This window comes from Dendrobates tinctorius, unplaced genomic scaffold (genome assembly GCF_039654945.1).
Source record: "Dendrobates tinctorius isolate UK_male_01 unplaced genomic scaffold, ASM3965494v1 ptg000005l, whole genome shotgun sequence".
Taxonomy (NCBI): Eukaryota; Metazoa; Chordata; class Amphibia; order Anura; family Dendrobatidae; genus Dendrobates; species Dendrobates tinctorius.
In genome coordinates this window covers 29,709,873-29,998,230 of record NW_027361673.1, presented here as the reverse complement: position 1 = coordinate 29,998,230, position 288,358 = coordinate 29,709,873, and the positions used below count along the sequence as shown (strand labels likewise).

At 44.4% G+C, this 288,358-nt stretch overlaps 1 protein-coding gene and 1 long non-coding RNA gene across 2 annotated transcripts; one reads left to right on the top strand and one right to left on the bottom strand.

Annotated features, from left to right (window-relative positions):
* Nucleotides 1–16,782: 16,782 nt before the first annotated feature.
* LOC141083572 (uncharacterized) lies at nt 16,783–19,689 on the bottom strand. The gene is made up of 3 exons (XR_012230754.1): nt 19,265–19,689; nt 18,999–19,119; nt 16,783–18,771 (listed from the first exon to the last, which is right to left on the bottom strand). It is a non-coding gene; the product is annotated as an uncharacterized lncRNA (long non-coding RNA).
* A 107,980-nt stretch (nt 19,690–127,669) lies between these two features.
* ZNRF2 (zinc and ring finger 2) lies at nt 127,670–278,617 on the top strand. Its single transcript, XM_073569164.1, has 5 exons — nt 127,670–128,566; nt 231,165–231,260; nt 266,113–266,218; nt 270,546–270,625; nt 273,946–278,617. Exons 1-4 carry the CDS (start codon nt 128,152–128,154, stop codon nt 270,601–270,603), a joined length of 675 nt encoding a protein of 224 aa, XP_073425265.1. The 5' UTR covers nt 127,670–128,151; the 3' UTR covers nt 270,604–270,625; nt 273,946–278,617.
* Nucleotides 278,618–288,358: the final 9,741 nt, after the last annotated feature.

The window sequence follows — 288,358 nt, the reverse complement described above, 5'->3', positions numbered from 1 at the left end:
TAGCGTTCTTATGTCCTGCTCGGTACTTGATGGTAAACTCGTAGTTGGACAGCCGGGCCATCCATCGCTGCTCAAGTGCCCCTAGCTTTGCCTTTTCAAGGTGGGTTAGCGGATTATTGTCCATGTAGATGGTGAACTTTGCTGAAGCCAAGTAGTGCTTGAAGCGCTCTGTTACCACCCAGACTATGGCGAGGAACTCCAGTTTAAAGGAACTGTAGTTGTCGGGGTTCCTCTCAGTGGGACGTAGCTTCCTACTGGCGTAGGCAATCACTCTCTCTCTGCCTTTCTGCACTTGTGACAGCACTGCTCCCAATCCCACATTGCTGACATCAGTGTAAAGTACAAATGGTTGGTCATAGACAGGGTAGGCCAGGACCTCATCTCCCGTGAGGGCGAATTTCAACCAGATGAAGGACTCTTCTATCCTTTTGTTCCACTCGAACAGAAGACTCTTGTTCTTGGCTTTCTTGGATTGGCCCACTAGAAGATCTTGCAGGGGTGCAGCTATTTTGGTGAAGTCCTTGATAAATCTTCGGTAGTAGCCTACTAACCCAAGAAACTGCCTTACTTCATGAATAGTGCTGGGTCTTTGCCAGTCCCAGATAACGGTGACTTTGTCAGGGTCGGGTGTCACACCTTCCGCGCTCACCATATGGCCTAGGTACTGCACCTTGGGTTTCAAAAGGTGACATTTGGACGGCTTTACTTTCAAGCCAAAGTTAGACAGGGCTTCGAATACCTCGGCTAGGTGCTTCAAATGGTCTTCGTAGGTTTTGGAGAAGACGATGATATCATCCAGGTACAGCAGAATGGTTTCAAAGTTTTTATGTCCAAGACAGCATTCCATTAACCACTGAAATGTTCCTGGCGCATTGGTGTTGTAAACGCTGTTTTCTCTTTGTCTGCCTCTGCCACAGGAACCTGTCAATACCCACTGGTGAGATCTAAGGTAGAGAAATAGTTAGCGGTTCTCAGTGCAGCTAGTGATTCCTCAATTCTAGGTAATGGGTAAGCGTCCTTATGTGTAATGCTGTTAATCTGCCTGTAGTCTACACACATTCTCATAGTACCATCTTTCTTTTTAACGAGGACTAATGGAGCTGCCCATGGGTTACAACTATCTCTGATTACCCCAGCCTCCTTCATCTCCCGTAACATACCCTTGGCACATTGATAGTGTGCTGGGGGTACAAGCCGGTACCTCTCTTTAATGGGTGGATGATCTCCGGTGGGGATATGGTGTTGGACCCCTTTTGCCAGCCCAAAGTCTAGAGGATGTTTGCTGAAGACCCGTTCAAATTCTCGAGCCACTCGGTAAGCCCCATGTTTTGGTGCGAAGGGGTTGAGTCAGTGCCTACGTGTAGCTGCTGACACCATTCCTCCTGCTGTCCTTTAGAGCCATTCTCTTCCACCTTGTCGGATGGAAGCAAGGGTTCTAGTGCCTCTATTGCATTGTTAGTGACAGTGAACAGCTTAGCAAGGGTGGCATACCGGGGTAAATGGACCTCTCTCTCCCCACAATTTAAGATGCGTATTGGTACTCTCCCCTTGCGGACATCAACTACCCCTCTGGCTGTCAGGATAGTGGGCCTACTATCAGAGTACATGGTTTCCACCAGGGCTTGGTAATCTTGACCCCTGAGGCCTATTGCTGCCCGACACCAAATTAACATTTCACTTCTGGGAGGTACTGCAATGAGGAAAGGATCACTTACTCTGACACTGCCGATTTCTCCACCAGACAGCTTTAACTGTTGTCTCTGCATCAGGGCTCTGATCTCCTTTTGCAGGACCCGATGACTGGAGCTGGCGGTCTCGGCTACCTGTTGTAGCAAAACAATAATTTCTCCAAGACAATTTTCAATTACATTAGTGCCTAAAGTGATCATAGGATGGCATTCTCATTTGTCAATATCAACTATAATCAAACCTTGCGATTGCAATTCTACTCGGCCAATCTTGATGGTCACCTCTTTATATCCCAGCTGAGGCAAGGGCTGACCATTGCTGGCAAGGATGGCAAGGTTTTTATCTGGACTGTGAGTAATGTCTGAATCAGCCCAGTACTGCTTAAAGAGAACATATGGCATCGTTGTCAACTGGGAGCCGGTGTCCAGTAAAGCGTCTCGCCAATTTGGTGGGCCTGGTCTTCTTACTCCTGAGGGTTGGCCCTTTGCCCCAGGGGTTGCTTGTTTAAATAACAGAATCTTGCTATGTGTCCCGCCTTGTTGCAGCGGCGACAGATGGGCTGTCTGTCCTCTTTGTAACAATCGCTATCTCTCCCTCTGGTCAGTGGGATTCTCCTCTGCTGTCGCCACGGGACATCATCTGAACTGGAGGCCAGCTGGATCTTTTTCTTTGGAGCCACTTGTAGGGACTGCACAGTTTTTGTGAATGCAGCCACACTTTTGGTTAGTTCCTTGACTTGGAGAGATAAGTCTGTAGCAGAGTCATCATCTTGGGACGGCGTGTCATTCTCAATATGGGTCTGGGGAAAGGATGCTGCCTCTTGCTGGTATGTAATTGCTGGATGCCTAGAGGGCTCTGTGCCGCTAGGATTTGGTTCACGCAGCACCCGGTTGGCTCTATCCTTAAAGTGTGCAAAGTCCAATTAAGGATTTTGTAGGGCCATTATGCGCAGCTGTGTCCTTTGATTGTTAGACTGGAGTCCCTCTATAAACTGCTCCGTTAGTAATCTATCCTCATCTTGCACGCTCTCTGGGTCAACCTGCTTTACGGCCCGTAGCGCCTCCTGAAGGTTAAGGGCATAGTCCTGTATACTGTCCTGCACCCTTTGTTTGCACCCAAAGAATCTCATTTTTATCTCTGCTGCAGTGCGTGTGTCAAAAGTGTCCTTCAGTCTGGCCAAGATTTGTTTGACAGTTCCTTTAACAGTGTCCGGCCAGGACTTTACTTCCCTCTGGGCCGCACCAGTTAACTGGCCAATGAGGATACTGACTTTTTGACTCTCAGACAGGGGGTACACTTTGAACAAACTACATAGTCTTTTCTTAAAATCGCTCAGGGCGTGTGACTCCCCTGAGTACTGTGGTAACCAGGTCGCTCCTGGTATATATGGCATTGATAGCGGCATTATGGAGGCTGCGGCTGCGACCGCCGCTGAATCTCCACCCGAGTTGGGCATTTTCTTCCTCCCTCAGTGAACCTCAGCCAAGCTACGTTTACCTTTACTGTTGTCAACAGCTGCTCTCTGACAGGCTGGATTGAGCTCCTCATGGTCTCCAAATCGGATCTTCCTGCTTTTCACTTGCTCAGAATAGAGCGCAGCTCCAGCTTCACTTTGCCCACTGACATCAGAGCGTGGGCGTGGCTTCGCGTCGTGCTCTATTTCTGACTCCGCCCACAATGGCACGCCCCTCTGCTTGCACAAACTGTGTGACGCAGTTATGGCGGTTATTTGAAAGCTCATTAAAGTCTCTAGCTCTCAATTTAATGAAGTCTATGGCACACAGTACCCAGCTTTGCCAGGCTCCTTGCACCCAGCTTTTCTAGGCTTGATACATCCTGTTCGAGACGCCAGTTGGAGCGCCCCGCAGGGCCTTAGGTTACTAGGTACCGAGCCGGTCAGGCTCTTAGAAGGAGATGTCATGGTGGCAGTGACCCAGTCCGTGGCCCTGGGCATCCAGTAATTAAATAGAGGAAAGTTGTGTGATGTTTAATTGTGACGCCACCCGTGGTGTTCGGCAATGAGTGGCCGACGCTGCGGTTTTGGTCCTCTGGGGCTGATGGTGACGCAGCAAAGATGGTTCAGCTCCCCACAGGTAGAGCAGGGGCCCCAGGGCAAATATATTTGATTGATTGTTCAGATGGTGGTGAACGTTGGGGTGCAGAGAATAAGCGAAGGACACAGAGAGGTGCAGTTTTCTTTACCTTTTACTTACAAGTGGTTGCAATCCGGGGTACCACATACAGATGATGGATTGAGTCCGGCTCACGTGGAAGCATTCAGGGGATCCACCCTGCCAGGTGGGGTTTGGAACCTTCCTTCTGCGCTCTGTTTTCGGGTCCCTGCTGCTTGTAACTAAGCTGCGACCCTCTCCTGCGTGATGGTTTCTAACCTGTATGGCTGACAACGTGAGCCTATATCATGGGTACTGTCCTTTTCACTGTCAGCCCCGGGCTCTTGATCTGCTGCCGTGCCTTCAGGTGTTCGGTGTCGCCAAGGAACTTGCAGTCCCCTGAACTCCAGATTCGGCTGTCAGGGCATACCGCTCCTGCCCAACCAAGGACTCTGGCATCCTTTTTTATATCAGCCCTTCACTCTGGGGTCTCCTATATGCAATTTTAGTTCCCTCAGAGCCTCTTGTCTCCGCTCCTGTCCTTTCCCTCTTCACAGATCAACTTCAACCGTTTAACTGTCTTGTCATCAGCTCAAGCTGCTCCCGTTTCCATGACAACTCTCTTGTTTACTCTCGCAGCTGAATCCTTACTGACTCACTAACCCCATCTGCTGGACATAATTTATAAGGAAGCTCCCCTTTCTGACCTGCAGCAGGAATTGTCATGTAATCTGTGTTACCTGGCATGGGGGCCCCCTCCTGCCTCCAGGTCTGACTTCACCCCTTAGAGGGAGGCAATGTCACTGTGACAACTGGACTCTGGGGCGTCACATATGTACGGTATGTGTATGTACGGTATATGTACGGTGTATGTGTGATCCATCAGATAGGGGATAACTTGCTGATCACTGGAGATTCAACCACTTGGCCCCCAGAGATTCTGAGAACAGGGCTCTGCAGTCTCGTCCTAAATGGAGCAGATGCTCGGCCTCTGCTCTATTCATTATCTATAGAGCTGCTGAGTGCTGCACTGAGGTATTTCAATCAGTTCCATAGACAATGAATAGAGCAGATACCAGATGATACACATACCAGAAATATAACGTAATATATGCATGGTCGGACTCTATTGGTTCCATCAGTTATCACGTAACCACAAGGAGGCGCTTTGCACACTTGCTGTCATGTGCTATACTAGAGCATCAGACGCGTCTGCAGTGTTCTATTCACTGACATTGCTGACACTATACGGTAGTTGTCACCTGACTGCAAGTATGACTGCGCTGGAACCAGCAGAACAGAATGCTAACAGATATATATATTTATATTTATTAACCATACAGTATATACTGTATATATCTCCATCTTAGTGAAAAAATATAAATAAATATACAGTGTGTCCGTAAAGTCATGGTGCACTTTTGACCAGTCACAGGAAAGCAATAAAAGACGTTAGAAATGTGAAATCTGCTCCAAGTTTCTGTAGGATGATGTGGCAGCATGTACACATGCGCAGATGATGACGTAACACCGAAAACAGTGAATCACAGACGTTATTCACTCAGTTACACCAGACGTTCTTACCCGTGTGTGGCAAGAACTTCACTATCATTTGGATGTGTGTAGGGCAACAAATGGAGCCCACATCGAACTGCACTGAATAGGTATGAAACTGGGAGAGTTTTTATTTTATTTGAAGCAAATATCAAATTTCTATAGTTTTTTGTTGCTTTCCAGTGACTGGGCAAAAGTGCACCATGACTTTACGGACACTGTATTTCTTAGACGTGTGGGGGCTCAAATAGGACTTTTGCTATGGGGCCCCATGATTACTATGTATGTCCCTGCTTGCATGGACCTCGAGGCTCCAGGGTCCCATTGCCAGATTGCCCTCATCACAAGCAGCATCCCCGGCAGGGAGGGGGCCAGACACATTTCTTGCACAGGGGCCCCAAGCTGTCAGTGTCCGCCCCTGGCGTTCACTATCTGTTCTCGGCGATAGTTCAGGCAGAGAGATGCACAGAAATGCACAGAAAATGTTGTCTGTTTCCCTCTCACAATTCTCTGATTTCCTCTCTGGGCAGTATGATGAGGCTTGCTCACAGTAGGTGATAGGTGCTCCTCAGTCTGAGCACACATAACCCCCTTACTGCAGAATAAACATCTGCGCATGCTCGACCACAGGAGGAGAATCCTGCTTACTAGACGGCCTTGATCAATAACCGACTGTAATAGGAAAATAATGCAATTTTGAAAATGAACTGTATTTGCAAAGTTTATTGTTTTTCTAAGATTATTCGCAAAGAGTGCATTTACTATCAAACATAAAATAAAACCACAATTCTAAGAAAGAATTCCTAGGGATAACTGCTTCCAAAAATATCAAAATCATCAAAAGAAGAAAAAGAAGCTATGTCTAAAATATAACAAATTTTATTAAATTCATTTTAAAATACAACTAAATGAAAAATAGGAGGTCAGGTAATATAAGAGGTGCAGATACTATGACAATGCAAGCCAGACCCTGACAGTAAAGTGCAAAATTGATGAAAAAATGCCTATGAAGCGAACATCAAATAAAGGTGCATATCAGCATACATAGAGGAGGGCATACATGGGGTTAATAAATAACCTCCTATTAAGTGCCCAAATTTAAGAGAATCATGAATTTACAAATAAATTTGTATCATAAAGTGAATAAATAAATAACATTCGTGTTAAAATACATATAACTGGTCATAAATTAGTGCAAAGCTTATGCAAAAAGTGCAATTAGTAGGTAGCAAAGATGAAGCCGTCTGCAAGTGCAAGACAGCGAATATGCCCAGGGTGCAGGCAGGGGATGGTGGTATTCCATAAAGAGAAAATGTCGTTCATTACATAAAAAGGCAGGTGAGTAGATGGAAGCACATTACCTTGGGGTGCAGACTGGGAACCCCGACGCGCGTTTTGCGTTGGCTTTCTCGAGGGGTATGTCTGGAGGGGTGAGAGGACTGGGTTTATATGCTCATGTAAGTAGCAGCTAATTGACAGCGCTTCCAGCCAGGATGCCCGCCCCGCGTCACCATGGACCGGCGTCATGTGAGACCGTGCCTCCTCCCAGCCCAACGCGTCAGGATAGGGAGGAGGAAGCAGCCGCATAGAGACGCGTTGCCATGGCAGCGCTTACACAGGCTCCGGGACTGAGCGCTTATCGCTGCATTGTAAGTGTGGAGTCGGCTGAGCAAAGGGCGGGAATAGGGGAGAATAAAACCACTTTAATTCCAGACACATGTTTTCCAATATGATAACTAATATAGCTTGTATAATGTGCAAGAAATGGCGCATTGGACAAAGTGGTAGTATTGGGACTCAACTAGTACGTGTAACAATATTTGCTGAGCCATTGGTCACGTTAAAGAGCACTTACAACCTGTCTACCTTTTTAATTACAAAAATCACTACTTATTCCTCAGCCTAAATATTTTTTAGATATATGTGATTAACTGCATGTTAGAGCTGGTCGGAATGCACCAAACAATATAGAGATGGTAATAAGGTGCGTTCGCAGCCCGGGGTCCACCGTGCACATATGTTAACTGCTGCTCGGTAAAGGTGGACACTAAATGGCGGTATCGCACTAGACACACGTGGGTTAAATGCCACCCAGTATGTAGTAGCAACGGGTTCTGTTGCTTCACAGAGCCACGGAACCGCATAACACAAATGCCGTACCCTGTTAACTGTCACAGGGCACAGTTGAATCAGCGCTAGTGTACAGTCACAAGACTCTGCCCCAAGGACGCAGGGTAAGAGCCTCTCTAGACCCATGAGGCGCACGGTGTCGCACCTCCGAACACCACTAATAGATGGTGGCTACTATGGAGTGCAGACCCAGTGCACAGTGGCGTACAGGCAAAGCCACTACTTGGTGCTGAAACTAGGCCCTGACTCTGCATCCTACCTGCACTATCAGCCTAGGCACTACCTGGCAAGGCTGAACAACGCATGCGTACCAAGGGTAGGGGTTTCATAATGAATCAGTCACCAGAGACATTCATACGTGCATACAACACTCACTCCACATTGTGTACAGTCATGGCCAAAAGTTTTGAGAATGACACAAATATTAATTTTTACAAAGTCTACTGCTTCATTTTTTCTAATGGCAATTTGCATATACTCCAGAATGTTATAAAGAGTGATCAGCTTAACAGCAATTACTGGCAAAGTCAATATTTGCCTAGAAAATGAACTTTATCCCCCAAAACACATTTCAACATCATTGCAGCCCTGCCTTAAAAGGACCAGCTAACATAGTTTCAGTGATTGCTCCATTAACACAGGTGTGGGTGTTGATGAGGACAGGGCTGGAGATCAATCTGTCATGATTAAGTAAGAATGACACCACTGGACACTTTAAAAGGAGGCTGGTGCTTGGCATCATTGTTTCTCTTCTGTTAACCATGGTTATCTCTAAAGAAACACGTGCAGTCATCATTGCACTGCACAAAAATGACCTAACAGGGAAGAGTATCGCAGCTAGAAAGATTGCACCTCAGTCAACAATCTATCGCATCATCAAGAACTTCAAGGAGAGAGGTTCCCTTGTTGCCAAAAAGGCTCCAGGGCGCCAAAGAAAGACCAGCAAGCGCCAGGACCGTCTCTTAAAAGTGTTTCAGCTACGGGATCGGGCTACCAGCAGTGCAGAGCTTGCTCAGGAATGGCAGTAGGCAGGTGTGAGTGCATCTGCACGCACTGTGAGGCGGAGACTCTTGGAGCAAGGCCTGGTCTCAAGGAGGGCAGCAAAGAAGCCACTTCTCTCCAGGAAAAACATCATGGACAGACTGATATTCTACAAGAGGTACAGGGAGTGGACTGCTGAGGACTGGGGTAAAGTCATTTTCTGTAATGAATCCCCTTTTCGATTGTTTGGGACATCTGGAAAACGGCTTATTCTGAGAAGACCAGGTGAGCGCTACCACCAGTCTTGTCTCATGCCAACTGTCAAGCATCCTGAAACCATTCATGTGTGGGGTTGCTTCTCAGCCAAGGGAATGGGCTCTCTCTCAGTCTTGCCTAAAAACACAGCCATGAATAAAGAATGGTACCAGAATGTCCTCCAAGAGCAACTTCTCCCAACCGTCCAAGAGCAATTTGGCGATCAACAATGCTTTTTTCAACATGATGGAGCACCTTGCCATAAAGCAAAAGTGATAACTAAATGGCTCAGGGAACAAAACATAGAGATTTTGGGACCATGGCCTGGAAACTCCCCAGATCTTAATCCCATTGAGAACTTGTGGTCAATCATCAAGAGACGGGTGGACAAACAAAAACCTTCAAATTCAGACAAAATAAAAGCATTGATTTTGCAAGAATGGACTGCTATCAGTCAGGATTTGATCCAGAAGTTGATTGAGAGCATGCCAGGGAGAATTGCTGAGGTCCTGAAGAAGAAGGGTCAACACTGCAAATATTGACTTGCTGCATTATCTCATTCTAACTGTCAATATAACCTTTTGCTACTCATAATATGATTGCAATTATATTTCTGTATGTGATAAAAACATTTGACAAACACACATAAAAACCAGAGGCCAGCAGATTATGTGAAAATATAATATTTATGTCATTCTCAAAACTTTTGGCCATGACTGTATACTAGACTTTTAACACCGCAGCCTTCCGGGACCTTCCTGATGGCCCAATCTGAGCTGCTTGAGGATCTGAGCATGTGACCTCCGACCACCAATGAGCAGTCGCCTCACGGGCATGCTCAGATGGAGAAAAGCAGGACTTAGTCCGAGGAGTGTCTTCTCGCCGCTGACTAATGCTGAATGCTATAGCTGAAACTGGGGCGGCAGCAGCAGCAACCAGACACATAGCATTATCCTGAGCAAGATGCTGGGACTGGCATATCTCCTCTGCTGAGCAGGAACATCTGTGGCTGCAGAAGAATGGGAGACCGCAGAGGACATGGCTTGAGATTCCCTGTGCAGTGGCAGGAACTCAACGCCTAATACCCCATCACAACCTTGTGATTTTCTGTTTTTGCTCTTTTGCTCCCCTTCTTCCTAGAGCCATAACTTTTTTATTTTTCAGTCAATATGGCCATGTGAGGGCTTAGTTTTTACGGGACAAGTTGTACTTTTGAAGGACACCATTGATTTTACCATGTAGCGTACTGGAAAACAGGAAACAAAATTCCAAGTGTGGTAAAATTGCAAAAAAAAGTGCAATTACACCATATTTTATTTCACTAAATGCTAAAACTGACCTGCCATTCTTATTCTCCAGGTCATTACGAGTCCGTAGACATCAAACTTGTACAGTGAAGGAAATAATTATTTGATCCCTTGTTGATTTTGTAAGTTTGCCCACTGATAAAGACATGAACAGTTTATAATTTTAAGAGTAGGTTAATTTTAACATTGAGAGATAGAATATCAAAAATAAAATCCAGAAAATCACATTGTATAAATTTATATAAATTTATTTGCATTTTGCAGTGAGAAATAAGCAATTGATCCCCTACCAACCAGGGTTCTGGCTCCTACAGACCAGTTAGACGCTCCTAAACAACTCATTACCAGCATTAAAGACAGCTGTCTTACATAGTCACCTTTATAAAAGACTCCTGTCCACAGACTCAATTAATCAGTCAGACTTTAACCCCTACAACCTGGGCAAGACCAAAGAGCTGTCAGGGACAAGATCATAGACCTGCACAAAACTGGAATTGGCTGCAAAACCATAAGTAAGACACTGGGTGAGAACGAGACAACTGTTGGTGCAATAGTAAGAAAATGGAAGAAATACAAAATGACTGTCAATCAATATCAATTTGGGGATAATGCAAAATCTTACCTTGTGGGGGTATCCTTGATCATGAGGAAAGTGAGAGATCAGCCTAAAACTTGTTAATGATCTCAAGGCAGCTGGGACCACAGTCATCAAGAAAACCATTGGTAACACATTGCACCATAAAGGTTTAAAATCCTGTAGCGCCCGCAAGGTCCCCCTGCTCAAGAAGGCACATGTGCAGGCCTATCTGAAGTTTGCCAATGAACACCTGGATGATTCTGTGAGTGAATGGGAGGAGGTGCTGTGGTCAGATGAGACAAAAATTGAGCTCTTTAGCATTAACGCAAATTGCCGTGTTTGGAGGAAGAGAAATGCTGCATATGAGCCAAAGAACACCATCCCCACTATCAAGCAAGGAGGTGGACACATTATGTTTTGGGGGTGTTTCTCTGCTAAGGGCACAGGTCTACTTCACCCCATCCATGGAAGAATGGATGAAGCCATGTACCGTAAAATCCTGAAAGACAACCTCCTTCCCTCCACCAAGACATTAAAAATGGTTCATTGCCAAGGCAACAAAGGAGTGGCTCAAAAAGAAGCACATTAAGATCATGGAGTGGCCTAGCCAGTCTCCAGACCTCAATCCCATAGAAAACATATGGAGGGAGTTGAAGCTCCGAGTTGCCAAGCGGCAGCCTCAAAATCTTAATGATGATCTGCAAAGAGGAGTGGACCAAAATTCCTCCTGACATGTACGTAAAACTCATCATCAACTACAAAAAAAAATCTGACTGCTATGCTTGCCAACAAGGGTTTTTCCACCAAGTATTAAGTCTTGTTTGCCAGAGGTATCAAATACTTATTTCTCACTGCAAAATGCAAGTAAATTAATATAATTTATACAATGTGATTTTCTGGATTTTATTTTTGATATTCTATGTCTCAATGTTAAAATTAACATATCCTTAAAATTATAGACTGTTCATGTCTTTGTCAGTGGGCAAACTTACAAAATCAGCAAAGGATCAAACACTTATTGCCTTCACTAGTGTGTAGGTTCTTTTTTATTTAAGTGGTGAAAAAAAAACAGACTTTGTAATAAAAAAGGCGCCATTTTCCGAGACCCGTAGCATCTCCATTTTTCGTGACCTGGGGCTGGGTGAGGGCTTATATTTTTGCGCGACGAGCTGATGTTTTTATTGGTACCATTTTGGGGTAGATACAATTTTTTGATCTCCCGTTATTGCATTTTATTGCAATGCTGCGGCGACCAAAACAATGTAATTCTGGCAATTTGATTTTTTTTCAGACCCATCTGCTACTGGAGGGTCAAGTCCTTCATAGCCTGGAAAAAGTTTTACTAGTTTTTTTTTTTTATCACATTCACTTAGAAAGAAAACCCTTTAGGCTAGGCCCAGGTAATGATTTTAGTAATAAAAACAGCAGTTATAGGAAGATGATAGGTGCTCCCTAAATTGCCTCTTTTTACAAAGGTATTCCTGTTGTGTGTAGTTTGAAAGGCAGAGGGTCTGCACTGACTGTTATTCTGTTAAATTGCTTCTAGGTCTCTGACTGTTGCCTTGATGGTAAGTGGTATATAAATTGTATTACTAATATCTTTATGCCACTGCTTTTGAGTTACATGACATGGTTTTATCTTCCATGTTATAAACTTAGGCAATTTTTCAGTTTTATCTAATTAAAGCTTAATTACTGTACGGAGAAAATACATGCACAGTTTACTTCCAAGCACATATTGTTAAAAATGTATGATCATTCCATTTTTTATTGTAAGTTCAGTCTGTGCCTTTCAGTTCACGATTAAGGTTTGGCCTGAACTCTTGAAAGAATTCACAATCCACCCAATTACTTCTATTAGATGCCAAATTTTACACCCACTAATTTTCATACTTGTTGGGCTGCAAATATTCTGCCTGTCTGTTAAAATCAGTATCTAAAATTAATCTTTACAATCAACCCTACTAAATCACCTCTAAGGGCATGTAGGTCATAGAAAGTTAAATAAAATGATATCTTGATATCGACAATCCGATCTTATTCCAGAGAAATGCATGTTTTTCTAAATATATACAGTACAGACCAAAAGTTTGGACACACCTTCTCATTCAAAGAGTTTTCTTTATTTTCATGACTATGAACATTGTAGATTCACTCTGAAGACATCAAAACTATGAATTAGCACATGTGGAATTATATAATTAACAAAAAAGTATGAAAAAACTGAAAATATGTCTTATATTCTAGGTTCTTCAAAGTAGCCACCTTTTGCTTTTATTACTACTTTGCACACTCTTGGCATTCTCTTGATGAGCTTCAAGAGGTAGTCACCGGAAATGGTCTTCCAACAGTCTTGAAGGAGTTCCCAGAGATGCTTAGCACTTGTTGGCCCTTTTGCCTTCACTCTGCGGTCCAGCTCACTCCAAACCATCTTTATTGGGTTCAGGTCTGGTGACTGTGGAGGCCAGGTCATCTGGCGTAGCACCCCATCACTCTCCTTCTTGGTCAAATAGCCCTTACACAGCCTGGAGGTGTGTTTGGGGTCATTGTCCTGTTGAAAAATAAATGATGGTCCAACTAAACGCAAACCGGATGGAATAGCATGCCGCTGCAAGATGCTGTAGTAGCCATGCTGGTTCAGTATGCCTTCAGTTTTGAATAAATCCCCAACAGTGTCACCAGCAAAGCACCCCCACACCATCACACCTCCTCCTCCATGCTTCACGGTGGGAACCAGGCATGTAGAGTACATCCGTTCACCTTTTCTGCGTCGCACAAAGACACGGTGGTTGGAACCAAAGATCTCAAATTTGGACTCCTCAGACCAAAGCACAGATTTCCACTGGTCTAATGTCCATTCCTTGTGTTCTTTAGCCCAAACAAGTCTCTTCTGCTTGTTGCCTGTCCTTAGCAGTGGTTTCCTAGCAGCTATTTTACCATGAAGGCTTGCTGTATAAACTCTCCTCTTAACAGTTGTAGAGATGTGTCTGCTGCTAGAACTCTGTGCGGAATTGACCTGGTCTCTAATCTGAGCTGCTGTTAACCTGCGCTTTCTGAGGCTGGTGACTCGGATGAACTTATCCTCCGCAGCAGAGGTGACTTCCTTTCTTGGGGCGGTCCTCATGTGAGCCAGTTTCTTTGGAGCGCTTGATGGTTTTTGCCACTGCACCTTGGGGACACTTTCAAAGTTTCCCCAATTTTTCAGACTGACTGACCTTCATTTCTTAAAGTAATGATGGCCACTCGTTTTTCTTTACTTGGCTGCTTTTTAATTGCCGGAATACAAATTCTAACAGTCTATTCAGTAGGACTATCAGCTGTGTATCCACCAGACTTTTGCATAGCACAACTGATGGTCCCAACCCCATTTATAAGGAAAGAAATCCCACTTGTTAAACCTGACAGGGCACACCTGTGAAGTGAAAACCATTTCCAGTGACTACCTCTTGAAGCTCAACAAGAGAATGCCAAGAGTGTGCAAAGCAGTAATCAAAGCAAAAGGTGGCTACTTTGAAGAACCTAGAATATAAGACATATTTTCAGTTGTTTAACACTTTTTTGTTAATTATATAATTCCACATGTGTTAATTCATAGTTTTGATGCCTTCAGAGTGAATCTACAATTTTTATAGTCATGAAAATAAAGAAAACTCTTTGAATGAGAAGGTGTGTCCAAACTTTTGGTCTGTACTGTAGATGAGCTGTTAAGATCTCTGGGCCAAACACAGATCTCCCTGAGAATCTGCCTCCAGATTCTCACCAGTGTGAGACATTGAATGACTGACAGGCAGCCAGTGTGGATGAGGAACAGTATAGCAATGCTGACAGCACTATGAGAAGACAGCTACAACTGCAAATGTGTCAGTAATGAGACAAAGTTCAGCTCTGCTGTATTATGATAGCTATAATCATACACAGCTCTGTAGCAAGATCAAGTGAGCAGAAAGCACCCATAACATTATTACAGACCTCACACTGGTAACTCTACCTTTCATATAAAATAAACTTTGGTGGAAGATTGTTGGGAGATCTATGTTCGGCTATAGACCCTATAAGTTCATGTACATAAGAAAAACATGAATTTCTTAGGAATAAGACATTTGATCACAGAGAGCAAGGTATTATTTTATTGAACTTTTTATGAACTGTATGTCAATATGGCTTATACCACATTCACACGATCTGTATTTAGTAAGTTTTTACCTCAGTATTTCTTACCCAAAATCAGGAATGGAACAGTCAGAGGAAAAGTATAATACAGGGTGGGCCATTTATATGGATGCACCTAAATAAAATGGGAATGGTTGGTGAGCCAGATCAGCGCGCTGAATTTGCAGAATGGGCAAAACAAAAATTGTAACAGAACCCTCAGTTTACACAGAACATTATGTTCAGAGATGAGTCAAACTTTTTTGGGTGTGCCATTTATATGGAGACACCTAAATAAAATGGGAATGGTGATAGTTTTCTTGCGTAGCGTGTCTTACATTGAAATCTGCTGCAATGACCCGGGTACTGCGTTCACCAGACATCAACACAATTTTTATCCGCTCCTCACGTGTTAACCTCTGCAACATGTCAATGACTGTAAACAAAGAGAAACTTGTAAATAACTCATGAAAAAATAAAGTTATGTTAAAATCAAGAACACCATTGTTTTTCTTGTGAAATTCTCAATAAGTTTGATGTGTCACATGACCCTCTTCCCATTGAAAAAAATAAAGTTGGATCCAAAATGGCTGACTTCAAAATGGCCACCATGGTCACCACCCATCTTGAAAAGTTTTCCCCCTCCCATATACTAATGTGTCACAAACAGGAAGTTGATATCACCAACCATTCCCATTTTATTTAGGTGTATCCATATAAATGGTCCACCCTGTAGAAACTTGTTCACCACTTTTTTTAATCAAAACCATTTACTTTTGCATTTTTTTTTACCACTCCTGGTTTGGGCTTACAAATACTGAGGTAATAAGTCACCAAATAGTTAATGTGTGCACATGGCCTTGAGAAGGTTGACCCTCCTGATAAATTCCCTTCACGGAATACTTTTATGGGTTCAAAAATTATCACAATTGAAGTAGTTGCAAACTATGGTTTTATTTCATATACAGTATATTAATGATGAGGCTATTGTCACAGGTGTGTCAGATGTTGCAGACCGTCACGCTGCATCTGACTGCAGAAGTTCTCAGCAGTTTGCTTTGCAGACTTCTTCCTGGGCCTTCTGACTCTAGGACCCAGTGGCAACCTTCCCCCGACTCTAGTTGACACACCTGGATTGGGGTGTTTCTAACTTCCAGCTTGCTGTTGGAAAAGTGCAGTTCATATTTCTATTTCCAGTTCCCTGTTGCGGCTTGGGGCTACAGCAGTCGGCTATCTTCCACTCTGGTGTTTGGAGGACGTCCATGTTTTTCTCTGCGTCTACTCAAGCAACGTGTTTCCCTTGTTTTTTTATCCTATCTGTCCTTATATTGGTAGTGGGGATTGACTAGCGCCTACCCTGTCCTTCTTGGTGCAGGCCTTATCACCAGGGTCAGGCAGGGATTATGTATCCTGCTCGTCGATAGGTGTGCAACCTATATAGTTATGATAGGGCAGACAGGGTGACATTAGATCTGCTTAAGGGTCTCCACTCCCCCCTTCCCTAGTGTTTGGTTCGTGTTACACTTAGCGTTTCCTACACGTTGCGTGACAGCTACATGGTTTTCTTGCAAATTTATCTGTTTTGTGATTTCTGGTTTTGAAAAAAATGTTCAGAAAAATCACTGGAAAACCATGTAAGAAACTGTCACATGTGGCCTGCAAATCTTTGGTAGATATTTCAACTAGCCAGTAATTCAGGATTATCTTCACTATTAAAAGATCATCCATTGATAATGTCAAATACTACCACCCTATGGCAATACCATTATTATAAATGGTATGGGGGCCTAGAAAAAGGTTGGAATCAGCCCTAGAGCTTTGTGCTTATTTAGCTATCCCAAAGTAAGCTAAGCAGAATAGGGTTTTTTTTGTGTCCATTGTCTGTGTCCATGTTTACTCATCTCTGAATTAAGTTCTGGTCTATCAACAATCCAAACACTTATGACCTCATATCATGGAAAAAATATAACTATGATCCCTTCAAAAACAATACAAAACACCAAAAGAGAAAGCAAAAAGGAACAAAAGATCCAAAAATACAAAGTTTATTTCAATAGATTAAAAAGCATATCATAACAACACTGTATAATACATATTTGAGATACAGAGCACATATAAGGAGGTAAATACCTCACCTGGATACACAAGAAAGCAAAATTGTGAATAAGACGAATTGTATAGAGAGAGAGAGAGAGAATTTTAGCGGCTGCCGGGACAGCATTTCAGGGTTAAAACTGCTCCCAGCTTTCACCTTTCGGGCACGTGCAGTTAAAAATAGCGGACTGTCAACCAAAAAAAAGTTGCAGTGTCCATCTGGTCCGCCCGGGAGCCACTAAAATTCTCACGGATCCATCAAATAACGGACCCAACGGACGACCATCAATCAAAATCCGCCACTAATGCAATTCAATGGGGAAAAAATGGATCCGCCCCTTTTTTGGCAGATCCCTTTTTTCTATAAAATTGGTGGATTTTGACTGATGATAAAAAACGGATGTATGAAACAGGCCTTAGCAAGACTCCTTTTTGCAGCCAATCACTTCTAACCTTTCTACAAGGAATTCCCCCATGTTTCTAGTGATGATTTTTGGGCCAGTATTTTATGTGGATTTGGCTGTAAAAACAAGATATAAAGTAGCTAATAATCACACAGTATCTACATGTATGCACTATACTGCTCATGTCTGACTTTATTTTTGGCCACTGTAAGGGTTATGTTTTCCTTGCTTGTGTATTTTACTTACAGTAACTTAATTGAATATCCCTGTGCTTGGCTGGAAAACTGCCCAGTACACACATAGCATCAGGAGTCAGTGCTAGATAAATAACAACAATTAACGTCCTGAACAAGCACAACATGTTTATTTCCTTTCTGCTAAATAAGATAGGATGGGAAAACTGATCAAAGATACAAAACTTGCAGTGATTAACTCATCTTCAATAAAACCTGATCAGAGAGTCAAGCTTTGCACCTCACCACAAATCTTACTTAGTGATGGGAGTAAGATTTATGCCGTAAGGAACGCTGCCTCTCATCTTGACTTTGACGAGAGGGGTTCACCATGCCCCCTTGACTTTTCAAAGCTTTATAAGCCAAAATTCTGGCATAAAAGCGTTGATGAATCGAGGCCTATGTTTAAGATGCCTATGATACTGTCCTACCTTCCTCAGGCCATGTTCACAAGTTCAGTATTTGGTGAATGGTTACATCAGTAAGCCAAATCCAAGAGTGGATGATAATGCAGAAGTGGTGACGTGTTCCTATTATACTTTTCCTTTAACTGCTCCATTCCAGGTTTTAGCTTACAGATACTGATGTAAAATATTGACCAAATAGTGTGAACGTGGCCTTAGATTGCTGTTTTATTTGAGAGTTTAAGAACACTCAAGAGTACCTGTATCCTTAATGCCTGTTTACACATAACAACCAGCAGCACCGAATGACCATGCATCAATAACTTGTGGTCATTTAATTGCCTGTTTATGCATATTTTTAGGGGGATATAGGTATGACATTTTTTATGCATTTTTCTATACTTTATTCTGTGGGTAAAAATAAACACTGGTAAAATACGCAGTATTTTTTAACAGGTCCACAAAAAAGTGTTTGTACGTGTGATGGCATTTTTTGGAAACTTTTAAAAGTCATCATTCTTTAGAGAAAAGTCATCATTTGTTAGAGAGGTTTACCATTGTTTGATGATTTCCATGCATAGTTTAGGCGTTGGACCTTTCATGCACTTGGCCTTATTTTATTCTATTGCTCCATTTTATGAGCCCTCAAACACACAAAGATCTTTTTTTTCTGTCAATTTCCACATAAATCCTGCATAAAAATAATTGTGGCATGTTTCATCAGACTGCATGGAAGTATTCACAATTGCTTGTATGGAAGAATATTTCTGTATCGGTAGACAGCAGTGTCTGATGGCGTCTGTATGGTGGTATATAATGCTCTGTGCAGTCGATGCTTTGTTTCCATCTATCTCCATGCATCTCTGGCCCTATGAAGCCAGACCTGTGAAAGAAGAGGGGAGGTGGACATTTAGAGAAAACAAGCAGGTGGATAGGTGTATATAAATGATTGACCCCGCTGTGAAGCACTTAGCGGTGGGATTTAGTTTAAACAGTCATTCAATTCTGGCAAAGTCCCTTTATGGCCTCCATACACATTTGGTTACAATTGACTGAACCCACTGATTTCAATGGGATAAACCAACGATCTAATGTTTATGGAGTACTTACAACTCTCCTTCAACAGGTGAAGTCAGCAAATGAAGTAAAACGCCTGCTCCTTTGTTGTCCCGGAAGATAAACCTCTGCCGGTAGCGTCAGGCGGACCCGGTGCTATGGCCCAATATAAATCCTAAAGCAGAGATATATTATAACCAAGTGAAACTGTTTCATTATGTGTTTATATAATTACTACTTTACCACTAAAACTGAAACAAAGAAATCCTGTAACAAGCTGTACATGATAGGCGTAATTGACAGCTTGCATGTTTTCTTACATCTTAAAAGCAAAGATTATTCTTTATTGAAATGTGAATTACAGCTTGGAAATGAAAGGAAAGGAAAAGATCTCAGCATGGGTTTCTTTATAACTTTCTGTAAGCTCGGATAATTGACTAAGATTAACGAGAAACAATTAAATAGAGGTGTGATCTATATATATCGGGATTTGTACCAGAGGAAGCAGCTTGCAGTACAGGGAGTTCTGGTTCTGTATAATGGTGGCAAACAATGATGTGGTGCGTATACGGTGGCTTCTTGTCGTTCATTGAAATCAACAGTTTTATGTCACAATCTAAAGCGCAGTAAAGTGTTATGTTTATTGCTACTACACCTAAGATATAGAGAAGGTGTTGCATTAGAAAGGTCCGGTCTAACATCTGTAGGTCAGTTTCACACATTTCTGTTATCTGCAGCAGCTACGTGTTTTTATAAATTTACAAATTAATATATTTTAAAGCTAGCATCCATTTTTTCACATGCATGTTGCATCCATTTGCACAAAAGAATGGATCTATGTAGCAAAAAAAGTATCTAAAAACATAAAAAAAAACAGTTTCCATAGATGTTAATGTTGCTCTTCCAATCTTTTTTCAGAGATAAAAATCAAAGCAGACTGCGCTTTTTTGATCCTTAAAAAATTGGATTCAATTGTAAATATGAGGGAGACACCAATAATGATAAAGTGTATCAAATTAATAAATAACTTTTATTGAAAAATCTATTAAAAAGCGAAAATGTTAATAATGATAATTGTCCCAACACAGAGAACACAATTTACACGTGTTGGTGGGTAAACTAAAAGGAAAAAAAACAGACAAAAAACCCCCTAGAAGTAATAATCCAAGTAGAAAAGATAAAATGTAATCAATTAATAAAGACTTAAGCACAATGGAAATAAGAATGGCATGCCAGGGGAAAATTGTATTGAAATAAAAAGTCAATCAATATAAGAATATAATAGTATACACTCACTGGCCACTTTATTAGGTACACCATGCTAGTAAGGGGTTGGACCCCCTTTTGCCTTCAGAACTGCCTCAATTCTTCGTGGCAGAGATTCAACAAGGTGCTGGAAGCATTCCTCAGAGATTTTGGACCATATTGACATGATGGCATCACACAGTTGGCGCAGATTTGTCGGCTGCACATCCCTGATGCGAATCTCCCGTTCCACCACATCCCAAAGATGCTCTATTGGATTGAGATCTGGTGACTGAGGAGGCCATTTGAGTACAGTGAACTCATTGTCATGTTCAAGAATCCAATCTGAGATGATTCGAGCTTTATGACATGGCGCATTATCCTGCTGAAAGTAGCCATCAGATGTTGGGTACATTGTGGTCATAAAGGGATGGACATGGTCAGCAACAATACTCAGGTAGGCTGTGGCGTTGCAACGATGCTCAATTGGTACCAAGGGGCCCAAAGAGTGCCCAGAAAAATTCCCCACACCATGACACCACCACCACCAGCCTGAACCGTTGATACAAGGCAGGATGGATCCATGCTTTCATGTTGTTTACGCCAAATTCTGACCCTACCATCCGAATGTCGCAGCAGAAATCGAGACTCATCAGACCAGGCAACGTTTTTCCAATCTTCTACTGTCCAATTTCGATGAGCTGGTGCAAATTGTAGCCTCAGTTTCCTGTTCTTAGCTGAGAGGAGTGGTACCCAGTGTGGTCTTCTGCTGCTGTAGCCCATCTGCCTCAAAGTTCGACGCACTGTGCGTTCAGAGATGCTCTTCTGCCTACCTTGGTTGTAACGGGTGGCAATTTGAGTCACTGTTGCCTTTCTATCAGCTCGAACCAGTCTGCCCATTCTCCTCTGACCTCTGGCATCAACAAGGCATTTCCGGCCACAGAACTGCCGCTCACTGGATTTTTTTTCTTTTTCGGACCATTCTCTGTAAACCCTAGAGATGGTTGTGCGTGAAAATCCCAGTAGATCAGCAGTTTCTGAAATACTCAGACCAGCCCTTCTGGCACCAACAATCATGCCACGTTCAAAGGCACTCAAATCACCTTTCTTCCCCATACTGATGCTCGGTTTGAACTGCAGGAGATTGTCTTGACCATGTCTACATGCCTAAATGCACTGAGTTGCCGCCATGTGATTGGCTGATTAGAAATTAAGTCTTAACACACAGTTGGACAGGTGTACCTAATAAAGTGGCCAGTGAGTGTACATCCTGGCAGCCAAAGTGAAAAGGGCTCACCCATTAAACACACCTGACACGGGTTTCACAATGCTTAGTCAGAGGAAATCAGAAACATGCATAAGTGGATATCAAACTGATGTCCATTTGATATATGTTGCACCCTTTACAAGCTATATAAAGAGCAACGTATCCAGTTAAAGGGGTTGTCTGGTCTAAAATGAAAAGTCTACAGTCACTCTGTGTGAACACTTGTATTGAGCGAGTCTGCGCCAACTAGACGGCTTCTGCCCAGGAGTATGCATATTGAATGCCTGACCGCCGTTACCGAGGCAGAGAACGGCCTATCTTTGCAGCGTACAGTGCGTGCGCTGGGAGGATTCACAAGTCTGCAATCATAGAGTGACTTCAGATTTTTCATTTTAGACTAAACAACCCCTTTAAATACATTTTTGTCTGATTCAACAGATATATCCAGGACACCACTAGCCTTACACAAATGAGCAGTTAGAAAACCGTTCATGAGCAAATACAACTCCTTTCCAACATTAGGCGTAATAGTACGCCAATGTCAGACTCCCTCCCTTTGATGTGAGCTCCGGCGGTGAGCCCACATCTTTCCCGGGACATGTCAGCTATTTTGAACACCTGACATGTGCCCGCAATAGGCGCAGGTGGAATTGTCACCCTCACATGGCTATTAACTAGTTAATGACACTGTCAAATGTTGACAGCGGCATTTAAATGGCGCTTCCGGCAATTGCGCCGGAAATACGCACACCGGTTAATCACACCACGTGATCGCGGGTCATCGGTGTGTCAGCATGGCAACCCGAGGTCTCCTGGAGACCTCTATGGTTGTCAGTGCCGGATTGCTGTGAGTGTCACCCAGTGGTCGGCGCTCATAGCAAGTCGTCAAATCTACTACATAGCGGCGACATGACCATCGCCTCTATGTAGCACAACTGATCGGGTTATAGCAGCTTCTAGTCTCCTATTGTGACTATTGAAGCATGCAAAAGAAAAAAAGTGTTTAAAAATATAAAAAAATATAAAAGTTCAAATCACCTCTCCTTCACCCCATTCAAAATAAAACAATAAAAATAAAATCAAACATACACATATTTGGTATCGCTACGTTCAGAATCACCCGATCTATCAATAATAAAAAAATTAACTTGATCACTAAATGGCGTGGCAATAAAAAAAGTCAAATGCCAGAATTATGTTTTTTTGGTCGCCACGACATTGCATTAAAATGCAATAACAGGCAATCAAAAGAACGTATCTGCACCAAAATGGTATCATTAGGCATCATTATAAACGTCAGCCTGGCACGCAAAAAATAAGCCCTGACCCAACCCGAGATCACGAAAAATGGAGGCGCTACGGGTCTTGGAAAATGGCGCAATTTTTTACATTTTTTTTTCTTAGCAAAGTTTGGATTTTTTTTTCACCACTTAGGTAAAAAAGAACCTAGACATGTTTGGTGTCTATGAACTTGTAATGACCTGGAGAATCATAATGGCAGGTCCGTTTTAGCATTTAGTGAACCTAGCAAAAAAAGCCAAACAAAAAACAAGCGTGAGATTGCACTTTTTTTTTGCAATTTCACTGCACTTGGAATTTTTTTCCCCGCTTTCTAGTACATGACATGGTAAAACAAATGGTGTCGTTCAAAATTACAACTCATCCCGCAAAAAATAAGCCCTCACATGGCCATATTGATGGAAAAATAAAAAAGTTATGGCTCTGGGAAGGAGGGGAGTGAAAAACAAAAATGCAAAACCAAAAAAAACCCGGGGGGTTAAGGAGTTAAATACACGTAAATTAATAACCCTAACAATAAATAACATCAACATATGTGGTATTTCCATAAAGTTTCAGTCTGTGTCAGGAACATACATCAGGAGGCTCTCCCATTGTATACCTCCTCCAGTGTACACTATTGTATAGTTCAGTAGCATACGTTACCCTAAGCTCCGATAATAACTTATAATGTGCAGTATTCTTTTTAAAAGGATGGATAGAACTGCGCAATCTGTTGGATCATTATATACAACTGAAAAAATGTGAAACAAATTATACCAGCCAGGAAGAGGCCAAAATACATATACATTTGCTATTCCAACTATTTTAATGTTAAAATAAAAAAAAAGTATAACTGTATGAATATGGGAGGAAGAAACAAAAATAAATACATTATGGATAACAAACATTTGCAGTATCCACATTTTCAAACAGTTAAAGGGTTAATTACATATGCAAATAGCCTCTTTAGAGAACTCTAGCGCCATCTATTGTATGTAGCAATCTTAAAAATCAATATCAACCACTGTACAAGTCTTGCCATATGACATAGGGTAAGATGGCCATCCAGGCACTCAACTTCCTAATACATAGCTCAGGATCTGATTTGGCTAGGTGAGAGACCTTTGACTTGTGATCTAAGAGGGAGCGTTATTCCTTCTGGAGCATGTCAAGCTGGAGTAAGGTGACTTATAGGCCATGCAGTGCTATTCTGGGAATTTAAATATGTAAATATTAAGAACCTTGTGGATAAAAAATAAGTATACTTTCTCTTCCAAAAATAGGACCACATTCTCTTTGCAACTTATGTTTGATACCTCTGACGACCTGACTCTCAAGGTGAAAAGATTTTTCTGATAACGCAAGGTGAGCGCTTTGGCTTACATCTAATCAAGGGATGTGACTTCAAAGTAATGTTTTGTAGAATTCCTATTAATGTAAAGCTTCTCTTTAAACCTGACCTAGAAAAAAGAATCTTGCTGAAAAAAGCAGACTCACTCCCAGAACTGCCTTCCAAGAGAACAAAAATTAGAATTAGTTTGCAATATTAGAAGCTTGAAACTCGTAATAATAATCCTTAACAATGTAGGTATAGCAGTCAAAAAAAGAGATGTAAAGAGAGAGGTGGTCTCATAAACTTAGTAACACCTTTGATTTATAGATAGATACTCTGGAGAATGTATCACTCCCTCTAGGGTGGTTATAAATGGTATATTCTCTAACTGGGTCGCTGTGACCAGTGGGGTACCGCAGAGGTCAGTGTTGGGACTTATTCTCGTCATCATATTTATTAACGATCTGGTAGAAGGTTTACACATTAAAATATCGATATTTGCAGATGATACAAAACTACGTAAAGCCGTCAATACAAGAGAAGATAGTATTCTGTTACAGATGGATCTGGATAAGTTAGAAACTTGGGCTGAAAGGTGGCAGATGCGGTTTAACATTGATAAATGTAAGGTTATACACATGGGAAGAAAGAATCAATATCACCATTACACACTGAACGGGAAACCACTGGGTAAATCTGACATGGAGAAGGACTTGGGGATCCTAGTTAATGATAAACTTACCTGGAGCAGCCAGTGCCAGGCAGCAGCTGCCAAGGCAAACAGGATCATGGGATGCATTAAAAGAGGTCTGGATACACAAAGTAAGTGCTCAGTGTAGTAAATAAATGTGATCCTAAATGTTATGTAAAATGTTCCCAATACAAGCATCAACTCAATCCCCAAAAAAGCAAGTCCCCACTCAGGTCTGTCATCTGTTAACCAAAATATAGGGGGTTTCCATGTTACTGGTAGAACAAAAGGTCTGGAAAAGTGGAATGGCTCCTTACCACTCACAAGAAATTGAACAATTCTGTTCTCCTAAATCCAAATGTCCCCCTCCCTTCTGAGCCCCAGTGTGTCTAAACCACATATAGCGCCAGTGTGTTTGGCATTTCTGTAGCGATAAGAGCCCGACTAATTTACAAGAACCTGTCTCCAGAAGCATGAGCTGGGCATAATGAACTGGTCACTACAACGTACTGGTCACTGCAGTTTACTAGTCACTTTAACATACTGGTCACTGCAATGGCAGCTTGCAATTTCCACTCAGCAATATCCACTGCTGTTTGTTTTTGGAAAACACCCATGGAGTCTAAATCATCACTACACTTGTAGGTAAATTCCCAAAGGGGTATCATTTCCAAAATGAGGTCACTTGAGAGGGGATTATTATTGATTTTCTAGCACTTATGGGCTCTGTATATGTGATCTGCAAACTCTTCTAGGAAAATTTGCGCTCCAGGAGGCAAATAACGCTCAGTACTGTACAGTAGAGTTGAGCGACTTTTGTTTTTTTAGGGTCGCGTTTCGTTTCGTGAAACCCGACTTTTCCAAAAGTCGGGTCGAGCAAGATCGTCTGATTATAGGGAAAAGTCGGGGTCGTCCCGAAACACGAAACCCAATGTAAGTCAATGGGGAATAAAAGTCGGCAGTGAGAGGAGGACAGGAAACACACCTACAGTGCCCATTTGAATGCCAAAAGCAACAATTCTTCTTACTTAAGCTTGTCAACCTTAATTAACTTCATAATACAAGTTACGCACTGAAAAATGGGGGTTATTTGGCTAAAGTTGTGGGGGGGAGGGCTGGCTGCAGGTTTTCATGTGCCCTGGGCGAAAGAGCGCCCCTTTAACACATACCACAACTCATCATGCTCCGATACGCAGAGAAATAGCGGTATAGTACAATGAAAAATACCTCACTTTTTACATCTCATGACGAGGCCCATCTATTTCTCCATACAGAATCATTGGTCCCATATAATGTTTGAAACAGTATATGATGAGCTCCACATAATGCTACAGTATATGTTGGTCCCCATGGATGAAGCTCCACTGTCTTATGGGCCCAAATAATGTTCCAAACATAATGGGCCCCATTTCTAATGCTCTAGTGTATAATGGGCCCTGTAAATGCTGCTCCAGTGTCTGATGTCCACCTTTGGAATGTTCCAGTGTATGGTGGGCCCCATCTATCATTCTCCAGAGTATAGTGCTCCCCAAAAATTGCTGTCCCAACATTGAAAACAATCAAATAAGTCTCCTCGCTAGGGAATCCCTGTACTTGTCTGGATTCCTCGTCGTCCCCATCTTCCATCTCACTGCACAGTATTTCAACTTTGCAAGTGCTGTGATCCTGAGCAAGCAGGGGGGGCCCACTCGTTGGCGACGGCACTGGCACAGGGCCCCTGATAGTACGGTGGTGTGTCTGATGGCGGATGGGCCGAACCTGCACTTTCATCTGCAGCTTCCTCTTTGTCACCGTGTAAGATGGAACTGTATATGGGAAAGGTAACCTGAGTTTCATCAGGGTCAGATTCAGGTCGTGTAGCGTGCGAGGGGAATGTAGTGGTCTGGGTCAATGTACCAGCAGATTCATCGAGCAGTGGCTGGGCATCAGTGCACTTGTGTCGCCCCCAGGAGTACGGTTGCCACAGTGGCATTACCTTCTTCCTAGGGAGTGTGATGTCATGCTTGGGAGCAACGAACGATCTCTCTAGCAGGTTAACTGATTGGGCGGCGTTATTCCCACGAGTCATGACCCTCCAAACAGCGTTCATGAAGGCAAAGTGTTTGTTTTACGTGGGCAGTATGGTTGCAAAGCTGAACCTTAAAGGAATGTCCAGAAGGGCACCACCAGGAGTGGAGCCTACGGTTAAATTCGACTCCACCTGGGAAACCTCAACCATGCCAGCTACAGAACAGATGCACACATTGCAAGCTTAATTCTGTTAACGAACGAGACTCCGTCATGCCCCGCGGTCCGAGTCCGGCTTACTAGAGGGACACGTGAGGCTCTGGCACATGAGATTGGCCAATAACTGGTGTGTCATGCCCTTACATGTCCGTGGCTGCATGTGCGCTACACTGAAAAGGCCAGCGTTTGTCGCTTACAGGTGCAGATAACCCGCTGAACAAAGTTAGTGATGGGGATCACTGATTACAATTATTACCCGCGAACAATGATTTCCCAGTAAGTGCAGGTCAACCGCAGTTCCGGAATTAGGCCTAACCGTCATTCCTGAAAAAATGAAAAACTTACGTGTGCAAACCACAGGTGCTGTAGCTTGCTTAACAGCTCGCCAGCCGTTCTCACGCCCAGTATGGATTACACGTGATTGCACAAAGGTGAGAAAGGGTATCGTATCCCCAGATAACATGTATGGATAGCGTACACATTCAAAATATATGTCTATACATCAGGAGGCAGGCTCAGACGGTGTTAGGCCCAGTATGGATTGCACGTGATTGCACAAAGGTTAGAAAGGGTACCGTTTCCCCGGATAACATGTATGGATAGCGTACACATTCAAAATATATGTCTATACATCAGGAGGCAGGCTCAGACGGTGTTAGGCCCAGTATGGATTGCACGTGATTGCACAAAGGTTAGAAAGGGTACCGTATCCCCAGATAACATGTATGGATAGCGTACACATTCAAAATATATGTCTATACATCAGGAGGCAGGCTCAGACGGTGTTAGGCCCAGTATGGATTGCACGTGATTGCACAAAGGTTAGAAAGGGTACCGTATCCCCAGATAACATGTATGGATAGCGTACACATTCAAAATATATGTCTATACATCAGGAGGCAGGCTCAGACGGTGTTAGGCCCAGTATGGATTGCACGTGATTGCACAAAGGTTAGAAAGGGTACCGTTTCCCCGGATAACATGTATGGATAGCGTACACATTCAAAATATATGTCTATACATCAGGAGGCAGGCTCAGACGGTGTTAGGCCCAGTATGGATTGCACGTGATGGCACAAAGGTTAGAAAGGGTACCGTATCCCCAGATAACATGTATGGATAGCGTACACATTCAAAAAATATGTCTATACATCATGAGGCAGGCTCAAACGGTGTTAGGCCCAGTATGGATTGCACGTGATTGCACAAAGGTTAGAAAGGGTACCGTATCCCCAGATAACATGTATGGATAGCGTACACATTCATAATATATGTCTATACATCAGGATGCAGGCTCAGACGGTGTTAGGCCCAGTATGGATTGCACGTGATTGCACAAAGGTTAGAAAGGGTACCGTATCCCCAGATAACATGTATGGATAGCGTACACATTCAAAATATATGTCTATACATCAGGAGGCAGGCTCAGACGGTGTTAGGCCCAGTATGGATTGCACGTGATTGCACAAAGGTTAGAAAGGGTACCGTTTCCCCGGATAACATGTATGGATAGCGTACACATTCAAAATATATGTCTATACATCAGGAGGCAGGCTCAGACGGTGTTAGGCCCAGTATGGATTGCACGTGATTGCACAAAGGTTAGAAAGGGTACCGTATCCCCAGATAACATGTATGGATAGCGTACACATTCAAAATATATGTCTATACATCAGGAGGCAGGCTCAGACGGTGTTAGGCCCAGTATGGATTGCACGTGATTGCACAAAGGTTAGAAAGGGTACCGTATCCCCAGATAACATGTATGGATAGCGTACACATTCAAAATATATGTCTATACATCAGGAGGCAGGCTCAGACGGTGTTAGGCCCAGTATGGATTGCACGTGATTGCACAAAGGTTAGAAAGGGTACCGTATCCCCAGATAACATGTATGGATAGCGTACACATTCAAAATATATGTCTATACATCAGGAGGCAGGCTCAGACGGTGTTAGGCCCAGTATGGATTGCACGTGATTGCACAAAGGTTGGAAAGGGTACCGTATCCCCAGATAACATGTATGGATAGCGTACACATTCAAAATATATGTCTATACATCAGGAGGCAGGCTCAGACGGTGTCAGGAACAGTATGGATTTGACGGCCCAGACTACACAGCGGAGGAGCAGGGAGAGGTAAAGATTGCAAATGCTGGGGCCCTGCCCAAGCAAGGGGGGCCCACTCGTGGGCGTCGGTACTGGCACTGGGCCCCTCATAGTACGGCAGTGTGTCTGACGGCGGGTGTGCACCACCACCGTCAGAGACACTTGATTGCACTATGAAGGACCCTGTACCAGTGCCCGCGCCCAAGAGTCGGCCTACCCACCTGTCCAGGGCAACAGCACTTGCACGGTGTCGTGCGCTAGGTGGTGACCCCGGCCATGGGGGGGGGAGGCAGCACAGTTAGGGAGTTTTAGAAAGTGGCATATGTTGATGTTGGACATTCAGCTGATGCAAAAGGTGAAATAGGTCAAGTCCCAGGAAGAGGTGGACCAAAGCAAGCCATTTTTCTGTCACCCTATGTGTCATCAGGGGAAGGTGGGACAAAATCCTTGGAAACCCATGCGTGGTTCATTTTAATGAAGGTTAGATCATCCACATTTTGGGTTGACAGACGGGTCCTTTTTTCTGTCAGGATTGATCCAGCTGCACTGAAGACTCTTTCCGATAGCACACTTGCAGCTGGGCAAGCGAGCTCCTGTAAGGCATATTGTGCCAATTCAGGCCAGGTGTCCAGTTTAGCGGCCCAATAGTCAAAGGGGAATGACCTGTGTGGGAGAACATCGATATGGGAGGAAAAGTAGTTTGTAACCATAGTTGACAACTGCTGTCTCCTGTCACTTTCCATCGATGCAGTATTACCAGTTGTGTGAGCGGTACTTGAAAAATCAGTCCACAACATTGTCATGAAACCCCTGTCTCCAACGCCACTTCTGCTGTGCGCACCACGAACACCTCTGCCAAGCTGCCCCCGGCCCGTACTGCTCGTGTGAGAACCATCACCGCTGCTGTGTGCTGGGAATGCCTCAAGCAACCGATTTACCAGAGTTGCTTGTTTATTAGCCAATATTAGGTCAAGGTTCTCCTGTGGCATGATGTTTTGTAATTTGCCTTTATAGCGTGGATCCAGGATGCTGGCCAACCAGTAGTCGTCATCGTTCATCATTTTGGCAATGCGTGGGTCCCTTTTTAGGATCTGCAAGGCATAATCTGACATGTGGGCCAATGTTCCCGGTGTCAATGATGCACTGCGAGTGCTGGTTGGAGGAGCACTTTCTGGCAAATCCACATCCCTCCAGTCACGCACAAACCCTGTACCAGACCTTGCCACGCCAACATTTTCACTTGCCCCACGAGATGCATCCTCCTCCCCTAAGTAATCATCCCCATCATCCTCCTCCTCCTCCTCTTCTTCCTCCACCTCGTCCAGGAGAGGTCCCTGAGCAGACAATGGCTGAATGTCATCAAGGATTCCCTCCTCCTCTTCCTCCTCATCAACATTGGCTGCAGACGCCTGCTCCTTAAGGTGCGTCAAAGTTTGCATGAGCAGACGCATAAGTGGGATGCTCATGCTTAGGATGGCGTCGTCTGCGCTTACCAGCTGTGTGCATTCCTCAAAACACTGAAGGTCTTTACAGAGGTCTTTCAGCTTCGACCACTGCACACCTGTCAACTCCATGTCTGCTCTCAAAGTGCCTGGCCGTGTATCCTCCCACAAATGCATTATGGCCTGCCTCTGCTCGCACAGCCGCTCCACCATGTGCAGGGTGGAGTTCCACCTTGTTGCAATGTCGATAATGAGGCGGTGGTTGGGAAGGTGGAGCAATCGCTGCAGCTTCTGCATACGAACGGAGTGTACAGGCGACCGGCGGATGTGCGCGCACAGTCTTCGCACCTTCTGGAGCAGGGCTGTTAACTCTGGATAATTTTTGAGGAAGCACTGCACCACCAGGTTCAAGGTGTGAGCCAAGCAAGGTATATGGCTGAGTTTTGAAAGGGCTATGGCTGCCACAAAATTACGGCCGTTATCACTAACTACCTTGCCTGCCTCAAGATGTACACTGCCCAGCCATGACTCATTTTGTCGCTTCAAGTACTCGGCCAGCACCTCGGCGGTGTGTCTGTTGCCCAAACACATCATCTGCAACACAGCCTGCTGACGCTTTCCACTAGCTGCTCGATAGGGGGACACATCGTGTGCAACAGTGGCAGCTGCAGATGGAGTGCTCGTACGACTGCGCTCTGTGGACGAGCTTTCGCTTCTGGAGGAGGAGGAGGAGGAGGGTCGAACGCCTACAGCCAACTGTTTCCTATACCGTGGGCTAGGCAGCACTGTCCCACCACCGCTGTCCCCTGTGGACCCTGCATCCACCACATTAACCCAGTGCGCAGTGATGGACACGTAACGGCCCTGGCCATGCCGACTGGACCATGCATCAGTTGTGAGGTGCACCTTTCCGCTCACTGACTGCTTGAGTGCATGGACAATGCGGTCTTTCACATGATGGTGGAGGGCTGGGATGGCTTTGCGAGAGAAGAAGTGGCGACTGGGTAGGTCATAGCGTGGTACTGCATAGGCCATGAGTTCGCGGAAAGCTGTGCTTTCCACCAACCGAAAGGGCATCATCTCAAACGAGATTAGTTTGGCAATGTGGGCGTTCAAACCCAGTGTACGCGGATGAGAGACTGAGTACTTTCTTGACCTACTCATAGTGTCTGGGAGGGTGAGCTGGACTTGAGAGCTGCATATGGTGGAAGTAGCGGTGGACAGGGCGGACTGAGAGAGGGTTGATGATGGTGATGGAGTTGGTGTTCTTTCTGATGGCCTAGAATCAGTCTTTCGTTGATATAACAGTGGGATTCCCTGACTGCTGTGGCCTTGCAACGACACCTCAACATTTGCTGCTGTGCTAACCGGTGGGCTTACAGTGGGGGAAACAATGTAGCGTTGCTGACTACCTTCGTTGTGATCAGTTGCACATGTGGCACTTGAGGTTTGGTGTTGTGTCCACGCTTGCAAGTGCATGCTGGTTAAATGTCTAAGCATGCAACTGGTATTCAAATTTTTCAGATTTTTCCCTCGGCTAAAGGTCTTTGCGCACTTCTTACAGATAACCTTGGCCTGATCATGAGGATTTTGTTCAAAAAAGTGCCACACTGCACTCTTCCTACTTTGGCAGACATTTTGCGGCCTAGCACGCTGTGATCTTTTGACCCTCTGGACAAGCTGTCCAGCAACTCTTTTGATGTTTGGAACCTGTCTTTGGAGTGCTCCGGGCCTGCCAGATAACAGCTGTTGCGATGTCGATGTCTGCTGTGGATGCTCCTCATCTGAGCTATTGGAAGCAGCACCCTCTTCCCCCAATGGATGCCAATCTGGGTCAACAACTGGGTCATCCATCACCTCCTCTTCTATGTCATGTGCACCTTCCTCTGTGTCACCGTGTGTGGTGGTATAGTGTGCGGGAAGGGGCACCTGAGTCTCATCAGGGTCAGAATCTGGCTCTGTACACTGCGAGGACAATGTAGTGCTCTGAGTGAATGTACCAGCAGAATCATCCATCAGCGGCTGTGCATCAGTGCACTCCATGTCAGATTAATCTTGGCCTGGGTAATTCACCATTTGACTTGATAATCCAGGCATGGTATGTGAAAACAGCTCCATGGAGTAATCAGTAGTATGGCCTGCGTCATCCTTCAATCTTGGTTGGGGTGAAGGACACAAGGAAAGGTGTGGTTCATGAACATGAGCCTCCAATGACGACTCAGTGCTTTTACTTTTTACAACTGAAGAAGAGGAGGCGATAGAGCTGGAGGCTGAGTCAGCAATGTAAGACAAAACTTTTTCCTGATGCTCTGGCTTTAAAAGCGGTTTGCCAACTCCTAGAAAACTAAGCATTCGAGGCCTTATGTAGCCAGACGATGACGCAGGCTCAACACCTCCTGCATTCAGTCCTATTTTGCTCTTGCCGCTACCATCAGATCCACCACCAACACCATCATTACCAGCTGCCAACCCCCGCCCAATTCCATGGCCTCTTCCACCAGCCTTCCTCATTTTTGGTAGAAATGTAGACAAAATCCAACAAACTATATAGTAATGTAAAACAAGGTACAAGGTGTCTATAGGACAGGGGAGATTTTGAATTTCTGCAGACACTTGTGGACACTGGACACTTTTGGATTGTGTGAGGCCCACTGATATCTGAGCGCTATGTCACAGGCTCGATGGCACAGCTGTGACAAAAGTGACGAGAGGATAAGGGAGATTTTGAATTTCTGCAGACACTTGTGGACACTGGACACTTTTGGATTGTGTGAGGGCCACTGATATCTGAGCGCTATGTCACAGGCTCGATGGCACAGCTGTGACAAAAGTGACGAGAGGATAAGGGAGATTTTGAATTTCTGCACACACTTGTGGACACTGGACACTTTTGGATTGTGTGAGACCCAATGAATATCTGAGCGCTATGTGACAGGCTCGATGGCACAGCTGTGACCAAAGTGACTAGAGGATAAGGGAGATTTTGAATTTCTGCACACACTTGTGGACACTGGACACTTTTGGATTGTGTGAGGCCCAATGAATATCTGAGCACTATGTGACAGGCTCGATGGCACAGCTGTGACCAAAGTGACTAGAGGATAAGGGAGATTTTGAATTTCTGCACACACTTGTGGACACTGGACACTTTTGGATTGTGTGAGGCCCAATGAATATCTGAGCGCTATGTGACAGGCTCGATGGCACAGCTGTGACCAAAGTGACTAGAGGATAAGGGAGATTTTGAATTTCTGCACACACTTGTGGACACTGGACACTTTTGGATTGTGTGAGGCCCAATAAATATCTGAGCGCTATGTGACAGGCTCGATGGCACAGCTGTGACCAAAGTGACTAGAGGATAAGGGAGATTTTGAATTTCTGCACACACTTGTGGACACTGGACACTTTTGGATTGTGTGAGGCCCAATGAATATCTGAGCGCTATGTGACAGGCTCGATGGCACAGCTGTGACCAAAGTGACTAGAGGATAAGGGAGATTTTGAATTTCTGCACACACTTGTGGACACTGGACACTTTTGGATTGTGTGAGGCCCAATGAATATCTGAGCGCTATGTGACAGGCTCGATGGCACAGCTGTGACCAAAGTGACTAGAGGATAAGGGAGATTTTGAATTTCTGCACACACTTGTGGACACTGGACACTTTTGGATTGTGTGAGGCCCAATGAATATCTGAGCGCTATGTGACAGGCTCGATGGCACAGCTGTGACCAAAGTGACTAGAGGATAAGGGAGATTTTGAATTTCTGCACACACTTGTGGACACTGGACACTTTTGGATTGTGTGAGGCCCAATGAATATCTGAGCGCTATGTGACAGGCTCGATGGCACAGCTGTGACCAAAGTGACTAGAGGATAAGGGAGATTTTGAATTTCTGCAGACACTTGTGGACACTGGACACTTTTGGATTGTGTGAGGCCCACTGATATCTGAGCGCTATGTGACAGGCTCGATGGCACAGCTGTGACAAAAGTGACTAGAGGATAAGGGAGATTGGATTGCTTTTAAAAAAGCAGTTTGCAGAGCAGTGGGTAAACAGCAATGCCAGCCTGTCAGGAAGCCTTAAAAGGCAGCCCAACAACCAACACCATTGATATACCACAATATAGCCTCCCCTTGCACTGCACACACTGTGACTGGTGTGTTGTGCAGGCCAAATCGCTAGCAGCAGAAGCAGTTTTTTTTTCTTCTCAGCAGGACAAAAAAAAAAATTGGGATTGCTTTTAAAAAAGCAGTTTGCGGAGCATTGGGTAAACAGCAATGCAGGAATGTCAGGAAGCCTAAGAAGGCAGCCCAACAACCAACACCACTGATACACCACTATATAGCCTCCCCTTGCACTGCACACACAGTGACTGGTGAGTTGTACAAGCCAAATCGCTAGCAGCAGAAGCAGGTTTTTTTTCTTCTCAGCAGGACAAAAAAAAAAAATTGGGATTGCTTTTAAAAAAGCAGTTTGCGGAGCAGTGGGTAAACAGCAATCAGGAATGTCAGGAAGCCTTAGAAGGCAGCCCAACAACCAACACCACTGATACACCACTATATAGCCTCCCCTTGCACTGCACACACAGTGACTGGTGTGTTGTGCAGGCCAAATCGCTAGCAGCAGAAGCAGTTTTTTTGTCTTCTTCCCTGCCTAACGCTCTCCCTACAGAATCAGCAGCAACCTCTCCCTATACTGAGATCTGCAGAAGTAAGATGGCGGTCGGTGTGCACGCCCTTTTATACCCCCTGTGACGCCCACCAAAGCAAGCCAATCACTTGCATGCCCTTCTGAAAGATGGTGGTGACCCCTGCCTATGTCATCACGTTGCCCACAGTGTCCGTGGATCCTGATTGGCTGAAAAAGAGCGCAAAACAAACTTTTGAAACGCGACTTTGGCGCGTAAGTCGCCGACCTCGTGGCCGACCTCATCCTAGGGTCGGGTTTCGTTTCATGAAACCCGACTTTGCCAAAAGTCGGCGACTTTTGAAATTTTTCGACCCGTTTCGCTCAACTCTACTGTACAGTCACATATGAGGTATTTCTACATTCAGCAGAAATTGTGGGACAAATTTCGGTGCCATTTTTACCCATTTCCCAGTATGAAAATGTACAATTTGGGGCTAACACACAATTTTGGTGGTAAAAATGTAAATTATTTTTTCTTCACTGCTCAAGGGTATAAAATTCTGTTGTATACCTGAGGTGTCAATATGATCACTGTACCCCTAGATGAATTCATTGAGAGGTTTAGTTTGTAAAATGAGGTCCCTTATTGGGGTTCTGCTGTTCTGGCACCTCAGAGGCTCTTCCAATGTGACATGGCATCCTCAAACCAGTGCAGTAAAATCTGCACTGTAATATGGCGCTCCTTCCCTTCTGAGTTTTGCACTGTGCCTCAAAAGTAGTTTACGACCACATATGGGGTATCAGTGAACTCAGGAGAAATTGCGCAACAAATTTTGGGGTTGGGGTTAATGTGTGGGGGCGTTAATGTGTGGGGGGTTAATGAGTGGGGATAAAGGTTAATGTGTGGGGGGTTAATGAATGGTGATGGGGTTAATGAGTGGGGATGGGGGTTAATGAGTGGGGATAAGGGTTAATGTGTGGGGGGTTAATGAATGGTGATGGGGGTTAATGTGTGGGGGCATTTATGAGTGGGGATAGGGGTTAATGTGTGGGGGCGTTAAAGAGTGGGGATGGGGGTTAATGAGTGGGGATAAGGGTTAATGAGTGGGGATAAGGGTTAATGAGTGGGGATATGGGTTAAAGTGGGGGGTTAATGAATGGGGATGGGGGTTAATGTGTGGGGGTCCATTTTCTCCTGTTATCCTTGTGAAAATAGTAAATTCGGGGCTAAAAAAAACTTGTGGGAAAAATTTGATTTTTTAAATTTTTTTTTTATTTTCACTGATCATTGTTATAAACTTCTATGAAGCACCTGGGGTTTCAAGGTGCTCACCAAACATCTAGATAAGTTCCATGAGGGGTCTAGTTTCCAAAATGGTGCCACTGGCAGGGGGTTCCCACTGTTTAGGCACATGAGGGGCTCTCCAAACACGAGATGTCGTCAGCTAATTTTTCTAGCAAATTTTACATTCAAAAAGTCAAATAGTGCTCCTCCCTTCCCAGCCCTGCCGTGCAGCGGTGTATCTAGGGGGAGGCAGCCGGGACATTTGCCCCAGGCGCAGCCAGCAGGGGGGCGCAGTCGGGCCGCCTAATGCAGCGGTCCGCAGTGTCCTCCCTGGCGGCTGCGTTCTGCCGCTCCCCGGCCTGAGAGTCGGCAGTTCTCTGTGTCAGCTGTCAAGTTGACAGCCGGCGCAGAGAAGTAGCACGTGCTGGCTCCCAGGGAGCAATTGTACTGGCGTCTATACAGACGTCAGTACAATTGAAGCTCTGACCGCCGGGTCAGAGCGACGTTAGCAGCGTGATCAGGTCATGTGATCACTCTGCTGATGTCACTCCCCGGTGCCCAGAGAGAACCCTGGTGGTAAGTGTGCTCCACTGTGGAGCTGAAGAACCACCGAAGATGGGAGAAGGGGGGGATTTGTAGAGGGCATGGGGGTTAATGTGTGGGGGTTAATGAGTGGGGATAAGGGTTAATGTGTGGGGGTTAATGAATGGGGATGGGGTTAATGTGTGGGGGCGTTAATGTGTGGGGGGTTAATGAGTGGGGATAAGGGTTAATGTGTGGGGGGTTAATGAATGGGGATGGCGTTAATGAGTGGGGGTTAATGAGTGGGGATAAGGGTTAATGTGTGGGGGGTTAATGGTGATGGGGGTTAATGTGTGGGGGCATTTATGAGTGGGGATGGGGGTTAATGTGTGGGGGCGTTAAAGAGTGGGGATGGGGGTTAATGAGTGGGGATAAGGGTTAATGAGTGGGGATAAGGGTTAATGAGTGGGGATATGGGTTAAAGTGGGGGGTTAATGAATGGGGATGGGGTTAATGTGTGGGGGCATTAATGAGTGGGGATGGGGGTTAATGTGTGGGGGGGGTAAATGAATGGGGATGGGGGTTAATGTGTGGGGGCATTAATGAGTGGGGATGGGGGTTAATAAGTGGGGATAAGGGTTAATGTGTGGGGGGTTAATGAATGGGGATGGGGGTTAATGTGTGGGGGTATTTGGAGTGGGGATGGAGGTTATTTAATGTGTGGGGGGATTTGGAGTGGTGATGGGGGTTAATGAGTGGGGATTGGGTTAATGTGTGGGGGGATTTGGAGTGGGGATGGGGGATTTAATGTGTGTGGGGGATTTGGAGTGGGGATGGGGAGTTATTTAATGTGGGGGGGATTTGGAGTGTGGATGGGGGATTTAATGTGTCTGGGGGGATTTGGAGTGGGGATGGGGGGTACTTAATGTGTGTGGGGGATTGGGGATGGGGGATTTAATGTGCGGGGAGATTTGAGGACACAAAATGAAGAGTATGTATGAGGAAACAGTATGGGGGATTGGTGCAGACACAGTATGATAGGTGCAGATAGTATGGGGAGCGAACGGGTTAATGTATGTGGACACAGTATGGGGAGTGAGGGTGATGGGATGTGTGCAGACACAGTGTGGAGAGTCGGGTATGTGTGAGTAGACAGTATAGAGAGTGAGGGGGTAAATATATGAGGAGACAGTATGGTGAACAGGTGGGAGTTAGAGGACACAGTATGAGGAGGGAGGAGAATAGTGTGAGGCGACAGTATATTGCAGATATTTGTATTTTGGGGCATTATAATGACACTTCTATATTTAAGGGGATCATGTGGAGATTTGCTGCAGAAGACCGGAGAACATGGAAGTCTGCAGAGACGGCTGGTGATGAAAAAACTCATCATGGGGTCTGGACAAGAAGAATAAAAGGAGAACGACTGCAGAGACGGCGTCATCTATAAGGTAGCTGGATGTAAATGTTATTTGTGACACTGACTAATTCTCAAGTTTTTATTTATGTTAGGAACATTAAAGGGGTTGTCCAGGTTTGTGCTGAGTCTGCTGTCATTCTATGTGACTGCAGACTTCTGAATTCTCACAGTGCTCACTGCACGCTGTCAGGATTCTCTCATTCTGGTAATTTACATACATATGGTCACATGCTGACTAGACATGTGTGGCCTCACTCAATGAAAATGAACGGAGCGAGGCCAGGCACGTCTAGTCGGAGTGTGGCCAGAAGTCTACAAATCACATACTTGTGCTGACATGGTTGTACATCGGCAAGGGAGAATCCTAAAAGTGTGCAGTGCATTCGTTGTGAGAATTCAGAAGCTGCAATGTCAGGATTCAGCTCTGCAGGTTCCAGTACTCTTCACATGGACACTTCACTCATATGCGATTTTCATAGTTATGGTCCTGTGACAACGAGCTTCTCTTCCTGCTTCTCTCAGTTTTTTACTGAACATTGCGAGCATTAGGGAGAGCAACTCGTGGGTATATGGCTAAGTGTGCAAGTCGCATATGTACTTGGGCGGGGGGGGCGCGCCTAACCGAATTCTTGCCCCGGGTGCCAGAAAGCCTAGATAGGCCTCAGCTGCCATGTGCCCAAACAGTGGTTTTCCCCCACATATGGGGTATCGGCGTGCTCAGGAGAAATTGCTCAACAAATTGTATGTATGGTGCAATTATATCATGTTACCCTTATGAAAATGCAAAGTTTGGAGCTAAAAAACATTTTTTGTGGCAAAAAATAGATTTTACTTTAATTTCACAGCTTAACGTTATAAATTTCTGTGAAGCACCTGGGGGTTCAAGATGCCCAATAAACAAGTTGTATGGTCCATTTTCTCCTCTTACCCTTGTGAAAGTAAAAACAAATTGTGTCTAAAGGAAAACTTTTGTGAAAAAAAGTGAAATGTTTATTTTTTCCTTCCACATTTCCTTAATTTGTGTGAAGCACCTGAAGGGTTAATAAACTTCTTGAATGTGGATGTGAACACCTTGGGTGCAGTTTTTGGAATGGTGTCTCTTTTGGGCATTTTCTGTCATCTAGGCCCCTCAAAGTCAATTCAAATGTGATGTGGTCCTTAAAAAAAATGTTTTGTAAATTTGGTGTAAAAATGAGACATTGCTGGTCAAATTTTAACCCTTATAACTTCCTAACCGAAAAAAAAATTGTTTTAAATATTGTGCTGATGTAAAGTAGACATGTGGGAAGTGTTATTTATTAACAATTTTGTGTGACATGTCTGATTTAAGGACATAAAAATTATAAGTTTGAACATTTCAAAGATTTTCGCCAAATTTCCTATTTTTTTCACAAATCAACACAAGTCAAATCAAATAAATGTTACCACTGTCATGAAGTACAATATGTCACAAAACTTCCTGTTCCGGTGCCGCCATGTGCAGACGCATGTGAGGGAGCTCCTGCTGACCGCCGCAAATACTCTGCATTTACACAGAGCCCTGATTCACAAAAGGTACTGGGATAATCATGAGGCCATCCGGGACCGTCCGCAACATGGATCGGTTTGTCACGAGAGGCGCAGGGAAGGAGCAGAGGGAAGAGGAGGTCGGAGGAGGCCTGCAGAGTGGGAGCACAGTAATGGCGATGGAGACACAGGCACAAGCAGGGCAAGCACATGAGGAGATAGAACGGGAGGAGGAAGCCCCAGAGAAAGAAGGAAATTTCAGCCAGGGGGAGACAGTGGAGGCAAGAGGCACATTGGAAGCGCAGCTACATGCTCATGGCTCATTAAACTTTAAACAGCTAGCAAAAGAAATGGCATCATACCTTGCTGAAGACTTTAAGCAGGCAGTGGCTGACATGATCCAATCTACCACTAGAGAGCTGCAAAGCAAGATGACTCATCAGGAGCAGAAACTGCAGGAAGCCGAGCAGAGAATTTCTGAGGCGGAGGACAAAGTTATTCAGCTAGAAAAACAAGTCAGTGACTTAAAGAAACAAGCCTCCTACACTGTGGATAAACTAGAGGATCTGGAGAACAGGTCTCGCAGAAGCAATCTGAAAATGATAGGCCTCCCAGAGATAATAAACACACAGCAGCTAAATGATATCTATGAGGTGGAATTGCCAAAAGCACTGGGACTGTCATATAACTGCAGAGTGGAGCGTGCACACAGGATAGGCCCCCCAGAGAGGCCTCTGAGGCTGAGAGGGGCAGGAATAAACAGAATAACAAGGAAGCTCAGAGACCACGCCAGGCAGTGGCAAAGTACTTGAACTTTAAAGATAAGGAAGAAATACTCAGGGCTTATAAAGGAAGAAGGCAACCACTGATAATTCATGGATATAAAGTCCTTTTATTTGGAGACTATTCAGCAGAGGTGACACGGAGAAGAAAGGCATTCAGCGAAGCATGCACTCTGTTGTTTAAACGCAACATCAGATTCCAGCTAAACTACCCTGCAACGCTGCGTTTTCGGACAAGAGATGGTGTGATGAGGTCATTTACAGATCCTAAGGAGGCCATGAAAATTATGTCCCAGCAGCAACCTTCATCTGACCAGCAATCACCTGATAACACCAGCCCACTGAGAGAGGAGACAGGGGGAGATGCTGAGGACGAGAGGGGGAGACCCTATCCATATAGCCTGAGGTCGGATTTGCATTTGGAAGGAGATAATGAAAGAGAGACAATGGCTAAGGAACAAAGAACCCCAATGACAAAGGCGTTAAGGAAGAACCAAACAAGACAGAATACTAAATGATCTAATGCTTATGAGATTGTGTCAAGATATATCCTGGGGTCAGCATAAGTGAAAAGTATGACTGGAATACCTCACATGATAATATGAAGATGAAAGGGAGAAATTTTTGTGGTCCAGGTTGAGCTACAGAAAGACTACTTACACTCCCAATCACCTAAAATAGGAAGACGTACAGTAATAAGGGATATCATCTGTTAACCACATGGTGGTGTACAAAACTTACAAATTTCCAGGTATATTCACCCGAACGGGTCAATATCAGACGGAACTATGTATGTTCAAGGAAGACTACAGGACAGCTGGTGGAGAGATCCCCCTTCGCCTACTTTTTTTTTCTTCTTTCCCATCTTATTTCTTTTCACAGGTTCTGTTGGACTCAATGGAGAATTTGGGGTGCTGATTTAATTGGTCTGCAAGCTGATCATACTGGCTGACGGTGAATTTGTGACTTCCAGGTTTATGGATATTGTGAGGTTTTCACAACAAAAAGACATATATAAAGTTGGGATAATGATGACCAGATGTGATGTATATACTAGGTAGAAGACAAGATCTTCATTGAATGTTGATGGGAGTATTTTGTGTTAAATTAAGATATCTTCCAGGGGGAAAGTATCATACAAATGCTAGGTTCACATTGGGAGATATTGCTTGGGAGGATGAAGGGGGTGGGAGTAATATGTATTTTTATACCTCTCTGACATCAAAAAGGAGAGATGGAGAAGGACTTTAAGATAATATGGTTGTGAATATTAAGATGTTAGGAAATTGATATGATAAATTAAGGGAAATAGATGTTGATCTAAGATTTCAGAGTTTCAAGGTTACATGAGGGTCAGGGCTCAGATAGAGAATGGATATAAAATAGGTACAACATGATAAATATGGGATAATAGGCGGGAAATTATTTCTCTTTTGGTTTGGATAATGGCGGAAAAAAGAGGAGTCAACAAAGAGGTTGTTATATGGAGAGAGGGTGAGATGAGAAGGGGGGAAAGGGAGGGCGGGAAAAAGTTCATGAGCCCACTGCTATTGTACGAATTAATTTATTACTGACTGAGATGACATTGACTGGCAGTCCATACCTGAGAGGGAGAAGCTTCACACGTCCTCGCAGAAGAAACCATTTTGCAATTAAAAATGGTTAGATTAATAACATGGAATATAAAAGGGTTGCGCTCACCACATAAAAGGATGATGATACTTCGTCACCTGAAAAGATTGAAAGCAGATATAGCCTTGCTTCAAGAGACACACTTGGGTAAAGAAGACTTTTTTAGAATGAAGAAATTATGGGTGGGAGAAGTTTATGGTTCTAGCTCGGTAGACTGAAAAGCAGGAGTCCTAATACTTACACATAAAGCATTGGCACACAGAGCTTCATCCGTAGAAATGGACCAGGAGGGTAGGTTAATCCGTTTGAAATTAGAGATAAATAATGAAAGTATTACTCTGTACAATATATACGCCCCAAACATAAATCAAAATAAATTTTTTATGTCCTTACAGAACAAAATACTGGCTGATAGTGTTAACAACATAATCATAGGAGGAGATTGTAATGAGGTGCTTAAGGAGGAAGAGGACAGAAAAGGGAGCTTAATAAGATTAAATTCAGGAGAAGGGAAGAGATATAGGGGGAAAAAAGGTTATTTGGAAGATATGATATCGAATTGGCAGGTGAAAGATGCGTGGAGAACGTCACACCCTATGGATCGGGAATTTTCACATTACTCTCATGCACACAAGACATGGTCGAGAATAGACATGTTCTTTGTGTCAGATAAGATACTACACAAAATGTGTGATGTCAATATTGAGGACATGGTGATATCTGATCATAATCCTATATCTCTAGACTTGTCTGATGCACATCAGAAAGGGACGGACTATCTATGGCGATTTCCAGGAAACATGACAAAAGAGCAAGATTTTGTGAAACGGATGGGGGAATGGTGGACAGAGTTTGCAATGTATAATGAGTAGCACAAACCTAACCCTAGACTATATTGAGAAACAGCGAAGGTGGTGATAAGGGGAAACTGTGACGAGCATCAGCTTACGCTGAGTCTTTGTTCCTATTTTATAGTGGACACTCTGGCACGCCAGGGTCAGGCGAGGCAGGGTCCTGTGCGTGCAGAGCCACGCCAGGGTCAGGGTTCAAGGACAGGGTTAGGACCTGTGCGTGCAAGAGGGCACGACAGGGTACATGACAAGACCTGCGTGTACTTTTATAGAAGCACGGGTAGGTATGCCAAGGAGCAGGCAAGGGCCTGCGCGTGCTTTAGAGAGCACGTAGAGCGCAATGCAGAAACAGCGTGAGGTGCAAGGGAGCACAGAGAGCACGGCTGGGGCACTGGCTAGCTGATCGGGCTGCGGCACTGACAGACGGGCAAGACTCAAGCGAACCCGGCTGAGGCATGGCAGGCGACACAGCTGTCACTGACCGACAAGCACGGCTGAGGCACAAGCAGGTGGGCACGGCTAGGGCGGGCACCGCTGAGGCACAAACAGGAGGCTAGGAAGGCCAGGCGCATGCAAAGAGCACACGAAGCAACAAGGCAAAGCGAGACGAGAAACAAGACAGAGCTTAGGCAGAGTACGGAACCAGGAACGGAAGCATAGGCAGAAACACAGAATCAGGTCAGAGCAAGAACAGAGCTAGCAGCAGAGCGTAGGCCGAAGCCCAGAGTCGGGCCAAGGCAGAGCCTTGGGACTAGCCTAGAAATGTGCAAGAGAGCACAATAGGAAAGAGTCTAGCAGCGGAGCGTAGGCCGAAGCTCAGAGCCAGGCCAAGGCAGAGCCTTGGGACTAGACATGGAAAAGAGCACCAAAAGTAAGAGAGGAGGAATGGTGTGTGTGCCAGGGAGCAATACAGAGCACCAAAGGAGAGAGCGAGGCAGAGCAAGCAAAGACAGAGACCATAGGGAGGAATCAGGCAGAGCAAGGCAAGGTACGGAACAAGGAACGGGAGCTAAACTGGAGCACAGAACGGAATCAGAGCAAGGAAGGACTACAAGGCAAAGCAGAGCAGAGACAAAACATGGCATGAAGGACAAACACTAGACAAGGCACGGGACAAGAGACGGAGTACAAGCACGGAGCGGGTGCAGAGACGCACGACAGAGCAAAGTGCAGGGGCACAGAATAGAGGAAGCGACCCAGCAGACCAAGCAGCCATGCAGGGAAGCAACACAATACTCAGGCCCTGAGCATAGGGAGGGGCGATCTGATATAGGGCATTAGCACCTCCACTTCCGGGTCAGGACCAGGGGAGAACTTCCAGTTCAGGTCCTCCAGGATCACAGAGAGCGGTCACATGATCAGGGGTTTCAGACATGCAGAGATGATTGCAGAACCAGACAATGCTGGAACCTAGGAAGGGTCACATGATCAGGGGTTTCAGACATGCAGAGATGATTGCAGAACCAGACAATGCTGGAACCCAGGAAAGGTCACATGATCAGGGGTTTCAGACATGCAGAGATGATGACAGAAGGCAGAGGAGAAACGCAGGCATCTTGCAGCCCAACAGTCATGAGATGTGTGTGCACACCGCTCCAGGGGTCATGAGGCAAAACAGACATGGCATACATAATAGACATGGCGAGCATGACAGAAACATCATGGCTTACATGCAGAGAATAAAAAAACGAATAAAAGAGCAGTACTTAGCAGCAAGCAGTGAAGTTAGGAGCACCTATACAAAATATAAGAACTCACTGCTGGATGAGGGTAAAGATAATTGGATGCGGGCCCAAAAAAATTTTGAAGAATGGGCGGAAAAAAGAGCAATTATATAGAAATCACTGGGAGGTAGAATTAAATAGGTATGGTGACAAAGCAGGGAGAATACTGGCTAATTTGGCTAGGGGAAGATATGTGGGTACATCTATAATGGCAATTAGAGATAAAAATTGACAACGACTGACTAATCCCAAAGATATAAACAGAGTGCTGGGCAAATTCTATGCTAGGTTATACAAAGATGAGGATCATCAAGATGTAGCGGGGGAGACATGGCTGGGTAGAGTTGATATCCCTAAACTGACGGAGGAGGAATTACAGGATTTAAATGGTTGCATCACGGAGGAAGAAATTAGTATGGCAATAAAAGGACTGGGGGCCAATAAGGCTCCAGGGCCTGATGGATTTAATGGTTCATTTTATAAGGCACTGAGTGAGAAAATAGTTCCCACGCTTAAAGATTTACATAATCACATTTTGCAAGGGGAAGCTATGTCAGAAGGGATGAATACGGCCTACATAAAGCTTCTCCCAAAGGGAGGGAAGGATTTGGAAGACCCTTCAGGATATAGACCGATATCTAATATATAAAGCTCAAAGTGTGTATGTGTGTGTGTGTGTGTGTGTGTGTGTGTGTGTATGTCCGGGATAGGCATCCGCACCGTCGCAGCTACAGCCACAAAATTTGGCACAGTCACAAGTCTTGACCCCGAGAGCGTCCTAAGCTATGTTGTGAGGTGAAATTTTAACCCCGCGCGTTCCAATTCACCAAACAGTGTTGCCCCTGTCTACATACTGGGGAAAAAGTGTGTGCGCGTCAAGCCCCGCCCCTCATGATGTCATAATGCCCCTATCTACATAATGGGGAAACAGTGTGTGCGTATCAAGCCCCGCCCCTCATTATGATGTCATAATGGTTGCCATGGCGAAGCTGATTCATCATAGGTTGCAAGCCCCGCCGCTCATTATGATGTCATAATGGTTGACTATGGGATGGAGGATGTGTGATGGGTATATGGGCACTGGACTATGGGATGGAGGATATGCATGATGGGTATATGGGCACGGAACTATGGGATGGTGGATATGTATATGGGCACGGGACTATGGGATGGAGGATGTGTGATGGGTATATGGGCACTTGACTATGGGATGGAGGATATGTATGACGGGTATATGGGCACGGGACTATGGGGTGGCGGATATGTATGATGGGTATATGGGCATGGGACTATGGGATGGAGGATATGTATGATGGGTATATGGGCATGGGACTATGAGATGAAGGATGTGTGATGGGTATATGGGCACTCGACTATGGGATAGCAAATATGTATGATGGGTATATGGGCATGGGACTATGGGATGGAGAATATGTATGATGGGTATATGGGCATGGGACTATGGGATGGAGGATATGTATGATGGGTATATGGGCACGGGACTATGGGATGGAGGATAATTATAATTTGCTATAACTAACCACAGTTAGATACTATGCCCGGGCAGTGCCGGGCTCTTCAGCTAATCATTAATAAATCAAGATGTTAAACTTCCCTCAAAAATAATGGCAGACAGGCTGGCTAGGATACTGCCTAGATTGATATCAAAGCAACAAACAGGTTTTGTGAAGGGAAGATCAGCCGTTACTAATATAAGGAAAGCCATGTTATTGCTAGACAAGATTAGAGGGAAGCATTTGGATAAGGGAGAGGATCCAGCTATGGTCACACTGGACGCAGAAAAAGCGTTCGATAATGTGAAGTGGCCATGGCTGGGTCAAGTGTTGGATAAAATAAATCTGGTAGGTCCGTTTAGACAATTTTTGGCGGTACTACAGTCATGGCCAAAAGTATTGACACCCCTGCAATTCTGTCAGATAATATTCAGTTTCTTCCTGAAAATGATTGCAAACACAAATTCTTTGGTATTATTATCTTCATTTAATTTGTCTTAAATGAAAAAACACAAAAGAGAATGAAGCAAAAAGCAAAACATTGATCATTTCACACAAAACTCCAAAAATGGGCCGGACAAAAGTATTGGCACCCTCAGCCTAATACTTGGTTGCACAACCTTTAGCCAAAATAACTGCGACCAACTGCTTCCGGTAACCATCAATGAGTTTCTTTGTCAAACTGCTCCAGGTCCCTGATATTTGAAGGGTGCCTTCTCCAAACTGCCATTTTTAGATCTCTCCACAGGTGTTCTATGGGATTCAGGTCTGGACTCATTGCTGGCCACCTTAGAAGTCTCCAGTGCTTTCTCTCAAACCATTTTCTAGTGCTTTTTGAAGTGTGTTTTGGGTTATTGTCCTGCTGGAAGACCCATGACCTCTGAGGTAGACCCAGCTTTCTCACACTTGGCCCTATATTATGCTGCAAAATTTGTTGGTAGTCTTCTGACTTCATAATGCCAAGCACACGGTCAAGCAGTCCAGTGCCAGAGGCAGCAAAGCAACCCCAAAACATCAGGGAACCTCCGCCATGTTTGACTGTAGGGACCAAGTACTTTTCTTTGAATGCCTCTTTTTTCTCCTGTAAACTCGATGTTGATGCTTTTGCCCTAAAAGCTCTACTTTTGTCTCATCTGACCAGAGAACATTCTTCCAAAATGTTTTAGGCTTTTTCAGGTAAGTTTTGGCAAACTCCAGCCTTGCTTTTTTATGTCTCGGGGTAAGAAGTGGAGTCTTCCTGGGTCTCCTACCATACAGTCCCTTTTCATTCAGATGCCGACGGATAGTACGGGTTGACACCGTTGTACCCTCGGACTGCAGGGCAGCTTGAACTTGTTTGGATGTTAGTGGAAGTTCTTTATCCAACATACGCACAATCTTGCATTGAAATCTCTTGTCAATTTTTCTTTTCCGGCCACATCTAGAGAGGTTAGCCACAGTGCCATGGGCTTTAAACTTCTTGATGACACTGCGCACGGTAGACACAGGAACATTCAGGTCTTTGGAGATGGACTTGTAGCCTTGATATTGCTCATGCTTCCTCACAATTTGGTTTCTCAAGTCCTCAGACAGTTCTTTGGTCTTCTTTCTTTTCTCCATGCTCAATGTGGTACACACAAGGACACAGGACAGAGGTTGAGTCAACTTTAATCCATGTCAACTGGCTGCAAGTGTGATTTAGTTATTGCCAACACCTGTTAGGTGCCACAGGTAAGTTATAGGTGCTGTTAATTACACAAATTAGAGAAGCATCACATGATTTTTCGAACAGTGCCAATACTTTTGTCCACCCTCTTTGTTATGTTTGGTGTGGAATTATATCCAATTTGGCTTTAGGACAATTCTTTTTGTGTTTTTTCATTTAAGACAAATTAAATGAAGATAATAATACCAAAGAATTTGTGTTTGCAATCGTTTTCAGGAAGAAACTGAGTATTATCTGACAGAATTGCAGGGGTGTCAATACTTTTGGCCATGACTGTATATCAGAATCCCAAAGCAAAGGTATACACGCCGGGGTTTCTCTCAGATGCCTTCGAGCTGAAAAAGGGAACGAGGCAGGGGTTCCCGCTGTCCCCCTTACTGTTTAATTTGGCAATAGAACCTATGTCGAGATATTTAAGTGATTGCAGTTCCTACAAAGGGATAAAGGTGGGAAATGAGACAGTCAAAAATGCCCTATTTGCAGATGACATAATTCTATTCATGAACAACCCAGAGGAAGATCTCCCTATGTTGCTCCTTGAAATTGAAAAGTTTGGAAAATTCTCGGGCTTTCGTTTAAATAAGTCTAAATGTGAGATTCTGTTCATGAGGAGTGAGGTAAAACGTGGCCTGGAGAGTAATATAATGGGTATCCCGAAAGCGACAACATCTATAAAGTACTTGGGAATTTATTTGGGGAGAAAGCCGAAATAGATTTATGATCTCAATTATAAGCCTATCATAGACAAAATAGAGAAGGAGTTGGGGAGGTGGGGAAATCTACCCCTCTCGCTGCTGGGTCGCTGCCACCTAATCAAGATCAAGCTTTGCGAGATTACTGTACCCAATGCAAACTATCCCAATGTTAATTTGTCACGCAGATGTTCTCAGATTAAACCGTGCCTTTTCTAAATTCATCAGGAGGGGTAAAAGAGAGAGATTGGCTATAAGAACTCTAATGCATACAAAGGAGTGAGGGGGAGTGGGATTGCCAAATATTAGGGGATATAATTTATCGTGTTTAATGAGGAATGTAATAGACCGGATTAAAAAAACAGGGCGATATACTGACTACAAATTGGAAACAAAATTTTGTGGCTTGTGGGACCTGACGGCGCTGCTACATACGCCGCTGTCACACATATCACCAAACATTAAATATTCGGTAATAAGTAAAGATACCATTGCCACATGGAAGGCAGTAAGAAAAAAAGCTAAAAATGTCATGGAGAGTGTCGAAACACCTGAATCCTTGGGCATTTCCTGCCTTTAGATTAGGAAGAGAAAATAAATTATACACAGAGTGGTTGGGGAAAGGTATACAGACGTTAGGAGACTTACTACATCTACAGTAAGGCCGCTGGTTGACGGGATTGGAAGTGATAGACAAATTTGAGCTGCCGAGATTTCATTTGATGTTATATAGCCAATTAAAGCATTATGTATTAGACCTCCTTCAGGATGTGAGGAAGGAAATCGATTCAGAAATATGGGAGGACTTGGTTACCAAAGACATTGGAGAAATATCTATCACCTCAATATATGGGATGCTGAGGGACATATTACGCCCTTCAGGGAAGGGCAAAATATTTCACAAATGGGAAAAACATATACATGATGAAGAACTTGAGCACAAGATTCTGCGGGGCTGGGAATTGGTAAGAAAGCATGTCATCAATGAACAATGGAGAGATAGTCAGTTCAGAATAATTGTAACAACCTTGCTGGTGTCACTGCATGGCCTCCCATCCCCCGCACGCCAACTTACTTTCTGCTTCAAGCCATGCTGTGAAATCTGTCTGTTGCCAGCCCTGAGCTCCATGTGCTATGCCTCTTGTTTTCCTGCTTGCTCTCCATGTTTCCTGACTGTGTGTATAGGGGGGTGGCGCCTGAACTCTCTGGTTCTTATGCAGTCTGGGTGCACCTGGGTAATCTGTCCCTGACCAATCACCTGGAGCCCTTGACTATTTAGTCTCGCCACTCCCACTGAAACATTGCCTGTGCAATGTCTATACTCAGTTAGTATCTCGCTGCTGAGGAAGCCAGGCCCTGTTCTGTGTGTCTCCTTCTCTGGAGGATTACTCTAGTCTTGCTTTGTACCCTGTCTGCCTGCCAGGAGGCTGAATATCCTGGCCCTTGAGTCTTGTTCCCTGTACCTTGTCCGTACTCTGTCTGCCTGCCAGGAGGCAGAATATCCTGGTCCTTGTGTCTTTGTCCCTGTGCCTCTGTCTGAACTCAGTCTTACCTCTGTCTGTCAGTCTCCTTGTTTGTGGTTCCTTCCCTGCCGTGTCTTTCCTTATGTCCTCTTTATCTGTGCATCTGCACGCTCGCAGCTTTATCTGTACATCTGCACGCTCGCAGCCCTGTCTGCACAGCTCCCTAGCGGCTCTGCCTGCTCCGCACTCCTGCGGCTCTGCCTGCTTCGCACTCCTGCGGCTCTGCCTGCTCCGCACTCCTGCGGCTCTGTCTACCTGCACCTCCTGTGTGAACAGGCCCAAACCTGTTCCTTCATACTCCATTCCTTCCTGCCTATATCCATACCTGTACCTCCTGTGTAAACAGGTCCAGATCCTGTTCTGGCATACACCACTCCCTCCTGCCTACACCTCCTGTGTGAACAGGCCCAAACCTGTTCCTTCATATTCCATTCCTTCCTGCCTAGCTCCATACCTGTACCTCCTGTGTGAACAGGTCCAGATCCTGTTCCAGCATACACCACTCCCTCCTGCCTACACTTCCTGTGTGAACAGGTCCAGATCTTGTTCCAGAATACACCACTCCCTCCTGCCTACACCTGCTGTGTGAACAGGTCCCTACCTGCTCCTTTTCATACCACGCCAATCTGACCTGTTCCTTCTCAAGCCGTGCCCGCCTGTCCTGTGTCTCAAGCCGTGCCCGCCTGTCCTGTGTCTCAAGCCGTGCCCGCCTGTCCTGTGTCTCAAGCCGTGCCCGCCTGTCCTGTGTCTCAAGCCGTGCCTGCTTGCCCTGTATCTGTCGTACCTTTTTGCCCTGTGTCTCAGTCTGCCTGTCACTCGCACCTGTCCAGGTGTCCTGTTCCCGAGTGGGATCAGCAGTCACAACCAGACACCACCCTGGAGTGGCACCCGGCAGCTACCTGCCGCACAAGCCTGACCTCACCATCAGAGGCTCCAGTGAAGACCAAGGTAGCTGCCGTAGTTACGCCCCTTCCAGGGTAGTCTGGTTTGTGGCACAGTGGGGCCACAACCCCCCTGGCTCGCGCCATTCAGCCAAGGCGCGAGCGTGACAATAATGCATAAAACAATATGTGGCTTCAATATACCTCCGACTCCGCAGAATCCTGATAGACAGACAAGTTGCCCAAAACAGACACAGAACATGGATTGTGGTCATGTCCCAGGACACAAGAACTCTGGTTAAATGTCCAGGATATGTATCTGAGATATGTGGGATATGGGTAGAAGTGGATCCACTGTGTTGGCTGTTTCACTTTACGACGGGTAAAACAAGAGGGAGACGGCTACATGACTTGTTTCACACCATTGCAATGGTGACAAAACATTTAATTCTGCAACACTGGCTAGCTAAAACACTCCCTGGGATAAAAGAGATCAAGGAAGGTTTAACATCGGTCTTATTTTTGGAAAAAAAGAGAAACAGAAAGAAATAAAGGTAAAATGACGAAAAAATGTTTTAAAAAATGGAGAGTGTTTATAGAAACGTCACTGACCACCAGAGAAATTCAAGACTTAATGAGCGCCTTTGTGGATTCGGATTGGTATCTATTAGAGGATTTGAGTGGTAATCTGGGTAAACTGAAATGTGTTATATGAGCTATATGGAGGATAAGGTGGAGCTGGAGATAAGGTGTCTGATTTCAGTCAGTGATCTATGAAAATGTGGACGTAAGGGGGTTTGATAATTATAGTGCTTTGAAGAAAGCACTATCTTGTAATCCGAACGCTGACTTCTTCTTCTTTTTCTTCTTCTTCTACTTATTATTATTCAGTTGATTTCCGCAATTAATGCGGCCCGAACCGCTACACGCACAGCCTCCGTTGAGGTGTCGTTTCGAAGCCAGCGTCCATGAGAGGTGTGCTAAGTATTTTTCGTGTCGATCGGATTTGTAGTTTTTGCTCAATTTGCGTTTGAAATTTTTTTTCCCGTCATTGGAATGCACTGTCTCAATGCTTTTCAATGGGAAATGGCAAAACGTGCCCTGAGGCAATTCAAATGGCAGTTAAGCTCATTGATATGCGCAGGCACACCCAGTTACTATGCCAATGCCTACGAACTTCACGTGACCCCCCAGGACACAGTTTCTGCCAGATAATTTCAGCTCTTAAAGCGAAACCCACAGCACAAATGCAAACCTAGCTTCTTCACATGACGCATGACCCTGAGAGAGAATGTGCGCCAAAGTGGATTTAGAAGCCCAGTGAGCCACCCTGGCTCTTAAAGGGCTGACGCGCCAAAGTGATTCTTAAAGGGCCGGCACACCGAAATGAGTCTTAAAGGGCCGGCGCGCCAAATCGAAAGCTGAGTGATCCCAGGCTCCAAATTGGAGGCTGATCGACCCTGGCCTCCAAATCGGACCCAGAGTGGCCCCGCCCACCAAATCGGACCCAGAGTGGCCCCGCCCACCAAATCGTACCCTGAGGGGCCCGCTCACCAAATCGGAACATGAGGGGACCCTACCACCAAATCGGACCCAGAGGGGCCCCGCCCACCAAATCGGACCCTGAGGGGTCCCACCCACCTAATCGGACCCTGAGGGGTCCCACCCACCAAAGCAGACCCTGAGGGGGCCCAACCACAAAATCAGACCCTGAGGGCCCCGGCCACAAAATCGGACCCTGAGGGCCCCGGCCACAAAATCGGACCCTGAGGGCCCCGGCCACAAAATCGGACCCTAAGGGGCCCCGGCCACAAAATCGGACCCTGAGGGGCCCCACCCACAAAATCAGACCCTGAGGGGCCCCGGCCACAAAATCAGACCCTGAGGGGCCCCACCCACAAAATCGGACCCTGAGGGGCCCCACCCACAAAATCGGACCCTGAGTGGACCCGGCCACAAAATCAGACCCTGAAGGGCCCCGGCCACAAAATGAGACCCTGAGGGGCCCCGGCCACAAAATCGGACCCTGAGGGGCCCCGGCCACAAAATCGGACCCTGAGGGGCCCCACCCACAAAATCGGACCCTGAGGGGCCCCACCCACAAAATCGGACCCTGAGGGGCCCCACCCACAAAATCGGACCCTGAGGGGCCCGGCCCAAAATCGGACCCTGAAGGGCCCCGGCCACAAAATCGGACCCTGAGGGGCCCCACCCACAAAATCGGACCCTGAGGGGCCCCACCCACAAAATCGGACCCTGAGGGGCCCCACCCACAAAATCGGACCCTGAAGGGCCCCGGCCACAAAATCAGACCCTGAGGGGCCCCAGCCACAAAATCGGACCCTGAGGGGCCCCGGCCACAAAATCGGACCCTGAGGGGCTCCGGCCACAAAATCAGACCCTGAAGGGCCCCACCCACAAAATCAGACCCTGAGGGGCCACACCCACAAAATCGGACTCTGAGGGATCCTGGCCACCAATTCAAGCCCTGAGGAGCCCAGGCCACCGAATCGGATCCTGAGGGGCCCCACCAACCAAATCAGACCCTGAGGTCAAAGTGGCCCCTGAGAGGCACCCACAGTTAAAACAGATCCTGAGTTGAAAGTCTTGCAGGGGCAGCAGCCAAGTCTCTCTTAACCCCTTCCCGACCTGTGACACAGCGTATGCATCATGAAAGTCGGTGCCAATCTGACCCATGACGCATACCCTGTGTCATGACTTCAAAGCCCCCTTGCGGGTTGGGTGACCGGGGTCAATGAAAGGTCACCTGACCCACAGATACGGGGGGCTTTGTAATTCACCACAGGGGGCATGGCTTCACCCCCACGTGGCTACGATCGCTCTGATTGGCTGTTAAAAGTGAAACAGCCAATCAGAGCAATAGTAATATTTCATCAATGAAAACTGATGAAATATTACAATCCAGCCATGGCCGATGCTGCTGTAGCATCGGACATGGCTGGAGACACCGATCTGACCCCCCCACTGGCGATCGCCCCCCGCCACTGAATGACAGCGGCGATCTGCCGCCGCTGTCATCATCTGCCCCCCCTTGCATTCCCTCCGCTCCCCGCCAGCTTCCGATCCCCCCTCATCCCCCCTGGTACCTCCTGAGTCCCCCTGTCGCTCCCGGTGTCCCGCGGGTCCGGATCGTGGGCACCGCCATCTTGGAAAATGGCGGGCGCATGCGCAGTGCGCCCGCCCGAATCTGTCGACTGCAGATTCCATTCTTTCATTTTGATCACTCTCACAGTGATCAAAATGAAATAAAAAGTAAATAAACCCCCCCGATTATCACCCCCATAGGTAGGCACAACTAATAAAATAAAGAAAATATTTCTATTTTTAGTTTTCCATTAGGGTTACGGTTGGAGAGAGGGTTAGGGTTGGAAAGAGGGTTAGGGTTGGAAAGAGGGTTAGGGTTAGGATTGGAAAGAGGGTTAGGGTTGGAAATAGGGTAAGGGTTGGAATTAGGGTTAGGGTTGGGATAAGGGTTAGAATTAGGGTTAGGGTTGGAATTAGGGTTAGGGTTGGAATTAGGGTTAGGCTTGTGGTTAGGGTTATGGTTAGGGTTGGGATTAGGGTTAGGTGTGTGTTGGGGTTAGGGTTATAGTTAGGGTTGGGATTAGGGTTAGGGATGTGTTTGGGTTAGGGCTGTGGATAGGAGTGTGTTAGGGTTAATGTTGAAGTTAGAATTGAGGGGTTTCCACTGTTTAGGCACATCAGGGGTCTCCAAACGCGACATGGTGCAACCATTGATTCCAGCCAATTTTGCGTTCAAAAACTCAAACGGTGCTCCCTCCCTTCCAAGCCCCGACGTGTGCCCAAACAGTGGTTTACCCCAACATATGGGGTATCAGCGTATTCAGGAAAAATTGCACAACAACTTTGGGGGTCTAATTTCTCCTGATACCCTTGGAAAAATAAAAAATTGGGTGCTAAAATATTATTTTTGTGGAAAAAAAATGATTTTTTCATTTTCACGTCTCTGCATTATAAACTTCTGTGAAGCACTTAGGGGTTCAAAGTGCTCACCAAACATCTACATAAGTTCCTTGGACGGTCTAGTTTCCAAAATGGGGGCACTTGTGGGGGGTTTCCACTGTTTAGGCACATCAGGGGCTCTGAAAACGTAATGACGACCGCAGACCATTCCATCAAAGTGAGCATTTCAAAATGTCACTACTTCCCTTCCGAGCCCCGACGTGTGCCCAAACAGTGGTTCCCCCCCACATATGGGGTACCAGCGTACTCAGGACAAACTATACAACAACTTTTGGGGTCCAATTTCTCCTGTAACTCTTGTGAAAGTAAAAAATTGCGGATTAAAAAATATTTTTTTTAGGAAAAAAAAATATTTTATTTTCACGGCTCTGCGTTATAAACTTCTGTGAAGCACCTGGGGGTTCAAAGTGCTCACTATGCCTCTAGATAAGTTCCCTGGGGGGTCTAGTTTCCAAAATGGGGTCATTTGTGGGGGAGCTCCAAAGTTTAGGCACACAGGGTATCTCCAAACACGACAAGGTGTCCGCTAACGATTGGAGCTAATTTTCATTTAAAAAAGTCAAATGGTGCTCCTTCCCTTCTGAGCCCTGCCGTGCGCCCAAACAGTGGTTCCCCCTCACATATGGGGTACCAGCGTACTCAGGACAAACTGTACAACAACTTTTGGGGTCCAATTTATCCTGTTACCCTTGTGAAAAAAAAATTGCGGGCTAAAAATCATTTATTTTGAGGGAAAAAAATGATTTTTTATTTTCGTCACATGTGGGGGGTTTCTACTGTTTAGGCACACAGGGGCTCTACAAATGTAACATGACGCCTGCAGACCATGCCATCAAAGTCAGCATTTCAAAATGTCACTACTTCCCTGCTGAGCTCCGACGTGTGCCCAAACAGTGGTTCCCCCCCACATATGGGTACCAGCGTACTCAGGACAAACTGGACAACAACTTTTGGGGTCCAATTTATCATGTTACCCTTGTGAAAAAAAAATTGCGGGCTAAAAATCATTTATTTTGAGGAAAAAAAATGATTTTTTATTTTCACGGCTCTGCGTTATAAACTTCTGTGAAGCACTTGGGGGTTCAAGGTGCTCACTACACATCTAGATAAGTTCCTTGGGGGGTCTAGTTTCCAAAATGAGGTCACATGTGGGGGGTCTCTACTGTTTAGGCACACAGGGGATCTGCAAATGTAACATGACGCCCGCAGACCATGCCATCAAAGTCAGCATTTCAAAATGTCACTACTTCCCTGCTGAGCCCCGACGTGTACCCGAACAGTGGTTCCCCCCCACATATGGGGTACCAGTGTACTCAGGACAAACTGTACAACAACTTTTGGAGTTCAATTTCTCCTGTAACCCTTGTGAAGATAAAAAATTGCGGACTAAAAAATATTTTTTTTAGGAAAAAAAATATTTTTTATTTTCACGGCTCTGCGTTATAAACTTCTGTGAAGCACCTGGGGGTTCAAAGTGCTCACTACACATCTAGATAAGTTCCTTAGGGGGTCTAGTTTCCAAAATGGGGTCATTTGTTGGGGAGCTCCAAAGTTTAGGCACAAAGGGGATCTCCAAACACGACATGGTGTCCGCTAACGATTGGAGCTAATTTTCATTTCAAAAAGTCAAATGGTGCTCCTTCCCTTCTGAGCCCTGCCGTGCACCCAAACAGTGGTTCGCCCTCACATATGGGGTTCCAGCGTACTCAGGACAACCTGTACAACAACTTTTGGGGTCCAATTTATCCTGTTACCCTTGTGAAAAAAAAATGCGGGCTAAAAATCATTTATTTTGAGGAAAAAAAATGATTTTTTATTTTCACGGCTCTGCGTTATAAACTTCTGTGAAGCACTTGGGGGTTCAAGGTGCTCACTACACATCTAGATAAGTTCCTTGGGGGGTCTAGTTTCCAAAATGAGGTCACATGTGGGGGGTCTCTACTGTTTAGGCACACAGGGGATCTGCAAATGTAACATGACGCCCGCAGACCATGCCATCAAAGTCAGCATTTCAAAATGTCACTACTTCCCTGCTGAGCCCCGACGTGTACCCGAACAGTGGTTCCCCCCCACATATGGGGTACCAGTGTACTCAGGACAAACTGTACAACAACTTTTGGAGTTCAATTTCTCCTGTAACCCTTGTGAAGATAAAAAATTGCGGACTAAAAAATATTTTTTTTAGGAAAAAAAATATTTTTTATTTTCACGGCTCTGCGTTATAAACTTCTGTGAAGCACCTGGGGGTTCAAAGTGCTCACTACACATCTAGATAAGTTCCTTAGGGGGTCTAGTTTCCAAAATGGGGTCATTTGTTGGGGAGCTCCAAAGTTTAGGCACAAAGGGGATCTCCAAACACGACATGGTGTCCGCTAACGATTGGAGCTAATTTTCATTTCAAAAAGTCAAATGGTGCTCCTTCCCTTCTGAGCCCTGCCGTGCACCCAAACAGTGGTTCGCCCTCACATATGGGGTTCCAGCGTACTCAGGACAACCTGTACAACAACTTTTGGGGTCCAATTTATCCTGTTACCCTTGTGAAAAAAAAATGCGGGCTAAAAATCATTTATTTTGAGGAAAAAAAATGATTTTTTATTTTCGCGGCTCTGCGTTTTAAACTTCTGTGAAGCACTTGGGGATTCAAGGTGCTCACCACATATCTAGATAAGTTCCTTGGGGGGTCTAGTTTCCAAAATGAGGTCACATGTGGGGGGTTTCCACTGTTTAGGCACACAGGGGCTCTCCAAATGTAACATGACGCCCGCAGACCATGCCATCAAAGTCAGCATTTCAAAATGTCACTACTTCCCTGTTGAGCCCCGACGTGTGCCCAAACAGTGGTTCCCCCCACATATGGGGTACCAGCGTACTCAGGACAAACTAGACAACAACTTTTGTGGTCCAATTTCTCCTGTTACCCTTGTAAAAATAAAAAAATAGCATGCTAAAAAATAATTTTTGAGGAAAAAAAATGATTTTTTATTTTCACTGCTCTACGTTATAAACTTTTGTGAAGCACTTGGGGGTTCAAAGTGCTCACTACACATCTAGATAAGTTCCTTAAGGGGTCTAGTTTCCAAAATGGGGTCACTTGTGGGGGAGCTCCAATGTTTAGGCACTCAGGGGCTCTCCAAACGCGACATGGTGTCCGATAACGATTGGAGCTAATTTTCCATTCAAAAAGTCAAATGGCACTCCTTCCCTTCCGGACCCTGCCGTGCGCCCAAACAGTGGTTTATGACCACATATGAGGTATCGGTGTACTCAAGAGAAATTGACCAACAAATTTTAGGATCCATTTTATCCTGTTGCCCATGTGAAAATGAAAAAAATGATGCTATAAGAAAATTTGTATTGGAAAAATTAAAATGTCCATTTTTTCTTTCCACGTTGCTTTAGTTCCTGTGAAGCACCTGAAGGGTTAATAATCTTCTAGAATGTAGTTTTGAGTAGCTAGAGGGGTGTAGTTTTTAGAATGGTGTCACTTTTGGGTATTTTCTGCCATATAGACCCCTCAAAGTGACTTCAAATGTAAGGTGGTCTGTTGTGAGTTCATTTTCCCCTTCATTACTGAGGCCCGAGGAACTCCCTCTTCTGGTAAAGAAAGGTAGTGAGCCTGATTGTCAAACACCTGAGGCTGATGATTGTGACTGGCTGAGTGGCGTTACGGACTGGATATAATGCTGCCGACGCCCTTCTGCCCTGCGGGTGATTTCTCTGTGGGATCCTTGGAGACCAGTCTGAATTCCTGCTCCTCCAAAGCTAAGTTTGCTGCTCGGCCTTTTGCTTTTGTGCTTTGACTTTGTTTTTGCTTTGTTTTTCTGGATTTCTGCCATTCCCTGCTGGGGTGTGCTGAATTCATTTAGCTCTGTCTTCTGAAAATACCTGAGTGCTGATTTAGTTTTTGAAGCCTAGCTGCTTCAGGGCCTTTTTCATATCAGCTTGTTGGCTTATGTCTTTGATAGGGTTTTGGAAGATTGCAGACAGCATCCTTCCTGTCCTTTCCTATCTAGGTAGTTTTGGGGCCCCGTCTTTGCTCAGTCTTTCTGTCTGTGTTAGTATTTTCATCTTGCTTCACCGTCATTATATGTTGGGGGCTGCCTATTGCTTTGGGGTCTGCTCTGGGGCAGTTTAGATTTCCCCTTTCTTTCTTTAGGCCTATGTATTTCTCCGGCTGTGATCGAGGGGTCTAGGGCATCGTAGGAACCCCCCACGGCTACTGCTAGTTGTGTTGATAGGTTCAGGGGTCTGCAATCTGATAGTTGCCAACTTCTCTGGTTTTCTGGACTTAGCTTGTATTTCTGCTTTTGCCTCCTACGGTGACTCATTCATAACAGAATCACCCGCCATACCGCAGATTCTAGGGTACTCAATAGCAGGAAAGAATTGTAAAAAAAAAAAAAAAAAGTGTGTATATTTTTTCCTCTATATCTCTGAGGCCGTAGGGGGAATTTTTTTTTCTCTCAATGGAGATAAAGCAATTGTCTGATCGTGTGGAGCAGCTCGCTGCGGAAGTGCGGGGAATTTCCGCCTACCTTGCTCATTCACATGCTGCTGAACCAAAGATTCCTACACCTGATGTATTTTTTGGGGATCGGTCTAAATTTTTGAATTTCAAAAATAATTATAAATTATTTTTTGCCTTGAAGCCTAACTCGTCAGGGAGCTCCGCGCAGCAGGTTAACATTGTCATCTCTTTGCTGCGTGGCGATCCCTAGGATTGGGCGTTTTCTTTGAAACCAGATGATCCTATTCTGACTAATGTGAACGCATTCTTTCAAGCTTTGGGGTTGTTGTATGACGAACCTAATGCCATTGATCAGGCTGAAAAGACCCTGCTGGCATTGAGCCAGGGTCGTGATTCTGCAGAATTGTACTGTCAAAAATTCCGAAAGTGGGCAGTACTTACTACCTGGAATGATAATGCCTTGGCTGCTCTCTTTCGGAAGGGGTTGTCAGAAGCCGTAAAAGATACTATGGTGGGATTTCCTGTTCCCTCTGGTCTTGACGATTCTATGTCATTAGCCATTCAGGTTGATCGGCGTTTGCGCGAGCGCAAAGCTGCACGAGAGGTGTTGCCACCTGTTGAACAAATGTCTGAACCTATGCAATGTGATAGAGTTTTTTCCAGAGAGCAGCGTCAGGAGTTCAGAAGGCGTAATAAGTTGTGTTTTTTCTGTGGAGATGCCTCGCATATTATTTCTGTCTGTCCCAAACGAGAGAAACTCTTTGCACACACGTTTTCTGTTGGGGGTGTTCAACCTAAGTTTCTTCTGGCTATTACTCTGATCTGCTCCCTGTCCACATTTTCCGCCAAGGCGTTTGTGGATTAGGGAACAGCCCTAAACCTAATGGACTTGGATTTTGCTAAACGTTGTGGATTTCCGATGACACCTCTGCAGACGCCTATCCCTTTGAGGGGAATTGATGCTACTCCTTTGGCTAAAAAAAACCCCCAGTTTTGGACCCATGTGGTAATGCGGGTCGCCCCAGACCATCAAGAAAATTGCAGATTTCTGGTGTTGCATAATCTGCACGATACTGTTGTTCTGGGGTTTCCCTGGTTACAGATTCATAATCCAGTTTTGGATTGGAAATCTGTGTCTGTGGTGAGTTGGGGTTGTCGGTGTGCCTTTACTGAGGCTCTGGTGTTTTCCACCTCTCCTCAGTCGCATGATGTTCCTGATTATTTTGCGGACTTTTATGATGTATTTAGTGAGAATGAGTCTGCGTCTCTGCCTCCTCATAGGAGTTATGACTGTGCAATTGAACTGAGCCCGGGGTGTAAATTTCCCAAGGGTCGGCTCTTCAATTTATCTGTACCCGAGCACGAGGCTATGCGATCCTATATTAAGGAGGCGTTGGAGAAGGGTCATATTAGACCATCCTCGTCACCCTTGGGTGCCGGTTTTTGTTTTGTAGCCAAAAAGTATGGATCATTAAGACCTTGTATTGATTATCGTGCCCTCAACAAAATTACTGTTAAATATCAGTATCCGTTACCCCTGATTTCTGATCTATTCTCCAGAGTTAAAGGTGCTTGCTGGTTTACCAAGCTTGACCTCAGGGGGGCGTATAATCTTATTCGCATTAAGCATGGGGATGAATGGAAGACGGCGTTTAATACTCCGGAGGGACATTTTGAGTACCTGGTGATGCCTTTTGGGCTCACTAATGCCCCTTCTGTCTTCCAGTGCTTCATGAACGATATTTTCCGAGATTTTGTCGATAAATTTTTGATTATCTATCTGGATGATATTTTGATCTTCTCCAAGGATTGGGATTCTCATGTGGAACATATTCGGACTGTGTTCCGGATCTTGAGGGAGAATTCCCTTCTTTTTTGGGATTTATTTTGTCCCCGTCAACTATTGAAATGGACCCGGCCAAGGTACAGGCCATTCACGATTGGGTTCAGCCCACTTCTTTGAAGGCCCTCCAGAAGTTTTTGGGTTTTGCTAATTTTTATCGGAAATTTATAGCAAAATTTTCTAGTATTGCCAAGCCATTGACTGATTTGACTAAAAAGGGTGCTGATGTGTTAAATTGGTCTCCGGAGGCTGTTTCTTCCTTTCAGGAGTTGAAGCGAAGACTCACCTCCGCCCCGGTGTTGCGACAACCTGATGTCTCACTTCCATTCCAGGTAGAGGTGGATGCTTCTGAGATTGGTGCAGGAGCTGTTTTGTCCCAAAAGGATCCTGTAACATCTAAAATGAATCCCTGTGCTTTCTTTTCCCGAAAGTTCTCTCCATCTGAACGTAACTATGATGTGGGGAATAGGGAACTGTTGGCCATGAAATGGGCATTTGAGGAGTGGAGACATTGGTTGGAGGGAGCTAAGCATCAAGTCGTGGTCCTCACTGACCACAAGAATTTAATTTACCTAGAGTCGGCTAAGCGCTTGAACCCTAGACAGGCTAGGTGGGCCTTGTTTTTTACACGTTTTGATTTTGTGGTTTCTTTTCCTCCTGGAACAAAGAATGTCAAGGCAGACGCCCTCTCTAGGAGCTTCCTTGCTGATTCTCCTGTGGTGACCAAGCCTGCTACCATCTTAGGCGAAGGGGTAGTTCTTTCTGCCTAAGTTGTATGTTCCTGACCAGTGGAAGAAGAGAGTGATGTCTGAAGTTCATTGCTCTGCTTTGGCTGGTCATCCAGGTATTTTTGGTACTAGAGATCTGGTGAGTCGGTTTTTTTGGTGGCCCTCCTTGTCTCGTGATGTCAGGAATTTTGTGCAGTCCTGTGGGACGTGCTCCCGGTCTAAATCGTGTTCTCGCTCTAGTGGGTTGTTGATGCGTTTGCCTGTCCCCAAGAGGCCATGGACCCATATTTCAATGGATTTCATCTCTGATATGCCTGTCTCTCAGAGGATGACTGTTATTTGGGTGATTTGTGATAGGTCCTCTAAGATGGTTCATCTTGTACCACTCCCTAAGTTGCCGTCTTCCTCTGAGTTGGTGCCCCTGTTTTTACAACAGGTGGTTCGTTTGCACGGGATTCCTGAGAACATTGTATCTGACAGAGGAGTGCAGTTTGTGTCTAGATTTTGGAGAACTTTCTGTTCCAGGCTGGGAATTCAGTTGTCCTTCTCCTCTGCTTTTCACCCTCAGACCAATGGGCAGACAGAGAGAACAAACCAGACCTTGGAGTCATATTTGAGATGTTTTATTTCTGCTGATCAGGATGATTGGGTTTCATTTTTGCCCTTGGCCGAATTTGCTTTGAATAATAGAGCTAGTTCTGCCACTTTGATGTCACCTTTTTTTTGTAACTTTGGGTTTCATCCTCGATTTTCTTCAGGGCAGGTGGAGCCCTCTGCCTGCCCAGGTGTTGACACTGTGGTAGAGAGAATGCACCAGATCTGGGACCAAGTGGTGGATAAGTTATCTCTCTCCCAGGAAAAGGCCCCGCGGTTTTCCAACCGACATAGGACCATTGGTCCCCTGTTTAAGGTTGGTGATATGGTGTGGTTATCATCAAAAAATATTGCTATGAAGGTGGCTTCTCCTAAGTTTAAGCCTAGATTTATTGGACCTTACAAGATTGTGGAGATTATTAATCCGGTCTCTTTTCGTTTGGCTCTTCCTGTCACATTTAAAATCCATAATGTGTTCCATAAATCTTTGTTGAAGAGGTTTGTTGAATCTGTTGTTCCGGGGTTGGCACCTCCAGACCCTGTATTGGTTGAAGGTAACATGGAGTATGAGGTAGAGAAAGTACTGGATTCCCGTCTGGCTAGACGGAGACTCCAGTATTTGGTTAAGTGGAAGGGTTATGGTCAGGAGGATAATTCTTGGGTCTCCGCCTCTGATATTCATGCCAAACGATTGGTGCGTGCCTTTCATCGGGCTCACCCTGATCGCCCTGGTGGCATAGTTGAGGGTTCGGTGACCCCTCCTCAAGGGGGAGGTACTGTTGTGAGTTCATTTTCCCCTTCATTACTGAGGCCCGAGGAACTCCCTCTTCTGGTAAAGAAAGGTAGTGAGCCTTATTGTCAAACACCTGAGGCTGATGATTGTGACTGGCTGAGTGGAGTTACGGACTGGATATAATGCTGCCGACACCCTTCTGCCCTGCGGGTGATTTCTCTGTGGGATCCTTGGAGACCAGTCTGAATTCCTGCTCCTCCAAAGCTAAGTTTGCTGCTCGGCCTTTTGCTTTTGTGCTTTGACTTTGTTTTTGCTTTGTTTTTCTGGATTTCTGCCATTCCCTGCTGGGGTGTGCTGAATTCATTTAGCTCTGTCTTCTGAAAATACCTGAGTGCTGATTTAGTTTTTGAAGCCTAGCTGCTTCAGGGCCTTTTTCATATCAGTTTGTTGGCTTATGTCTTTGATAGGGTTTTGGCAGATTGCAGACAGCATCCTTCCTGTCCTTTCCTATCTAGGTAGTTTTGGGGCCCCGTCTTTGCTCAGTCTTTCTGTCTGTGTTAGTATTTTCATCTTGCTTCACCGTCATTATATGTTGGGGGCTGCCTATTGCTTTGGGGTCTGCTCTGGGGCAGTTTAGATTTCCCCTTTCTTTCTTTAGGCCTATGTATTTCTCCAGCTGTGATCGAGGGGTCTAGGGCATCGTAGGAACCCCCCACGGCTACTGCTAGTTGTGTTGATAGGTTCAGGGGTCTGCAATCTGATAGTTGCCAACTTCTCTGGTTTTCTGGACTTAGCTTGTATTTCTGCTTTTGCCTCCTACGGTGACTCATTCATAACAGTGGTCCCTAAAAAAATGGTTTTGTAAATTTTGTTGTAAAAGTGAGAAATCGCTGGTCAACTTTTAACCCTTATAACTTCCTAGCAAAAAAAAAATTTGTTTCCAAAATTGTGCTGATGTAAAGTAGACATGTGGAAAATCTTATTTAGTAACAATTTTGTGTCATATAACTCTTTGGTTTAACGGAATAACAATTCAAAATTTGAAAATTGCGAAATTTTCAAAATTTTCGCCAAATTTCTGATTTTTTCACAAATAAACGCAAAAATTATCAACCTAAATTTACCACTAACATGAAGCTCAATATGTCACGAAAAAACAATCTCAGAATTATGAGCCTTCCAGAGTTATTACCTCATAAAGGGACACTGGTCAGAATTGCAAAAAATGGCCAGGTCATTAATGTCAAAATAGGCTGGGTCATGAAGGGGTTAAAGGGGCAGCCCGGACACCATTTCAAAGCACTATCTGTACTTCCTTCAGGAAATACACATCTAGTTTTATATTTGTTAAGTTTATTTTTGCTTCTATTCTGGCTTAGGTGATAAGCATGTTTAAATATGTTCTTTGTAACAATTCGATGCAACGTTTATAACTTGTAATATGCAACTTCATTACAAAATCAATAAAAATGATGTTTCAAAAAAAAAAAAAAAAAAACAGTCTCAGAATCAGTGGGATCCAATGACGCGTTCCAGAGTTATTACCACATAAAATGACAGTGGTCAGAATTGAAACAATTGTCCTTGTCAGTAAGGTGAAAACAGGCTTTGCTGTGAAGGGGTTAAAGATGTTAGCTGATAGAATTTTTCCAAAAATAACATTTTGTGCTATTATTTTCTGTCAAAGAGGACGTTGAAAGTGTAAAGTAAGGCTAAGGTCACATATGAATTTTTTTTTCCTATTTGTCTGTTTGGTCATAGGGGAAGGGAACATAGCCCGGTCCTGGAGCCAAGACAGGAACAACAGGTAACAGTACATTAGACAATTCTATAACTTTGCATTATTATATAAAGAGTTACGAGTATTTTTACAAATTTATTACATGCATTAGTACCACGATAATGACATCAAGTGACTAGATAGATAGAATTCAGTATTTTGCAATGCTCAGAAAAAAAGTTAATAGCTCAAAAGTTAATAGCTCAATACCATGGGCAAATAGTACAATTGGACTCAGTCTGGGCTTGCTGATCTAAGTGGGAGTTAAAAAACTGGATTTGCTGTTACTGAATGTAAATCTGTAGACTGGATGACTGCTGCATTTAGCAAAGTGTTGTTTTGTGCAGTTTATGGTATAACTAGTACTTATACAATTTGAAGCCTTCTTTTCCTGTGTGGTATATTTCTAATTAGGGAAAAAAGATAATTGTTCTCAGATGCTTATATTAAAGCCAAGGACAAAGTGTAAGCTTGCTGATCTAAGTGTTTTTTTGAGCAACGTGGGAGTTGAAAAAAGGAGTTTAAGACAAGTACTATAAGTACTTAACCTTTATCTACGTTTAGCCATTTTTTTGTTTGATTGGATAATGGATTGCAGGAATAGAAGTTTTATTCATTGTACGACTGACATATGTATGCACAAGTAGAGCAGGAGTTCCAGGCAGAATATCATTGTGGCAGATATAAGCATATTGCTTACCTGGAAGTTTGTATTAGAGAGCTGTAGGAACCAAATGCAAAACTTTGAGTGATACACAATCCTGAGAAGAGCATGCTGCTCACTGAGTAAGCAATTTATAGAGTAGACATTGGGGAGGGGAGAAGTGGGTCATGAGGAGCAGGCAAGTAGCTGGATTAATATAGTTAGGGGGAATGGAAGGGGAACAAAGAAAATGAAGGCCACAGTTGTTCATAAGCTTAAAAGCAAAATTTCCAAATTGGGCAAGAATGCAAGGGTGTTAATCTCAGAAATGCAGCCCTAGTGGATAATGCTCTTCCTACCAGCTGGGAGTACAGCCCAGCTAATAGCCTGTGGGTGGAAATATAGGTAGGGTAAAGCCCCCATCACACATAGCGATCTCGCTAGCGAGATCGCTGCTGAGTCACAAGTTTTGTGACACCTATCAGCGACCGGCCCCCCTGCCGGTATTGCTGATCGTTGTTGGAAAGCCCTGGACATTTTTTTGATCGCTGGTCTCCCGCTGGCCAGCGCTCATCGCTGCGTGTGACAGGCGGAAGACCAGCGATCAGCGCGCTGGTAACGAAGGCCTCTTTCACACATCAGGTTTTCGCCGTCAGGCGCGATCCGGCGCTTTTGACAAAAACCGGATCCGGCGAAATGCAATGCCGGATCCGGTTTCCCCCCCATTGACTTGCATTTGCGCCGGATCGCGCCGGATGGCCATGCGTTTCATCCGGTTTTCGCTGGATCCGACATTGTGTCTCAATCCGGCGTCTGGAAAAAACGGCTACTGTAACGTTTTTTGTCTCCGGCGAAAAAGCCGGACACGCCGGATCCGGCGCGTCCGGCTTTTTCACACAATGAAAGCCTATGAGCGCCGCAATGCGCCGGATCCGGCAGCCGGATCTGGTATTTTTGGTCTGAGCATGCTCAGTAGCTCTGCCCACAAGACACATATATAAAAGCAAGACAGTGGGACCCTCAGCCACACCCAACATGGCACCCAAGACAGCAACCAGGCGCAGGACAAGGCAGGAGACATCTGCAGCAGCACCATCAGCACCACCACCACCCCAAATGGAGCAGCATGCTGAACAACGGGAGGGGAGTCCAGCAGCAGATGAGAGACGGTAATTATCAAATCCCCCATTCCTCCAAACTAGGGCCATGGAATATCAAGATATTCATTGCCCCTTTGTTTCTCTTTATTCAACAGCCGCCCAAGAGATGCAGCAGCAGCACTGGCAGCAGCAGTACCACCACCCACAGGCATGGAGTCTGGCCAGCAGGAAGACAGCACATCTTCTTCTGGGAGCCCTCCCTCGCATCGTCAGCGTTTGACGGTAAGTTTTTATTTCCAAAATCCATCATCTCTGTAATATATGTCTATTCATAGCCTTTTATTTCAAAACAGGAATCACAAGATGAAGAGGAGCTCCCAGAAGAAGAAGGAAGGGGTGGACAGACACCTGGAGTGGGCTCACAATTGGTAAGTTTTTGGCATCAAACGCAGAAACACAACATCACACTACACACAACACATAGAAAACAATGTTCTGCAGACCACACACCGCAAACAAATGCCTACATCCAAAGACATAACATTTTTTGTTTTCTTCTCTAGTCTTCCCAATCTGGTGCTCAGCCATGAGGTTCTCGCAGTGCCTCCCAGGGTCGTCGGCGACAGCAACGCGGCGGTCTCCAGCGTGTAAGTATAAATATTTTTGCTTTGTTTTTTTGCACTTTTTATTTCATTTCTTTTGTGGAGGCTAATTATGTTATTTTTGTCTTTTTCTTTAACAGCCTTCACAGCGTGCTCCCGACTCTGACGGTGAGGATGGAGGAATCGATGTGGACCACCTCATCGATCTCGTCAGAGAAAGGGAGCCGCTCTGGAATATGGCTGACCGCCGCCACGCTGACCTGATTGTTACCCGGCGACTCTGGGAGGAAATCTGTTCGCTCCTTGTGGACCGCTGGGAGGACCTCGATGCTCGGGCCCAGATTAAAGAGCGTAAGTATATACAGTACCGGTTGCTTGATGTAAACCAGTGTTTCCCGAACAACAGTCCTCGTGGTCCCCACGGATCATGTGTTCAGGATTTCTATTTACTATGGAAATCCTGAAAACATGACCCCTGGGGACCATGAGGACTGGAGTTTGGGAAACACTGATGTTGTATACTAACCACTCCTTTCTCGTTTCAGGGGACAGAATTGTGAAGCGGTGGCGGTCTGTGAGGGATCGTTTCAAGAAGGAGTTCAATAAAGAGATGCGGGCCCCGAGTGGATCTGGAGGACACAGGAGGAAGTACAAGTACGCACAAGCCCTGTCGTTCCTCCGGGAAACAATGGTCACTAGAAGGTAAATATTACACACCACTAGAGTTGAGCGATACCGTCCGATACTTCAAAGTATCGTATCGGATGGTATCGGCCGATCTTTAAAAAAAGTATCGGTATCGCCGATTCCGATACCGGAAGTCCCATTCAAGTCTATGGGACTTCCGGTATCGGAATAAGAAAAACCCTTTCCTGCCCTTGTACAGCCTCTCTGGGGTCTGTACGGGCCTTTCGGGGGGCTGTGCCGGCCTGCCAGGGGGTCTGTGCAGGCTCCGGTGGTCTGTGCCGGCCTGCCGGTGGTCTGTGCAGGCTCCGGGGGGATGTGCCGGCCTGCCGGGGGGCTGTGCCGGCCTGCCGGGGGGCTGTGCAGGCTCCGGGGGGCTGTGCCGGCCTGCCGGGGGGCTGTGCCGGCCTGCCGGTGGTCTGTGCAGGCTCCGGGGGTCTGTGCAGGCATCGTCCGATGGGACTACAAGTCCCATCGGGCGATGCCTGCTACCATGACAGTGATTGACACATTAGCCAATGATGGGACAGTAGTAGTCCCATCATCCGGCTAATGTGTTAAATGTAAAAAAAAAAATAAAAAAAAAAAAAATTACATGCTACATACATACAACATGCATACTACATACATGCTACATTCATACTACATACTACATACATGCTACATTCATACTACATAAATACTACATGCAACATACATACTACATATATACTACATGCATGCTACATACATACTGCATGCTACATACATACCACATATATACTACATACATACTACATGCATGCTACATGCTACATACATAACACATATATACTACATGCATGCTACATACATACTACATGCTACATACTACATATATACTACATGCATGCTACATACATACTACATGCTACATACTACATATATACTACATGCATGCTACATACATACTACATGCTACATACATACTACATATATACTACATGCATGCTACATACATACTACATGCTACATACATACTACATATATACTACATACATACTACATACATACTACATGCATGCTACATGCATGCTACATACATACCACATACATAACACATATATACTACATGCATGCTACATACATACTACATGCTACATACATACCATATACATACTACATGCATGCTACATACATACTACATGCATGCTACATACATACTACATGCTACATACATACTACATATATACTACATGCATGCTACATACATACTACATGCTACATACATACTACATATATACTACATGCATGCTACATACATACTACATGCTACATACATGCTACATACATACTACATGCATGCTACATACATACTACATGCTACATACATACCACATACATACTACATATATACTACATGCATGCTACATACATACTGCATGCTACATGCATGCTACATACATACTACATACATACTACATGCTACATGCACACCACATATATACTACATACATACAATACATTCATACAATACATACATAGACATACAGTACATATAACATAGAGTAACATACTTACCAATACTTGTCACATTGTTCCCCGAAGCCATTGTCTTTTCCGGAATAAATATTAACATAACAAACCACAAAAATACTCACCCATGATCCGAAGCAGTCCACGAGTGTGTCCCACGACGATCTTGGGTAGAGAACTGCAGCATCAGCTGTTGCTGCCGTTCTCTACGGGCTGCAGGAATCCAATGACGGAAGGTAGGTATCCTTCCGCACTGTATTCCTCCGCCACTTAAAAAAAAAAAAAAGTCCCTAGTCTCACTTTATGCCATTGCTGTGTGGGAATTTCCCACGCAGCAATGGCATAAAGTGAGACTAGGGACTTTTTTTTTTTAAGTGGCGGAGGAATACAGTGCGGAAGGATACCTACCTTCCGTCATTGGATTCCTGCAGCCCGTAGAGAACGGCAGCATCATCTGATGCTGCCGTTCTCTACCCAAGATCGTCGTGGGACACACTCGTGGACTGCTTCGGATCGTGGGTGAGTATTTTTGTGGTTTGTTATGTTAATATTTATTCCGGAAAAGACAATGGCTTCGGGGAACAATGTGACAAGTATTGGTAAGTATGTTACTCTATGTTATATGTACTGTATGTCTATGTATGTATTGTATGAATGTATTGTATGTATGTAGTATATATGTGGTATGTATGTAGCATGTAGTATGTATGTAGTATGTATGTAGCATGCATGTAGCATGCAGTATGTATGTAGCATGCATGTAGTATAAATGTAGTATGTATGTGGTATGTATGTAGTATATATGTAGCATGTATGTATGTAGTATGTATGTAGTATGTATGTGGTATGTATGTGGCATGTAGTATGTATGTAGCATGCATGTAGTATATATGTAGTATGTATGTAGCATGTAGTATGTATGTAGCATGCATGTAGTATATATGTAGTATGTATGTAGCATGTAGTATGTATGTGGTATGTATGTGGCATGTAGTATGTATGTAGCATGCATGTATTATGTATGTAGCATGCATGTAGTATGTATGTAGTATGTATGTAGTATGTAGCATGTATGTGGTATGTATGTAGCATGTAGTATGTATGTAGCATGCATGTAGTATATATGTAGTATGTAGTATGTATGTAGTATGTATGTGGTATGTATGTAGCATGTAGCATGCATGTAGTATGTATGTAGCATGCATGTAGTATGTATGTAGCATGCATGTAGTATGTATGTAGTATGTATGTAGTATGTATGTAGCATGCAGTATGTATGTAGCATGTATGTAGTATATATGTAGTATGTATGTAGCATGTAGTATGTATGTAGCATGCATGTAGTATGTATGTAGCATGTAGTATGTATGTAGCATGCATGTAGTATGTATGTAGCATGTATGTAGTATGTATGTAGTATATATGTAGTATGTATGTAGCATGTAGTATGTATGTAGCATGCATGTAGTATGTATGTAGTATTTTTTTTTTTTTTTTTAACATTTAACACATTAGCCGGATGATGGGACTACTACTGTCCCATCATTGGCTAATGTGTCAATCACTGTCATGGTAGCAGGCATCGCCCGATGGGACTTGTAGTCCCATCGGACGATGCTTGCACAGACCCCCGGACATCAGCACAGCCCCCCGGCAGGCCGGCACAGCCCCCCGGCAGGCCGGTACAGACCCCCACAGGGTGCACAGACCACCGGCAGGCCGGCACAGCCCCCCAGCAAGCCGGTACAGACCCCCACAGGGTGCACAGACCACCGGCAGGCCGGCACAGCCCCCCGGCAGGCCGGTACAGACCCCCACAGGGTGCACAGACCACCGGCAGGCCGGCACAGCCCCCCGGCAGGCCGGTACAGACCCCGGGCAGTCCACACAGCCCCCCGGCAGGCCGGCACAGCCCCCCGGCAGGCCGGCAGAGACCCCCGGAAGGCCCGAAATGACGGCGCATCATGATGCGCACACACCGCGCATCATGATGACGTCAGTCTGTCAATCAACTTTGAACTTCCGATTCCGATGCCGAATTCCAATATTGAAAAAATATCGGAAGTCGGTATCGGAATTCCAATACAGCAAAAATAGGCCGATACCCGATACTTGCGGTATCGGAATGCTCAACACTACACACCACATGTGAAAAAAAATGTTAGATGTAACTTTTTTTTTTCAGCCAGGGCCATACCATGTCACTATTTTAATTGTTTTTTTTTCTCTTTATTCCACAGCACGGTGAGCAGCACTCGGGAGCCTGCACGACTGGACCCTTCTGAGGCGATCCCTGAGGAGACCGGCACCGAGGGACACTTCGACCGCCCCGGTACATCTGCACCTTCCCAGCCTTCCCACACATTCGACCCATCTGTCCCATCCACCAGCACAGGAGCATCGTGGCCGCCTACATTACATGAAGCTGCTGGTGAGGAGATCGATTTCCCTTTACCCCACCCTTCTGCCCCTGCCACCTCTAGTACACCTGCGGGTACTGGGCGGCAGCGGCAGAGGGGTCAGGAAAAGACTTATGCGCCAGAGTTCTTGCATCTGAATGCATCTTTCCAGAACTGTCTAAAAGTCTTGTCAGAGCAAATCTCCGCAGGCTTTCAGCAGATCAACTCCAGCATTCTGGAGGTGAAGACACTTCTGCAAACAATGCATTCAGAAGCAAGATCTTCGCCAAACCACACCTTTTTCAGGTCTGTTGTGGAGCGCATAGAAACACTATCTCCTACCCAGCAGATGCATGTAATGCATTCATGTCACGGTGCTCTCCAGCACGTTACCTCCCAACCTCCTCCTCCCACCACAGTAGTTCCTCCACCTGCACCCCCTCCAGCCACTTTCCATCCTCCCCCTCCTATTACATCTGCACCCCCTCCAGCCACTTTCCATCCTCCCCCTCCTATTACATACCATCCACCTCCCCAGTACCAGCAACCTCCCCAGTACCAGCAACCTCCCCAGTACCAGCAACCTCCCCAGTACCAAACATCTCCCCACTTCCAGCAACCTGCCCCGTACCAAACTCCTTCCCCGTACCAAACTCCTTCCCCATACAACTTGCCATCAACATCATCTGCTCCTACAGTCCCTGCCCAACCCTCCACTCCACCGCCCACCACCTCTTCTGCCTCCCACATGTCCACCCATTCTGTAGCTTTTTCCACACCATCACCTCTAACTGTTCCTTCCCCACCACGATCCCAATCCTCTCTCCACACTCCCTGTGTCGAAGTGTCCCGCAGCCCCTCCAGCAGTATTTCCACCCCACACTACACAGATTTATGATGTGTTTTGTAATAAAAATGCCCAGTTGGTTTCAAACCTTTATTAAAAAAGTTTTTTTTAACTTTAAAAACAGTTTACAAAAAAAAAATATTTTAAATAAAAGTTAAATTATTGTTTACACTGGTTGTCTGTCATTTCTTTCTGCGGCGAAATATGTTTAAAAAAAAGGTTAAATACAGGGTATTTAAAAGGTAAAAAGGTATTCAAAACCAGGTATATAACTGTGGGTAAATTTTAGCTTTTTGCCACAGTTGTGTTCCTGGTTGTGTTTGAAGCAAAGTAATTCACCTAAAAAGTTGTGTTTATTGTTGGTGATTTCCTAACAATGTACACAACTTTTGTTAAAAGGTGAAATACTTTGCATAAAACACAACCAGGTACACACCTGTGGCCTAAAGCTAAAAATAGAGACCATGACAAGATAGCCAACTTTGGTTGGCAAAGGTATATACTGTTGGTACAGAAGGTACACAAGTTTGGTTAAGGGCACAAATCTTTCACACTCTGTCATCCTGCCTGTGTACTCTGCCTTGAGATGACATAAAGTATAGTGCAAAATTGTCCCTCATTACTGAAACCGTCACAGAACTTCTAGTGGTAATGTCATGGTAATCTTGCAAGGTGGTTTCTTCAGAGGTGTCCTCAATGGAAATGGGTTCCTTGCAGATAACAAAATTGTGGAGTACCACGCAAGCTTTGATCACCTCGTCCACAGTTTCTGTCTTGAGGTTGATCGCAGTCAATAGGACCCGCCATTTGGCTGTCAGAATACCAAAGGTACATTCAACCATTCTTCTTGCTCTTGTGAGGCGGTAATTAAAAATGCGTTTTGTTCTTGTCAATCCTCTGCTAGAGTACGGTTTCAAAAGGTGTTCTGACAGCTGGAAGGCTTCATCCCCTACACAGACAAATGGCATAGGTGGACCAGATGTTTGCGGCAGCGGTCTAGGTGGTGGGAACTGGAAGGTGTTTCCATACAGTTTACGCCACATGGCAGACAGTTTGAAAACTTGAGAGTCATTGGAGCGTCCATAGGCCCCAATATCAACAGCAATAAATTTGTATTCCGCGTCAGCGATGGCCATGAAGACAATTGAAAAATATTTCTTGTAATTGAAATATTCCGATCCCGATCCGGCTGGCTTTACAATGCGGATATGTTTCCCGTCCACAGCTCCCAAGCAGTTGGGAAACTGACATATCTGTTGAAACTTTTCTGAAATTTCAATCCACCTCTCTGTTGTGGGCTCTGATAAAAATTCTTCAGCTAAGGAGTCCCACAGTGCACGGCATGTGTACTTCACTATTCCAGATATGGTGGAAATCCCGAGTCTGTACTGGAAATGCAGTGACGAAAGGGATTCTCCAGTTGCAAGAAATCTGTGGGGAATTAAAAAACAATCAATTAGTTTTAAATCACAGCATTACATACCAAAACTCAGCTATAACACTTGGAGATACAAACTACCACCAACAAGATTGCAGTGAAAGTGTGCTCTGATGCGAGCACATCCAATAAATGTGGCTTACCTTAAAGTCACCATCAGACGCTCTGCGGGTGAAACAGAGAAGCGGCAATAGGTGTCCGCTTTTCTTATGAGGTGTGCAATGCGCTCCACCAAGTAATCAAAATTCTCCATTTTCATCCGAACATATCCAAAAAATGTATCCGGGTTTCGTCGAAGGTCGATGCAGAGTGTAGAATAGACCCCACGCGTCCATTCTCTTGGCTGTGATGGGGTGGATCCACAAACGTCGTCTACGATGCCTGATGCGCTGCTGTCTCGCTCTCTCCTTCTCCAGAACAGTTACCCTCAAACGATTTGCCTCCTCTGTAAAATCCTCCAAATTCTTCAAAATATTTCCAATGACAACATCCATCTTCGCCAGTAACTTGCTCTTCTCTCCAACCTGCACTTTCTCCTCTACAACCTGTCAAAGAAGGGCTCTAGGAACACGCTATATATAGTTTTCCAGTAGCCAATCCCGTTCGGAAGGCTACAAGGGGTGTTTTTAAAAACCGGATCTGGCGTAATCCGTCGAAAAACGGATAGAAAAACGGATGAACCGGATGAGACGGATCCGGTTTTGTCTGTCAAGAACAAGACGGATCCGGCAGAAAACCGGATCCGTCACATCCGGTTTTACAAAACATTTGCCGGATCCGGCGTTCCAGCACGACGCCGGATCGTGCCTGACGCCGAAAACCTGATGTGTGAAAGTAGCCGAAGGTAAACGCAGGGTTTCTAAGCAGCGCGCTGTGCTTAGAAACCCGATGTGTACCTTAGTTACCAGCGCGCTGATGCAGGGAGCTGGTAACCAAGGTACGCATCGGGTTTCTAAGTGACGCGCGCTGCTTAGAAACCCGATGTGTACCTTAGTTACCAGCTCCCTGCATCAGGCGCTGGTAACTAACATACACAGCGACGCCACGCGCTCGGCGTCGCTGGTGCTGATCGCTGGTGAAGCTACCTGTTTGACAGCTCACCAGCGATCATGTAGCGACTCACCAGCGATCCTTACAAGTTGATATCGTTGTCGGGATCGCTGGTGAGTAGTGTTGAGCGATACCATCCGATATTGAGAAATATCGGATCGGATTGGATCGGACCGATACCCAAAAAGTATCGGGTATCGCCGATTCCGACACCGGAAGTCCCATGCAAGTCTATGGGACAGAAATATCGGAAGTAAAAAAAACCCCTTTCTTTCCTTGCACATCCAGTTCGGGAGGGGGGAAGAGTGTGGGCGGTGCGTAGGTGGACACTGAGCGGGTCTGTACGGGCCTGCCGGGGGTCTGTGCGGGCCTGCCGGGGGTCTGTGCGGGCCTGCCGGGGCCTGTACGGGCCTCTCGGGGGTCTATGCGGGCCTGCCGGGGCCTGTACGGGCCTCTGGGGATCTATGCGGGCCTCTGGGGATCTATGCGGGCCTGCCGGGGCTCTGTGTGGGCTGCTGGGGGTCTGTGCGGGCCTGCCGGGGGTTGTGTGTGTGTGCAGGCATCGTCCGATGGGACTACAAGTCCCATCGGGCGATGCCTGCTACAATGACAGTGATTGACACATTAGCCAATGATGGGACAGTAGTAGTCCCATCATCCGGCTAATGTGTTGAATGTAAAAAAAAAAGCATACATACTACATATATACTACATTCATACAACATACATACATACTACATATATACTGCATTCATACAACATACATACTACATATATACTACATTCATACAACATACATACTACATATATACTACATTCATACAACATACATACCTACTACATATATACTACATTCATACAACATACATACATACTACATACATACTACATTCATACAACATACATACATATATATGCTACATTCATACAACATACATACATACTACATATATACTACATTCATACAACATACATACATACTACATACTACATACATACTACAAATATACTACATTCATACAACATACATACTACATATATACTACATATATACTACATTCATACAACATACATACTGTACATACTACATATACAGTGGGGAAAAAAGTATTTAGTCAGTCAGCAATAGTGCAAGTTCCACCACTTAAAAAGATGAGAGGCGTCTGTAATTTACATCATAGGTAGACCTCAACTATGGGAGACAAACTGAGAAAAAAAAATCCAGAAAATCACATTGTCTGTTTTTTTTTCATTTTATTTGCATATTATGGTGGAAAATAAGTATTTGGTCAGAAACAAGCAATCAAGATTTCTGGCTCTCACAGACCTGTAACTTCTTCTTTAAGAGTCTCCTCTTTCCTCCACTCATTACCTGTAGTAATGGCACCTGTTTAAACTTGTTATCAGTATAAAAAGACACCTGTGCACACCCTCAAACAGTCTGACTCCAAACTCCACTATGGCGAAGACCAAAGAGCTGTCGAAGGACACCAGAAACAAAATTGTAGCCCTGCACCAGGCTGGGAAGACTGAATCTGCAATAGCCAACCAGCTTGGAGTGAAGAAATCAACTGTGGGAGCAATAATTAGAAAATGGAAGACATACAAGACCACTGATAATCTCCCTCGATCTGGTGCTCCACGCAAAATCCCACCCCGTGGGGTCAGAATGATCACAAGAACGGTGAGCAAAAATCCCAGAACCACGCGGGGGGACCTTGTGAATGAACTGCAGAGAGCTGGGACCAATGTAACAAGGCCTACCATAAGTAACACACTACGCCACCATGGACTCAGATCCTGCAGTGCCAGACGTGTCCCACTACTTAAGCCTGTACATGTCCGGGCCCGTCTGAAGTTTGCTAGAGAGCATTTGGATGATCCAGAGGAGTTTTGGGAGAATGTCCTATGGTCTGATGAAACCAAACTGGAACTGTTTGGTAGAAACACAACTTGTCGTGTTTGGAGGAAAAAGAATACTGAGTTGCATCCATCAAACACCATACCTACTGTAAAGCATGGTGGTGGAAACATCATGCTTTGGGGCTGTTTCTCTGCAAAGGGGCCAGGACGACTGATCCGGGTACATGAAAGAATGAATGGGGCCATGTATCGTGAGATTTTGAGTGCAAACCTCCTTCCATCAGCAAGGGCATTGAAGATGAAACGTGGCTGGGTCTTTCAACATGACAATGATCCAAAGCACACCGCCAGGGCAACGAAGGAGTGGCTTCGTAAGAAGCATTTCAAGGTCCTGGAGTGGCCTAGCCAGTCTCCAGATCTCAACCCTACAGAAAACCTTTGGAGGGAGTTGAAAGTCCATGTTGCCAAGCGAAAAGCCAAAAACATCACTGCTCTAGAGGAGATCTGCATGGAGGAATGGGCCAACATACCAACAACAGTGTGTGGCAACATTGTGAAGACTTACAGAAAACGTTTGACCTCTGTCATTGCCAACAAAGGATATATCACAAAGTATTGAGATTAAATTTTGTTTCTGACCAAATACTTATTTTCCACCATAATATGCAAATAAAATGAAAAAAAAACAGACAATGTGATTTTCTGGATTTTTTTTTCTCAGTTTGTCTCCCATAGTTGAGGTCTACCTATGATGTAAATTACAGACGCCTCTCATCTTTTTAAGTGGTGGAACATGCACTATTGCTGACTGACTAAATACTTTTTTTCCCCACTGTATACTACAGTCATATAACATACATACTACATATATACTACATTCATACTACATACATACTACATTCATACAACATACATACTACATATATACTACATTCATACAACATACATACATACTACATACATACTACATATATACAACATTCATACAACATACATACTACATTCATACAACATACATACATACTACATTCATACAACATACATACATATGCTACATTCATACAACATACATACATACATACTACATATATACTACATTCAAACAACATACATACTACATACTACATACATACTACATTCATACAACATACATACTACATATATACTACATTCATACAACATACATACATACTACATACATACTACATATATACTACATTCATACAACATACATACATACTACATATATACTACATTCATACAATATACATACATACTACATACATACTACATATATACTACATTCATGCAACATACAAACATACTACATATATACTGCATTCATACAACATACATACTACATACATACTACATATATACTACATTCATACAACATACATACAACATGCTACATACATACTACATACAATACATTCATACAATACATACATATTGACATACAGTACATATAACATAGAGTACATACTCACCATCACTTGTCACTTTGCTCCCCGAAGCCAGTGTCATCTTTAAAAAATATTAAAATAACAAACAAGCAATATACTCCCTGATCCGCAGAAATCCACGAGTGTCCCACGACGATCTCCCCTGGAGAACAGCAGCATCAGCTGATGCCACCGCTCTCTAGGGGCCCCAGGAATACAATGAAGGAAGGTAGGTATCCTTCCGCACTGTATTCCTCCGCCACTGTAAAAAAAAAGCCCCTAGTCTCACTTTTGGCATTGCTGTGTGAGAAAGTTCCCACGACTGAGGACTGACACATCGCCGTCAAGCTCAGGGCCTGGTGTTCCCGCCTCGGCCATTGGGAGGCGCCGTGGTTCGCGCCCGAGGGATGGCAGCAACAGTGAAAGGGTTACTGCGCAGGCGTCTAGTGGACGCAGACTCCGCTCGGCTGTCTGTCATGAAGGGGTTTGTGCATCATCATCGGGTCTGGTCCTGGGGGCGGTTCTGATGACATCAGCAGTCCGGGAGCCTGTGAGGGATGACCTGATCCCTCAAATACTTTGGGACTGGTCTTGCAAGCCGCCGGATATATTCTTGGTTCCCCTACGTGTTACTTTGTGATTGCCAAACGATAACTCTGACCCCAGCCTGAATTTCTGTCTACTCTATTGCCTGCCATTTTTGTACCTTGCATTTCTCCCGATTACTGACGCTGACCTTGGCCTGGATTCCTGACCCCCCTCTACTGCCTGATGATTTTGTACCTCCGCTACTCTCCCGGTTTGTGACCTCTGCCTGGACTCTCGACTCTGCCTCTGCCTGCCGTTTCTGTACCTCCACTGCTCGCCTGGTTTCCGACTTCATTTTTGGCTCCCTCACTGCTTTTCTATTGCGACCGTTCTGCTCTGGCACTCTGCTCCTGTTCAGACAGCGCTTCCTGGGCTCTGCAGTAAATCCAGATCCCTGTATAGGGGTAAAGGGTGTCGGTGCTACTCGGGGTGCTGTCTTTCTGCAGCCCAGACTTGCAGACGGACGTAACATTATATCCACACATATATAAAGACAGTTTCTCTGAATTTTTTTTTCTTTCCTCTCTTGCCTGAGCTGATTGTTGGCCTAAAACACCTGTTACTAAGCCCCAGTATACAGCCTGGAGGATCAGTCTCCCCTTCCTGCTCGAGCATGCTGCAGTTAGGAGACTCCAGGGACAAAGCTGAACGTCAGAGATCCGTACCCCGGGAACATCAGCCTCTGAGCAGCCCTGGCTATGGTTGCGCAGAGGCTCAGGTACCGCCCGCAGATGCGGCCAAAGTTTTACTACCTATTTCTTTGTATTTTGGTCAGGATTCTCTGTGTTTTAAAGCCTATGTCGATAGCGGGTCTGAAGGGAATTTTATGGACTCTTTTGCTGCTAAAAAAACTTGGTGTCCCACTACTGAAACTTAACATTCCAATTAAAACCACGGCTATTAACGGCACGTCCATTATTCAGGAGGGGGTTAAATTTGTTACTGCTAAGATTGCTATGTCAGTAGGAGCACTACATACTGAGCTTATTTCCTTTTTTGTGTTGGACAATCTATCTTCTGCAGTCATTTTTGGGGATGCCGTGGCTACGTCAACACAACCCTGTCATTGACTGGCACCTGGGTGATGTGGTGCGCTGGAGTTCGCAATGCCAGGATAATTGCATATCTGTAGCAGTAAATCAAGCCAAGCTAAAAAAAAACAAACCCCTTCATACCGTTTGCTCTCAGGGATTACGGAGATGTCTTTTCCGTTATAGAATCTGAGAATCTACCACCCCACAGAGAGTATGATTGTCCTATAGACCTAATTCCAGATGCCCGTCTTCCAAAAGGGAGAATATTTAATCTCTCTGGTCCAGAGCGTCAGGCCATGAATGAGTACATAGCGGATAGCTTAAAAAAGGGGTTCATTAGACCATCTATTTCACCAGTTGGAGCTGGGTTCTTCTTTGTAGAGAAGAAAGATGGTGGTCTCAGACCCTGCATTGACTACCGAGAATTAAACGCAATCACTATAAAGAACCAGTACCCGCTTCCACTCATCCCTGATCTTTTTAATCAGCTAATGGGAGCCCGTTGGTTTACTAAACTTGACCTCCGGGGGGCATACAATCTAATCCGCATAAGAGACGGCGATGAGTGGAAGACAGCGTTTAATACACCTCTTGGTCACTTTGAGTACCTGGTAATGCCGTTCAGACTCAGTAATGCTCCTGCAGTGTTTCAGCACTTTGTCAACGATATTTTCAGGGACATCTGTGGTGTGTATGTCGTTGTGTACTTGGATGACATTTTAATTTACTCTACTGACCCTGTGACACATGCTCAACATGTCCGTTCGGTACTGCAGAGACTGCGAGAGAACTCCTTGTTTGCTAAATTGGAGAAATGTGTCTTTTTTGCTGAGGAGGTACAATTTTTGGGGTACATGGTCTCAGGCAGAGGGTTCCGCATGGATCCTGCCAAGATCCAACCTATTAAGGCTTGGGTGCAACCCAAATCGCTGAAAGCACTGCAGCGATTTTTGGGATTTGCCAATTACTACCGTAAGTTTATCAGGGGTTTCTCAGAGATCGCCAAGCCACTCACGGATCTAACCCGGAAAGGGGCGGACGTGGCCAATTGGAATCCTGAGGCAATTCAAGCATTTTCTACGTTAAAGGAGTGCTTTGTGGCCAACCCAGTTTTAGTACAACCTGACTTAGACTGCCCATTTATTGTGGAGGTGGATGCCTCCAAAGTCGGAGTGGGAGCAGTGCTATCGCAAGGCACTGCAGCCCTCACTCAGCTGCGCCCATGTGCTTTTTTTTCCCGAAAGTTCTCTGCCACAGAGAAGAACTGTGATATTGGTAATCGGGAATTACTAGCAATAAAATGGGCCTTCGAGGAATGGCGTCACTTTCTCGAAGGCGCCAAACACAAGGTCACCGTCATTACTGACCACAAAAACCTGACCTACCTGGAGTCAGCTAAAAGACTGAATTCAAGGCAGGCCAGGTGGGCCTTGTTCTTTTCAAGGTTTGATTTTTTTAATCACCTTTCGCCCTGGTACGAAAAATGTGAGGGCCGATGCCCTTTCTCGCAGCTTTTGCCCCACACAAACCGAAGACTGTGAACCCGTTCCGATATTAGCCAATGGGATCGTCATGTCGGCAGTTTCCTTAGACCTTCTGGAGGAGATCCGTAGGTCTCCAGAACGAGCTCCGGACACTACACCCCCAAAAAAATTGTTCGTTCCGAATACCTTTCGCCTTCAAGTTCTTAAGGAGTCACATTACTCTGTTCTGGCAGGCCATCCTGGGCTCAATAATACCCCCAGGTTGGTAACTAGGAACTTTTGGTGGCCGACGGTGGTCAAGGACTGTAAGAACTATGTTTCAGCATGTGAAGTCTGTGCCCGTGCCAAATCCCCCCATAATCGCCCTGCTGGCTGGCTTCAGTCCTTGCCCACCCCTGAGAGTCCATGGACCCACATCTCCATGGACGTCATTACAGACCTGCCGCCCTCAGATGGGAAAACATGTATCTGGGTGGTGGTAGACAGGTTCAGCAAACAGTGCCATTTTATTCCCCTGTCTGGGTTACCTGTTATGATTGAGTCACCGTAGGAGGCAAAAACAGAAATGCTAGCTAAGTCCAGAAAACCAGAGCAGTAGTCAGAATAGGATCATCTGGTTTCAAAGAAAACGCCCAATCCTGGGGATCGCCACGCAGCAAAGAGATGACAATTTTAACCTGCTGCGCGGAGCTTCCTGACGAGTTAGGCTTCAAGGCAAAAAATAATTTACAATTATTTTTGAAACTCAAAAATTTAGATCGATCCCCAAAAAATACATCAGGTGTAGGGATCTTTGGTTCAACAGCATGCGAACGAGCAAGGTAGGCGGAAATTCCCCGCACTTCCGCAGCGAGCTGCTCCACACGATCAGACAATTGCTTTATCTCCACTGAGAGAAAAAAAAATTCCCCCTACGGCCTCAGAGATATAGAGGAAAGAATATACACACACCTTTTTTTTTTTTTTTTTTAACACAATTCTTTCCTGCTATTGAGTACCCTAGGATCTGCGGTATGGCGGGTGATTCTGTTATGATTGAGTCACCATAGGAGGCAAAAACAGAAATGCTAGGTAAGTCCAGAAAACCAGAGCAGTTGGCAGCTATCGGATTGCAGACCCATGATCCTATCACAACAACTAACAGTAGCCGTGGGGGGTTCCTACGATGCCCTAGACCCCTCGATCACAGCCGGAGAATTAAATAGGCCTACAGAAAGAAAGGGGAAATCTAAACTGCCTCAGAGCAGACCCCAAAGCAATAGGCAGCCCCCAACATATAATGACGGTGAAGCAAGATGAAAACACTAACACAGACAGAAAGATAGACTGAGCAAAGACGGGGCCCAAACTACCTAGATAGGAAAGGACAGGAAGGCTGCTGTCTGCAATCCGTGAAAAACCCTATGAAAATAAGAGCCAACAGACTGACAGTGAAAAAGGCCCTGAAGACGCTAGGCTTCAAAAAAGCTATGTCAGTACTCAGGAATATTCTGAAGACAGAGCAACAGGCAAAAGGAGATTCAGCTCACCCCAGCAGGGAATGGCAGAATCCAGAAAAGCAAGGAAAACAAAAACAAAACAAACAGGCAAAGCAGAAAACTTAGCTTTAGGGAAGCAGGAATCAGACTGGTGTCCTAGAAGTCCACAGAGAAATCACCCGCAGGGCAGAAGGGCGTCGGCAGCCTTATATCCAGTCAGTGACTCCACTCAGCCAGTCATCCTCATTAGTCTCAGGTGCCTGATAATCAGGCTCATTACCTTCCTTTACCAGAATAGGGAGTTCACCAGACCTCAGTGACGAAGGGGAAGATGAACTCACAACAGTACCTCCCCCTTGAGGAGGGGTCACCAAACCCTCAACCACGCCACCAGGGCGATCAGGGTGAGCCTGATGAAAGGCACGCACCAATCTTTTGGCATGAATATCAGAGGCAGAGACCCAGGAATTATCCTCCTGACCATAACCCTTCCACTTAACCAAATACTGGAGTCTCCGTCTAGCCAGACAGGAATCCAGTATTTTCTCTACCTCATATTCCATGTTACCTTCAACCAATACAGGGTCTGGAGGTGCCACCCCAGGAACAACTGGTTCAACAAACCTCTTCAACAAGGACTTATGGAACACATTATGGATTTTAAATGTGACAGGAAGAGCCAAACGAAAAGAGACCGGATTAATAATCTCCAAAATCTTGTAAGGTCCAATAAATCTAGGCTTAAACTTAGGAGAAGCCACCTTCATAGCAATATTTTTTGATGATAACCACACCATATCACCAATCTTAAACTGGGGACCAATGGTCCTATGTCGATTGGAAAACCGCTGGGCCTTTTCCTGGGAGAAAGATAACTTATCCACCACTTGGTCCCAGATCTGGTGCATTCTCTCCACCACAGTGTCAACACCTGGGCAGGCAGAAGGCTCCACCTGCCCTGAAGAAAATCGAGGATGAAGCCCAAAGTTACAAAAAAAAGTGACATCAAAGTGGCAGAACTAGCTCTATTATTTAAAGCAAATTCGGCCAAGGGCAAAAATGAAACCCAATCATCCTGATCAGCGGAAATAAAACATCTCAAATACGACTCCAAGGTCTGGTTTGTTCTCTTTGTCTGCCCATTGGTCTGAGGGTGAAAAGCAGAGGAGAAGGACAACTGAATTCCCAGCTTGGAACAGAAAGTCCTCCAAAATCTAGACACAAACTGAACTCCTCTGTCAGATACAATGTTCTCAGGAATCCCATGCAAGCGAACCACCTGTTGCAAAAACAGGGGCACCAACTCAGAGGAAGTTGGCAACTTAGGGAGTGGTACAAGATGAACCATCTTAGAGAACCTATCACAAATCACCCAAATAACAGTCATTCTTTGAGAGACCGGCATATCAGAGATGAAATCCATTGAAATATGGGTCCATGGCCTCCTGGGGACCGGCAAAGGCATCAACAACCCACTAGAGCGAGAACAAGATTTAGACCGGGAGCAAGTCCCACAGGACTGCACAAAATTCCTGACATCATGAGACAAGGTGGGCCACCAAAAAGAGCGACTCACCAGATCTCTAGTACCAAAAATACCTGGATGACCAGCCAATGCAGAGCAATGAACTTCAGACATCACTCTCTTCTTCCACTGGTCAGGAACATACAACTTTCCACTGGGACAACGCTCAGGTTTGTCCTCCTGGAACTCTTGCAGAGCAAGTCTCAAATCGGGCGAGATGGCAGAAAGAACTACCCCTTCGCCTAAGATGGTAGCAGGCTTGGTCACCACAGGAGAATCAGCAAAGAAACTCCTAGAGAGGGCGTCTGCCTTGACATTCTTAGTTCCAGGAAGAAAAGGGGACCACAAAATCAAAACGTGTAAAAAACAAGGCCCACCTAGCCTGTCTAGGGTTCAAGCGTTTAGCCGACTCTAGGTAAATCAAATTCTTGTGGTCAGTGAGGACCACAACTTGATGTTTAGCTCCCTCCAACCAATGTCTCCACTCCTCAAATGCCCATTTCATGGCCAACAGTTCCTGATTCCCCACATCATAGTTACGTTCGGATGGAGAGAACTTTCGGGAAAAGAAAGCACAGGGATTCATTTTAGATGCTACAGGATCCTTTTGGGACAAAACAGCTCCTGCACCAATCTCAGAAGCATCCACCTCTACCTGGAACGGGAGTGAGACATCAGGTTGCCGCAAAACCGGGGCGGAGGTAAATCTTCGCTTCAGCTCCTGAAAGGAAGCAACAGCCTCCGGAGACCAATTCAACACATCAGCACCCTTCTTAGTCAGATCAGTCAATGGCTTGGCAATACTAGAAAATTTTGCTATAAATTTCCGATAAAAATTAGCAAAACCCAAAAACTTCTGGAGGGCCTTCAAACAAGTGGGCTGAACCCAATCATAAATGGCCTGTACCTTGGCCAGGTCCATTTCAATAGTTGACGGAGACAAAATAAATCCCAAAAATGAAATCCTCTGTACTCCAAAAAGGCATTTCGATCCTTTGACATACAGGGAATTCTCCCTCAAGATCCGGAACACAGTCTGAATATGTTCCACATGAGAATCCCGATCCTTGGAGAAGATCAAAATATCATCCAGATAGATAATCAAAAATTTATCGACAAAGTCTCGGAAAATATCGTTCATGAAGCACTGGAAGACAGAAGGGGCATTAGTGAGCCCAAAAGGCATCACCAGGTACTCAAAATGTCCCTCCGGAGCATTAAATGCCGTCTTCCATTCATCCCCCTGCTTAATGCGGATAAGACTATACGCCACCCTGAGGTCAAGCTTGGTAAACCAGCAAGCACCTCTAACTCTAGAGAATAGATCCGAAATCAGGGGTAACGGATACTGATATTTAATAGTAATTTTATTGAGGGCACGATAATCAATACAAGGCCTTAAAGAACCATCCTTTTTGGCCACAAAAAAAAACGGAGAATGGTCTAATATGACCCTTCTCCAACGCCTCCTTAATATAGGACCGCATAGCCTCGTGCTCGGGTACAGATAAATTGAAGAGCCGACCCTTGGGAAATTTACAGTCATAACTCCTATGAGGAGGCAAGGACGCAGACTCATTCTCACTAAATACATCATAAAAGTCTGCCAAATAGTCAGGAACATCATGCAACTGAGGAGAGGTGGAAAAAAACGGAGCCTCACTAAAGGCACACCGACAACCCCAACTCACCACAGACACAGACTTCCAATCCAAAACTGGATTATGAATTTGCAACCAGGGAAACCCCCAGAACAACGGCATCATGCAGACCATGCAACACCAAAAATCTGCAATTTTCTTGATGGTCTGGGGCGACCCGCATGACCACCTGGGTCCAAAACTGAGGTTTACCTTTAGCCTAAGGAGTAGCATTAATCCCCCTCAAAGGGATTGGCGTCTGCAGAGGTGTCATCGGAAATCCACAACGTTTAGCAAAATCCAAGTCCATTAGGTTTAGCGCTGCTCCCGAATCCACAAAAGCCTTGGCGGAAAATGTGGACAGGGAGCAGATCAGAGTAATTGCCAGAAGAAACTTAGGTTGAACACCACCAACAGAAAACGTGTGTGCAAAGCGTTTCTCTCGTTTAGGACAAACAGAAATAATATGCGAGGCATCTCCACAGAAAAAACACAGCTTATTACGGCTTCTGAACTCCTGACGTTGCGCCTTAGACAAAACTCTATCACATTGCATAGGTTCAGACGTCTGTTTAACCGGTGGCAACACCTCTCGTGCAATCCTGCGTTCACGTAAACGCCGATCAACCTGAATGGCTAATGACATAGAATCGTCCAGACCAGAGGGAACAGGAAATTCCACCATAGTATCTTTTACGGCTTCTGACAAACCCTTCCGAAAGAGAGCAGCCAAGGCATTATCATTCCAGGTAGTAAGGACCGCCCACTTTCGGAACTTTTGACAGTACAACTCTGCAGAATCTCGACCCTGGTTTAATGCCAACAGGGTCTTTTCAGCCTGATCAATAGCATTAGGTTCGTCATACAACAACCCCAAAGCTTGAAAGAATGCGTTCACATTAGTCAGAATAGGATCATCTGGTTTCAAAGAAAACGCCCAATCCTGGGGATCGCCACGCAGCAAAGAGATGACAATTTTAACCTGCTGCGCGGAGCTCCCTGACGAGTTAGGCTTCAAGGCAAAAAATAATTTACAATTATTTTTGAAACTCAAAAATTTAGATCGATCCCCAAAAAATACATCAGGTGTAGGGATCTTTGGTTCAACAGCATGCGAACGAGCAAGGTAGACGGAAATTCCCCGCACTTCCGCAGCGAGCTGCTCCACACGATCAGACAATTGCTTTATCTCCATTGAGAGAAAAAAAAATTCCCCCTACGGCCTCAGAGATATAGAGGAAAGAATATACACACACCTTTTTTTTTTTTTTTTCTCTAACACAATTCTTTCCTGCTATTGAGTACCCTAGGATCTGCGGTATGGCGGGTGATTCTGTTATGATTGAGTCACCGTAGGAGGCAAAAACAGAAATGCTAGCTAAGTCCAGAAAACCAGAGCAGTTGGCAGCTATCGGATTGCAGACCCATGATCCTATCACAACAACTAACAGTAGCCGTGGGGGGTTCCTACGATGCCCTAGACCCCTCGATCACAGCCGGAGAATTAAATAGGCCTACAGAAAGAAAGGGGAAATCTAAACTGCCCCAGAGCAGACCCCAAAGCAATAGGCAGCCCCCAACATATAATGACGGTGAAGCAAGATGAAAACACTAACACAGACAGAAAGATAGACTGAGCAAAGACGGGGCCCAAACTACCTAGATAGGAAAGGATAGGAAGGCTGCTGCCTGCAATCCGTGAAAAACCCTATGAAAATAAGAGCCAACAGACTGACAGTGAAAAAGGCCCTGAAGACGCTAGGCTTCAAAAAAGCTATGTCAGTACTCAGGAATATTCTGAAGACAGAGCAACAGGAAAAAGGAGATTCAGCTCACCCCAGCAGGGAATGGCAGAATCCAGAAAAGCAAGGAAAACAAAAACAAAACATAAATGCAAACAGGCAAAGCAGAAAACTTAGCTTTAGGGAAGCAGAAATCAGACTGGTGTCCTAGAAGTCCACAGAGAAATCACCCGCATGGCAGAAGGGCGTCGGCAGCCTTATATCCAGTCAGTGACTCCACTCAGCCAGTCATCCTCATTAGTCTCAGGTGCCTGATAATCAGGCTCATTACCTTCCTTTACCAGAATAGGGAGTTCACCAGACCTCAGTGACAAAGGGGAAAATGAACTCACAACAGTTACCTAACTCTGAAACCTTGAGCAAATTGTTCCTTGTGCACATTATACATCTTCATGGTGTTCCGTCAAATATTGTGTCTGACAGAGGTACCCAGTTCGTTTCGAAATTCTGGAGGGCGTTCTGTAAACGCATCGGTGTTGAGTTATCCTTCTCCTCGGCCTACCACCCCGAAACCAATGGGCAAACCGAACATACTAATCAAGCTCTGGAGCAATACCTCCGTTGTTACGTGTCAGGACACCAGTCCGATTGGGTGGAACATCTGCCATTGGCTGAGTTTGCCTTAAATAATCGCTACCAGGACTCCATTAAAACTACCCCTTTTTTTGTAACCTTGGATTGCAGCCGCGCTTTGGGTCATTCTCGGCTAGGATGTCGGAGCTCCCTGGGGTGGAGAAAAACATACATCGCTTGAAAACAATATGGTCTGAAGTAAATGCGAATTTGAAAGGGGCTCAGGTTAGACAGGCTTCAGCTGCAAACAAACGACGATCCAAGGGGCCACACTTGGGGGTTGGGGACAAGGTTTGGCTTTCTACTAAAAACATCAAACTTAAAGTACCATCTGTCAAACTGGGTCCCAGATTTATCGGCCCATACGAAATTATAGAAGTGGTTAACCCAGTAGCCTTCCGTTTGAAACTTCCGCAGTCATTTAAATTACCTAACGTGTTCCACAAATCCCTTCTCAAACTGTATCGCTCACCAGTTCACCCTGTCCAGTCCCCTCCTCCTCCTGTTTCGGTCGGGGGTACCTCGGAGTATGAAGTCCAGGGTATCCTTGACTCCCACCTTGTGAGGGGCTCAGTACAGTATCTGGTACACTGGAGGGGCTATGGCCCGGAGGAGAGATCCTGGGTTCCTGCGAGGAACGTCCATGCCAAGGCATTAATTAGGAGATTTCATCTCCTTCATCCTGATAAACCGGGTTTTGAGGGTCCGGAGGCCCCTCTTGGAGAAGGGGGTACTGTCACGTCGCCATCAGACTCGGGGCCTGCTGTTCCGCCCTCAGCCACGTAGAGGCGACGGACGGTCACGCTGCCCGTGGGCTCGGGGGCTGCGGTCCAGGCCTCGACCACCAGGAGGCACCGGACTGACACATCGCCGTCGAGCTCAGGGCCTGCTGTTCCCGCCTCGGCCATTGGGAGGCGCCGTGGTTCGCGCCCGAGGGATGGCAGCAACAGTGAAAGGTTTCCTGCGCAGGCGTCTAGTGGACGCAGACTCCGCTCCGCTGTCTGTCATGAAGGGGTTTGTGCATCATAGAATCATAGAATCATAGAATCGTAGAGTTGGAAGGGACCTCCTAGGCCATCTGGTCCAACCCCCTGCTCAAAGCAGGATTCACTAAATCATCCCAGTCAGATGTCTGTCCAGCCTCTGTTTGAAGACTTCCATTGAAGGAGAACTCACCACTTCTCGTGGCAGCCTGTTCCACTCATTGATCGCTCTAACTGTCAAAATGTTTTTTCTAATATCTAATCTGTGTCTCCTCCCATTCAGTTTCATCCCATTGCTTCTAGTCTTTCCTTGTGCAAATGAGAATAAAGTTGATCCTTCTACAATGTGACAGCCCTTTAGATATTTGTAGACAGCTATTAAGTCTCCTCTCAGTCTTCTCTTTTGCAAACTAAACATTCCCAAATCCTTCAACCTTTCCTCATAAGACAGGGTTTGCAGACCGGTCACCATTCTGGTCGCTCTTTTCTGAACTTGCTCCAGTTTGTTGATGTCTTTTTTAAAATGTGGTGCCCAAAACTGGACACAATATTCCAGATGAGGTCTGACCAAAGAGGAGTAGAGGGAAATAATGACTTCACGTGATCTAGACTGTATGCTTCTGTTAATACATCCTAGAATTGCATTTGCCTTTTTTGCTGCTGCATCACACTGTTGACTCATATTCAGTCTGTGATCTATTAGTATACCCAAGTCTTTTTCACATGTGCTGTCACTTAGCCCTATTCCTCCCATTCTATATATGCTTTTTTCATTTTTATTGCCCAGATGTAGTACTTTGCATTTCTCCCTGTTAAAAACCATTCTGTTAGTTGCTGCCCACTTCTCCAGTTTATTTAAATCTTTTTGAATCCTCTCTCTCTCTTCTCTAGTATTAGCTATCCCTCCTAACTTTGTGTCATCAGCAAATTTAATCAGTTTACCCTCAATTCCTTCATCTAAATCATTGATAAAGATGTTGAACAATACAGGGCCCAGGACAGAGCCTGTGGTACCCCACTTGAGACATTCTTCCAACTGGATGTGCAGCCATTTACGACCACTCTTTGGGTCCGATCACTAAGCCAGTTATGAATCCACCTAACAGTTGCCTTGTCCATTCCATACTTAGTCATTTTTTCAATAAGGATTGTATGAGAGACTTTGTCAAATGCTTTGCTGAAGTCAAGATATACTATATCTACAGCATTTCCTTGATCCACCCAATCAGTGATACTGTCATAGAAGGAAATTAAGTTAGTCTGACATGACTTATTAGTTACAAACCCATGCTGACTCTGTTTGATCACTTCATTCTTATCCAGGTATTGACATACATGTTGTTTAATAATTTGTTCAAAGATCTTTCCTGGTATAGAAGTCAGACTCACCGGCCTATAGTTGCCTGGGTCCACCTTCTTCCCCTTTTTGAAGATAGGAACAACATTTGCTCTTCTCCAGTCTTCTGGCACTTCTCCTGTTCTCCAAGAATTTTCAAAGATTATGGAGAGGGGTTCACAAATTTCTTCTGCTATCTCCTTCAGTACTCTGGGGTGTAATTCATCTGGACCTGGAGACTTGAATTCATTTAGGTTAGCTAAGTGTTTCCTCACTATCTTTCTGTTTATAGATATCCTGGATTCTTCTATTCCCTTAATAGGACAGTGAATAACAGTTGATGTTACATTTCCTTTCTGGGAGAAAACTGATGCAAAATAGGAATTTAAAAGTTCAGCCTTCTCAACATCCTGTCTTACCATTTCATCATTTTCATCCTGTAAAAATCCTATAGCATCTTTGACTTTTCTTTTACTTTTGACATATCCCCAAAATCCTTTATTATTGCTTTTGACATCTCTTGCAAGCCTCAATTCATTTTCAGCTTTAGATAATCTGATTTGCGCCCTGCAGGTTCTGCAGACAGCATTATATTCTTCTTTAGATATGCCTCCCTCTTTCCATTTTATAAACATTTTTTTCTTCCTTTTTAGCATGTGCTTAAGTTCTGTGTTCATCCATCCTGGTTTCCTTAAATGCTTCCTATTCTTCCCTCTTTTCGGAATTGTTAACAACTGTGCTTTGAGAATTTCATTTTTCAAGATTTCCCATCCGTCCTGGACATTTTTGTCTTTAAGGATATCCAGCCATTGGATCCCTCCAATTATCTTTCTGAATCCCTTAAAATCTGCCTTTCTGAAATGTAACCTTGACGTCTGAGTCTTCACAGGTCTTCCGCCTCTAGTAATCCAAAATTCTAAAATAGCATGGTTGCTACCTCCTAGGGTTCCAGCCACTTTTACCTCCTCAACCATTTCCTCCCTGTTTATAAGGATTAGATCCAAGGTAGCAGTTCCCCTTGTTTTCTCCCCTACCTTTTGGAAGATAAAGTTGTCAGCAAGAGAGGATAAGAATTTCCTTGACCTGTTAGTTTTGCCTGAGAGAGATTCCCAACAAATGTCTGGATAGTTGAAATCTCCCATGACAACTATGTCATATTTTTTGGAGAACTTGGCCATTTGATGCATAAAGAGTTCATCCATATCTTCAGCTTGCACAGGCGGCCTGTAGTAAATGCCTACAATGGTGTCCTTTCCATTGTTCTGTCCTTGTATTCTTACCCAAACAGTTTCCACAGAACTCCCAGTCTCTGAAGCTTCAATCTCTGTGCAGATATACGCATTTCTAACATACAATGCGACACCCCCTCCTCGTTTATCAAGTCTGTTTCTTGCAAATAAGTTGTATCCTTCTAGTCTTGTATTCCAATCATGTGTATTGTCCCACCAAGTTTCAGTGATTCCAATGACATCATATTTCTTTTCCTGTGTTAGTAGTTCCAATTCTCATTGTTTGTTGCCCATGCTTTGTGCATTAGTATAGAAACATTTTAGTTTGTGATTGGTTTCTCTTTCTCCAATATTTTTATTAATTAGATTCTTTCGTCTTTGTTCTTCCTTTCCACTTCTAATAGCAGAGTTCTCAATAGCATTTGTCAGGTGTATGGCTTTTTCTGGTCTTTTGCTTCCCTTCCCATGTTGTTCTAGTTTAAAGCTCTCCTTACAAGTGTAGCAAGGCGACTTCCAAATACATGCTTTCCAGTCTTCATAAGGTGCACCCCATCTCTAGCAAGTAGTCCATCGTATAAGTAGTTCACTCCGTGATCCAGAAATCCAAATCGTTGCTGACGGCACCATCGACGTAGCCAGTTGTTCACCTGCAGAATCTTATTTCACCTCCTTGTTCCATGGCCATCCACTGGGAGGATGGAAGAGAAGACCACCTGCGCTCCCAGTTCTTTCACTTTCTTGCCTAAGTCTTCAAAGTCTCTGCAGATGGTTTCCAGGTCGTTTCTTGCGGTGTCATTTGTCCCCACATGTAGTAGCAGGAATGGGTAGTCATCTGTAGGTCTGAAGAGTCCTGATATCCTGTCAGACACATCTTTAATTTTTGCACCTGGAAGACAGCACATTTCTCTTGAAGTTATATCCGGTCTGCAGATAGCGGCCTCTGTTCCTCTCAACAGGGAATCCCCCATGACCACCACTCTCCGTTTCTTCTTCACAACATTTTTCTTTCTCCATCCAGGAGGACTCTGAAGGCGTACAAGGTTGCTGTTTGTTGGCAAAGTCTTATCCTGATGTATTTCTTCATCGTTTTCCTGCGTGAGAGCCTGGTACCGGTTTCTGAGCAGTATGGGTGCTGACTGCCTCCTGATCCTCCTGCTTCTCTGGGTGACATGTCTCCATTCCTCTGTTTCTTCAGGTGCACTTCGAATTTCTTCTCTTTCTGTAACATGAAGAGATAATTCTGCTCTGTCCAAGAACTCTTCACCTTCCTTAATGATCTTCAACGTAGCTAACCTCTCTTCGAGATTTTGCAACTTTTCCTCCAACAGGGACACAAGCTTGCATTTGTGGCATGTGATGTTTGGCTTTTCCACTGGTAAATCTGTGAACATGTAGCAAGAAATGCAGCTCACCAAATGGCTCCTGGCCTCTTCCATCTTGAGATTTCTTAAAAACGATGAAGGATGAGCCAAAATTCGCGCGCCTATCGGCGCGCGGGTTTTCCTATTTCCTCTTTTCAGCTGCTACGGCCAAAACCCAGTGATCGTTGAGCTCGCGGAGACTCTTCACTTATCCCAGAAGGCACTGGGAATATGCAAATGATATCCTCAAGACTCTTCCCCTGGTTTTCCTATTTCCTCTTTTCAGCTGCAACGGCCAATACCCAGTGATCGTTGAGCTCGCGGAGACTCTTCACTTATCCCAGAAGGCACTGGGAATATGCAAATGATCTCCTCAAGACTCTTCCCCTGGTTTTCCTATTTCCTCTTTTCAGCTGCAACGGCCAATACCCAGTGATCGTTGAGCTCGCGGAGACTCTTCACTTATCCCAGAAGGCACTTGGAATATGCAAATGATCTCCTCAAGACTCTTCCCCTGGTTTTCCTATTTCCTCTTTTCAGCTGCAACGGCCAATACCCAGTGATCGTTGAGCTCGCGGAGACTCTTCACTTATCCCAGAAGGCACTGGGAATATGCAAATGATATCCTCAAGACTCTTCCCCTGGCATCATCATCGGGTCTGGTCCTGGGGGCGGTTCTGATGACATCAGCAGTCCGGGAGCCTGTGAGGGATGACCTGATCCCTCAAATACTTTGGGACTGGTCTTGCAAGCCGCCGGATATATTCTTGGTTCCCCTACGTGTTACTTTGTGATTGCCAAACGATAACTCTGACCCCAGCCTGAATTTCTGACTACTCTATTGCCTGCCGTTTTTGTACCTTGCATTTCTCCCGATTACTGACGCTGACCTTGGCCTGGATTCCTGACCCCCCTCTACTGTCTGACGATTTTGTACCTCCGCTACTGTCCCGGTTTGTGACCTCTGCCTGGACTCTCGACTCTGCCTCTGCCTGCCGTTTCTGTACCTCCACTGCTCGCCTGGTTTCCGACTTCATTTTTGGCTCCCTCACTGCTTTTCTATTGCGACCGTTCTGCTCTGGCACTCTGCTCCTGTTCAGACAGCGCTTCCTGGGCTCTGCAGTAAATCCAGATCCCTGTATAGGGGTAAAGGGTGTCAGTGCTACTCGGGGCGCTGTCTTTCTGCAGCCCAGACTTGTAGACGGACGTAACAGTATGTAGCATGTTGTATGTATGTTATATGAATGTAGTATATATGTAGTATGAATGTATGTTGTATGAATGTAGTATGTATGTTGTATGAATGTAGTATATATGAAGTATGTATGTATGTTGTATGAATGTAGTATATATGAAGTATGTATGTATGTTGTATGAATGTAGTATATATGAAGTATGTATATAGTATGTTGTATGAATGTAGTATATATGTTGTATGTATGTTGTATGAATGTAGTATATATGTTGTATGTATGTTGTATGAATGTAGAATATATGAAGTATGTATATAGTATGTATGAATGTAGTATGTATGTATTTTTTTTTTTACATTCAACACGTTAGCCGGATGATGGTACTACTACTGTCCCATCATTGGCTAATGTGTCAATCACTGTCATTGTAGCAGGCATCGCCCGATGGGACTTGTAGTCCCATCGGACGATGCCTGCACACACACACAACCCCCGGCAGGCCCGCACAGACCCCCGGCAGGCCCGCACAAACCGCGCATCATGATGCGCACAGACCGCGCATAATGATGACATCATTTCAGCAGCCACAACATCACAGCCACAACACTGGCTCGTTCAATTATGGGGACCTTCCGATTCCGGTATCCGATATTGTAAAAATATCAGTACTCGGTATCGGAATTCCGATACAGCGAATATCGGCCGATACCCGATATTTGCAGTATCGAAATGCTCAACACTACTGGTGAGTCGTTATGTGTGACGGGGGCCTAAGACAAGAGAGTTGGTGATAAAAGGGTAATCTATAATCAGTAAGACAGAATAATTTGTTACCAAAACCACATCAACCAAATGGTTTTGCTGCATTCCTGGTGCCAGCGTTCAGCATGTGATGTTAAGCGGGTTGATGAATTAATGAGGAGTGAAAAGGGAGCTAGGGAGGACCCAGCTGTTGTGGTCCACTTGGGAACCATTTGCAAAATAGGGGGTAGGTGGAGAATCACTTTAAGAATAATTTTAAGGAATTAGTAAGCTGAAGGGAAGGACCTCCAAGGTACAATTATCTGTAATACTACCTGTGCCATGTGCTACAGAAAAGAGCAGGAGAGATAGTAATAGCAAGATACAGTTAGTTCCAGAAATATTGGGACAGTGATAGAATCTTCGTGCTGTTGGCTCTGCATGCCATGGAAGTCACCAAACTCTGGGTCTCCTCCTTTGTGATACTTTTCAGGCCTTTCCTGCTACTGGACTTCAGTTATTGTTTGTTTGAAGGTCTTTCTGCCTTAAATTTTGTTGTAACTATGTGAAATGTATGTTCAAAGGGGTTGAGATCTGGTGACTCGGCCATTGCAGAATATTCCACTTTTATGCCTTAAACTCCTGGGTTGCTTTCGTAGTATGTTATGGGTCATTGCACGTTGCTTCCCAGGACAGTTAGACAATCAAACTTGCTGCATTTGGTTGAATTTGAAGGGAAAGTATCACCCTGTACACTTTAGAGTTCATCTATCTGCTTCTGTCTTCAGTTACATCCTCAATAAATACTAGTGACTGTTGTGAACTCTCTTGATCTGACTTCTGAGTTGGGGCTCCCTCTGGTGGTTGATGCGGGTAGTGGAGCTGGTCGTGTTGACAGAAGTCTATCACCTGAAGATAATTGGAAGTCAAGGGTTACAGACTGGGAGGATTTAAGTGACCAAGCTTCCTTCAGTTGCTGCTGGTGATTTGGTTTCTCTTCCTGTGCATTGTGAAGTCTGCTTTTTCCCCTCCTTGGTCTTGCATCATTCAGATAAGTTATTTATTTACTGTGATCTTTTGCATTTTATATAGTTTTTGCCTTTCTCTGCTTTCTGCTTTGCTGTGAGGGTTCAGCATTATTCCCTGCTGGGATTTGTGCTGGACCCCGCTCATACGTCACAGCTTATGTCATTCTGTTCAGTATTGCTAATTCCCTGTTATATTAGTATCTTTTGCTTTGCTTCCAGTTCACACCAGAATGCTGATCTAGTGGGGGAGAGGTCATGTGGCCTCAGTGCTTTTGTATATCAGACGTGTTGGATTTTTTAGGGTTTTTGCATGACTGCAGACAGGATCTTTTCTGTCCTGTCCTATCTATACAGTTTGGGCCCCATCATTTGCTCACTCTATTTTCTGCCTGCGTTTGTGCCTCATCTTGTCTCACCGACAATATATGTTTGAGGGCTATCTATTCCTTTGGGGTTCTACTCTGGGGCAGTTTAGCTTTCCCCTTTCTTGCTTTAGGCTTAGTTAACTCTTTGGCTGTGCCAAGGCGTCTAGGGCATCGTAGGCACGTCCCACGGCTAATGCTAGTTGTGTTGTTAGGTTTAGGGGTCTGCAATCTGCTAAGTTGCCAACCTTTTTGGTTTCCTGATTGCTTAGCTGATTCCCCGGTAATCCTCCTCGGTGACCGAATCATAACAGAATCACCAGCCAAAACTGTAGACCCTAGGGCGCAACGTCAAGAGTTTAGAAGGCGTAATAAGTTATGCTTCTTTTGTGGGGGCGCCTCTCATGCTATTTCTGTTTGCCCTAAGCGGGAAAAACGTTTTGCCCACTCATTTGCTATGGGCAGTGTACAGCCTAAATTCCTTTTGGTGGTTTCCTTGATCTGCTCCTTGTCTTCATTTTCTGCTAAAGCTTTTGTTGATTCAGGAGCTGCTCTGAATCTGATGGATTTTGACTTTGCCAAATGTTGTGAGTTTCCCATGATACCCCTGTGGACCCCAATTCCTTTGAGGGGTAATGATGCTACCCCCTTGGTGGAGAATAATCCCCAGTTTTGGACCCAGGTGATAAGCGGGTCTCCCCGGACCACCAAGAGAATTACACATTTTTGGTGTTGCATAATTTGCATGACATTATTGTACTGGGTTTTCCTCGGTTGCAGACCCATAATCTTGTTTTGGATTGGAAATTTGTGTCTGTGGCGAGTTGGGGTTGTCAATGTGTTCTTAGTGACACTCCTGTTTTCTCCACCTCTCCCCAGTCTCATGATGTTCCTTATTATTTGGCTGATTTTTCTGATGTATTTAGTGAGAATAAGTCCGCGTCTTTGCCTCCTCATAGGAGTTATGATTGAGCGATTGACTTAGTGCCCGGTTGTAAATTCCCCAAGGGTCAGCTTTTCAACTTATCTGTACCTGAACATGATGCTATGCGATCTTATATCAAGGAGTTATTGGAGAAGGGTCATATTAGACCATCCTCTTCACCTTTAGGTGCTGGGTTTTTTTTTTGTGGCCAAGAAGGATGGTTAATTAAGGCCATGTATTGATTGTCGCTCTCTTAGTAAAATCACTGTTAAATATCAGTATCCATTACCCCTGATTTCTGATTTATTTTCCAGAGTTAAAGGTGGCATTTGGTTTACCAAGTATGACCTTAGGGGGGTGTATAATCTTATTCGCATCAAGCACGGTGATGAATGGAAGACAGCGTTTAATACTCCTGAGGGACATTTTGAGTACCTGGTGATGCCTTTTGGGCTCACTAATACCCCTTCCCTCTTCCAGTCTTTCATGAACGATATTTTACGGGACTTTGTGGATAAGTTTTTGATCATTTATTTGGATGATATTTTGATTTTTTACAGTGATTGGGATTCTCATGTGGAACATGTATGGACTGTGTTCCGGATTTTGAGCGAAAACGCTCTGTATGTTAAGTGATCGAAATGTCTCTTTGGCGTACAAATGATTTCGTTTTTGGGTTCATTTTGTCCCCATCTACTATTGAAATGGACCCGGCCAAGGTCCAGGCCATTTATGATTGGGTTCAGCCCACTTCCTTGAAGGCCCTCCAGAAGTTTTTGGGTTTTGCGAATTTCTACCGTAAATTCATAAGTAATTTTTCTGGTATTGTAAAACCACTGACGGATTTGACCAAAAAGGGCGCTGATGTGGTGAATTAGTCTCCAGAGGCAGTCTCGGCATTCCAGGAGCTTAAGCGGAGATTCACTGCTGCTCCGGTCTTACGGCAACCTAATGTTTCACTCCCATTTCTGGTAGAGATAGATGCTTCTGAGATTGGTGCAGGAGCCGTTTTGTCTCAAAGAGATCCGGTAACCTCTAAAATGAATCCTTGTGCCTTCTTTTCTCAAAAATGTTCCCCATCTTAACATAACTATGATGTGGGGAATTGGGAATTGTTGGCCATGAAGTGGGTTTTTGAAGAGTGGAGACATTGGTTGGAGGGAGCCAGACATCAAGTTGTCGTCCTTACCGACCACAAAAACCTGATCTATCTTGAATCAGCCAAGCGATTGAATTCTAGACAGGCTTTAATTTTGTGGTCTCCTTTCTTCCGGGCACTAAGAATGTTAAGGCAGACGCCCTCTCTAGGAGTTGCTTTGCTGATTCTCTTGATGTGACCGAACCTACTACCATTCTAAATGAGGGTGTGGTTCTTTCTGCCATTTCACCCGATTTGAGACTTGCCCTGGAGGAATTTCAGGAGAACAAACCTGAACAATGCCCTATGGGGAAATTGTATGTCCCTGACCAGTAGAGGAGAAGAGTAATGTATGAAATTCACTGCTCCGCGTTAGCTGGTCATCCTGGTATTTTTGGTACTAGAGACTTGGGGAGTCGGTCTTTTTGGTGGCCTTGTTTATCTCGTGATGTCAGGAATTTTGTGCAGTCCTGTGGGACTTGTTCTCGGTCCAAACCCTGTTCTTGTTCTCGTGGTTTGTTAATGCCCCTGCCGGTGCCTAGGAGGCCATGGACCCATATTTCAATGGATTTTATTTCTGATCTCCCTGTTTCTCAGAGAATGAAGGTTATCTGGGTGATCTGTGATAGATTTTCTAAGATGGTCCATCTCGTATCACTCCCAAAGTTGCCATTTTCTTCTGAGTTGGTGCCCTTGTTTTTACAACAGGTGGTTCGTTTGCACGGTATTCCTGAGAACATTGTGTTGGACAGAGAAGTTCAGTTTGTTTCCAGATTTTGGAGAACTTTTTGTTCTAAACTGGAAATTCAGTTGTCTTTCTCCTCTGCATTTCATCCTCAGACCAATGGGAACTGAGAGAACAAACCAGACTTTGGAAACCTATTTGAGATGTTTTATATCTGCTGATCAAGATGACTGGGTCTCATTTTTGCCCTTGGCCAAATTTGCTCTAAATAATAGGGCTAGTTCTGCCACTTTGATGTCTCCTTTTTTCTGCAACTTTGGGTTTCATCCTCGTTTCTCTTCAGGGCAGGTGGAGGCTTCGGCCTGCCCAGGTGTGGATTCTGTGGTAGAGAAAATGCAGCAGATATGGGAATAAGTAGTGGATAAGTTGTCTCATTCTCAGGAGAAGGCCCATTAGTTTGCCAACCTTCATAGGACCTGCATTCCGCTAAGTTGCCAACCTTTCTGGTTTCCTGGTTGCTTAGCTGATTCCCCGGTAATCCTCCTCGGTGACCGAATCATAACAAGTGACCCTGTGCCATTGGAAGCTATGCATTCCATTCCATCACACGGCCTCCACTATGGTTTACAGAGGATGTGGTGAGCTTTGGATCATGAGCCCTTCCAAGCTTCCAAGCCTTCTCCATACTTTCTTCTTCCATTAGATCCTCTGGCAACTACAGGATAACAAAACTTATAGCCCCATACCTAGGGATCATTACCAGAGATTAGGAAGGTAATAACAAGCACATTAGATAAATACCACAGCACTGGCAAGATAGACACTAAATCGAAAGATTATATAACTAATCCCCATCCAGTCACCCTTTTTTTTCTAGACACTCCCTAAGATTCACAAAAACCTAGAAAAAACTCCAGGTCGCTCTATTGCTGCCTCAACCAATTCCATCTTGTCTCTCACCTAGCCATTACAATTGATAAAAAATCCTGACGCCCCGTTACATTGTACAAAATCCTTCCTCCTTGACACCAACAATTTCCTTAAGAGTATGTGCACACATTAAGTATTTGGTGCATACATTTCTGTACCATTTCTGCATTTCCTGGCAGGAAAAATGAAGTGGCGAAAACATTTTTGACACATTTTTACTTGCGCTATTGTTGCAGATTTTTCCTCATATGGGTAAAATCTGCAACAAAAACTCTGAAAGACTTGACATGCTGCAGATTTAGGCTATGTGCACACGTTGCGGAATTGCCACAAATGTGTGCGGAATTCTCGTGATTCCGCACAAAGAATGAGTCTGCTGCATATTTTTCCGCGATGCGATTTTCCAGCGGAAAAATACGCAGCATTAGCACAGCATGTGCAGAATGCCATTGAATACAATGGGCTGCCTATTTTATGAGTTTTCACAGCGTTTACACGAAAAAAAACGCAGCAAAAACATAAAATCCGTGGGAATTCCGGACGTGTGCACACAGCCTTAAATCTGCACCATACACACGTGGTAAAAATTGTTGGTACCCCTCGTTTAATAGCAGAAAAATCCATAATGGTCACAGAAATAGGGTAACTTTAACCCCTTAAGCCCCAAGGGTGGGTTGCACGTTAATGACCGGGCCAATTTTTACAATTCTGACCACTGTCCCTTTATGAGGTAATAACTCTGAAACGCTTCCATGGATCCTGGTGATTCTGACATTGGTTTCTCATGACATATTGTACTTCATGTTAGTGGTAAAATTTCATTCATATAACTTGCGTTTATTTGTGAAAAAAAGACGGAAATTTGGCGAAAATTTTGAAAATTTCGCAATTTTCCAACTTTGAATTTTTATGCCCTTAAATCACAGAGATACGGCACACAAAAAAATTGATAACTAACATTTCCCACATGTTTACTTTACATCAGCACAATTTTGTAACCAAAATTTTTTTTTGTTAGGAAGTTATAAGGGTTAAAAATTTCTCAGCGATTTCTCATTTTTGCAACACCATTTTATTTTTACGGACCACATCACATTTCAAGCCACTTTGAGGGGTCTATATGATAGAAAGTACCCAAAAGTGACACCATTCTAAAAACTACACCCCTTAAGGTGCTCAAAGCCGCATTCAAGAAGTTTATTAACCCTTTAGGTGCGTCACAGGAATTTTTTTTAATATTTTAAAAAAATGAACATTTAACTTTTTTTCACAAAAAAATACTTCAGGTTCAATTTTTTTTATTTTACCAAGGGTAACAGGAGAAGTTGGACTGCAAAAGTTATTGTGCAATTTGGCCTGAGTACGCTGATACCTGATATGTGGGGGGGAACCACTGTTTCAGCGCATGGCAGAGCTCAGAAGGGAAAGTGCGCCGTTTGACTTTTTGAATGCAAAATTGGCTGGAATTCAGATCGGACGCCATGTCGCGTTTGAAGAGCCCCTGATATACCTAAACAGTGGAAACCCCCAACAAGTGACCCTATTTTGGAAACTAGACCCCCCAAGGAACTTATCTAGATATGTGGTGAGAACTTTGAACCCACAAGGGCTTCACAGAAGTTTATAACGTACAGCGGTACAATTAAAAAATCATATTTTTTCCACAAAAATGATCTTTTCACCCCCAATTTTTATTTTCTCAAGGGTAACAGGACCCTAAAAGTTATTGTGCAATTTGTCCTGAGTACGCTGATACCCCACATGTGGGTGTAAATGACTATTTGGGCGCATGGCAGAGCTCGGAAGGCAAGCAGCGCCATTTGACGTTTTTGGCTGGAATTGAGATCGGACACCATGTCGCAATTGGAAAACCCCTGATGTACCAAAACAGTGGAAACCCCCCACAAATGACATCATTTTGGAAACTAGACCCCCTAAGGAACTTATCTAGATGTGTGGTGAGAACTTTGAACCCCCAAGGGCTTCACAGAAGTTTATAACGCCCGGGCGTGAAAATAAAAAAAAAAATCGTATTTTTTCCACAAACATGATCTTTTAGTCACCAATTTTTTTTATTTTCCCAAGGGTACAAGGAGAAATTGGACCCCAAAAGTTGTTGTCCAATTTGTCCTGAGTACGCTGACACCCCATATGTGGGAGAAAACTAATGTATGGACACACGTCGGGGCTCGGAAGGGAAGCAGTGACATTTTGGAATGCAGACTTTGATGGAATGGTCTGCGGGTGTCATGTTGCCTTTGGAGAGCCCCTGATGTACCTAAACAGTGGAAACCCCCCACAAGTGACCCTATTTTGGAAACTAGACCCCCTAAGGAACTTATCTAGATGTGTGGTGAGCACTTTGAACCCCCAAGTGCTTCACAGAAGTTTATAACGCCTGGGCGTGAAAATAAAAAATCATTTTTTTCCACAAAAATGATATTTTTGCCCCCAATTTTTTATTTTCCTAAGGGTACCAGGAGAAATTGGACCCCAAAAGTTGTTTTGCAATTTGTCCTGAGTATGCTGATACCCTTTATGTGGGGGTAAAACACTGTTTGGGTGCATGGCAGAGCTTGGAAGGGAAGGAGCACCATTTGACTTTTTCAACGCAGAATTGGCTGGAATTGAGATCAGACGCCATGTTGCATTTAAAAAATAAAAAAATAAAAAACAAATCTGAACTGAGACAAGTTAATGTGTATGCACAATGTAAGTGCATATTAACACTTGACCATTAACCAGAGAAAACAGAAAGCAAAAAACACAAATATCCTGAACTAAAAGTAAAAAATATACTGCAAATAATGCATAAAGGTAATAATAATAATAAGGGTATTTAGTAAACATAATTTTGATCAATAATGTACAAGCCATCCCGCCACGTCACGGCAACCCTTGTGGGACAGTCCCTACTCTAGTATTTAAAACCTTATCATATATATGCACTGAATGCACAATGAAATGAATAAAAAACAAATCTGAACTGAGACAAGTAAGTTAATGTGTATGCACAATGTAAGTGCATATTAACACATGACCATTAACCCTACTCTAGTATTTAAAACCTTATCACTGGATTTCATTGTGCATTCAGTGCATATATGGGTGTGACCGCCCTCTTTCTGAGCTGGGAAAACCATCCAGTCTGGCCTAAGCTGTTACAAGTGGTTCAGCCGCTCGACCCTTATTCACATTCACGCCACTTGGCAAGTGATAAGGTTTTAAATACTAGAGTAGGGACTGTCCCACAAGGGTTGCCGTGACGTGGCAGGATGGCTTGTGCATTATTTTGATCAAAATTATGTTTACTAAATACCCTTATTATTATTACTACCTTTATGCATTATTTGCAGTATATTTTTTACTTTTAGTTCAGGATATTTGTGTTTTTTGCTTTCTGTTTTCTCTGGTTAATGGTCATGTGTTAATATGCACTTACATTGTGCATACACATTAACTTACTTGTCTCAGTTCAGATTTGTTTTTTATTCATTTCATTGTGCATTCAGTGCATATATGGGTGTGACCGCCCTCTTTCTGAGCTGGGAAAACCATCCAGTCTGGCCTAAGCTGTTACAAGTGGTTCAGCCGCTCGACCCTTATTCACATTCACGCCACTTGGCAAGTGATAAGGTTTTAAATACTAGAGTAGGGACTGTCCCACAAGGGTTGCCGTGACGTGGCGGGATGGCTTGTACATTATTTTGATCAAAATTATGTTTACTAAATACCCTTATTATTATTATTACCTTTATGCATTATTTGCAGTATATTTTTTACTTTTAGTTCAGGATATTTGTGTTTTTTGCTTTCTGTTTTGCCATGTTGCATTTGGAGAGCACCTGATGAACCCAAACAGTGGAAACCCCCAATTCTAACTCCAACTCTAACCCCAACACACCCCTAATCCTAATCTCAGCCCTAGCCCTAGCCCTAACCCTAGCCCTAACCCTAATGGGAAAATGGAAATAAATACATTTTCTTTTAGTTTTATTATTTTTCCCTAACTAAGGGGGTGATAACAGGTGGTTTGATTTACTATTTATGGCGGTTTTTATGTTTGGCAGCTGTCACACGCTAAAAGACGCTTTTTATTGTAAAAATAGTTTTTGCATCACCACATATTGAGAGCTATAATTTTTCCGTATTTTGACCCACAGAGTCATGTGAGGTCTTATTCTTTGTGGGACGAGTTGAGATTTTTATTGGTACCATTTTCGGGCACGTGACATTTTTTGATTGCTTTTTATTCCGATTTTTGGGACGCAGAATGAACAAAAACCAGCATTTCATGTATTTCTTTTGGGGGGTGGGTTTACACCGTTCCACGTGCGGTAAAATTGATAAAGCGGTTTTATTCTTCGGGTCAGTACGGTTACAGCGATACCTCATTTAGGTCTTTTTTTATGTTTTGTCGGTTTTATGCAATGAAAACTATTTTATATGAAAAATAATTATTTTTGCATCGCTTTATTCTGCGAGCTATAACTTTTTTATTTTTTTGCAGATGATGCTGTATGGTGGCTCGTTTTTTGCGGGACAAGCTGACGTTTTCAGCGGTACTATGGATATTTATATGCGTCTTTTTGATCGCGCGTTATTGCACTTTTTGTTCAGCGGTATGATAATAAATCATTATTTTTTGCTTCGTTTTTTATTTTTATTTTTTAAGGGGTTCGCTAAAGGAGTTAACTAATGGTACAGTTTTATAGGGCGGGTCGTTACGGATGCGGCGATACCAAATATGTGTACTTTTATTGTTTTATTTTCAAAAAATGAATTTATTGGGGAATATTTTTTTTTTTTACTAATTTATTTAGCGATTTTTTTTTTTTTTTTTTTTTTTTTATTATTATTTTTACACTTTTTTTCTTTTTTTAACTTTATTATATTGTCCCAGGTGGGACATCACTGTCCTGTGACAGATCGCTGATCTGTCACATCACAGATCACTGATCTGTCACATCACAGATCACTGTGACAGATCAGCGATCTGTCACAGGCATAGACGCAGACTTCCTCATGCCTGCGCTTTGCAGGCAGTGAGGAAGTCTGCTCCCTACAGGCCACCGAAGGTCCCCCGTCGCCATCTTGGATCCGGGGGCCTGTAGGGAAAGAGCCCCCCGCAGCAGTGCTGCACATTGCGCTGCCGTGGGGGGCTCAGGGAAGCACGGAGGGAGCCCCCTCCCTGCCGATGCTTCCCTTTAACCCCCGGTACACCGCGATCGTGTTTGATCACGGTGTAAAAGGGGTTAATGTGTCGGGGGCGGTCCGTGACCGCCCCTGACACATTGTGCCGGGTGTCAGTTGTGATAATCAGCTGACACCCAGCCACGATCAGCGGCGCTCACCATGTGAGCGCCGCTGATCGCTATGACGTACTATCCCGTCCCTGGGAATTAAGTCCCAGGGCACATGGACGGGATAGTACGTCTTATGGCAGAAAGGGGTTAATCTGACAAAAGTAATAATAAATAAAAAATCAAAATGAGCAAATTAAAGTCAGACATTGCTTTTCAGCCATGCTTCCACAGAATTTTTTAAAAATAAAACTCATGAAATCGGCCTGGACAGAAATGATGGTACCCTTAACTTAATATTTTGTTGCACAACCTTTTGAGGCAATCACTGCTATCAAACGATTCCTGTAACTGTCAATGAGACTTCTGCACCTCTCGACAGGTATTTTGGACCATTCCTCAAGAGCAAACTGCTCCAGTTGTCTCGTGTTTGAAGGATGCCTTTTCCAGACAGCATGTTTCAGCTCTTTCCAAAGATGCTCAATAGGATTTAGGTCAGGGCTCATAGAAGGCCACTTCAGAATAGTCCAATGTTTTCCTCTTAGCCATTCTTGGGTGTTTTTAGCTGTGTGTTTTGGGTAATTATCCTGTTGCAAGACCCATCATGACAGTGGCAATTGCACCAGCTTTCAAATGGATCACAAGAAAATTTACACTAATTTTCTAAGACTCTGTTTTAACAAAAACAAAAGAAACTAAGCCATGAATAAAGAATTTGGCACCTCTTCTTCCCCGTTGTTGCAGACAGCAGCGAGCAGGTTGACATAGTTACGATACTGTATGTCACCAGTCCCTGCTTCATTGAGTTGTCTTACCAACATGTTACAATCTGGTGTAGGAAAGGCTAGAATCTTGAGAGACTTACTGTATAAAAACAAACGTAATGGAGGCTCAGGTTTGCCAAATATACATGCGTATTATCAGGCGTTCTTAATCAAACAAAGCTGGTTCTGGTTTTGTGACAAGATTCGACCTGCCTGGACTGACTTGGAAGATGATGTGGGTAGACATGTATCAGCAAAAGAGCATTTCTTTAATTTTATATTCCATTACCCGAGGCTGATATCATCCCACCCAATTTTTAAGCCAATCATACGTGCATCGAGAATATTCTTAAAGCCTTCAAAAATGTACAACAGTCGGGTCCAATTCGGGAAATTCCCTTTACACCTACTTGTCTCTGTATACAACATTCCTCTGTCGGAGTCTTGGCTTAGTTCAGATATTAAAAGAGTTGGAAGCCTCTACGAGGGAGACGAATTTCTCACCTTTAGTAATGTTAAATCTAAATATAACTTGCCATCTTCCGAATTAGTGCCCTTTTTAATCCTAAAGGAGTACATTCAGAAACTTAAAAAAATCAAAAACATTAACCTGGAGATATTGGTATCATTGCTGTGCAATGCTAATAACAAAAATATTTGGAGTTTAAAAAATTTATATAACTTCTTCAATGGTGATGTGGTTAGCTCCAAAAATGCATACATGAGGAGGTGGGAGTCTGAATTGAATGTGGCCATAGAAGACAGGCAATGGGATAGTGTCATCAAATATACCTACCAGTCTAATATTTCAATGACTCTTCACGAATCATATTTCAAGATTCTAACCAGGTGGTATTTCACCCCTATTAGATTATCGCATATAAACCAGGAGCATTCTCCCCTTTGTTGGAGGAACTGTGGTCAACAAGGAAACCTTTTACACCTGTTCTAGGGCTGCCCGAAGATTAAAGATCTTTGGAACTGAGTGTCACTGCATATCAATTCCTTTTTCCAAAATTTCAAAATCACTCCCCAAAGAGCTTTGCTGTCTCTAGACTTGGAACTTGTTGACCCGTCAGTTAAATTTGTTATCATACATATCTTTCTAGTAGTAAAGAATACAATTGCTTACTGGTGGGAAAAATCTGACCCACCATTATTTTGTGAAATTTTGGACAGACTTCATCAGCATAGTTCCATAGAAAAGAGATTTGCAACCGTTAATGATGGATTAATCAGATATTCCAACAAATGGAAGGTTTGGAACACTAAATTCTGTAACACTTAATTATACCTGGTGCGGTTTGAATTCGCTAACTTGGCTTCATATATATGTGCATTGTATCGGTTTTGATACATTACTTATGTATATTCATGTACTTGTATGGCATTGTTAAAAAGACTTGAGTTCTCTACTTTTTATTCCCTTAATCCTCTTTCCCACCCTTTTCCCTTTCTTTCCCTCCCCTTTTCCCAACCCTTGTTATTTACTAAAATCCAATAAAAATGTTTGAAAACAATCTGGTGTAGGAGTCTAATGCATTATTTTAAACATCATGTAGATGAGCAATAGTGTGAGCACCCCTAGTCAAGTTCCTACAATAAATGAACATGAAATAAAACTATTCAGCTTCTGATATTTTATGGAATGTGTCTCTCTGTCGGAAGGGTCATTTACTCAAAGCTCCTGTAATAGCGGGTTGAGAGAGTGGGTTCTGAGACTGACTCAGTAGATATTGCTAGTGGAGACGATAATCATCTGATCATTTCTCATGTAGAAAAATTACATGGAAAATTAGGATTTCCATGAGGTAAAAATACTGGAAAATGTTTGCACACTAATGGTCCTCCACAAGCTATTTTTTGGAAGTAGATCTTGTATCGGTCATGTGGCCTCCTCTATAAGCTCTCTTGACATGGCTGTTTTGATAGTTCTAGGGAATCTCATCTTAGTAGTCCTCATAGCATCGTTCCTGCTGTAAAGGAAATTTTGGCAACTGGATTCCACCATTACAACAGTGAGGCTATGTTACTCTGTACTTTGCCTAGCCTCAATTCAGCGTTGTCCTTCTTTTCAGAGGTGCACAAAATTGTGGCTGAGCATACTTTTAACCCCTTCATGACCCGAGCTTTTTTCACTCTCCTTCTTTCCAAAGCCATAACTTTTTTATTTTTCTGTCAGTATGGCCATGTGAGGGCTTATTTCTTGTGGGATGAGTTGTACTTTTGAACAACATCATTTGGTTTTACCATGTCGTGTACTCGAAAACGGGAAAAAATTCTAAGTGCGGTGAAATTGAAAAAAAAAGTACAATCCCACACTTGTTTTTTGTTTGGCCCTTTTGCTAGGTTCACTAAATGCTAAAACTGACCTGTCATTATGATTCTCCATGTCATTACGAGTTCATACATAAAAAAGAACATGTTTTGGCATCTAAGTGGTGAAAAAAAATTCCAAAGTTTGCTTAAAAAAAAAAAAAAATTCCACAATTTTCCGAGACCCGTAGCGTCTCCATTTTTCATGATCTCGGGTTGGGTGAGGGCTTATTTTTTTAGCGCTGAGCTGATGTTTTTTAATCATACCATTTTGGTGCAGATGCGATCTTTTGTTTGCCCATTATTGCATTTTAATGCAATGTCTCGGCGATCAAAAATACGTAATTCTGGCGTTTCGATTTATTTCTCGCTATGCCGTTTAGCGATCAGGTTAATCCATTTTTTATTGATAGACCGGGCGATTCTGAACGCGATGATACCAAATATGTGTATGTTTGATTTTTTTTTTAAAATTGTTTTATTTTGATTGGGGCGAAGGGGGGTGATTTAAACTTTTATTTTCTTTTAAATTTTTCTTTAACTTTTGGCATGCTTCCATAGACTCCATGGGAGGCTAGAAGCTCCCACAACTAGACCGGCTCTGCTACATAGAGGCAATGCTCAGATCGCCTGTATGTAGCAGAATTACTGCATTTATATGAGCACCAACCACAGGGTGGCGCTCATAGCAATTTGGCATTAACAACCATAGAGGTCTCAAGGAGACCTCTGGTTGTTATTCCGACGAACCGATGACCACCGTTCACGTGATGGGGTCAGCGGTGCGCATATTTCCGGCCCGATGGCCAGAAGCGCACATTAAATGCAGCTGTCAGAGATTGACAGCGGCATTTAACTAGTTAATAGGTGAGGGTGGATCGCGATTCCACCAGCACCTATTGCAGGCACATGTCATTTGTTCAAAACAGCTGATATGTCCTGGCTTTGATGCGTGCTCACCGCCGGAGCCCACATCAAAGCGGGGGTACTGCCATTGGACATACTATCCAGTCCAATGGCAGTAAGTGGTTAATCACACTTAAAAAGGTGGACACCACTGGATCATAGGTCAGACAGAGTTCAAAGTATCTTCATCTGCATCATTATATGGAATCTTCCGCCGGGGGTTCTGTCTGAATCACATTTTTCAGAGCGTTACACGGAAACCCCAGTGTAAGTACTCAGGGTAGAGCACAGGATAAATGTGAGCCAAATCATACTACGGTCTTTGTGAGGCAGAATGAACAAGTCAACAGCAGGTGCATAATTGGTTTTATTTATTTTTTACACTGCTGCTTGTGCAGTGTAAGTGATTAGGCGGTTTAAAGGCTCATACTCATTTGCAAGAAAAATGGATGAGTGTAATCTGATAAAAAATAAAAATCAGATTGCGCTCACTGCCCATCTGCGGTTGTTTTCTCAGCTCAAATTGGACTGAGAAAAAATAAATAAATTGCAGAATACTGCGATTGTCCTCATATATCGGATGCAAGAAAATGGGTGTGAGAAAAAAAAATTGCACAGCACACGGACCATGTGTGCACCGTCCGATTTTCACGCATCCATCTCCTTGAAAACCATCAGCCACATACAGTAAAATCACAGCTTGACAAGTCAGAATAGATATATATATATATATATATATATATATATATACACACAATAGAAAATTATAGATGGGTTAAAGAGATTGGGTACAGGAGTGTGCTTATCTTCCCTGTTACATAACAAGACTGATGTGGTTAAATGGGTGTGTAATTTCCGCTGAAGATTTTGTTGTGAAATAATCACAGATTTCACCCTTTGCTTTGAATGTGAATATCCAAAACATAAAGAACGAGCTGCAGATTTAGAAATCCACAACATACTTTGAATTCTGCCTGGATTTTTTCTGCTAGGTGTGGATAAGGTTTGGGAATCCCATGCACATTTAAATTCTCAGTCTCAGATTTTTGGTTCAAAACCCACAAAGAACATTTGTGATATTTCCACCATATCTCTCATCCTGTATGGATAACTTATAATGCAATCATGTTTGACAGTGCTGTTATTTTAACAATAAAAGTGTTTTGGGCTCAGTTCAAGCTATTGTAAAGACTTCCATTATTACTGCTATATTATTCATAATGGGTCTGTTAGGTTTCCTTTTTTATACAAAAAAAGAATAGGGAATATGCTATTGTAGGAAATAAAAGCATCAGGAACTGAAGGATACAATCACTAATGCCAATATGAACATGCTCTTATTTTGTTGGTGCTGAACTAACCCTCAGCATAATGGTCAGTATATAATAAATTACTATTCTTTACAGTGAGTATTTCATGTAGCGACTTATTTTGTGTCTAGTATTGAATCTCGAGTCTGAAGCTGCATCTACTGTATTTCTTCAGTGCATGCCATATAATATTAATAAAGGGAGCTGTCAAGAAGAGTACACATGACATTTTCCAGGCACAGATTTGGTGTCACATGGCTTTGTTCAAGTGTAGATTTCAGAGCTGTCGACATTGCTTATTTCGGTGTCCCATTGCACTAAGGCAATTAGTGACAGTTCTAAGGAATTCATATTGAGGTTCAGACTGCAGTCACAACAGAACGGAATAATTCCTCTTACCCACTGGGATTTGCCCCTCATTAGAGATTTTATAGATCTCCTGTGATTGGTTTAGAAGCTCATGTTGACAGGGAAAAAACAAAAAAAGCACCATTCACAACACTTCTAGTTTTGCTTGATCCTCAAATCTCTTTGAAGAAAATAAAACGAAGATATGCATATGTGATGCTTGCGGGATTAATAAAATATAACTTTGTGGAAATGTAATTCATTGTAAAGATATAAACATTTTCATGGGGACAGATATAATCACACCACATCAAAATAGTCGGCGTTGACTGTAAGCAACATAACAAAGGAAAGGGAGGCTTTCTCACAAAGAGATGACAAGAGGATTGGACAGTGAAGAATGAATCTGGACTTAATCATGAAGTGTGGCTTATATATGGTTAACAGCTGGGAACACAACGGCTGGTGGGAAAACCCATGTATAAATTCCCTCCTTAGCAGTGTAGACATAAAGGGATTTCACTCATCTTAGCATAATCACTGCAAGCAAATAGTCAAAATGCCGCCTAAACATGACATGCACATGTGATAATAGCGGCTCCATTATTAGAAATAGTGCAGTAATCTTTAACCTATTTTTACTTTCACATTCTTTTTCCAATACAGTATCATTTTTTTTAATATCTCACTGTGTAAGGGTCGGTCCCATGTGCCCGGTTGCGTCATGACAGTGGCAGTTGCACCAGCTTTCAAATGGGTCTCAAGAAAATTAAAATAAATTGATCACTAGTTGTTAATTTACAGCCCCATGACCATTAACAATAAGCAATCAATTTACACTAATTTCGAAGAATCTGTTTTAACAAGAACAAAAGAAACAAAGCCATGAAGAATTCTGCATTTGGCACCTCTAGTTCCCAGGTGCTGTAGATAGCAGCAAGCAGGTAGACATACGTAAGGTTTTGTGACACAACAGCGACCTCGCCAGTGATCTCGCTACGTGTGACACATAGCGGCGACCGCCCTCCCCCACTGGATATCGCTGATCGTGCTCGAATGTCCTGGGCCATTTTTTGATCATTGGCGTCCCGTTGGCCAGCATGTATCGCTGTGTTTGACGCCATAACAACGATGAGCGACCTCGTTGAAGCACGCCTATCGAGGTCTGAGTCGTCAGAATAGCTGTGTGACAAGGTCCCAACGACCGCTGAGGGATCGCCGTATCGTTGCTGCGTCATTGAGTAGATCTGCCTGTTTAACAGCTTACTAGCGACCATGTAGCGACGTACCAGCAATCCTTACTAGGTCGTATCGTTGTCGGGATCGCTGGAGCGTTTCTATGTGTAACAGTACCCTTACCAACATGTCACAATCTAGTATAGGCAGTCTAATGCTTTCTTTTAAAGCTCTTGCAGACGAGCAATAGTATGAATGCCCCTAGTGCAACTCCCTACAATAAATGAACATGAAATAAAACTATTAAGGTTCTGATATTTTATGCTAAGTGTCTCTCTGTCAGAAGGGTTATTTACGCAAGGCTCCTGTAATCAGTGAATTGCAAGATTTCTGAGTTTGGTTTCTGAGAATGACTCGGGTATTGCTGGTTGAGACGATCATCATCTGAGCATTTCTCATTTAAAAAAATTACATGGGAAATTAAGCTTTCCATGAGCTAAAAGTACTGGAAAATGTTTGGACACCAGTGGTCCTCCACAAACTACTTTTTGGAAGTAGTTCTTGGGTCGGACAGGTGGCCTCCTCTATTAACTCTCTTGATATCCTCTTTTAATAGTTCTGGAGAATCTCATCTTAGTTGTCCTCATATGATCGTTCCTGCTGGAAAGGAAACTTTGACAACTGGATTCCTCCATTCCAACAGTTAGGCAATGTTCACACATTGCGGTTTTTTTTCCCGAAGGCAAAACCTGCTTCCTTGGCAGTAAGAAACTTGCTGACGAAAAGTAGGTTTTGCTTAGCTTTTGTTGCTTTTTTTTTCCTGCACTTTTGTCATGGTACATTTGTCTCATGTGCATGCTGATAAAGTTTAGTAAATAAAAACAAATCTGTTTCTACTTCATCAGGTTTTTGCATCAAAAACTGATACCTGCGGTTTTTTTTGCACCACCTGCTGCTTTCAATGGGTGACAAACGCTGAAAGAAGTAACATGCTGCATTCTGCAAAAAAACAAGGTTTTGCACAAAATACTGAAGACAAAAAAACAAGGTGTGTGCAGGAGATTTCTGAAATCTCATAGACTTTACTGGTACTGAAAAACGCAGCTGAAAATTTGCATAAAAAACGAAATGTGTGATCATAGACTTATAATGAATGTAAATTTTTTAATAAAACAGAAATGTCAGGAGAGCCTCTTTACCTCCATATGTTCTAATAAGGCATACACATGGGATCTATGCTAAAAGATTTATCTGTAAAAAAAAATGTCTGCAACAAGGGACCTTAAATGAAATAACCTATCACAAAAGTGTACTTTTGTTTTAAAAAACAATTATAATGTGACTTGTACACAGTGCTACACTGCTGCTTTCTAATCACATGCCCTTTTAAACAAAGATAACGCTTTTCAACACATGGGAGAACATCAGATTGCAGATATCAAGGTATCATTATATTCAGTTTCCTATGACCTATATGCCCATATACTGCAGGTGGCTTAGAAGGGTTTATCCTACTGACAGATTCCCTTTAAACAATGCATACTTTCCAACTCTCCTTCAACAATTCAGAGACTTCCAGAAACAAATGGAGATCTGCTAGAAGATAGGGGAGTTCTGGATGTCCTTCACACTTACCTCCCTCCTATCATGAAATGTAGCCACCCAACAGAGGGTTGGACAGCACAACATACACACACACCAGGATGGAAATGTGGAAAGGAAGGCCCTACCGATAGGGAATGAGAGATGGGACACTTCCTGAGCTCCAACCTGAGCCTGTCCCTGCACTCCGCTAATGCCCTAAGCGGGTTCTTCCCCCCGCCACCATCACGAACCTTGTCTGTTATGATGAGTCACCGAAGGAGGAAAAAACAAAATACCAGCTAAGTCCAGAAAAACCAGAGAGGTTGGCAGCTATCGGATTGCAGACCCCTGAACCTATCCACAACAACTAGCAGTAGCCGTGGGGGGTTCCTACGGTGCCCTAGACCCCTCGATCACAGCCGGAGAGCTACATAGCCTAAAGACAGAAAGGGGGAAAAACTAAACTGCCCCAGAGCAGACCCCAAAGCAATAGGCAGCCCCCAACATATAATGACGGTGAAGCAAGATGAAAACACTAACACAGATAGAAAGATAGGTTGAGCAAATGATGGGGCCCAAGCTAACTACATAGGACAGGATAGGAAAGCTGCTGTCTGCCATCCGCAAAAACCCTATCAAAATGAGCCAACCGACTGATAGGAAAAACAGGCTTCAAAAGACTATATCAGCACTCAGGTATTTTCTGAAGACAGAGCAAAAGATCAACAGATCAGAGACAAAAATGGAATTCAGCTCACCCCCGGCCGGGGATGGCAGAACTCCCAAAAAACAAGGCAAAACAAAAACAAAACTGAAGAGTACAAAGCAGAGCAGAAAAACTTAGCTTTGAGACGCAGGAATCAGACTGGTCTCCAAGAATCAGGCAGGAAAATCACCAGCCAGGAAGAAGGGCGTCGGCAGCCTTATATCCAGTCCTCAATTCCAGCCACCCAGTTATCATCTAGCTGCCCAGGTGTTTGGTAATCAGTCTCACCACCTTCCTTCACCAGAGGAGGGAGTTCATCAGACCTCAATGGTGAAGGGAAAAATGAACTCACAACACTTGTCCCTCACTGTCACCTCGCACTGCCCTGGCTAGTGCACTGGCTGGCAAGGACGCTAGGCTCATCACTGAAGATGGTACAGCACAGGGGTGGTGACAAGCACGAGACAAACAAGGTAAAAACACCATACTTAGCTTCCAGATTCCGCTGTCAAGCTCCACACTGCAGCGGACACAGAATCAGGACTCCGAACTCCAGAAGTAGCTGATACAGTGCTGACACCAGAGAGCTGCAACTGCAAGGTTGATCGCTATAGAATAATTCTATCACCAGTCAGATGATGCATCAGTTGACCATTTAAAGGATGGTGGGAGTGGTCACCACCCACATCAGCTGACCTAGCAACTCTGCAGTTGCAGCAAGCTGCCAACAAGGGAAACTGACATTAACCCCCGCTGGCCTGAAAGGAAAATTGCTACATTTAAATGATAGAGGAAACAGAGCTGTCACAAATTCAAAAATAGATTGTGCCAGTACCTCCCTTTCAATGAAGGGCCTCAACACCGGACCTCACCGGAAATGACGTACGGTGAGGACACTTCAATCCACTAGAATTCACATCTGCAGTCCAGATCCTCTCTCAGGTTTACGTCAAACGCAGCCCAATGGAGATGGCAATAATGTAGGCTCCGGAGGCGCAACAAATCTCCAGAGCGCCAACCTGTGGAATATGTTGTCTACGTGCATTACTGGGGGTAACTCCAGCTGGAAAGTCCCTGGGCTGAGAATGGTCGACACAGCACTAGAACTCCAGGTCCCAGATGCGTACTTCCACCTGATGTTTTTGGTGGACACACGCACTCATTCACACACAGGTCTGGACCTGAACAATTATTTCCAAGCATGCGTTTGCCAAAGGATGATGAACCCTTTGAGGCATCCCCCTGTGTGACCAAACTGATAGAGTGGGTACGGAGAGTATTCAGACCCCTTTACATTTTTCACTCTTTGTTTCATTGCAGCCATAGTGAAAATTAAAAAAGTTCATTTTTTTCTCTCAATGTACACTTTGCACCCCATCTTGACTGAAAAAGAAACAGAAATAGAATTTTTGCAAATTCATTAAAAGAGTAAAGCTGAAATATCACACGGTCATAAGTATTCAGACCCTTTGCTCAGTATTGCGTAGAAGCACCCTTTTGAGCTAGTACAGCCATGAGTCTTCTTGGGACTGATGCAACAAGTTTTTCACACCTGGATTTGGGGATCTTCTGCCTTTTATTCCTTGCAGATCCTCTCCAGTTCCGCCAGGTTGCATGGTGAACATTGGTGGACAGCCATTTTCAGGTCTCTCCAGAGATGCTCAATTGGATATAGGTCAGGGCTCTGGCTGGGCCAGTCAAAAATGGTCACAGAGTTGTTCTGAAGCCACTCCTTTGTTATTTTAGCTGTCTGCTTAGGATCATTATGTAGTTGGAAGGTGAACCTTTCGGCCAAGTCTGAGGTCCAGAGCACTCTGGAAGAGGTTTTCATCCTGGATATCTCTGTACTTGGCCGCATTCATGTATCCTTCAATTGCATACAGTCGTCCTGTCCCTGCAGCTGAAAAATACCCCCATAGCATGATGCTGCCACCACCATGTTTCACTGTTGGGATTGTATTGGGCAGGTGATGAGCAGTGCCTGATTTTATCCACACATACCGCTTAGAATTATCACTAAAAAGTTCTATCTTCCTCTCATCAGACCAGAGAATCTTATTTTTCATAGTCTTTGAGTTTTTTAGCAAACTCTGCGGGCTTTATATACGTCTGGCACAGAGGAGAGGCTTCCGTCGAGCCACTTTGCCATAAGGCCCGACTGGTGGAGGGCTGCAGTGATAGTTGACTTAGAGGAACTTTCTCCCATCTCCCTACTGCATCTGCAGAGCTCAGCCACAGTGATCTTTGGGTTCCTCTTTACCTCTCTCACCAAGGCTCTTCTCCCACTATTGCTCAGTTTGGCTGGACGGCCAGGTCTATGAAGACTTCTAGTGGTCCCAAACTTCTCCCATTTAAGGATTATGGAGGACACTGTGCTCTTAGGAACTTTAAGTACTGCAGAAATTCTTTTGTAACCTTGGCCAGATCTGTGCTTTGCCATATTTCTGTCTCTGAGCTCCTTGGCCAGTTCCTTTGACCTCATGATTCTCATTTGGTCTGACATGCACTGTGAGGTCTTATAGACAGGTGTGTATCTGTACAAATCAAGTCCTATCAGTTTAAGTAAACACAGTTGAACTCCAATGAAGGAGCAGAACCAGCTCAAGTAGAATCACAAGGAAATGGACAGCATGTGACTTAAATATGAGTGTCTGAGCAAAGGGTCTGAATACTTATGACCATGTGATATTTCAGTTTTTCTTTTTTAATAAATGTGCAAAAATTTCTATATTTTTTTCAGTCAAGATGGGGTGCAGAATGTACATTAATGAGAAAAAAAATGAACTTTTTTGAATTTACTAAATGGCTGCAATGAAACAAAGAGTGAAAAATTTAAAGGGGTCCGAATACGTTCCGTATCCACTGTACCCTCACTACACACAGAGGCCCCCCCCTGCTTTTCCCTCCTCCTGAGAGGACACAGAGACTCAGGGTTTACTTGTGAGGGTTGAATCCTACCCCTACTATCTCGTAGCAGCTTAGCTGCCTCCACCGGAGAAAGGTAGGTTTGAGAAGGATGGTTCAGATCGTAGTTCCCAGGCAGCAGTCCTTACAAGACTGGTCCCAACTGACTGCTTCCCTGGACCTCCATTTTATGACTGGGTTGTGTCTCTTCAGCCAGAGAAGGCCTAAGACGATGGGACTTGGCATACCCTCCACAATGTAGTACGACAGGGTCTCTTCATGAAGAGTCCCTATATGCAAGTTAATATTGTTTTCGACTTTGGTGACACTCCTCTGGCTGAGAGGAACAGTCAATTGCCCGAACGGTAATGGGTCTCGCCATCGACCTACCGATCAGACCACAGGTCTGAACAAAGTGAGAATCCACGAGATTGACCCCAGCTCTACTATCCACAAGCACCGATATAGTCTCAGTTACCCTACAACCACCACTTCAGCCGGAATGGCACGCTGAGACAAAAAGATGGCGGAAATGTACACACCCTGGTCTTCTCCCTCCATACGAACAGGGGAACGCAGCTTTTGTGATGGAGAATGTACTTTGGCGCGAGCTGGGCTGACATTGATGATGAAATGATCCGTAAGACCACAGTAGAATGCCCCCGTCCCACAGTGAACCGCAGGTAACCTAGTTTGAGAGGAGACTCCTCCCACCTGTATAGGTTCGTCTGTTTGCACCAGTGTGTCCACCTCCCTAGAAAGAACCACAGGGGGTGGATTTGGTGTATGTCTCTCCCTGAGGAGTCTACTCACCCGGATAGCAAGGGCCATGGCGGCCTCCAATGACCCAGTAATAGCATACTGCACCAGGGTATCCTGAAGCTTAGTTGACAGACCCTGACAAAAATGGCTTCTAAGAGCAGGGTCATTCCACTGCGTGTCAGTGGCCCATCTCCGACTCTGAGCAGTACTCCTCAGCCGGTTGGCCCCTTTGCTTGATCTTATGGAGTCGAGACTCCGCTAGGGAGACGCCATCAGGATCACCATATATCAGCGCCAATGCCGCAAGAAACTCATCCAACGACCGCAAAGATGGTGAATCGGTCATCAGGGAGAAGGCTCAGGATTGGGGATCACTCTTGAGAAGGGAGACTATAATCCCCACATGCTGTTCCTCACTCCCTGAAGAACAAGGGAGATATAGCCTGAAATATAACTTACAGGCTTCTTTAAATACAATAAATTTCTCTCTCCCTCCAGAATACCTGTCAGGAAAGATATCTCAGGTTCTGGTTGAGCCAAGACATGGGCTGAGACCATGAACCCAGACACCTGCTGGAGCTGCTGCACCACCTGACACCGCAGCTCCGTTAACTCATCCGTGAGAGTCTGGATCAGGTGAGCCAAAGCCTCTGCTTGCACCATAGGTTCGCCGGAAAATATATGGGTTGGTGATAATGTCACGAAATGTAACTGTTAGGCGTCGGATTCCTGACACTGCACAGCAGGAATCCAGAGCTAGACATCCAGCGGTCTCCCATTCTCCTCCAACCGCTCCGGGTGCTGCTCAGCAATCACAGCAAGCCAGGTGTGCTGTTCTGACTTGCTCTGACAGCCTGAATGTTGCTGCCACCTCTGGTGCAGCAATGATAGCGCAACCTGCTCTGCAGGGAACCGCTCCAGAGGCTAAGTCCTCGTGCCGTGCTACTGGGCATGCCCGCAAGGTGACCTCTCAGTGGAGAGCAGGGGTCACATGTTCAGGTCCTGTGTCGGATCTGATTGGTCCTTCCCAGGGTACTGGAAGGTCCCGGAAGCGCATGGCTATAAAAAGCCCGCATGGCGGCTCGGCCATGCGCTAGTGTAGCATATTATGCTGTGTGTGTATGGTGATGGATGCATGGACTGGTGACTGACTTATTAAGAAACCCCTTCCCTCTGAATATACGAATGGTGACAGAGTGTTGGTTAGTCAGCTCCAGATTGCGGCAAGCTACACGCCACTGTGCCTCCTGCACTGCACACTAGCGTCCGACGGTGTCCGGCCTCCCGGCGCAGTTGTCCAGCGGCTTTAGTTATTGCCGCGCTGCGTCCATTGGCAGCGTCCATTGGCGGTTGCGGCTGCAACGCCACCCGCTGGGCTTCCTGTGAAGTTAACAGGGCCAGCGTCCTTATATTTATTACTGCCAAGCAACTCTGTGTCTGAACAGAGCCGCTCTTAGCGTTCGGGTGACGTTAACCCGAGCGCAGTACTTTACCTTTTGGTACATCTGCCATTGTCCAGCAGCGGTCGTACCATCTACCGCACGGTGGACCCCGGGCGGCGAACGCACCTCCTATTATTTATATCTGGTGCGTTCCGCCGACCCTAACAGTAACGACCCAACAGGGGGTCGGACAGCGGATGGCACAACACACACAAAGCTCACACACAGGGAAAAAAGGACTTAAAAATCCTGTACAATTTTTAGCAAAACACATCATGAAAAATAGCCTCACCAAACTTTGTCCAATGATTAACGCACTAGCAGGATGCAGCAGGCTCCCAAAGATAAAGGCTGGAGAAGCACAGGTGCCGTCTACTGATGAGAGCAGCCACCCTATCACTATACCTATCACTATACCAGTGATGATGGTGTTAGCTGCCTAGTGGAAAAAAGCACACAGATGGAGCTTGCTTAGGACATAAGTCACACAGGAAAGTGCGATGCACAGTGTCTGGATGACACCTATGATGGACTCTCCTAACGCGCTAAGCGGGTCCTTCCCCCCATTGCCATCAGGAACCTCAAAGCAATCAAAAAAAAGGTACAACATGCCTAGACCTGTGGCAACCTCCAAATATCAAGTCATCATATAAGAAAAATCAGGAAGTCATATTGCCATAAAAAATACACAATTTTTATTAGGTAATATTTAAAATGGTACAATGAACCTTTTTATAAAAATTTTAAAAAATGGGGATAAACAAAGCAAAAAAGAGTGGCTATTGGAGGAAATGAAAAAAGCCGTATGGTATGCGCTAACAAGTAAAATTATATAAATCTCACAATGCAAGTAATACAGGTATACAAGTATATCAAGCAGCCAAGAAGCTTGCAAACAAAGTGCAAAAGCGCATGAGAGACCAATAACTAGCTTTACAATGATTGTGGTATTATAAAGACATGACAAAAGCATATACTATGCTACAGTTGTGGCCAAAAGTATTGACATCCCTGCAATTCTGTCAGATAATACTCAGTTTCTTCCTGAAAATGATTGCAAACACAAATTCTTTGGTATTATTATCTTCATTTAATTTGTCTTAAATGAAAAAACACAAAAGAGAATGAAGCAAAAAGCAATACATTGATCATTTCACACAAAAATCCAAAAATGGGCCAGATAAAAGTATTGGCACCCTCAGCCTACTACTTGGTTGCACAACCTTTAGCCAAAATAACTGCAACCAACCTCTTCCGGTAACCATCAATGAGTTTCTTACAATGCTCCGCTGGAATTTTAGACCATTCTTCTTTGGCAAACTGCTCCAGGTCCCTGATATTTTAAGGGTGCCTTCTCCAAACTGCCATTTTTAGATCTCTCCACAGGTGTTCTATGGGATTCAGGTCTGGACTCATTGCTGGCCACCTTAGAAGTCTCGGGTGCTTTCTCTCAAACCATTTTCTAGTGCTTTTTGAAGTGTGTTTTGGGTCATTGTCCTGCTGGAAGACCCATGACCTCTGAGGGAGACCCAGCTTTCTCACACTGGGCCCTACATTATGCTGCAAAATTTGTTGGTAGTCTTCAGACTTCATAAGGCCATGCACACGGTCAAGCAGTCCAGTGCCAGAGGCAGCAAAGCAACCCCAAAACATCAGGGAACCTCCGCCATGTTTGACTGTAGGGACCGTGTTCTTTTCTTTGAATGCCTCTTTTTTTCTCCTGTAAACTCTATGTTGATGCCTTTGCCCAGAAAGCTCTACTTTTGTCTCATCTGACCAGAGAACATTCCTCCAAAACGTTTTAGGCTTTTTCAGGGAAGTTTTGGCAAACTCCAGCCTGGCTTTTTTATGTCTCGGGGTAAGAAGTGGGGTCTTCCTGGGTCTCCTACCATACAGTCCCTTTTCATTCAGACGCCGACGGATAGTACGGGTTGAAACTGTTGTACCCTCGGACTGCAGGGCAGCTTCAACTTGTTTGGATGTTAGTCGAGGTTCTTTATCCAACATCCGCACAATCTTGCGTTGAAATCTCTTGTCAATTTTTCTTTTCTGTCCACATCTAGGGAGGTTAGCCACAGTGCCATGGGCTTTAAACTTCTTGATGACACTGTGCACGGTAGACACAGGAACATTCAGGTCTTTGGAGATGGATTTGTAGCCTTGAGATTGCTCATGCTTCCTCACAATTTGGTTTCTCAAGTCATCAGACAGTTCTTTGGTCTTCTTTCTTTTCTCCATGCTCAATGTGGTACACACAAGGACACAGGACAGAGGTTGAGTCAACTTTAATCCATGTCAACTGGCTGCAAGTGTGATTTAGTTATTGCCAACACCTGGTAGGTGCCACAGGTAAGTTACAGGTGCTGTTAATTACACAAATTAGAGAAGCATCACATGATTTTTTGAACAGTGCCAATAATTTTGTCCACCCTCTTTTTTATGATTGGTGTGGAATTATATCCAATTTGGCTTTAGGACAATTCTTTTTGTGTTTTTTCATTTAAGACAAATTAAATGAAGATAATAATACCAAAGAATTTGTGTTTGCAATCATTTTCAGGAAGAAACTGAGTATTATCTGACAGAATTGCAGGGGTGTCAATACTTTTGGCCACAACTGTAAATCCAATGATAGCAGCAGTAACGCATTACCCATATGTGAACCATATTAAAGATGATCAGCTATATCGCCTATAAATTGATTGTCCTGATGTCCAAATGTCCCAAGTTAGTTTCAAGTGATGCAGTAGGGGCAGGACATAAGGAGCAAATCATAAGATGGATAAAAATGGCAGCTGAGCATAATAAGTCAAACCTCCAACGGGCCGTGGCACCCCAGACTCGCGTTTTGTATGATGCATCTTCCAAAGGCGCGTGCCTTCCCCCCATTGCCATCAGGTACCTCGCTGTCACCTAGCACTGCTCTGGTTAGTGCACTAGCCGGCAAGGGCGCTAGCATCACCACTGCAGAGGGAACAACACAGGGTACAGTGACAAACACGAGGCAGATGAGGAAAAACCACCACACTTAGCTTCCAGACTCCACTGCCAAGCTCTACATTGCAGATGACACCGAAACAGGAATCCCCAAACTCCAGAAGTAGCTGACTTCAGAGAGCTGCAACTGCACGGCTGGTATCCATAGAATAACTGACACCAACAGAAAGCTGATGCATCAGGTGACCATTTCAAGGATGGTGGGAGTGGTCACCACCCACATGAGTTAGCGTAACAAATCTGCAGTTGCAACAGATTGCCAGTGAGGGAAACTGACATTAACCCCTGCTGGTCCTGAAAGGAAAAAGCTACATTTAAAACATAGTGGAACCAGAGCTGCCACGAATCCAAAAAAGGATCGTGACACAAGGTAAAAACACTACACTTAGCTTCCAGACTCTGCTGCCAAGCTCCACACTGCAGAGGACACAGAAACAGGACTCCAAACTCTAGAAGTAGCTGATACAGTGCTGACACCAGAGAGCTGCAACTGCATGGTTGATTTCTATAGAATAACTATCACCAGTCAGCTGATGTATCAGGTGACTAGTTAAAGGATGGTGGGAGTGGTCACCACCCACATCAGCTGACGTAGCAACTCTGCAGTTGCAGCAAGCTGCCAACAAGGGTAACTGACATTACACCCGCTGGTCTGAAAGGAAAAAAAGAAACATTTAAATTATAGAGGAAACAGAGCTGCCACGAATCCACAAATGGATCGTGGACACCTCCATTTGTGGGCCTTTCCCTGCTTTCATGATGCAGTGTGCGGTGTCGTTGTGGAGAAGAGGTAAGTAATCTGTTGTCTGGTCTGACAGTAGGGGTAAGCGTGGGGGTCTGTATACAGGGTGGGTCTGTAAGTGGGGAGGTAGTCTATATTTTTAGGTGGTCTAATGACCATATATAGTGAGCTATTTATTCTAAAGAATCCATTACATATTTACTGAGCCTGGTAGTGGCATACAACCAATGGCAGAAGGCCACGTGACGGCTATGTAGCCTTAACTGGGGGGGGCCAGTACTGAACAGACCTATGACCACTTCTCCCAACATCTGCCGTTTATGTATGGTAGAAGTCGAGGGTATTTCTATGGAGTGGGGTCATGCACTGAGCCGCCTACATATCCAACAAGTGCCTGCTGTTTCACACAGCAATAATATGCAATTAACTTCTGCAATTGTGGCTAGCTCAGATTGAAGCAGTTTAAGGGTGGTTTCACATTAGCGCTTTTTAAGCGCACGCACGGCCGGGGGTAGCTCCGCCCCCGAGCCGGCTCTCTGCTCGGCGTGGCCGCCCCTTGCTTGTAGCGCCGCCTCCTAGCGCACAGCGGCGCCTGCGATCGGCGCACCCTATCTTTAGCATAGGGTGCGCAGGCCGTGCGCTAGTTGCGCTTTGACCTGCGCTGCGCACTTTTGACGGTGCGCCGTGCGCGCCAAAATCAAACTTTTCACCGTCAAAAGTGCGCAGCGCAGGTCAAAGCGCAACTAGCGCACGGCCTGCGCACCCTATGCTAAAGATAGGGTGCGCCGATCGCAGGCGCCGCTGTGCGCTAGGAGGCGGCGCTACAAGCAAGGGGCGGGCACGCCGGGCAGAGAGCCGGCTCGGGGGCGGAGCTACCCCCGGCCGTGCGTGCGCTTAAAAAGCGCTAATGTGAAACCAGCCTAAACCCTTAGATGCGATAAACAGCAACCATAGCATCTGAATAGAGAGAGGGCCCTGTCACTTCCATTAGCCCTGTGTATTGTGATCATGGGAACCTAATGGGTTGTTTAGAGGCATTCAGGGGACCATGTGGGGCCCAATTCAGACCATCATTACAGGACCCCTGTCTGTATGCTTCTGTAATCTGGTCCATGGATTTTGGTGGCACCTTTGAGGAGGCCTGGCTTCTCAGTTTTTATAGTTGGAAGAATCTATTTATTGGTGTCCATTCATTTTGGAATGTGATGTGCGTGGTGTATTATTGGTCATTATTGGGGGTAAATCTCACACACAGACACACACACACTATATGTATATACAGACACACAGCTCTGGCAAAATTAAGAGACCACTGCACAGTTTTATAAAAAATCAGCTTCTCTACATGTCTGACAGCCATTCCATTCCAGTGTCAGTTGAATTCCATCCAGAGTACACCTCATTCTACTTAATGTGCTTCTAATTAGGTGATCACCTGAACCAAATCTTATTTAACGAAGGACAGTAATAATAATAATAATCTTTATTTTTATATAGCGCTAACATATTCCGCAGCGCTTTACATTTTGCACACATCATCATCACTGTCCCCGATGGGGCTCACAATCTAAATTCCCTATTATAGTATACAGTATAAAAAACCCTGCTGTGGTGTTCACAATCCTCTTGCAATACGACAAACTGGATGGTAAAACAAGTGCTAGTAATATCCCAAAAGTAATAGGAATGGAAAAATAAGTTTTAACCTTGCCAAAGGAGTTGGAAAGAAAAATCTTGAGTGAGGAAAGGAAGGGCTCAATTCTGGCTTTACTGGCTGAGGGATACAGTGAGCGTCATGTTGCCTCTATCCTTAAAATTTCTAAGACGGCGCTCCATTACAACAAGGTAAAGCAGCAGACATTGGGGACAACGAAGCTACAGACCGGCAGAGGGCGAAAACAACTCTCCACTGACTGGGATGACCGTCATCTTATTTGAATGTCAGTCAGCAACCGCAGGATGACATCAAGTGATCTACAGCCTATTAATGACGCCCATTTGAAAGGTTGACTCACCAAACCCTCTCGCAAAATTTGGGGACCCTTGACGTTGGGTTGCCAGCTAATCTGCTTGGGCCAAAATAGTAACTGATACCCCATATCTTTTTGCACTTTTTATCATTTTTGCAGGATGCAGCTAGACCTCTTTATGTTGGCTTGTTTTTTTGTGTGTGATGCATATATATATATATATATATATAGTGCTGAGCAGCCCGCCTGCTAATACTATGGGCGTCATTAACAGGCTGTTCAGACACTTTGCACCACACTTATCTGTATGACTGATGTCCTATGTAAGCCTTATTTGTGTGCATTTTTTCCACTAGACAGCCAGACCCTCTTGGGTTACTGGCTGTTTTCATCAGTGGTTTGCACCTGTGCTGCCCCAGCCTTTATCAGTGGAGGTCTGCTGCATCCTGCTAGTGCATTAGTCAAGGTTTGGTGAGTCAACCTTTCAAATGTGTTCTCTTCATTTTTGCCAGAGCCAAAATCCTGTGTTCTCCTGTATTTATTCCTTGGCAAAGGTTAAAACGTGCAAGGTGGGGCCAACCACACTCCCTTGCACAGGGCAGAGGCGGACACCGTGTGGCTGGTCACATTCCCTAACACAGGGTAGAGGCAGGCACCGTGAGGCCGGTCACACTCCCTCACACGGAGCAGAGGCGAGCACCGTGAGGCCGGTCACTCCCTCACACGGGGCAAAGGGGAGCACCGTGAGGCCGGTCACACTCCCTCACACGGGGCAGAGGCTAGCACCGTGAGGCCGGTCACACTCCCTCACACGGGGCAAAGGGGAGCACCGTGAGGCCGGTCACACTCCCTCACACGGGGCAAAGGGGAGCACCGTGAGGCCGGTCACATTCCCTCAGACGGGGCAGTGGCGAGCACCGTGAGGCCGGTCACACTCCCTCACACGGAGCAGAGGCGAGCACCGTGAGGCCGGTCACACTCCCTCACACGGAGCAGAGGCGAGCACCGTGAGGCCGGTCACTCCCTCACACGGGGCAAAGGGGAGCACCGTGAGGCCGGTCACATTCCCTCAGACGGGGCAGTGGCGAGCACCGTGAGGCCGGTCACACTCCCTCACACGGAGCAGAGGCGAGCACCGTGAGGCCGGTCACACTCCCTCACACGGAGCAGAGGCGAGCACCGTGAGGCCGGTCACTCCCTCACACGGGGCAAAGGGGAGCACCGTGAGGCCGGTCACACTCCCTCACACGGGGCAAAGGGGAGCACCGTGAGGCCGGTCACATTCCCTCAGACGGGGCAGTGGCGAGCACCGTGAGGCCGGTCACAGAAGCTGTGTGAGGAGGATACTGTGAGCTGCGCTTCCCGGAATGAACAGTGAAGGAGACACAGAGGAGACGTAAACACAGAAAGGTGACGCGGGAGGGCGCGAAAACCGGGCGGAGTCTGAGGGGAGGAGCCGCCACTGACAGCAGGAGGAGACAGAGCCGCCACTGACAGCAGGAGGAGACAGAGCCGCCACTGACTAGGGACACACCGCGGAGACGGAGGAGGTGGCCGCGCTTCAGGACAGGGGCGGCGAGCAGGGGACACGCTACATCCCCGTGCACACGTCCTGGAACACCGCGGGCTGCAGTGGGCGTGACGCCGCCATGTCTGCCTTCCTGTCACGCTGGGCTGCTGGAAAGTTTCTGAGTTGTTCCCTGCTGCCGTGCGCTGAGTGCACGGTGTGACCGAGGACGGAGCCCCGGGCTGTACGGCTGGAGTGACTGCACCATGGCGCCGGGCACACGTCCTGTCAGCTGCTGCTGGAGGTAACACCGGACCCAGGACACGCAGGAGCCGCTCACAGACACGGACATGGCTTTACAATGTAGCGGACACCACTGACCGGAGCACGGGACCCTGTCCGCAGTACACGTCATATACACGGTGACCCGGCCGGGGGTGTGCTGGGGATGGGCGGCCGGCAGAGCAGCAGCCCGGCCTCGGACGGTCGGACACGGGCATACTCAGGGTCGGACATCCCTTCTAGCACCGGCCGGGGACCGATCAGGGGCCCAGCAGGGGTGGCCGCTTCCACCTCCTCCCCTCTGGCCAGGTACCCGTACACACACGCAGGACACTCGGCGGCAGCGGGCGGTGGAGCCGCAGGCTCGGAGCATACGCCGCCAACATTGGGTTCTCGGAGCCGATCTGTGGGAGGAATTCGCAGCCAGGCCCAGCTCAGTATACCGGGGGCAGCGAGAGACTCTGGCAGCAGCACCCCCGAGGAGGGAGGCAGAGAGCGGGCACCCGGGGGAGGAGGAGGCGGCGGCTCCAGGCTGCTGATCGGATCGCTGCCGTCTCACCTGTCCCCGCACCTCTTTGGAGGTGAGTAGTGAGAGCGATGACGACATAAAGGGTCACGTGTCTGCTGAGCCAAACTTCAGCACAGTCCCCACACAGCTGTCACCTCTTAGACAGGGCAGACCCCAGCCGTGCGCGGAGGCCGCTGCTCCAGCTGATACATGTACAAGTGTCCTTGTTAGGTTTCATGTTCTTTTAATTGCTCCTATTCTCTAGATTAGTGTCAGTGGATGTCAGCCAGTACAGCTGCTACAGGACCTGTCACCATTGATGTCACTATGGTGGGTGCAGTAACTACAGTGATACCTGGAGGTTAGGAGGTCTTTTAGCTCCACCACTGCCTTTCAGCCACACTCCTGCATGAGGAAATGCTACCAATATGGCTTTAAAGAAGGCAGAAAGGTTTTCATAACTCTCTCTAATCATTACTGCTATAGCTATGCAGATAAGAGAGTATTATAGTCTTTCTGGTTAATCATTATAGTTTTTTTTTTTTTTTTTTTTTTTTTTTACAGTTCTGAGGTCTATCTGTTCTAAGCAGGTTTTCTGGTTTAGGAACACCCCTGTTCCCTGGTTGAAGTATGTCCTAAAAACAAACCATGCTTTTGTCACCCTCCCGACTCCAGCACTGAGTCTCCACCTCTGCTTCTGGTGTATCACATGGTAGCTATACACATTAGACTAGCGTTTGCTATACCTGTCTGCTTCTGTCCAGTCACCACTAAAAGGGTTGTCCACAACTAGGACAACCCCTTCTTTAACTAAATGTTTGGCCTTAATAAAATATAAAAAGTCTATACTCTCCTCCCGTGCTGGTGCTGCTCCAGCGGTGCCAGTACTCATGGTCCCGGAGCTCTCCTGTGGTTGTTGTGACACGTGACCCTGGCACCCAATCAGCGCTGGCGTTGCTGCCCCCTCCTTCGTTCGGATTGAACATGAAGAGGAAGTCCGAGATCAGCTGCAGCCCTGGTTTACTCTTCATGGTTAATCCGTACGAAGGTGGAGACAGTGACCTCAGTGATGATTGGGCACTACGAGTCATAACTGCACGAGAGCCTCGGGACCGCGAGTACTGACACTGCTGGAACGGCGCCTGCAGGTGAGCATAGGCTTTTTTATTTTATTGGGGGCCAAACGTTTAGCTCAAGAAGGGATAGTCCTAGTAGTGGACTACCCCTTTAAGGGCACATGCACACTGGTAAACTAAGCAGAGTGTAAGAGGATGTTTAGCCATCCTTAATCAGAGTATAACTGCTGGCTGCTTCTAAGCAACTTGCAAATCTTCGGCTGCTTCTTAGGCTGAGTGCAGACGGACTTTTTTGCCCTGCGGATTTTTCCGTGCAGAATGGAAGAAATCCGCAGGTTAAATGACCTGCATTTTTCCTGCGGATTTCTTCCATTTTTAATGCGGTTTTCCTGCGGTTTTTGAAGTAACATGCTGTGGATTTTGTACCGCGGAAAAAACCGCAGCGTCTGCACAGCGTTTTTTTTTTCCATTGAATTTAAGGCTACTGTACATCACAATGCGGATATGCAGCATTTCTGCGCGGAAAAATCCGCTGCTGATTCGCTATATATCCGCATCGTGTGCACACAGCCTTAGGCCAGGGTCACACTGGCGAGGAATACGGGAGAGTGAGAGGCGCAAAAAGCACGCATTAGACACGGACCAATGATTCTCTATGGGGTCCCTCGCACCAGCCGTATATTTCTCCTCAGTATCCTACGCTCCGTGCCACTCGCAGCATGCTGCGATTGTCAGCGTACTACGCCCGTAATACGCCAATGCAAGTCTATGGGTGCGCAAAAAATACAGATTACACACGGACCACACATGTGACTTGCGAGAAATACGCACCCGGTGTCTTTTAGCAAAGCCGGCAATTCAGTGCGCTATACAGTAAACTCTCACTGACAGTTTTAATAAAGAAATGAAAGAATAGATATACACACATAGAATACATATATATATATGCATTCTATGTGTGTATATCTATTCTTTCATTTCTTTATTAAAACTGTCATAGGGCTCCATTATATGTCCATTTTGCAAGCCTGCGAGAAAATCTCTCCATACGGATGCCATACGGATTACATACGGATGCTGACATGCGCAAAATACGCGACCACACCTTCATTACGGATGACATACGGAGCACTGTTTAGGGGTCTGTCATCCGTATTACGCATGTAAAATACTGACCGCATTTTGCGCAGGTTAGTGTGACTCCAGCCTTAGACTTATGAAATCCAGCATTCCTATGATCCCAGTATTGCCAAAAACACAGACCACGCCACTATAAGGGTGTGTGCACACGTTGCGGATTCTGCTGCGGTATTTTCAGCGCGGATTTATCTAAATCCGCAGGCCAAAAGACCTGCGGTTTATCTGCGGTTTTCCCCTGCGGTTTGACACCTGTCATGGAGCAGGTGCCAAACCGCTGCGGAATCTGCACAAATAAGTGACATGCTGCAGATTTGAAACCGCAGCAAATCCGCGCGGAAAATTCCTCACCGTGTGCACTGCGGATTTCACTTTCCATTGCTTTTAATGGTACTGTACACCAAATCCACTGCGGATCCGCAGCAGAATCTGCAATGTGTGCACATACCCTAAAAGGTTTCCAATAGAGTTGAGCAAAAGACTTTGCAGGACTGGTTTAGTTCCCATGTCGGTAATTTGTGGCTGCTGGAGAAAAGATCTACGAACCTCGTACCTGGAGGCACATCTTGTGATTCCTAGATCTGGCGCAAACTTGTGTGAGTCGCTGTAACAATGCCTGGCCCACTAATCAGAAGAGACACCAACACATAGGCGGAACAAAGGGCTCTGGTCTTGATGATCGTTAACTACTGACTTGGCTGCTGGACCAGAATTTTGTGAAACTTTTTGCTATTCTACTTTCCAAATATAAAAGGGGTTTATTTGTGCATGTTCATGCCACAGAGGGATTCACCCCACATCCCATTGTAAAATCTACTTGAAAAGGAAATTCTGATTGCAGGGTCCTCCAGTGGTCAGGAGAATAGGGGTCATTTTATGGGCATGCATGACTGCCATTTTACCGATTTAATCTGAATCGAAGTGAGGCATAACATGGGATTAGAGCCGCTTCTCACGAGTGCCGTGGATTCCTGCTATCGAACGTTTATCATCTATCCTCTGGATAGGTAATATCTGACTCTATGGGAGAAGCCCTTTAGGGCCCGTTCCCATGGGACGAGCAAGCAGCACACGTACTCGATGTGTTGTGTATAAAGTGTTACTCTTCATGGGTCCAGATAAATTGTGCCTGCGGTGGATTACACATTACAATGGCTTGTCATGAGATCAATGAAAAGTAGTAAGATTGCATTATAATGAAACTGTTGGTATGGCGCTGTTGTAAGCATTACATTTATTCAGAACGACACCATCAATCTATGTACAGCTCGAGCTCAGGTTATTGTTAGTATACTGGAGCACAGAGAGTCTGGTAAATAAGCTGTGCTAAGTCTCTCGATGGCCGGCAGCCTGTCTGACAGAAATGAGGCATCATTAATTGGCTTAGCACCTCCAGTAAACAAGGCCCAGCTCTTCGTTTCCCATTACTTGTTTTCCTGATGTACTTGTTGATCTGAATTTTAAACAGTGTGAAGAGGAGTTAGGGCGATCAATCATTGGGTGGTATTACTCAGCAGAGCTTGCTGTTAAATCATGTGAAGCCTCAATGGAAAGATGTTTTTAATTTTTATTCCTAAACAATTTAACAAAATGTTGATGCAATATATTTGATTATGGTTTCAAGAATTAGAACATTTTCCTTCCTCCTTTAGTGCACAAATCGTGCACAAAAGGAGGAAGGAAAATGTTTTAAATTTCGAAACCGTCTTCCAATCTATTACATTAAAATCGCTTGTTAAATCATCTGCCAGTGGTCTCAGCTGGTCTTTGGTTGGAGAAGTCACCATTCCTTCAAAAGGAAAAAAAAAAAAAAACAGTGGCCCATAGGTCCAGTGCCATACATGTTAGCATCATCTCAGAGGTTAGTGGCCGGCAGAAGTGGTCACATGTTGTTGTGTCACATCTTTGCGCCAGGTGGGTAAAGAGATTGGCAGGGATCATTGAAGCATCGGTACCAGAGCATCAGGGACATTAGGAGCTAAAATTAACCTGTCGCCTGATTTGTGTTGCCCAAACCATGAGTCGGTGTGGCTGCATGATTTCAGCTAGGTATATTTTTCATAGCAACATACCGGTGTTTCAGAGAAAATAGCTTTCAATTTTCGGCCAGGGTCCAGGCTAGTCTGCTGCTATCCCTTCCCGCCTTCTCCCTCTACTGCAGTGAGTGATTGACAGGTCTCCCATAGCATAAGGCTGGTCAGTCATCTAGAGCAGGGTTCCCCTACTCCAGTCCTCAAGGCCCACCAACAGATCATGTTTTCAGGATTTCCTTTGTATTGCACAGGTGATGCAATTATCACATGAGCAATACTAAGGAAATCCTAAAAACATTATCTGTTGGTGGGCCTTGAGGACTGGAGTTGGGGAACCCTGATCTACAGTGGCTCTGGGTAAAGCTATCTGGGAATGGATTTTTAAAGTATGGTATATGCCTTCTGAAATGCCGGAGTATTTCAGAGAAAAATATACCTGATTGCACTTGTAGAGCCAGTCTCTGATTCATGCTGCCCGTGATTTGGGCTGCATGAATCAGGTGACAGATTTCCTTATAAGTAATTTTTTACTAGGAAACGAAGGTTTTTGTGTATGAGAAGATTAATGTATAATCACTTTTTGTTAGTAATTGGTCTAATATGATCCATCTCTTCATTTTGTGCCTGACTTGGGTTTGTAATTTAATTCAGTATATAGTACATACCGTAGTTATCCTTGTTCTTTTATGGATCGCTTAGAGCCACATCTCTCAGCCAGACTGCAGGTCTCCTGACCAAAGTCTTGTAGGGCATATAAAAAGCTATCGGCTCAGATCAGGAGACCTGCGGACAGAACGGTATTTGCAGTTGTAACGAGGACAAAAAAGTGCTACTATAAACACACGATCGGGCTGGCGGAGGATTCATGGGCCGAAAAACACAAGCTTCTACCAGGATACCAAATGCATAGTGACATTATTGATCTCCAATTCATGTTTCCACTGCTTCTGCTGGTGGGGCGAGCAAGTTGGCCAAAAACTGTATCAAAATACAGAATGTAAAGGCCTAAATCTGTGACTTGTCTGAGTGCTCTTTTAGCTGCATTTCTCTTTTGAATTGGTGAGCTGAGGGGAAAAAGAAACAAAAAGTTAATTCTTATGTTTGGCAAGTTCTACATTTATGATAAATTAAATCTAATAAGTTGACTAAAGCTAAAAAAAAAAAAAAAAAAAAAATCCACCCAAATTGTCATTGCTCTGCCACTATAATGAAGCGTGAAAAAGGGAAATAAAGAACGGTGTGAACAGAGTCTAATATGTTGGATTCCTGCGCTGCAGTCTGAGTGTCCCTATGATGGTGTTCCTATGATGGTGTTCCTTGGCTTGACCAGTGGACATGAGGCCAGATTGGTCAATCACTCGATGTCCCTGTAATATGTTATCTACTAGTGACACAATTTCTGCAGCTAACATTGTCGACTGATGAAGCATCTTCGTACAGTGGAGATAATAAAATGTGGCGAAGAATTTTATAATTAGTTTTTGTCTCTTAGTGTTTAGTAGTCCTTTTACTGGAAAAATTAGTTTTACCATCGCTGGTTTTAATCCTAGAGACACCAGATGGAATATCCCTATCTCACTGTAAGCTAAAAGGGAAAAATATAATTTGAACGTTCTCCAAATTCTCTTGTAGATGTTTAGATGACTTTGCCTGAAGTGCAATTTATGTTGTCTGCTAGAAATAGCCCCTTTCTAATCTCCAGTTTTAGATCAGTCAGGACTAGAGTTGAGCGACTTTTGGTTTTTTAGGGTCGCGTTTCGTTTCGTGAAACCCGACTTTTCCAAAAGTCGGGTCGAGCAAGATCGTCCGATTATAGGGAAAAGTCGGGGTCGTCCCGAAACACGAAACCCAATGTAAGTCAATGGGGAATAAAAGTCGGCAGTGAGAGGAGGACAGGAAACACACCTACAGTGCCCATTTGAATGCCAAAAGCATCAATTCTTCTTTCTTAAGCTTGTCAACCTTAATTAACTTCATAATACAAGTTACGCACTGAAAAATGGGGGTTATTTGACTACAAACTGTGGGGGGGGAGGGCTGGCTCCAGGTTTTCATGTGCCCTGGGCGAAAGAGCGCCCCTTTAACACATACCACAACTCATCATGCTCCGATACGGCAGAGAAATAGCGGTATAGTCCAATGAAAAATACCTCACTTTTTACATCTCATGACGAGGCCCATCTATTTCTCCATACAGAATCATTGGTCCCATATAATGTTTGAAACAGTATATGATGAGCTCCACATAATGCTACAGTATATGTTGGTCCCCATGGATGAAGCTCCACTGTCTTATGGGCCCAAATAATGCTCCAAACATAATGGGCCCCATTTCTAATGCTCTAGTGTATAATGGGCCCTGTAAATGCTGCTCCAGTGTCTGATGTCCACCTTTGGAATGTTCCAGTGTATGGTGGGCCCCATCTATCATTCTCCAGAGTATAGTGCTCCCCAAAAATTGCTGTCCCAACATTGAAAACAATCAAATAAGTCTCCTCGCTAGGGAATCCCTGTACTTGTCAGGACAGGTGCTGTAGCTTGCTTAACAGCTCGCCAGCCGTTCTCACGCCCAGTATGGATTACACGTGATTGCACAAAGGTGAGAAAGGGTACCGTATCCCCAGATAACATGTATGGATAGCGTACACATTCAAAATATATGTCTCAGGAGGCAGGCTCAGACGGTGTTAGGCCCAGTATGGATTGCACGTGATTGCACAAAGGTTAGAAAGGGTACCGTATCCCCGGATAACATGTATGGATAGCGTACACATTCAAAATATATGTCTATACAGCATGAGGCAGGCTCAGACGGTGTTAGGCCCAGTATGGATTGCACGTGATTGCACAAAGGTTAGAAAGGGTACCGTATCCCTGGATAACATGTATGGATAGCGTACACATTCAAAATATATGTCTCAGGAGGCAGGCTCAGACGGTGTTAGGCCCAGTATGGATTGCACGTGATTGCACAAAGGTTAGAAAGGGTACCGTATCCCCGGATAACATGTATGGATAGCGTACACATTCAAAATATATGTCTATACAGCATGAGGCAGGCTCAGACGGTGTTAGGCCCAGTATGGATTGCACGTGATTGCACAAAGGTTAGAAAGGGTACCGTATCCCTGGATAACATGTATGGATAGCGTACACATTCAAAATATGTCTATACAGCATGAGGCAGGCTCAGACGGTGTTAGGCCGAGTATGGATTGCACGTGATTGCACAAAGGTTAGAAAGGGTACCGTATCACCGGATAACATGTATGGATAGCGTACACATTCAAAATATGTCTCAGGAGGCAGGCTCAGACGGTGTTAGGCCCAGTATGGATTGCACGTGATTGCACAAAGGTTAGAAAGGGTACCGTATCCCCGGATAACATGTATGGATAGCGTACACATTCAAAATATATGTCTATACAGCATGAGGCAGGCTCAGACGGTGTTAGGCCCAGTATGGATTGCACGTGATTGCACAAAGGTTAGAAAGGGTACCGTATCCCTGGATAACATGTATGGATAGCGTACACATTCAAAATATGTCTATACAGCATGAGGCAGGCTCAGACGGTGTTAGGCCCAGTATGGATTGCACGTGATTGCACAAAGGTTAGAAAGGGTACCGTATCACCGGATAACATGTATGGATAGCGTACACATTCAAAATATGTCTCAGGAGGCAGGCTCAGACGGTGTTAGGCCCAGTATGGATTGCACGTGATTGCACAAAGGTTAGAAAGGGTACCGTATCCCCGGATAACATGTATGGATAGCGTACACATTCAAAATATATGTCTATACAGCATGAGGCAGGCTCAGACGGTGTTAGGCCCAGTATGGATTGCACGTGATTGCACAAAGGTTAGAAAGGGTACCGTATCCCTGGAAAACATGTATGGATAGCGTACACATTCAAAATATATGTCTATACAGCATGAGGCAGGCTCAGACGGTGTTAGGCCCAGTATGGATTGCACGTGATTGCACAAAGGTTAGAAAGGGTACCGTATCACCGGATAACATGTATGGATAGCGTACACATTCAAAATATATGTCTATACAGCATGAGGCAGGCTCAGACGGTGTTAGGCCCAGTATGGATTGCACGTGATTGCACAAAGGTTAGAAAGGGTACCGTATCCCTGGATAACATGTATGGATAGCGTACACATTCAAAATATATGTCTCAGGAGGCAGGCTCAGACGATGTCAGGCACAGTATGGATTTGACGGCCCAGATTACACAGCGGAGGAGCAGGGAGAGGTAAAGATTGCAAATGCTGGGGCCCTGCCCAAGCAAGGGGGGCCCACTCGTGGGCGTCGGTACTGGCACTGGGCCCCTCATAGTACAGCGGTGTGTCTGACGGCGGGTGTGCACCACCACCGTCAGAGACACTTGATTGCACTATGAGGGACCCTGTGCCAGTGCCCGCGCCCAAGAGTCGGCCTACCCACCTGTCCAGGGCAACGGCACTCGCACGGTGTCGTGCGGTAGGTGGTGACCCCGGCCATGGGGGGGGAGGCAGCACAGTTAGGGAGTTTTAGAAAGTGGCATATGTTGATGTTGGACATTCAGCTGATGCAAAAGGCGAAATAGGTGAAGTACCAGGAAGAGGTGGACCAAAGCAAGCCATTTTTCTGTCACCCTATGTGTCATCAGGGGAAGGTGGGACAAAATCCTTGGAAACCCATGCGTGGTTCATTTTAATGAAGGTTAGATCATCCACATTTTGGGTTGACAGACGGGTCCTTTTTTCTGTCAGGATTGATCCAGCTGCACTGAAGACTCTTTCCGATAGCACACTTGCAGCTGGGCAAGCGAGCTCCTGTAAGGCATATTGGGCCAATTCAGGCCAGGTGTCCAGTTTAGCGGCTCAATAGTCAAAGGGGAATGACCTGTGTGGGAGAACATCGATATGGGAGGAAAAGTAGTTTGTAACCATAGTTGACAACTGCTGTCTCCTGTCACTTTCCATCGATGCAGTATTACCAGTTGTGTGAGCGGTATTTGAAAAATCAGTCCACAACATTGTCATGAAACCCCTGTCTCCAACAGGGCTGTGGAGTCGGAGTCGTGGAGTCGGAGTCGGTGCTCATTTTGGTGGAGTCGGAGTCGGAGTTGGAGTCGGTATAAAATGGACCGACTCCGACTCCTAAAGTATATAATAAATTGGGTACAGTAATTCAATGCAGGATGTTCTGAATATTTTTTTATAGGAGTTTGGGAAAGTTATGAAATGTCCTATAAATGACTGTTCTATTCCTGATCTAAGGCTACATTCACACACAGCGTTTTTCCTGTGTTTTTTGAGGATACGTTTTTCAGCTGCAAAAGCTGATCATCTTTTTAAAAAACTGCATCACCTGAAAGGTTTTTGAGCTCATAGATAATGTTTTCAATAGCAAAAGCAGACTAGAAATCTGCTCTATCTATCCATTTATCCATATCTGTCTATCCATATCGTATCTGTACCAAAAAGAATGAAAACCGCGTAGTACACCAATATATATTCTGTTCTATCTAAATATCTTGATTATTGGATCATAAAAATGATTAAATGTCTGAGGTTCACATTGTACTACAATAAATTTTTCACTTAAATATAAGCAATATGTGTCGGAGTCGGAGTCGCAGGTTTGGCTTACCGACTCCACAGCCCTGGTCTCCAACGCCACTTCTGCTGTGTGCACCACGAACACCTCTGCCAAGCTGCCCCTGGCCCGTACGGCTCGTGTGAGAACCATCACCGCTGCTGTGTGCTGGGAATGCCTCAAGCAACCGATTTACCAGAGTTGCTTGTTTATTAGCCAATATTAGGTCAAGGTTCTCCTGTGGCATGATGTTTTGTAATTTGCCTTTATAGCGTGGATCCAGGATGCTGGCCAACCAGTAGTCGTCATCGTTCATCATTTTGGCAATGCGGGGGTCCCTTTTTAGGATCCGCAAGGCATAATCTGACATGTGGGCCAATGTTCCCGGTGTCAATGATGCACTGCGAGTGCTGGGTGGAGGAGCACTTTCTGGCAAATCCACATCCCTCCAGTCACGCACAAACCCTGTACCAGACCTTGCCACGCCAACATTTTCACTTGCCCCACGAGATGCATCCTCCTCCCCTAAGTAATCATCCCCATCATCATCCTCCTCCTCCTCTTCTTCCTCCACCTCGTCCAGGAGAGGTCCCTGAGCAGACAATGGCTGAATGTCATCAAGGATTCCCTCCTCCTCTTCCTCCTCATCAACATTGGCTGCAGACGCCTGCTCCTTAAGGTGCGTCAAAGTTTGCATGAGCAGACGCATAAGTGGGATGCTCATGCTTAGGATGGCGTCGTCTGCGCTTACCAGCCGTGTGCATTCCTCAAAACACTGAAGGACTTTACAAAGGTCTTTCAGCTTCGACCACTGCACACCTGTCAACTCCATGTCTGCTCTCAAAGTGCCTGGCCGTGTATCCTCCCACAAATGCATTACGGCCTGCCTCTGCTCGCACAGCCGCTCCACCATGTGCAGGGTGGAGTTCCACCTTGTTGCAATGTCGATAATGAGGCGGTGGTTGGGAAGGTGGAGCAATCGCTGCAGCTTCTGCATACGAACGGAGTGTACAGGTGACCTGTGGATGTGCACGCACAGTCTTCGCACCTTCTGGAGCAGGGCTGTTAACTCCGGATAATTTTTGAGGAAGCACTGCACCACCAGGTTCAAGGTGTGAGCCAAGCAAGGTATGTGGCTGAGTTTTGAAAGGGCTATGGCTGCCACAAAATTACGGCCATTATCACTAACTACCTTGCCTGCCTCAAGATGTACACTGCCCAGCCATGACTCAGTTTGTCGCTTCAAGTACTCGGCCAGCACCTCGGCGGTGTGTCTGTTGCCCAAACACATCATCTGCAACACAGCCTGCTGACGCTTTCCACTAGCTGCTCGATAGGGGGACACATCGTGTGCAACAGTGGCAGCTGCAGATGGAGTGCTCGTACGACTGCGCTCTGTGGACGAGCTTTCGCTTCTGGAGGAGGAGGAGGAGGAGGGTCGAACGCCTACAGCCAACTGTTTCCTATACCGTGGGCTAGGCAGCACTGTCCCACCACCGCTGTCCCCTGTGGACCCTGCATCCACCACATTAACCCAGTGCGCAGTGATGGACACGTAACGGCCCTGGCCATGCCGACTGGACCATGCATCAGTTGTGAGGTGCACCTTTCCGCTCACTGACTGCTTGAGTGCATGGACAATGCGGTCTTTCACATGATGGTGGAGGGCTGGGATGGCTTTGCGAGAGAAGAAGTGGCGACTGGGTAGGTCATAGCGTGGTACTGCATAGGCCATGAGTTCGCGGAAAGCTGTGCTTTCCACCAACCGAAAGGGCATCATCTCAAACGAGATTAGTTTGGCAATGTGGGCGTTCAAACCCAGTGTACGCGGATGAGAGACTGAGTACTTTCTTGACCTACTCATAGTGTCTGGGAGGGTGAGCTGGACTTGAGAGCTGCATATGGTGGAAGTAGCGGTGGACAGGGTGGACTGAGAGAGGGTTGATGATGGTGATGGTTGGTGTTCTTTCTGATGGCCTAGAATCAGTCTTTCGTTGATATAACAGTGGGATTCCCTGACTGCTGTGGTCTTGCAACGACACCTCAACATTTGCTGCTGTGCTAACCGGTGGGCTTACAGTGGGGGAAACAATGTAGCGTTGCTGACTACCTTCGTTGTGATCAGTTGCACATGTGGCACTTGAGGTTTGGTGTTGTGTCCACGCTTGCAAGTGCATGCTGGTTAAATGTCTAAGCATGCAACTGGTATTCAGATTTTTCCCTCGGCTAAAGGTCTTTGCGCACTTCTTACAGATAACCTTGGCCTGATCATGAGGATTTTGTTCAAAAAAGTGCCACACTGCACTCTTCCTACTTTGGCAGACATTTTGCGGCCTAGCACGCTGTGATCTTTTGACCCTCTGGACAAGCTGTCCAGCAACTCTTTTGATGTTTGGAACCTGTCTTTGGAGTGCTCCGGGCCTGCCAGATAACAGCTGTTGCGATGTCGATGTCTGCTGTGGATGCTCCTCATCTGAGCTATTGGAAGCAGCACCCTCTTCCCCCAATGGATGCCAATCTGGGTCAACAACTGGGTCATCCATCACCTCCTCTTCTATGTCATGTGCACCTTCCTCTGTGTCACCGTGTATGGTGGTATAGTGTGCGGGAAGGGGCACCTGAGTCTCATCAGGGTCAGAATCTGGCTCTGTACACTGCGAGGACAATGTAGTGCTCTGAGTGAATGTACCAGCAGAATCATCCATCAGCGGCTGTGCATCAGTGCACTCCATGTCAGATTCATCTTGGCCTGGGTAATTCACCATTTGACTTGATAATCCAGGCATGGTATGTGAAAACAGCTCCATGGAGTAATCAGTAGTATGGCCTGCGTCATCCTTCAATCTTGGTTGGGGTGAAGGACACAAGGAAAGGTGTGGTTCATGAACATGAGCCTCCAATGACGACTCAGTGCTTTTACTTTTTACAACTGAAGAAGAGGAGGCGATAGAGCTGGAGGCTGAGTCAGCAATGTAAGACAAAACTTTTTCCTGATGCTCTGGCTTTAAAAGCGGTTTGCCAACTCCTAGAAAACTAAGCGTTCGAGGCCTTATGTAGCCAGACGATGACGCAGGGTCAGCACCTCCTGCATTCGGTCCTATTTTGCTCTTGCCACTACCATCAGATCCACCACCAACACCATCATTACCAGCTGCCAACCCCCGCCCAATTCCACGGCCTCTTCCACCAGCCTTCCTCATTTTTGGTAGAAATGTAGACAAAATCCAACAAACTATATAGTAATGTAAAACAAGGTGTCTATAGGACAGGGGAGATTTTGAATTTCTGCACACACTTTTGGACACTGGACACTTTTGGATTGTGTGAGGCCCACTGATATCTCAGCGCTATGTGACAGGCTCGATGGCACTGCTGTGACAAAAGTGACTAGAGGATAAGGGAGATTTTGAATATCTGCACACACTTGTGGACACTGGACACTTTTGGATTGTGTGAGGCCCACTGATATCTCAGCGCTATGTGACAGGCTCGATGGCACTGCTGTGACAAAAGTGACTAGAGGATAAGGGAGATTTTGAATTTCTGCACACACTTGTGGACAGTGGACACTTTTGGATTGTGTGAGGCCCACTGATATCTGAGCGCTATGTGACAGGCTCGATGGCACTGCTGTGACAAAAGTGACTAGAGGATAAGGGAGATTTTGAATATCTGCACACACTTTTGGACACTGGACACTTTTGGATTGTGTGAGGCCCACTGATATCTGAGCGCTATGTGACAGGCTCAATGGCACTGCTGTGACAAAAGTGACTAGAGGATAAGGGAGATTTTGAATATCTGCACACACTTTTGGACACTGGACACTTTTGAATTGTGTGAGGCCCACTGATATCTCAGCGCTATGTGACAGGCTCGATGGCACTGCTGTGACAAAGTGACTAGAGGATAAGGGAGATTTTGAATTTCTGCACACACTTGTGGACAGTGGACACTTTTGGATTGTGTGAGGCCCACTGATATCTGAGCGCTATGTGACAGGCTCGATGGCACTGCTGTGACAAAAGTGACTAGAGGATAAGGGAGATTTTGAATATCTGCACACACTTTTGGACACTGGACACTTTTGGATTGTGTGAGGCCCACTGATATCTCAGCGCTATGTGACAGGCTCGATGGCACTGCTGTGACAAAAGTGACTAGAGGATAAGGGAGATTTTGAATTTCTGCACACACTTGTGGACAGTGGACACTTTTGGATTGTGTGAGGCCCACTGATATCTGAGCGCTATGTGACAGGCTCGATGGCACAGCTGTGACAAAAGTGACTAGAGGATAAGGGAGATTGGATTGCTTTTAAAAAAGCAGTTTGCGGAGCAGTGGGTAAACAGCAATGCCAGCCTGTCAGGAAGCCTTAAAAGGCAGCCCAACAACCAACACCACTGATACACCACTATATAGCCTCCCCTTGCACTGCACACACAGTGACTGGTGTGTTGTGCAGGCCAAATCGCTAGCAGCAGAAGCAGTTTTTTTGTCTTCTTCCCTGCCTAACGATCTCCCTACAGAATCAGCAGCAACCTCTCCCTATACTAAGATCGGCAGAAGTAAGATGGCGGTCGGCGTGCACGCCCTTTTATACCCCCTGTGACGCCCACCAAAGCAAGCCAATCACTTGCATGCCCTTCTGAAAGATGGTGGTGACCCGTGCCTATGTCAGCACTTTGCCCACTGTGTCCGTGGATCCTGATTGGCTGAAAAAGAGCGCAAAACAAACTTTTGAAACGCGACTTTGGCGCGTAAGTCGCCGACCTCGTGGCCGACCTCATCCTAGGGTCGGGTTTCGTTTCATGAAACCCGACTTTGCCAAAAGTCGGCGACTTTTGAATTTTTTCGACCCGTTTCGCTCAACTCTAGTCAGGACATTTTCTACATACCGAAATACATATTTGTGCTTCTTTTAATAGAAATGTAGGTTTTATAAATAACCTTTCCTGACAACAGGCTGACAAAGAAGTCAGCTGATAATGAGAATCTGTTACCCCATCTGAGAGCTACAAGATGTAGCGGCAGAGACCCTGATTCCAGCAATGTATCACATACTCTGATGCTTTCTGCAGTAAAAATAAGTGTTTTATCTGCTGTAGATGAACTAGTTCACTGATTGCTGAGCTTTGTATAACTCCACCCTGGCAGCTCTTTGGCAACCTTCTGCCTATGCACAGTGTACACAATCAGTGGGTGGGGTTATACAGAACTCATGAATATGAAGGACTACATGGAAGCAGGTTTACTAATCCACTAGTGATATCGTACTAATAACAGAGATTTTACCAAAACTATAGCAAGCAGCCCAGTAAGTGACACTTGATTAGAATAAGGGTGTCTATCTGTACATTATGCTGCTCTTAGGCTAGTTTCACATTAGCGTTTACGGCCGCAGCGTCGGGCTGCGCACGGCCGCCGCTATGCCTCGCCCCCTGCCGCGACTCCACTGGTAACTCCGCCTACGGACGCATGACGCTGTATGCGTCCTGCGTCCCCCATCTTTAGCACTAGGGATGCAGGCCGTGCGCAGTATGCGTTTGGCGGCGTATGCATCCTTTTCACGCTGCGCCGAGCGCACCAAAATGCAACCTGTTGCGTTTGGCGCTGGTCGGCGCAGCGTCAAAAGGATGCATGCGCCGCCAAACGCATACTGCGCACGGCCTGCGTCCCCAGTGCTAAAGACAGGGGACGCATACAGCGTCATGCGTCCGTAGGCGGAGCTACCGGCGGAGGCGTGGCAGGGGGCGGGGCTTAGCAACGGCCGTGCGCAGCCCGACGCTGCGGCCGTAAACGCTAATGTGAAACTAGCCTTAAACTAGTTGCCAAAAATCTAGGGAGAGATTCCCTTTTAGGTATTTTAGGCCCTTGATATTTCATATGATTCCTTTTTAACAATAGAATACAGTACTTGTCAAAATATATTGAAAATTTGCAGATATTTACACTAATACACAGCGAGGGTGCCTGGCAGTTTTCCAGTCTACAGGTGCTTCTCACAAAATTAGAATATCATCAAAAAGTTGATTTATTTCAGTTCTTTAATACAAAAAGTGAAACGCATATATTACATAGAGTCATTACAAACAGAGTGATCTATATCTAGTGTTTATTTCTGTTAATGTTGATGATTATGGCTTACAGCCAATGAACACCGAAAAGTCATTGTCTCAGTAAATTAGAATACTTTCTAACACCAGCTTGAAAAATGGTTTTAAAATCTGAAATGTTGGCCTACTGAAATATATATTCCGTAAATGCACTCAATACTTGGTCGGGTCTCCTTTTGCATCAATGCGGCGTGGCATGGAGGTGATCAGCCTGTGGCACTGCTGAGGTGTTATGGAAGCCCAGGTTACTTTGATAGCAGCCTTCAGCTCGTCTGCATTGTTGGGTCTGGTGTTTCTCATCTTCCACTTGACAGTACCCAGTAGATTCTCTATGGGGTTGACGTCAGGCGAATTTGCTGGCCAATCAAGCACAGTGATACTGTTATTTGTAAACCAGGTATTGGTACTTTTGGCAGTGTGGACAGGTGCCAAGTCTTGCTGGAGATGGAAATGTCATTCTCCAAAAAGCTTGTCGGCAGAGGGAATCATGAAGTGCTCTAAAATTTCCTGGTAGATGACTACGCTGACTTTAGGCTTGAAAACATAGTGGACCTACACCAGCAGATGACATGGCTCCCCAAACCAGCACTGATTGTGTAAACTTCACACTAAAGCCCCCGTTACACACGGCAAGATCGCTAGCGATATCGCTGAAGCGACAATGATTTTGTGACGCAACAGCGACATCGCTAGCGATCTCGCTAAGTGTGACACACGGAAACGACCGGCTCCCTGCTGCGATGTCGCTGATCGTGCGTGAACGTTCAGGATCATTTTTTGATCGCTGGGGTCACGCTGACCAGCATGCATCGCTGTGTTTGACGCCCCTTATCAACGACAAGCAACCTCGTTGGCGACTCCGAACTCATATAGATAACGCTGAAGGACGCCTATTCAAAGTTTGAATCGCTATTATAGACAGTGTGTGACACGGTACCAACGATCGCCGTGGTCGTTAGTGACATCGCTGATTGCTGATGCGTCGTTATGAAGATCGGCCTGTATGACTGCTTACTAGCGATGCACAAACGATCTTAGCCAGATCGTATCGTTGTCGGAATCGTTGGTGCGTCGCTACGTGTAACGGTACCCTAAGAACTCAAGCAGCTCGGATTGTGGCCTCTCCACTCTTCCTCCAGACTCTGGGACCTTGATTTCCAAACGAAATGCAAAATTTACTTTCATCTGAAAGCAACACCTTGGACCACTGAGCAACGGTCCAGTTCTTTTTCCCTTTGGCCCAGGTAACACGCTTCTGGGGTTGTCTTTTGGTCATGAGTGGCATGACACAAGTAATGAGACACTAGTAGCCCATGTCCTGGATACGTCTGTGTGTGGTGGCTCTTGAAGCAATGGCTCCAGCAGCAGTCTGCTCCTTGTGAATCTCCCCCAAATTTTGAATGGCCTTTTCTTAACAATCCTTTAAAGGCTGCGGTTGTCCCGGTTGCTTGTGCACCTTTTTCTACCACACTTTTTCCTTCCACTCAACTTTTCCATTAATATGCTTGGATACAGCACTCTGTGAACAGCCAGCTTCTTTAGCAATGACCTTTTGTGGCTTGCCCTCCGGGTGGAGTGTGTCAATGACTGCCATCTGGACTTGTGTGTGTGTCAATGACTGCCTTCTGGACATCTGTCAAGTCAGCAGTCTTCCCCATGATTGTGGAACCTACTGAAACAGACTAAGGGACCTTTTCAAACGCTTAGGAAGCCTTTGCAGGTGTTTTTTTAATTATGCTAATTTACCGAGATAATGACTTTTGGGTTTTCATTGGCTGTAAACCATAATCATTAACAGAAATAAACACTTGAAATAGATCACTCTGTTTGTAATGGCTCTATATATGAGTTTCATTTTTTGTATTGAAGAACTGAAATAAATTAACTTTTTGATATTCTAATTTTGTGAGAAGCACCTGTAGAATCGGGCTGCAAAACTGTTAAGTTTACCACAAATTTGTCAGTCTATGGAGGTAAAGAACAAAACGTGTGCCAAAAAAGATCATTACGCAATTTCTGCAATTAGGCTGGTTTCACACTTGCGTTTTTTTGCGCTGCGTTTTCGCGCATGCGTTTTTCCCCTATATTTAACAAGGGTGTGCATTGTCACGCGTTTGTATGCGCATGCGTTTTTTTGTAGTGTGCGCCCAGGCGCACAAAATGCAACCTGTTGCATTTTTGGTGCGTCCGACCTGTCTCAAAAAAACGCATACGCACGCAATGCGCACGGAATTAACGCAAAAACACAGTCTATGGGAGCGCTGACGTGCGCATGGTCATGTGCATGTCAGTGTTTAAAAACGCATGCGTTTTTGTAAAAACCATGCGCAAAAAACAAGAAAACGCATTAAAAACGCATGATGTTTTTATGCGCGTTAGCACTGCGCACGCAGCGCAAAAAATGTAAGTGTGAAAGTAGCCTTAATGTTTTAACTCTCGCGTGGTGCTCATCTGCACACAGCCAAACTGTAATTCGTTGAGTAAACGGATGCAGAAAGTTCAGCACTATTTCTGTATCTCTTGGCAGGAAAAACGCAGCTTCAAAAAAATGCATGTTTTTGACCGATTTGAAAAACTGACTTGACATGCTGCAGATTATTTTCTGCACCAAATCTGCAAGTGACAAATAAGCAACGTGTGCATGACGCTTCAGGTTTCTCATTCATTTTGCTGGCATCAGGATTGCTTTAGGTATTGCTAACAAATCTGCATGGCAAAAACGCACAATCTGCAATGTATGCACAAGCCTCAAGTCCACATATGCTGGCGAATTTGCAGCACAATATGAACTTGTTACATGCAGATAGTGTTGTTGAAGCAGAATAGTTTTCAAGCAGGAGGCTATTTGGGTCAGGAGACTTGTGGTCAGGCCAGTAGTCGCGGTTTGTATGCTAACTGTGAAATATTGATGTGTGAAGCTAGATTTAAAGTAGGGTAGCAGAGATGAAATGGGCAAGAGGGTTAGATGATGGGCAGCTGTCAATATAGTAGAACGCATTCTCGGGTGACTTGGCCAGCATACTGTGGGGGTAAAACTTAGTACTTGGACACTGCAGATTGTTTTTGAAGGCTGCATAGAAGCTCAGTGTGTACAAGGCTATGGTTTTTACTTTGCTCATTGTACCTCAAATGTGTTAGGAAACGTGAAGTTAATTCTGTACATATGAATACTAATTTCACGTTTAATTTTTTCTGTGAAAAGTCATGACAGATACACAGGGCCGGACTGGGACTAGAATTCAGCCCTTGCATCTGAAGTTACACAGGCCAACTAGTCACATGGTGACTATATAATATCTTTGTACACTTGTAGGTTACAAGAAGTGAGAGGAGATTAACAGGACTATATAACATGTAGTCAGAGCTGTGCCCAGTATTTCAGCTCAGTCCTATTTATTGCTTTTAGGTACAGTACTCCTCCCGAAGCTCTGTTCCCTTTTGTATGCACGGTGACAGAATTCCTGGCAGAACTGCTATCCATTGGGCAACCAGACCCCCCCCCCCCCCGGTCATAGCCGCCCCCATCATACCTCCCAACTTTTGAAGAAGGGAAAGAGGGACAAAGACTGCGGCGCACGCAGCTGCAAATTTTAGACCCCGTCCACACCCATTTTGCAACTAGTCACACCCATGTCCACGCCCAAGCAAACCCATTTAGCACTGCTGATCACACTGACTGGTACTGAGGGCACAGTGGCTGGCATTATGGGCACATTTTCTGGTTCTGTGGGCACACACTGGTACTAAGGACGAGAGAAAACAGAGAAGAGAGAACGAGGGGAAGAAAAAACAGAGAAAGAGAGGGAAAGAAAAAGAAAGAGGGGAAAGAAAGAACAGAGAGAGAGACAGAAAGAGAGGAAAAAAAGGGGGAAAGAAACAGAGACAAATAAAGATTCTATAAAGATACTAAAGCAGCTCGGCTCCCATTGTGGTGCCCACCTGAGCCTCCCGGTGCAGGACATATCATGATCCGCTCACATGGCCGGCATCCCCGATTCCAAGGCGATCCTGTTGTCTGCGCTGTCGGAGGACATGGTGATGGATCTGAAGCATTCCCAGTTCCGTCACTATCTCCTCATGAAATTATCTCATTTCCGGTCAGCTTCCAGCACATCACTTCCGGTGGAACGTCATGTGCAAGTTTTAAAATGCTCCTTGGGGCTCCTGTGTCTGTGGGAAAAGCCCGCTTTGTATGCCTCGTACAGGCGCGGCTCGGCTCCGCACACCTCGTACAGGCGCGGCTCGGCTCCGCACACCTCGTACAGGCGCGGCTCGGCTCCGCACACCTCGTACACCCCTCCTGACCCCACACAGAAACTTACCCGCATCCAGCAGTGCATCATGACAGCCAGCATGGCAGAGTCCTGCATACACATGGAGGCTCCTAATCATGTGACCCCTGACTCCTCCCCTCCTGTGACCTCATCACAGGTCCTGTGCGCACAGAGCAGCCAATTGCAGCCTGAGAACGAAGCTGCCTGCGGGGGGATCAGAAGTGCCGTGCAGCGTCTCATCCCGTCATTGCAGGAGGGGGACCCCGCATTTTCTTGCAGTGCCCTGGAAGCAGGAACGGATCGAGCTGCCCACTACAGGCACCAGCCCTTCTGGCATTTGCCATTAGTGCCTGATGGTCAGTCCGGCCCTGCAGGTAAAACATATGGACCAACCTTTAGTTTGCACATCGCAGGATAGTTTAATAGTTAGGCTGGGGCTTTATGGTGACTTCGGCCATGTCACAGGTCTCACAGCCCGAGCAAGCTGTACACAGCTTCAACAAAGCATAATATGGTGAATGGGGTCGCATTATAACCGACTACGTACCACAACAGACAAAACACAAACAAAGAGGGTTGATTTTTTTTTTTTTTTTTTTTTGTAACTTGCTTGTCATGGTCATGGCACCTTCCAGATTGCCATACAATCATATTCACCAGCATTATGCTTCCAGGTAGCAACGGCATACAACGATTTTTGGCTTTATGACTTGTAATGGCCAAAGTCGCTGTGTAACCAAAGCCTTTATAGTGAAAAACTATATATTTACTGTTCTGGTACTTGTAGATCATGGCTGACATCACATATTGACTTTGATACATCAAAATTTGTGTTTTGGCACCTAAAAAAATGTTTGTTTGTTTTTTTTTTACTTGATATTTAAAAATAAAGAAATAAAATATGTAATAGCACGGTCGAGCAAACCTGAGCACTGCACTGCACTGTCTTCTCCGGCTGTCTCCGGCTGTACATTTAGAGTGTCACCGTAAGGTTTATACGTGTATTTTATAGGTGACTAAGCAGTCCAGTAAGAATATTTGCTTTCATGTGTCTGTCATAAATCGGAAAATGTTGTATTACTGTTTTCTATGTGGCTGTTCAAAGGTCGTGTTTGTTTTTTGTGCTTTTAGGAGAAAATAAAAGCCCCATCACGTGAATATTTCTGTGATAGTTGTAGAGAGGATACATTTCTCTGCAAGGTCTTTTTGGCACAGGTCTTATTTCCTTTATGATTTCATGTTTCTGTTGATCTACTTTGTAGCACTCGGACTTCCGTCAGGCTCGTTTCCTTTTAATCTTGCGAGTCTGGTTCACAAACTGTTCTGTAATTCAGCACAACTCCATCATCTGTGTCATTTTCATTGTAATTCAAATTGGGCATCAACACATCATTTTCAGGAATAGCTATTTGGAAAGACGCTTTCTTGTGACTGCTATTTCTAGATAAATTATGGCTGGCTGTTATAAAATGCATATTTGGACATTGGGGAACTACGTGAAGACGACTGGGAGGAAATGATAATTCTGTTTCTGCAGTTTGAGTTGAAAGGACTGACCAGTTCCCATGCAGTTCTTTTGCCTTGTGTGTTTCATTACTCCCAGGGTTCATATGTAATGATTGGTAGATGGCATTACAATGACCTTATGTTTTGGTTATGGTATTCATTGTTTATGTATTATTACAGAGCTGTTGTCCAGTCTTTTTCTATAGGTTTATTTCTGCTGGTTATTTACTACACTAAAGGGGGTTTTACACTAAGCAATATCGCTAAAACGTCACTGGTTTTGTGACGTTATAGCGATATTGCTAGCGATATCGCTATGTGTGATACTTACCAGCGACCGGCTCCCCCGCTGTCCATCGCTGATCGCGCGAGAATGTCCGGCTCCATTTCTCGTCGGGCGCTTCCTGCTGGGCTTCCTGCTGTGACGTCCAGCGACGCGTGGAGGCGGGCGGGAGGACGCAGGATCGCTGTGTGTGAATGGTAAGTATCGTGTGCTGCGTCGCTGCTGCATCGCTGTGAGATCTTTCTGTATGAAAGCTCACTAGCGATCATTTAGCGATGCACCAGCGATCCTGACCGGGTCGGATCGCTGGTTGGATCGCTGGTGCATCGCTAAATGTAAAAGGGCCTTAAGAGTATTTGTCCCATGTCCTGAAGTAGGACAGCTCCGCACCCCAGCCTCCTGGCTTCCTGGTCGCTGTGGGGGCGGTCGCTCCTACAGTACCTGAATGACAGATTACTGCTCTGCCTACTCAAACTTTGCACTTCCAATGCTGTTGTATGAGCAAGTTGTCTCTACAACATCAGAAGTAGAGTAGCACTGACATTGGATGGAATTAGGTGCTAACAGCAGTCTGCAGCAATCCTGCCTGTCCAGTGCTTATGTTTATTAAAAAAAAGAGCTTGTAAGCCCTGCGCATATTCAGCCTCCACTGCTAGACCACAGAAAGCTGCTGGTTTCCCTGGCAATGAGCTCTAAACAAAAGTCCTAATATCTCAAGACTGGCTGCAAATCTTATTGAATAGTCAGTTGCTTGTTTTAACAATCGCTATCTGATAATCTGGAAACCGCCTTTGAACAGACATGGCTAAGGCCATTTTCACACTGCAGGATTTTGTTGCAGGTTTTGCATCAGTGATTGTAGCTCAACATTGGGAAAACAAAACAGAGGCATAAATCTCCCTATTATACTTTTCTGTTTATGTTCCACTCCTCGCTTTTGCTTCCATATAAAATACTAGTACTAGGCCTAAGAGTTTATCCACATGGCCACGTTATGAAAGGTTTTCTTGCCAGTCTGTTCTAATAGTATGGGCACATATCCGTGTGACTGGCACCTTTATTCAAGCCTTATATGGGTGCACCTGTATTACTAAACATCCACCACCCTCATAGCTGTGTAAGTGGGTGCTTATTTACTCTCTTGTATTTGGACCCCATACAGTATATCTCTAGGACCTGACTGCATCCTGCATTATTGATATTGTAATCACATATTGGTATATATTGCTATTCTCCTTTGATGCAAGATCATTAAAGCTGTTGACTGTAACCACAGTTGTTTTATTATGCACGTACTATGCAATATTTTTTTCTTTTAATCCTAAATTTACTGGTATTTTGTAACTTAAAAATACTGCAAATTTGTATAATGAAACTCTCTAGGTTTAATGAGGCTGAAGTTGGTTTCTTATTCGGCAATTTTTTTCTTTTCTGTTTTTTATAGGTTTAACAACAAAAAATAAGCATCACGATAATAACATACAATGCAGCGAGGCGCCCTGATGTGAATACACTTAAAAACAGCTACAAAAATTATAAAACTGGCACAAAAATGAGTATTAAAGTGGGCACCAAAGGGCGTTAATGAAAGTGTTAAATGACTTTGGGCCACTGATATCACACTGCAGACATACAGAATAGGAAGCCCCACATCAAAACCAGCTCTCTCCAGCCTGGCCCAAATGGGTTCTGGGCATCAGAACTGGCATCAAAGTGGGCAGTCGATTTTGGCCATTTGAATAAGTAACTGTTGTTTTTAAATGACTTTGGACCTCTGATCTCACACTAAGAATTCACTGAAGTGTATTTTTAGGGTGAGATCAGTGGTCCAATGTCATTTAACCCCTTAAAAGTATCAGTTCAAATATGTTAAAATTGGCTGTTTGCCCACTTTGATGCCAGTTCTGATTCCCAGAACCCATTTGGGCCAGCCTGGAGAGACCTGGTGTTGATGTGGGGTTCCCTGTTCTATATGTCTGCAGTGTGATATTAGTGGCCAAAGTCATTTAACCCTTTCATTAATGTGGAGCATTGATTGCAGATTCTATATGTGGGGGAAAAAACCTAACCGAAATTAGTGTAGCAGTAATGGACAACATAAGATACATCTCACAGACGCCAATATAACCAATGGATGATGATTTGTGACTTATCTGGCTCTGCAGATATTTTAGTTTTTGAGTTGTTGTTCATTGCTTTCTCTGTTTTCATATACTGTGACCTGATTCCCATTGTCATTCTAATGGAAAGTCAATTAATCTGCAGAATTCCCCAATGAAATCTGCAGCAGTACTATTGTATTCTAGTTATTGCTATTATTTAGCTTTATCCTGCATCCATTGATCAGAAACTACTGCCATGTAATTATCATAAGGCTGAAGCTAGTTTTATTATTTGTTCCCATATCTTCCAGTAAATCACCCAGCATTGTGACATATAATGTAAGTTAGCTTCTTGCAATGTGTTGTTATTTTCCTCTAGTTTGTCATGGGCATAAATAACGCACTGTGTTGTATGTGATGTACGATATATATTCAGCGTGTCAGGCTATGTGCCCACGTATGCAGGAAAAAACCCACACTTTTCCCAGGAAAAACGTGCTTTTTTTTGCGTTTTTGCGTGATTTTTGCACGTTTCACGTGCGAAATTCAAGCGCTTTCCAAGCGATTTGAAGCATCGCTTCGAATGTGATTGACAGGTTGGTCACACTTGTCAAACATAGTGTTTGACTAGTGTGACCAACATTTTACTATTGAGGCTGCCTATGCGGCATCAATAGTAAAAGATCTAATGTTAAAAATAATAAAAAAAAAATAAATAAATCGGGTTATATTCACCTTCCAGCGTCCCACGCAGCCTTCTAGGGCCTCAGCGATGCTCCCATTTCCAGTAATGCCTTGCGAGACTTTTGATGACGTCGCGGTCTCGTGAGGAATAGGGACCGCTACATTATCGCGAGACCGCGATGTCATCAAAGGTCTCGCAAAGCATTACTGAAAACGGAAGCATCGTTGAGGCCCGGGAAAGCTGTGCGGGACGCCGGAAGGAGAATATAACCCGATTTTATTTATTCTTTTTTTTACAGGTATATGGTACCCAGGGCCTGGAGGACAGTCTCCTCCACACCGTGGGTACCATCCGCACATGAGCCGCTCACTTTGTGCATGGTGGGCACAGCCACATGCGGGAAGTAAGTGGATCTCATGCATTACTGCGGGTGCGGAATCGCGGCAATTCTTTTCGGAATTGCAGCGATTCCGCAAAAAGAATGAGCATGCTGCGTTTTTTTCCGCGATGCGATTCCGCCACGGAAAAAATCGCAGCATTAAGCACAGCATGTGCGGAATGCCATAGCAATGTATGGAGTGTGTTCTGTATGTGTTTTTTAAGCGTTTTCGCAGCGTTTCGCGGCGAAAATTGCAGCAAAAACGCTTAAAAATCGCAACGTGTGCAAACAGCCTTAAGCGTTTAAAGAAGTTGTTCCATAATTATAGGCCGGTTCTGCTGTCCGAGTAGGGACCGCGAGGCATGGACTGGCACAGGTCTCCTAACCAGAATTCATGAGTTTGAGGCTGAGTTTCCGTTTGTAGGTAAGAGGCAAGCCCACGCAATATGTGTAACCAGCCTTAGGCTATGTTCACATATTGCGTTTTGCTTGCTTTTTTTTTTTTTTACTGTAAACTAAAAGCTGCCTTTTACTGTACCAGCATATTTCAGAAAACTTGTACACACGCTCGCTTTTTTCTTGACTGAATTGGAAAACTGCTGCTTTTTTAATCTGCAGCATGTCAATTCCTTCAGCGTTTTTGTTGTGTTTTTTCACCATAGAAACACCTTTATTAAACCTGAACTGTAGACAAATGATACATGTAATCTGGACTAAATAATGCAGCAAAAATGCACCAAACGCTGCTTTTTGTAAGCAGCTTCTTTACTGCCAAGAGAGCAGGTATTGCCTGCAGAAAAAAGTAGCAAAAAGGAACATGTGAACATTGCCTAACTATTAGATCTTGCCATACAATGCTATCCAGTGTTTTTTTTTTTTTTTTTTTTTTTACTGTGGGTGGCGGATACCACTGTATAATACACTGCAGGCAGTGGCCATGGACTTGATGTGAACAGAGCCTCACTAGTACCTGAGCCCTTGTGTTATTGCTCCACAGCCAGTACTGTGAGGTTTCATCAAGCTGAAATCTAGTTGCTGTTCATATTGTGAGCCCTGGTGGTAAATATGTCTCACCTTGCATTTTATTCTTTACAGATAAACACTGGTTAAAATGTAATTGGATCCTTATCGTGCTGTTATGTTATCATCCGTGTTCTTTAGACCAATTGACAACCCTTGGATTCTAGTTTTAACAGCTGTGACCTCAAGTCTGGGGGGAATTTTCCTGAAAATGAACTTTGCACTTTACCTACTGTAAGCAAATCTGTGCCTGCCAATGTTAACCCTTCTGAGTCTGTACTAGTGTGAGTTGTAATGAAGCCAGTAAAACTGAAGGAAAATAACTCATGAGGAAATTTTTTTTTCTTTCTAGTTTGAAAAGTGATGCAGTCATGAACCCAGACAGATCCTGTAATGATTAATGGCTTTCCTCTGCTTCTGTTTGCATCATTATTGAACAAATCCGTTTTGGACATTAACTCTGTCTGCAACAGCCCTGGTATGGGGCTATTCCGTTCACTGTTATCCACCCCCACGCAGTTTCCACAGCCGATAGAATAACCACAGACAACAGGTCTTGGAGATTACAGCTGCTTTACTTCAGCAGAACGGGGAGAAATAACATGGAGTAATGATAACAGTTCACGTGGGGAATACACGGCCAATACAGTTAGGATTGGATTCTGACACAGAATTGAGGTTCTGGAGCTTTAAGAACCTGTTTTAGTTAGGAGCATTACTTGCAGGTAATTATAAGCGAGTTCAAAGTCTCTTGGTAGCATAAAGTCAGAAGAGGGAATATATGGCAATATGTACAGACCTGAAATCCTGTATTCATTTTCTCAGCTGGTCACGGTACGTGCAGAAATATACTTGAAGTAAATAACGGATAATTTGCGGTGAGGCGGGGGACCCTCAATTTCTTCAACACGCAGCGCAATAGGTTCTTCTGTACACCTTTAGTGTGACCTAATGCTGGAGAAACACGCCTTAAACCGGACAGAAAGGATCCAGGGTTCAAAAAAGGTTAAAAGTCTTCAGCCATCTTGGCTGTAGAAATCAGGGGAAGATCCAAGGCATTAGGCCTGGCTGTAAGTCTTGAGATGAAAAGAAGGATGAACCTCCAGGCTTGGAGCCAGGAGGGGGTCAGGAGAGCCCCTCACATGAGGTCTGTTCTGGGTTAAATCTTGAACCAGACTCCCCAGGGAACTTTCCAGAACCCTTTCTTGTCTCCACAGAGACTGGAGGTAGCTCCTCCATTGAGCCTTGGTGACAGGGTCACCGACCAATAGGATAACTCTCAATTCTTGTGTCAGACTTCACATTGTGAGATTAATATATAAATCATGAATATATGAGATTAGTGAGTAATGGATTCATTTAAACCATATAACAGTAAAAGGATAACTTAGGGGTGAGTTGAGGTGTACAAAAGCTACTCACGGTCCAGTGTTACTTAAAGGGACATACCCAGTCTGGACCGGGTCACTACATGTCTGCTAAATGGAGTCTGAATGGAAGTGTGAATGCAGGCCTTACAGAAGAGGTATGTGTGAGCTTACTGCTGTCCGGGAGCCAGTTACTATTACAGATTAGCAAACCTCTTAAGGTTTGGACTGGCGAACGTCCCAATGTTTGTCGAACATATCCGAACGCCACTGTATTCAACTGCAAAACCGAACGCATCTATAGACAACACCTTCAGGGTTGCCAAAAAGCTGCCAAAATAGGTCAAATTAGGACCAAACACCATGAAAGTGGCATGCTCACCTATTACTGGTCAATGTTGAAGCTAGAAATGCTGATCCTTGCCTCATCCCAGGCCAACCCCCATGCATCCATTTTGCGCAATTATACTATTTATACTCTGGGTCAGTTGGGCGGTTGTAGAGTTGTGACAAGGGGCGGAAGCGAGGGTGATTGGGGTGCCACCTCTGAGGATTGTACTGGGTGTGATGTTAAAGGAAATCTGTCACTGGAAGTTGGCGGCCTATGTAAATGGCCTGTGTCCGGTCCGATGGGCGGTGTTTCTTCTTTTTTTTTTTTTTTTTTCTCCACCCCATCCATGGCCCCCGTCCACGATCTTTTCCGGAATTCTTGTAGTTTTACTCCATAGTTTGCGCCGTACACTATGTCCCGGAAGTATTTCGCTGTGTTCCGGGACATAGTGTACCGGCGCATGTGCCGTAATTTTTTTGGGGTTTGCCCGCAGTTGGGCAAAGCATACTGTGCGTGTGCAAAGGAAGATTGCTTTGCGCACTCGCGAACTATGGAGTTAGAACTACTAGAATTCCGGAAGAGATCGCGGATGGGGGCCATGGATGGGATGGAGGAAAAAAAGGAAGAAACACCGCCCAACAGACAGATTACCTTTAAGGTTGAGGAAGAGGAGGAGAGGCCACTTGAAGTGGTGCTAGCCATCCACTGGAGCACATGCTCTATCTGGCCCTCGTCTACAAGGCGTACCGCTGTGCGGCTGCGCCACACTATTGGCACAAACGATTTAGATGCTGCAAGATCGATTTGACACCACAGGATCCTATCTGACTAGCAGCAGGAGCAGCCTCTCTGCACGGTTACACTGACAAAATGGCGCAAAAGCATGTCGTCTTTTTATTTGGATAGGGACATGTGACTTCGGCAGCCAGTGACAGAAGCCCTTGTGTCTGTACGTTAGGGATGGTTTCTGCACCCTGAATCTCCATACATTAAGATAATAAATGTATATTATACAGTCCGCTGCTCCTCTGACTTCTACCCACCTGCTCCCCTAAAACACGCCCACCCCACTCATCATACAGCACCGCTATCCTAGCCAAAGTCTTAACAAGAGCATTAGTGGATTATGTTCGGGAATCCGAATGTGCAATGTTCGTGCCGACTTTGAGAATTGCAAATATTTTCATCTCTCGTTATCACGTTGACAATTATTTTTTGTTCATCTATTCTGAAATGTGATTTCACTCTTTAGGGACATATATTTTTGAAAAGAAAATTTGTGATATTCTTTCCCATCATTTTATATCCTAAATTCAGTAATTTTTAGTTACCGTTTATACTCGAATATAAGCCGAGATTTTCAGCCCGTTTTTTTGGGCTGAAAGTCCCCCTCTCGGCTTATATTCGAGTCATATACACCGGGGGTCGGAGGGGGGGCGGGGGTGTCAGGTCATACTTACCCGTCCTGACGCTGTCTCTTGAGCCCCCAGCTTCTCCGTGCTCTCTCTTCCTGCCTTCAGCGGTCACGTGGTACCGCTCATTAAAACTCATGAATATGCGCATATTCATGCGTTTTAATGAGCGGTATCACAAGACCGCTGAATGCAGGAAGAGAGAGCGCGGAGAAGCTGGGGACTCAAGCGACAGCGTCAGGACGGGTAAGTATAGCGATACTCACCTGTCCTGCGTCCATGGCTGCTTGCTGCTGTCTGTCATCGGTCAGTGACTTCAGACAGCAGAGGGCGCGGTGACGTGATTAGTGCGCGCCGCGCCCCCTGCAGTCTGAACGTCACTGACCGATGACGTGGCAGATAGTGGTGAGCAGCCATGGACGCAGGACAGGTGAGTATCTGACACCCAGCGACGGAGAGGTGAGTATGTCATTTTTTTTTATTTTTACAGCACATGGGGGAATAATCTAAGGAGCTTCTTATGGGGGCAGTATATGGGGGAACAATATATGGAGCTTCTTATGGGGGCAGCATATGGGGGAACAATATGGAGCTTCTTATGGGGGCAGCATATTGGGGAATAATCTATGGAGCTTCTTATGGGGTCAGAATATGGGGGAACAATATGGAGCTTCTTATGGGGGCAGCATATGGGGGAATAATCTATGGAGCTTCTTATGGGGGCAGTATATGGGGGAACAATCTATGGAGCTTCTTATGGGGGCAGCATATGGGGGAACAATATGGAGCTTCTTATGGGGGCAGCATATTGGGGAATAATCTATGGAGCTTCTTATGGGGTCAGAATATGGGGGAACAATATGGAGCTTCTTATGGGGGCAGCATATGGGGGAATAATCTATGGAGCTTCTTATGGGGCAGTATATGGGGGAACAATATATGGAGCTTCTTATGGGGGCAGCATATGGGGGAACAATATGGAGCTTCTTATGGGGGCAGCATATTGGGGAATAATCTATGGAGCTTCTTATGGGGTCAGAATATGGGGGAACAATATGGAGCTTCTTCTGGGGGCAGCATATGGGGGAATAATCTATGGAGCTTCTTCTGGGGACACCATATGGGAGAATAATCTCTGGAGCATTTCCCACCCTAGGCTTATACTCGAGTCAATAAGTTTTCCCAGTTTTTTGTGGCAAAATTAGGGGGTCGGCTTAAACTCGGGTCGGCTTATACTCGAGTATATACGGTACTTTCCTTATCTGCAAGATGGTTTGTCTGCTGATATAAATGTGACCTGATGCCAGTCTCTATTTCAGGGACAGGGGTGTAACATTACTGCAGCAGGTTGTGGTTAGAATTTAGTATGACTTATAAAACTATGAATGCAAGTAACTGTTTATCTGCTGGTCTATGTCTAAGTAGCAGGGCTTTTCAAACTGTAAGATGACCCACTAGTTGTTGGTGTGGCGCAGCGCCCTAGGTGGTTTGGCATAGCCTAATCTACATAAGGCTGTGTTCACAAGTTGCGTATTTTTATATAGCGCTAACATATTCCGCAGAGCTTTACAGTTTGCACACATTATCATCACTGTCCCCGATGGAGCTCACAATATAAATTCACTATCACTGTGTCTTTGAAATGTGGGAGGAAACCCACGCGAACACGGGGAGAACATAAAAACTCCTTGCAGATGTCCTTGGTGGGATTCGAACCCAGAACTCCAGCGCTGCAGTGCTATCCACTGAGCCACCGTGCTGCCCAATGTAAAGTTGCTTTTAACATACCCAGGAAAAGCTATGACATTTGAGGCCATGTGCACACGATGCAGATTTCCAGGGGATCTGCAGCGGATTTTAGCTCGCAGAAACGCTGCATATCCGCATTGTGTACAGTAGCATGTTAATCAATAGAAAAAAACGCTGTGCAGACGCTGCAGATTTTTCCGTGCGGTTTTCTTGTGGTTCAAAATATGCAGCATGTCACTTCTTTTGTGTGGTTTTCCACCTGCTCCATTCTCCAAATCCACAGGGGAAAACCGCACAAAAACCGCAAGAAAACAGGAAGAAATCCGTAGGAAAAATGCAGTTCATTTGACCTGCGGATTTCTTCAATTCTGCGCGGAAAAATCCGCAGGGCAAAAAAGTACATGTGCACTTAGCCTGAGAAATCTCATGCACAGGTTTTTTTTTTTTTGTTTGTTTTTTTTACTGACTGAATTGGAAAACTGCAGCATGTTCATTGTTTCAGCGTTTTTGCAGTGTTTTTTTTCACCCGTAGAAAGCAATGAACTAAAAAGGCAGCAAAAAAAGGTTGCTATCAGTTTTTGCTCTGTTGTGTAGTTAAAAAGGCAGGTACAACAGGTTGTGAAACCCATTTATTTTTGTGATTTTTATCAAGTTTATACCAAAATGTCTTGGTCGCCTCATCTGAGCATGGCATTTAGGATTAGAACAGTTTGGTCAGACTTTTTACAAATTTAATTAATGTGTGAACAATGGCTAAGTCAGTGTGTAAAAGTAAACTGTACCAGACCTTCAAAATGCTCTCATAATATTTTGGGTAAACTCTTCCTGACCAAATGCTCTGTTAATGTATTGGGTAGCCTATTTTTAGGCATACACCTTTTTTTTCCCCACTAAATAATTTTACCAAATTGCCCTTTTTTCAAAAAATGTTTCATGGTTTCACATGGGTTCATTAATAGCCCAGTCTGAATGCCCACCTATGGGGCTTAAGAAAGGGCTCCATGACTCAGGAGGGATGCTAGGCCCCATAAGGTGTATAAGGGGTTAATTTTTTTTTGGAAGTGATTTGTGAGAGTAAATGTAGGGAAGTGGAATGAGGGGTAAGGGGGGGTTGAGGGTCTTTTTTGTGTTGGTTAGTGAGAGGGACTGATATGGTGGGTAGATAGGTTAGGGGGTCAAGAAAGGGGCAGGCATTCTACACCTGACATGCATCTTCACATGGGAAGCGAACTTGCATCATGAACTTAAGATATGTGAAGATGAAGGCCTTGCTTCAAGAGACGAGGTCTTTGGTGGAATAGAGAGGCCAGCAGTGGCTCCAGAGCCAGTTGGTGCAGTGGACTATAGCCAAAGGAGTCGAGGTGACTGAAGAACCAGTACCTCCGAAACACTGAGTTCTCAGCCTTAGGAGAGACTTGGGCCCTGATGTGACTCCGCATTCAAGACGCAGTATCCGGAGCCCCAGCGGTACCTCTGCTTTCGCTGCTAGCGTGGTGCTCTAGAAGCAATCCACGGCGTTGACCTAGTACCCAGGGAGGAGGTATCCTGATAGGGAGGCGGCCTGCTTGTTGCACGTTGGTTTCATTTTTGGTTTTAAGATGCCATCTTTTGTTGAACCATGTTCTATGCGGCCAAACAATTTACTTTTGGCCCATATGCATGAGGATGTTGTTGGGGAAAACTTGCATAAAGAAGTTGCACTTGGCAGGATGGCCAGACCTTTTGATTCCCTACTGTGGCCCAATTTGTGGATTTGCATCTTGGGAGTGGTTCCTAAAAAAGGAGCCTAATAAGTTTAGGCTAATACACCACTTGCCAGTTCGTCGGTTAATCACAGTATAAACCTAGATTTGGTGTCTGCTTCCTATATACATTCTGATAAGCAAGTCAAGTGGATGCATTGGCTTGGAGAGGGGTCATTAATGGCTATAACAGATATAGAGTCCATATTCGGTTTGCTTCTGGTACATCCAGAGAGTTTTCATTTTTTAGGCTGTTTTTGGGATGTTAGTTTTTATGTGGATTTTTTGCCTATGGGTTGTTAAATTTCATTTGCTTATTTTGAGAATTGTAACTGTTTCATTGAATGGGTAATGAGAGAGGACTCAGTTTTGCATTAGTTGAATGGTTTCTTTTGCACATCGTATAACAATCCTCGAATTGGTCGTCGGCTATCCTGACCTGAGTGTGACAGCTGCATAGCAATACATGCTGTCCGCTTAGGTCAGTAGAACTGATGGCCAGTTATGGGGATTGCGATGCGATCCTCTCGCGAGTGCTGTCTGACTCACCCTTAGTGTCATTAACGTGTGTGTTACAATTACTGTTAGTAGTTATGTTTCATTTTACCATACATATTTGCTATGCTTTATTGGTTATAGGTTTGATTTCATTGAGCCCATTAAAAGAGGTTCCCCAGGAATACAAAAACCTTGCATAAAACAAATTTATAAATAAATTATTAAATGACTCTCGTCTAATCTCACAACTCTTGTCTAAGAAGTTAATCACTATAGTACCGTAAAATGGCCTCAGTCTTGTTATACTGGCGTAAACCTGTCCAAGTTGTAACGTGTAATAACACATGTACATGCTAAGCTCTGCTGTTGTGACCTGAGATAACTTATGACACGTACTGTCAAGCTATTTTAGGTCGCAGCAGACGCTTAGCGTTCAGAAAAACAGGGTGGACATCAGCCTCTTAACTCATCACTGTTGGTATCTCTATTATTAGGTCATATTGATTGAGTGGATGGCAGTGTGAGCAGCCTCTCCTTACCTCAGCACCTCTGGTATCTCTAGCAGTAGATCAGATAGACAGAGTGCACATCAGTGTACGTGGCCTCTTCTTTATCTACACCCTTGGTATCTTTACCAGTATTTTTTTCCTTTATCGGTCTAGTTATTATTGGCTGCAATATGGCTGCTGCATCTCTGCCACCACCTGTCTCTTAAACATTTATTCTTCTATGCTGAGAATTCAGATGCATAGTTTCTCATATTTGCTGAGTTTGTCTCTGTGTATTGAGTCTTATTTGTAATATTTTTTTCTTTTAAGCAATTAATTACCAGTCATTTCATATTTTTAAACACACACTGGTCTTGAATGTTTGCGTGTGTTATGAACAGAATATTAAATGTTCAGTCCAATTTTAAATTGGAGCATTCTTATAAGTTTTATTTTTTTCTATATTCTCTTAGGCTATGGGTACTGACAGCAAAAGGCTGCCAAATCTCTGACAGATTGCATGCTAGCTTCAAGTTTTTCACAACTTAAAATTAAATGTACGGGGGAGAAGGAACCTGTGACAAAGAATCCAACGGTGTGATTTTTATGTTGCGCTACATGTCGCCTTGTAGCGCTGGCCTAAAAAAGTTAAACTAAACCTTGAGGATAAACCATTTGGTGAACAGATCATGCACATGTGGTCTGTGTCTGGGATTCTGTAGCTGGTAGCATGACTGTGTAAACAATCCGATCTACTACTTAAACAATGTTACAATTAGATTGTTAATGTGGCCAGACTTGTTTTAAGGTTGTGAACATAAGGATGAGTGACCTCATGGAGATCAACATCCAACACTGCGGAGACACCATCACATGTTTCTCAACGCAGTGATCTAGAGCAATGCCCCCATCCCTTATGGGAAATATGCAAAAGCATGTAAATCAACAGCCGCGGAGACACCATCACATGTTTCTCAACGCAAGCAATGACTAGCCAGGTCTTTCCCCGGGAAGGAACAACCACGGGAAGGGCAGTCTCCAATGAAGGAAACCACCTATGCCAAAACATGGTATCCATCCACAGACAGCTGTTTCGGGGTATTGCCCCTCATCAGTGTGGAGTAGGAAACTGGCTAGTAGGAGCAATGCCTAGTGAAAGGCTATGAACATAAGGATGAGTGACCTCATGGAGATCAACATCCAACACTGCGGAGACACCATCACATGTTTCTCAACGCAGTGATCTAGAGCAATGCCCCCATCCCTTATGGGAAATATGCAAAAGCATGTAAATCAACAGCCGCGGAGACACCATCACATGTTTCTCAACGCAAGCAATGACTAGCCAGGTCTTTCCCCGGGAAGGAACAACCACGGGAAGGGCAGTCTCCAATGAAGGAAACCACCTATGCCAAAACATGGTATCCATCCACAGACAGCTGTTTCGGGGTATTGCCCCTCATCAGTGTGGAGTAGGAAACTGGCTAGTAGGAGCAATGCCTAGTGAAAGGCTATGAACATAAGGATGAGTGACCTCATGGAGATCAACATCCAACACTGCGGAGACACCATCACATGTTTCTCAACGCAGTGATCTAGAGCAATGCCCCCATCCCTTATGGGAAATATGCAAAAGCATGTAAATCAACAGCCGCGGAGACACCATCACATGTTTCTCAACGCAAGCAATGACTAGCCAGGTCTTTCCCCGGGAAGGAACAACCACGGGAAGGGCAGTCTCCAATGAAGGAAACCACCTATGCCAAAACATGGTATCCATCCACAGACAGCTGTTTCGGGGTATTGCCCCTCATCAGTGTGGAGTAGGAAACTGGCTAGTAGGAGCAATGCCTAGTGAAAGGCTATGAACATAAGGATGAGTGACCTCATGGAGATCAACATCCAACACTGCGGAGACACCATCACATGTTTCTCAACGCAGTGATCTAGAGCAATGCCCCCATCCCTTATGGGAAATATGCAAAAGCATGTAAATCAACAGCCGCGGAGACACCATCACATGTTTCTCAACGCAAGCAATGACTAGCCAGGTCTTTCCCCGGGAAGGAACAACCACGGGAAGGGCAGTCTCCAATGAAGGAAACCACCTATGCCAAAACATGGTATCCATCCACAGACAGCTGTTTCGGGGTATTGCCCCTCATCAGTGTGGAGTAGGAAACTGGCTAGTAGGAGCAATGCCTAGTGAAAGGCTATGAACATAAGGATGAGTGACCTCATGGAGATCAACATCCAACACTGCGGAGACACCATCACATGTTTCTCAACGCAGTGATCTAGAGCAATGCCCCCATCCCTTATGGGAAATATGCAAAAGCATGTAAATCAACAGCCGCGGAGACACCATCACATGTTTCTCAACGCAAGCAATGACTAGCCAGGTCTTTCCCCGGGAAGGAACAACCACGGGAAGGGCAGTCTCCAATGAAGGAAACCACCTATGCCAAAACATGGTATCCATCCACAGACAGCTGTTTCGGGGTATTGCCCCTCATCAGTGTGGAGTAGGAAACTGGCTAGTAGGAGCAATGCCTAGTGAAAGGCTATGAACATAAGGATGAGTGACCTCATGGAGATCAACATCCAACACTGCGGAGACACCATCACATGTTTCTCAACGCAGTGATCTAGAGCAATGCCCCCATCCCTTATGGGAAATATGCAAAAGCATGTAAATCAACAGCCGCGGAGACACCATCACATGTTTCTCAACGCAAGCAATGACTAGCCAGGTCTTTCCCCGGGAAGGAACAACCACGGGAAGGGCAGTCTCCAATGAAGGAAACCACCTATGCCAAAACATGGTATCCATCCACAGACAGCTGTTTCGGGGTATTGCCCCTCATCAGTGTGGAGTAGGAAACTGGCTAGTAGGAGCAATGCCTAGTGAAAGGCTATGAACATAAGGATGAGTGACCTCATGGAGATCAACATCCAACACTGCGGAGACACCATCACATGTTTCTCAACGCAGTGATCTAGAGCAATGCCCCCATCCCTTATGGGAAATATGCAAAAGCATGTAAATCAACAGCCGCGGAGACACCATCACATGTTTCTCAACGCAAGCAATGACTAGCCAGGTCTTTCCCCGGGAAGGAACAACCACGGGAAGGGCAGTCTCCAATGAAGGAAACCACCTATGCCAAAACATGGTATCCATCCACAGACAGCTGTTTCGGGGTATTGCCCCTCATCAGTGTGGAGTAGGAAACTGGCTAGTAGGAGCAATGCCTAGTGAAAGGCTATGAACATAAGGATGAGTGACCTCATGGAGATCAACATCCAACACTGCGGAGACACCATCACATGTTTCTCAACGCAGTGATCTAGAGCAATGCCCCCATCCCTTATGGGAAATATGCAAAAGCATGTAAATCAACAGCCGCGGAGACACCATCACATGTTTCTCAACGCAAGCAATGACTAGCCAGGTCTTTCCCCGGGAAGGAACAACCACGGGAAGGGCAGTCTCCAATGAAGGAAACCACCTATGCCAAAACATGGTATCCATCCACAGACAGCTGTTTCGGGGTATTGCCCCTCATCAGTGTGGAGTAGGAAACTGGCTAGTAGGAGCAATGCCTAGTGAAAGGCTATGAACATAAGGATGAGTGACCTCATGGAGATCAACATCCAACACTGCGGAGACACCATCACATGTTTCTCAACGCAGTGATCTAGAGCAATGCCCCCATCCCTTATGGGAAATATGCAAAAGCATGTAAATCAACAGCCGCGGAGACACCATCACATGTTTCTCAACGCAAGCAATGACTAGCCAGGTCTTTCCCCGGGAAGGAACAACCACGGGAAGGGCAGTCTCCAATGAAGGAAACCACCTATGCCAAAACATGGTATCCATCCACAGACAGCTGTTTCGGGGTATTGCCCCTCATCAGTGTGGAGTAGGAAACTGGCTAGTAGGAGCAATGCCTAGTGAAAGGCTATGAACATAAGGATGAGTGACCTCATGGAGATCAACATCCAACACTGCGGAGACACCATCACATGTTTCTCAACGCAGTGATCTAGAGCAATGCCCCCATCCCTTATGGGAAATATGCAAAAGCATGTAAATCAACAGCCGCGGAGACACCATCACATGTTTCTCAACGCAAGCAATGACTAGCCAGGTCTTTCCCCGGGAAGGAACAACCACGGGAAGGGCAGTCTCCAATGAAGGAAACCACCTATGCCACCTATTGTTTTAAGGTTGTGACTGTGTTTGTCTGCTAGATAAATTGGAATTTCCAATTTCTCTAATTGCCCTCCAGGACAGCACCACAGGAGGATGACTTCCCACCCTAATAGGGACTGGAAATACAAAGAGGTCAAATAACTCCAACCACACCCTCTGCAGTGTTTTTCCTGTCCCTATAGGGCATGAGGAGGTCATCCTACGGTGCACTGTGGCTGGCAGCAGAGCCTGCAGTATACCTTGATTTCGGGCTGGGCAGCAGAGGGCGATGGCGGAACTTTTCTCCTCGTTGCTTCTGTCTCCTTCCAACACAGGGCTGTGCCGTTCCATCGGGTAAAGTGGAATGACTGCAGGCTATGGGCCTCCGTGTGCTGGCACATGCGATTTACTGGAAGTGACGTCAAAGGCTAGGCTCTCCACTTGCGGCTGCTTTCCAGCGTGGAGCAAATTTTCGTTTTTTCTTTGTTACAGCTGTATCACATGGAGAGGAATCAGTGGACAGGCTGTCCGCTAGTAATTGCAAGGGATTCTTCATTGCTTTCACCTTCAGACCAGACGAAGGCATCTCATCCAATGGGATGAGGTCACGTTGGGTCTGGTCTCTTGGCTATAAGTGCCTCGGACAGAAGCCACCTTAAACTATGACTTATCCTTTTTGGCTTAAAGAAAGGTTTATGTTCTTCCCACTCTGCATCTGCACAGCCCCGCGCTATCCCAGTCCCACTAAGTTTCCTTGCATTTGGTAGGTCTCTCTTTGGTGCAGGTTATTTCTTTAGCCTTACCTGCTTCCTTCTACCCTCTGTTTCAGGGAGACAAGGATCCTGCACCAAAAAGAAAAGTTAAAGCGGAAAGCTATACATGTGCAATTTGGTGGTAGGAACTTTTCATCCTCCCAGCACTATGCCAGGAATGCACATACAAGATCGTTAAAGAGGAACAGCCTCCCTTAATGGAAGTAATTAAGGCAATGATTCGCCAAGAGATTCATCTTTTCTGGCCTCCTTTTCACAATAAACATCTTGGTCATCTTCGGGGGCTAAGAAGAGAGAAATTCCAAAAGAGGAGTCAGACTCTCAGAGAGATTGTGTGTCCATTACCAAAGAATTGCTGGAAGAGGGAGAATTAACCTCGACCACAGACATCGCTCTGGAGAAGAAAAAATATTATTTCTCATACGAAGATACGGAGGAACTCCTTACATCAGTAACGAATACTATGGAAGTTGAAGAAGTGAAGACGGCTTGTGGACTGTCCAGGACAAAATGTTTAGGGAGCTCAGATCAAAAAAATGGTGTTTCCTTTCCTGTACCTAAAAATATTGAAAGTCTGATCTTGAATGAGTGAGAATTCCCTGAGAAACGCTTGAGTATTCCTGGCAAACTAAAAGACAGATTCCCAGTAGAAGAAATATCAAAGTGTTGATCTGAGATATCAAGTGTTGACATCCAGGTGGAGAGTGACTAAAAAGATGACCTTGCTGTTTTGATACTTTACAACTTAGGAACCCGTTGCATCGGAAAATGGACAGCCTGTAGAATAAAGCCTGGGAAACTTTGGCGGATTTACTGAAAACTAACGTCATTTCAACATGTGTGGCGAGATTTATTCCGGTGGCTGAGTTAATTAGGTCATGTCAGAATGGGCACCTACACAGAGGATCTACAAGCTTCCCTGCATCTTCTCCAGAAGGCCAAAAGATTCTTGGCAGATGCCTTGTTGGCGTCAATGAGAGTGGTGTCTCCATGAGACAAGCACTCTGGCTGAAATTGTGGAAAAGAGATGTGATTTCCAAAGTTTAGCTTTGTGCCATTCCCTTTTGAGTAGAATACATGTACATGTTCGACCCAGCGCTAGATGCTTTATTAGAAAAGGCCTCAGATAAAAAGAAATTTTTTCAACTGAACTGAAACTCCAGAAGGAAATCTTTTCGTCCTCTATGGAACCAGCCCCTTCAGTAGTTACCCCAAAGGGGGACGAGGCAGAAACCTCTTTCTCAGATCCAGCGCTAAAGGCAGTAGAGGAGAACCCTTAATTCAGCAATCTCACTAATACAGCGCACCCATGGTAAAGGTTTATTCTGACATGACAACACTGGGGCCAGGATAGAGCCTTGTGGTACCCCACTTGAAACACACTTCCAATTTGATATACAATCATTTATTACCACTCTTTGGGTATGATCACTGAGCCAGTGGATTCATAACTGGCTATGTGATCTTGCGCAAAAAGTGGCAATAAATGGGTTGTACATCCAATTCGAAGAGTGTTTAAAGTAGGTTACCACAAGGCTCTGTCCTGGCCCCAGTGGTGGTCAACATTTTTATAAATGATCTAGATAAGGGAACTGAAGGGAAACTAATCAAGTTTGCAGACGATGCAAAGCTAGGAGGCATAGCAAACATAGAAGACAAAGGATTCAGAAGGATCTAGATAAGCTTGAACAATGGGCAGCGACTAATAGAATGGTATTTAACAGGGAGAAAGGCAAGATTCTACATCTGGGCAAGAAAAACAAAAATTACATCTACAGAATGGGAGGAATAGAACTAAGCAAAAGCACATATGAAAGAGTTTGGCATACTTATAGCAGCAAAAAAGACAAATACCGTTCTAGGAGGAGGTATTAAGAGGAGAATAGAGTCTAGATCACGTGAAATAATTATCCACCTCTACTTCTCCTTGGTCAGGCCTCATCTGGAATACTGTGTCTGGTTCTGGGCCCCACATTTTAAAAAAGACATTCGAAAACTTGAGCAAGTTCAGAGAAGAACTACCAGGATGGTGAGTGGACTGCAAAGTATGTTCTACCAAGGGATGGTTGCAGGATCTGGGAATGTCTAGCTTGCAAAAAACAAGGCTAAGAGGAGACTTAATAGCTGTCTACAAATATTTAAAGGGATGTCACAGTGTAGATGGATCATCCTTATTCATTTGCACATGAAAACACAAGAAGCAATGGAATGAAACTGAAAGGGAGAAGATACAGATTAGATATTAGAAAAAATGTTTTGACAGTGAGGGTGATCAATCAGTGGAACAGGCTGCCACGAGACGTGATGAGTTCTCCTTCAATGGAAGTCTTCAAACAGGTTGGACAGACAGCTCTCTGAGATGGTTTAGTGAATCCTGCGCTGCATTGAGCATGAGGTTGGACACGATAACACTGGATGTACCTTCTAGCGCTAACATTCTATGACCACTTCCGACATCAGGGGAGCATAAAGTACGAAGATCTAAAGTCAGTCTTGGCAAGAATCTTCTCTTGGGCAGAGAAGCATCTCTCTATCAGCTCTCCACATAAAAGGCTCCAGCCAATGTCCAAGCTGACTTTGATTAGGAAGAATGTACATCCAGGTGAATGGAGTCTAGAGATGAGGACTTTCCAAATGATAACCCAAAGATGGGGCTGTCCAGAAGTAGACCTATTTGCAGACCGTCAGAATACAAAGGTAGATCAGTACTTCTAGCTGAACCCAGATGACGCCTGTGTAGCGGTCAATGCATTTCTCTCACCCCTGGTAATTCAACCTGGCTTATGCATTTCCACCCATTAAGGTTTTGACAAAGATACTACAGAAGATAAAGACTGAGAGGGCCCAGAGCAATCTTAGTATCAACTCTCTGGCTGAAGATAAGCTGGTTTGGGACTTTGAACAGCCTAAAGTTTTTAAAAGGTTTTCTGATTCTCTCACCAATCGGCAACCTTTTTCAGCAGGGTCCGATCTGTCACCCAGACCCCAAAAACCTGTCTGGCTGCTTGGCTTCTGAATTTGCGACGCTAAAAGTTATAGGACTCTTGGATAAAGTTATACATGCTCTTCAAAAAAGTAGGAAACATAACAAATGCCATTTTTGGCAAGACCTTTTGTATCATGGTGTGTCTCTAGTCCTCCAGACCCTCTTCAGCTGGACAGATTCTAGATTTCCAATAAGATGGTTTGTAAAAAGGCCTAAAACCTAGCACTTTCAACGTCCAAGTTTCAGCCTTAAGTTTGTTCTTTAATCAAAGCTTGGCGGATCACCATTGGGTAAGGAGATTCATGACTACAGCTTTCCATGCATGCCTGAAAGTGACCAGACTAATCTCATCCTGGGATCTGACTCATCCTCAAATGACTACTACTTCCGTTTGATCAAATATCTTCAATAGACATGGATAAACTATCCTGGAAAACAGCCTTCTTGGTAGCAAATTTTAGAGATGAGCGAATATGTTCGGAAAACGATCGCCGAATCCGAATGTGCCATATTTGTACTACATGCCGATATTTATGTTTGAATATTTCTGAATATATTTGTTCATCAGTCCCCCAATGGTGTTCGGCTATGTTTGGTGAATATTGCAAATACGGCCATCGTAAGCCGAACCGAATATTGAAATATTTATACTCATCTCTAATAGCAATTACAACATACAGGAGAGTTGGTGAACTTCAGGCCCTCTCAATCAGGGTACCCTATCTGAAGGTTCTAGAAGACAGTTATTTTCCATCTGGACTCCTCCCTTTTTTTGCTCAAAGTAGCTTTGGAGTTTCAGAGGTCTTCCTTTTGCCAAAAGCCAGCAAATGGTAGCGAAAAGGAGTTTCACTCTGTAGATGTATGAAGAAGGGTTCTTCACTACCTTAAACACTTGGAATCCTGGAGGAGCGATCAGAATCTTTGTTCAGCTCAAAACAAAGGGAAGAAAAATTCAAATAGTTCCATTTCCAACTCTATTAAGGGAGCAATTTGTGAAGACTATCGAAACCAGAATCTATCACCCCCGGAAAAAATAAGTGCTCACTCCAATAGGGCTGTATCTATCTCCTGGGCTGAAAGGCCAAGCGTTCCCATCGAGCAGATGTGAAGAGCCATTATTTGGTCCTTGTTCCATACCTTCTCTTAAAATTATAGACTAGATTTAATGTCCATTAAAGGGAATCTGTCACCACATTTGACCTTTCTAAACTATTAATTTGGGCATACAGATTATAGACTGCTGAAAACAGTCCTACCTCTATGTCTCATCAGCTGTGTTGTTGCTGAGAAATCCTCTTTTATCACTATATAACCTCTTCCAGGCTCTTGCTCTTAGGAGGACGGTGCTTGGAAGATAACTGCCTCCAGAGATTATTTTACATGAAGTGGAGTAACCAGTGTGATGTGTAATGGCCGCTCTCTGCTCTCACTTCAGAGCTGTGACTATAAGGCCGGGGTCACACATGCGAAAATCTCGCTCGAGTCTCTCATCTCAATACCTGGCACTGCCGCCGGCACTCGGGACCGGAGGGCTAAGCTGCATAATAATACATGCAGCCGCTGGCTCTGCTGCCGAGTGCCGGCGGCAGTGCTGAGGCTTAACTGAAACGTCTGCAGGTTCCTCTCCGCTTCAGTTTCCAGCTCATATGGAGACAGGGTTGTAATATTGTTGCAATACAGCAGAGTTGAGATGGAAGCAAAAAATGTGTTTGCAAGAAGACAAACTTAATTTCTTCTCTTTTGTTGGTTGCTTCTCCTTGATAACTCTGCCCCCAGAGATTGTTTTAAATAGAAGGGGGAGTTATCTTCCTGGTAGCATCCTCCCCAGAGCCTGAAAGAGGTCACTTTATATAAAGTAATTCAAAGATGATTTGTCAGGAACAACACAGCTGATGTGAGACTTACAGACAGGACTGTTTTCAGCAAAGTATAACCTGTATGCTCATATTAATAGTTTAGATGGGTCAAATATGATACTAGATTCCCGTTAACGATTTGGCCTTTGAGAGAGAAGTTCTCCAGGCTATTGGTGGATCTCCCTGACATTATCCATTTGTATTTTTCTTGTGGCGCTGTTGTGGAGGGTGATTTGAAGAAAATAGAATTAGACTTACCAGTTATTCGGTTTCTAAGAACTCTTCATGACAGCACAGGTAATTCTCACCCTTCTGGGTTTCTTTTTCTTGCCTTACTTTTTTTATTCAGTGTTAAATATTTCACTCATTCATACCTTGGTTCATCATTGTTTTCCAGAACTAATCAGCTAATGATGAAGGCAATCATCTTTATATTTACTTGTATTTTGGATGCTGTATGTATTGCTTGATCTTGGAGTGATAGTGCCCATTACAGAGAATTTTTCACCTAACGGTGATGTCATGTCCATCCCTACAAGGAAGTGAGTCAATGCATGGAACAATATTACTGATGTCATGCTTGGTTAGAAGTATGAACAATCCCAGATCCGTAAAATAAGTTGACTCCAATTATGTTCAACCTTTAGCAGTTATGGCACCTGCATGATTTCTCTTTTAATTTATCACTGAAATCGCTCCAGATCCAGACAAAGAAAGTTGGAAATGACTAGTAGAAAGATGTCCTGGTGAAGAGAGAGGATATTGTACAGAAGGGAGCAAGGCAGTATGGTGGAGAGGGTACATTTTTATCACACTAAGGAGGTTTTTTTTAGCAGATATTTAGTTGAGTTAGATGTCCGTGCACATGAGCGTGGAAATTGTAGGGTCAGATAAAATTTGAATGGCAAAAAAAACTTATGGATGCTTTATTCCTATATTTATCATGCAGATAGACCTTTTAGAGTTACAAAAGTGATGGAAAAACCCTTTAATTGCTTTTATTTGCTGAGCCACTGTGCACCTTATGATTGTGATTTGTCCTGCTTAAAGAAAAATAGAAAAACCTATTTTCCTTTTATTCTTGTGTGTTATAACTCAAGAGCATCAATCGGCTAATAGCCATTTAATCTGCAGGGTGACTCAGAAGTCTCCATAGAAGAGGAATAGTGGACCTCATTTATCAACAGAAAACAATTTGTCCTTCTTGGCCAACCAAGCAGAACTTTAATTTCTTCACCTAAAATGTTTGAATACTAAAGCTTAAAAGGATATTAAAGCAAAATGCTGAAAAAAAAGAAGAAATGATGATGGCTGCATCACTTTTCCTATTCATTTGTATGGGACCTAAACTGCTGCCAACGTTTCCTGGACACAGAAAACTAGAAACAAATTGTCAATGAGTGTGAACCGAGTATAAATATGCAATATAGTGAATATTCTTCATCCCTCCTCATCCATAATGCTAATGTTTGTACTTGATAGCTATTTTCGGGCTTGGAATTCTTTCCTCAGTAGAACAATGGCACGAACTACCTTGATACAAGATGTTGATGTCTCCATGAACTAATAGTCTCCTCTCTTCTGTGCTGATGTCTTCTGACCCTGACTAACTGCGTGATGAACCCTCCCAGTTCAGGTCAGGAGTTTAGCAGTTGTAGGCAATTGCGGTCCATAGTTGTATTGTGAATGTGGGACATTTAAAATGGGCCTTAAGATATGTGCACAGATTCTTTCAGGTGGATTCAGCCTGGAATCCTTCTGAAAAGCACCGCAAAAAAATACGTAGAGCAAAGCAATATAAAATAACCACATCGCTGTGCATATGTTCTGTCTTTTGCTACTCTTACTTAACTGCCTCAGTGTTCGGAAACCATCAAGTCATTAACACAAGTAGCATCTGTCGTTCGGATTCCACTAAGAAGCCTTTTGCCACCATAGCCGAAAGTACAAAGACCGTCCGTAAAAAGGCTTCAAGAAAATGGCCACTGGCGTCTTCTTGTAGCGGCTTGGCATAGAAAAATTCTGCAGCTCTACTGCTGGAAAAAAAAAAAGTTGCATGTACTGACTCATGGGGTACAATTGGGCAGATTTATCTATGTATTTGAGCTCTGATGATTAATATGTGAGAACTGCGCACAATAAATTACCGTAGCTAATATTAGTTAAAAGGAGTGCCAGTACCGAACATAGTTCGAAGATGATTTTACTGTCATGGGTAAACAATCCTTTTATCTTGCATTGTTGGCCAAAAATTTCTGGTATCTTTTCCTCAGATCACATTATTTTTACTGTAAACAAAAGCCCATTTTGCAGTGAATGCTGGTTTTTCGATTTCTACTTTTCGTAGTTAATGTTCTGCTATTAGTGAGAATGATCTCTAATATCTATAATTATGTTGATTATTTTTTTCTTTGCTAATATAATTCTTCCAAGTGCAGAAGTCTCATAGGCAGTTATCAGCCCACAGAGAGATCCCAGCTGGCAATTGTTTGTTTTCTAAAAGCCAAGTGTGGGTTTTATATGGTTGCCAGTGCATAGCTCCATAATGGTTCTGGTGTTAGATTTTCAACTAAAAATATTTTTCATCTGGTAATAGATCGTCTCATAATTCTACTTTACTGACATTGCATAGATGCTTTATCAATTTAAAAGTTAAATGGATTAAACTGTCTGTGCAGACGACTGTGGGGGCTTTTTATTGTTACGACTGCAAAGCTTTTTTTTTTTTTTTAAATATTTTCAAAACACAGCCTATCGTAGGTATCGTTTTTTTTTCTTTCAGGCAGTTTTTTGTCGACTTACCTAAAAAGGGGACCTGGGGGGGTGGGGACATAAAAAATCAGACCAAAAGAACACAAGAAAAGCTTGTAAAATTAATGAAAGTCTTGGTATGCAATCCAAAACACTGAAAAATGCATATGCAGCCCAAGGGAGATATGCTTATGCTAAATTTAAATTTAATTAGACCTTAAAGGGGTTGTCTTTTACTCACAAAACCCGTTCTTAGTCCCTATATTTCCCCAATGTAAAATAATAGCTATACTTGCAGGTGCCTTTCCAGCGATGTCTGTGCCTTCTCTCCCGTGACATTGTCATCTGAGACCTACAGTAAATCAGCAGCCGCTTTACTCTCTTCATTCAGACAAAACGGACGCCGGGAAGAAATTAGATCGGCTGCTGCTCTCTGACGTCCTCTAAATGTCAGTTATGTCTGAAGAAGGTGAGAGTGAAGCGGCCGCTGATTGACTCAGGGCTCACATGACATAATGTCATGGGAGAGAAGATTCAGACATAGCTGGAAGGGCGTCTGCATCGGAGGCAAGTATAACTGTTATTTTACATTGGAGAAAAATAATGTTTGAGAAAGGGTTATCCGAGTAGTAGACAACCCCTTAATTACATTGTTAAAGATGCCACAGTGTGGTTTTTTTTTTCTATCCATTTAATAACCTCTTGGCTTTCTGCAAGGTCTATTTTTTTAATATGCATGTCCGTTTCTGATGCAGTTTCCCAACAGTAGATCCAAAGATCCAAAATAAACATAAGTATAATGGAAATGAATATACAGAGGGTGAAATACGTATTAAACATGTCACCAATCAAAGGTGCTATTGACATGAAATTCTCACCAGATGTCGATAACTTGTCTAGTCCACACAGACCAAGAAATCGGACTATAGATAACTTAAGTTATGGACATCTGTGGTTTGATTTCTTTGCTTGTGATGATTGGGTGGGCTATCTGGTGAGAATTTCATTTCAATAGCGCCTTTAGAAACATATTTACAAAGTCCAGAAATAGAAGGTGAGCTCCATCACAATAGTCCACACATCCGAACCATCATACGTGTATCCACTCAATGCCGACTTTTAATCCCCATTGACTTGCATTGGGGTCGGGTTTCGGACGAAACTCCGATTTTGTTTGCCCTAGTCGGACCAGTTTCATCTGAAACAAATTTTGTTTCATGAAACCCAATCCGACCAGAGTTGCTCAACTCTACTCACCGGGTAATTTAGTCAAGGCTTTTTTATAAAAGCATATGAACGGGTGCAAAAAGGAAATGGCAACGACGATCGTTTCGCGCTACAAAGGCGCTTCCACAGGTTACATCTTGGGGCATGGGGGTGGCAACGTCGTACTTTAGGGCTGTTTCTCTGCAAAGGGCCAAGGACGACTGCTCCGTGTACATGAAAGAATGAATGGGGCCATGTATCGTGAGATTTTGAGTGCAAACCTCCTTCCATCAGCAAGAGCATTAAATGTGAAATGTGGATGGGTCTTTCAGCATGATAATGATCCCAAGCACACCGCCAGGGCGCAATGAAGGAGTGGTTTCATAAGAAGCATATGAAGGTCCTGGAGTGGCCTAGCCAGTCTCCAGATCTCAGCCCCATAGAAAACCTTTGGAGGGATTTGAAAGTTTGTGTTGCCCAGCGACAGGCCCAAAGCATCGCTGCTCTAGAGAAGATCTGCATGGAGGAATGGGCCAACATACTACCAACAGTGTGTGCCAACCTTGTGGAAAACTTTTGATCTCTGTGATTGTCAACAAAGGATATTTAACAAAATATTGAGATGAACTTTTGTTAATGAACAAATACTTATTTTCCACCATAATTTGCAAAATAAATCTTGCCAAATCAGACAAGGTGATTTTCTGGATTTGTTTATTCATCTTGATGCTCATAGTTGTGGTCTACCTATGATGTCAATTACAGGCCTCTCCTCTTTTTAAGTGGGAGAACTTGCACAATTGGTGGCTGACTAAATACTTTCTTTCCCCACTGTAAATGTTGCTAAATGGGTGCTGGAGCCTCATTACATCTTAGAGAATACAGTTTGCTTTAAATGTTCTTTGCTACTTTTTTATTTTTAAGACATCACTTTTAAACTTCTGCTTTCATTGTAATCTCTTGTGTTTTCAACCACAATGCATTTTGAGAATAGGTGTTTCCTATTTCTGGCCGAATGTCTCTGTTTACAGTTTTGTTTTAAAAATGTTTCAAAATATTTGGTTGTGAAGACATTAATGTATTATATTGTGTAACGGCAAGGAAGTTTCAAACTTCAATATTTTCTTATGAATGGAAATAAAAGTTAAACTAATATAAAAAACAATGATAACCATTCCATTGATGTTGCAGGACTGTGGCAGTAACCTGGGATTTTACACTATATAATTTATTTCTGTATCGCCAACATATTCAGCAGCACTTTACATTTTCGATGGGACTTGTACAGATAATAAAACACCTTACAGAATAACAATCACATAAATCAACAGATTCCAAGAGTGAGGACCGTGCTTGCAAGCTTACAATCTGAGTTAATTAGGGGTGACACGTAGGTGGATGGTAACAATTGCTTGTATTGTACGGTCCAGCCATCAATATAATAAATAAGGTGTTCAAGCAATGCTGCATGAACAGGTCACTAACCAGTATGTGTATGGACAAAGAGGGCTATTAAGTGCATGTAGGATGTGTGAAGAGATGCAACGGGTGGGGGGTCCTGATTTTGAAGAAAATTTTGCATGAGCAAAACAAAGCTAGTTAAAGAAGTATGTTGAGGCGGTAGGCCAGTCTAAATAAATGCGTTTTTAGGCCATGTTTAAAACTGTGGGTAATGGGGATTAATCGAAGTGTCCTGGGTAATGCATTCCAAAGAACTGGCGCAACACATGAGAAGTCTTGGAGGTAGGAATTGGAGGTTTGGATTATTGAGGATGTTAAACTTGGGTCATTAACAGAACGGAGGGCACAGGTAGGGTGGTAGACTGAAACAAGAGAGGAGTTTTAGGGTTGTGGTGGAGCGCATTGTGGATGAGAGTGATGAGTTTATATTGAATTCTATATCGGATGGGCAACAAATGCAATGACTGGCATAGGGTAGAGGCATCAATGTAATAGCGAGAAATATGATCCTGGCTGCTGCATTCAGTACGGATTGGAGAGGGGAGAGTTTAGTAAGAGGGAAACGGGTTAGTAGAGAGCTGCAATGGTCCAGCCTTGAGGAACCCCAACAGTAGGAGGAAGAGGTGCCAGCAAAAGATAATGAAGGGAGCGGTCAGAGAGGTAGGAGGAGAGGGCAGTGTCCTTGAGGCTGATAGAGCGGAACATAGTGAGGAGTAGCTGGTGATCCATAGTGTTGAATGCTGCAGAGAGATCCAGCAGAATCAGAATTTAATAGTGATCATTCATTTTAAAGGGAACCTGTCAACAGGTTTGCCCAATACGAGTTACGGCCACCGCATTTCAGGGCTTATATACAGCATTCTATAATGCTGTATATCGGCCCCCAACCTGACCTGTAAGAGGAGAAAAATAACATACTCACCTGCAGGGAGGTCTGGTCTGAGGGGTGTCCCTCATCTTGGTCCGGCGCCTCCCATCTTCTTGCGATGCAATTCTCCTGCTTGCTTCGTGTGGGTGACACGTCCCTGCATCATCCCACACAGTCTGATCGGCGTCTCTCTCCTGCGCAGGTGTACTTATCTGCCCTGTTGAGGGCAGAGTCCTGCAGTGCGCAGGCGCTGGGTGTCATCCACACGAAGCAAGGAGGACGGCATCGCAAGAAGATGGGAGGCGCCGAACCAAGAAGAGTAACACCCCTCGGACCGGACCGCCCATTAGAGACCTCAGTGATGGCAGTTTCAGTAGAGGGTAATGAGCGGAAACCAGATTTTAGAGGTTCAAGAAGTTATCTGAGAGAGAACTGATAAATGAGAATAAACCAAGTGATCAGGTGTTTAGAGATGAAGGGAAGATGAGACAGGTCTATAGTTAATAGCACAGATTTGGACGAGGATTGTGTTTTTAAGTAATGAATGTATGCTGGAGTGTTTAAGTGAAAAGGGAGAGATGCCAGATGAGAGAGAGGTTGAATATTTTAGTTAGGTGACTGGTGTCAGCTGGGGAAATGGATTGGAAGAGATGTGAGGGAATAGGGTCACTGGGGCAAGTACTAGGGTATGAAGATACAAGGAGCCTGATCATTTCTTCAGTGACTGGTTCAAAGACAGAGTGAGTTAGATGCAGTGGGGGAGGGAGGATAGTGCATGGTATTGAGGAATTGGGAGAAAATTGCTTGCTGGATATGGTCAATTTTTTCTTTGAAATAATTGGCCAGATCGTCAGTGCTGAGGTCGGTGGTTAGGGCCTGAACTCTTAGAATGTGGTGGGAATGAAATGTGTTAAAGAGATGATTAGAATTGTTGGACAGTAAGGTGATGAGGGTGTTGAAATAGGTTTATTTGGTGAGGTGAAGGGCAGAGTTGAAAGTTTTAAGCATAAACTTATAATGGATGAAATCATCTGTCAGATTGGACTTTCTTCACAGTTGTTCGGCGCACCTGGAGCACCGCTGTAGGAAATATGTTTGCAGCATGTGCAAGGGTTGTTGCTGTCTGTCGAGTTGTTCTATGTATAGGAGGTGCAGCTTCATGTAGGGCACTCTGCAATGTATCATTATAATATTTAATTGCAGGGTTAGGGTGTGAAAGGGAGGAGAATGGGGCCAATGATGACTGCAAATTCTTAAGTTTCTGTGTATTAGTAGCGCGTATGTCTCTATAACAGTGGAAAGTGGGGTTTTCCTGAGTTGGGTGACAGTTCTTGACAGAGAATAAAAGAAGGTTTTGGTCAGAGCGCAGGACAGGGCAGTTTGTAAATTCTTGCACTGAGCAGAGGTGGGAGAAGATCATATTTCTGTTTTCATTTGTAGGAGAGTTAGTAAGCTGTGAGGGGCCAAAGGAGGTTAGAGATGAGAGGGGATCACCAGTGGAGATGTTAAAGTCCCCCATGATGAGGGTGAGGATGTCACAGGGTAGAAAATGTGGAAGCCAGATGGCAAAATGATCCAAGAACTGACTGGAGGGGTCAGGAGGGTGATACACAATTGCTGTTCGCAGGGAGAAGGGCCTATAGAGTCTTGGTAGTGTGGACCTCTAAAGAATGGAAGATAAGTGAGGGCACTGGGGGGGATGACCTGAAAAGTACATTTGGCTGATAACAAAGCTGAGTGTGAATTGTGTTTGGTGAAAATTCAGTTTTTCTTTTTCTATGAGTGAAGGAAGCTGTGATGCATCAGTGTTCTGCAATTACTGTAGTAAAGCTTCTTTCATACACCATAAAGGTGTGTTTAAGTGAGCTGACAATAGTCCAAGGAGCTTTCATAAGAACACTTGTTTCCTATTAACAGCCCATGTAAACATGCTGATTACCCAGTGAACAGGCCAAAGCTTTTAGCCAGGAGATTGGATCATTTATGCCGACATAAAAATCCTTATCGGCAGCACATCGCCCTGCCTATACAGGAAATGTGATGCTAATTACATATTATCTGGACAAACCATCATATTAATTATTGGCCAATTCCTGTTAGTGTTCATCGGCCCTTGTGAACAACCCAGCTAGTGAGCGCCGGTCAACTTGTATATTTTCGATTTGGACTTGTTAAAGGGAATCTGTCACCCTTTTTTTGGCCTTGCAGCTGCCGACATAGACATCAGGGCTTATCTACAGCATTCTGTAATGCTGTAGATAAGCCTCCGATGTAACCTGAAAGAGAAGAAAAACACGTTATATTATACTCACGGAGGTGGGCAGTCTGGTCCGATGGGTGTCGCCGTCCGGCGCCTCCCTTCTTCATGCGATGACGTCCTCTTCTCCCATCCTGTGATGGCTCCGGCGCACTGCTCTGCCCTGTTAAGGGCAGAGCAGAGTCCTGCAGTGCGCAGGCGTCGGGAGATATCTGGCGCCTGCGCACTGCAGAATTCTGCTCTGCCCTCAACAGGGCAGAGCAATGCGCCGGAGCCATTTCAGGACGGGAGAAGAGGACGTCATCGCATGAAGAAGGGAGGCACCGGACCGCCCACCTCCGTGAGTATAACATAACGTGTTTTTCTTCTCTTTCAGGTTACATTGGAGGCTTATCTGCAGCATTACAGAATGCTGTAGATAAGCCCCCGATGTCTATGCCGGCAGCTAATAGGGGAAAAAAAGGGTGACAGATTCCCTTTAAATGTGCTGATTTTGGCCAGTTAACCCCTTAATGACCGCTGGTTCGCTTATAACGGCAGCAGTTAAGGGTACTTTTACTCAGTGCCACTTTTTAACGGCACTGAGAAATAAGGTTATAGCACCCCCAGCGTCAGAAAATCTCCAGGGTCTCGGCTACCTGGGGTAGCAGAGACCCCGGATAACACGATTTGGATCGGCGTTTACCATCCCCAGTCTCGTGATCACTGTTATTCATGGCATAACGGCGATAGCAAAAAAAGGTGTGGGTTCCCCTGTATTTTTTATAACCAGCCAGTCAAAAATCACAGCTGGGGACTGAAGCCCTCAGCTGTCAGCTTCAGCAAGGCTGGTTATCCAGAATAGTGGGGTCCCACACCATATTTTTTAATTATTTAAATAAATTTAAAAAAAATGACGTGGGGTCCCCCCATTTTTGAGACCCAGCATTGCTAAAGCAGACAGCTGGGGGCTGGTATTCTCAAACTGGTAAACGGCCATGGATATTGCACCCCCCCAGTCTAAAAATAGCAGCCCGCAGCCACCTAGAAAAGGCACATTTATTAGATGCGAAAAATCTTGCCCTTTGCACGACTCTTCCCATTTTGCCCTGTAGCGGTGGCACGTGGGGTTCATATTTGTGATGTTGATGTCACCTTTGTGTTGTCCGGTGACATCAAGCCCACGGCTTAGTAATGAAGAGGCGTCTTTGACTCTTTAAGACACCCATCCATTAGTAATTTTTTTAAAGCATCCGCCAACTCCTGGACAGTCTGTGGTGCAACGTAACGTTGGTGGATGGAGCGAGACGTGATGTCCCAGATGTGCTCAATCGAATTCAGATCTGGGGAATGGCCGGGCCAGTCCATAGCTTCAATGCCTTCATCTTGCAGGAACTGCTGACACCCTCCAGCCGCATGAGGTCTGGCATTGTCCTGCATTAGGAGGAACCCAGGGCCATCCACACCTGCATATGGTCTCACAAGGGGTCTGAGGATCTCATTTCTGTACGTAATGGCCGTCAGGCTACCTCTGGCGAGCACATGGAGGGGTGTGCAGCCCTCCAAAGAATGACACCCCACACCATTACTGACCCACTGCCAAACCGGTCAAGTGGAAGGATGTTGCAGGCAGCAGATCACTCTCCATGTCGTCTCCAGACTGTCACATGTGCTCAGTGTGTACCTGCTTTAATCTGTGAAGAGAACAGAGCGCCAGTGGCGAATTTGCCAATCCTGGTGTTCTGTGGCAAATGCCAAGAGTCCTGCACGGTGTTGGGCTGTGAGCACAACCCCCATCTGTGGACGTCGGGCACGCAGACCATCTTCATGGAGACTGTTTCTAACAGTTTGTGCAGACACATGCACATTTGTGGCCCACTGGAGGTCATTTTGCAGGGCTCTGGCAGTGCTCCACCTGTTCCTCCTTGCACAAAGGCAGAGGTGGCGGTCCTGCTGCTGGGATGTTTCCCTCCTACGGCCCCCTCCACGTCTCCTGGTGTACTGGCCTTTTTCCTGGTAGCGTGTCCAGCCTCTGGACATTACGCTGATAGACACAGCAAACCTTCTTGCCACAGCTCGCATTGATGTGCCATCCTGGATGACCTGCACTACCTGAGCCACTTGTATGTGTTGTAGAGTCCGTCTCATGCTACCACAAGTGTGAAAGCACAACCAACATTCAAAAGTCACCAAAACATCAGCCAGAAGGCATTGGTACTCAGATGTGGTCTGTGGTCCCCACCTGCAGAACCACTCCTTTATTGATTGTGTCTTGATAATTGCCAATAATTTCCATCTGTTGTCTATTCCATTTGCACAACAGCATGTGAAATTTATTGTCAATCAGTGTTGCTTTCCAAGTGGCCAGTTTGATTTCACAGAAGTTTGATTTACTTGTAGTTATATTCTGTTTAAGTGTTCCCTGTATTTTTTTTGAGCAGTGTAGTTATATTGTAAATAAAGACGCAGCTGTCATGGTCCAGTCCGGAGTTTATCTTCTGCTGTCTTCACTCCGGACTGGTCATGCGGGGGTTAATCTCCTCAGCCTCGTTCTGGAGCTAGCTGGGCTGTTTCAATCCCTCACAGCCTGCTGACCAGTTTTAGTGATAGCTCAAGCTTGCAGTTTAGAGCCGCTGACCCTGGTACCCTGGTGATCCTCCTGCCTTTGACTGATATTCACGTGTATGACCCGGACTGATTTCTGACCCCGTCTCTTGGTATTCATCTCTGCTGTTTCGTTCCCTCTCTGGCATCTGACTCCCTGGCTTGTACCCCGACCACGTATTTCGTCTCACGTTTCGGACCCCGTGCTCATGTTCTGGCTTTCTGACTCTCGGCTTTGGTATTTTGACTACGTGTATTGCTGCTCCTTCTGGTACGTCTGCTCCTGTTAGTTTCTGACTCGGTTCGTCTGACTATTCTCTCTCGTTACCTGTGGCACCTGTGCTGTTGCTCAGGGTTGCTGCTCTTAGTGTATAACCTCTCTTCCCTCACCAGCTCCCCCTGGTGGAGGTTTCACTACATTATCACTAACCCCACATTTAAACGGGATTTTGCATTTTTTTTCCTCTGGCCATGGATCTGCTGCATAACTTGGCAGATCAAGTGTCCAGTTTGACACAGATGGCGCAGGACTTTTCTGTGAATCATCAGACCCTTGTCATGTCTCAGACCCACTTACAGAAAGAACTGACTGAGACTAATAAGACCATGCAGGGAAACACCTCTCATATTGTTTGTCCACCAGGTGACTCTGTAGATGTTATTTTGCACTCTCCTGAACCCTCAGTTAAACTTCCTGACACATTTTCTGGCGAAAAAGATAAATTTCATATATTCAAGGAGAGTTGTAAATTATGGTTTTCTCTTAGACCCCGATTGTCTTGGGATGAGACTCGGTGGGTGGGGATTATTATCTCCTTACTTAGGGAGGGTCCACAATCCTGGGCTTTTTCATTGCCCCCTACTGCCCCTGAACGGATGTCGGTAGATAGGTTCTTTGAGGCCCTAGGACTTATCTATGACGAACCAGACCGTGTTAGGGTGGCAGAGGACACTATTTTGGGTCTGGGGCAAGGGAAGCACTCAGCCGAATGGTACAGCTCCGAATTCCGTCGATGGTCCACTGAGGTGTCCTGGGATGACTCTGCACTGAGATGTCTGTTCAGGAAGGGACTGTCGGATTGCTTGAAGGACGCTCTGGCTCTCCAGTTCATTGGAGGAGGCTATGACTCAGGCTATCCGTATGGATCGGAGACTGCGGGAGAGAGGTGTTACTCAGCGAGGGGTTCCGTTTTTCCCTGCTAACCCTGATGCTTTGCTTCCATCTGAACCTATGGAGGTGGGAGCCACCAACCCCCAGGAGAAAGAGAGGAGACAGCGACGTGATGGAAAATTGTGTTTTTACTGCGGAGATCCCGGACATTGGAAAAAAGACTGCCCCTCCTGTCCTCCGACTAACAAGCAGCTGAGTCTGGGTGATAATCGTGGAGGTCACCCAGACTCTCAGGTACCTTTTTCTTCCTTTTCAAGAGTACTGCTAAAGGTGGAACTTGGTGTTGAGAACGGCTTTTTCCATACTTCAGCTTTTGTAGACTGTGGGTCATCTCTGAACCTGATTGACTCTAAGCTGGTGGCTCGCTGTAGATTAGGGACAGTTAGGTTGGAGACTCCCTTAAAAATTGTGGCTATTGATTCTACACCTCTCACTAAGGATGGTCTCCATTTCAGTTCTAAAGAATTTACCCTCAGGGTGGGAGCCCTACACCAGGAGCGCATGTCATGCTTTGTTTTGGATAACCTCCCTGCTGGCCTGGTGTTAGGGTTTCCCTGGTTGCAACGGCATAACCCAGTTATTGACTGGGGGTCCCGGGATATTGTTAAATGGGGACCTGGGTGTTCTGAAAATTGTCTTGCTACTGTGTCTGTCATCCGTCAACCTGGAGGGTATTCCGGAGTACCTAAAGGGTTTTAAGGATGTGTTCTCCAAAAAGGAGGCTGAGGTTCTACCACCACACCGCCCATTCGATTGTGCCGTGGATCTTGTTCCCGGTGCCAAATTGCCCAAAGCCCGGCTGTACAATCTCTCCGGCCCTGAGCGGGCTGCTATGAAGGAGTATATCTCTGAGAGCCTCCGTAAAGGGCATATACGGCCATCTGTCTCTCCCGTGGCAGCGGGGTTCTTTTTTGTAAAAAAAAAAGGATGGTGGTTTACGCCCATGCCTCGATTTTCGAGAACTGAATAAAATAACCATAAGAAACGCCTACCCTCTCCCACTGATACCTGATTTGTACAATCAATTGTCGGGGGCCAGGTGGTTCTCTAAGTTGGACCTCAGGGGAGCGTACAATCTCATCCGTATGCGGGAGGAGGATGAATGGAAAACTGCGTTTCTCACCTCTGAGGGTCTGTTTGAAAATTTGGTTATGCCCTTCGGTTTGACTACCGCACCAGCGGTATTCCAGAATTTCATTAACCGTGTTTTTTCTGATTTTATTGGACGTTTTGTAGTTGTTTATCTTGACGATATACTTATATATTCTTCTGATAGACAAAGTCATATGGGTCATCTTCATGCGGTTCTCCAGAGGCTCAGGGAGAACTCACTCTTTGCCAAATTGGAGAAGTGTTCATTTTTTACTCAAGAAGTGTCCTTTCTAGGGGTCATCCTGTCTGCTGAAGGGTTTCGTATGGACCCTAGGAAGGTACAGGCCATTGTGGATTGGGTGCAACCCAGAGATCTCAAGGGTCTTCAGCGATTTCTGGGTTTCGCAAATTATTACAGAAAATTCATCAAGGGGTTCTCTCAAGTGGTCAAACCCCTCACTGATCTCACCCAAAAGGGAGGGGATCTTAAAAACTGGTCAGCTCCAGCTGTGGCGGCGTTTTCTTTGTTAAAAGAACGTTTCATGACTTGTCTAAACCATTCATCGTAGAAGTGGATGCCTCTGAGGTGGGAGTGGGGGCTGTGTTGTCCCAGGGGCCCACCACATTAACTAACTTAAGACCCTGTGCCTTCTTTTCTAAAAAATTTTCCTCTGCTGAAAGGAATTATGATGTGGGTAACCGAGAGTTGTTGGCCATTAAATTAGCTTTTGAAGAATGGAGGCATTTTTTGGAGGGGGCTGTCCATCGTATCACTGTCATTACAGATCACAAGAATCTGTCTTACATCGAATCCGCCAAACGTCTGACTCCGAGACAGGCAAGGTGGTCACTTTTTTTTTCCCGATTTCAGTTTTCCATCACTTTCAGACCAGGTTCCAAGAATGTGAAGGCGGATGCCTTGTCTCGCAGCCTAGATCCGGTATCGCCTCCGGAGCCTCCTTCCTCCATTCTTCAGCGCGTGGTGGTGGCCTTGGTGTCCCAGAGATTGGAGCAGGAGATTCGTGAGGCCCAATCTCTTGCTCCCCCATCCATACCTGAAAATAAGCTCTTTGTGCCTGTCCAGTATCGGTTAAGGGTGCTTCGGGAGTTCCACGACTCAGCTCTGAGTGGGCATCCAGGAATCTCGGCCACTCGTAAAGCCATCACTAGGCTGTTCTGGTGGCCCTCGTTGACTTCTGACGTCACTGGTTTTGTGTCCTCCTGTGAAACTTGTGCCCGCGCTAAAGCCTCCCACAACCGGCCGGCCGGGGAATTGGTGCCACTGCCAATTCCGGATAGACCGTGGACTCACCTGTCCATGGATTTTATCACTGATCTCCCACCCTCTAATGGCAAAACCGTGATCTGGGTAGTTGTGGATAGGTTCAGTAAACAAGCACATTTTGTACCCTTAACGGGCCTTCCTAATGCTGAGACTCTATCTAAGCTATTCATTGAGCATGTGATTCGATTGCATGGTGTGCCTGTCAGTGTGGTGTCTGATAGAGGGGTGCAATTCGTGTCAAAATTCTGGAGAGCTTTTTGTAAAAGGCTGGGCATCAGTCTGACCTTTTCATCGGCCTACCATCCCGAGACCAATGGTCAGACTGAAAGGACCAATCAGTCTTTAGAGCAGATCCTGCGGTGTCTTGTCACATCCAGACAGGATGATTGGTGCTCTATGATACCTATGGCGGAATTCGCCTTCAATAATCGTGTCAATCAGTCTACTGGTACTTCTCCTTTCTTCTGCAACTATGGGTTTCACCGTCATTTTGGTGAATTCTCCAGACTAGATTCGGAGTGTCTAGGGGCTGATTCAGCCTTTTTGCGGTTGGAAGAGGTTTGGAGGGAAGTTCAGAGAAACATTGGGGAGGCTCAGGGCAAATGTAAGTTTTTTGCAGATAAACGACGCTCGGTGGGGCCGACTTATCAGGTGGGGGATAAGGTATGGTTATCCACCAAAAACATAAGGCTGAGAATTCCCTCTGCTAAGTTGGGTCCCAAGTTTATTGGTCCGTATGAGATTTTAGAGGTGATTAATCCTGTGGTCTTTCGCCTGCGGTTGCCTCCGTCATTACGGATTCCTAATGTGTTCCATAAAGCGCTTCTGAAGCCATCGGTGCCTTCCTCTGACGAGTCTCCCTCGCACCCGCCGCCTGTTTTGGTAGATGGGCAGACCGAGTACGAGGTGGAACAGGTGGTGGATTCTCGTATGCTCCGTCGTTCACTTCAGTACTTGGTCCATTGGAAAGGATACGGTCCTGAGGATCGGTCATGGGTGCCGACGCGTTCGGTCCATGCGGATCGGTTGGTCCGGGCCTTTCACGCTCGTCATCCAGGGAAGCCTGGGGGTCCAGTGGCCCCCCATTGAGAGGGGGGTACTGTCATGGTTCAGTCCAGAGTTTATCTTCTGCTGTCTTCACTCCGGACTGGTCATGCGGGGGTTAATCTCCTCAGCCTCGTTCTGGAGCTAGCTGGGCTATTTCAATCCCTCACAACCTGCTGACCAGTGTTAGTGATAGCTCAAGCTTGCAGTTTAGAGCCGCTGACCCTGGTACCCTGGTGATCCTCCTGCCTTTGACTGATATTCACGTGTATGACCCGGACTGATTTCTGACCCCGTCTCTTGGTATTCGTCTCTGCTGTTTCGTTCCCTCTCTGGCATCTGACTCCCTGGCTTGTACCCCGACCACGTATTTCGTCTCACGTTTTGGACCCCGTGCTCATGTTCTGGCTTTCTGACTCGGCTTTGGTATTTTGACTACGTGTATTGCTGCTCCTTCTGGTACGTCTGCTCCTGTTAGTTTCTGACTCGGTTCGTCTGACTATTCTCTCTCATTACCTGTGGCACCTGTGCTGTTGCTCAGGGTTGCTGCTCTTAGTGTATAACCTCTCTTCCCTCACCAGCTCCCCCTGGTGGAGGTTTCACTACAGCAGCCAAAATAAAGTCCTTTATTAGAAATGCAAAATACACTTTTACTTTTTATTTAAAAATAAGTTATACTCACCAAACACATTCCACAGAAGCCCTTGTTCTCCTGTAATCAGGGCTGTGGAGTCGGTAAGCCACAGTTGCAACTCCGACTCCTGGATTTTATCAGGCTCCGACTCCGACTCCGACTCCGGCTCCGACTCCTTCATAAATGGCCAATTCATAACAACAAATTTACTGTTGTAAAATATTAAACATCGTGCTTATTCAGTTTCTCACCATCATATAAGTAATCAGACCACTTAGAGCAAAAACTACATTTATTAGAAAACAATTAGAATATAGCAAATAACTTTTATAAACTTTTCTAAACTGTAAGTAAATATGCAATAAACACTTTTATGCAGTTAATAAGAAGAAATCTATAAATTTGTCCTCAGAAAAAGTATTGCCTCTGTCAGATCCTCCTTCATGGATGCCCTCAAATCTGATCTAATTATTTTGAGAGCAGAGAACAACCTCTCTACACTAGTGTTGGTGGCAAAGCAGTAACCACTCGGGCAACATCTCTGACAATGTCAGGATACAGAGGAATTGCTTGTTGCACTGTTATTTTTGATGAACGGTCAAATTTCTCAATTTCTTTTAGTGCACATGAAAAATTCTGCTGAAATGTACTGGCTGTGTTCCTTGATGGGGATGACTCTTCTATGCGGGAACGCTTTGCATGGTCCTTGTGATCCAAATATTTTTCGAAATTAAATTCTTCATCAGTTGATGATGAGGGTGAAGATGTGGCAGGACGACCAAATTCTTCTTGTTCCTCCTAACTGTTCTGCAACCCTTTCATCCTTACTGCTATTTCAAACAGAGCTTCTTTTCCTTTACTTAGCTGTTGATCATCTAGAAGAATCCGATGCATTGGGTCTACATAAACAGCTGCCAAAAGAATGTTATTTTGTAATAGTAGCTCCTCTCTCCGTTTCATTGATGTAGCTTCTTCCACTCCTTTAAGAAAATACCTGGAGTTAAGTCCTCTGCTTGTAATTTTTTAGTCACTGTAAATGGGTGCTCTAGCAATTTTTCCAGCTCAGTCACCTGATTCCACTGACTTTCATTTAGCGTCAGTTGAGGGTTAGCCATTTCTACAAGAAAGGTTTTCAGTTCAACCAAGCGCTGAATCATTAAGTAAGTACTGCCCCATCGTGCGGATTGATCAATAATTGCCCCTTTTCCAGCACGTCTCTTCAAAATTGAGTCAACTTTAGGAGTTCTGGCAACAGTAGCCAATTTTCTCACCTTGAATCAGTGCAGCAGCATGTCCTTCTTGCAGACTGTCTCTTATAGCCATCTGTAGCGTATGCACAACACAGCGCATGTGATGAATGAAAGAACATATTGACACAGTTTCAACAAGATCATCTAAACTATCATGTTGCTGTTCATCTGAAGAAACTTCAGTTTGCTCCTCAGTTACAATACTGTGTTCCTCTATTTCAAACATTTCTGTGTCTGTGGACCCAGAATGTTCTTCTAGCTGCTGGTCACCATCATTACTCTCATTCATTAGCTTAATAGTACTTATCATATTTGAAGCATTGTCAGTTACGACAGAAAGAACTTGCTCTTTTTTAAGTTCATAGTCTTGCAGAACCTTTTCCACCAAGACCTGGAGAAACTCACTGGTGTGATGAGCTTTGGTGTCTTTTACTACCAGTGTCTTGGTAACTATTTCATTTTTGTCACAAACAAATCGGACATTGATGGCAAAATAGTTCACTCTGTGACGTGTGCAGGCATCCATTTTAAGAAACAGAAAGCGTCCCTTGAGAGTTTTTTTAAGTTCTTCCTTTTGTTTAAAAGCTTCTTCGATTTACTAATTTTCTAATACTCTCTCTCTCCAGAGAAACACCAAGCTTGCGGGCCATTTCCCCATTCAGACACATAAAAGCTGGTCGTGAAAATAATGAAATAGGCACACTATCCTTTACAACAAGCTCTATGATCTGTTTTTTAAATGTATCTACTGTCATTGTCACAGTAACTTTGTCACTGACAAAATATCTTGCAACTGATGGCTGCAAAGTTCTCTGCTCCTTTGTTTGGCTGGAAGAGCTGGGCACTGGTTCATTGGTTTGGATGCAGTCTTTCTCATCCACTGCTTTCAGTACTTCTGGATGAAGGCGCTGTAAATGTCTCTTTAGATTAGAAGCTCTGGTATGAGCATTTTTATCTTTGCCTGAATATGCACTCATCTTGGCTTCACAGCATTTGTTTTCGTCTGGATCATTTGTCATACACTGACAGACATAATGTTTTCTATCTTGAGTGATGGTGAAATGTTCAAATACAGCTGATTTAATGTGATGCTTCTTTGACATTCTCAGGTTTTTAATTCTGCATTCACAATCCAAATGACAATTGTTTTTCCTAAAAACAATTGTACAAAATTATTGCCAGGTCGTACAACTGATATAGTGGTCAGTAATACTGTTATTATTCCTCATGTACTCACAGTTAACTGATGCAAAGTTTGTTGAAAGGATAATACTTCTTACAGTCTTCCTCTTCTGAGTAGCAGGCAGTTGAGATGCTTGGAAGACACACACCTAGTATGATCTAGTCTAGAGGAGGAGCTTTACTACTTAGAATTTGCAACACATTTTCACTTTCAGTTTCATACATTGTAAGTAGGGGGGTTGGGGCAGCATGAGGTTAACCAAGTATAAGATTAGATAAGGGCAGTGGAGAACAGTGACACACAAGAAGTAAGAAATGTCTCTATCTCCAGCAGAACTGCTTATCACTGTTGTTCATAGTTTGATAGAACATATATATTTGAGTAACATTTATAAAATTCATATGAAATTTCAATTATGAAATATTAATACATTTTTTTAAAGCTGGAGTCGGTACATTTCTACCGACTCCGACTCCAACCAAAACTAACTCCGACTCCACGACTCCGACTCCACAGCCCTGCCTGTAATAAAACTAAAATAAAACAACAATAATATACCATACCTGTCTATCGTTCTGTCCTTTTCTGTAATCCATGTCTGGGTGATTAACAGTTTTCAACCTGGATTGTGCCAAGATGCGACTGTCCAGGCTGAGAACCACTGGTGACTGAACTGCGAGCGCAGCTTCAGTGACCGGTGGTGATGTCATCGAGGTTACCCTCCGGTCACTGAGGCTGCATTCCCAGCCAGGCTGAACTGCGGTCACCTTGATGAGATCCTTACTAGCAGAATTCTGTTGCTGTAAAGAAATAAACTTTATTCTCCCTGGCAGCATAGGCTTTCAGTCATAAGTGTTGGCTGGCGCAGCATCAGTCACTGCACAGTGTATAGTAAGCGGCGGCTGTAACCGCACCCTGACCCTGACTGATGGCTGGCTCTGCAGGTTAGTAGTGTTTTTGTTTTTCTACATGACATGTTCCCTTTGGCATCTAGAATTTGTCATTTCTTTGCAATGCAAAGGGTTAAAACTTACAAATCAGCTGACTTTTTTTGAGGAGGAGGGAAAGGGGAGGGGCAGTTACATTAAGGATCCTGGGGAACAGGGCTGCCCCCCTCCATGTATCTGGTTCTGAATTAGTAGGTAGCTGAAGTCTTATCAGGTAGTGGCTCTGCTCTGAATAGATTCTCTTGCGCAAAGTTTTAAATTATGTGCAGTAACAGAAGTTTTGATCCTTGGTAAGTGAGCTGCTGTATTCATTTGTTTTTTTACAGTCGTTACGGTATTCTGAATCTGTTAGTGCCATCCTTCTAGCTGTCACTTTGAAAGTCAATTGGTGCTTTGCAGCCTGGCATACTGTCATAAGTAGTTTAACTTCTTCACCATTTGCTAGTTGGCTCACAAGAGTTCACTGGACTGTACAAGCCATCAGTTACATTCATGGCTAGCCAGCCCTTCTTCCTTTGATGTGGGAGATGTGCCCATTGTCCACATGCCACTCGACATCTCTAGATTACATCTCAGTGTAGACATGGCACATGCCATTTATTTTGCTCATTTGCACTCCCTGAGCTGCTAATCATCCTTTACCATGCCAGCATAATTAGGGCATAACCAGTCTTGACTAATCAAGACATAGAGGCCCCTCAAGTTTCCATATGGAAACTACCATTAAAAGTGTCTGTCTGATCCACCATACCCCTGAAGAAAAACCCTTTTTATTCCAGTTTTGCACATATCCTATACATCTGTTACTGTAAGTTCTCATTTATAAAACTTTTGTTGGCTGCAACCACTAAAAGAGCTGTGGGTATCCCAAGGTTGTGAATGGAAGCATCGATCTGCATTTCTCACCCCTGTCATTGACTGACTGCACATTAGATAGATGTAAAAGCATACCAGCAGATGTAATGGTCACCATGTTAAAATGAATGCCATGCTGCCACATGCTATTCTAAATATATATATATATATATATATATATATATATATATATATATATATATATATATATATATATATATATATATATATATATATATTATTCTACACAGACCACAAGTTTGGACACACCTTCTCATTCAAAGAGTTTTCTTTATTTTCATGACTCTGAAAATTGTAGATTCACTCTGGAGGCATCAAAACTATGAATTAACACATGTGGAATTATATCTTAAACAGAAAAGTGTGAAACAACTGAAAATACTATATGTCTTATATTCTAGGTTCTTCAAAGTAGCCACCTTTTGCTTTGATTACTGCTTTGCACACTCTTGGCATTCTCTTGATGAGCTTCAAGAGGTAGTCACCGGAAATGGTCTTCCAACAGTCTTGAAGGAGTTCCCAGAGATGCTTAGCACTTGTTGGCCCTTTTGCCTTCACTCTGCAGTCCAGCTCACCCCAAACCATCTCGATTGGGTTCAGGTCTGGTGACTGTGGAGGCCAGGTCTTCTGGCGTAGCACCCCATCACTCTCCTTCTTGGTCAAATAGCCGTTACACAGCCTGGAGGTGCGTTTGGGGTCATTGTCCTGTTGAAAAATAAATGATAGTCCAACTAAACGCAAACCGGATGGAATAGCATGCCGCTGCAAGATGCTGTGGTAGCCATGCTGTTTCAGTATGCCTTCAATGTTGAATAAATCCCCAACAGTGTCACCACACCAGCAAAGCACCACCACACCTCCTCCTCCTCCATGCTTCATGGTGGGAACCAGGCATGTAGACTCCATCCGTTCACCTTTTCTGCGTCCCACAAAGACACGGTGGTTGAAACCAAAGATCTCAAATTTTGGACTCATCAGACCAAAACACAGATTTCCACTGGTCTAATGTCCATTCCTTGTGTTCTTTAGCCCAAACAAGTCTCTTCTGCTTGTTGCCTGTCCTTAGCAGTGGTTTCCTAGCAGCTATTTTACCATAAAGGCCTGCTGCACAAAGTCTCCTCTTAACTGTTGTTGTAGAGATGTTTCTGCTGCTAGAACTCTGTGTGGCATTGATCTGGTCTCTAATCTGAGCTGCTGTTAACCTGCGATTTCTGAGGCTGGTGACTCGGATGAACTTATCCTCCGCAGCGGAGGTGACTCTTGGTCTTCCTTTCCTGGGGCGGTCCTCATGTGAGCCAGTTTCTTTGTAGGGCTTGATGGTTTTTGCCACTGCACTTGGGGACACTTTAAAAGTTTTCCCAATTTTTTGGACTGACTGGTCTTAAAGTAATGATGGCCACTCGTTTTTCTTTACTTAGCTGCTTTTTTCATGCCATAATACAAATTCTAACAGTCTATTCAGTAGGACTATCAGCTGTGTATCCACCAGACTTCTGCACAACACAACTGATGGTCCCAACCCCATTTATAAGGCAAGAAATCCCACTTATTAAACCTGACAGGGCACACCTGTGAAGTGAAAACCATTTCCGGTGACTACCTCTTGAAGCTCATCAAGAGAATGCCAAGAGTGTGCAAAGCAGTAATTAAAGAAAAAGATGGCTACTATGAAGAACCTAGAATATAAGACATACAGTATTTTCAGTTGTTTCACACTTTTTTGTTAAATATATAATTCCACATGTGTTAATTTATAGTTTTGATGATGCCTTCAGAGTGAATCTACAATTTTCATAGTTATGAAAATAAAGAAAACTCTTTTAATGAAGGTGTGTCCAAACTTCTGGGCTATACTGTGTGTGTATGTGTGTGTGTGTGTGTATGTGTGTGTGTGTGTATGTATATATATATATATATATATATATATATATATATATATATATATATATATGTATGTATATATGTATATGTGTATATGTGTATATATATATATAATATACACACACATACACACACAGTATAGCCCAGAAGTTTGGACACACCTTCATTAAAAGAGTTTTCTTTATATATATATATATATATATAAAATGTGTAAACACTGTATATTATGTATATGTATCCAGGTTGTGACCTCTGAGCGGTAACAGGGGCTCTGCTCCCCGCCTTGTTCTAGCTCTTCTTGTTTCCCTTCCATGACTTAACAGATGAAAGGATGCGTTGCATACTGCAGCTACGTCCCTCCGGCAAATCTGTTCCTGTACTGACCTACCACTTGCCAAGAACAAATCAGAAAGTTTAACATGACATTTTTAGTTTCCTGGTTACTTGAATTACAGAATCTTTTCTTTTGCGGTGATGAAATGTAAGCTGATTTGTAAATGGGGGAAAAGAGCTATGATTTCACTCCAATATTAAGGTTAGGAAAACGTGTGCACCTGCTATTGACCCTTTACAGATGGCACCATGCTTAGATTGCTGCTTGTTTTCCTGTACAGTTGGGACCCTGAATTCCATTTTTCTATATATGGGGGTTTTCTCCAGGAGTTCCACTGAGAAGAAACATGCTTGATGTCTACCCTGGATCCATTTTCAAAGAGATACTGATGTATTTTGATGGACCCCATTTTTAGTAAGGCAGGCTTTACAGATTCTATTATGTGGTTTGAAATATTTTAATGTAAAAAAACTAACGCCAACAGACTCCATTAAAGTTCGTGTGAGTAGAGTGTTACATCTAGCTGATAACACTGAATATATTGGGAAGAGCAGAGAAAATAGTATACATGTAGAAAATCAGACCAGAATTCCAACCAAGCCTCCTGGCCTGCAGGTTACAGAAAAAAGCGGCTTTTGGTTGTTGAGAACCCACCGATAAAACACATGTTGTAGAAACCACTAATGAGTATATGTATAAAACAGTCCAGAACAATGCATGGATTCTGTGTACAATACTCAGTGTATTGGACATAATTCATATACAAATTGCAAATCAATGTAAGTTTATGTAGAGAAAAGTCTTGTCTTCTTGAAGTGGTGGCACTTTATTTTGTTATTGCAGCTTTCCCCACAAAAGGGCCAGCACTTCTGTCCATACAATGGCTTACTGGTGGAGGAGCAGTGACCAGACCTGTCCATCAGCCGCATCTATTGTGAAGCTAGTCACAAACCCCTTTAAAGATGTTGCTCCTTGAGCATCTTCTTGTCTTTGTGTGGGTCATCATGTATTAGGTGATGCTGGGTAAAATATTTACATTATATGCTAATCTAATTGCTAGAGATGATCGAATAAATTTGTAGGATCCTGGTCCAGCAAGTCCGTAATCTGTGGTCGCTGGATGGGAGCCCTGCGATCCTCATCGTACCTTCCGGCATCCACAGCTCATTTTTTGACTAGCTTTCCACTGCGATGATATGCGTCACACCGCAACGATGACATTGCACCAGGCCCGCTAATCAAGAGGAGATGTTGATGCCGGAGGGTAAGATGGAATACTGACCTGGCGGCTGAATCCTGGGTCTTGTGAATCTGTTCGCTCATCTCTTATTGCTCAAACTGTGAGATCTAGAAATGACAGAGTAGAATTTCAATATTTGCAGATGACACTAAACTCTGCAGGGTAATCAATACAGAGGAGGACAATTTTATATTACAGGAGGATTTATGTAAACTAGAAGCTTGGGCTGATAAATGGCAAATGAGCTTTAGTGGGGATAAATGTAAGGTCATGCACTTGGGTAGAACGAACGAGATGTATAATTGTGTGCTTAATTGTAAAACACTGGGCAAAACTGTAACTGAAAAAGACCTGGGTGTATGGGTGGAAGACAAACTCACATTTAGTGGCCAGTGTCAGGCAGCTGCTGCAAAGGCAAATAAAATAATGGGATGCATTAAAAGAGACATAGATGCTCATGAGGAGAACATAATGTTACCTCTATATAAGTCACTAGTGCGACCACACTTAGTGTACCTTTCTGGTCTCCGGTGTATAAGAAAGACATAGCTGAACTGGAGCGGGTGCAGAGGAGAGCGACCAAGGTTATTAGGGAACTGGGGGGTCTGCAATACCAAGACAGGTTATTTCACTTGGGGTTATTTAGTTTGGAAAGGGGTGATCTTATTACAATGTATAAATATATGCGGGGACAGTACAAAGACCTTTCTAATGATCTTTTTACTCTTAGACCTGTGACGGGGACAAGGGGGCATCCTCTACGTCTGGAGGAAAGAAGGTTTAAGCATACTCAGACGCGGATTCTTTACTGTAAGAGCAGTAAGACTATGGAACTCTCTGCCATATGATGTTGTAATGAGTGATTCCCTACTAAAATTTAAGAAGGGATTGGATGCCTTTCTTGATAAGTATAATATTACAGGGTATATACACTAGTTTCCTTACTATTGCGTTGATCCAGGGAGCTAGTATGATTGCCGTATGTGGAGTCGGGAAGGAATTTTTTTTCCCCAATGCGAAGCTTACTGTTTGCCACATGGGTTTTTTTTTTGCCTTCCCCTGGATCAAAATGTTAGGGCAGGTTAGGATAGGATATGGGTTGAGCTAGATGGACTTAGTCTTCCTTCAACCTTAGTAACTATGTTACTATTTCATATTCAGTCCCATTTTGGAGAAATGAATACAATGTGCATCATTGCTCTCCTCCTATATTAATTTTATTGTTTATCATTTTAATTAACAAACAGTTGAGTGGTCTTCACCTGCCTTTTCCTAACCTGTGGCTTGTTGATTAGGCTTCATTTTATGGAGTTATAAAGATTGCAAACAGATCAAACCTATCACTTAGTATTCTTGATTATTGGGTTAAAAGCATACTAACTGGTTCAGTCTCCAAGTATATGCCTGGTCTTTATAGATGATGAATAATGTGCTTGGTATAATTAACGATTTATTTTAGTTAGTAGATATACCCTTGAGGAGGCCATATTGAAGATTCACACTTTCTGCATAGACACTACATTAGGATGAAAGCGCTTTACAAAGGCTCAAAGTAATGGGAGTTAATTGACTGAGAAATCTCCAGGACCTTTACAGTTTTCAAGAAGTGTTGAGTTGTTCATACACATTAGATAGCTGCTGGACAAATTGCTCCTTTGACTGCCCCATACACATGAGCGCTCCCCACCACAAATGTTCAAGTACAATGTGCCAGCTGTTACACTATTGTGTGTTTTTTGAGCTTCCTTTGAAGCTTGTTCGCATGTTATGTTAATTGATTTGTAATACGTTTATTGGGAAAAACTGACCCTGCCATCTATTTACTAAGAACACGACTGTTTTCTTGGCCGACAGGAATTTCATGTTGAATCTATTGCTGACGTGTTCTGATATTCCTCTGCGAGATTATATTGTACACAATGATTTCTTGATTAAGTCTGTAATGTATGTTTGCTGTTCACACCCAACATTAATCTATCCCTGTCTATATAAAGCTCAGATCCCTCATCTTTTATTAATAAGACTCAGGTGACATCTGTGTTATCAGCTCTAGTAGTCGCAGATTTAGTCATGAATGAAGAACGCTAGAATGGAAAACTGACAGACCTCATTATAGTCTGTACTGTAGACTCTATGGGGTCAGTCGTGTGCTGATGGTACTCGCCAATTTACAGACAGCATTGCTGTAACAAGACAGTGAAACATAAAATGCCAATGAAGGTGTGAACTTTGCCCAATTTATCTGTTTGTTAGGCCGTCCCCGCATGTGTTGAGGCTGTCCAACAGCCGCAAAACATGCAACCGCCTGGAGTCGAACATATTCGAGTACGCTGAAGTCACTACGTTGGTACCTGAGCATGTTCTGAATACATCTTATCCGAGCACGTTTGCTCATCACGTTTGGCAACTTTTCACGTTTTAGTCCCAGGCAGCTTGGCCAACTTTTTTGAAAAGCAAAGGACGAATGGGAAATGCTAGGAGTGGACTATTTCACCAAACAAATTAATAATTTACTCTCAAAATACATGCTAGCCCCAAAGAAACAGACAAAAATGATGATCCTAAGGCCAAATACTCAAATATAAAAATATAGCTTTATTATGAAACATTTAAAATCCGTAACACCAATGATGGGGGAAAGGGATAGACAGAATCACTCACTGAGCGCATCATCACACTAAGGATGCACAGGTCCAGGCAAACCAAAGATATATCACATATATTCAGATAACTGCCCACACTAATATTTATATATAATTTAAATGAAATCCAACGGCAAGTTATTAGATAGTTATCCTATTGCATACATAGCCTCCAACAAATATACAGCAACGGGTTAATACCCAAAATTTCATCAAAAATTCTATCAAGGAAGCATATGTATATATGAGCAAGCACCACCTGACCACTAGCCACCCATGTTCGCAATATGCGTTCACAATATCAGGAAACAATGTCCAAATGAAAATATTTACCAATGGGGGTCAGCGGTAAGAGGCGCTTCCAATGCCCGGAGCTGCGCATCCGCCCACCCTCCTTTCTCAAGGGGCCTGTTTATACCAAGGTATATTGGTCTTTTAGATCTCCCGGTCCTAACGTGGCGTACCGCATGACCGGAAGTCGCGATCCCGGCCACTAGTCAACCACGACGCCAGCTGCGTTGGCATGACGTGGTAGGTGGAGCTGGGGCAGGCCCAACCACCACCATAAGACACCGAAAGCAGACAGGGGCAGCAGCGAAGAGGAAACATGCGCGTACCAGATGGGAGCGCTGCAATATACATAAATGAACAAGCATCATTGGAACAATCATATAAACAATAAATCAAATTACGTGACGATTGCATAGGATAGAATGGAAATATAATTAGAAGAAAGATTTAATGTATGAATTATTATAAAAGATATTACATTATCACATCATATCAAGTTTATGACCAGAATCACATGTCAACAAAGCAATAATAAGCAAAGAGAGAGCTTCACTGCTTCATATTAAGAAAATCCTGGCTGACAACCGGATATAAGTCCACCTTTCACTATCATTGGTCACATCGAAGAATGGAGTAGGGAGAACTGCTAAAAGATAAATAAAAACAATTAAAATTCACAAGTGAAAACACAAACAGTGAGATACCATCTATAATACGGAACCGTGACTATAAAAATTGGGCATAACTTATGTTCTCATTGAGTCCCAATGGATGGACCGTGCCAAGTGTCCATATCCACCTGGACTCAAGTTGGGCCAGCCTCCTAGAGACCCCACCTCCACGGATACCCACATCCAGCATGTCGATACCCCTGACCCTGAGAAGACCGTCATCACAGCCGTGATATCTTTTAAAGTGGCGGGGATTGGTTTCCAATGATGATGCATCCTCAATGGCCGCTGCTGCACAGATACCAAGTACATGTTCCCTCACTCGTATTTTTAGCTGTCTAGTTGTCATTCCCACGTATATCTTATTGCACATGCAGAAAGCATAATATGTAAGATTCCTGCTTACATGTAATTCGTTTCTTGATTTTATACTCGCGAGAGCCATCATGATTGACAAAGGTATCAGTGCTATCGATGTTTGAACAAGCCACACAGCGGCCACAAGAGGAGCACACATAACGAACCGCCACTTGGTTGAGAAAAGTAGTAACTGGCTCCCCAGTACAATGACTTTGGACCAATAGGTCCCGTAAATTCCTCGACCTCCTAGCTGCAATGGCGGCCCTCTCAGGCAGGAATCTGGAGACCACTGGATCTGCCTTAAGTATATGCCATGATCTATCAAGAATTTTTCTCATAGGAGGAAAATGTGAATGGAAATTCGTAACAAATTGACAATGCCCTGATCATTATTTGGCCTAGTCCCATATAGGAGCGTATGACTAGACGAGTATTTAGCCCTATTAAAGTCTCTCTTATTCATGTGGTTACTAAAACGGAAATGAGCCCTTTTAGTAATGCATTTTGTCTACCGTGTGATGACATTCCATAATAGAGGACTTTTGGCCCTTCCATCCTCTGCCTCCTAATTGTTAAATGGCGTGCCTAACATATAAGTATTGAATTGTATTAAAAGATGACTGTAATATAGTAATCCCAATTTCCTAGGGATTTTCAGGATTTAATGTCAATTTTATTGTTAATGTGTAAAGTCACTGACATAATAAAAACGATAATGTTGTAAGATTTCATGTTCAGTGTGGTCTCTGGCATCTTACCCTGATATTTTATCGATTAAAACCAGCAGTCCCATAATTTAGTTAGTGTTTACTTGTACCCTGCAGGCATCTGGCTGTGCACAGCATTTCCTGCCTCCTTCCTACACGCAGGTAATGTCAGCCGAGGTGGCTCTGGATGGGGATCAGTTGTTATGCGGATGGATTATTTCCATTTTTCCCTAATGTCGTGCAGTTTGCTCGTCGATCCCATTCATTCTTCTCACAACAGATGTCTGGTGCTGCCGCGCTTATTACACTGAAGTATTCAGTAGCTCTTCGCTCACACCTACCACTCGTCTGGTGATAAACCATTATAGGATTTTGGATGAGTTTATCTTTGCAGCCAGAATGCTTAGTGAAGCTTCCCGTCCTATGGCATATGACCAATTCTTCGCTCGTCCCTCCCATCACATAAAGGATTAGACTCTTCTGTGCCACTTTAGCTCTGATAATCTAGTTTAACAGGTGTCATTCGCGGCAAGGACTTCTGCAGTCTGTCATTGCCTCTGTACTAAGACGTATAAGGTGCAAGCACCTCATGCACATATGCTACGCACAATGGCGCTGACAGCCCGACTCTACAATGGATACATGGATATTTTGGGACAGTTAACTCAATAAGTAAAAATGGAAAAGTGGAGGCGTCGCATAGAAAGTAGACTCTTTTTATATAAATTCACCCCGGTGTATAGTCATTATACATAATGTTATTACAAAGCAGACTGATGATTCTTAGGCAATATGTAATCTTGGTCAATGAAATTAATGTTGGGTGAGTGACCATAATTGGCTTTGTTTTCAAAATGTTATATTCCTTCAGTCTTTGGTTGTGCAAAACAATATACAAGTATGGTAAAAATCTGTTATAGTCATATTCAAGACTAAATCCGTAGTGGTTGATTATATTAATAACGTATATATGTCAAATGTGGACTTGTCACGGAGACCTTCTGGCGCGCTACTGAGCAGATCTGCAGCCTATGGGAACACAGTGGCTTGTATGAAAACGTGTGGACTGCAGTTGATGAGTAAGTTATATATTAGTTAAAATCTGACATTCACACTACAAGAAGTTTCACTAGTGGTACACTTTTCTATGAAGAATTTGAGAAAACAAAACTTTTTTTTTACAATATACATGGTGCCTCGCAAAGACCATGTGACAGAAGGTGAAGATTACCTGTGCTATGGTCATATGGCTAAATGTTGTAATATGTCTCCTTTGCTCCAAAATTGAGAAGACACTGGGAAGACATGGAAGCAGAAACTTCTGATATTATTATGAGCAATAGATTGTGATTAGTGATGAGCAAATGTGCTCGGGTGCTAAGTGTCTTAGGTGTGCTCGAAAAATATGTTTGAGTCACTGCGGTTGCATGTCTCGCTGCTGTTCGACAGCTGCAACACATGCACGAATCGCCTATTTGTTAGGCAGTCCCTGCATGTGTTGCCGCTATTGAACAGCCGCGAGACAGGCAGGGGCAGGGACTCAAACATATTTTTTGAGCTCGCTGAAGTCATTCGGTTAGCACATGAGCATGCTCGGATAGCACCTTATCCAACCACGTTTACTCATCACTGATTGTGATAGTAGCTGTTCACTACCAGAGTTGGACAAGAGGTCTAAGGGTGTTCTCTAATAAAACCATTAACTATGAATTAAATGATGGGTCAAAAGGAGTGGAGAGAGGGATGTGGCACCTGGCAATCACCTCATCAATCAGCTATTATTTTCTCTGGGAAATATTTTTAAACAAGGGCTGTTCTGCAGCACCTTGCAGCAGCAGCTACACATTGCATGGAGCGGCACATTGTAGATCTGTTCTTCCATCCACTGTCCGCCGGTGTTGCATTCAAATAACAGCTACTGTAATCTGTAGGGATTTTATACCCGTATGATAGGTCATCTATATGAGAAAAAAAATAACGCCATTTAAACATATACTTATTTAAAAAGGTGTCTAAGAAAAACAAAAAATTCATCCAATAAAAATATACTTTATTAATATCTCATTTATGTTCCCGGTCAAAAAAAAAAAGAGAAAATTGTGGCACTCGTGTATAAACAATCGTGTGTGTGTATATATACATTAGGCCACATAAAAAATCAGGGATCAACGTGGGTGGGTGGGTGGCAGAATAAATCTCAACACTTTCCCTGCAGAGGTTGGCACCCTAAATAAAGCAGGCAAGTTATGGCGACCCTAGGTTTGTCAGAAAGACCTGGAAACAACAGGACAGAGGGAAGCCTCAATCTTATAGGACTGGACGTCAAGGGCAAAGGTGGAGGCGTTCACAAATTCCCTTGATGAGGCGTATAAATATACATGTAGGAGGACCCAGTTCCCATGAATCCACTTCATTACTCTTTGCACAGCCCTTCTTTCCTCTGTAGTATCTCCTTTTTTTTTTTTTTTATTGTATAGAAAAGAGGGGTCTAAATCCATATGACCTGAGGGCCCGTATAAAATAAAGGAACAAGAAATGACGAAGGACAGATTATTAATCTGTCAAACCTAGGGTGACCAGGGTGAGATGATGGTGAGCAGTGGCGCCATGACTTGTGTACTTAATTTCTCCTATTGATGACTCTACCTAGCTGTGGAGGTAATTAGGGAAAGTCTTAAAGTTTATTCTGCCTACCCCCACCTACCTTGAGCCCTGGTTTTCTATGTGGCCTAATGAATGCCACGCTTTTGTAATTTATTTTTTAACTGGAACATATACAGTGTTTCCTTTTAATGATATTAGTAAAGTATATTTTTTGTTTTTCTAGATATGTTTGATATTCTCCTCTCTATCGTTAAATGTTAAGGTGCCATAATCTGAAAATATTGGCACTTAATGCCAGACAGCTGACGTTCCGGCTCATGGTCTACACTGGTGTGGGATGCCTGTATTGGCACATGGAAAGTGCAGTGTTTGAAGAGGTCCAGTTTAAATAGGTGAGCCAGCCCCTTCACTATCTAGACATTGGCCCTATATCTAATCATAGCCAAAAGTTTTGAGTGACACAAATTTTGTTTGTTTCACAAAGTTTGCTGCTGCAATGTTTTTAGATCTTTTAGTCAATGTTTCTATGATTACTGAAATGAATTGTTTATAGTTATACAGGGTTTCACAGTTTTATTGACAAATACATCAAATTTATGCATCAATTCAATATTTACGGTGTTAGTCCTTTATATTCAAGACTTCTGCCCTCCGCCCTGGCATCTGGATGTCATCTGGGCCTAATCCTGTCTGATGACAGCTCATTGTTGTGTAATCGGTGCTTGGAATTTATCAACATTTCTGTGTTTTTGTTTGTCCATCCACTTTTTGAGCATTGACTTCAGGTTGTCAATGGCATTGAGGTGTGGGGAGTTTCTTGGTCATAGACCCAGAATTGCAGTAATTTATTCAGTCACTTTAGTTATCACTTTTCCTTGTGACATGGTGTTTCATCATAGGAAAGCAAATCATTTATCACCAGATTGCTCCTACATGGTTGGGAGATGTTTAGATAACAATATTTATTCATGGTAGTGTTCATAGGTAAAACTGTGTGTGAGCCCACTGCATGGATGAAAACCCCCCACTCCTAAATGTTCTTGGGATGCTTTACTGTTGGCATAACGCAGGACTCATGGTTTATGGTAGCATTCGCCTCATCTCTGGATAGTCATTCTTACAGATATCCAATCTGAAGGGGGCTTTATCAGAGAAAAGAACTGCAGTCCAATTCCTGTACTTCCTGCAAAGGTATTTTCTTTGAAGCCCAAGCAGCTGTCTTATCCGCTCTCCCACACAAAGGAGCACTCAATTGGCCGAGCATTTTTGTTCTATAGGAGAGATCTTCCGCCAGTCATCTCTGGCAGCGGCTTATCTCTGGGAGAACAAAAAGACCAGAAGTTTGAAGACTGACATGTCTGATTCTTGTCTCCCCTGACAACTGTAAATGACGGGTTTGGTCAACAATGTGTATGGGGGCTTTAGGCTAGTTTTCACACTAGCGTTTTTTTAGCGCTGTGCTTCGTGCGCAGTAGAATCGCATGCAAAAAACGCATCATGCGATTTGCATGCGTTTGCTTTTTTAGGCGCATGCGTTTTAATCAGTTTCTAGCCATGTTAAATCTTAAAACGCATGCGATTTTAAACGCAGGCGTGCGCATGGACATGCGCACGCCTACGTTCCCATAGACTGTAATGTGATTTTTTTTTTTGCACATTCCGTGCGCAAGCGTTTTTTTTGAGACAGGTCAGACGGACCAAAAATGCAACAGGTTGCGTCCGGCGCGCCTAGGTGCACACTACAAAAACCGCATGCGCACAAAACCGCATACGAACGCGTGCATACACTAGACCATGCGCCCCCATGTTAAAGATAGGGGCACAGGACGCATGCGCATGGACGCGCACTAAGCGCAGCGCTAAAAAAACGCTAGTGTGAAACCAGCCTAAGAGGCACTTTTTTCCTTGTATTGCTTTTGATTGATAAAAGCCAAGTCACAAAGAAAGGGGGCTGGCTTAGCTGCTGAAATGTGCTCAGGGTCTTGTGTCCCAGGCATATGTATCTGTGTGCATATAATATGTATATATTATAATTTATATTTTCTTTCACACTGGAAAGACGTGGATGAAGATTCTTCAGGAAAATGTGGGTGGTGGTTTTCCTGAAGCGTCTTCTGCTTCAAAAACAATGCAGTTTCTGTTCGGTATAGAAGTTTTCAATTCAGGATGCTAAAGCTATATTACCTGGTAATCATCAGTGACAATCCTCAATCTTTTTTTCAAGATTTATTGGATTTTAAATGTCCATTCTTGTTGTATCGTCTATAATCCAGGCATAGGCGCTGTATGCCACTGATCAAAAATGAAGCTCCTTGGCTGAAACCTGTTCTGAGAATAGTGACCGGGCTTGTGACATTGTATCACAGCGCAGTAAAATCGCTTGCAATGGTGTGTGTTTAAATGAATGGTGACTTTTGGTGTGCTCTCTTGAGAACCTATAATTTGTATAAATTGTTTTATCTGCTGTGACAATGTTCAGGGATTTGTAATAGTTTTCATTATGTATTTTGAGAGAATTAAGCAGAAGCTTAAACCTGAATGATTATTCACGAGCCAATATTTGGACTCTGAAACAGATCAGTCTTCTGGAGCACTAGGTTCCAAAGTGGTGGAATGGGTGCAGAATGTTGCTTGAAACCTCAGGATTTGCTGGGGATTTTTCATTTTTGAACAATAAACTAGCAGCTACACATCAGATCATGTAGCATTTGTGCATGACATAAGTGCCCAATGACCTAAATTCAGGAGATGTTGGAGGATGAGACATTTTATAGTAATGAGTTAACATGCTAATAGGCTTAGATAGATAATGCGGGATTGTCCATGGGGAGGGGGGAGTATAAACACAATATGGGTTGTGATTTATGAAACTTGGAGCTACAAAAAAATGGAGTTGTGTGTCGGCACACTGCGATTAATGAACACGTGACTTCCACTATTGCTATTCCTATAAGACGCGAAGTGCTTAGTTTACTTAGGTACTTTTTTTTTTTTTTCTTCCTGTTTAGCAATAGAGGAAGTTGTGTTCATTCTGACCTTTTTTTTTTTTTGTCTTTTTATAATTGTCTTGGGGTGTGTGGGCCCCTCCTGGGCTGTGCATCTTTCCCAAAAAGATTTTATGAGCTACCCTCTGTCTTCCCCATTTTCTTTGGCGCCCTGGCTAGACACATGAAGAGGTTAGTCATTAGAGTTATGGACCATCCAAAATAAGGTCACCTTGTCGTTGGATGTCATTTATACTTGAAACTCAGTATATGTATGTACTTTTATAAGTAAGTCTGTACTTTTTAAGTGCTTGTCCCCTTTGGGCAATTTTTATGTAAATTCAATAAATTCAACACTAAGGGCCTCCGTACATATTAGTTTGTTGGCCAAACTCGCAAATATCGAGGCGTTTGGCCGACTAACGTGCATGGTGGACTCCCGTCTGGCTTGCGACAGATGGGGGACCAGAAGAACCTAGCATTTCAGATTTCAGACTGCCTTTTGTATAAGAGCTAAGCTGCTGTCACGGTTGTCTGGAAGCGCTCCTCTCATAGACAGCACAGTAGTGCAGGAAGAATGCAGCGGACACTATTTGTATCCAGTGTATTTATGAGTAGTGTTCTCCTTCCCCTCCTTCTGTAGTTAATGGCAGGCTGCTGTGTGCTCGTGCATAATCAGCCTGTCAATCACTGCTCCGAGGGGGGGTGAATTGTTTGTATTTCGTATTTTTTTAGCATTAATATTAGCCATTTAAAACAATATTTTGTGTCATTTTGGATACTAGAATTTTGGACCTATAAAATGCTGACAGATCCTCTTGTAGTGTTACAATGTGTATATTGGAAAAATATTGAAATGAGAGAGTGCTCAGTAGTTGATACCTTTATCATCATTGGGCCGCTGACTTTGGCTAATTGTAGTGTGTGTGATTTCATAGGTACGTAGCGCACCGCTGAGAAGGTGCCCCGTCATGTTGTGAAGATAAGCAGGCATTTCATTGTTGCGGTAATGTGCCCCAGAGCCACGCTGCTGACTTTGGCAGGAGCTCTCGGCACCATCAGTGTGACGGTTAAGGAAACAATCTGCTTTATTTTCATGCGAATTTCTTTTCGCACACTGTAAGATGTTCATTGGATTACTCTCCCGAAATGTAATCTTTCCTTAAAATTTCTAGGAAAGATGGAGCTTGCCGTGTGCCAGGTAAATCCTTCACTTTTTAGGTATGAATAATATGTGAACTTTACCTTGCCAGTAAGGAACAATGAAAAACGGAAAGTGGATAAAGCATTTGACCTACTTATTTTTCTTTTTTTCTAAGGGTACATTCATTTGGGTATTTCCACAGCACTCTGATGTCAGCTGCTGGCCTCCAGTAGGCCCGTGGCTTGTATAGGTATAGTGATGCAGGGAACTAGTTCACTCGGCAATACTTTTCAAATGAACTTGTGTCCGAGGGCGCAGAGGATACTTCTTCCACAGGCCCGGTCACAGTTGCACCCTCTGCAACTGCAATCATTAGCCAAAAGGACCCTGAGCCAGAGACAGATGGAAAACTTGGGCAATTGCTCTGTTTGCCACACCTCTCCCTCTGACATAGACCAGTGCATCTTCTTTTAGTATGTGTCTCGCATTGGAGCTGGATTTACAGTTACACTGTTGAGTACTGCTATCTGATGCCATCAATGTTTACTTCTGAATGTGTGCTAAATAAAGACAAGACATCAGAAATTCCTCATGTCTGTGTGTGTGTGTGTGTATATGTGTGTTATGTATGGGAGACATCGCTTCTAGTCTCTACCCACTATCCCAAAAAAGGGAAATGGAAAATTGAGTACCTGCTGTAGAGTGGAAAACTGGTGAAAATTGCAGGGTTCAAATGGCCAGAAATATTGTCTTTACTTGTGCATAGACTTGACTGCTTGTTAAAGGGAATCTGTCACCAGAAGTTGCAGGCCTATGTAAATGGCCTGTGTCCGGTCCGATGGGCGGTGTTTCTTCTTTTTTCTCCACCCCATCCGTGGCCCCCGTCCGCGCTCTTCTCTGGTATTCTTCTCCATCATTTGCACGTGCGCAAAGCAAAGCCGAAAATCATTACTGCGCATGCGCCGGTACGCTGTGTTCCGGGACATAGTGTACCGGCGCATGCGCATTAACGATTTTCGGCTTTGCCCGCAGTGGGGCAAAGCATACTGCGCGTGCGCAAAGCAAGATTGCTTTGCGCACGTGCGAAAGATGGAAAAGAATACCGGCGAAGAGTGCGGATAGGGGCTACGAATGGGTTGGAGAAAGAAGAAACACCACCCATCGGACCGGACCCAGGCCATTTACATAGGCCTGCAACTTCTGGTGACAGATTCCCTTTAAAACTAGAAGTACTCTTTAAGCATTATTAAAGAAATGCTCAATTGCGGAGTCGTCTTCTATTGATTTGAAAAGGAGGTGATTTGAGCATTTCCAGCCGCTGACACAGAACAGCTGGTCGACGGGGGCCGATCAGACACTGATGACTTATGCTAAGGACAGGTCCGCAATGATGAAGTAGTGGACACCCTCTCTAACTGTTTCTGTAGTTCATACAGATTGCTTTTGAGATCGTTGTGTACATGCAATTAATTTCCTCAGATTTTAAGGGTCTTTTAAGGTATCTGGAAATTTGTGCAATAATTAGATTTATGTGGGGAAAAAAGCCCTTTGTCTGCTCCATCCCCTTTTTGATTGACCATGTAGTTTTGCAGATGTTTCCCCGCTAGATTGAGTGAGGGTACAGGGAATCGGTGGAAAGACCGCAGCAGCACATGGGGTTAAAAGCCGCAGTATGACTTCTGCTTGTGAACACGGTGTAAAACCTCCATTATTAACCTAAAACTTGTTTTACGGGAAAAACATAAGTGACTCACTGTTATCAATGCTAAATATGTCACAAAATCCTTTGAATGAACCAGTGCTGCTGCGTTACTAATAATGGAGCTTTTATTAATGGCAATCAGTGAGTACCTGTACATGCTCCTATTTGTTTTCATGTCTGGTGCGCCCCCCACTTTCTGGCAGGGTGAATCACACTTTTGCTCATTGGTTGCTGCAGGAGGCCTATGTCTTACATTCAGCACAGTGTTCCAAGACGCTAAATGTAAAGCAATGACGTGTGGCCGCAGCGTTCAGTGCCATGATCGGAACATCACAGAACAAACCAGGAAAAGCAGCAGCTTTACTCTACCTGACTCCTTTCTTGTCTCTTTCTTTTTTTGAAATGTAATCGCATCGCATTGAATCATTGTAATGATCTCTCTCTGTTTCAGCCAATGAACATGTAGAAAACATAGTTACATCAGATTGCCCAAACTTTGAAGATAATCTTCAGAATATTAGGGAATGTAGCAATTTGCAGTTAGCTTGCCGTATATACTCATGTTTAAGCCGACCCGAGTATAAGCTGAGGCACCTAATTTTACCACATAAAACTGGGAAAACGTATTGACTCGAGAATAAGCCGAGTATAAATCGTCTCCTTGTCCTGGTATGCATGACACCTCATCCCTATGCTGGTATGCATGGTTCCCTCATCACCCATCCAGGTATCCTTGGCCCTCCCTCTAGTATGCATGACCCCCTCATCCCTATCCTGGTATGCATGATCTACTCATCCCTATCCTGGTATACATTGTCCCCTCATCCCTATCCTGGTATGCATGGCCCCCTCATCCCTATCCTGGTATGCATGGCCCCCTCATCCCTGTCCTGGTATGCATGGCCCCCTCATCCCTATCCTGGTATGCATGGCCCCCTCATCCCTATCCTGGTATGCATGGTACCCCTTCATCCCTATCCTGGTATGCCTGATATCCTCATCCCTATCCTGGTATTCATTGTCCCCTCATCCCTGTCCTGGTATGCCTGATCTCCTCATCCCTATCCTGGTATTCATTATCCCCTCATCCCTATCCTGGTATGCCTGATGTCCTCATCCCTATCCTGGTATTCATTGTCCCCTCATCCCTATCCTGGTATTCATTGTCCCCTCATCCCTATCCTGGTATGCATGATCTACTCATCCCTATCCTGGTATATATTGTCCCCTCATCCCTATCCTGGTATGCATGGCCCCCTCATCCCTATCCTGGTATGCATGGCCCCCTCATCCCTATCCTGGTATGCATGGCCCCCTCATCCCTGTCCTGGTATGCATGGCCCCCTCATCCCTGTCCTGGTATGCATGGCCCCCTCATCCCTATCCTGGTATGCATGGCCCCCTCATCCCTATCCTGGTATGCATGGTACCCCTTCATCCCTATCCTGGTATGCCTGATATCCTCATCCCTATCCTGGTATTCATTGTCCCCTCATCCCTGTCCTGGTATGCCTGATCTCCTCATCCCTATCCTGGTATTCATTATCCCCTCATCCCTATCCTGGTATGCCTGATGTCCTCATCCCTATCCTGGTATTCATTGTCCCCTCATCCCTATCCTGGTATGCATGATCTCCTCATCCCTATCCTGGTATGCATTGTCCCCTCATCCCTATCCTGGTATGCATGGCCTCCTCATCCCTATCCCGGTATGCATGGCCTCCTCATCCCTATCCCGGTATGCATGGCCTCCTCATCCCTATCCTGGTATGCATGACCCCCTCATCTCTATCCTGGTATGCATGGCCCCCTCATCCCTATCCTAGTATGCATTGTACCCCTTCATCCCTATCCTGGTATGCCTGATCTCCTCATCCCTATCCTGGTATTCATTGTCCCCTCATCCCTATCCTGGTATTCATTGTCCCCTCATCCCTATCCTGGTATGCATGATCTCCTCATCCCTATCCTGGTATGCATGATCTCCTCATCCCTATCCTGGTATGCATGATCTCCTCATCCCTATCCTGGTATGCATGATCTCCTCATCCCTATCCTGGTATTCATTGTCCCCTCATCCCTATCCTGGTATGCATGGCCTCCTCATCCCTATCCTGGTATGCATGGCCTCCTCATTCCTATCCTGGTATATATGGCCTCATCCCTATCCTGGTATGCATGACTTCCTCATCCCTAACCTGGTATATATGGTCTCCTCATCCCTATCCTGGTATGCATGGCCCCCTCATCCCTATCCTGGTATGCATGGCCTCCTCATCCCTATCCTGGTATGCATGGCCTCCTCATCCCTATCCTGGTATGCATGGCCTCCTCATCCCTATCCTGGTATATATGGCCTCATCCCTATCCTGGTATGCATGGCTTCCTCATCCCTAACCTGGTATATATGGTCTCCTCATCCCTATCCTGGTATGCATGGTCTCCTCATCCCCATCCTGGTATGCATGGCCTCCTCATCCCTATCCTGGTATGCATGGCTTCCTCATCCCTAACCTGGTATATATGGTCTCCTCATCCCTATCCTGGTATGCATGGCCCCCTCATCCCTATCCTGATATGCATGGCCCCCTCATCCCCATCCTGGCATGCATGGCCCCCTCATCCCTATCCTGATATGCATGGCCCCCTCATCCCCATCCTGGCATGCATGGCCCCCTCATCCCTATCCTGATATGCATGGCCCCCTCATCCCTATCCTGGTATGCATGGCTCCCTCATCTCTATGTATCCAGATCCAAACGCAAATGACGTATTTTGTATGGACCGAGACACATTTACTACTTCCCTTTGTTTGCCTAAAACTCCCATACAGTCAGAGGGTTTAGCCTGTCATCTAACAAGGGGGCCTCCCGACTCTTCCCCCCACACGTTACCTGGAGGGTGTAAGAATCTGCAGTTCAAGGTGTCAGATCCTTTTATTCTCCAGGCACATAAGCCACTGTAAGAGGAGTCTGGTAGGTAACTTGCTCTTCTCGCCAAAGAGAGCACTTCTAAGGCTAGTTTCAGACCAGCGTTCTTGGGCGCAGCGCAGGGCCGCCGCTAAGCCGCGCCCTCTCCGGTCAGTTCCTCCTCTTCGCATGAGGCTGCATGCGATCAGTGTATCCTATATTTAGCGTTGGATACGCTAATCGTGCGCTGGTCTGATTTTGCTGGCACTGCGCCCAGCACACAAAAACGCGCAGTGTTGCATTTTTGTGCTCTGGGCGTAGCCCCAAAAAGGCGCAGTGCCAGCAAAATCAGACCAGCGCACGATCAGCGTATCCAACGCTAAATATAGGATACACTGATCGCATGCAGCCTCATGCGATCAGAGGAGGAACTGACCGGAGGGGGCGGGGCTTAGCGGCGGCCCTGCTCTGCGCCCAAGAACACTAGTCTGAAACTAGCCTAAGTCAAGCAGTAATGTTTATGTGGGAATTTGAGCTAGTTCGCAACAATTATCTAAGATGTATGGGCACCTTTACTCTGCATTGCCTGGACCACCTGTAGTTCTGCAGAACCAAACCTTAAAGGGTACCTGCCCACGATCAGGAGTAGCAGCGTTTTGGACACAGCTCACCTGCTCTGCGCTCTACTATACAAGCACAATGGATGGGCTTTATAGAAATCCCATGCCCACTGTGCTTCTATTTAATGCTGCGTACGCTCACCTGCGGTGTGGGTTTACGAGCCGCAGCATGACATTTCCACAATAGAATGTGTTAAATGCGGTAAATCCACATTGTTCAATGAGCACATGCAGATTTAACTGCGTGATTGAACACGCGTGGTCCATGTGCGATTTTTAACTTTTCTCCTCACACCCATTGACTTTCATTGGCGCGTCTCGGCCGTTTCAGGCTGCCGTGCGCAGCATGCTGCATTTTTTCCGCACCCCAATTCCAGGTGAGGAAAAACTTTGATGAGCACTGCCTCATTGCCTAACATTGTAGCGAGTGCAAGGCGAGGTTTTCTCACACTGCACTTGCCGCGTCTAATCGCTGCTGTCAGCGCATCCCAACTGTTATTTTGTTACATGGATGAATATAGTAGTGATTGAGAAGGGGTTGTCCAAGTATTGCTGGGCACATGTGTGAATGGCACGTTTTCAGGAGATGTTTTTTGGCCTTTAAGCGTATGTGTAGATGTAGTGTGTACCACAAAATCCGTCGCCTACTCCAATATCACTACTGTGGATCAGTTGTTTGGAAGTCTCATGGACACACTGCAGAGAATATTTGCAGGCTTGAAATCCACAGATTGTCAATTTCTGCAGCAGATGGTAAGGGGAAATGTGCAGCAGCAGCACTGTAGTTTTTCTGCTTGGAAAGGTCTCTAGGGCCTTATGGGGTTGTCCCAATGTTACAAGTAATCACCCATCCAAAGGATAAATTAGAACTTGCTGATCCCTGGGGTCTTACAAATGTACGTGCCCTGGCTGAACCGATTACCCAGTAGCTGTTGTTGCCAACTTTTACCATCCTAACTACTTCCGTTTTGTACTTTTATCTTGCAGCGTTTGTTTCCTTTTCTTCATAGTTCTGAGTATGTCTTGTGTATGCGAAGCCGGGATGATCTATGCAGAGCTGCAGATTTCCAGGTCAAACAAACTATTAACTTGCCTAGGGCTCCATAGAAGGCAGTGTGTAATTTAGGAGAGCCACTCACTAATGATCTTGACCTTGGGTTAATTGCCACACTAGTGAAACTGCCTTTTATAAATGACCAAAACGTTGCCATCTCTCATTCTGTTAGGGCCGTACATTATTAATGAGTTTATCTTTGCTTTCCTGGACATTCAGTTCTGTTGAATTTACTTTGGGAATAGTGGCTCGCTCGTCTCAGTCTTCAACTTGCCTGTATGTTCCTAAAATCCTTCTCTATAAGAACACTGTGAGCGGGGGAAGGGTAGCCTTCATTTTTTAGGCTTGATTTTAGATGACACACTGTGAAAAAGTAGTTACTAAAGCTAATCATACAACTTTGAGACTTTTTGACCTGAAAGCTTTGTATTGTGGTATCCTGATCTTTGGGCAATCTGTACTTGATAGACAAGTCCCTATAGGGAATGTATTGTGTCTTCTTGCTGGTTCCCTGCAATGTGCTTTAGTTTGTGAATCCCTGATAATCTATTCTATTATTTCTAAGCACTGTTTTTCGGTGATTCCTTTGTATCCCCGTTCATACTGCACCCACACACACAAATGATACACCATTTGAAAGGTAAACTTGCCCCCTTCAGCAAGAAAATAGCCAAACAAACCACACATCCCCGATTTGATCACAAAATACAGTTTAAACATTAATTTTCATAAACCTGCAGTAAGGAAAAATGACCTGCGGGTGGCACCACAGTACCCCAAAGCACACTACCAACACAGTAGTAAACATGCACTGCTTTTTTGCTGATTACTTCGCCTCACACACACACACACATGATGCACCATTTGAAAGGTAAACTTGCTCCCTTCAGCAAGAAAATAGCCAAACAAACCACACATTCACGATTTTATCACTAAATACAGTTTAAACCTTCATTTTCATATACTTGCTGAAAGACAATGACCTGTAGGTGGCACCTCAAACGGAAGACATTTTTTGGCCTCAACTTATCAAACCAATTTATTGCATTACCAATCTACATGTGTAAATACCCGTCTGTGTTCATCAGCTCATGAAATACATTTACATTTGACCAGCTTGCTTTTTCTGAATTTGCCTGCGCCCCCCACAACCAATGTGCAAAAATTTTGCACGGACCTGTGTTTAGCAGTGTTCTTTTCACTTGCGGTACTTGTTAGCTCCTATTTACCAGTGTGTCTCCATAAGGCTGGAATCTGTTGGCAAGTGTGCTGTGTCCAAAACGCTGCTATTCCTGATTGTGGGCACGCACCCTTAAGGTGTGGGGGTATGTGTTTTGTGTTTCGGCTTCACACTGGGGTGCAAGTGTCAGCGGCACAGGACTTAATTTTTGCATTCCAGGCTGCGATCCAGAGGTGAGCGATTGCATGTGTACATAGTCCCCGACCAGCCTGCCGTTCATGCCCTGTTTATATAGGACCAATAAGCCATTAGCAAGATTGTTCTGTACCTATACAGCATGCATGTTGTCGGCAGCAGTAAATCCTCTGTTACGTGAGGGATGTGCTGCGGACAGTGATTTAATGCCCCGCAAGAATCATCCAATCAGATAACTGATTAATATTTTGCTGGTTCATTAGCTAATCTGCAGCATGTTTGCATGGACTGATAATTGGTAATGAGCGAGGTTGCCTCCTCCTTTGCCGATTATTGGCCTATGTATATAGGCCTTAACAGGAATTTGTCACCAGGTTTTTGCTACCCCATCTAAGAACAGCATTATGTGAGGGCGGAGACCTTGGTTCTAGCAATGTGTCAATTACATTGCTGCAGTTTTGATTAAAAACGGTTTCCTCTGCTGCAGTTACAGTTTTCTGTGCACAGGCAAAAAGCTGTCAATAAGTGGTGCGTGTGGAGTCATAGGGAGCTCCTAAATATGGAGGACTACCTGGCAGTAAGTTTAGTAGTCCTTTAATGATGATCTCCTGCTGATTAAAAGTGATTTCATCAAAATAGTAGCAAGCAGCCCAGTAAGTGACACATCTCTGGAATCAGGGTCTTTGTCGCCACGTATTGCTACTTGGCATAGGCAGCAAAAGAGAAGTGACCAATTCTTTTTTAAAGGGGTTTTACACTTTCAGCAAATTGGCCCCAAACCTTTGCATCATGTAAATGACAAAACCACATGGTACCTGCACCATCTCTCCGCTGTCGTGCAAGTCTGCCTGGGGTAATGTAATGTTGACAGACTTGAGCACCGCTGCAGCCAATCTCTGAACTCGGCGGCACTACCGCTATAGACCGCACGAGCTACTGAACTCCGTGATGGGCTCAAGCAGTGATGCATGCTGTAACATCATTACCGTAGCGAAAACACACAGACCGGAGGAGAGCTGGTGCTCGGCGGGTACCGTCTGGTTTTGTGATTTTATGTTCCGCAAGTATTTGGGGTTCACGCTGCTGAAAGTGGAAAACCCCTTTAAAAAGGTCAGTTTACCCTGGGACTGGAAAATGACTATACATTTCTCATATTTTGTCACCATACATGGTGCACTCCATTTGCTTCCTCGGCTCTGAGCAGTGTTCCTTACCTTCTGCTTCCAAGATGCCATCGCAGCGGCGTGAGGAGTGCAGCGGTGCGTCTAACCTCCCTTGCCAATCCTATCAAGCAGCGCAGGAAAAGAAAGGGGGTGCGTGCTCTAGACTTACCGCTGTGCTCCCCCTGTCTCTGTGATGGCATCTTGTAAGACAGTGGAACAAACCGGCGATCGGTAGTGCAAATATACATGAGAAAATATATTGTTATTTTTCTGTTCCAGGGTGAAGGTTGCCTTAATTGTTCCAATATTCCTCATTAAGCATTGAGATGAATGCATTGTGTATGTAATGATGGAGCCAGAGACTTGTGTAAGATACTATTTGTAAAGTTGCTTTCTTTTTTCCCTTTTTTTAAATGTATAACTGAGAAAAATGGCAGCGAATGTGCGCATTAATTATTTTTTTAATAAAATTGTGCACTGTCTATCCTATACAAGACAAAGCGATGGTTGTAATCTAAATAGCATGACACCAGTGTCTCAGATTAGATTCCTACATGTTTAATATTCCAAAAATATTAGTTTTTATTTGCAATAGGCGCTGTGGTTTTACTCACCAGGTCAATCTTACAGTGCCCTAAAGCTTTTTCTGCTAGGAAGGGATGATACGTTTTCTTATATCATGAAGGTCAGTGTTGTAAGGTTATACAAGCATTAACCTAATCCTGTCTATATCCATTGTGAAGCCAGCTATGTGCCGGATAAAAGAACAACGTTCATTGTATGAGTTGACTACAAAGCAGCAGCCCAAACAGTGGCCCTAACGAGATGTAAAAAGGATAGCAGCGGCTATTGTGTTCTTACAGACGCCCATGTGCCTGACACCAACCTACTTTCCGATATTCCAGCTTATTCATAAATGTCTGATAGATGTGGGTCCTTCGCTTGCTGGGTTCCCCCTTCTGAGAAAAATGAGTCCCATCTTGGTTATTAATTGAGATGTTGCTATTTTTGTATCTGGAGAAAATGGTAAAGCCCCCCCATCTATGAGACTAATGTCCTATAATGTGGATCTTCCTCCTGATGGCTTTTTGTTTTTAATACTGGAGTGTTTAATCCATGCTGGTCTTCATAAACTACTTTTACTGTATATGTTTGCATAGGATGATGCCATTTAATGTTCTAGCGGCACTCACCAGATTGCCTTGCCTCTTACTGGGGTCTGTTAGGGGCCCCTGTCAGGCTGCACCATGCACTATTAATTCTCAATAAATGTGTGACTGAGGCTTCAAACTGAGCTTACACAAAGTACATTAAATTCATCAAATACAGGATGATAAAAGCCTTTCTGCAAACAGTAAATACATTTCTGACCAGTCAGCAGCTTTTCAGAAGAATCTTGTTTTTTTCACTGAAACGCTAACGTCCATCCGGCGTTTGGAAATCCTTTTTCAAACCAATTGTTACATTTTGTAGATAGCAGACACTGTATTTCGTCATCCGCTGTGCTTATTTGGTTGCATACGCTGCCCTGGTACAGGGTGCCAGTCCTATTAAATCAACTCTTATACGTGTCTGGCGGCTTTCTCTTAAAGAACATGTGCAGTACATCCATTAAACAGTAATGCCGCACGTTGGTGTCCATAGAACATCCGTATTTTTCACACACCCATTGAGTTTAGTGGGCGAGTCTTATTTGATAAACCTTTTTCTTTTTTTCCATACACACTCGTCTGAACTAGCCCATTAGGTCCGTGTGCTATCCGTTTCTCACATTGACCGACCGGGAAAACATCCGTCTGAACGAGAAGCCGTGCTAATGCCGGGTTGACCCTGCTCTCATGCTCCCATCATGTAGGCGTTGACGGTTTACAGTAATATCATCTTAATAAAATATTCCCAGGGTTATTTTTTTTTTAACTCTTTTCTTTATGCTGCCTGAGAATTTGCTTAAAAGCTGGCAGGCAGAGAACCTGTGCATTAGTCTCAGAACTCCACGTCCCCGTCTGGCTTTTTTCACTACTGAGTTCTTGCCAGTAAAATTGGAAAACAATCAATCCTAAGGGAAGAAAAGGAATTCCCCTTTCACTCGGAGGAGTCTGAGAAGAATTTAGGTTAGCAGACTCTGGAGGTTAGCCCACCAGATTCTTAACTCTGAAATATGCAAAGGGAATGCTTATTAGCCCAGATCCCAGGGGTACGCCCGAGGGTTACTGGAGTTCCTTCTACCTGCATTGTTCTATAGCAGGGGGAGGGAATCTTTTCTTTTTTTTAAACTTCCAAGGGCTATTTATATATTTTTTTTTTTCCATCCTTCGGGGTCCGTACAAATCGCGCGCTAATTTTCCCCACAAAGTACGTCCTGGTGCTGGCACTGGTGTCGAGACGTAATCTTGCCTCACAATTCAGTGGTGAATACCGGATGTGCGTGCTCATGGAGTAGGAAAAAATATTAATGGCCTGGAAAAATGCAGTTGCTGGCCCAAGCACTGCGGTCCTCTGCAATCTGCCCTGGGGCCGAATTTAAGGTCCTCAAGTGGTGAAAATGGCCCATGGGCCTGAGGTTCCCCACCCCACTTATAATAGGAATTTTGTTTCACTGCTGTGATGGCTTTGCCATCATCACCATAGGATCCTTCCTATGACCTGGGTGACGGCATTGTCAATAGTCACTGAAAAATATCTTACTTGCAGCTGTGACCACTAGGTTGGTTTTCTTTGCAGTGGCTGCTCGGAATTCGAAAGGGAAGTCTTAATTCAGCATGAGTCACAATAATGCCATGTTTGCACCATGACTCACCGGTCACACTGTCAGGATGGAGACCTAGTTTAGTGACATTTTTGGGAAAATTCGAATTTCTCCATGTAAAGTATCAAGTAAATGCCATAGTTTGTGTATGCATTACTGTATGGATGGCATATCATCCATGCATGGAGTGAATCCCTGGCTCCCTAATAACTGTTACTGAGGAGCCCTTAATGAGTAAAACATTAGGCTTCAGAAGCTCTCTATTCAGATTTTATATTTGTAGAATTTGTTATATACAACCCTATATCCATTTCTAGTTGTCTGGTCCTGTTTTAAAAGGGGCTTTCTGGGATGAATAAGAATTTAAGAAACAGCACAGATTGGGTTAAAAAATACCTGTAGATCTCTCACCACCCAATGGGAATTCTAGCTTTGTTTTGTTTTTATGTTGCTTTTTTGTGTGTTACATGCTCTTTTTGCTTATTCATTCCTTGCCTTTCACATCACATACATGTTTTCCTAGCGATCACAATATTAGAGTAAATCTATGACCTCTCACTTTCTGAATTATTGATGAAGCATGTGATGATCCGTTATCTTTATGATGCGGAGTGTGTTTCTGGCAGATGTCCGACCTTCCTACAATTGTGGTTTTCTTGATATTGTGCTTTCTGTAATTAATAGGAACCAAGACTCTGTTTTACACTTAAAGGTCTGGCATCTAAAATCTGTTTTGAGATGACATTTTTACTTTGTTACCATGGAAACCACATTGGTCTGGAATTTTTTTTTAATAAGATGGAGGTAAGACGGTTGACTATTGTTGACAGGGTTACCATGGATACCAAGGTATTACAATGCACGTACTTGGCAGTTTAGCAAAAATAGTAATAGGTCCATAATGTTGACGGGTGTGGTGGATGTTTTTGCTGCAGTAAACGTCCCTCCAGCTAGAGGTTAATCAGTCATTCTCGCCCAATTTACCAAAAACCAGTTTTGGATAGTCAGAATTGAGGAGGGGGGCACAAAGTAGATAGTTCCCACATGTGTAGCCTCGTCTTTTTTGGTAGAAAAGGAATCTTAAAATGCTCTCTTTTAGGTGCAGTTTATGTAAACTCTGCCCCTTCTCAGGTCAGAATATTCCTGCATTTGTTGAGATTGTTTCAGAAAGTTTTGCGCTGTCTTTGTAAATTTGTGACTGTTCGCAACTGCAGGCGATGGATTCTGAGGGAGCCGATTCATTAAGACTGAAGTTGTGCAAGCCAGTCTTGATGAAGGGATCACTGGCGTAAGATGCAGTCAGTTTATTAAGTGGCACACTTAATATATTGGCACATCTTATCAGTGGTATGCGCCTCCTTGTGTCTTGCCATAATTGCTATTCTAGTCAGGGACTGAAGTAGCATTTCTGGTTTGCTGAATTGGACAGCTTGGGGCATAGCCACATCCGACATGGCTCCTCCTCAGCACAGCACGTTTTTAGAGGAGCTGAGCTACTTAAAATTGGCCTAAAAATGACAAACATTATAATTTTTTTTCTTTTTTGCGCCGCTTTGTGTTGGGCAAAAGATTTGAGACTTTTCAAAATGTTCTTTTCCATGTGTCTTTAGCTCCTCCCTCTCCATAGACTATTATAAGCAGCAACTGTCGTCTCATTTTTCAGTAATAGGCAAATAATACATTCACTTCAGACAGGGTTTTACAGATTTTAACTGTTTGGGAGTGAAAGAGAAATTTGCTTCTTTTTCCCAATGGATTTCTCCAAGATGAAATACAAAGTTGCCTGTTTTAATGTATTAATTTATTAAATAAAAATTGAAATGCCAGTTACCCTTTAAGATTTGATTAAAACGTATATAAAGCAGGTCAAAAATTCATATATTTAACGTTCACAGTGCGATAGTATTTGTGTGTATAGTACACTGCTCAAAAAAATAAAGGGAACACTTAAACAACAGAATATAACTCCAAGTAAATCAAACTTCTATGAAATCAAACTGTCCACTTAGGGTACCGTTACACATAGCGATGCATCAGCGATCCCAACAACGATATGGATCGCTGGTGCATCGCTAAGTGGTCGCTAGTGAGCTGCCACACAGGCAGATCTCACCAGCGACATAGCAGCGGTTGGGGGACGCTACTTACCTGTCAGACGCGGCGATCCTGACGTCCTCCCGCCCGCGTCCACGCGTTGCTCGTCGTCACAGCAGGAAGCGCCGCAGGAAGCTGACGACGAGAAATGGTCCAGGAGCTTCTCGCGCGATCAGCGATAACCAGCGGGGGAGCCGGTCGGAGGTAAGTATCACATGCAGCGATATCACTAGCAATATCGCTGCGGCGTCACAAAATCGGTGACTTTACAGCGATATTGCTAGCGATATCACAGTGTGTAACGGGGGCTTTAGGCTGTGTGCACACGCTGCGGAAAAGGTGCGGATTCATCCGCGCGGATTTTGTACAATCCGCAGGTGAAACCGCAGGTCAAAAGACCTGCGGTTTTACCTGCAGATTGCTCTGCGGTTTTGCCCTGCGGTTTTTCATCTCCTCAATGGAGGAGATGGCAAACCGCAGGAGAATCCGCAGAAAGAATTGACATGTCAATTCTTTCTGCGGATTGAAAACCGCAGATAATCCGCGCGGAAAATTCCGCACCGTCTGCACTGCGGTTTTTGATTCCCATAGGGAATTATGGTACTGTACACCGCAGCAGAAACTGCTGCGGGTCCGCAGCGGCCAAAACCGCTGCGGAACCGCAGCAAAATCCGCAGCGTGTGCACACAGCCTAAGGAAGCAACACTGATTGACCATCAATTTCACATGCTGTTGTGAAAATGGAAATAAACAACAGATGGAAAGTATTGGCAATTATCAAGACACACTCAAATAAAGGAGTGGTTCTGCAGGTGGGGACCACAGACCACATCTCAGTTCCAATGCTTTCTGGCTGATGTTGGCTGTGAAGGCACAACCAACATTCAAAAGTGACCAAAACATCAGCCAGAAAGCATTGGTACTGAGATGTGGTCTGTGGTCTCCACCTGCAGAAACACTCCTTTATTGAGTGTGTCTTGATAATCTAATATATAAAGCTCTATGTGGTTGTGTGTGTATGTCCGGGATTGGCATCTGCACCGTCGTAGCTACAGCCACAAAATTTTGCACAGTCACACGTCTGGACCCCGAGAGCATCATAGGCTATGTTGTGAGGTGAAATTTTAACCCCACGTGTTCCAATTCACCAAACAATTTTGCCCCTATCTTCATAATGGGGGGAATAAGTGAAAGGAAAAGTGTTGGAGGAAAATTGACAGTTGCCAGATGTGAACAAGGGGGACTTAAAGAATGAGAGCGATGTCGCCAAAGAGTATATACCGTACAGTTGCTAAGGTGGGGCCCTGACATGGGATACTCACCACACACGGGTATATGAACACACACTCAAAATGCGCCACACACTACCAAGTGCTTCAACACATATACCACCCTCAGCACACATTTCACCACACATACACCAACCTCACCACATAAAAGTCGAAACACAAAAGTCGCCACTCAAAACTCGCCACGCTGTCCCAGAGCTGTTCAAAAGATGAAAAATGAGCTGTGATTGGTTGCTATCAGCAACAGTTTTCTTTGTAGCCAGTTGTGGTAACTGAGGCCTATTATTCTTATCATTTCTATTGTGTTATCGTCTGTTAGATGCACGGCTCAGCAGACAGTATCACACAGAATAGGATTAGATACACGGCTCAGCAGTCAGTATCACACAGGATAGGATTAGATACACGGCTCAGCAGTCAGTATCACACAGAATAGGATTAGATACACGGCTCAGCAGTCAGTATCACATAGGATAGGATTAGGTACACGGCTGAGCAGTCAGTATCACACAGGATAGGATTAGGTACACAGCTCAGCACACAGGATAGGATTAGATACACGGCTCAGCAGTCAGTATCACACAGGACAGGATTAGATACACAGCTCAGCAGTCAGTAACACACAGGATAGGATTAGGTACACAGCTCAGCACACAGTATCACACAGGATAGGATTAGATACATGGCTCAGCAGTCAGTATCACACAGGATAGGATTAGGTATACGGCTCAGCAGTCAGTATCACACAGGATAGGATTAGTTACTTTCTGCTGAGCTGTGTATCTAATCCTCTCCTGTGTGTTACTGACTGCTCAGCCGTGTATCACACAGGAGAGGATACTTGGGTAATTGTTTAGTTAATTTGTGTTGCAAATCTGTAGTGTTGAATATATGATGTGAAATGTTTTTATGTGCAATACAATCATTATAATTTGTTGTAACTAACCACAGTTGGTTACTATGCCGGGGCAACGCCGGGCTCTTCAGCTAGTTGCCAATAATTTCCATCTGTTGTCTATTCCATTTGCACAACAGCATGTGACATTGATTGTCAGTCAGTGTTGCTTCCTAAGTGGACAGTTTGATTTCACAGAAGTTTGATTTACTTACATTATAAGTTATATTCTGTTGTTTAAGTGTTCCCTTTATTTTTTTGAGCAGTGTATATAATAATTTTTATTTTGTGTTAATTTTCTCTGTTATGTCCCATTGAAAGGGGGTTATCCACTACTTAAAGCTATATTCCTCCAATGTCAAATACAAACACCTTATAACACTTCCAATTCTGGGGTCGTTCCAGTGATGGCAGTGGGGCTGCCAGGGCTTGAATGACATAGTTATTAGTTGTGCGCTAACGAGCTCGGGTAAGAGGTTACCCGCGCATGCTTGTGTGCAGAGTGTCTTCAGCGTGCAAAAAACAGCCGCAACACATGCAAGGATTGCCTGTTTGTTAGGCTATCCCTGTATGTGTCGAACAGCCGCGGAGACTGGAAAATATTTTTCTAGCACGCCAAAGACAGTCGGATAACACCCGAGCATGCTATGATAACGCCTCATCCGAGCCTGTTTGCTTATCATTAATAGTTGTGCAGCCAATTAGTGGCCACTATTGAGCTGCTTGCTCTCACTTTCTCCAGGTGTCGGGGAGGTGTCAGAATTGCAGCTCATTAGCTTCTGCCAAGTGGAAGCCGCCGGCTCACAAGGCATCACTGGAATAGTGCCAGTATGGGAGGGGAGTATAAGAGGTTTATTTTACACTGGGGAATGTAGTATATAAGCAAGGATTGTACAATTAGTTGACGGCTTCTTAAAAACCTGTGCTGGTTTTATTGTAATCAGGCCCATAAAGGATTTAGTTCCTCCACCTCTTACAATGAGGTTCTTTTGTGACATCTTTCACTCAGAATTGACAAGATAGATCTGGATTCACATTCTGGAAAAACCAGTTACCATTGAGACATTAATGACTTTCATCGAGGTAGCCAAACAAAGCAAACTGTAAAGTTCAGTTTTATCCAGCGTTGTTCTAGAATAACATGGTGAAACCCATATATCCTGACTGTTGCTTCACCACATTGCAACACTGTGATAATCCGTGCAGTTCTAATGAAGCTTTTGATGCTTTTTTCCTCCCTGTTACAAAGTGTGAATCTAGCCTTAGCACTACTCTGTGTGCTGTTAATTGGAGAAATGTGTGCTTAGGCGCTCCCTTCCATGGTGCTCTGTGGGCTTCTAGAGAAGATCGGTTTCTTGCCACTGTATGGCCATCCCAACCACAATTATATTTATGAAACAAATTCACATTTCTTATTGAGCAGCAATGCCCCTACTGTAATATCTGTAATGTTGGTGTAGTTTAGTGCCAATATTGTATCTCTCAGCAAATGGCACTTTTTAAGGTGCATGACTCTGAAAACGTCCCTCCTCTATCTGCGACAGGAGCGGCTGCGATCATTATTATTTAAAAGCCGCTGTTGGTTGCTGATATTGATATTTTAAAAGGCTGGATTGCTCAACAATACCCCCACCGCACGAACGTGAGTCCAATGTATGTTTTTTATTATTATTGATATGGTTGTCTTTCATAATGGGCTTTTCGTTTCAGTTCATGTGGGATCTATGCATTAATCCGCTTTTTCCAGATTTTGTGGTTTGATCTTCAATCTAGAGATTGATTTAAGTAGAGACGTGGCTTCCCTTGTACTCTGGACGCTGGGAATATGGTGGTTGAATACACTCACAGCAGGAGTATTGTATGAGGAATCGTATCCTAATTGAATGAAGAGGAGAGCAGTACAGAGCAGGAATAGTTTTTGATAAAAGGAGAATGCTAGTGAGTGTGACCCATCCTCAGCCAGAGTCATGGACCTCACCTTGTCCACTGAGAAAGTTCTGGATTTGTATGTATGAGGTGTGTAGTCGGGGAGACAACGTCTGTCTCCATATCCAACTATCGCATGATGAAGGTCTCATGAGATGGGCTTTTTTTTTTCTCTTTAGCTATCTAGAGGTGCTTTTAGTATGTAATGTCCAACCCCTGAATATGAAGGCGCAGTAGTGCTCCCCGTATCCGTTTTTTCTTAAGCTTAAGGCCGGGATCACACTACCGCGTGTGATGCAAGAAACTACTGTGACGAGCAATTCATAAGAAGTCCGAACTTGTCAGATATTTTTTTTGCGACTTGCTTATCGCAGGCATAGCACCTTGGAGGTCAATATGTGATCCCAATCGCATGTATTGTGCTGTGATGTGGCAGGGACACCTAGCAAACTTTGCTTGCACTACTAGTGGTCTGGGCAAATTTGCAGTGTAGCCCCAGTCTTAGAAGGATAACCTACTATGACAATGATATTGAAAAGCGACAATTCATGGTTTTGGGCTGTGCTGCCGAAATAAAGATCCTTGATCCAACGCTATAAGGAAGCTGTTTTTATTCTACAACACATTTCGATGCCACACTGGAGTCTCGGTTTTTACACTTGAGAAAGACACCAGTCCAGCAGCGAAATGCGTTGTAGAATTTCCGCCTAATTATATTTTCTTGGTGGGCTTATAATATATAAAGCCTATGCAATAATGCCAGTCACTTCACATTATAAAGGGATATATTATGATGCTTATAATGACAGAATTGCAGACGTTTTCTTTTAAGCCTTCCAATATGTTTAATTTCTCCTTGAGATCTTCAAAGTATCTTTTATTGTTAGCGGAGATAGATTTTTTTTTTTTTTTCTACAACAGGCAGCTTGATTTATTGGAACGCTACCTGTGAGCAACTGACCCAAACGTAGGACATGATTGAACAGTCCTGTGCTTCTAATCGTTTTGACCTTGTGTTTCTGGCATACTAAAGTCCTCTCCAGTCGTTTTGCTCTAGTTTCACAGGTTTTAGGATGAGCTAAAATAGTGAACGTTTTGCAATGATCAACAAACTTGTTTGTGGGTTCTATTAAGTATCCTCCTCTGACACTTAGGCCTCTTTCACACATCCGGTTTGTGCCGTCAGGCACAATCCGGCATGTGTGTAAAAAAACTGATCCGTTTTTTTTTTTACCGCCGGATGTGATTTTTTGTCCTTGAGAAGCACATGCGCCGGATCGCGTCGCATGTGCTTCCGTTTGTTCCGTTTTTTACTGGATCCGGCTGAATTCCTCTGTCCGGCGGCTGGACAGAACGGGTGCTGCAGCGTTTTTTTTGTCCGGCGAAAAAAGCCGGACATGGACGTATGCGGCCCTTCCGGCTCTGCGGGACAATGTTTCTCAATGGCACATTCCGGCCGCCTGATCAGGCTTCTACCTGATCCGGCCACCGCATGCACGGTTTTACCCTTTGCGCATGCTCGGATATCTCTCTCTTTCATACCCCGTTCTCTTTCTCTCTTTCATACCCCGTTCTCTTTCTCTCTTTCATACCCCGTTCTCTTTCTCTCTTTCATACCCCGTTCTCTTTCTCTCTTTCATACCCCGTTCTCTTTCTCTCTTTCATACCCCGTTCTCTTTCTCTCTTTCATACCCCGTTCTCTTTCTCTCTTTCATACCCCGTTCTCTTTCTCTCTTTCATACCCCGTTCTCTTTCTCTCTTTCATACCCCGTTCTCTTTCTCTCTTTCATACCCCGTTCTCTTTCTCTCTTTCATACCCCGTTCTCTTTCTCTCTTTCATACCCCGTTCTCTTTCTCTCTTTCATACCCCGTTCTTTCTCTCTTTCATACCCCGTTCTTTCTCTCTTTCATACCCCGTTCTCTTTCTCTCTTTCATACCCCGTTCTCTCTCTCATACCCCGTTCTCTCTCTCTCTCTTTCATACCCCGTTCTCTCTCTCTCTCTCTTTCATACCCTGGTCTCTCTCTTTCATACCCTGGTCTCTCTCTTTCATACCCTGGTCTCTCTCTTTCATACCCTGGTCTCTCTCTCTTTCATACCCCGTTCTCTCTCTCTTTCATCCCCCGTTCACCGGATCGTGGATCCTTTTCTTCCCTGGCGACTCCTTTGCAACATAGCCGTGTCAGGCGCCGTAAGATGCGCCACATATACTTCCGGTCCCTCCGTTCACGGCTGGATCCGGCACTCTATCTTTTTGCCGCACGGCGCCGGAATGCCACCGACTGACATGTGAAAGTAGCCTTAAGCAGTCATTTCAGCACAAAATGATTGTTCATACAAAGCACAACACCTTGTAGAGGACATAGCCCAAATAAAAATTGTACTTTGTGTCCAAATCCAGTTCTACATTTGCCAACCAAATTCTTTATTCAAATAAGCAAATGAAGTGTTTTGTTTATTACTCGGCCATGCCAAGGTGCACTGTAGTGCATCTTCCCAACTACTTGTTTTCCATCTCCCTCCGCCATTATCAGCTTCTGTAATGCCAGAGCTGTCAGTCATGAGAGAGGGGGTGGACACAGATGGAAAACAAGTGGCTGTTTCAGTGCACTGAGCTGCTGTCACCCCAAGGGTACCCTGTGAAGATTTCTGTTTAAAGCAGAAACGGATTAGAACACTAAGGTACGATTTTATTAGGGCTATGTCCTGTGCAAGGTGCGGTGCTTGGTTTGAACAGTTACACAGACACAGTAAGATGTAACTGGAACAGAGAGGTAGCCGAACCAGTTCTAGCAGGCGTACAGCATTGGTGGGAGTCCATTACAGTCAGGTCTGATCTGAGGTCAAGGCCACTTCCAACAATTGATTCTTTCACTGCTCTAACTAAATGCTGTGCTGCACAGCACCCAACACACGGGCTCCCTGGGGTCTGACCTCACACTCCGCGCCCCCCTGTGTCCTCTGGCACTTGGACAACTTGCATTGCCACCAGTATATACAGTACCATATCTACCTCTGTCATTAAACATGTAGTCATGCAGTGCCAGAAGTGACATTAAGCTGCACTGGCCATAGCATGGCATAACCAAGCCCACCGGCCATTAGTGACTTCACACGTGGTCGCAGGTCAAGTATACATTAGTAGAAAGAGTTCAGCGCTCAATAGTTATCATTGCGTTCCCCCTTACAGCCGTAGTGTTCTTATTTCCCAACATCACAGAAAAACTATCTTAAGCCTTTGTCATAGAGAATTGAGAAGTTGTCCATGATGTTCTAGGCACAGAGACCCCGACTGGTAATGACAAGGGGGCTGTTGTACTTAGCTTAGAGTCTGTCATTTTTTTTCCCTAATCCCGCCTAAGTATGTACAGTATATTATATCGTGCAAGTGTCTTAAAAATCACTGTACCCCCAGGTTACTGGCTCTGTGTTGATCGTCTCCTGGCCCGTACAGCCGTTCTTCAGCTTTGGTTTACACTGTGCGGATTGGTGCATCTTTTTCAATATAAGCATATGGGACCCAGAACCTGGCTGCATAGACTTACATTGAAAAAGTGGCTTCTGCGCCACACATTATCCTCTGTGCAGCTGGTATATCTTCAGGTCTCACGGGGAAAGAGGCCGATTGGGAAGTTTTTTAATGCACCATTACATAGATGACTAGGGCGGATCTTCTTTTCCCAGCTACCAAGAAGGCTGTCCTGACTATTCGTGATCACAGCATGGCATCTGATCTGAGACATGTTAAAACGAGCAACCTGTATATTACTTTTTATTGTTTGCTTCATCACTGGATCCTCCCAACCCAGATGCTGAAATGTTCAGGAATGTCTTGCACCCCATAAAAATTTACTAACCATCAATTTACCCATTTGTACAGAGAGTGACATAAGTCCGTGTAGTAAATAGTCTTGCACGGTCTAGTAATTGTTGCAGATAGATGTCACGTAGACACAATACTGGTGTAATGGCTGTTTTTCTTGGCTGCTGCTTCAGGCTTCATTGTCCTACACTATTGTACTTCTTGTTCTCCGAACTTCCAAGATTAAAATTAACCCTTTACCGAGCGGATGCTTTTATGTTCTAAAAACTGCAAACAAATAACCAATATTAAAAATGGTGGCTAAGAATAGTGCATTCCCAGATGTCTCTCTTCAGCTGCCTATAACCATGACACGTGCTTATTACTCGTTTCACCATATTTCCCTATTGTATGGCTTTCTCTCATGCCTCCAGAATGGGTGTTAAGTTTGTTTTCCAGGTTCTTACTATCGAGGGCCAAGACATCATAGTCCTATTCCCAGCAGCACAGCTGTATATATTACTATAGATGGCGTGTGAGAAAACGGCAGCCTCTTCTATCGGATGATCAGCGGGGTGCCTAGAGTCGGAGGTCCCCCTCACCCACTCAAATATCATTCTGAACCTGGAAGAGCCCCTTTATACTGAATGTAGTCTGACTTTTTATAATCTGTTTTTACCTTGTATACGGCACTACTCTGAATTAGGAAAGTTTTTCATGTCCGCAACAGAGACAGTCTGAAGTCTTGGTATTTGTTAAACTGCAGTCATTATTCCGGATATGAAATCTTGCCCTATCACAGAGCACAGGAACAACAGTTTATATCTTTCTTTAATTCTACTATCATATCTCTCCTGTCTGTTTCACCAGCCTCTCTTATTCTTGAGTTTGGCATATAACATGGGATAACATTGGTACAAACTGATATAGACGATTAGTGTAAAAGAGAACAATAAAGTGAGTGCCCATGTGTGATGCCCCAATAATGCGAGGTCTAGTGTGGTTTACTTCCAGTGAATGATGGCAGTAATGGAAATCACGAGGGGAGATCGACTCTGCCACAACTCTGCAGACCTCAGGATCTGTGTATTTCAGTTACCTGTAAAGTGGGCCTCCTCTCCTGCTGCCGATTTACCTCCCCATACCTTCCTCAACGTCTCCATAAGCACTAGGCTTAAGTTGATGAGAAATGACAATTTCTACCTATAACCAAAGTTTGTTGTGTTGGACTAATCGGTGGCTGATCCTTTTAGCCGGATGATGATCCATTTGTCATCCTATGGAAAGCCGTTGCCGTTTTTCAGTTTTTCAATTTATAGTCGGATGACCGACCTTTCCTTGAAAAAGCGTTTCCAAAAAGATTTTCCATCCTTATCATGTTGTCCACTGATAATGTGCAGTCAAAATATACAATTGTGCTGATCAATGTGAACTAAAATGTGTGGACTGCATTGGTGAAGCCATCATTGGGTCAACAATCAGCTTCTCTATAGTCACCGGAATGGGGAGGGCTACTTAAACAGATGTTATGCATTTTTTTTCGACATGTTCTGCTCCTATTAGCGTTGCCTTCCTCACAGACTCTATGGAGCTCTTGGGATATGTGACCATGTTAAGTATCCATGGCAGATTCATCTGCATCAATAAGTGAATATAAGTGAATAAAAATAAATAAAAATGGACTTCCAAGTCCAAAATGATGGATTTTCTTCATTATAACTGACATTCATAAAGATTATCTGCTTCATTTCAGATCATAATTAGATTTTAAACTGGTATTTAGTGTTACAAGTAGATGATATGACAAAGGTGTCAATGGTAAATGTTATTTCCCTATGACTATATAACTAGCAGCAGACATACCCGTTGGTTTCCTGTCGTCATCACTGTATACCCTATGACACTCTACATTACAATATATTGTGGCTTCTATTATATTTCATCAGTTTATGTATACATAATATTTCCCTATTGTATATATTCTTATTTAATTGAATTTATGTATTTTTTTTTTGCAGGTTTCAAGTGCCCAGTATGCTCGAAATTCATTCCTACAGATGAAATGGATTTGCACCTTGTAATGTGCTTAACCAAACCGAGAATAACATATAATGGTAAGTGCAACTCGACAGTAATATACATGAATTCATAAGAATATGTCACCGGAGAGCAGGTGTTCCCCTTCAGTGCCACCCCCTCCGAATTCCCATTTGGAGCACTGCTAAAATATGCACCATAAATGTTAGATTAGCATTATTGATTGTCGGGTCGAATCCATCACATCTCGGTTTGTAGATGGGGGAGGGTGGAATTCCTCTGGCTTATGTATATTTTGGTCATATGTTAAAAGAAATATTCTATTCCTATCACTGAGGTTTATCCACAGGACATGCTATAAATGTCTGATACATGTGGATCTTACCTCGGAATCCACATCTACTTATAGGATAGAGGTGCAGAAATAATTTATTGTACACTTGGGTTCAATTGAAAGCTTGAAACCTGGATCTGTGTCCATTATGATGTGCCGATGATGAGTCATAACCTGCAGATAGCGACCCTAACACTTGTGATGTACAAAAAGAAAAATGTCTTCATTGAAATTCTTAGTGGAATCTCTGAGACTATACAATCTATGAAATGTTTAATGGAGTGGAATAACGCACTCATGTTATAGATGTGCTGCAGTCAAGAGCGTGTAATCCTCATGGGGTAAATGATCCATAGCTTTACTACTGTCCCAGCTATAGATATGTGCGGCATCATACCAGAGTGGCATGTCATTGATCCGGATAATTATACCATTACTCTCAGTTCTTCAGTCTGTATAATGGCATGTACAAATTTGGGCCCCCCTGGTCAAAATTACTATTGTTGTGAACAGTTAAGCAAGATGAAATGATCTCTAAAAGGCCTAAAGTTAAAGATGACACATTTCATTTGTATTTTAAGCAAAAATAATACATATTTTCATCTTTTACATTTTAAAAATTGCAAAGCAGAAAAATGGGCCAATGCAAAAGTTGGGGCACCCTTTGAGATTTGCGTGCTCAGATAACTTTGATCAAGGTTTCGGACCTTATTTAGCCTGTTAGGGTAATGGCTTGTTCACTATCATTGTTAGGAAAGGCCAGGTGATTCAAATTTCCCTGCTTTATAAAAGCCAGCCTTCTCTAACCTTGTGCCACAAAACAGTAGCCATGAGTTTTTCGAAGCAGCTGCCTAGCACTCTTTAAATGAAAATAGTAGAGACCCACAAAGCAGGAGAAGGCTATAAGAAGATAGCAAGGCCTTTTAAAGTTGGCCTTTCCTCTGTTGGAAATGTAATTAAGAAATGGCATTTAATAGGAACAGTGGAGGTCGAGATAAGGTCTGAAAGACCAAGCAAAATTTCAGTGAGAGCAGGTTGTAAGATTGCTAGAGAGGCAAATCAGAACCCCCGCTTGACTGCAAAAGACCTTCAGAAAGATTTAGCAGACTATGGAGTTCTGGTACATTATACTACTGTTCAGATACACCTGCACAAATATGGCCTTCATGAGAGTCATCATAAGAAAACCTCTGCTGCCTCCTCACCATAACATTCAGCATCAGAAATATGCAAAAGAACATCTAAACAAGCCTGATGCATTTTGGAAACAAGTCCTGTGGACCGATTAAGTTAAAGTAGAACTCTTTGGCCACAATGATCAGAGGTACAGTACAGATCAAAAGTTTGGACACACCTTCTCATTCAAAGAGTTTTCTTTATTTTCATTACTATGAAAATTGTAGATTCACTCTGAAGGCATCAAAACTATGAATTAACACGTGGAATTATATCATTAACAAAAAAGTGTGAAACAACTGAAAATATGTCTTATATTCTAGGTTCTTCAAAGTAGCCACCTTTTGCTTTGATTACTGCTTTGCACACTCTTGGCATTCTCTTGATGAGCTTCAAGAGGTAGTCACCGGAAATGGTCTTCCAACAGTCTTGAAGGAGTTCCCAGAGATGCTTAGCACTTGTTGGCCCTTTTGCCTTCACTCTGCAGTCCAGCTCACCCCAAACCATCTCGATTGGGTTCAGGTCTGGTGACTGTGGAGGCCAGGTCATCTGGTGTAGCACCCCATCACTCTCCCTCTTGATCAAATAGCCCTTACACTGCCTGGAGGTGTGTTTGGGGTCATTGTCCTGTTGAAAAATAAATGATGGTCCAACTAAACGCAAACTGGATGGAATAGCATGCCGCTGCAAGATGCTGTGGTAGCCATGCTGGTTCAGTATGCCTTCAATTTTGATTAAATCCCCAACAGTGTCACCAGAAAAGCACCCCCACACCATCACACCTCCTCCTCCATGCTTCACGGTGGGAACCAGGCAGGTAGAGTCCATCCGTTCACCTTTTCTGTGTTGCACAAAGACACAGTGGTTGGAACCAAAGATCTCAAATTTGGACTCATCAGACCAAAGCATAGATTTATTCGGTCATCCATGACAGCACCACCTGAGAGAGGGGATCCCCCCTCCAGGAACAGGAAATCCTACAGATACATAAGGGCGGCACCTCTCCCACGCATCAGTTGGTTTCCTGTTCCTGGAGGACAGGATTCCCTACAGATCATGCCATCATGGATGAAGGAATCCCCAGGCCGGCTGTCCGACTCAGGTAGCAGAGGGGGGTCTCCTACCTCGGGCAGTGCGGAGTCCCCTGGAAGCGCCACGGTGGCCCGGGTAGGGTTCCACGTCAGTGTGCGGGGCAGGTGGGAGCGGGGTCCGGCGGATGTCCGTCTCCTGGGCCGGCACCGGCGGGTAAGTATGGATCCGGACCCCGGTCCTTGGTCCTGCTGGTGCGGTCTCCCTTCGTCCAGGCCGCGGTCGGGGGCGTGCGGGGTCGGGTGGCGCTGGTGGCCTGCGCGTCCCCTCAGACCGGAAGTGACACGGGGCCGGTAGCGCCGGACTGGAAGTCGGATGCCGCCGGTTTTTTCTCCATGTGCGTCGCCGGGGGGGCGGCGCATGGGGGAAGTACCCATGGACGTCGGAGGGAAGGGGGGGGCGAGAATCAGCCCCTGGCCATGACACCTGTGAACCCGGATTGCCGGGGGGAAGAAAAGGGCACAGAAGCACTGCAGAGCAGCTTTAGCTCAGGTGCAGGAATGGATGAGCCGGAGGCTCCCGTGGCCCAGCTGGACCGAGAGCAGGAACGTACTTCAGAGAGGTCCCAAACCAGCTCCCAGCAAAAGAAAAAAGCGAACTGGACAATCCAGCCATAGAAGTTCCTCCAGGCCGAAGGATCCAGCTTAACACCCCCCCCCGTGATCCAGTACCTACGCCTTCTGTTCAGGGTAAGAGATCTTCGTGAATGTGCCCTGATGCAGTGTTCCCCTTATGTTTTCCTCTTATAGGGGAAGAAATGCGCAGACAAGGCAAAAAACAGGGAATGCGCCCTTTGCAAATGCCCCTTTCCGGATGCCTACCCTAAGAGGCTGTGCCAGTCATGCATACGGCAGACGGTAAAAAAAAAAAAAAAGGGGGGGGGTGTAGTCCCAAAAAATTACCAGGCATACTTCATTACTCTGTTCCCCCATCCTGTAGGTGGCAGAAGAAACCCCCGACTTCGCTACAAGTCTAAGGGAAATTATCAGGATGGGAGGTTAAGGCCCTGAAATCCGTACCCCGGGGGGAGTCTAGGAAGTGAAAGAGAGCAAGTTTCTCAGGGTCAGCCTCTTCACCTGACCCTAGAGGAAATGAAGACTCCTCAGAGCCCTCCACCTCCGCGTCTGCGTCCTCTTCAGATGAAGACGCCAGTCGTTTCTGCCTGGGTCTGGAACAAACTAGTCAAGGCAGTCAGGGCTACCATGGGGGTAACGGACACAAAACCAGAACGGTCAGCGCAGGACCTAATGTTCGGGGGTTTAGACCCCAGGAAGCGCAAGTCGTTCCCGTTAAACGACAAGGTCCAAAATTTGATTAATAGGGAATGGAGGAAACCAGAAAGGAAAGGCTCCCTACCACCAGCTTTTAAACGGCAATATCCCTTTGAGGACCCCTTGGTAAATAAATGGGACAAAGCCCCGAAATTGGACGCAGCAGTGGCTAAGGCGTCCAAAAAATCCGCTATCCCCTTTGATGACATGGTCTCTTTAAAGGATCCGCTGGATAAAAAGGCGGACTCCTACTTGAAAGGCACATGGGAAATGTCAGCTGGTGCCCTGAGATCGGCAGTAGCAGCTACTTGCACAGGCAGATCTATGATGGTCTGGCTGGACGAGCTGGAAACGCAGTTAGAGGTCAGAGCCTCAAGGGAATCTATCTTGAAAACCCTACCTACCACGCAGGATGCGGCAGCCTTTTTAGCCGACGCTTCGGCAGATTCCGCAAGAATGGCGACCAAGGCCGCAGGGCTATCAAATGCAGTCCGACGGGCTATATGGCTGAAATGCTGGCCCGGGGATATCCAGGCCAGATCCCGGCTTTGCTCCATCCCGTGTGAGGGGGAATATCTATTCGGACCAGTCCTAGATGAACTCCTGGAGAAGGCTGACGACGATAAAAAGAAATTCCCTTCCCTGCCCACCCCTTCCTATAGACGTCCCTTTGCTAGGAAGAGATTTTTTCGGAGGAGGTCATCCAGGGACCGGGGCAGATGGGAAGATAAAAAGAAAAAAGGTACCAGGTTTATGTTTGGAGGGGGATGCCAGGAAGCATCCCGTGAGACCAAGAAACCTCCCCAATGACTAGAGGCCCCGGTGGGAGGTAGACTGTCGGCCTTCTGCCAAGCCTGGTCGCAGATCTCAAACAGTAACTAGATCCTGGGGTTGATAGCCTCAGGCCTAAAGCTAGAATTTGCCTGTGTCCCCCCAGAACAGTTTTAGGGTCACCCCGCTGAGGTCTTCCCTGGCGGAACAGACTGCCCTAGAGACCGAAGTTGTTGACCTATGTCAGAAAGGAGTAGTGATAAAGGTACCAGAGGCGGAGAAGGGCGAAAGCTTCTACTCCCCCCTATTTTTGGTCCGTAAACCAGATAATCCTTACAGGACCATAATCAATCTGAAGGCACTCAACAGATACCTGGTCATTCGACCTTTCAAAATGGAAACGATCAGTTCCACAATAAAATTGTTTGAAAATTGTTTTATGGTGGTGTGGGATTTAAAAGACGCTTATTACCATATACCCAACTATGCGTCTCATCAGCGTTTCCTTAGAGTAGCAGTTCATTTACAGGGGTCGTTACAGCATTTTCAATATGTCGCACTTCCCTTTGGTATAGCAGTCGGCCCCCGGGTGTTCACTAAAGCTATAGCGGAGGTTATGGCCCATCTGCGGGAAGCAAACATCCTAGTAATCCCTTACCTGGATGACTTCCTTATTGTAGGCAAAACAGCAGTCCATTGTCTGGATCAATTGCAAAAAGCAAAATCAGCTGTGGAGCAGTTAGGGTGGCTATTAAACATTAAGAAGTCCCGCCTACAGCCCATGAAAGTCCAGCAGTACTTGGGCTTAATCCTAGATTCGCAGAATCAGGAATGTCGTCTTCCACCCGAAAAATTAGTTCGCCTACGTCAGCAGGTCTTGAACGCCTCCAATAGTCCTACCATGTCTCTCAGGAAAGCAATGTCCCTCCTGGGTTCTCTCTCATCCTGCATCCCCGCGGTCCGATGGGCCCAATTCCATACAAGGGTGCTACAGGGCGAGGTTTTACGCCATCAAAAGATCCTGGGCGGTTATCTAGAAGGCCAGTTGACTCTATCCCTAGATACCTTAAGATCCCTTGAGTAGTGGCAAGACGAGAACAATCTAGCCAGAGGGGTGCCCTGGGAATATAACGTAACCCGTGTAGTCACACAGACACAAGCCCTACGGGTTGGGGGGCCCACATGGGGGAAATCTTGATCCAGGACCTGTGGGAATGCCATCAGTTGGGAATGTCCTCCAACCTGAAAGAGCTAACAGCCGTAGAGCAGGCAGTCAAAAACCTTTTTGTGTATCTACAGGGTCACCATGTTCGAATATTCTCTGACAATCAGGTCACCGTGGCTTACATCAACCACCAAGGTGGGACTCGTTCCAGGCCCCTGATGGAGGTAGCAGAACGGCTGTTCCAATGGGCAGAGCAACATCTCCTGTCTTTAACAGCTCTGCACATAAAAGGAAAAGAAAACACCACAGCAGACTTCCTAAGCCGCAGCCTTCTAAAGCAGGGGGAATGGTCCTTAAAAACGTCCATCTTCGACCGAATTGTACAAAAATGGGGGCAGCCAGAAGTGGACCTCTTCGCCACCAGAGACAACAGGAAGGTGCCTCAGTTCTGCTCTCTAAATCCCAGGGAGAATCCTCTGGCAGTAGATGCTCTTCTGGTCAAATGGGACTTCGGGCTAGCATACGCCTTCCCTCCTCTGGCTCTACTACCACTGGTGATGAGGAAGGTCAGGAAGGACAAAGCAAGGATTATAGTGATTGCCCCGTTTTGGCCCAGGATCACATGGTTCTCATGACTCAGGACCATGTCGGTGTCCGAACCTTGGGTCCTACCAAACATCCCAGACCTCCTATCCCAGGGCCCAATTTACCATCCTCAGGTAGCTGGCCTACATCTGATGACGTGGATTTTGAACGGGCACTACTAAAGGAGAAAGGTTTCTCCCCGGCCCTAATTAACACCCTGCTCAAAAGCAGAAAACCGATTACAACCAAAATCTATGTTAGGATCTGGAAAAGATTGCTTCAGGGGTAGTAGCTGGGCAGTCCACTCCCATAGCACAGATCTTAGAGTTCTTACAAAGAGGTCTGGACATGGGACTCTGCACCAACACCCTTAAGGTACAGGTGTCGGCTCTAGGGGCGCTTTTCAACTGCAACATCGCCAGTAACTATTGGATCAATAGGTTTATTAAAGCAACAGGCAGGTCCAGACCGGTAGTGAGAAATAAATTTATGCCATGGGATCTAAAACTAGTCCTTACGGCCATGACAAAGGCCCCGTTTGAGCCTATTTCATCATCTTCCACAAAAAACCTGTCCCTTAAAGTGGCTCTCCTGGTAACGTTGACATCAGCCCGGAGAGTTAGTGACATCCAGGCTCTGTCTAGACTTCCTCCTTACATACAATTCAGGGACGACAGGCTAATTCTTACACCTGATCCAGCATACCTGCCTAAAGTAGCCTCCAGTTTCCATAGAACTCAGGAGATAGTTCTTCCATCCTTCCTCCCTAATCCCACGAACAATAAGGAAAGGAAATTACACACGCTAGACGTTAGGAGATGTCCCCTAGAGTACCTGGCAGTTACCGACCCCTGGAAAAAAGATAATGCCTTGTTTATTTCCTATCAAGGCACTAGAAAGGGCCTTAGGGCTTCAAAAAGCTCGCTAGCGAGATGGATTAGGGAGGCCATTTCATTGGCATACACCTCAAAAGGCAAACCGGCCCCTGGCAAGCTAAGGGCGCATTCCACCAGGGCCATGGCAACCTCTTGGGCAGAGAGATCGGAGTTCTCGATCGACCAGATATGTAAGGCAGTACTTGGTCCTCTCCGAGCACCTTCTGCAACCATTATAGACTAGACCTGGGTGCTTCCTCAGACCTCTCCTTTGGTGTCAGGGTTCTGCAGGTTCTAGTCCCTCCCTAAAATAATTATTACTCTCTGTAATTCTCTCAGGTGGTGCTGTCATGGACGACTGAATAAAGTCGTAGTTACTCACCGGTTAACGGTATTTTTAGGAGTCCATGACAGCACCCGTATATTCCCTCCATTTAGTTTAATTTGGGTGTGCACTTCTTCCTCTTATATGTACACGGGTAATTAATAGTCGTGTAAGAGTATTGTATATAAATTATGCTATTAACCTTTGTGGTCCTCTTGTGCACTGTAAACCAACTGATGCGTGGGAAAGGTGCCGCCCTTATGTATCTGTAGGATTTCCTGTTCCTGGAGGGCGGATCCCCTCTCTCAGGTGGTGCTGTCATGGACTCCGAAAAATACCGTTAACCGGTGAGTAACTACGACTTTCCACTGGTCCAATGTCCATTCCTTGTGTTCTTTAGCCCAAACAAGTCTCTTCTGCTTGTTGCCTATCCTTAGCAGTGGTTTCCTAGTAGCTATTTTACCATGAAGGCCTGCTGCACAAAGTCTCCTCTTAACAGTTGGTGTAGAGATGTTTCTGCTGCTAGAACTCTGTGTGGCATTGACCTGGTCTCTAATCTGAGCTGCTGTTAACCTGCGATTTCTGAGGCTGGTGATTCAGATGAACTTATCCTCCGCAGCAGAGGTGACTCTTGGTCTTCCTTTCCTGGGGTGGTCCTCATGTGAGCCAGTTTCTTTGTAGCGCTTGATGGTTTTTGCCACTGCACTTGGGGACACTTTCAAAGTTTTCCCAATTTTTCAGACTGACTGACCTTAATTTCTTAAAGTAATGATGGCCACTCGTTCTTTTCTTAGCTGCTTTTTTCTTACCATAATACAAATTCTAACAGTCTATTCAGTAGGACTATCAGCTGTGTATCCACCTGACTTCTGCACAACACAACTGATGGTCCCAACCCCATTTATAAGGCAAGAAATCCCACTTATTAAACCTGACAGGGCACACCTGTGAAGTGAAAACCATTTCCGGTGACTACCTCTTGAAGCTCATCAAGAGAATGCCAAGAGTGTGCAAAGCAGTAATCAAAGCAAAAGGTGGCTACTTTGAAGAACCTAGAAGAACATATTTTCAGTTGTTTCACACTTTTTTGTTAATTATATAATTCCACATGTGTTAATTCATAGTTTTGCTGCCTTCAGAATGAATCTACAATTTTCATAGTCATGAAAATAAAGAAAACTCTTTGAATGAGAAGGTGTGTCCAAACTTTTGGTCTGTACTGTTTGTGTGGAGAAAAAAGGGCACAGTATTTCAGGAAAAGAATGTCTCGCCAATCATTAAGTATGGGGGTCGATCAGTCATGTTTTGGGGCTGTGTTGCAGCCAAAGGCACATTGAGCCATTCACGGGTAAAGAGAAGAATGGATTCAATAAAATTTAAAAAAATTCTTGATGCAAACAGATGTGTAAAAAAAGAAAAAAAAAAAAGAAAAAAAAACTGAAGTTGAAAAGAGGATCGCTCCTACAAATGGATCATGATCCTAAACACACATCAAAATCCACAATAGACTACCTCAAAAAGCACAAGCTGAAGGTTTTCCAATGACCCTCACAGGCCTCTGAGCTGAACATCATTGAAAGTCTGTGGCTAGACCTCAAAATGGCAGTGCATGTAAGACGACCCAGGAATCTCACAGAACTGGAAGAATTTTCTTAGGAAGAATGGATGAAAATCCCTCAAACAAGAATTGAAATACTCTTTTCTGGCTACAAAAAGCGTTTAGAAGCTGTGATACTTGTAAAAGAGGGTGCTACTAGGTACTATCCATGCAGGGTGCCAAAACTTTTGCATCTGCCCATTTTCCTTTTTGTAATTTTTAACATGTTTAAGATAAAGATATACTTAATTCTGATGACAACAAGTAAGATTTTGCATAATTGATGAATATGTTGTGCATTCTGTTGCCTAAATATTTCTGCTTCATTTCACCAGTGTCCTACCCCATATGTAGAGTCCACACTGCGCTGTAATAAAGAAGCCTACATTTGTCATGTTTTCGCCTTCCCACATGCTGAAAAAACAAATCTACACCTGCAATGAGCAGACATAGAATTTTTCTATAATTTTACCCCCAAATAATATTATACATGATGATGGCAGGTGCAGGAAGAACTTGGCGTGGCCATGTGCCCACCTCTCTAATCACCTAAAAGTAGACAGAAGCATAAACCACCCAAACTTTGCCCTTTTGCATTCCACAAATTACGCTTATAATAACTTACTTTTTTTATTAGCAGAATGTTTTGTTTTGTTTTTTTTTGCATAACACTTTTAATAATTAACCTGCACATTTCCCAATGGGTTTCCTATATCTTTAACTATGGTTGGCAAAATAATTGTTGTCCTAAGATAACATGTGGTGCCACTATGTCCCATGTATTAGAAGACTTACTTTGGTATCTTGTGAAGAACACAATTTGTTTTGCGAAGAACACATAATTGAAGTGGTAGGAACACTTTAGACCGTGGTATTCTCTAGGGCAGGGGTGCATAAACTGTGGGCCTGGTGGCTATTCTCTACAGCCCCCAACCTTCTGGTCCCAGAAAAACATGCTTGTATGTGGCTGTTGACATGTGGTTATCATAACAAAAAAAAAAAATGGGGTGGCAAATAGTCATCGTTTAGCAGAATGGGGTCCCTTGATCCATCTTTGTTAATCCACACAGAGGAGTTTTACAGGTGGCCATCCTTGCTTGCGCCTCTTCTCATTGTAGTTTTTGGCACTTAGAGCACTATTCTAGCATTTTATTTTATTTCATCACTGGAGTGGTGCTTTTTAGCCTCACTCTCGTGTTTTCCCCGTTTTTCGGCGTCGCTCCTGTCCCATTGTAACATCTTGTGAGCGCAGCTTCTGAGTGGCCTGGAGTCAGACGTTACATCACAAGCTCGCCGTATAATTCTGTGAGAGCCAGAATGAGGGTCTCATTTACTTGTATTGATTGGTGATCTCCGGCGCTCTCCATGAAACACAGGAGCAGCCGTCAGGTCACCAACTGCTGTAGACCGAAGAGGAGTATAAGACGGGGGGGGGGGGGGCACAGGACTTGAACTGAATCCCCACTCCAGCAGTACAATAAGACAAAACGGTGTTACAGTGCTTTGTTTACTATGGGGAGAGCCACATCCATGCCTGGCCTTCCTCTCAAGTGCTCGCTTAGGGTAAAGGGACCCATACTATTCCCATAAGCCATAAAGAGGAACGTGACCCTATCATCTCTCAGACGTTTTTGGCATATAATTTTGATTTGCTGGTAATGTCTCGGATGTTTTACCCCTGTAAGTTTTATATTACGGCCCCTTGGAGTGATTCAATAATGTAGTCCTTAGACCAGGAAACTTTGTGCACCCCTGCTCTACAGTAGGTCAACATGGTTGAGGAATAACAGACATGTCCGTTTTGTCAATATCTGTTTATTTAAAAAGGACGTATTCCTCATAATTCCTGGGAATCTTTTCTTACAACTTTGCATTGTACTGTTCTTGTTATTTCTGTTAGGGTGGTTTCACTTTAGCGTTTCAGGGCGCAGCGACGGCCTGCGCACGGCTGCTGCTAAGCCCCGCCCTCAGCCGCACCTCCTCCGGTAGCTCCGCCTACCGGCGCATGACGCTGCATGCGTCCTGCGTCCCCTATCTTTATCAATGGGGACACAGGCCATGCGCAGTATGCGTTTGGCGGCGCATGCGTCCTTTTGACGGTGCGCCGACCAGCACCAAATGCAACCTGTTTGTTAGGGAATCTCCCCATGTATTCAGGCTGTCTAGCAGCCACAAATCATGCAGCTGCGTTGACAAAAACTAAATCTCCAACCACGCCAAAACACTTGGAGGACACCCGAGCAACGAGTATACTCGCTCATCACTAAATAGCACCAATCCTGGGAAAATGATTAGCGCATGTCAGTGAGGGGAGTCATCAATTATATAAAACTATAAAGGTTGGGAAAACTTCTGTTACGTTGGTGAATCTAATTTAAAGTAAGTGTCCTGTGTACACGTTTTTCCTCCATTGTGGGTTCCAAGCACATGTTGTGTCCTGGGAACCATTACTACAAGGGTCCATTCACCCACTCAGTGGTAATAGTGCTGCCAAAATCCCCATCATTGCAGTATCTATTTACATAGGGTTTTTGTTTCATTTGGCGCTGACACAATTGTTTTAAAAAGGAGAACCTGAGTCATGGCTCTATAAAAATTAAGATTTTATTATTCCACCAAACATACCAATGATCAACATGTACATAATAAAAATTACTGTGGGTTCAAAAGGATTTGATCCATAGGTGAGATGAAATAACAGTGGCCGGAGGCCAGGTCAGGATTGTAGAATAAGAAAAAGTATGCGAAGCACCCATAAATTATAACAACCTACACTAGAGACGTCCGCATCATTTATCATTCTCGTGTCAGATTATTTCATTTGTTACTCTATACCAAACTATGGCAAGTGGGCAATCTAGCGAAGACATTATGATGTGAGGTCTGTTGTGAAATCCATGGTATATATCTGGTGCACGCTATACATGTGATACAATAGTATTAAATAAAATTGTGTTGAAACTGACTGTTGCGTAACAGGTAGGCAGGGATTAAAGGGAATCTGTCAACAGGTTTTTACTATGTAATCTGAGAACAGTATGATGTAAGGGTGGAGACCTGTTTTCAGTGATGTGTCATTTACTGCGCTGCTTGCTGTCATTTTGATACAATCACTGTTTTATCTGCTACAGATCGGTCAGTGCTCAGAAAGCTGATCTGCGTATAGCCCCGCCCACACCCCTGATTGGCAGCTTTGTGTGGACGCTGTATATGACAGTGGCCACTCAGTGGTGGGGGCGTGGCTACATGTAGCAGTTGACTAGAAGGCAGGAGGCATGGAGTCCTATAGTGATAATCTCCTACTGTTAAAACACTGATTTAATTGAAACAACAGCACAATCTAGTAAGTGACCTATTGCTGGAATCTGGGTCTCAGCCCTTCTATCATACTGATGGGAAAAACCTGCTGATTCCCTAAATGTTTTATGATGACATGTAAGAAAATGCAAGGGTGCCTTGGGTGACATGTAGAGGGGTGGTGATGTGGCTTGAGGGCAAGGATGATGTTTCTCTAGGCTAAGATCAATAATTATAAAAGGTACAGTAAAAATATCCCTAATAGCACTGTAATAAATCACTTCTAATTTCTGCCATTTTTATTTCTCCGGGGGCTAAGCCTTTTTGCCCTTAATTCTTGATCACTATCTGTACTTCTGATGACCTGTAAAGAAACAAAAATTAAAAAAAAGGTTTCACTTGAAAAACTTGATAATCGAGCCTATATAGCTTGCCTCACGTTTTGGTAAAGTCAGCTGTCATCTTTCAGAACAAGCTTGTCTTGAATAATCTAAATGCCAGAGGAAATTACTCATAAGACACGTAGACTGTATAATCGGGAGTTAAAGAGAAACTGATGGGTACAGTTCCCTATTCCCGCCACCACTCCTGTCCCTTTCTTAAGGGAACGCCTGTAGTCCCGCAGAGAATGAATGAAGCAGTGGTGCGGATGAGCGGCTTCCGCTTGATTCTGACAACTTAACTTGGGGCCCCATTCTCGTGTCATTAAACATATAATTTTTATTTTGGTTTAATTGCGGTATTCTATTTGGACATGTTATGCTAAATTTAGGACCCTGTTACTATTACTCTGGATGGTTAGTTTTATTAATCAAATATGTGGGAACCATTGTTTTCATTGGACCGGGTAACATATAAAAACTTCCCCCAATCCATTGTTATCTCACTCCTTGAGAAAGCCACATCAGGCGAAACGTGCGTTGGAGCTGGAGATTTACTGGGCACCTTATCACTGGTATATATTATCCTGTTTACATTTGTTATGCACTTTAATTCAAAGTTTTCTGTCTATTTGCACTGCACTTTGTTTCATTCTATGAGGATTGTATGTCAACAAATAGTATGTAATTTGCCCTTATGTCCATTGTGTGAACGCCATGTTGTTATGGTATTATATATGTCTATTGTAGCTGGTTTCTTCCTTTTTCCTTGTTTTTTTTAAAATAGAACTTGATAAAGTATTTAAATATTTCCATTCATTTGTATTTGGGTTTATTCATTTATTTGAGTAGGTTTAACAATGTTAAATGTTGGCAATAACCCTTTAGGACACTTACACTCTAATACATGCTGTACATGGATAAGTGAAAGCTGGAGTAGCGATACAAACTACTACAAGATACTGGTGATGTCTGGTCACTTACTTGTGGATGACATGATCGGATCCTCGTTATTTTGATGTGCTGATTGCTTCACCTCATTTAGCCTGTAGCACAATCCAATAACAGAGCTGTGGGGAATATCACATTTCCAGTAATTGCCTTGCAGACCTCATGCTGTTTTCTTTGAATGGCCTGCAGTCACCAGTTGTCACATAGCAGCCTGTGATCTGGCAGATGGGAAATTGCCAGGGATTTGGACATTCCCAACAGCCCCTGGAGGGTGGTGACACGGACGCTCCGCAGCCCCTGGAGGGTGGTGACACGGACGCTCCGCAGCCCCTGGAGGGTGGTGACACGGACGCTCCGCAGCCCCTGGAGGGTGGTGACACGGACGCTCCGCAGCCCCTGGAGGGTGGTGACACGGACGCTCCGCAGCCCCTGGAGGGTGGTGACACGGACGCTCCGCAGCCCCTGGAGGGTGGTGACACGGACGCTCCGCAGCCCCTGGAGGGTGGTGACACGGACGCTCCGCAGCCCCTGAAGGGTGGTGACACGGACGCTCCGCAGGCCCTGGTGATTTATAAATAAATCTTGTACACTTTTTTTTTTTTTTTTTTTTTTTTCATACAGTGGATGTCACTATTTTTAACCAATTATTAATAAGCCGTGTGAAAACTCATATCTGAGCATCTGACTGACAATCCTTGCCACAGATGGGGCGAAAACTGCACCCTACTCAGCGAGGAGCATTATTGTTGCCAAGCAACGGATCTCATGCTAGCACCCACGAGCCAGCAGGCCCAGAATATCTGTCACTATACGTGCCTAGCTATGGTAGTGATCATTTGTAGAGAGACATGAATGATAAAAGTAATAGTGTTATCATTCATCCTTATATACTTTAACACTGAAAAATTATTATAAAAGTAAATAGTTTCACATTCCTAGGGATTGGAAATTATGCAGCACGTCCATTGTAAGGCCAAAGCCGTTCTAGAGCATTATATTGACTTACCCCTTTACATTGGTATACGTATATCTGCCATCTCACACTTATTACAGAGCTCTACAGATTCCAGATCAGATTCCTGCTATGCTCAGGCTGCCAACATTCAGTATTCTGATCTTTACCATGTACCTTCTGTGAAATATAACTTTTCAGTGCTCTAGATCAGTGTTCCCCCAACTCCAGTCCTTAAGGCCCACCAACAGGTCATGTTTTCAGGATTTCCTTAGTATTGCCCAGGTGATAATTGCATCACCTGTACAATACAAGGGAAATCCTGAAAACATGACCTGTTGGTGGGCCTTGAGGACTGGAGTTGGGGGAACACTGATCTAGATCCCCCCATGTAAGCTCAGCCATGTGCCAGATATCAGTGCCTGTTGTGCTTAAATACTGTGACACCATCGCCCATTCACTATTTGACATTTATAACTCCCTGCCTGGGTGACACTGTAGCGGGGGGCTGTCTGGATGACACTGCAGCGGGGGGGGCTGTCTGGGTGACACTGCAGCGGTGGGCTGTCTGGGTGACACTGTAGCGGGGGGCTGTCTGGATGACACTGCAGCGGGGGGGGGGCTGTCTGGGTGACACTGCAGCGGGGGGCTGTCTGGGTGACACTGCAGCGGGGGGCTGTCTGGGTGACACTGCAGCGGGGGGCTGTCTGGGTGACACTGCAGCGGGGGGCTGTCTGGGTGACACTGCAGCGGGGGGCTGTCTGGGTGACACTGCAGCGGGGGGCTGTCTGGGTGACACTGCAGCGGGGGGCTGCCTGGGTGACACTGCAGCGGGGGGCTGTCTGGGTGACACTGCAGATGCTGCTGTGATCACAGGACTTCAGCTAGGAAATTTCTTCTTGAGAATGGTGAAAGTAGAAAGAAAAACAATTAGAATAACCATAATTAAAACCATGAGACAGAAGAAGAGAACCTATGAACACCCGACGTAAGTGTCATTTAAAAATCAGTAGTCTAACCTTATAAATAGCGAACAACTGACCCCTACAATGGCGGTTGTGCTCAGAGATAACAGCAGTGACTAGATCTTGGAATTCTGTTAAAAGAAACATCTGGGGAAGTGATATCACTGTGGGTACCCATCAGAGCTGAGCAAAATGTGATTTCCATTAACCTAAGAAATCATCCCTGACTGTGCCATACCTTCAACTGACTATTTATACTTGCTACCAAACTAGGCTGTCGCTGCAAGACTGGTACAATCTTTCCCGCAGCGGTGGTACAAGATACTTTATGCTAGACTTATATGCTGAATGTTAAATGGCAGTGCTATACATCAGTCTTTGTCAGTTAACCCCTTCACAACCAATGACGCCACATAGGGGTCTTGAAAACCTGTGCCAGTCTGACCAGTGACGCCTATGTGGCGTCATGACTTTAAAGCCCCCCTGCGGGGTTCGGGTGACCGGGGTCACTAAAAGGTCACCCGACCCACAGATACAGGGGGCTTTGTTCTTCACCACAGGGGGCGTGGCTTTGCCCCCACGTGGCTACGATCGCTCTGATTGGCTGTTAAAAGTGAAACAGCCAATTAGAGCGATAGTAATATTTCATCAATGAAAATTGATGAAATATTACAATCCAGCCATGGCCGATGCTGCAGTAGCATCGGACATGGCTGGAGACAGTAATGTGACCCCCCCCACACACACACCGGCTGGCGGGGACGATTGGCCCCCGCCACTGAATGACAGCGGCGATGTGCCGCCGTAGTCATCAGCTCCCCCCGCCTCCCTCCGCTCCCCCCCGCAGTCCGATCACCCCCCTCCCACCCCCTGGTGCCTACCGAGTGCTGCTGTCGCTCCCGGTGTCCCACGGTCCCGGATCATGGGCGCCGCCATCTTGGAATATGGCGGGCGCATGCGCAGTGCGCCGCCCGAATCTGCCAGCTGCAGATTCGATTCATTCATTTTGATCACTCTCACAGTGATCAAAATGAAATGAAAATTAAATAAAATCCCCCTCTATCACCCCCATGGGTAGGCACATATAATAAAGAAAATATTTTTATTTTTCCATTAGGGTTAGGGCTAGGGTTGGAGTTAGGGTGGAATTAGGGTTGGAATAAGGGTTAGGGTGGAATTAGGGTTAGGGTTACAATTAGGGTTAGGGTTGGAATTAGGGTTTAGATTAGGGTTAGGCTTGTGGTTAGGGTTAGGGGTGTGTTGGAGTTAGGGTTGTGGTTAGGGTTGTTTTGGGGTTAGAATTGAGGGGTTTCCACTGTTTAGGCACATCAGGGGGTCTCCAAACGCGACATGGCGCCACCATTGATTCCAGCCAATTTTGCGTTCAAAAAGTCAAACGGTGCTCCCTCACTTCCAAGCCCCGATGTGTGCCTAAACAGTGGTTTACCCCAACTTATGGGGTATCAGCGTACTCAGGACAAATTGCACAACAACTTTGGGGGTCTAATTTCTCCTGTTACCCTTGGGAAAATAAAAAATTGGGGGCTAAAAAATTATTTTTGCGGGAAAATTTTTTTTTTTATTTTCACGTCTCTGCGTTATAAACTTCTGTGAAGCACTTGGGGGTTCAAAGTGCTCACCAGACATATAGATAAGTTCCTTGGTAGGTCTAGTTTCCAAAATGGGGTCACTTGTGGGGGTTTCTACTGTTTAGGCACATCAGGGGCTCTGCAAACGTAACGACGATTGCAGACCATTCCATCAAAGTCTGCATTTCAAAATGTCACTACTTCCATTCCGAGCCCTTACGTGTGCCCAAACAATGGTTCACCCCACATATGGGGTATCAGCGTACTAAGGACAAATTGGACAACAATTTTTGGGGTCCAAATTCTCCTCTTACCCTTGTGAAAATAAAAAAATTGCGAGCTAAAAAATCATTTTTTGAAGAAAAAAAATGATTTTTTATTTTCACAGCTTTGCGTTACAAACTTTTGTGAAGCACTTAGGGGTTCAAAGTGCTCACCATACATCTAGATAAGTTTCTTGGGGGGTCTAGTTTCCAAAATGGGGTCACTTGTGGGGGGTTTCCACAGTTTATTCACATCAGGGGCTCTGCAAAGGCAACATGACGCCCGCAGACCATTCCATCAAGTCGGCATTTCAAAACCTCACTACTTCCCTTTCAAGCCCCAACGTGTGCCCAAACAGTGGTTCCCCCCCCCCCCCCCACATATTGGGTACCAGCGTACTCGGGACAAACTGGACAAAAACTTTAGGGGTCCAATTTATCCTGTTACCCTTGTGAAAATAAAAAATTGCGGTCTAAAATATAATTTTTTGAGGAAAAAATTTTTTTTATTTTCACGGCTCTGCTTTATAAACTTCTGTGAAGCACCTGGGGAAGTGCTCACTATGCATCTAGATAAGTTCCTTAGGGGGTCTAGTTTCCAAAATGGTGTTATTTGTTGGGGAGATCCAAAGTTTAGGCACACAGGGGCTCTCCAAACACGACATGGTGTCCGCTAACTATTGGAGCTAATTTTCCTTTCAAAAAGTCAAATGGCGCTCCTTCCCTTCTGAGCCCTGCCGTGCGCCCAACCAGTGGTTCCTCCCCACATATGGGGTACCAGCGTACTCAGGATAAACTGGACAACAACTTTTGTGGTCCAATTTCTCCTGTTAGCCATGTGAAAATAAAAAATAGCGTGCTAAAAATTCATTTTTGAGGAAAAAAAATGATGTTTTTATTTTCACTGCTCTGCGTTATAAACTTTTGTGAAGCACTTGGAGGTTCAAAGTACTGACTACACATCAAGATAAGTTCCTTAAGGGGTCTAGTTTCCAAAATGGTGTCACTTGTGGGGGGTTTTCACTGTTTAGGCACACAGGGGCTCTCCAAACGCGACATGGTGTCCGATAACAATTGGAGCTAATTTTCCATTCAAAAAGTCAAATGGCACTCCTTCCCTTCCGGACCCTGCCGTGTGCCCAAACAGTGGTTTACGACGACATACGAGGTATCGGTGTACTCAGGAGAAAATGCCCCACAAATTTTAGGATCCATTTTATCCTGTTGCCCATGTGAAAATGAAAAAACTGAGGCTAAAAGAAAATTTTTGTGAAAAAAAAGTACCTTTTTTTTTTTTAACGGATCAATTTGAACCCCCAGGTGCTTAACAAAGTGATCACTATGCATCTAGATAAGTTCCTTGGGGGGGGGTCTAGTTTCCAAAATGGGGTCACTTGTGGGGGAGCTCCAATGTTTAGGCACACAGGGACTTTCTAAACGCGACATGGCAACCGCTAAATATTCCAGCATATTTTTCATTCAAAAAGTCAAATGGTGCTCCTTCCCTTCCGAGCCCTGCCGTGTGCCCAAACAGTGGTTTATGACCACATATGTGGTATCGGTGTACTCAGGAGAAATTGCCCAACAAATTTCAGGATTCACTTTATCCTGTTGCCCATATGAAAATGAAAAAAATTAATGATAAAAGAAAATTTTTGTTGGAAAAATGTAAAATATCCATTTTTTCCTTCCACGTTGCTTTAGTCCCTGTGAAGCACCTGAAGGGTTAATAATCATCTTGAATGTAGTTTTGAGCACCTTGAGGGGTGCAGTTTTTAGAATCGTGTCACTTTTGGGTATTTTCTGCCATATAGACCCCTCAAAGTGACTTCAAATGTGATGTGGTCCCTAAAAAAAATGGTTTTGTAAATTTTGTTGTAAAAATGAGAAATCACTGGTCAACTTTTAACCCTTATAACTTCCTAACAAGAACAAAAAATTGTTTCCAAAATTGTGCTGATGTAAAGTAGACATGTGGGAAATGTTATTTAGTAACCACTTTGTGTCACATAGCTCTCTGGTTTAACAGAATAAAAATTCAAAATGTGAAAACTACGAAATTATCAAAATTTTCGCCAAATTTCTGATTTTTTCACAAATAAACACAAAAAATATTGACCTAAGTTTACCACTAACATGAAGCCCAATAAGTCACGAAAAACATTCTCAGAATCGCTAGGATCCGTTGAAGCGTTCCTGAGTTATTACCTCATAAAGGAACACTGGTCAGAATTGCAAAAAATGGCCTAGTCATTAAGGTCAAAATAGGCTTGATCATGAAGGGGTTAAAGCTGCATGTATACAGGAGAGTCTGCTTATTCTATGTGATGTATATGAGACAGTCTATTTCCTATGTGAAGTACATACAGTAGTCTCGAGGTCTCCTATATGATGTACGGTTTATAGCTGAGTATGTTTTGCCTATGTCATGTGTAAACAGCTGTCTGTCTCTTATGTGATGGTATACATTGAGACTACTGTTTATACATCACATAGGAGACGTAGACTCCACTGTATTTACATCATCGGATATAATGAGACTGCTGTATATATGATGTATATACAGCAGAGTCTCGTCTCCCATATGATGTGTATATACAGAGTCTGGGCCTCCTATCTCAGTGTATCTTTTCTGATGTATATACAACACGCTTAAATCCAGAATCAGGATCCACATTGTGTAGTTCTTGTTTTTCCAAGTCTTTTAAAAGTGTCTATTACAAAAATTATCCTTTTATTTTAATAATATATTACAGGTTAAAAAAAAAAAAATTGTAAATGCAAGCAATTAAGAAAAAAAAAACAAATTCAGGAAAGGACTGTTAATAACATTTTTTGCCAAAACGCACGTTGGCGCGAACGCCATTTTAGTGATATAGGCACATTCTGATTTGGGTCCATTTTTTTTTTACTTTTATGTATCATAATCGTGTTTAGTTATTTGGCACTAGATGCTTAATGTTATTCTGATAGTTATGCACTTTGCATCTTAATCCCTGATCCACATGTTTCTATCCAAGTAATGTAATATTTGCTGTTGGAGAGGAAAAAAGCACAGAATAGGGTCTTATCCAAGATATTTAGGGTTAATACAATCAAATTGCACTCCCAAAACGGAGCTACAATTGTAGCATGTAAGATTATCCGCTGCAGCAAATCCACCGGTCACGGATGATAGAGCTATAGAGGTTGATGGAAAAGCGGGGATTTTATCTGCGCTGCCGAATAACTGAAAGTCCAAAATTGATCATATACAAAATGTGGTTTAGTCAACGCGTTTTGAAGTACGGTATGTATGTGACATTACCTGATGAAGAAGTCATAGTACTGGTATGTATGTGACATTTCCTGATGAAGAAGTCCTAGTACTGGTATGTATGTGACCTTTCCTGATGAAGTCCTAGTACTGGTATGTATGTAGCATTTACGGCTGAAGTCATATTACTTCAAAACGCGTTGAATAAACCACATTTTGTATATGATCAGTTCTGGACTTTCAGTTATTCCGCAGCGCAGATCAAATCCATGCTTTCCCATCAATCTCTATCAAAGTAATGTATCATACATGTTAAGTGGACACTTAACCACCATTACCACCCGGTGTACTATGAATATGCATATACTCACATCATACCTTGCAATGACAACATTGTAAAGTATTAGCAGTGCATAGTTTACATATTGTACTATATGCCGGTATTTATCATCTCTGCCATGTCGTATTCTTCCCCATTTTGTTTCTGTTTTTGTTTTTTTTTAACTCCGGTATCTTCAATTTTAAACAGGTAGTTTGTCAAACAAAGAACATATTTTCTCATTTTGTGCTCTTGAACCCAATTCTTTATAGGTTTGCATTATTGGTGACTAGCCCATGCAGCACATTACAAAACTTTTCAGATAATTGTCCAATTACTTTTGCTCCTTGAAAAAAGAGGCCGCTACAGTTGAAACCAGAAGTTTACATACACTATATAAAAAGACACATATGCGTGTTTTCTCAATATCTGACATGAAATCAGAATAAACCTTGCCTGTTTTAGGTCAGTTAGGATTACCATAATTATTAATATTTGTCAAATGCCAGAATAATGAGAGAATGTTTTAAGGCATTTTTATTACTGCAAAGTCAAAAGTTTACATACACTAAGATTACTATACCTTTAACCAGTTCTGGACTGCCCATATGATGATATGTGTTTGGAAGCTTCTGATAAGTTTTTTGGCAACATCTGAGTTAGAGACACACCTGTGGATGTATTTTAATGCACACCTGAAACACACTGCTTCTTTCTGTAGCATCATAGGAAAGTCTCAAGAAATCAGCCAAGATATCCGGAAGAGAGTTGTGGACTTGCACAAGTCTGGCTCATTCTTGGGTACAATTTCAAGATAACTGAAGGTGCCTCATTCATCTGTACCACCAACAATTATACGAAAATACAAGCAAGATGGGAATGTCCAGCCATCAAACTGCTCAGGAAGGAGATGGGTTTTGTGTCCCAGAGATTAATGTGCTTTGGTCCGACATGCATATCAACCCAAGGACAAAAGCAAAAGACCTTTGTAATACTTAGGGGAAAACTACGTTAGAGAGTGGACCCTCTGGATCGCGGATCCGGAGCCCCTGGGCCGAGCACGCCAGGTGAAGACCGACCCCTATACAGGGATCGTTTGGGGCAGGACCACAGAGGACGGAGGCGCGACAGCCGGAACCATGAGGGACGGCTCCACGGACAAAAGGACAGGGGAGGCAACGGTGCGAAAAACGAGCAGGGACCAGTGGCGCAGGAAAGAAACAATACGGGAGACAGGCAAGTGGAAAGACCAAGGCGGACTGGAGACAGAGGACGGCACCGGGGATGGAAGGCAGCGCCCAGGCAGACTGGAAGGAAGGGAGACACGAGACAGGGGGCGACAGGGCGAGTCAGGCGGAAAGCGGTTGAGCTACAGGAGAACTGTAGAGGCCAGAGGGTGCAGAAAAACTACACAATCATCAGGCGTCCTCCTAACAGCGAGGACTCCTGAAGTACAGCAACCCCCGGAAGTGCGTCACCCAAGCCCGCCCCTCAGCGCTGCCCACCGCAGGAGAGAGAGCGTGGGAGGCGGCGAGCGCGAACCAGGGGGCGGGAGCCAGGAGCCGCCGTGAGGACGAGTGGACGGCGGGCGCGTGACCAGGCGGGAGCGCGCAGGTGAGGAAACGCTGCAGCGCGCGCTGCAGCAGAAGGGGCATCGGCGGGAATAACCGCCGATGTCACAGTACCCCTCCCCTTACGCCCTCCCTTACTGAGCTTGGCCAAAAACTTTTTCAGAATGCGAGGGGCGTTGATATTTTCCCGAGGCTCCCAGGACCTCTCCTCGGGACCAAAACCCACCCAATCGATAAGAAAAAGGGTCTTACCCCGGGCTTTTTTCATAGCCAAGATGTCCTTGACCTCGAAGACGTTGTCCGAGATAGCAGGTGAGGGAGGGACGATGGAAACTGGTTGGAACCGATTCAGGACTACGGGTTTCAAGAGCGAGACATGGAAAGCGTTGGGCACCCGGAGCGAAGCAGGCAACCTCAGTTTGTAAGCCACGGCATTAATACGTCCAATCACTTCAAACGGTCCAATGTACCGAGGACTCAGCTTATAAGAGGGAACTCAGACGGATATGTCGAGTTGAAAGCCAGACCTTGTCACCTGGATGGTACGGGGGCACATCCTTCCGTCTCTTGTCTGCATGTTTCTTGATTCGGTCGTTGGCACTTTTGAGCGCATCCCTGGTCTCTCTCCAAATCTGCGAGAATTCTTTAGCAAGAGAATCGGCTGCGGGTACCCCTGTAGAGGTGGAGAAAGGCAACGGAATACCTGGGTTTTGACCGGTTACCACAAAAAAAGGTGACCTGGTGGTAGATTCACTGGGATGATTATTGTGCGAGAATTCAGCCCAAGGTAAGAGCGCAACCCAGTCGTCCTGATGAGCGTTGGTGAAGTGACGTAGGAAGGTGGTTAACCCCTGATTAATTCGCTCCACTTGCCCGTTGGTCTGAGGATGATATGCGGAGGAGAAGTCGAGAGATGTACCCATAAGCCGGCAGAGTGCCCTCCAGAAGCGGGAGGTGAACTGGACCCCCCGATCCGACAGAATCCGCTGAGGAAGACCATGCAGCCTGAAGACCTGGTGGATGAAGATCTCAGCTAACTTCGGGGCGGACGGTAGTCCCGGTAAGGGAATGAAATGGGCCATTTTGGAAAAACGATCTGCCACGACTAAGATGGTGGTACATCCGGCTGAGCGGGGTAAGTCAGTCACAAAGTCCATGGCGATCTGCTGCCAGGGGGCCTCAGGAACTGGCAACGGGTGAAGAAGACCGGCGGGCAAAGTCCTAGCCACCTTATTCTGGGCACAGATTGTGCAAGAGGCCACGTAGTCCATCACATCCTGGCGAAGCGTGGGCCACCAGTAATACCGGGAAAGCAGTAAGAGAGTCTTCTTTGTCCCAACGTGTCCAGCAATTTTGGAGGAATGTCCCCAGCCCAACACCTCTATACGTCTGCTTGGAGGGACGAAGGTCTTACCGGGCGGAGGGATAGCAAAATTCACAGGAGCAACGGTGATCATCCTAGTAGGCTCGATGATATAGGATGGGACTTCATCCCTCTCTGAAGACTGCAACGACCTGGAAAGGGCATCGGCCTTGATGTTCCTATTACCCGGTCGGAAGTGAAGTTGGAAGTCAAAGCGGGAGAAATACAGGGCCCACCTGGCTTGCCGGGCATTGAGCCTTTGGGCAGACTGCAGATAGGCCAGGTTCTTGTGGTCCGTGAGGATGGTAAAGGGATGTACAGCCCCTTCGAGTAAATACCGCCATTCAGCCAAGGCCATCTTAATGGCCAGTAATTCTCGGTCTCCAATGGAGTAGTTGCACTCTGCCGGTGAAAAGACTTTAGAAAAGAAGCCGCAAGGAACCAGCCGTCCGGACGAAGCCTGCTGGGACAGGACCGCCCCCGCTCCAGTGGAGGAGGCATCCACTTCCAGGACAAAGGGTCTGCTGGTCACAGGCCGATGCAAAATGGGTGCTGACGCAAAAGAACGTTTCAGAGTTTGGAAAGCGTTTTCCGCTTCAGGGGACCAGCTGTTGGGCTTCGTTCCCTTACGGGTCAGGTCCGTGATGGGTTTGGTAACCGTAGAAAAGTGAGGCACAAACTGACGGTAATAGTTTGCGAACCCAAGAAACCGCTGGATGGCCTTAATCCCCACTGGACGGGGCCACTTGAGTACCGCACCGAGTTTTTCGGGATCCATCCTTAGACCGGAGTCGGTGACGACATATCCCAAGAAGGGTAGTGACGACTGCTCAAAAAGGCATTTCTCGATCTTGGCGTAGAGTTGGTTCTCTCGAAGGCGGTGCAAGACCAAGCGTACACTTTTGCGATGAGAGGGCAGATCGGGGGAGAAAACGAGAATGTCGTCCAGGTAGATGACAACACAAGAATAGAGTAGATCCCGGAATACCTCATTGATAAATTCTTGGAACACAGCGGGGGCATTGCAAAGGCCGAATGGCATGACTAGGTATTCATAATGCCCGTCACGGGTATTGAAGGCCGTCTTCCACTCGTCCCCAGCACGGATTCGGACCAAATTGTAGGCTCCCCGCAGGTCTAACTTCGTGAAGATCCGGGCTCCTCTCAGCCGGTCAAAAAGCTCCGGAATCAACGGAAGGGGGTAACGATTTTTGATGGTGATTTTGTTCAGACCCCGGTAATCAATGCAAGGCCGCAGTGATCCATCTTTCTTCCGGACGAAGAAAAAACCCGCGCCTGCGGGAGAGGAGGACTTTCGGATAAACCCCTTGGACAGATTTTCGTGGATATATTCCGTCATGGCAGCGGTCTCGGCTGGAGAGAGAGGGTATGTTCTACCTCTGGGAGGAACCGCTCCAGGAATCAGGTCGATGGGGCAGTCATAAGGCCGGTGCGGAGGCAGGGAATCCGCCTCTTTCTTGCAGAAAACATCAGCATAGGCGTGGTATGGCACAGGAAGACCAGGGAGGTCTGTAGGCTTGAGCTGAGGATGGGAACGGACCAGGGTACGTAAACAGCTTACATGGCAGGCGTGCCCCCAGCGCAGGATCTCTCCGGAGCGCCAGTCGATGACTGGCTCATGCCGCCTAAGCCAAGGTAGCCCCAAGAGAATGGCGTGGGATAACTGAGGCAGGACATAAAAGGCAATCTTCTCAGAATGAAGTGCGCCAATTTGCAGGTTTACTTCAGTGGTTACCGTGGTGATGAGCCCAGGAAGAGGTTTGCCATCAACGGAGGTGATTGCTCGAGGGTTACTTAGGACGACCACGGGAATCTGGAGTCTGTCAACCTCCTCCTGGTGGATGAAGTTGCCTGCCGCGCCCGAGTCCACATACGCCTCCACAGAGCTACGCCCCCGACCTGAAATAAGTAGAGCTGAAACAGTAAGTGGAAGAGAGGGGGTCGGATCACCTAGGGGGCCCTCTCCTACCTGGCCTAGGCGGATGCGTTTCCCGGTCTCTCAGGACAAGTGCGTATGAAGTGATTGGCCCCTCCACAATAGAGACAGAGTCCCTTGGTCATCCTCTCCTTACGCCATTGTTCAGACAGCTTGATGCGATCTACTTGCATAGGCTCAGGGGCGGTGTTACTAGGGAGAGCAACGGTGCGCGGAATGGGAGCTTGGTATAACCTAAAGGGCCTCCTCTCCCTGGCTGACTCTCTGGCGCGTTCCTGAAAACGCAGGTCAATACGAGTAGCCAGGGAGATGAGATCTTCCAGGGTGGTGGGAAGGTCACGCCCGGCCAACTCGTCTTTGATTTTACCAGAAAGGCCTCTCCAAAACGCACCAACCAGGGCTTCGTTATTCCACCCCAGCTCCGAGGACAAGGTCCGAAAACGGATGGCGTATTGCCCTACCGTAAGGGACCCCTGGCTGAGGTTAAAAAGGGCCTCTGTAGAGGAAGCAAGGCGTCCAGGTTCATCAAAAACCTTACGGAATGTCTCCAAAAAACACTGGATGTTGGTCACCACCGGGTCATCCCTCTCCCATAACGGATTCACCCAAGCCAACGCCTCCCCCTCTAGATGGGAGATTATAAAGGCCACTTTAGCACGGTCCGTAGGATACTGTTGGGGCGACAGATCAAAGTGCAATCTGCACTGATTTAAAAATCCCCTACACAATTTTGGGTCCCCACAGTACCTGGGCGGTTTACCGAGACGGGGGGGAGGAAAAGAGACGGTGTCCCGGGCTTGGGTGGAAGCGGCCGCAGAGGACTGCAAAGAAAGCAGCCGATCATCCACGGACGCCATATACCCCAAAATGTGAGACTGAGCATCGCGCTGTTGTGCGAGCTCCTGCTGGAGACTGACTAAGAGAGGTGCGTGTGCTGGGTCTGCGGTTTGAAGAGCGGAGAGCCGGGTGTCCATGGACTTCATGAACGACATGATACGGGTCTGATTTTCTCTAAGGAAAAGCAGTTCCTTTTGAGTGGCAGCCGCGGCACCGGCGGGGTCCATGGCCTGATGATACTGTAATACTTAAGGGGAAAACTACGTTAGAGAGTGGACCCTCTGGATCGCGGATCCGGAGCCCCTGGGCCGAGCACGCCAGGTGAAGACCGACCCCTATACAGGGATCGTTTGGGGCAGGACCACAGAGGACGGAGGCGCGACAGCCGGAACCAAGAGGGACGGCTCCACGGACAAAAGGACAGGGGAGGCAACGGTGCGAAAAACGAGCAGGGACCAGTGGCGCAGGAAAGAAACAATACGGGAGACAGGCAAGTGGAAAGACCAAGGCGGACTGGAGACAGAGGACGGCACCGGGGATGGAAGGCAGCGCCCAGGCAGACTGGAAGGGAAGGGAGACACGAGACAGGGGGCGACAGGGCGAGTCAGGAAAGCGGTTGAGCTACAGAAGAACTGTAGAGGCCAGAGGGTGCAGAAAAACTACACAATCATCAGGCGTCCTCCTAACAGCGAGGACGCCTGAAGTACAGCAACCCCCGGAAGTGCGTCACCCAAGCCCGCCCCTCAGCGCCGCCCACCGCAGGAGAGAGAGCGCGGGAGGCGGCGAGCGCGAACCAGGGGGCGGGAGCCAGGAGCCGCCGTGAGGACGAGTGGACGGCGGGCGCGTGACCGGGCGGGAGCGCGCAGGTGAGGAAACGCTGCAGCGCGCGCTGCAGCAGAAGGGGCATCGGCGGGCATAACCGCCGATGTCACAACCTTGAAGATGATGGCGGAAGCTGGTAAGATTGTGTCAATATCCACAGTGAAATGTGAACTGTATCAACATGGGCTGAAAGGCCACTCTGCCAGGAAGAAGCCATTACTCCAAAAGAAACATTAAAAAGCCAGATTAATGTCTGCAAATGCACACAGGAACAAACACTGTAATTTTTGGACACACGTCCTGTGGTCTGGTGAAACTAAAATTGAACTTCTTGGGCATAATGACCATTTAAATGTTTGGCGGAAAAAAGGAAAAGCTTGGAAGCCTAAGAACAGCATCCCAACTGTGAAACACGGTGGTGGCCGCATCATGTTGTTTTGCTGCAGGAGGGACTGGTGCACTTCACAAAATAGATGGCATCATGCGAAAAGAATATTTTGTGGCAATACTGAAGCAACATCTCAAGACATCAGCCAGGAAGTTAAAGCTTGGGCAGAAATGGGTCTTCCAAATGGACAATGACCAGAAGCACACTGCCAAAATGGTAACAATGTGGCTTAAGAATAACAAAGTCAATGTTTTTGGATTGGCCATCACAAAGCTCTGATCTCAGTCCTATTGAAAATTTATGGGCAAAACTGAAAAGGAAGGTGTGAGCAAGGCGACCTACAAATCTGGATCAGTTACACCAGTTTTGTCAGGAAGAATGGGCCCAAATTCCGACCAACTATTGTGAGAGGCTTGTGGAAGGATATCCCAAAAGTTTGACCCAAGTCATTCAGTTTAAGAGCAATGGTACCAAATACTAATGAAATGTATGTAAACTTTTGACTGAGTAAGTAATAAAAAAGCCTTAAAGGGAATCTGTCACCCCTTTTTTTGAGATATCATATAATGATATCATTCAATTGGGTGTCACATAAGGATGCTCTTAGTACTTTTGCTTCCCCCTGACCCCGCACCTTTCATGCATAAATACCTTTTTTATATTGGTTCAGATGTATGTAAACTGCCGCTGTCCGGTCCGCTGGGCGGGGCTTATTCACCTGCTCCCCCCATCCCTGTCTTGCTCTACACAAGAAGAAATGCGTAGAGCAAGAAAGAGGGGGGGGGAGCAGGTGAATAAGCCCCGCCAAGCGGACCGGACCGTGGCAGTTTAAATACATCTGAACCAATATAAAAAAGGTATTTATGCATGAAAGGTGCGGGGTCAGGGGGAAGCAAAAGTACTAAGAGCATCCTTATGTGACACCCAATTGAATCATATCATTATATGATATCTCAAAAAAGGGGTGACAGATTCCCTTTAAAACATTCTCTCTCTCTAATTCTTCTGGCATTTGACAAATATTAATTATGGTAATCCTAATTGACCTAAAACAGGAAAGGTTTATTCTGTTTTCATGTCAGATATTGAGAAAAACATGCATGTGTGTCTTTTTATATAGTGTATGTAAACTTCAGTATATACCGTTGAAACCAGAAGAGCTGTAATTCCTAAACCCTTACTCCAATTAGGAATCATAGAATCATAGAATCGTAGAGTTGGAAGGGACCTCCTGGGCCATCTGGTCCAACCCCCTGCTCAAAGCAGGATTCGCTAAATCATCCCAGTCAGATGTCTGTCCAGCCTCTGTTTGAAGACTTCCATTGAAGGAGAACTCACCACTTCTCGTGGCAGCCTGTTCCACTCATTGATCACTCTAACTGTCAAAAAGTTTTTTCTAATATCTAATCTGTGTCTCCTCCCATTCAGCTTCATCCCATTGCTTCTAGTCTTTCCTTGTGCAAATGAGAATAAAGTTGATCCTTCTACAATGTGACAGCCCTTTAGATATTTGTAGACAGCTATTAAGTCTCCTCTCAGTCTTCTCTTTTGCAAACTAAACATTCCCAAATCCTGCAACCTTTCCTCATAAGACAGGGTTTGCAGACCGGTCACCATTCTGGTCGCTCTTTTCTGAACTTGCTCCAGTTTGTTGATGTCTTTTTTAAAATGTGGTGCCCAAAATTGGACACAATATTCCAGATGAGGTCTGACCAAAGAGGAGTAGAGGGAAATAATTACTTCACGTGATCTAGACTGTATGCTTCTGTTAATACATCCTAGAATTGCATTTGCCTTTTTTGCTGCTGCATCACACTGTTGACTCATATTCAGTCTGTGATCTATTAGTATACCCAAGTCTTTTTCACATGTGCTGTCACTTAGCCCTATTCCTCCCATTCTATATATGCTTTTTTCATTTTTATTGCCCAGATGTAGTACTTTGCATTTCTCCCTGTTAAAAACCATTCTGTTAGTTGCTGCCCACTTCTCCAGTTTATTTAAATCTTTTTGAATCCTCTCTCTCTCTTCTCTAGTATTAGCTATCCCTCCTAGCTTTGTGTCATCAGCAAATTTAATCAGTTTACCCTCAATTCCTTCATCTAAATCGTTGATAAAGATGTTGAACAATACAGGGCCCAGGACAGAGCCCTGTGGTACCCCACTTGAGACATTCTTCCAACTGGATGTGCAGCCATTTACGACCACTCTTTGGGTCCGATCACTAAGCCAGTTATGAATCCACCTAACAGTTGCCTTGTCCATTCCATACTTAGTCATTTTTTCAATAAGGATTGTATGAGAGACTTTGTCAAATGCTTTGCTGAAGTCAAGATATACTATATCTACAGCATTTCCTTGATCCACCCAATCAGTAATACCATCATAGAAGGAAATTAAATTAGTCTGACATGACTTATTAGTTACAAACCCATGCTGACTCTGTTTAATCACTTAATTCTTATCCAGGTATTGACATACATGTTGTTTAATAATTTGTTCAAAGATCTTTCCTGGTATAGAAGTCAGACTCACCGGCCTATAGTTGCCTGGGTCCACCTTCTTCCCCTTTTTGAAGATAGGAACAACATTTGCTCTTCTCCAGTCTTCTGGCACTTCTCCTGTTCTCCAAGAATTTTCAAAGATTATGGAGAGGGGTTCAAAAATTTCTTCTGCTATCTCCTTCAGTACTCTGGGGTGTAATTCATCTGGACCTGGAGACTTGAATACATTTAGGTTAGCTGTGTTTCCTCACTATCTTTCTGTTTATAGATATCCTGGATTCTTCTATTCCCTTAATAGGACAGTGAATAACAGTTGATGTTACATTTCCTTTCTGAGAGAAAACAGATGCAAAATAGGAATTTAAAAGTTCAGCCTTCTCAACATCCTGTCTTACCATTTCATCATTTTCATCCTGTAAAAATCCTATAGCATCTTTGACTTTTCTTTTACTTTTGACATATCCCCAAAATCCTTTATTATTGCTTTTGACATCTCTTGCAAGCCTCAATTCATTTTCAGCTTTAGTAATCTGATTTGTGCCTTGCAGGTTCTGCAGACAGCATTATATTCTTCTTTAGATATGCCTCCTTCTTTCCATTTTATAAACATTTTTTGCTTCCTTTTTAGCATGTGCTTAAGTTCTGTGTTCATCCATCCTGGTTTCCTTAAATGCTTCCTATTCTTCCCTCTTTTCGGAATTGTTAACAACTGTGCTTTGAGAATTTCATTTTTCAAGATTTCCCATCCTTCCTGGACATTTTTGTCTTTAAGGATATCCAGCCATTGGATCCCTCCAATTCTCTTTCTGAATCCCTTAAAATCTGCCTTTTTGAAATCTAACCTTGACGTCTGAGTCTTCACAGGTCTTCCGCCTCTAGTTATCCAAAATTCTAAAATAGCATGGTCGCTACCTCCTAGGGTCCCAGCCACTTTTACCTCCTCAACCATTTCCTCCCTGTTTATAAGGATTAGATCCAAGGTAGCAGTTCCCCTTGTTTTCTCCTTTACCTTTTGGAAGATAAAGTTGTCAGCAAGAGAGGATAAGAATTTCCTTGACCTGTTAGTTTTGCCTGAGAGAGATTCCCAACAAATGTCTGGATAGTTGAAATCTCCCATGACAACTATGTCATATTTTTTGGAGAACTTGGCCATTTGATGCATAAAGAGTTCATCCATATCTTCAGCTTGCACAGGCGGCCTGTAGTAAATGCCTACAATGGTGTCCTTTCCATTGTTCTGTCCTTGTATTCTTACCCAAACAGTTTCCACAGAACTCCCAGTCTCTGAAGCTTCAATCTCTGTGCAGATATACGCATTTCTAACATACAATGCGACACCTCCTCCTCGTTTATCAAGTCTGTTTCTTGCAAATAAGTTGTATCCTTCTAGTCTTGTATTCCAATCATGTGTATTGTCCCACCAAGTTTCAGTGATTCCAATGACATCATATTTCTTTTCCTGTGTTAGTAGTTCCAATTCTCCTTGTTTGTTGCCCATGCTTTGTGCATTAGTATAGAAACATTTTAGTTTGTGATTGGTTTCTCTTTCTCCAATATTTTTTTTAATTAGATTCTTTCGTCTTTGTTCTTCCTTTCCACTTCTAATAGCAGAGTTCTCAGTAGCATTTGTCAGGTGTATGGCTTTTTCTGGTCTTTTGCTTCCCTTCCCATGTTGTTCTAGTTTAAAGCTCTCCTTACAAGTGTAGCAAGGTGACTTCCAAATACCTGCTTTCCAGTCTTCGTAAGGTGCACCCCATCTCTAGCAAGTAGTCCATCGTATAAGTAGTTCACTCCGTGATCCAGAAATCCAAATCGTTGCTGACGGCACCATCGACGTAGCCAGTTGTTCACCTGCAGAATCTTATTCCACCTCCTTGTTCCATGGCCAGGATGTGAATACTGTCAAATTAAAGCTGAAAGTTTACAGTTTAAGCCCATACTGATTATATAATTGTGTCTTGAATATGTTTTGTAAACCGCTAAAATGCCAGAACTTGTCACTGTCCAAATATTTTTGGACCTAACTGTACCGTACAATGCAGTTTTTACAATCATCATTTGGCTTCGTGGTAAGGAAACCTTGTGTCTAGTGACACCTAGTGGAAAACTGAAACGTTAACCACGCGAAGCACAACTTTGAAAGTTTACATAAAGAATTGTTAATTGAGAGGATCTTTATTCTTCTTGTTCCTTCAAGTATGTTGCACTTGGGACTTCCTTGGGTTGATGCAGGAAAAACGAAATGTCCCATGTCGTTTAATGTGATTGCCCTGTGGTGTTAGGGCAGTGTCTAATGACAACGAGCAGAAATGTGAACGTACAATAGCACTGGGACTAGTGAGAGATCAAAGGGACAATCCTATCTTAAAAAGTGATTCCATATTTCTTGATGTCACATCTAGTATGCAAATTTAAGCAATGTAAGGTTTTTATTTTTTTGTATGTGTGTGTAATTTTATTTGCTGCTGTTCTCCTACCAATATACAAAAAGTTTGTAGAGTGGATCACTCAATTATATATTAATGCCCTACAAATGAAGACCAAAAGTGTTCACAAACCACCCAAACATATAACATTCAAATATAATTTTATTAATCAAAAATTTTATATTATAATACATTAATTATACATACAAAATAGGATTTTTAAAGATGATCAAAATGACGAGAAAGACATAGAATAATGCCATCCGTTCCCATGTATACTAAAGCAAAGTGCCAGTGCATGTAAAGAGGCAGAAAAGTAGATAATTGCATCTGAAAGAAGTTTATTTAATGCTTACCTAGATGTAGTGTGGGGTTCACCGCAAACTCTATGATGTGTGTTTCGCATAAAAAAATGCTTTCTCAAGGGCAGTGTGTTTTGTTCTTGATTCTACCACAGCAGTGACTTTGCCAGTCAAGGGGCTAAAACTCCTGTACAAACTTTTTTTTTTTTTCTACACAGATCATTAAGTTCGTAAAGAAAACAAACTTTGATTATGTGGATACACTGGCAAATTCTCAAGCTCTTCACAGTAAACTCTTCCCAAAGCCTCTCCCTTGGCCTTGACAGTTTCCCCTTTCAGCCACAGTATTTCACTAACTTCGGCATCAGAATCACGCAAATGTGGCTTGCACCCCCTTACTGATGTACTGAGCATGTCACTGTGCCCCACATCAGTGAGAATATCATGTGGGGGATGATGGGTAGGGTACACACAGCTTTCCTGTGGTTTCAGAGGCATGGAGGATGGTTTAATAAGGAGAGCCATAGTATTGGCTGGGACCACACTTGCCTGTTAATTTGAATAATTTATTAGTTAGCATTGCAGAAGCTAAAGGGCCTGTCACACTAAGCGATATCGCTGGCAATATCGCTATAACGTCACCGATTTTGTGACGTAGCAGCGATATTGCTAGCGATATCGCTATGTCTGATACTTACCTCTGACCGGCTCCCCCCTGATTATCGCTGATCGCGCGAGAACGGCCTGGACCGTTTCTTGTCGTCAGCTTCCTGCTGGACTTCCTGTGGCGCCGATGAGCGACGCGTGGACGCGGGCGGGAGGACATCAGGATCGCCTCGTCTGACAGGTAAGTAGCGATCCCCGACCCCTGCTATATCGCTGTTGAGACCTGCCTGTCTGGCAGCTCACTAGCGACCACATCTGAAGCCAATAATTACCTTGGCCGATATGTTTTAGTTCCACACTTTTTGTGGGTGTTTCTTCAGTAACCATGAAGCTCAAGACTTCATGGCTTTTAGGACTCATGTTAGAAGGCTTTAGGGGATTATGAAATTGGGAATCAAGTTTGTCTACAAGAAGGAGTTCACTTCTTTGAGACAGGTTGTTAGGGTGAAAAAATATATAAAAATTACTTTACATCCTCCCACCGCTGCTTTGTATCCCTTCTTTTGTTCCCTAGCTAACTCCTGGCTTGCTCTTCCAGCAAGGGCATGAGGTGACATTGGCTGCAGTGGTCCCTTTTCCCTCCTCCTTCTTCCCCTGAAAGAGTCAGGAGACCATCAGGAGACACCAGCAGGGGGGAGCCAGGGAGGAGGAGCATCACTAGTCCACATTGAAAATATTTTTTTATTAAAATTATTGGGATAATTGCTAACCTGTCTCACAGTAGTGGGCAGCCTCTTTAAAATAAATCCTAGCACCACCACTCCTGGAAAATATCACCGCAGCATCAGAACGTACAAATGGACTCACGATTCATATGGATGTGTAAAAGTGGTTGTATTACTAGGAGTGTGGTGAAGTGGAGCATTGTAAAAGTGAATCATAAAGCTGTATGTATGACAGTAATGTAACACGGCCAATGTTTTCTCTTTTTAGAGGATGTTCTTGGCAAAGATGCTGGAGAATGTACAATATGTCTGGAGGACCTACAGCAAGGGGACACAATAGCAAGATTACCCTGTTTATGTATATACCACAAAGGGCAAGTATTCTGTATTTGTGTGTTGGCGTCTTTCTTTTATCCATATTTTGTCATTTAGTTTAAAGGAGTTATGTAGGTTTTTCACTTTTCCGGTTAGGGGATTCTGAGTTAATAGAGGGAATGCCCAATGCGTGAAGACCTGATGTGGCAAAGCTGGCAGACCCCAAGAGACTGGACACTGCTGTATAATCTAGTGATACGTCACCATTGTTTGCTATAAGACAACCTTTTAAGAAAAATACATTAGATATTGTTTAACCAGTAATGTCACATTTGCACATCCATGTATCGAAGTTTGAACATGGACTGTCCGCACGTATCCTGACCCCCAACTTGCCAAACCCATAGACATAAATGAGGCTGTCAAGTTCTCACACCTGAACTGCTCCAGTATAAAAGATGCATCGCATCTGGGATATTTCTGAAACAAGACATGTACTTTGTTACACAAGATGAAAGAAGCACTAGGTCCATCAAAATCAACCTTCCTCTACCTGTTATACATTCTCTATAGCTAGATCATTTATAACAATGCCATATGTTGTGAGAGAAGCATCCAGCCCTGTTTTGTTAATGTTGCTATAGTGTCTGCCATTATTACCTCTTGTGGCCGGCATTCCACAGTCTGACTGCTCTAACTGTAAAGAGCCTATTTGGCTGCCGGAATCGCCTTTCCTCCCTCCGGTCCTTTGTAAGGTTTTAGGAAAGGATAAATCATGTGCCAGTCCTTTATTCATCACACATGTATTTATACATAGAAATGAGATCTTTTTTTTCTGTTTTAAACCAGCCCAACTTTTTTTAACCTCTCATCATAGGAAAAACCTTCCATCTCTTGTAATATTCACATTGCCTGCCTTTTGAACTAAGTCTAGCTTTCCAATATTTTTTAAATGTGAAGCTGAAAACTGGATTTCATATTCAATATGTGACCTTACAAGCGGTAACTGAGGGAAAATATAACACTGGGATCACAGGTTTAAATATCTTTTTATACATCCTAATATTTTATTGGCTTTTGCAGCTGATGCTTGACATTGAGTGCTGCTGCTCAGCTTACTTGTAACCAGAATCCCCCGTCCTTCTCCTGTTCTGTAGTCCCAAGTATACTCCCATTTAATGTATATGCTGCTATAGGATTACTCCATCCTAGGTACATTACTCTACATTTATCAACATTAAACCTCCTCTGTCAAGTGTTCGCCCATTTGGACTTCTTATCCAGATCATTCTGTCAAACTCAGTTTTTATCATACAAATGTTTGTCCCCTTTGGAAACACTGACACTTTACCCTAAATCCTATCCAAAGGTCATTAATAAAGAGATTAAAAAGAATTGCTCCTAACACATATACTTGTGGTCCCATTTACAGCAAATTTGTTTCCAGTCCTTTAGGCTAAGTTTGCATTAACGAATAACAAAATGGTCCTTCCATCCAGAAATTTTGGACAGCTTTCATCCGTATTAATATGTGTCCCATTTTTTCTTCCGTATTTATATATTAAGTTTTTAAAATGTAAATGGTCAAATAGTTTACTATCTTACTACAGTATTGCAAAATCTGGTGAAAATCAGTCTCCTTGAAGGCCAAAATTTAACAGCGGTATTTAAATGGTTAACAGTCATCCTCCGGCTGAGGCTGTTCGAGACAGATGATGGCTATTTAATATAACCGATATCTGCCGCATGTGGTGAGCTCTCAGCTCCTGAGCCTCCTCCACAATCACATAAATTTACATGATGAGCGAGTGCCTGGATAACGTGTTATCCGAGTATCTTGGGCAAGCTCAAAGAATATGTTAGAGTCCCTGCGGCTACGTGATTTGCGGCCTTTAGACAACCACAACACATGCGGGGATTGCCTAACAGCCTCAAAACATGCAGGCGCAGGGACTCTATTGTATTATTCGAGCTCGCCCAAGATAAAGGGAGAACATACGAGCATGCTCGGATAGCACGTTATCAGAGTATGTTTGCTCATCGCTAGTGATATTGCATTAAAGGGTTAAACACTTCCCATGTGTGTTCGGCATCCCCAATTACCATGACATAGTTCCAGTCTACAAAACTGAGTTCTTCCTTTAAGCCAGAGAATTTCACTTTATCTAAAGTTCCAGGTATTTGTTTTTGTTCTATGAAATGTTTATTGAATATTATAATCATTGAAACTTACCTTATTATGGTCGCTGCTTCCCAAATGCTGCCTGACCTGTAGATCTGAAATTGTATCTGGTCTATTTGACAGAACCAGATCAGTAGATCACCTCCCCTGGTTGGTTCATCTGCCAGCTGAGAGAGGTAATTGTCCTGAACCGCGGATAATAACTTGCAGCTTTTAGCACCACCAGAAGATTCTGTGCCCTATTGAGTGTCTGGATAGTTAAAATCCCCCATAATAAGGACCCTATTATTTGCTGCCGTTTTAATTTGTTGCAGCATGTCATCTCCTACCTGTTCAGTGATGTTTGGAGGCTTATAGCAATCTCCAATTAGCAGCTTTCCATTATTTCATCCCCATGTATATTTACCCGTACTGACTCTAAACAGGTCTTAAGTTGGATTTACTAAAAATAAGCACCTTTCCTTTATTTTTCTCTTTCCTGTCCTTTCTGCATGTGTTGTAACCCTCAATATATCTCACCCAGTCATGGCTCTTAATCAGCCAGGTTTCCGTAATGTCCACCACATCACAACCTTTGGCCGACATTACAGTCCACATATCGTGCATTTTGTTTGCAAGACATCTTGCATTTGCCTCCAGATATTCAACCCCTTATTGACCACCAATATGTCTTTTTACAGACCTGAGATGTAACAGACTAGGGACACTCTGCTGCATCCAACACATAAAGCTGAGGTCTCAAACACGCGGCCCGCAGGCCGCATGCGCCCCTGAGGCAGGCATCTGCGGCCCGCGGTGCACCATGTCTCACTCCCTGAGGCAGGGGGAAGGCGCGCATTCAGGAGCGTGCGATCCGCGATGGCTGTTCTGTGTGCACACTTTGCACAGGAGCTGGGATGACATCACAGGAGGGGGAGGAGTCAGTGGTCACATGATCAGGGGCCTCCGTGTATGCAAGACGCTTGCTGTCTGTGCTGGTTGTCATGGTGCTGGATGAGGTAAAGTTTCTGTGTGGGGTCAGGAGGGGTTTACAGGGTGGATGTAGCAGAGCTGTGTGTGTACGGAGCGGAGCTGTGTGTGTGTGTGTGTGTATGAGGTGTATGGAGCCATGTGTGTACGGAGCGGAGCCATGTGTACAAGGAGTATGGAGCAGAGCCATGCCATGTATGTACAGAGCCGCATGTGAACCAGGTGTGCGGAGCGGAGCCGCGTGTGGACGAGGTGTACGGAGCGGAGTCGCATGTGGACGAGGTGGACGCAGCAGAGCTGTGTGTGTACGAGGTGTATTAAGTTTGAAAGGAATGCGGCAGCCCCCCAGCTCAAATTTTTTTTTATATGCGGCCCATTTACTCTGCCGAGTTTGAGACCCCTGACAAAGTGACAAGTCAGATTTGAAAAAATTGACTGTCATTAAGGCACATTTTTAGCACATTTATTATTCCTAGTCCCTTCTCTGCTTTCTTGCATGTCCAAACCCCCTCTAAATCCTCAATGACTCTCACTGTATTTCACTCTGCTCTATCCCCTTTTTTTTGTACAACCACCCTCTCACACCGATCCTAACCAGTTTTTCCCGTAGCACAGCTGCACCCCTCCCCATTGAGGTGCAGCCCGTCCCTACTGTAGAACCTGTAGCTGATGGAGACATCACCCCTGTTCTCCATGAACCCAAATCCTTTTTTCCTTCATCAATTTTTAAGCCATTTATTTAATTTCCTAAGCTCCTGCTGTCTTTCTAGTGACGCTCATAGCACTGTTACCCAGCCCACTTACCTCTGATCTTCCCCACCCTCCTGCATATCACTGGCCCCAGGCCGAACCGCTCAGTGAGCTCTAAACTCCTATCCTCAATTCTCCTGCAAGCTGCACAATTAGATCTACAACCTGGGCTTCCAAATACACAACATGCTGACATCAAGCGCAGATATAGTCACCCGGAAACGTCTGTTCAAGGCATGCATACATCTCAGAATACACACACTTGTTAGCATTGTCATTGGAGCACATATTAAATGGGGATGAACACTACAGACAATATCAAACCACGCAAAAACCAAAGGAAATACCACTCCTTAGTGCCAGATGTTCTTGTTTTAAACTATGGTACTGCGGTAAACCATACACTTGCGATTAATTGCAGTCCTTGCTCCTCTTCCAAGTCAGTGGAACTTGTCTTGTCTCATCTCTGTTTTTCTCTATTATAGGTGCATAGATGAATGGTTTGAAGTCAATAGATCCTGTCCGGAGCACCCGTCAGACTAGACACTGGTAGCCCGTATGATAGGTAAATAAACACACTTGACTATTTGGCTCTTGTCAAAAGGAACAGGGCTGTCTTAGGGTTCCGTTACACATAGCAACGCTCCAGCGATCCTGACAACGATACGACCTGGTAATGATCGCTGGTACGTCGCTACATGGTCGCTAGTAAACTGTCAAACAGGCAGATCTACTAAACGACTCAACAACGATACGGCGATCCGTATAATGACCTCGGCGGTCGTTGGGACCTTGTCACACAGCAGCTATTCTCACGACTCAGACCTCGATAGGCGTGCTTCAGCGTTGCCTTTTCCACGCCCCTCTGCTCCGATTGGTGGCCACTACTGTGCTATCACTACGCGGTTTGCTTCAGCATCCCTGTCTGAGTCGCTAGTGCGCTATTTATTCGTGGATCCACAGTCACTGACACGGGGACACGCGATTATTATAACTGTACGTGTTAAATGTTATGATTGCATATAATTGATAGCTGACCTATAAAAGGAAATGCTACAAAGATCCTAATTTGAGACCACCAATCGGAGCTGAGGGGGCGTTGAAAAGACAAAGCAAAATCACGCCTGCGTCCCTGAGTTCTGAGTCGCAACGATGTCGCTCATCGTTGTTATGGCGTCAAACACATTGATGCATGCTGGCCAGCGGGACACCAACGATCAAAAAATGTCCCAGGACATTCGAGCTCGATCAGCGAGATCCAGCGGGGGGCCGGTCGCCGCTATGTGTCACACATAGCGAGGTCGGTGTTGCGTCACAAAACCTGTGACATTTCAGCGATCTCGCTATGTGTGAAGTACCCCGTAATCAATGGTAAATAGACTGAATGATGTGATTATTTAAAAAAAAAAGACAACTGGGGGACTTGGCTTTCTTTGGAGAAGACATCTTCCTATTAGACCTACACAAGTCTTATACAATTCTAGGAGCCCAATCTAAACTGCAGGATATTGCAACAACACGCTGAACCAACCATACAAACATTCCCCTGGGAAGTCCCAGCTGTCTTCCCCCCTTCCCCTACAGAAGTAACAAAAATTATGCCCCTGTCTCCCCTTTCCCATATTTCTGAGCAGATGACCATTTTTCCTAATAGTGACAACCACCTCCCCCAGTAGTCACAGTGATGCCTTCCTTAAGTAGGAATTTTACTTATTTCTTATCCCTAGCTAGTAACCCCACCCTGCCATAGTTCCTCAAGAGTCACAACAGAAGCTCCAATTTTCCCTGGAGTCACACCTCTTTCCTGGTTTTTAGCAGGTTTTTTTAGTTTCCTATCCTGTTTCTTAGCGTTTGAGATCACTTTTGCAGGGAGAAATGGAACTTGATCATGCACCTCTGTTTAAAGCACCCACCTTTCTAATTCCTGATGGCTAGCACTCGCTGAAGCTTGTAGTAAGGCTATTTAGCTCAATTCACACTTAAAGGGAAGCCATCATCAGAAAACTGCCTACTGCTTAATTCAGGTTTTTGTTGGGCTTCTGTGTATTTTTAAATTTTGGCAGTGTTTGTATTTTCTTTTTTTCCCAATATCATCATATTTATTAAAAAAAAATTGAGGCAGGATTAGAATGATTCAGATTAGAAGTTCCTTCAAAATGACCTTTGCACAAGCACATTAGATGGTTCAATTCGAATATAGTCAGTTTATTGTGGCTATGTACATATGTTTACAGAAAACTGCACATCAAGAACTAGTCTGAATAGGTGCATACCAAAAAACAGCTTACACATCAAAATGAGGAAATGGTTGCACACAATTGCATTAAGGCATGTCAGTTTGAAATACATGAAGTGTGAATAGCGTAATGGCTTTTGAAATTTAGGAAAAACACATTTTTTGGCCAAATTTTGTGCTAAGTATCTCGTGTTATTCCTAAATTTCAAAAGCCATTACGCTATTGACACTTCTTGTATTTCACATTGATATGCCTTAATGTAATTGAGTGCAACCATTTCCTCATTTTGATATGCAAGCTGTTTTTTGATATGCACCTATTCAGACTAGTTCTTGATGTGCCGTCAGTTTTCTGTAAGGCCGGGTTCACATAACGTTAACACAGCCTGTTCAGCGTTGACGGGCTGCGTTATGCTATACCGCTAGCGCTGATGCTCCATCAGCGCTAGCGGTGACGGAGCCTCAGACGCTGCAGGCCGCATCCGAGGCTCCGTCAGTGAATAACGGCACATCGCTAACGTATGCCGCTTTATGGCATGTGTCGCGATGCGCCACATAATGGGGGTCTATGGCGGTGTTAACGGACTGCCATAACGCAGTGTGACCCCAGCCTAATTTGTATGCTAGCTTTCTGACTGAGCACTCCGCCCTTCACCAAGCTGTGGTTTTAATTACATCCAATCACATTTGGTTCCGACCTTCCTATAAACATAGGCTCTACCAAGTTATTAGCCAGAGGTAAGTGTTCACACTAGGAAGTTAGGTCGGGGCCCATTCGATGAGATCACCTTGACGTTGGTGAATGGGCTCACGTTTTTTGGCCAAATTTTATGCTAAGCCTCTCATGTGTTTTCCTAAATTTCAAAAGCCATTCCGCTATTCACACTTCTTGTATTTCACACTGATATGTCTTAACGCAATTGAGTGCAACCATTTCCTCATTTTGATATGTACATATGTTGTTTCCTGAAACTTGCAAGATTTCAATTTCTGTTTTGTTTTTTTTATATACAGATTTCAATTAAAAACATTGCCAAAATATATATTTAGCACACACATATATTTTCTGATACTGGATTAATTTTTATTGCCAAGGAGCATTTTTGGCTGCTGCAGGCAGAAACTGTGTGTGGTAGGCAAAAACAGTTCATTTTGTATTTTTTAATATCCTGTATCACTCTTGTTAAAATGATGGCTTTCAAGTAGAAGCTGCTCATAAAGTTTCGTCTAATTGTAAAAACAAATTTGTTCTTGCTACATCTTGTACCTAGCGTATGTTGTATAATGTGTTCTGAGAATGGAAACTGCACTTACATCTCTGCTAAATTATTATGCACAGCTCAACGGTGAGTATTCTCAATGGAGAAAAAAGTCACAAAGATGATGTGATTAGTAATCGGTATCATTTATTTCATTATTAGAATCTAAATTTGGTTAAAATCTAAAACTGACCAATCACCTAAAGCTAAAGGACATTTCTTGGCCATGACTCCGCCTCCTGGTGACATTTGATATTGCAACAGTTTGAATTTACCATAGTTTATTTTCAATTATTTTAAGCATAATTTTATTACTGGTTGACATATGTATTATATCTATACTAACCAGATGTATATATGTATCTTTTTTTTTTTTTTTTCTTCCGGTAGCTTTATTATCCAGATCATAAAAAGAGAATTACCTAAGGAACAGATATCCATCTGCTGTGACTATCCTGAGAAGGGGCATTATAGGCCTCCCTGCCTTAGACCTTCATGTTGTTGGGAATCTAGATTCAGTGAAGAGGAGAAGCTATAGATTTCCTCCGAGATCAGTGTGCCAAACGTTCACTATGGAAGGATGCACACAGGGATTTTCAAAATGCTGCACATCCTGTTAAAGACGACGACGCACTTGTGCCCCACCATTCCTGTTAATGAACGATCCATACTGTAGGCCAAAGTTAACTCTTGTCCCTGCGTTCAACTTTTTTTTTTTATTGACCTATACAAACCAGGAGCCAGTACGACCAATTTTTTTTGCTGGACTGAGCTGGGCTGAGAACATCTCTAAAACTAATTTTTCTTTTTTTTTTTTTTTTTTTTTTTATTGTCAATCTATATATTTTCCTTTTTAGATGCCAAAATCCAAACCGTTCATGGTTTTTACGGTACAGACCCATTTTTGTACTTTCAGAAGACAAAATGTGAAATAGTTCGGTTTTTTGCGCCCAATTACAGGACTTCCCATATCCACCATTTTTGTGTCCGTTCAGTGTCTCCATTATGCGGACTTTCGCTAGATGCCTCCAGAAGTTGATTACCATACTAAAGCATATCTTCCTACCGATTAACCCTTTCATCTCTGAGCCACAACCTGCATCTGAGTGGTGGTGATATTTGAGGTTTTTTTTTTTTTTTTTTTACATATATATTTAGTCAGGGAACACAAGCCATCAAAGTGCCATTAAACATAAAGCAGTTGGTATGTTTACATCCGTAAAATGCTTGTAATGTGCGCAAAAGACAATGCTGTCCATGTGATGCAGAGCGCTAAGGGAACCTTACACAGAACAACACGTTGCTACAGTGCTTGGAAAAGTCTATGTAGGGATCAGTGCTGCAGAAAAATCATGTCAAAAGCAGAGCGCCAAAAAACCCCAGCTGCAGCGTGTGAACGCAGCCTTGGAAAGTTACAAATTCAAACATAAATTAATGAGTCCCGCCACAAATATTTGGTACTCGTGTCTGCACTGTTACGGTGTGCACGGACTTCGTAGACGGGACTCCATTGCTTAGGATAGCCTTGCGTTGAGAATCGCGGAGGTAATGATATTGTTTGTGCAAAGTTTTTTTTTTTATTCCTTGTAGATTAAATAAAAGCATGAGTAACACAGCGATTTTCACACGTTGTGTTTTTGGTGTGGTTTTTTTTTTCTGGCAAAGTCGATGAGATTTCAGAAATCTCATGTACACACATTGTTTTTTTTTTTTTTTTTTTTTTTTTTTTTTTTTCCCCTTCCTGATTTGGAAAACTGTGTTTTTGAAAGAAGCAGAAAGTCACTTCTCTCAGCGTTTTTTTCATCTCCCATAAAAAGCATTGAGTAAGTGCAAAAATGCAGGTATCCGGTTTTGCTGCATTTTTTTTTTGGTGCAAAAACCTAAGGACGTTGCATCATGTTTTTTTAAGGGGGGGCACTAAACTTTATCGACATGCACAAAAAACAGCAACAACGCAACAAAACCTGCTTTTTGTAAGCAGCTTTAGGCTGTGTGCACTCGCTGCGGAATCTGCTGCGGATTCATTCGCACAGATTTTGCGAAATCCGCAGATAAATCCGCAGGTCAAAAGACCTGCGGTTTATCTGCGGATTAGCCTGCGGTTTTGCCCTGCGGTTTATCATCTCCACAATGGAGGAGATGGTAAACCGCTGCGGAATCCGCAGAAAGAATTGACATGCAATTCTTTCTGCGGATTTGAAACTGCGGAAAATTCTGCCGTGTCTGCACAGCGGTTTTTAATTCCCGTAGGGAATAATGGTACTGTACGCTGCGGATCCACAGGGCCAAATCCGCAGCAGAATCAGCAGCGCGTGCACACAGCCTAACTGCCAAGAGCAGGTTTTGCCTGCAGAAAAAAAAACGCAGCAAAAATCAGAGGTGTTCCTACAGTCTGGCACTAGGATATTGTCCAATCAGTGAACCAGACTGTGGGAACATGCCCCAACTGGTAATCTAATGACATTGTCCAATCAGTGATCACATCCCAACTGGTAAAAATCTAATGACATTGTCCAATCAGTGATCAGACTGTGGGAACACGTCCCAACTGGTAACAATCTAATGACATTGTCCAATCAGTGATCAGACTGTGGGAACACGTCCCAACTGGTAACAATCTAATGACATTGTCCAATCAGTGATCAGACTGTGGGAACACGCCCCAACTGGTAACAATCTAATGACATTGTCCAATCAGTGATCAGACTGTGGGAACACGCCCCAACTGGTAACAATCTAATGACATTGTCCAATCAGTGATCAGACTTTGGGAACACGCCCCAACTGGTAACAATCTAATGACATAGTCCAATCAGTGATCAGACTGTGGGAACATGCCCCAACTGGTAATCTAATGACCTTGTCCAATCAGTGATCAGACTGTGGGAACATGCCCCAACTGGTAATCTAATGACATTGTCCAATCAGTGATCAGACTGTGGGAACACGCCCCAACTGGTAATCTAATGACATTGTCCAATCAATGATCAGACTGTAGGAACACGCCCCAACTCTTATGAATCTAATAGTGCACTTCTTGGAGGAATAACACAGGAGCAGCACTTTGCAGAGATGCTCCAGAATTGTTTTTTATGTGAAATAAAAATCTGTACTAAAACCAAGAAGAGCTGCCAGGTCTTCTTTATAGAAGTAATTAACATAGTAACATCGTAACATAGATTTCTTTTTTGTACAGGAGATGAGTAATTGAGCTTTTTTTCAGTATTTAGTTGAAAACTCTCCTGGCTTGGAATAATACATTGAACGTGGAGATGTAGAGATCCCATTAGTGCAGACAACATTGCAAAGCCATACATTCCTATACAATCGGGAGGGGTTGTATGGCAGTCCTGGTGGTTTCCATGTCCTCAGCTATAACAGATATAGTTCATTAAGATTAGGGCATGACTGAAACCTCTGTCAGCGAGTTTATGGACTGTATCCATGTAATAGCCAATGTACAGCTGCAAATGCAGCAGGTTCGTGCTACAGCTGCCACCTTGGGTCCTTGACTCAGGATTAAGGTCACATACTGCCACAGTTTTTACTTTATTATTTAGTCACGAGAAACTGTTTCAGAGCATATATCTGAATACCAAATTGATCTAGGGGAAAAGCCATTTTTCTAAAGGAAACCACCTACAGAAATGTGATCGCGCAGTAGGTATGATTTTGAGAGCAGTCACAAAGGCACTGTGTGTAGGAGGAGATGAAACTGGGCTTTTCTAATACGTTTACAAAGCAAATCTAAATTTGCTGTCATACCATTTTGATCAGGCAAAAAGTACAATACAACCTATATATAAGATCAGGATACGAGCAGTGACTGGCATGGTGGAAGCATACAGTAGTTCCACACTAGAGCTGAACTACAATTCATTATGACTATAAGCGCTCCATGTAATGGGGAACAAACTAGATGTGCCAAATTTATCATAGCGGATCACTATGAATGATACTTTTGGTGCATATTGCTAGACAAGTTAGTCACTTCCTTATGCCACCTTTTGGGTTATCTTCCTTTACACCAAAACTTTGGCTCTTATTGGCTTATATAAGGAGGTATTCTGAAGTTTGAAACTTATCCCCTATCCATTTGATAGGGGATAACTTCATGATTGTTAGAGGTTTAATCTCTATGGTCCGCAACAATCCAGCTATTCAGGGCTGCAACGAGCCCCTTGTGAATGGCGCGAAGGTCAATCGTGCACTGCCGCTTCATTCATTCTTATTGGAACTGCAGGATTTAGTCGAGCACAGCACTTGGTTGATCTTCGGTAAAATGAATGGAGTGACCGTGTGCATGATTGACCACCAGTCCATTTATTTGGGGCTCTGCACAGCCTCAGTTCTCAGGATCAGTGGGGAGATCAAGCCATCAGAAACGCCTCTATTCTATGGATAGGTGATAAATAATTATAAACTCTAGAGCTCTAAATTATTATCATTATAAGCTCTAAAGATCACAATCTTTTCTAGACACTGTGTAGTAAAGCGCCAAATGTGTCTAAAAAAAAAAAAACAAAACAAATTTGTTGCAAGGCATGTACACAACTTTTTTAGCATAGTAAAGCCTCCACTGTCTTCTGGTTTCCATATTGAATTTATTGAATGTGTCTGCTTAACATTTTAATGTTAAGAGATAGTCTAATAGAATAACATGCAAAACTATGTATAATGAAAGATTTTTTTTTTTTTAACGGCTTAATACTACAATTTGTATATGGCTTGAAGTCTGCTTGGCAAATTATGGCACTTTTTTTTAATACTTATGAAGTGCAGGCAAGTCATTAAACTCAGGGATGAAAGGGTTAATACAGTGTGTCCTACGTGTTACAAGTTCTGAATAATTCAATACATCATAATATTGCAGCTATGCAATTTTTTTTTCTTTTTAGAATACAAGTTCAGTTTTTTAAAGTGGTAAATTAATTTTAATTTACGGGTAATTATTATTGGCCATTATGGTACATAAAATGCTGTAATTCATGTGTTGTAACCTTGTTATTGTATAAGATTATTTTTAATGCTACTTTGAAAGTAAAGGAAATCCTGTGCTGGATCTTAAGTCGTCTCAATCAAAGAAAACATTAATGATGTTTTTTGTGTTTAGTTTTTTTCTTTTCGATTAAGTAGTTTCACTTACTTTACTTTTGCGATGCTTTTTAAAGGGAATCTGTCAGCAGGTTTTTGCTACCTCATCTGAAAGCAGCATGATGTAGGCAAAGAGAAGCTGAATCCAATGATGTATCGCTTAGTTTAATAAGTGCAGCCGTTATCAATAGTGATGAGCGAATGTTGTTGGATATTGTGTTATCCGAGTATCCAGTGATATGTTAAGTTCCCCGCAGCTGCACGATTCACGACTGTTAAACAGCCACAACACGTTCGGGGATTGCCTAACAAACAGGCAGTTCTGCACCTGTTGCGCCTGCCTAACAGCCGTGAATCATGCAGCCAGAGGCACTTGAATATATTTCTAGAGCACGCCCGAGATACTTGGATAACACGATATCCGAGCACGCTTACTCATCACTAGTTGTCACACAATCCGGATCGGCAATGTAGCACAGCTCCGGAAGCTCCCCCTGTCCCCACCAGGCTCTCCATGTACAATGTCTGTAGACAGGGAGCTGCTTATCACAGGAGGGGCGTGTCGGACCAGGGCTCAGGAGGCCAGCTAGCTAGTCACAACAATGCTAAGCTCCTGGTGCTAAAACAATCACTGTAAGCAAACAAAACCACAGAGCTTGCTAAGAGAAGCATCACTGATCTCAGTTTTAATCCCTACCTCATGCTGCCTTCAGCTTGCATAACAAAAACCTTCAGACTGATTCCCTTTAATTCATAAATGAGAACACCTTGTACTATAGCTTGGTCAGACTGGCACTATAGTGTTGCAGTATTTTTAAAGTGCACATTTACATGCACCAGTTGAATTGAAGATGTTAGATCATTAACACAGACAATAATTAAAAAATGCTCTCCCAGTATGGTTAACAGTTGGAACACAAAGATTGTCTTCTTTCCGATAACATGGAATTTAAAGGGATTATCTAGTTAAAAAAAAAATTAGTGTTCAAAACTGATACTAATGACCTCTCTAGGATAGTTGTACACTAGTCATCTTCTCTACTGTATCAAATCAGTGGGGGCCTTCATCTGGCCCCTTACTGATCAGCTGTTCACTGCTCCCATAAGGTGCCACAAGTATTGTACAGAATTAAATCAGAGGTAAGATCCAAAGCACAATATAGAGTGTTACTGTTAGACTATCAAATCAACTTGGCAAACCATGCCAAATCACAACTGTGAAGGGAGGGTCAGAGATGGTAAACACTTTAGTAATAAAATGTGGTTTTATATACTAAACAAACATGATGGCAATTAAATTAAAATCAATAGCAACGGTGCCTCACAATGAAGGGGAAGAACTGACAAAAACAAATACCGTGGAGGCCAGCCGAGATCTAGAAGATGCAAGGTAAATGAGATTAAATAAGCCCTATGCTATCTCTCAGCATATTAAAACACAAGATGTAAGTATATAAGGCCATACCTTAAGAATAAATGTATACTGCTACTAGAAAGATACAGACTTGAACTTCATGCAGGGAATGGCAGAAATATGCAAGTGCATAATGATAGCCAAAGATATTTCTCCTGGTAAAGTGACAGTGCATGAGGGGAGAGTATGGCACGGCAGGATGGAGTAGAAAATTATATTACATTACCTTAGAGATAAAGTGCAGGGCAATGGCTAAGGGCTTTTCAAGCATTTCCCAACCCAACGCGCGTTTCGAACACACTTCCTCAGGGGGCGTCCCGGGGAACAGCGCTAACTACTGCTGCTTCCCAGGTACTGATACGTGTCACGCTAATGACACACGGATGTCATCTTTGTGTCATTAGTGTACACGTGCGTGGGACATTATGCTATTAATAAATGGACATGTCAGTGTATTTTGCGCAAGGACACACGGTCCGTGGAAACACTGACGTGCACAGACTCGTTCACTTGAATAAGTCTGTGTGTAAGCATCACCACACCTACTGGACACACTGATGTTTGAAAGAGGCCTTAGAGTGGATTCTCATGAAGTCTCCATGGAGAGGAGTGGATCGGATTATATTACACTGCAAGTGAAAAGTGGGTTGAGGCAGAAGACACCGTATCAATATACACCCTCAGGACTATGAGAATTGAAACGACAAGTATGGAAATTCATTGTATGACTTGGTATGTTACTAACTTGATCTTGCACCTGCATCCTTTCTCAGATGTCACACAGCATATTGCCGTAACTCGGAAGACCCATCCTACCAGGGAGAAAGGTAAAACTGAAGCCGTAAGACACTAAGCACAGGGTGAAAGGGGACGGTCTATTTCATAATACTATAATGAAATTATAACCTCTGGGACTCCTCTGAGAATGAGGGGCTTTCCAATCCACCCCCCCTATGCAGGGACATGCAACAAAGCTTAAAGAAGTTGTCCACTACTTGGAAAATTCCCTCATACTCCTCGCTTGGCCCAAATAAAATAAAAAAAACTATACTCTCCTGTGCTGGTGCCGTTCCCGTGGTGTTGGCACCCTATCCCTGGGGTTACTGTCCTGTTGTGACACGTGACCCTGGTGTCACTGTCCCTACCTCCTGTCGAATTGAATATGAAGAGGAAATTGCAGAGCAGCTTCATGTTCAATTTGTCTGAAGGCAGGGACAGTGACACTGGCGCTAATTGGGTGCCGTGCGCCACGTGTCACAACATCCGCATGAGTGCCTCAGAACCGTGAGTACTGACACCGTGGGAATGGCACCAGAATGGGAGGAGAGTATAGGTTTTTTATTTTATCAGGGCCAAACATTTAGATCAAGCAGTGGGTACAACCCTTTAAGGTTGGAATACATGGTGATTTTCGAGAAACTTTTTAAAGCAATGAGTGGGAACAAAATGAAGTGAAAGTATAATGAAAAACTGATACTTCCTTTTTTTATGTTCAGCCTAAAGCACAGAGGGTAGAAGTGAGCACGGCCATGCAGGAACAACTGAAAGGATCCACAGCTCTTTAGTAGTACGGCATTGCCTTCTTTCTACAGACTGAGGTTCTGGCAGTAGAACTTCCGCTCATTAAATGATGCCATATAGTATCAATATTCCATTACCTCTAATAAGAATAAGTATAATATACTTTATTATATCTTAGCCATCTTCTAATAAACTACAATTATAGATGATTGGTCACAAAATTGTTGAACAATGTGCAGCTCTGAAACGAGGAAGTTGAGGTTAAGCAGAAAAAAAGTGGATGTGAAAGGCAAGCTGACTAAGTAGCGGGCAGCACAGAACTGGGCATATGTGCTCACCTTTTTCAGTTACCCACTTTAAGTTTTCAGTACGTACATTTGTCAGGAAACGTTCTCTATGGGTTCAGATATTAACTTATTTTTTCATGGTGATTGAAGGTTGGGAACTATTGTATTCTGGATCAATCTTTCCCTGTAACAACCATGTTCTATAAAAAAAATGAGAAGGCGCTGAAAAAATCATAAGTTATGAAAAAAAGTTTATAGCCAAAGCCATACCCATGCTGAGGAGTACGCAGTAGTTACATTCCAGTAGAGGAGTTAAAGGGGATCTGTCAGCAGGATTTCGACCTCAAATTCTATACATGTGCATGGAGCTCTTTCAACCACAAGTCCAAAGTCCAGGAATACCTTTATGTGGCTGGTCCATTTCTCCACTACTGAGAAACCAGTGCTTGAATTGATATGCAAATGATTCTGTAGAACTATTTGTAGATCTGAAGTCTGTGTCTTTCCACTGCTATTACCCACGCAGAACCGTTTACGCTTTTTTGACAGCAGGTAATATAGATGGAGTAACAGGCTTCAGATCTACAGCTTTGCTTGTTTATCAGTTCAAATGCTGACCGAGGAATGGACTGGCCATGTAAAGGTATTGCTATATTAAAGGGAATCTGTCACCCTTTTTTCGACTATCAGCTGCCGGCATTGACATCAGGGGCTTATCTACAGCATTCTGTAATGCTGTAGATAAGCCTCTGATGTAACCTGAAAGATAAGAAAAAAAGTTAAGCCCCCTTGACACAGCGAGATTGCTAGCGAGATCTCTAAAGCGTCACCGATTTTGTGACTCAACAGCGATATCGTTAGTGATCTCGCTACATGTGACACGTCCGACCCGGCTCCCCGCTGGATATCGCTGATCGCGCGAGAACGGGATGGTCCATTTCTCATCGTCAGCTTCCTCCTGGCGCCGACGAGCGACTCTATGGACACGGGCGGAAGACGTCACCATCGCTGTGTGTGACAGGTATCAACCACCGACCGCTGCTGCATCGCTAGTGAGATCTGTCTGTTTGGCAGCTCACTAGCGACCATTTAGCAATGCACCAGTGATCCTGACCGGGTCGTATCGTGGTCGGGATCGCTGGTGCGTCGCTAAATGTAACGGGACCTTTACAGTGCTGTGCAAATTAATTGGGACAAACCATTTTTTTTTAAGTAAAATCGTAAGTTGGTTACCAGTCAGTGATTCAACCAGTTTTAACTGCTTTGAACAGGCACTCACACCTGTTCAAAGCAGTTAAAACTGGTTTGAATCACTGACTGGTAACCAACTTACGATTTTACTTAAAAAAAAAAAAAAAAAAAAATTAATTTGCACAGCACTGTAGATTATACTCACCCCGGCGTCCGGTCCGGTGTCTCCCATCTTCATACGATGCCGTGCTCTTCCCTTCCTGACGTGGCTCCGGCACAGGCGCACGGCTCTGCCCTGTTGAGGGCAGAGCAGAGTCCTGCAGTACGCAGGTGCCGGGAGAGGTCTGGCGCCTGCACACTGCAGTATTCTGCTCTACCCACAACAGGGCAGAGCAGTGCGCCAGAGCCACGACAGGAAGGGAAGAAGAGGATGGCATCGTATGAAGATGGGAGGCGCAGGACCGTACCCCCCCCCCCCCCCCCCGATGAGTATAATCTAACTCCTTTTTCTTCTCTTTCAGGTTACATCGGAAGCTTCACTACAGCATTACAGAATGCTGTAGATATGCCCCTGATGTCGATGCCGGCAGATCATAGTCCAAAAAAAGGGTGACAGATTCCCTTTAAGAGTTTGGGGTGAAATTCTCATAACAGATTCCCTCTAAATTTAACACACCAGTCAGCTCTATAGCCCATTCATTTTCTATACAGCAGTTAGTTGCTCATCTCCCTCTCAGCTCTTGATCAAAGTGCTCTTATTAGTCTTGTAGAATCACAATCCCTTGGACCTCCAGCATCAGAGGCTTATAGAACAGTTCTAATCATGGCTGTAACTTTCATGAGCTTTATGCTTGTTCAAATGACTATGATAGCAGTGTCGGCTAAAGCAACTTACTAAGGACTCATACTCACATGCAAGATCGGAGTGTTCAGCTGCATGTATTTATGCAGCTCACCGCTCCTATCCAAGTGTCAGTGGCAGTGCCGGGTATTGACGTGCAAGACTCATCTGAGTTCTCGCATGTGAAAATTTGACACACAAGGAAGAGCCCACTCCCCTCCCCCACATCAACCAGAATGTGAGGCTAGACTGCATAATTCTGAGCTGATAAAGCAACACCTTGAGAATACCCTTTTACATAATTAAAACTCAATTTTTATAGACAAAGCAAAGAACAATAAAAGGTATTCAAAGTCATTCAATATGTTGACATTTTGGTTGGGAATAAAATACCCCAGTCATGAGAAAATAATATGCACTTTTTTTTCCCATCCCCATGACAGCACCATACGAGAGAGAGGATCTGCCCTCTAAGGACATGAAACCTACAGATTTAAAAGGTGGAGCCTCTCCTCGCTTCAGTGGTTTCCTGTCCTTGGAGGGAGACCTACAGCCCTGGAGACGCCAGGGATTCCGGGACTCACTTCTCCCCTTGTTGGGTGGGGAAGAAAAGGTAGAATACCACTGTATTCTAGGGAAGATCTCATAGGACTCTCCCTGAGGCAGCAGACAAGATTCCCCTCTCACCTGTCAGCTGGAAGCTTGCAATTGCGGGAGTTCCCGGCGTATTGTCTGAGGGTGATGGGGGCGTAGTCCACAGCTAAAAGGGATCCTGCAGAAGCTCGCTTAGGGCCCATGGCGCTTTCACGGGATCACATCACAATCCAGCCTTGAATAAAACTGCCGTATGTCACGCTCACGTGTGCAGGGAGGAAGTGGCCAGCGTCTGTCATCACTTCTGGGGGTGTGGCCACCACAAAGACTAGAAACTTGAAAATGGCACCGGTTGGTATATAAAGTTACTTCCCTACAATTCTTGGCTGCACCACCAGTGATCTTGTGGAAAGAATGTAGGAAGAGAGCCAAGCCAAATATTGTGTAAAAGGTGCAGCCTCTTCATGTATGGTAGTTTTCTGTTACTGGGGTGGGTGAGTTAGGCTGCTTTCACACATCCGGCTTTTTGAATCCGGCACGATGCGGCGAAATTTGGAACAACCGGATCCGGTTTTATCCCATAGAGTTGTATTGTCGCCGCACCGTGCCAGACGGGTATGCGGCGCATCCGGTTTTTGCCGGATACGGCAAAAAGTATCAGTCCGGCGTCTGCAAAAAACGTTCGCTGCAACGTTTTTTTGACAGCGACGGACCAGTTTTTCTCAGAGCGCATGCGCGGAGACTCTGAGTCTCGCGATGCTCTTTTAAATGTGGGCGCCACCGTATCCGGCCACACAGGCATCCGGTGTCTCCGGCTTTTCGCCGCACGGCGCTGGAGAGACAAAGCCGGATGTGTGAAAGAAGCCTTAAACAACCCCATTCTTACCTAGAATCTAATGCTGTGCCCCTTGGATATATTTTATAGGGCAAGCCTAGGAAAGCGCTGTATAAATCAAAGAATAAGGAATGCGCACTGTGTAACATAAAGCTATTGTCATCCTATAAGAAAATGTTTTGCCAATCCTGCATAGAGAATAGTCGCAGAAGAATCTTCGTCCCTTATAAATAACTTAAAAGATATTGTAAATATGGAAGTCAGGAATTCCCTTAAGGGACTTAAAAATAGGACCCCTTACCCTCCTGCAGAGAAAATGGATACAAGCTCAGACGAGTACTTAGAAGATGGGGAATTAGAGGGGTTTTAGGCTGTGTGCACACAGCGTTTTTTAGCGGTATTTTTAGCGGATTTGCCAATAAAACTGCTAAAAATAAGCTTTCCATTCATTTCTATGCACTTTGCACTTTTTGTGCATACTGATGCGCTTTTTACCGCGAAAAAAACGCTTCGCTGTAAAAAGCGCAGCATGCTCATTAATTTCGTGGATTTTTCCGCGTTTCTGGCTATTTCTATGCGTCTTGAAAACGCGCTGAAAAAACGTGCAGTTTCTGGGAAGGGAGTCAGGTTTTTCAGCAGAAATTTTCTGCTACGTGTGCACATAGCCTTATTCTGATGTTTCATCTTCATCCTCCTCCTCAGGAGTCAGAATCTGCCCCATTTTTAAATGCTCCAGTATAGGAGGGGGCTGATTGGTTGTTGCTCCAGTGTCTGATCTGCCCCATTTTTAAATGCTCCAGTATAGGAGGGGGCACATGGATGTTGCTCCAGTGTGTGATCAGCCCCATTTTTAAATGCTCCAATATAGGAGGGGGCTGATTGGTTGCTGCTCCAGTGTCTGATCTGCCCCATTTTTAAATGCTCCAGTATATGAAGGGGCTCGAGGATGGTGCTACGCTGTCTCATGTCCCCCATTAACAATGCTCCAGTATATCAAGGGGCTCATGGATGGTGTCCATACCAATTTTTAAATGTTTAATATTTTTTTTTATTAATGAAATTATACATCTGTCACTTATATCAGACTAGTGGTGTGGGTGCTGATGTAGGCGAACTTATGACGTCTAGATATTACAACACTCACCATGATGAGATGCGCTGTGTGAGCGTATGTTGGCAATGCGTCCCCGCGATCTATAGCGCAGATCAGCCATTTTCTTGCATATCTGTGCGGTGCTGCGGTGGATGCCAAACTGTGTTGCCAGGCCATGCTTTATTCTGTGCAACAAAGCCTGCTTGTGCAGAACTGGGTGTTCATACACTTGTGCACACTCATAATCGTGTGCCTCCATCTCCTCTATGAGGTAACGCACCTCAGCCTCCTCCACGGTGATGCACGTCGCCTGGCCGCCATTTTACCGCTTATGTTGAAGTACTAGGCGCAGCAGCGTTCTTAGACATGCCCACGACGCTCCTGCTCCGCCCACTGCAGTTGACGAGCGGCGGCAAATATTGAACGCTAATGCGTTCTCAAAGCAACTACCTCAACAGTTGCACATTGTTTCTGAGACGCAATTGCGTCCTGAAATAGAGGCTTCCTCAATGTCAAAATATCTTTGCCTACATGAATGTCTGAATGTTGGATCATGTTTATGTGAGTGTGTGTATATGTCCATCTGTATATGTGTGTAGATGTGTATGTATAGGAATATGGATTCACAGACAGCCGTGAACAAAATTTACCACTCTACCAAATTTACAGTTGAACACTGCCTCATAATACAGATCCTCAACTAATTTTGTCTTAAAAAACCGCGCCCTTTTCCAATATGCACGTTGGGCATGTCGCACTCCCACACTTCCACCTACCCCAAATATTTGTAAACTATACAGTTGGCCTGAGACGACACCCAAAAGTCCTACGGATTCCAGTTCCAAGTATACTGTATGCCAACCTTACAGAAAGAAACACCAAGTTTTTGTGACTTTTAAAAAACAAGTTTATTACACAAAGGTTTTGAAAACAGTAAACATACTGAAGAAAAACATAGTTGCAATTAAAAAAAATTAGATTATACACATATTTACAAAAAAACAAAATAATGAGAAAAGTGGATATTGCTTTGATTGGGCTATAAATTCTGTTGCTGCCAATTAACAGCACCGGGTCCATTAAAATAAGCACAGTATTTGTCTCTGCAGGTCTTCGCATCCTGTGTACTTCTTCCGGGTCCCAAAGGCCGAAGGCCAGCTATCGAGTGTTCGTTTGCCCGCCATTTGCCAAGCTGAACTTCTCCGCTCTGGTTAACAGAGTCCACAAAGCCGGGCGGACAATATGAATTTGAATCCCGACGGCGAAGGAAATTGTGAAGCACACAACATGTTAAAACTACCAAGTCAATTGAGTCGAGTTTTAGGTTGATGGGTGTGTGCAGAACCCGAAAGCGATTTGCCATTATCCCAAAGGCATTCTCCACAACACGACGTGCCCTTGATAACCGGTAATTATAAATTCTCCGTTCTGGTGTGAGAGTTTTTTTGAGGGAACGGTTTTATAAGATTGGGATGAAGCGGGAAGGCCTCATCACCAATAAAAACAAAGTTCATGTTTCCTGTAGTGTTTGCGTTGGGAGGCAGGTGGAATTCGAAGTTATACAAACGCTCGCCAAAATAAGTATTCTCCAAAACCCCACCGTCGGAAACCCTTCCATTCATTCCAACGTCAACATAAATAAATTCGTAGTTGGCGTTTACAAGGGCCATCAGTATGATGCTAAAATAGCCCTTGTAGTTGAAAAAATATGATCCGCTGTTAGGGGGTTGAGTAATACGGACATGTTTTCCGTCCAAAGCCCCACCATAGTTTGGGAACTGCCACAAAAGATCAAAATCATTGGCGATCTTGCTCCATTCCGCCTCCGTGGTGGTAAACTCCATGTAGCTGCGACGACAACTAAAAATCACCTTGCACGTTTCCAGAATGAGAACACTCAGCAGTGGCCTGGAAATGGCAGAAGAAAAATGCA

Excerpts from the sequence above, each read along its gene's own strand:
- ZNRF2 (XM_073569164.1), top strand. The coding sequence starts at position 128,152 with ATGGGCGGCCGGCAGAGCAGCAGCCCGGCCTCGGACGGTCGGACACGG. Across the intron at positions 128,567-231,164 it reads GTCCCCGCACCTCTTTGGAG|GTTTCAAGTGCCCAGTATGC; the intron begins GTGAGTAGTGAG and ends TTTTTTTTGCAG. Across the intron at positions 266,219-270,545 it reads TTATGTATATACCACAAAGG|GTGCATAGATGAATGGTTTG; the intron begins GCAAGTATTCTG and ends TCTCTATTATAG.